The sequence below is a fragment of the Erpetoichthys calabaricus genome, chromosome 11 (assembly GCF_900747795.2).
Source record: "Erpetoichthys calabaricus chromosome 11, fErpCal1.3, whole genome shotgun sequence".
Taxonomy (NCBI): domain Eukaryota; kingdom Metazoa; phylum Chordata; class Cladistia; order Polypteriformes; family Polypteridae; genus Erpetoichthys; species Erpetoichthys calabaricus.
The window spans coordinates 79,605,396-79,893,753 of NC_041404.2; the positions used below are offsets into that span (position 1 = coordinate 79,605,396).

At 38.8% G+C, this 288,358-nt stretch overlaps 1 protein-coding gene across 3 annotated transcripts; it reads right to left on the reverse strand.

Moving 5' to 3' along the window:
• Nucleotides 1–5,608: 5,608 nt before the first annotated feature.
• On the reverse strand, nucleotides 5,609–197,738 carry l1cama (L1 cell adhesion molecule, paralog a). Of its 3 annotated transcripts, XM_028813398.2 has the most exons (29): nucleotides 197,636–197,738; nucleotides 107,419–107,726; nucleotides 84,582–84,596; nucleotides 73,054–73,159; nucleotides 71,051–71,253; nucleotides 68,191–68,313; nucleotides 67,421–67,591; nucleotides 65,040–65,151; nucleotides 64,783–64,967; nucleotides 55,866–55,997; nucleotides 52,940–53,083; nucleotides 52,694–52,805; nucleotides 52,046–52,218; nucleotides 43,647–43,806; nucleotides 43,162–43,286; nucleotides 42,451–42,552; nucleotides 37,979–38,173; nucleotides 37,509–37,579; nucleotides 37,128–37,353; nucleotides 36,903–37,018; nucleotides 36,315–36,513; nucleotides 35,304–35,426; nucleotides 33,489–33,665; nucleotides 15,307–15,426; nucleotides 14,996–15,157; nucleotides 14,769–14,900; nucleotides 8,956–9,028; nucleotides 8,813–8,824; nucleotides 5,609–8,499 (listed from the first exon to the last, which is right to left on the reverse strand). In XM_028813398.2, exons 2-29 carry the CDS (start codon nucleotides 107,534–107,536, stop codon nucleotides 8,244–8,246), a joined length of 3,843 nt encoding a protein of 1,280 aa, XP_028669231.1. In that variant the 5' UTR covers nucleotides 107,537–107,726; nucleotides 197,636–197,738; the 3' UTR covers nucleotides 5,609–8,243. The 3 variants fall into 3 exon arrangements, with proteins under 3 accessions (XP_028669231.1, XP_028669236.1, XP_028669235.1); XM_028813403.2 differs by lacking the exon at nucleotides 84,582–84,596; XM_028813402.2 differs by lacking the exon at nucleotides 8,813–8,824.
• Nucleotides 197,739–288,358: the final 90,620 nt, after the last annotated feature.

The following is a 288,358-nucleotide window of genomic DNA, read 5'->3' on the forward strand; positions in this document are numbered from 1 at the left end:
GTAGGAAACCCCCCAGGCAGACACGTGGTCCAGTCCCACCCTCCAGAAATGCCCCTCTATCTTCCAAAGCCAGATGTTACATGGTCATCCCCTTGGTTTGGTCCAGCCATTTTAGTCCTCAACAATGAGAATTCTGCGAACTGGATCACCTTAAGGGAATCACACCACATGGCCATAGTGTCATAGATGATGCTCCCTCACAATGCAGTTAATGTGCCTCATTCGACACAAAGCCAAACCAGTGGTACCCAAGGATTCACCTAAGAGACACAGTACTAAAGGGGTCCAGTCTTCATCTCAGGTCACTGGATAGTGTCCATGTCTCACAACCATATAGCGAGACAGGAAGCACCAGGACTCTAAAGACTTGGACCTTCATAGTTTTGCATAGATATCGGGAGTGCCATACACCCCTTTCCAGCGACCTCATGACCCACCCCCCCCCAAATCCCCCCCGGCTCTCCCAATCCATCTCCTGACTTGATAGGAAGAGTCACCAGAAACATATATGTTACTGCCGAGGTAAGTAAACCTCTCAACGTGGTCAACACTTTCTCTGCATACAGAAAGACTGCTGATGGATGTGCCTAAAAGGTCATTAAAGGCCTGGATCTTGGTTTTTATTCAGGACACTCACAAGCCAAGATACTCAGACTCCTTGCTCAGTCTCTTGAGAGCCCCTTTCAGAGCCTCCATTGACTCCACAAATATGGGTATCCATATCAGGGGATACAGTACCCACAAGCCGTTGTCTTCCCCTGGTTCTTCCAACATACTGACCTCCCTTCCTGGTTAAGAATTCTTGATCCTATCCAGTCAGACTCTGTTCTTCCAGTTTCATATATCATGGTGTTCCTCCAGTTTCATATATCATGGTGTTCCTTCAGGCAAGGAGTCAGCCCCTGGGAAACCCGTCCATTTAGCTGCAGCACTCTCAACTTGTATTAATAAACATCTTTATTATGAAATGTGTGACTGTTAAGCAAGTTTAATGAACTTTTGCTACAATTCTGCAAATGATGGATGGATGCATATATTTAATATGTAGTGGCAATATAATTTCCACTATATATTCTGGAGTTTTCTAATGCAATCCAGAGATACTGCCAGTATGGCACTAAACTGCTTCAAATAAGGATATGGAGGAGGAGGAGGTTTAAGTTGGTCTGTTGCTTCAGTTACCTCTAGAGGGCAGCAGCTGCTAAGCTGGGTGGGTTGCAACTGAGAACAGTCAGTAAGGTGCTGTAGATTAAGATCAGTGGCAAAGTCAAGGGGAATATCCAGTAACTTCTTAAATATGCATCTCTTTCCAATGATATTATATGTTTACTGTGCTAATGCTTTTGAAACCGTGAGTTAATTCAATTTAAATATCTGGAAAATTAAAACCAAACAATTACTCTGTAAAGTTGCAGTTGCTTCAGAGTTTTGCCTCCAAAACAAGATACTAGTCATTGGGAGACTCTTGGATTATGGTTATGCAGCCTGATGTATTTCTTTTTTAGGTAGTAGAATCCATTTAGTCTGCTCTTAATCTCCCCATGGTATTATATGCTGTGACTTCTTGTTGCAGCTCCTGCCATATGTCTGATTTTGCCGCTAAAATAGGTACAATACTTAATGTATTTGCTATTTTCACATTGGGGTTACTGAAATGTTTTACTAATGCTGTCTGGTGTTTGAAAATACAATATTTTACTTAATGTTTTCTGTTTTTTAGTTTTCTCATTCAGTGGCGATAGAGAGGACAATCAATGAAATGGATACTTGCTCAAACATGGTCAACCATCTGACAGAAGAGAACAGCAGGCTGAGACATCAGCTGCAGAAACAAGAGGCAAAGGCCATCAGATTTGAGGAGTCCCTCCGCAGCATGGACAATCGTATGTCTGTCCTTTCTACTGAAAACAAAGAACTGAAAAACCAGCTGGAGAAGAAAGAGAACACCATCATTGCGTTGGAAGAGACCTGTGGGAATACATTTGATCTTCTCTTTAATCTCTCTGCGAAATACAAGCAACTGAAACATCAGATGACAGAGAAGGGGTTAAAGAAGTGAAGGAGGAAGAACAAGGACCTTGTGGTCCTCAAAATAGGCGAGAGACAGAGGAATGATTGCTACAGGCTTGAGTTGAGCACACTGTGAGGGGCTATCACAGATGAAATTCAAGTGAAGATGCTGGTTTTTAGCTCCAAGTGGACTTTTCTACAACAATACATGAATGAAGCACATAAGTACAGTACTGGGCTTTATGAGATTGTTCTTGGCCATATAGTCATGTATTTCATAATCAAAAGGTATATAATTGTAGGCTTAGGTAAGATGCAGGGAGGTTACACTACTGCCTGCTTCATCAAAGCTTTAAAATTTGAAAAGAAAGTCTAAATTGAAGCTGCTGTGCAGCAAAGCCAGTAGTACAAAATGCTATTATTTCCTTGTATATTTGTCACACTTAACTGTCCTTGGGCCACTGATTTGTCTTAATTTGTAGGTAACCATCTGATTCAGATCATCCATTTGCCTTTTGTCTCTGTAGCATCACAAAAATATCATAATTAGAAAAAAAATTAAGGGTTAAGCTAAGACAATTCAGTTAGACATCTGAAAGGAACCATTTTCACTTGGAGTTTTCAAATTTGGTTTTGGAAGCTGCAGAGTTTTTGCAACCTATTTTTTAATCCAAAGCCAATCATTGTTGCTGATACCATTAGTGCTCAAGCAACATTTTCTGTGCTTCATTTTGGTTTAGCTTGTTTAGATTCTCCAACCTAACCGCTTCTTGTGTGAGTCGTCTTAAAAATTTGCTGGATTTCTTAACCACCTGTTAGTTCACGGTCTGACACAAATGATGAAAGCCTTATTCTCTGACTTGGTCCCATATACACCTAGTAATGTCAGTGATGGTTAATTTTCAACAAAATATTTGGAAAGAAATGTAAGCAAGAAAAAAGTGGACGACCAAGAAATACTACTCTGCTTTGGACTTCAAATCACTTGGAAGAAAGATTGTAGATCAGACGTAGTAGAATGAAGACACTAACAAGCCATCACATTAAAAGAAATGGCAATAATTGGCTTCCAATTAAGCAGTTGAGTTGGAACAGAAACTTACAGCTATGGTGGAAGTCCAGGACTAAAGATGAACACCCTTGGTTTAGAAGTGTTTGAGGTTAGCTTTCTAAATTAAAAATAGTTTCATGTCAAAATACTAATTAGGATTAGTATCTGTTAAAAGTTATTGTGGGCACATTGCCATTCTTTTAATGTCGTCATCCTCTGGTGCCAGTATATACACTTCCTGACTCTATTCATAACTTTATTTCTAATACTTTTTTTCTCACTGTCAGTTAATTGTGCATCAGTTGTATTTCAAAATGTACATTACGTTTCTTGTGTTAGGCTTTAGCAATGACTGGAGGCCCATTATAGTGCCTTATGACCTGTTAATCACATTGTATTGACAATTCATGTCTCAACTCATATCTATTGAATTTTCTTTTTAAATCAATGAATGCTTCAAATAAATTGTCAAGCCAGATTGTGCCTTCTAAAAGATTAGCTAAAAAACGGTTGCAGTCACTGCTCTGCCCTTGTCCGTTTACCTACCATTGAGGACTGATTGGCAAAAATGATTGGCATCTCCACTCACCAATCAGAACCTAGTGTTTCATTAACTCTATTAACACATCTTATATGCAAATTCCCTAAAACGATTGCAACCACAATATACTGTAGATTCCAAAACATATTTGCTAAAGCCGAATTGCGCAATGTGAGGTTTCGGCTGCTTTCAATGGAGTCCTGGGCAGACACCGAAGCAGAACCAGTTTGTGGTCACTATTAATAAATCTGTCAAGCATGTCTGGGAACACTCAATGTAAGCTCTCATTATCACTGATGGAGCATGCAAGCTGTACAAGCAATGACTGAGCTTGGAGTCGAAGCAGTGAAGCAGTCAGGTGCTCTGCACCCTGATCAGAGTTTTTCAATCCCATTTCTGAACTCATTTTAATTCCACTCATCATTTCAACAGCACAGGCTACCAGTATAGTTGCATAATGATGGAATGGTTACAGGTAAAATGTTTTGTGAAGAAAAAAAATCGACTTCTTTGAACCCAGTCTTTCCTTTGTTTGCCTACTATACCTTTACCCCAGAGGGCAGAAACTCATAACGTTTAGCCATATAAAACTACTAGATAGTGCCTCTGAAAATTTGATTTGTATTGTATTTTGAAAAAACGCCAGACTAATTTGCTGAGAACATCATGCCTTATGGAAACATCTTGCCGGTTCAATTCAAGGTCATTTGATGTGAGAGTCTATCCCAGGCTATAATTGACAAAAACCAGCATTCCATTATGTGCTCACCAATCTAGGGCAAATAACACACAACAGAAGTCTGCTTCCTTGTTGCACTGTAAAGCAATTTTGCTGAATAATGGCCTTAATCAAGAAATGTGTTGACTGGCAGCACGACATCAATTCAGTTGTATATTCGCTTTGTTCTCAGGGTAAGACAGGATTTAACTGAATTAGTCTTTAATTACAAAAATCAGTCTGTAACAGTAGCTTTCTGACTGCGGTGTTGTCTTGTATGGGAAAATGTAATAACACACAATGATTTTGGTGAAAGAATAAAAGATGCTGTTCTTCACAAATGTTAGCTTTGAAAATGCACTCACCTCCTAGGCAATGGATTTGTGCCTTTGTAATATATTGTGGTACATCTGTGGACTGAGTAAAAATGGAACGATCAACGGCAGTTTAGAAAGCTTGCAAAAACAAAATGACAAATTTACGAAAACAAAATCACTGACTATATAGCTTTCCTACCTGCCTTCACATCACACAATTTAGCGCAGTTCTTGCTTCCAGTTAAATAAAGGAGAACTTATCTTCCGACTGGTATGAGAGAGAGATACATGGGATCTTGTCAAACAAGAAATGATTAATGTGCATGTACATACCAGGCATATGGTAATGGGGTAACAGTTGTCTCTCTGGGTAGATTCTTAAAGGCGTTTTGAATAATTTTTCCTTTTGCTTAGTTTTTTGTTATGTTAAAATGTTAAAAGATTGCTTCTGTTTCCAGATATTAACAAAACTGAAGTGATGTCCTGTTTGATTGAATTGTTTGGTTATGTATGTAAAAGCTGTATCCCAGCAGCTAAGAGAAAAATGCTTGGCATTAATGTTGTCCGCCTAACCATATGGAAGAATATTTCTGACTGTAAATGCCACGTCTTTTAATAAACCTTCAAAAATGATTTATCCCCTTCATGGCTTGACCCAATTTCAGTACATTGTTTATGAAATATTGGCATTCCCACTTCCCGTCAGCCTCTTACACACACACACACACACAAAGATCCAGCCTGTGTTTAAGTCCTGCTTCCTCTGCATTTCCAAAGTGGCTTTCGAAAGTAGGCACACAATGCCATCTCTTATCAGTATGAATTTCTGTCAATGCTTTTTAACATTCTGGTAGCAACCAAAAAGCATCATACAGTGAAATCAGCATACAGTGCCATTGGCTTGCCTGATGGCCTCCTGCACTGCAGCAAGTGAGTAACAGCACACAATAAAAGTGATGGCGGCTATGATGCGAAATGTCAACAATTCCTTTAATGAAGCTGCAAATGCATAAGCAGGACCACACCGGAGCCCAGTCAGGACATTGGTTCAGAATATTAAGCAAGTAGGCTATTAATCTTATATAACTGGGCTAATTATTAATGCCCACAGTGTTCATAGTATTTGCATTTTGTTCATTTTTTGTATATAATTATATATATATTTATATATATAAAAGAATATCAACGTACTAAACAGGAGAGTACACTGTTACTGCAATGCATTGTTTTATCATCTTCATCATCATCATTGTCGTCATCAGGCTATTTGATAATCTATCACGGTCTAACTAGGAGGTCTCTGTAGTAGACATTGTGACTACTATACAACTAACAGCCACATTACAATTAACAAGGAAACACAAACCAGAAGTTATTTACATTCAGTTTACACTCCTCCGCCTCCTTGACAGTCTTTTTGCTGGCGATTGTCACAAGCCATTGTAACATTCCATTCCTAAATCTTGGGGCCAAACACTGGCAGGGCAGGTCCCGTCTCTGGATCTTCTGTCCTGACCATTAAGTCCCCATTGGTTTTACATTCGAGAAGCTCTTCAGGCCACTGAGAGAGAGAGAGAGAGAAAGAGAGAGAGAGATACTGGTGGGGGACAGGCTATGTAATGGTCAGGAGCAACTGAACTGTGAGGGGTCGTTGAAAAAACATTTGGGCCCAAACCAAAGCAAGCCTGATTAATCTCACAGCTAAGACGAACGGGAGGACTGCAGGTTAGGCTTGACTAGTGCAAAACTGTTTCCCTTTTCACTTCAGGCCCCCATCTCTGGGTTACAGTGACTTGTGACAAGGCCATCTGTACAAAATTCCCCTTCCTGTACCCACCCCATCACCCCAAACACAGTTGTATACACCAATGGTAGATAAATATATATATAAAAAGAGCCATTCCCCTTCTTTTACAGAGAAAAACCAAGAGACAAATAGAAAATCAGATAGGATCAATCAATCATTTACCCCAGATAAGACAGAAAGACGGACGGATGGGTCAGACGGACATACATTCAAGAACACTGACTTTTGAGGAGAAAACTTGACCCTCTTGTTTTTCAGGGCCAGCACCTCTCATTACAGAACTCCACCAGTAAGTTGGGTTGGCCTCGCCTATCCTTATTTGCACTGTGGGAGAGCCGCACACGGCCTGAACCGGTACCACAAGATGACGCTCACTGTGGCAGTAGGTACTGCAAGGCATCTGAAAAGCTGGATTTACAGTGGCACACTAACTCTCTGTGCCTGTGTAATGCAGTTGATCCTGGAGAGTGAAGCTGCCCGCTCTTATTTGTCTGTCTTCAAAATGCATATAAAAGTTTATACAACACCTAAAAAACTGGAAACACACTCTTCTGTCGTATAAAAGAAATTGGGAAAATGGGTCTGGGTTGGTATGCCAGGTGGATAGGAACTGAATTGACATTCAAGTGTGCCCTCTTTGGCTGTTGGTGGTGTAAAGACTTCACTCACAAAGTAGACTTGCAGACATCAGCTACGTACTCGGCAAGGTGTAAAGTGTGAGGGCAAGCTGGGAAAGAGTTCTGTTTCTTACTGCTGTGATAAAAGAGGCTCACGTTTTATCTTTTGCATGTTAGATGAGAAATTTAAACCTGAAGTGTTCGTGCTTTGTACAGAGATGGGGAGAAGTGGCTGGAGACATGTCTGCCAGTGCCACATCTCTCATGAAAGGCAGACAGAGACATACAGACAGACAGACAGACAGACAGAGACAGACGGGCAGTAGATATGTTTTATAGGCAGCGCATGGTTGTCATTACTAGATCTGAGTAAAAGCAATGGAATTGGTCCACAGAATTTCAGGAACAGGGTTAAGTACTGAACAGAGGCTGGGCAAATCAAAGCCAAATACTCGAGACAAGTCCAGGGTCACAAGCAATAAAAGATGACAGCATGCGCACCCTCACTGCCGCCCGTAAGTGACTTCTCTAGAGTGGTCTTTTCACCAACATGCTGATTTCCCTTTTCATTTATTTACCCATCCTCTGGTTTTCAAGGTCACAGAGACCCAGGATATGACACCAGTGACTGATTGGTGGATTCTGGTTGATTGGTCACTATAGCCATTCTGTCAAATTTAAAGATCTGGTGACAAGCGTCTTTCCTATCTAACTCTAGGGCTTCTGAACACCTGAAACAGTAAACATTACTTATGTTGGCCAATAGAAAATTACAAGCAGATTATTACAATAACATGTCACTCACGATATTGGATGGGGTTTGTTACAATGATGTTGTACGGCACGACTAGAATGTATGTGCCATTTGGGGCTATTAGAAGGTGTGTTTACATTTGATCACTGAATGGTAATGTGTTTTGGGCCATATCCCCCACACCAACAAGACACTGGGACTGGAGTCCTCAATAATGGTAATACTGGGAAACAGGGGAATTGTTCAGCATGCTGGGAAATGTTCCTTATGTGGTGCTTTTTTTTCTGCATGAGTCTTGTCACTTTGACACCAGATGGACACGCAATTGATTTCATGTGGCAGTAAGCAACACTTTATAGACGCTTGGCTACAGATCCTTAATTCAAAGTCCAATCCCTGTACCCTGGTCACCCTCAGATCCATAGCATTCATTCCAGGGCCACCATCACAGGAGGCGGTATGATGCCATTGGGATTGACAGGAGAGGTTGCGCCAGAGCTGTCATGTCCTCCGATGATATTGGGCTCCTTCTTCCCACTATACTGACCGATGAAGGAGCCGTCCTCATTAAACTGCACATCCACGCTACCCCCATAATCTGCCAGGCTGTCGTCTGAGCCCAACGCCTTGATGTCTCCATTCAAGGATGGCTGACTGCCTGTATACTGCTTCTCTTCATTATCGCTGTGCAGAGAGAAGAGATCAGAGTCAGGAAATGGCATTCATTTAACTTTGGTACAGTCACAGCCAGGAGCCAAGCGGTCTGGGAATTAAAACACAACTGTCAGTCAGTGCTAAAAACAATTAAGCCTAGAAACGGGGATACTTCTGGGTAAGTGGTCCCAAGGTAAAATCCAGAACAGAAAATCAGACATGGCAGTGAGTAGGAACTGACCATGCTTTGTACACAAATCATACGATTCTAACTGTAGAAAGTGATTACTAAGTACTCCCCACTTTTCACTACAATCTAATAATTCCTGCATGGCTGGCTTACCTCTCCAATGATCTGCATGCAAAGCGAAGCGTGAGCATTGAGAAAAAAGAACAACACATTAGCACATGTGACTTGCTGTAGCGCAGCCTTATCCTACTGATAAACCCCCCCAAGAATACTCTCTCACAGTCTCAGGTACTCACCTGTACTCTCCAAATGTCTCATCCTTCATAGGTCTTGCTTCTGAGTCCACATGGGCATCTTCTTTGTCCTTAACTACAAAACAACAAAATTGAAGATGGTCTGAGGTTATCACATTACAATTAACTCCTTCATCAAGGTTAAAAGATATCTAGAACAACAATGATGTTGGTGGACTAAAACAGGGTATGCCATAAAACTCCAAACCCGATTTCTTTAGAGATCTTGCTGATTTAATAGAGAAAACATTTCACACACAAGATCTCAAGTGCCTGATATCAGTAATGTGCCCATGTGTTTATTTCCAAGCACTACTGTAATACCTATACTGGCAGCCAAGCCATTCACACCTTCTTGTCCAAGTCCACCATTTACTGGCTACAACACAAATGTAATAACATACAGTAGTGGTGAAGCTGAAGTCCTAGCCCTGTCACTACCTGTGCAGTTTAAATGATTCTCCCTGGGTATTATTAAGAGGCATTTCTCCTAACACCCTGATTTCTCCCTCCAGCATCCTAAAGACAACACATGTAAATTATTCCAATGTGTGTTTTTGTGTTAAGAAAAAAAAGGAGAATGAAACAGAATGAAGACAATTAGTATCTTCATAAATTTTATAAAGGAATAAAAAAAACAAAACACTGTTTGTAGTTAGACTGTAGTAAATCCAGCCATCAGAGTAAAGGATGAACCAGTACATTACAAGTAAGCCCCAATATCATTTATAAAATGATTGCCTGGTTTGAAGAAGAATTTAACTGTGTTGCTAATGCTCATACCCTGTGTGACGCCATCCCTATTGTAAAATATGCTGGAGATATCATCATACTATGGGAAATCTCAGAATGGAGAGGACAAAGAATTACGGGCTAAAGTGTGAATGGAATCTGCTTAACTGTGTCAAACACACCCCACATTAAAAAAACAAAGTCAACTTCAAAACCAGTCATATCCTGGTACATATGAAAAATAACTTCCTAAAATAAAACACTGACTACCAGGTATAGAAGCTATACTGATCTCTAATCAATTATTCATATAAACTGCATTTGGAATTAAAGAACATTTGTACTCTTATTTTAAAATTATTTTTTTTTATTTTGGTGTCCTTAATTTCTGCTTTGATAGTGAAAGCCCATGTTCCATCCAGACACTGTCAGAAATATAAGACATGCAGGTTAGGTGGATTGGCGATTCTAAATTGGCCCTAGTGTGTGCTTGGTGTGTGTCCTGCGGTGGGTTGGCACCCTGCCCGGGATTGGTTCCTGCCTTGTGCCCTGTGTTGGCTGGGATTGGCTCCGACAGACCCCCGTGACCCTGTGTTCGGATTCAGTGGGTTGGAAAATGGATGGATGGATGTACAGAAAAGTACTTAGTTTGCTACATAGTACTTCTGATATGTGCGATTAACAAACAGAACAATAACTCCGACCCACTGACTTAGAAACCTTCCTGGGCAAAGCTGGGTAACACTGTATATTAAAATGAACCCACAAATAACCACAACTGTGCAAACCTTTATCGAAAAGTTCATCCCTGAACACTACATCGTTTTAAACTAATTTTTTATATTTTAATTACAAAACGTAAACAATAAAAAATTACAGTCATATTGTTCATTTCTGTGATCATTGTGACATGGCTCCTGTCCCACACTGCAGCGGTCACTAGTTTGACAGTTCAGTGACACTAGACATACATGTACAGTCATGGCTGAAATTATCGGCACCCCTGGAATTTTCCTTGAAAATGCACCACTTCTCCCAGAAAATTGTTGCAATTACAAATGTTTTGGTATACACGTTTATTTCCTTTATGTGCATTGGAACAACACAAAAAAACAGAAAAAAAAGCCAAATCTGACATAATTTCACACAAAACTCAAAAACCGGGCTGGACAAAATTATTGGCACCCTGTACTTAACATTTGGTTGCACGCCCTTTGGAAAAAATAACTGAAATCAAGCACTTCCTATAACCATCAACAAGCTTGTTACACCTCTCAACTGGAATTTCCGACCACTCTTCTTTTGCAAACTGCTCAAGGTTTCTCAGATTTGAAGGGCGCCTTCTCTCCACAGCAATTTTGAGATCTCTCCATAAGTGTTCAATCGGATTTAGATCCGGACTCATTGCAAGCCACTTCAGAACTCTCCAGCGCTTTGTCTTCAACCATTTCTGAGTGCTTTTAGAGGTATGTTTGGGGTCATTGTCCTGCTGGAACACCCATGACCTCTGACGCAGACCCAGCTTTCTGACACTGGACCCTACATTGCGCCCCAATATCTTTTGGTAGTCTTCAGATTTCATGATGCCTTGCACACAGTCAAGGCATCCAGTGCCAGAGGCAGCAAAACATCCCCAAAACATCTTAGAACCTCTACCATGTTTGACTGTAGGTACTGTGTTCTTTTCTTCGTAGGCCTCATTCTGTTTTCTGTAGACAGTAGAATGATGAGCTTTACCAAAAAGCTCTACCTTGGTCTCATCTGTCCACAAGACGTTCGCCCAGAAGGATTTTGGCTTCCTCAAGTACATTTTGGCAAACTCCAGTCTGGCTTTTTTATGTTTCTGTGTCAGCAGTGGGGTCCTCCTGGCTCTCCTGCCATAGCATTACATTACGTTCAGATGTCGACAGATAGTTTGAGCTGACACTGTTGCACCCTGAGTTTGCAGAACAGCTTGAATATGTTTTGAAGTTGATTGGGGTTGTTTAGCCACGATTCGGACTATCCTTCGTTGCAGTCTTTTATCAATTTTTCTCTTCCGTCCACGTCCAAGGAGATTAGCTACAGTGCCATGTGTTGTGAACTTCTTGATTATGTTGCACACAGTGGACAAAAGAACATGAAGATCTCTGGAGATGGACTTGTAGCCTTGAGATTGTCGATATTTTTCCACAATTTTTGTTCTCAAGTCCTCAGACAATTCTCTGCTCTTCTTTCTGTTCTCCATGCTTAGTGTGGCACACTCAGACACACAACAGAAAGGTTGAGTCAACTTTTCTCCATTTTAACTGGCTTCAGGTGTGATTGCTATATTGCCAGCTCCTGTTTCTTGCCACAGGTGAGTTCAAATGAGCATCATATGCTTGAAATAAAACGATTTACCCACAATTTTGAAAAGGTGCCAATAATTTTGTCCGGCCCATTTTTGGAGTTCTGTGTGACATGATGTCAGATTTGGCTTTTTTCCTCTGTTTTTTATGTTGTTCCAATGCACATAAAGGAAATAAACATGTATATACAAAAACATTTGTAATTGTAATAATTTTCTGGGAGAAATGGTGCATTTTCTGGGAAAATTCCAGGGGTGCCGATAATTTTGGCCAAGACTGTATGTCTTCTGTGTTTTTTCTCCACATTTGCTTCTGTAAGAAGCTGTTTCAGGTGATGTGGTTTGTGCGGTTTCATTCTGCCCAGCTGCTTGCCCCCCCCCCTTTGCCTTCATTCTCCTCTTCCTTGACTGTGCTCTGCCCCTTTACAGTGTTCTGCCCTCAACATTCATGGTTTGATACATCAGAAGTATCACTCTGCATTGCCTCACCCTGTTATTCATCGTTTGTCTACCCACTTTCTGCCTCTGAGTCTTTCTCTCTGCCTTGTCACATGTCTTCAACTACAAGACTCTTTAAGGGATTGCTGTGTTGATAAGCATTGCATAATTTCTTTTCTTTTCTGTTACCTCTCTAAACTCAGCAACTAGATAGAAACACTGCTGTAACAAACATATATAGATACAACGAAATCCTGAAGAAAAGCATGCTTTGCTCGAGCTCTGTTTACAACACAGCACTTATAATGTGCATTTAAAAATACTGACCCTACAGTGGTGTGAAAAACTATTTGCCCCCTTCCTGATTTCTTATTCTTTTGCATGTTTGTCACACAAAATGTTTCTGATCATCAAACACATTTAACCATTAGTCAAATATAACACAAGTAAACACAAAATGCAGTTTTTAAATGATGGTGTTTATTATTTAGGGAGAAAAAAATCCAAACCTACATGGTCCTGTGTGAAAAAGTAATTGCCCCCTTGTTAAAAAATAACCTAACTGTGGTGTATCACACCTGAGTTCAATTTCCGTAGCCACCCCCAGGCCTGATTACTGCCACACCTGTTTCAATCAAGAAATCACTTAAATAGGAGCTGCCTGACACAGAGAAGTAGACCAAAAGCACCTCAAAAGCTAGACATCATGCCAAGATCCAAAGAAATTCAGGAACAAATGAGAACAGAAGTAATTGAGATCTATCAGTCTGGTAAAGGTTATAAAGCCATTTCTAAAGCTTTGGGACTCCAGAGAACCACAGTGAGAGCCATTATCCACAAATGGCAAAAACATGGAACAGTGGTGAACCTTCCCAGGAGTGGCCGGCCGACCAAAATTACCCCAAGAGCGCAGAGACGACTCATCCGAGAGGTCAAAAAAGACCCCAGGACAACGTCTAAAGAACTGCAGGCCTCACTTGCCTCAATTAAGGTCAGTGTTCACGACTCCACCATAAGAAAGAGACTGGGCAAAAACGGCCTGCATGGCAGATTTCCAAGACGCAAACCACTGTTAAGCAAAAAGAACATTAGGGCTCGTCTCAATTTTGCTAAGAAACATCTCAATGATTGCCAAGACTTTTGGGAAAATACCTTGTGGACTGATGAGTCAAAAGTTGAACTTTTTGGAAGGCAAATGTCCCGTTACATCTGGCGTAAAAGGAACACAGCATTTCAGAAAAAGAACATCATACCAACAGTAAAATATGGTGGTGGTAGTGTGATGGTCTGGGGTTGTTTTGCTGCTTCAGGACCTGGAAGGCTTGCTGTGATAGATGGAACCATGAATTCTACTGTCTACCAAAAAATCCTGAAGGAGAATGTCCGGCCATCTGTTCGTCAACTCAAGCTGAAGCGATCTTGGGTGCTGCAACAGGACAATGACCCAAAACACACCAGCAAATCCACCTCTGAATGGCTGAAGAAAAACAAAATGAAGACTTTGGAGTGGCCTAGTCAAAGTCCTGACCTGAATCCAATTGAGATGCTATGGCATGACCTTAAAAAGGCGGTTCATGCTAGAAAACCCTCAAATAAAGCTGAATTACAACAATTTTGCAAAGATGAGTGGGCCAAAATTCCTCCAGAGCGCTGTAAAAGACTCATTGCAAGTTATCGCAAATGCTTGATTGCAGTTATTGCTGCTAAGGGTGGCCCAACCAGTTATTAGGTTCAGGGGGCAATTACTTTTTCACACAGGGCCATGTAGGTTTGGATTTTTTTTTCTCCCTAAATAATAAAAACCACCATTTACAAACTGCATTTTGTGTTTACTTGTGTTATATTTGACTAATGGTTAAATGTGTTTGATGATCAGAAACATTTTGTGTGACAAACATGCAAAAGAATAAGAAATCAGGAAGGGGGCAAATAGTTTTTCACACCACTAAAAACATCATAATAAAAGAACTAATTTAGCATATTTTTGGTAGTAAATTGTTGTGCATAAATTTAATGGAGCATACCTGGGGAACTGTGATCACACTGTATCACCTTGTTAGAGCTGTAAACATGATGCCATGGGTCGATTCTAACCCGAGGTATAAATACAAACGTTAAAGAAGTCTCTTCCATATGACGTACAGTAATTCCCAGGGTAAAAGGTTTTTGTAATTCAGTAAAATCAACTTAAAGAACTTGTGCTGGAAATCAGTTTATTCTACAAACTACTGTTATTTTTTAATTAATCATTTTGAAAACTGGCAAACACTTGTATTTAGTTATCAGGATGAATGTCTGGTAACTTTTCAAGAAATACCTGAATATTTTCCTCCTTTATTTCTCTTGATAAAGCATATCAGAAGAAGAATAAGCAATAGCAGGACAATTGCACTAATCAGGCCAATAAACCAGCCTTGTGTGGCAAAGCCTCCATGGATTTCAGACAACGCTAAAAAGAGAATAAAGAATACATAAAAACATATATTAAACAGCGTGTAAATAAGACAAAGACAACAAGACATCACGTTGGAAATATGTATTCACCAGGCCCATTAGTTTGAATTTCTGTCTCCCAGAATGGCACATCAATTGTCCTGTTCTTGACAACAAACAGGATTCGGTACATTGTTCCAGGCTCCAAGTCCTTAATCTGTAGGAAGCTTTGGGTTGAATTGACTTTTTCCAAAATCTTCATTGCCTCCTTTACTGTAAGGTAAGAAGAAGTAAAAATGTGAGCAAAACTAGAGGGCATGCACTGCACATTTAGCCTGGAATAACTAAGATGGCTTTACTGACATTTCTCTATTTTCTATTGTCTTCTAGTCTTGTTATCCTCCCAACTCTAATATTCTTACCATTTTTGTTAAGATAATGAATCTGGAACTCCACATTTCTGTAGCCTTCTCGAGTCTCCCAGGTGACATTGGCGTAAGTCTTACCAGCAAAAGTGCTGATGTTTTCTAGGGTAGGTAGAGCTAAAACAAAATGGAGGTAGACAAAGCATTAGTACATAGTGATCTGAACTGACATCAATCACTGATATTAAAGACATCATTGGAAGAGTCAGTCACTTGAGAACATTTTTGACAAAATTGCAGCCATAACCATATAATAAACTCTGCAGGAAATGAAGTTCAAGTTTCTGAAGTCTTTCCTATATTGCGATCAAAGTACAAACTTACTCTGCATGGAGCGCCAGTGTACACAAACACTCATTCACAACATGCCAACTTAATGTCAACCAATTTAGAAGAGGTGAAGACTCCTCCTGTGAATACAACTTTTTAACTTATAATGTGCAACTTTAGGTTTCTATATTATTCACTGATTTATTCATTCTGTCACCAGTTTTATGAATCTTGTTAGTTCAAAAAAGAATTTGGAGTAAAGCTAAATACAACTCTGGACAGGATTGCAGTTCATCACAATATACACTCCTTTTTTAGTCATGTCTGCAGCTATCAGAAGCAACAGAATATGCATTGCCTGTAATGACATCTGTATTGGGCAACAGCAGAACTACTGATAACACATTGTTAACCAACACATTTTGCTTAATAGGCAAACAAGTAACCATGCATTTTCAAAACATGTGCCAAAATTAAATATAACTACGGACCCTAAAACACATATAAGTACGAGCAAACAGTTCAGCAGCTTGGGCTGATGAAGTAGATGTCAATAGGCAATTTCTGAGCATTCTAGATATCTTGAGGGTAATAAGCCATCTGGAGCACAAAAAGAGGAAACATCTACGATTTAAGATTAAATTAGAATTAAGGATGGGGGTGTTCTTTAGAAATGGATACAGCAAGCATAACTCAGTTATAACCACCTCACAGTCATCGGTATCACCGTCTACTACAGTAGCTAACAGAATACCAGATTCAAGAGTGAGCAGTGCTATATTGTCAAATAGCTTTTGATAAGTTGGTCCAGTTCACACTTGGCCAAACAAAAAGCAGTGAAATGCTGCTAGGAGGTGCATGTAAGCAAAGCTGAAACTAAGTGAGGCAGGCACAAATGTTATCATCAAGAACTACAGATTGAGACGCCCGAACAGTACATGGTGGCTACTCCTGGAAAAACAAAAAGAAGAACCATATGGTTGAGCTAATACCAAAATTTTTGAGAGAAAAGATATGACAGATGAAAAGAGTTTAATATAGTTACGTAACCCAAGGGCTAGAGCTGCAGATAAACACTTCTTTAGAAGAAGAAACAATTCTAAGGCAGGTGATGTTCTCTCAGAATAATCGAAACAGGATGGTTTAGAAATGTCCGGCAATAGTTAAACTTACCAAGAAATTAACACTTTTGCAAATGGGTAATATGTTTTGGAATAGAGACCAATGCAGGTAGATAACCCTTTGCAAGTGTTTGTGATAGGTTGTCCAGAATATTCCCAAATATTTAACTGTCTGCTTGCAAAACTTCATTTAGTGAATGAAACCTTATGTCACTTAGTAGCCAATGTGATAAAAAAGTAAAATTCACAAAGTAGCATTCTTCATAAGGAGATGCTAAATGCAAATCATCAACCTTCTGGGTTAAAATAGAAGCGGAAAACCCTTTTATTTCTGGAAGATCTAGTTTCAATGAATGAATTGTTGGGTCTTTTACAGTGACCTTGTGAAAGGAAAGTGGTAGTAACAGTCTGGATACAGAGGATTTGAAAAGGAAAAACTATAAATTTCATTATATTTGATATACACTTAAAAATAGATGGATCTGACACTACAGGAAAAACAAGAACTGCACACATGTTTACTGCTTATAAATCTTGCTCAAACCACCAGATGTTAGAATTTGGTTTCTTCAAAAGCAAAATATGAAAGTTACAGGGGCTAACAAAATCAATATTCCCTGAGAAAGTACAGCAGACAGAACTGCATGGTTGCCTTCAATTACCTCCAGCAGTAAAGGGTGTTAGAGGCACTTTAGGGAGATGTTTGATGACGCAATATTGATTTTTATTAGATTGAACATGTGTCCAACTTCATTTTTATCATTAGGCCAAAACTTAGTGGGAACTTGGGTAAGGGCAAGGTGGGGCAAAGATGTGAGAGAGGGTTACAGTTAAAGAACTCACATTGAAACGGAAGAAGCCACTGTCACACAAAATCCTGACTGCCTTTATGTATCGATCAGTCAAGAAGACAGTGAGTGAGTGATGGATCTGGAAGTGGCAGAAATACTTAAGTCTTGGGTCCTAAAAGGGTGCAAATGCATTGTGGTTTAAAAAAAAAAAAAGATGAAGTTCTGATAAAGCAGTTACTGCAAAAGGGGTTGAAAAGGACTAAGGGCCCTGCCGGCTAATAACTTCAGTAATAATGTTTAGTGTGGACTCATTGAGAATTGTCCAAAGCAGGGGTGCCAACCTTAAACTTTGCTTTCTCTGACACTCCGAAGGCAATATATGCTGTACACAAAACTTTACACTCGCCCTGATCTGTTAAAATGCCCTGCTGTCATTTGTAGTCATACATAGAAATATTTAAAGTTCCATCATCTCACCAATAGGCCTGATGCTCCTGCTGTCTCTCGCGGCTCTTTTCACAGTCGATATACCACTGAGCATTTCTGTTGAAAAGCTCATTTCTGCTATCATTCTTAATCATATTCTTTTACTAAAAAATATCAGCCTGTTGAGTATTGTGAGGTATTGCCAGAATATTCAAAGCAAACATTGAAAGGGTGTGGAAGCGTGGCTCTCCACTAGCTGAAGTTAAAGGTAACTGTACTGGTTGGTGGTCTTTTCTCCACATCTATAAGGTTGTGACTTGGGATTCAAGAAAATTTACTTCCAATGCATCAATACTAGCTACATTTTGTAATTTGTTAAAAAAAAAAAAAAAAAAGTTGGACATTTCAATTTAAACTATTTGAGTCTTTACTTGTCAGCTTAAAAACCCATGGCAGCTTGAGCACTTCACTGTTATTGCAATATGCTTTCTCATACTGCTAACTGCAAGGAACTGACTTACAGACTCCATAATCCTGTCAACAGCTTTTGCATCCTCAATACCAACTAGTGCCTTGAGATCCACTAAAAGTGTGCTGCTCTCTTATCCTTATCTCATAGAGGTGCTTGCATAAGACCTTTGGGTGTTGGATTTACAATTGCAGAGGGCTTATTAAAATATGAAATGAGTGTTTTAAGAGTACACTGTAATGTTAGTGGAGTTTTATTAGTGAAGTTTGCTGACGTTAACAAACACATGTAAGAATGAGGGCAAAAAATGACCTGACCCTTCATACACTTTGAAAATGTCTGGTCTGTACATCTCATGAAAAAGTATAAAGCTTATCATCACATGAGCGCAAGTAACTGACCAAGACATCACTCAGGCTAAGCCACTCAGTGGAACAAAGTTTTGGGTGCGTCTGCATCAGTGCACCCTTGAAAGTCTTTGTAGAGTTGCTGACATTTGCACCTGTTAGAGACGTGGTTATACTGTAGATGTCCCTACAGAGCTCTTCGGTTGTTTTTCGAAATAGCTTTATGTGCATCGGATGAACAAAATGTAATGACATGACAGTTACAGTGTACAGTATGTGACAAAAACTGAATGATGGATTCTGGAGAGCACAGAAATTTCTAGAACCAATCATTACATTGGCTCCATCAGGTCCAACTGCCCAGATTGGCAAAGCGAAATAAACAAAACCATATCCTCCCTTCATCATTGTCAAAGAAAATAACCACCATTGCAAGTTTCTGAGTAGTGCTAATGTCTGCAGATTTACCTAGTAAAAGATTAAAATGTTGTTCTTCGATATTCTGTGCCAAGTCTCTCTTAAGTGCTTTGCTTAAACATTTTTGCTTCACTTGTTTGGCAATTATGGAGCCAACAAACCAGTTGCCAACAAATCCACTAAGATCATCCATTCAATTCAATAGCCAATTATTCTTTGCGAAGAAGTTAATCATTTTGTGTTCCACTTCTATTACCTGGTGGCTCTAACCTGTCGATTTTCTTCAAAGCTTCCTGACTGTTGGACTAACTTTAGCACTAGCACCATCCATTATGCACAAATTCGGTGCATCCCTAATATCACCATAAGTAACGGACAAATATTTTTCTACACATACTATGCGTGTTTTTGCTGTAGTCTTTATCTGTATGTATCAAATGCATAAACTCTGGATCTTTAGTTGAAGCCATCTGGATAGAGCAATACCAGAACTTCTTTGGTAGATCTTCCTTGTTCTTCTAAATCTTGCCTTGCTGTGTTTACATAAAGTGATTTATAACTTTAGCACATACATTAAAATCTTAGTCTGGCCTGGGGTGTTCTGATATTAGACAGAGTGTACATGGTGTTGTTTCTACAACAGAAATCAATTTCTGGGTTCATAGTAATAACCTATTTTTTTTTTTTTACTGACAGTCAAATGTTTGTATGTATTTACAAAGAAGCTTAAACGTTGCTTAGTTTTTACGGACTAACCAAAAACTTATGGACTTATGGACATCTGACAACTGTGCCAAAATGACATGGATCACCTACAGAGCAGATATTAGCACTGCAGTAAGGGACAGTAAGTGGACTTTGATTGAAAGAATGCAGAGACATATATTGGGCAACTGAACACCAAGAGAGGACTAGAGACATATTAATAGTCAGAACCAGCAGATAAATCAATTTCACATTATGTTTCTTGAAACATGGCTAATAAAAGCTATACCTCTGAAAAAGACTCTTCTGGCATTTAGAGAAACAAGCCACACTATGAGCAACATACCTGACATTACCATTTGCAGAGAAGATCACACCACAACAACAGTGGGGCTACATCTAAAAATAAAGAAAGCAGAACAGCCAAAGACCCAAATACCCCAGGTACCACTCGAATCTTCAACAGTGGGGCTACATCTTAATACATAATTCGCCTGCCTCCTCACTCACTCATTCACGTCCGTCTGAAGCCAAATGCGCAGTCGACTTCTGCGCAGCTGCCCGAAAAACCTTACGAGACCGACATCCAACCCCAACTTTGCGGCAGGTGGCGGATTTACGGCCGCAAAAATTCAAAGAGAAAGGTGACTTCAATTAAAGCTCTAGAGGCCTGAAAGGCGATTTCGACTACAGCTCGAGGTCTAATTACGCATTCTGATTCAATTACGCATTCATTCAATACACCTATATCAGGTTTGTGGTGCGTATACTTATTACTATTCCATATTGTACTGGAACATTCATCATTCAATATTATACTATAGGCCTGGAAAATTCATCAACTAACAGTACAAGCCTGTACAGTAATGAGTAAAGCAGACTACAATCATTACAAAACAACTCTTCGTTACTTATCATTTGTTCTTCATACACTGCTGACACAAACTTGTGCCTGTTTCATCTTACGTTGTCAAAACGGGCTCTTTGTCTAGTCTAAAAATAAAGAAAGCAGAACAGCCAAAGACCCAAATACCCCAGGTACCACTTGAATCTTCTGGGTAATGGAAGGAGTTCCTTCCAATCCCACAAGAGCATGTTACACAAGAAAAGAAGGAAAAGTGGGGAACCTGAAGAGCACAGGTAGTAGTTTGGTGTCTTGAAGTGAAAGGAATTGGTTTACCAATCACACATAGCATTGCAATATACGTTCATCAGGTACAAAAAACGCTAAAAACAAAAATGCCTGAAACAAAATATCTAACCCTATGTGACCTACATTTTTCTGTGCTGAATTAAAAGCTTGAAATAAAGTCTATGGACTTTGTAGGGTGGAGGTAAAGGTACCCTAGAATGGCATTCTTTCTGCAAGTACCCTAGCACACATTGGATTTCTCACTAAGAGACCTTGTCCTCGTCCTCATAAAGCCTTCCCGCCTTTTACACTTCTGTTGATTGGCTCTCACCAAATAGAATAAAATCTGCACTCTCAGTAATTTATAAGAATGTTTGGCTCACTTTCAGAACATTTTAATTCCCAGCAGTGAGCTGCTGACGCCTTTACGGCTTTTTCATCCAATGCAAACCCCTTTGAAAGCTATTCTAGTTTTAGGCTCTAAGGTCAGGTCAGGTCAGGTCAGGCTGGGGAGCATGCACTGGTACAGTGTGTTGCCGCACCCACCACATAATGAAACAGCTTGGGATCCTGGTTTGCAACCCCTCAGGCAGACACGAGGTCCAGTCTCACCCAACAGAAATGACCCTCTATCTGCTGCAGACAGGTGTTACGTGGGTGTCCCCTTGGCCAGATCCAGCTGTTCTGGTATCAGCAATGAGGATCCTGTGAGCTGGATGACCCTCAGGGAATTGCGCCACATGGCCGTAGTGCCGTAACTGATGCTCCCTCACAATGCAGGTAACGTGCCTCATTCAGGACTCTGTGAGCAACCTCTCATTCGACACAAAGTCAAACCAGCGTTACCCAAGGATTCTCCGAAGAGACACAGTGCCGAAGGAGTCCAGTCTTTGTCTCAGGTCACTGGACAGCATCCATGTCTCACAACCATATAGAAAAATGGGGAGCACCAGAACTCTAAAGACTGGGACCTTTGTCTTTTTGCAGAGTTATTGGGAGTGCCTCACACACTTTTCGAGTGACCTCATGATTACACCCCCCACCCATCAAGCCCTCCAAATCCATCTACTGACTTCATACGAAGAGTCACCAGAGACATGAATGTCACTGCCAAGGTAAGTAAATCTCTGGACAAGGTTGACACTCTCTCAGCAGACACACTGCTGATGACTGTGCCCAAGAGGTTATTAAAGGCCTGGATCTTGTGTTTAATCCAGGAGACTCACAAGCCCAGACACTCAGACTCCTCACTCCGTCTCTTGAGAGCCCCAATCAGAGCATCCCCAGACTCTGCGAAGATCACAGCATCATCAGCAAAGTCAAGATCAGTGAATCTCTCTTCACCAACAGATGCCTCAGAGGCTCTCAACCATTCACAAAATTGTACAACTGGGATGCTTTCCCAGAATGTCTTATAAATATCAGTTTTAAACTGTCAAAATATTCATGAGCATGTTCACCCTTATCCTGAGTATACTTACTAATCTGTGCAGTTCATTTTAAGAGGGAATGTCTCTTCTTCTACTTTTGACATCTCATCATTCACTCATAGTCTGTACTTTCAGGCCAGGCCAGGAGTTGACAAAGTTTTGTGAAGGGCATTTAATGAGTTAACCAAGTATGTTCTCCCAGAGATGCTGCTATTAAAACCTCCATATCTATCACATGCTCATTGGCAACACACGAGCTTGAGAGCTGCAGTAAGTTAGCCTGTAATCAATGTGACTAACTCCAGTTGTATGGCGGTCTCGGCCAGCAAGGTTGATCTCCTTTTACATAACGAACATCTGACAGAGTCACTGTATCATTCTTTGGATGGAAAATGTCTTGAACTATATAATAGGCAGTCCTGAAGTGGTCGATGGCACATACAAATGTGTTGTCCATTATTTTCCTGCTGAAAGGTAGTGTTGGCTAAAGGCTACCATATTGTGTCCCAGAAATAAGGACTAAATCTTTTCCTTTTGGTACAGGCCCTTGTGTCTTCATTGCTCAGATGTGTGGCCTGTCAAAATTTAGAACTCCACAGGAGCCTCAGCACTTCTTAACTGATTGTGCTTCAGGGCCAATTGGAGCATTATCCCTAATATATATTTGGGAATAATCATCCATTTCATCCTCTTCTTCGGCTTTACTTTTTTCTCAACACCAACTCTTTTATTATTTTATCCTTTTTCTCTCTTTCATATGCTTATTTAGATTAACTTCAAAAGGATTCCCATTCCCCTGCTGAAACAAATCAGCAGCCTCCAATCCTTTTTCTCAGCACTTCTGCTCATTTTCTTTCTTATTTCCTTATTGTTTCTTAACATTTTCATTCACATTCACCTTCCAACTAAAATATGTACTATTCATTATTAGTCCACTTTATAAAAGGTTTTGGGGTTGATTCTATATGCTCCTGTAAATATGACAATTTACCCAACCCAAATTAACTAACGATGGCCACTGTCATCCCTTACCATTTCCAGGTTCTGTTAGTTTTCCCATGGCTTACTTATGATAGCTGTGTTCTCCTAAATAGTGTTTCTGTCAAATATGGCATGCTTTTCTGAGATGGTTCCACTTTACTGGCATAAAACCCCATTTTCCTGTTGACACTCTGTTTCCTATTGTCTCCATCATTCGTTGTATCTTCTACTGAAAGCTCCAACCTCTATAACCCTGCATAAAACTTTAACTAGCATGCTATACTGTCCTTTCCAGGAAATAGCTCTCTCTGATTCAGACCTGTATGAAAACATTGAGGTTTACCCTGTGAAAGCAAATACAGCCTTTAAAGTTGACAGCGCAAAAATCAAGTTAGAAGAAACAAACGGGGAACTTCATGAGGCTCCCTACATTTATGGTGTGTCAGATTGATAATCCTTGCTGTTATATCTGACCAAATATGGTATTCTTGCATACCACGGATTTACTGTTCCATTACTGACGTGAAATTGGTCAAGAAACAAGGTTCACTGTCAGGTTAGCAGGTGGATCAGAGAGTACTTTGTTCAACAACAACAACATTTATTTATATAGCACATTTTCATACAAAAAGTAGCTCAAAGTGCTTTACATAATGAAGAAAAGAAAAATAAAAGACAAAATGCAAAATTAAAATAAGATAACATTAGTTAACATAGAAAAGGAGTAAGGTCCGATGGCCAGGGTGGACAGAAAAAAACAAAAAAAAAACTCCAGAAGGCTGGAGAAAAAAATAAAATCTGTAGGGGTTCCAGGCCACGAGACCGCCCAGTCCCCTCTGGGCATTCTACCTAACATAAATGAAATAGCCCTCTTTGTAGTTAGGGTTCTCATGGAGTCACTTGATGCTGATGGTCATACAGACTTCCAGCTTTTAATCCATCCATCATTGTTGGAACATCATGGAGCTTTGGGTAGATGGTGGTGGTTGTCAACAAATAGAGCAGAATAACAATATTACTGCCGCTCTGCAAGTGTAGCTCTAGCACGTCTATGTTATAGCAAAGAAGATGTAGAATACAGTATGTAAATTAAATATTCCTAACAAAGCCTAACCAATCATGCTAACTGCTAATAATCTAATCCCTAATAATCACATTTGCCAGCTTTAATTGACAGTTCTTATGTCATAACAGAAACTAGAACAAATGAGTAATGATAAGATGATCAAATGTTAACACTAATTGATGCAGTTCTTCAGACTATAACCTTTAACCTTACTCTTACCTTACTCTTTAACCTTACTCTTAATATCTTAAAAATAATATAATAAATATATAAGATAATATAATATGAGCGTAAAAGAACACAAATAGAATAGTCAATAAACACACTTAACAAAACTAACTGGAGCAAAGATCCTATACTACAAAAACTGAAATTCTTGCAAGTTTATTTTATTTCACTGAAGTATTCCTTTTATTTTTATTGTGTGAAGTCATATCATTTTCAAGCCTTATGTCTAGGACATAACTCATAGAGTTTAATTGTTAATTATTCCTTTCATAAGTGACAAGAGCATACTACACTATGTCTGCTTCACAAACACACTTACATGACTAAAGCATACTGTATGTGACAAAAAATAATCACAAGACCCGCTTCTGAAGATTATGAGAAAATGGACTTAAGACTTTCAAAGTCATAAAACATCTTCAAAGTGCTCATATTTTAGAACTTAACCTTCTGGACAGACACCATGTAACAATTAAGCCTAAAAAAAAATTTCCCACAGTAAGCCACAATGAAGCATGGTTGCATTCTAAAGAACCATAAAAAGTAAAACTGAATGTGATATTTCCCATTCTACAACATTAAATATTGATGAACAATCAACATATGCATCAACAGGCTGCTCCATTGCCCCTGAGGAAGAACATAAAATGTCTTGTGATAGTTGTATTCAGATGTGTTAACAGTATATTCTCTTACTGTATATTGACTTTTAGTTATGGAGACCTGGGACTAATCCTCTTTATAGATAAGTATAGCAGATGTTTCATTACCTCAATAGACTTTTGAGGGTTTAGGCTTAATATGACACATGGCCGCACTGTATATATAGATGCTAGGTCTGTTACATTCTGAAATGCCAATCATAGATAACTGAATAACAAAGGGGCCATCTGGACTACGGGAGATGGAAGTATCATTAGGTATAATGTAAGAGGGACTGAAAGGAATATAGATGAAGAATGACAAAGAAAACAATAAATGGGGAAGCTGTTGATCAGGCAGTTTGGGAAATCATAATATCAGTGGCTAGACAAGCAGAACAATAAGCATGTAAAATAGCAATGAGCAAAAGAAAAAGAAATTAGATGATAGAGAATAAAAAAAGCGTTGAGGGTCCCTACAGATCCAGTAGAGAAGTCAGTCAACAAAAATCAGCTGAATTGTACTTATTGTGGGAAAAGAAAGTGGTTAATACATATTGCATATAGATAATATACAATTATCAGTTAAAATTAAAAACGAAAAAATATAAAATGTTTGCTTTCTTTATAAGAATGTACACATTTCCTAGCCCAGGGGGGTATTTTCCGTACGTTGCTTAAATCATCCGAGATCAGATGCCTCACCTTGGATGAGTTAATGCCAGTGAAACTCATCTGGGATAAGTCGCTTTTTCAAATGCAGCCGTGTAGTAGATTAGTCGAGCTGGATCTAATCATCCAAGATGAATGCGTGCGCCTGCGCTGATTGAAAAGCCCATATATATTGAGTCTAGAAAACATGATCAGCAAGTCTTTGATAGGCTGTAACAAAATGACGAAAGAACGGGCGCATTTTTTTTCATACAAGCGAAACAAGACCTTTTATTCGAAGGACATGAAGAATTTCAAGATTTAATATGCACAAAGGGTAACACTGCAAAAGCAGCCCAAACCAGAAAAGACGACTGGCAAAAAGTGGCCGACAAATTAAACGCTAAGTAGTGTGCATTGTACTTACTGAATGCAGCGTTTCATTTCATATGTGTCAGATTAATTAGATAGATAGATAGATAGATAGATAGATAGATAGATAGATAGATAGATAGATAGATAGATAGATAGATACTTTATTAATCCCAAGGGGAAATTCACATTTAATATATTAAATATGCATGTAAATTCATATTGAATATGTCATAATTCCAGATTAAACGTCAGCACAAGGAGAACATGGGAATAGGTTAAAGTGAAGTACAAGAATATACTTCAAACTGGTAAATATTGGTGTATAACTATTTAAAGAATTCTTGACATAAAGAATCATATATAATATAAAAAAACATTAATTCTAAAGCTAATAAGAAGGCAGCCAAGCAAAAAACAGGTGGAGGTCCACGCGGTCCAGAGCTAACCCCTGCAGAAGAGTTGGCTATCCAGCAAAATGCCCATCGCCCTGTTTCTGAGGGCATTCCAGGGCAAAGCTCCTCCTCAGAACCAGTGGCAGGATGCAGTGTTCACTTCATTTCAGGTAAAGGATAGTCATTGCATATATTTGTCATCGATGTGTGTCATAGGTATGTTCCATATAGCCCTCTTTTTTGTTGGGTCAGTTGCAGGGAATGTCATATCCCTAGAACCTGTGTCTGACCAACGAGATATTGACGAAGGTCAAATATTTGATGAAGACACTGTGTCTGATTATTCGGATCTGCGTACAATCCAGTGCCCCAATCACATTTGGAAATCCTGGGTAATGAGAATGTTAGGCTGATTGTGAGATTCTTTATGAAACTGTGGGTGTTTTTACCTGTGTATTACCTACCTGCAATGGCATGAAACACCTCTTTTATTGTCTGCACACGCAGGTGTCCAGGAAACACCTAAAAACCCGAAGGAAATATTTCAGAGCCAAACAGACTTTACGAATTGCCGGCAAACTGCACTTTTAGATAGATTTTCCGCATCCCCTACAGTATATAAAATGTGCCGCTTGCAAAAAACCTCAAAGCAATGCATACTGTCTGTGTGGTTGTGAGTGCCCAACTTCGCCTAGTTTGACTTCGAATATAAGGTGCTAATTTTTGAGGTACAATATTCCTCCTCGGCTAAAGCAGTATCTTTCAAAAAGAATTTTCTCCGGAAGCAATAAAGGATCTTGCCGATCGCGCAAAACCCACTCTATATGAAATTCTCTTCTTATAATTTGCGTACCAATATCATTTGGTCGCTCATTCATGAATGGCGAAGCCATGACTGAATGAATTCCATGCAAAGACACTGATTAAGTGCGTGAGCTAATCCTTGTTTATATCAAACAAACCTGCTCCGAGCAGGTTTGAGGATTTGGATGTGCTGCTATGACAACACATCCAGCAAGAGTTTCGAAAAAATCGACAGATCCAGGATCAGGCCAAATCATCAACTATTACATCCGGCTAAACGAGTAATCCACGTATGAAAAATACCCCCCAGATGTGAATGAGACTAAAGGAATACACAATCTAAAAATGATATATTTTATATTGTAAGCAGATGGACTGGCATACTGGGTTTGAAGATAATTGCCTACCCGTCCAGGAGGCTGTAATGTAAGGACAACAAGAACGCAGGCTCAACCCGGCAGGGAAGAACACCAATTTCTATCCCAGTCAGGAACAACTAATAATGGATGGACGATGGTCAAATGAATTATATAAGCAGTTCATCTCTCTATGCAAGAGTGTGATGGTCCGGGTCGGTCAACACTCCCTGGTTACTTCCAGGAGCCTCTTGAACCCAGAACTGTTGATAGTCATAAACAGAGATGAGCCGGGCAAATGAAGACACATGCAGTCAGCAAAGAGCTGGTGCAAAGTGCTTCTAGTGCTTATAAATAAAACCAGAATAAAGAAACAGTGTTCAAAGTGCAGTGCATAAAAAATGATGTTCATTAAATAAATAATCTATAAAATCAGTATGTAGTCTGTGAGTTAAAAACCAAATAATCCAAAGACATAACCAGGATAAAACAACAGTTATCAGGTCCTTGATCTTTCTCCCATTTTTGACTGAGCCCAGCATAACTTCCTCTCTCGCTCCCCAGCTCACCCATAGTTTGCTAAGTTGGCAGAGACCTCAGCAGTTGTGGTCCTCCTTGCTGACCCCCATCCTGGCTGCCTCTGCCGGTGTCTGCTAGACCGCTCAGAGTTGGCTGTCCTCCTATGTTCCTTCTCACATTGTTGGTGTCCATTGGATCCCGAAGAAGGACTCCACCACCATCAAACATACTCCTCCAATAAATCAGTGGGGACAATCTACCTCAAAGCACCGATAATTCGCTCTTACGTAGGGATACCAAATGCTCTGCCTCTCTCTCTCTCTCTCTCTATTTTCTTGCTCGCTGGCACTCAGGCATGCAATACTGTGTTCATTCATGGTTTTCTGTTGTTCTGATCTTATCTCTCTTTCTGTTCCCTTCCCATCTCTACTTTGCAAGCTCCTCTTATATTTGCAATTGGATGCAGGTGTCCTCTCAATACTCCAAGGTGTAAATGAGGCACCCAACTAACCCGCTGGCATTTACACTTACACTTGGCAATCAGCAGTGGCAGACCGTCAGGGCCTGCAAGGCCTTCTCTGCTGGCCTAAAAAAATATCTGAATCACAAACTGATGTTAATTATATTTTGTCCATGAATACTTATTAAATAATTCCAAATAGTCTGTCCGCTTCCTTTCATAGCTTTTCCGATGGTTGTGCTGCTTCCAGACATGTATTTTCGTATTAAAGCATTTAACCAATCACATTTCAGCCATCATTTGTTGCCAGGCAGGGTCAAAGTCAAAGAAGTCTGCCCGGAGGCCTTCACAATCCATTCTGCAGGCCCTCTAACACAAAATAAATGTCGATTAAACTGTTGCTTGAACCAATCAGATTTTGAGTTGGTTTCACTAGGGCCCTCTAGCAGGCGTACGGCACCGTCACCGTTTTCAGACCCACTGATTGGATAGAGAAGAGAGATGCTCTAAAGGAACTGTTTCATCACATTCTGGAGCATCATGATGAGTATGATGAGGACACAGTGTGCTGTGCTGATGGATTTAAAGCACGTCTGGATGATTTTGAGTTTTGTTTTTTGCTTCACACATTCAATGGCATTTTTGAGTATTCAGACGTGTTCTTTTCAATACTACAGGACAAAAAACTGGATGTGCAGTTTTGTCTGGCTAGGGTAAAGGAGTTCTGTGACACCGTTGAGCGAGATAGAAGCTGATATGAGGAACTCTACGAGGCCACTGAACAATCCGCAGGCGCTCCGAGCGCACGAAGCACTTTTTGATCCGTCTCGGCTAAAAACAGAACTAACTGTAATGTATGCCATGGATGATTTTGCAGGAAAATCTCCCACTGATCTCCTTGACTTCCTTCATCAGAAAAATCTGAATGAGAGCATGGGGCAGCTGTACACATTGGTATGTTTGGTGGTGACCATTCCCGTGTCCACTGCTTCTGTCGAGTGGACATTTTCAGCCCTAAAGCGAACTAAAACTTATGCCAGAAATACGACAGGGCAGGTTCGACTTTCAGCATTAGCTTCGATGGCGATAGAAAGGGACTTCGTGATGGAACTGAAGCGCACGGATAATCTGTACGACAGAGTAATTGAACTGTTTTTGAGGAAAGAGAGGAGGATGGATTTTGTTTACAAATAATCTGAATTTTTGATGAGTAAAATGTTGTGATTTTCCTAAATAATACTGCAAGTTTATGAGTTATTATTGATGTTTTTTATGTGTGTCGCGACTGTAGCAGTAGAAAGGAACTTGTTCACCCTTGGTTTGTCTGTTCAATAAAGGCATTTATTGTGGCTACAGGAGTTATCTATCTGTGATGCAATGGCTCTTTATACTGTATTTCTGCATATTAAGATGGTTTTTATAACCATAAATTAATTTTTGAGGGGCGGGTTGATTCAGATGGAGCACTACTGAAAGCCTAGGTATGAAATGCACGGTCCACCACTGGCAATCAGCCAAGCACCCCAATCAACCCCTGAGAGGTGAGTGTACGCACACACGTGCACCTGCACTCATTATTTAAAAATTGCGTTTCACCACAGACTGCTTATATTAAAGAGGCAACCATGCTCTTCCGATAGGGTCCCAGTTTGGACACCAGTAGGGTTGCCTGGAATTTGTAGTGCATAAGGGTAACCCTGTTGGGGTCTCTGGGGGCCGTAGGGAGTCACTATGAAGACTTGATATCCCGATAATGTGAATCTTCCATATGACACCGAAGTGCTACTTTTAGGTGAAGTCATAGTATCAGAAGTACTCCCAGGTCCAGCATAAAACAGGGTGCCTCAGCTACCTCAGAATCGGGAGGAGGTGAATGAGGCTCACAGAGGTTGCAGTGGAAAGAGAGAGCATTTCTTCTTCTTTCAATTATATTGTGTAGGACTGCCTTTTACTGTGGTTAAGGTACGATTATAAAATAAATGTTGTGTCTGGTGGTTTGGGCTCTGGGGTGTCCCTTATAGTCCACAGTATTTGTTACTCACCTCACATTTGTTGAAGTAATGATTGAGAAACATTTACTGTATATAATTTCATGTTTTCAGGTATGACAGAAATAACAAAATTTTGTATACAATTGGACCCAAATTAAACAGCAGCAAATAAAATCAAAATGTCCATGAACAAATCTCAAATTAGTCAGGTCATATAATGCAAATATCAGATATCTGGTCACATGCTCACAATATCTGAAACATGAATATTTGCTAGAATATTTTAAACTTTTTATGGAAATTCTTCTCATGTAAGTCAATCATGCCCATTGTATCATTAATTTTGTTATCTACCTTGTCCATGAAACATGAGATTCAATTTTTTTTTATTGGTCATCACTTCATACACTGTGGGGTAAGTAACAGATTCACAAATGATCATTTATGACAGGGGCATTCCTTTAACTTGAACCAGCTGGAAAATTAAAGTAGTTATTTGAGTTTTTTTATGATCAAGAGCAAACTAAGTGAATGCTATGGATGCTTTGAAACTAACCACCAATTTGGCAGATGCATCATACAGAGCATATCTTAGAGTCAGGATAAGAGAGGTCCTTACATTTAACAAGGGCAAAATAGGAGCAAAAAATAAAAGCAAATAAATTGTAAATCAGCATACAATGTCTAAAGAGGGCACCTGAAGATACATGGAAGCCTCAATTTCCAAAAGGTACCAAAACCATAAGCCACAGTAAAGACATAATGAGATTTGGTATTTAACTCAGTAGCTTGAACAGGACATGTGGAAGGGAGATGAGGAGCACTCAATCATGTAAATTCTTTTGCTGGTACCAGAGGCAGACAACATGGAGCAGACAGAGGAACAGGTAAAATGATCTATTAACAAACAACCTTAGCATTCAGGAAAAGAATAAATGGGAACGGAAATATTAAAACAAGTCACTTGCTATGATGTGGATTGCTCATATTTCAGGTTTGGTGTTAAATAGCTAAGCAAGCGAAGAGGGCAGAGACAGGTATGTGGAACATAAAGGGTGGTAGGATAATTAAATTGTGTACTATTAAGGGTCCTGTAAAGTACAGTGTACAACTGCCGCAACTTTAGAAAAGGCTGGCCACAGGATCATTTTATATTTTTGTTATATTGTTATAATATTTTGCAAAATTATAATCATTGTTACAATTCATATTATTTTAATGGTAAAAATGATTTCTAAGTAGAAAAACCCAAGCCGGTTGTAAAATCATAAATTAAAGGGTTCTTCACCATCCCTTCTATGTTTCTATAAATATATAAATGTTTCTGTAAAAAATAAAAATAAATTTTTTTTTTTCTATCATTTTTAACAGTGAATTTCTGTTTTGTCATTTTATAAATTGTTTAACATACCTAAATTCTCGAATGTGCTGCTGCTTTGCAGTAAGGAGACTGTGGAAGATTGTGGGTTCGCTTCCCGGTTCCTCCCTGTGTGGATAGCGCTTTGAGTACTGAGAAAAGCGCTATATAAATGTAATGAATTATTATTATTATTATTATAGTTACTAAAATTATTCATGTTTCGTTTTGTTGACACATGTTCAGCAAAATTTATAATAAACTGACACTACACTACAGTGCACAGTAAATTCAAGGAAGATAATCATCTAGATTAGCTGTGCTTTATCATTGTAATCACTTGATTTTTCCAGCTCGAGGTATACTGCAGCTATGACACCTTGCCTCCTTTCTGACTGATTTGATTCTAAACGATACTGGGTTAATCTTGGAATTCACTGTTTATCATGTACAACAGAGATCTTATTGGGAAAAATGGCTCTTAATTTAACGAAACAATAATTTAAAGGCTAAAAGGTGTTGTACAAGAGATCTGTTGCTTTGGTGTGTTTTGTGACTAGGAATGTATTTTGACATTTTTAAAGTGCCACCAGCCAGTACCCATCAGTTGGGACTTTGATTGTGTATAGAAAGCATCACAACACAAAGATCCATGGAGGGCACTGGCTCTTTGGCATTCTTTTAAAAAGACAAACATACACTTCTTCACAAACCTCTCATGGAACTCGGAGTAACTTCACAAATCAACATCTGCATTCACGTTTTAAAAAAAATGAGAAACAAAAGTGTTCTTCTAGCTTATGTTGTATTTAATATACATTTTTTTAATTTATTTCTGTTAGTTTTTTTCAGTTTTCATTTAATCCAATAAAATACTTTTGTAATATAGAAAATGGTGAGTATAGTTTTCATTTAATCCAATAAAATACTTTTGTAATATAGAAAATGGTGACTATAATTTGATTAGTAAGTTTTTTTTAGTGCATAACACATCACGCGGGTTTTAAATGCTGTCACTCTATATTCAGGATTTTTCTAAACTCCACACTGACAAGTTTTCTAATAGAGTTTCATAGGTCCCATATTTCCATAAGTACATAATACAGCAAATGTCAAAGTACATGGCCTCCTGGGTTCCCCACCATTTCTATACCGTAAGGCTTCAACTGCTCAAACCTATTAACAGTTCCACTCTAGACTTGATAAAAGCTGTTACATTATTGAGAGCAGAGTAGTGAATTAAAAATCACCTCCTTCAATGACGGTGGCACCTTCTCTGACAATTGGTGGGCCCTCTCCAACGCTTGTTAGTGCTCTCAGATAGAAACGATAAATACTCTTAGGATCCATTTCTGGAAGAGTATAGTTCATGAGGTTGCCATCTTCAATCAAGTGGTCCTCCAAAAGTCCATTTGTAGATTCATTAACTGTAACAGAAAAAGTTAACAGAAAACAGGAAAAGGAAACAGTTTGAAGTGAGTAAATCTTTTTATAAAGCTTATGTTTAGAGTTCCTTAGTTCAGCTCTCATAGAAGATTGTAAAATATGCCTAATCTAGATTACGTTCTTTTAGTTTAAAATACAATAATATACACATATATTAAAAAAACCTGTAAATTAGCACAAACTTGTAAATTTACTACATTCAAGTGAAATTTCAGAATGGCAAACGGTTTTGTCCTTTACCATTGCTATAAGTGTCCCAGTTGATGTTTTCCTCAAGGAGATCCAAAACAAAAATGGGAAAAAAATATTTTTCTTTTACTGTAGAAGGCAGTGTGGCTTAGTAGCTAAGCCACTGGACTGTAGACCAACCCCAATACTGACCTAATGTTTCATCCCATGCATTTCACCTGCTCTGCCAGTGCTCCATTGGTTGGAAGATGTCAACTGTTATACTATACATTAGTGATCTGAAAGTTACTCAGAATGAAAGGGTCATATACAACTTTGTTACACTGTAAATAATGATCAAAAAACAGTGTTATTTAAGCTCCATAAATAATCTTTCCAAACTAGCATGTCTTTTGCAAGGAACAGCCATACTATAAATATGTACGGACCTAACTAATTTAGTTGCCTGTCCACACCTAATGTAATATATGACTGTTCTATAAATTGTTTTGGAATTGGATGCACAAATAACTTAAGGTACACTAATATTTCGGATGGTATAGACATAACTAAAATGACACTCTCCTTACTAATGCTTTTAACACCAGCTACTGATGGTATTGTCGTCATTTTTTTCCTTAACTAAATAGAATGACTATAAGAAACCATGAACTATAGTTAGTGTTCTCTGAATTTACTCAAGATGTGGTTTCTAATAAATGAGTGCATCCAGACTAAATGCTGATTTACCTGTGAATGTAATCTATGCATTCATATACCATATGGAGAGTTTATTAGTTTATTTATATTAGTAGCAATAAATAAAGCATTAAAAATAAACTTGACATAAATCAACAAGTATATGAAACAAATATAGAAACTCAATGTATCAGAATTTCACCCTCCATTTTTTGAACATGCATTTTTGATTACAAGGTAATGGAGAACACAATGCCATCCTAGGAGCACTGGAAGCCAAACTGGAACCAAACTTGAATGAAAACCTTAATCCAACCTCAATGATCAATCACACTGGACCAGTTCAGAATCACCAATTATCTGAACTGCCACATTTTGGGGTGTGTTAGAACATCCAAAAGATGGTGGGAGAACATGCATGCTCCACAGACTGTGGGTGAACAGGGCTGGAAACCTTGGTGCTGTAAGGAAGTAGTAATAACTCTTGTGCCATATATCAGACAATATATTGATAGATTTTTATCCCATGCCTCTGGATAGAATAATGCAGGTTTGAGAATGAATTAATGAAATAAGTAATATAATTTATTTATTATTCACAATAGTTTTTTCATGGCATAAATGGCTTTGTAATATCAGTATGACACATTATCTGTTTAACACTTTATAACTGTACTAATAGATTATTGTCACTTACAAATACATTAAAATAAATTGCCACGAAATAGGGTATTGGGGCTGCATGTACTCACACTGCTGGTATTGTAGACGATACCCCAATAAGATGCCATTGGGCTTGGCAGGTGGTTGCCAGTGCAAGTTGATCACACTTTCTGATGGGCTTTCAATGTGCAGAAAAGCTGGAGGTCCGGGCACTGATAGGTCACAAAATGTACAACAGAGAAAATATTTCATGAAAAATGTGTAGGGATATGCCAAACAGAGACTGGCACAGAAAAAAAAAACAGCACAAAAGTCTTGGATAGACATTTTCTTCAAATGTACACTGACATGAACTTAAAAGTTTTCCACTACTTCATTAACCTTCCAATGACTTTTAAAAATTGTACTCCAATATGGAGTTGTGGGCAGCTGAAGCTTATGCCAACACTATCAGACACAAATCAGGAACCATTTCTCTAAATGTGGAGTACCCTGGGAGAATTCACTTGGACATGTAGAGACAGAACGAGTGAACTGGGATTTGAACCTAACATTCTGCATCTGCAAGGAAATAACTCTAACTATCCTGCCACCACACTGTTCATTGCTTTTTAAGCATGTCATACATTGTGACTAAGAACTAAGAATATTTCTTAAGAGATGCTCCAAGGTTATGCATAGAGAACCTGCTTGAAGGATTAACTAAAAACAGACTGGATGGTTTCGTGCCAACAGGTATATCAGCACATGAAGCTTATACTGCACAACCTCCAATTGGCGTTCAAGAAACACAACAGCTACTAAACTTCAGAGGGTAATTTACTGGAGAACTTTTAACTTAAGACATTTTAAAATTAGAAATTAGCAGTAAATAATGAAAATGACAGAGACAAAAATGTCCTAAATTTACAGGCCTATAGCCTTCTACGCTGAGGCACTATTAGTCAACAAGCCCTGGTTTTGATATTGATTTTCATCACTATCCATTAAAAAGAGATTTGCAAGTAACAGGACACTTAAGAAAGCAATAAAGGAAACACAAAGGCTGACAACGAAACAAGACCTTGTGGTGTCTGAGTGATGTGATAGCCCTTACTTACCTCCCTCTGCGGACTTAAAGTCTTTTGCTTCACTAACTGGACCTCCTCCTTTTTTATTGAACACACGCAGATCCAACTCATAATCTGTGAATGGATCCAGTCCTGAAACTATGGCATGGTTTTTGTTTCCTTGGACATCCACAACAATTTGCTTTCGGTGAGGCTCTCCTGGCAAGTGATGTTTTCGTTGACAACGTATCTGCCGGGTGGAACATACAGGAGATTACAAACTGGACTAAAAGTCTTGACATAAGACGGGGACTGATCCAGTCATACAATGAAATTGACATGGAGTTTTTCCTTTGAAATGCATTTATTTCTGCTGTATTTTTTTTTTTTTTTTACAGTTTTTCTTTTTCTCTTTTACATAGGTCATGGTGACTACACAACATTTTCCTTCAAACAGATTCTAATTTTTAATTTAGCAATAATAAAGAATCTCTCTTTTAGTGTTTGAGAAATATGAAAGGAGGCATTTAATCCATTACAGCCTTTCCCCAAAAGCTGATGTAGGGTTATATATGTTTTTATGAAGGAGTAGAAATTGTTGTGTCCCACAGTTTGAGAAGTAACAGACAGGATTTATACCTTGTAGCCCAGCAGGTGGCCTCTGATACTTTCAGGTGGGACAGGCATCCATGTGACCTTCACTTCAGAGCCATTTAATAAAATTATACCAATATTTTCTGGGGCCTTTTCAGGATCTGGAAGAAATGACAATCTTCCATTAATACCACTGTAATATTTAGCTACAGGAAAAAAAAATTAAAAATACACAAGACAGCAAGAAAATGATCGTTAGATGTCACTCACAATCCTCTCCAGAATAGCCAATATACGTTCTGGGTTCTGGCCCCTCTCCCATCTCGTTTACAGATTGAACTCGTATTTCATAGGCTGTGAACACGCTTGTATTTGTGACTGTGTAGTGTGACTCTCCTGTGTAAATGTGGTGCCAGTCATGGTCCATATCTTTACGCTGACGCCAGCTGACCTTGTAGCGGAAATCAGGGGCGTTCCACTCAAGGTTTTTAATAGGCTAATGATAAGAAAACAGAGGAATAAGGAGAAAAAACATGGAAACAAGTCATCCAGAAAACAGACATCAGCTTCTTCTGTTTAAGCTTCAGTTGTCAATAGCCATAAATTCTTCCATCAGCCATTTGATCTTTGAAATGCTGCTTTGTAGCTCACCTTCCATTGAATGACCATGTTGTAAGGTTCTGTCCCTTCACCTTTAACTCCATTAGGGTTCCTGTCTGGAGCTGTAATTATACATAAGTTTTAGCAAAATGGATGACTTGTGCTGCCACCTCCGTTTTAATAGAGGAGTCTACATAATACTTTTTTATTACACAGCAGAGACATCTTCAGCTACACTGTAACTTCAGGTGACACAGATGAGATAATAATAATAATAATTCATTACATTTATATAGCGCTTTTCTCAGTACTCAAAGCGCTATCCACACAGGGAGGAACCGGGAAGCGAACCCACAATCTTCCACAGTCTCCTTACAGCAAACCAGCAGCACTACCACTGCGCCACCTGTGTACACATCCATTTATTCTTCCACTGATATCACAATCCTTATAAGAGTAACTGATATTATCTTATTAAGTGTCACTGTACGTTTTTGTCAAAAAGGAAAATAAAAAGGTACCTGCTTTGTCGGTTTTGTAGGGATCTGTTAAAGAGCTGGGGATGCTGGAGCCTACTTCGTTCACGGCTACCACACGGAAATAGTACTCCACAAATCCTGCAAGGTCTAATTTGGCAACTGTCGTCTTACCATCCACCTTCTTCAGCTCATGGTGTACTGAAGGAGCAAACGGATCCTGGAATTCAATTAGGTATTCTGAAAGAGAATTTAAAAGCATTACAAGATATATAAGTAGAACCTAACGTGGCATGGCTTTATGCATTGACATTTTGACATCCACCAACCAGATTGGTTTATTTAATTAATGAATGCACCGCATAAGAATGATATAGGAAGAAAGCATAATTTAGACTATAAACTATTAAGAAAAGGAATCTGCTCAAAAGTACAGAATGCCTGTTAATTAATTTTAATTTTACACATTATACTACAGGACAAACATCATCTCAAGCATTTAACATGATCAGTGCCACACAACATATGCATTCTCATAATCTAATGCTTGCTCTGGGTCACACAGGCTGAATCTGAAATAATTTTAGAATTTCCAACAGTTCTAATGTCAAACTCGGTTCTTCTACTATTATACCACATTGTTAACATCTAAGTAACACTGTCTTAGTAATACAGTAAATAAAAAGCGAATGGATCACAAAGTATATACTGTAGACCAGAAGTTATCAAATAGATTTGACATGAAGCTAAATTCACACAGAGGAAATACTTTTTTGAGCCGGGCACGGCTGTAACTCATCCATCAAACACACTTTAACAGACACACTTCTGATCACCCACTCATTTACATCATGCACAGGTTAAGTTAACACAAAGCTGTCAAATTTACAAGAAATCATCAAGCCTACAGTGTGTTGCACTGAGCTCATTCTGGTATTATTATCACTCACAATCACTTACTGTAGATTCATATTTATTTGTTGCAAAGATCTGCAGTGCTTGTACCCAGGCACATAGTGCTTACTGACTAGCCAGTGTTGTGGACTTGCAAAACTGTCCAAGGATTATTGTGATCACTACAAAACCAGGAGATGTTTAAGAAGTAAAATGGTGTGGTCAGTGTTATGCTTCAGCCAGGGTTTATTCCCTAGCTCAGGTGCATTTTGTGATCTATTATTATTTTTGAATTATTGTTTTCCATGCCTTCATGTAATTTCTCAAAGATTTGCATTTTATTTGTTATCTGTATACTATTTCTTTAAATGTTCTACCATTCCTTGTGTTTTGTGTCAGTGAAGGTCCTGGCCTGCTCTGTGTGACTCCATTACACAACAGTCAGGACAAGCAAGGGTCAGAATACTAAGAAAGTCAAACATACCCGAAAATGCAAGACAAAACTGAAAGTCAAATAGAGAAATAGATCATAACCAGTACACAAATCCTACTGTAATGGTTCAAAAGTAACTACAGCTAAGAAGATCAAATGACATTATCAAAAATGCAAACCGTATCACAGACCTTCGCTTACATATATTGTCAATAGGTTTTCCTTGTGGCATTGTGCTGAGTTGATTGTGTATGTATTTCAGACATTTATTCTACAATCGTGCATGTGACTTCCGCATTTTTTTCTTCAGGCCGAAAAAAGCAAGTCAGGTTCTATTGAACAGCAAATCAATGATGATCGTGTTGTTACAAATTGAACAGTTAATCAACAACATTACAATGAACTGCTGAGCCATCTGTGAAAAAGCATTGGGAAAAAAGTCAATAGAATTTTGCACCATGACAACACAGATGTATACACTGCTGCACCATGACAGCTCACCTGTGCACACCGTGTTGTCAGTCAAAGAGTTTTTGACCACAAACAATATGCCTGTTGCTTTGCACCCCCAAACTCGCCAGGCTTCACTCTCCCTGTGACTTTTTTGTTCCAAAAATTAAAATTGAGACTGAAGGAAAGGTGATTTGCTACTGTAGAAGAAATCCAAAAGAAAAAGATGGCTCTAGACACGGTAACAAAAGATAAAGAAAATGTTTCCAGGAATGGAAAAAGGGCTAGGACAAGTGCATCTCAAGGTGAGTATTTTTGACATTGACTAATATGGAATTGGTGTAAGATGTATAATAATGTTTTTCTTTAACAATTCCGGAAATGTTTGGGTCCCCTCTTATATATCATCACCTCCTGTGGCATCATCAGCATGAATGTTGTGGTAAATGAACCAAATTTAAAGCCATTACATCAATAAAGAAAAATAAGATGATATAATAAAAACAACATTTTAATTTCACTTTAAAACAAAAAAAAAAATTAGGAATAGAATCTTCACTTGTAAAAAACACTAAAATAGAGAAAATTACACACATTAAAATGGCTAAATACTGTATTACAGCCAAGTAACTTTCAAAACTCAAATTAAAGTTAGCTATCAACACAAAATAGCTAGCAAAAATGTCTCATTTACTGAAGTGTGTCTTTATAAAGCACTATTTCTGAAATGCTAACCTGCAATGAAACGGTCACTAATATAAAAGAGTGCAAAGCAAGGTGCCACTATCTTCTGAAGCATGAAAAATGTATTATGAACTCAAGAGTCCCAATAATTGCTCAAAATGCCCACTAGATCTGGAAACTCTGAACCCCACCTAGTCACACAAAAGGCACAACAAAGAATCTTTATACATTGAAGATTCATTTTAATAGAGGTCTGTTGAACAAAAATATGCTCCGAGGAGCACAATGTCACAGAGGGTAATGCCTTCAAAATAGATAATCCCAATAGCAAACATCCAAAGAATTGTCATAAAATGAAGCACAGAGGTCAAAAATCCAGTAATCACAAAAAAGGCATGGAAATAACTGAAGAGAACTCACCACACTATGAATACATTCACAATGAACCGCAAAGGACTTAATGTTACACAGTATATACTAGCCTTCATAGGGATGAGTGCAGTCCCTTGATGGAGATGGGCAGATGGCCCGCCACTAGCGGGACCACCCACAAAAGCACATGGCACATAATAAGAGATGCTTACACATAAAGAAAAGATATAATCATTAAATAAATGAAATAATAAATATTAACAGAAACAAGCTACACAACACACATAAAAACTGCATTTAAAACCCAGCCAGCAGCAGAAATCTTGCTGAAATACAACAGAATTTTACCCTCCACAGTTTGGGGGTTGGTGCTGGGAAATCGAGGCCTTCAAAGTAAGCGATCACAGCAGGAAAATATGCACCCATTAACTAACACAAAAATAAAATCAAGCAACAAGGGCTTCCCTCCAAGCTACAAAGATACTGGATGAGCTCAATAAAGCCTTCACAGGGGAAGTGATATTAAAAGACTTCATTATGTGCATTTATTGTAACTTATTAGTGATAAATAAAGGATAAAGTTATTGATTCTGTGAAACAAGTGCTTGTGTCAGTTGCCAAGTCTGTCCATGTCTTGGCAAAGAAAATTCATAGTCAGGTGACAGATGGTGTCGGTCAGGCTGATTGTATATCCCTGTTCACTGATGAATTGACAGACAACAAAGATGTGGCGCAAGTGTGGTTTGTGCCTGATGATTAGATGGAGTAGAATGCAAGGAAGAACAGCAGATGAATGCAGGCAGGAGATAGATAGATAGATAGATAGATAGATAGATAGATAGATAGATAGATAGATAGATAGATAGATAGATAGATAGATAGATAGATAGATAGATAGATAGATAGATAGATAGATAGATAGATAGATAGATAGATAGATAGATAGATAGATAGATAGATAGATAGATAGATAGATAGATAGATAGATAGATAGATAGATAGATAGATAGATAGATAGATACTTTATTAATCCCCTCCAGGACTGTGACTTTGTTTTGAATTTCTCTAACAATTTTAATCTCCTTCACTGTCAACTGGCCATAGGTCATCAACTAATTAATGGACAGATATTGTTGGTTTCCATTTATGTTTAATGAGTTTCTACCTTGTTCTTTGCGTATTTTAATAGATCTGCATTTATATGTGGACCAGTTCTGTATTTAGTAAATAGTATAATTTGTACTTGTATTTTAACTGAGAATTGTTCACAGCACTCTGCACTTGTACTCAGTGAAGAATGCTGTACCAAAATAAGTGGTATTCTATTGTATTCCTGCAACTAGTGATTCAAGTACTAATGGTTCTGTATTGTTTGTCAAAATAAAGAGATGGAAAAAGTAACTGTGCAAGATGACGGAGGTTGTTTGCCTTTTGGATGCAGCTCGTGTCATACAGTATATGTTTGATATTTGTTCATGTGTAATTGTTTATTTAAAACCATACAATACTGGAATTTCTTTAAATTGATCAGCATATGATGCCACCTAGTCTCAATGGTAATTTCTGATGGATAGTTTCTGTCTAATATGGTGTCCTGTAACAAATCCCACTGACCACTGCAAACCCACTTTAGTGTTCAACACTCCCTGTCCCCTTTCAGATTTTGAAATGCCATGGATCTTACCCTTTATTGGGCTATTGTTGTCTTTACTAGGGCTCCAACTAAGTGTTACACTCCGAGCTTGTTCATCTGACAACTCAAGCTTGGTAGGAGGTTCTGGGCGATCTGCTCAAGTAAAATGAGAAAAAGAAAACATACATCATAACATATTTCATATCAAATATAATTTATTCATTGTCCAATACAAAGTCACAGGAGCATGGAACCAATCTTAGCTGCCTAATATGAAGGGCAGGAAGTCATCCTGAACAGGGTGCCAGGCGATCAAGGGGCACACTCAGTCAGGCTCCGTATATTCAGAGATAATTTAGGGCTACCATCTAACTTAACATCTTTGTGATGTGCAGATAAAAACAGAGACAAGAGGGTAAGTGCACAATCCATAAAGCCAGGGACCAGTCCAAGATTTGAATTCAGGATTCTAGAGCAGTATGGCAAAATGTTAACTGTGCCACCATGCTTCATTTGACTCAACTGATCAAACTTTACTTTATAATTTGTCATATTTTGCTTAGAACAAGACATTTTATAAAGTGCACAAATATATAGTAGAATTCAAAATATCAAGAAAATATTAAGTACAGTACAAGATGATTTATAAACCATATTCAATAATGAAAGACTACGAAGAGTCTACAGATGTCCAAACATAAAAATAATTGTAGGCTTCTTGTCGCAATCATCTGCACAAAATTCTTAATCAGATTAACTAACCCATGACAACGAGACTGCCTTTTGCTTCATCATAATCCAGGCCTGTGACTGCCATGCAAGTGTATATCCCTTGATCTTTTGTTTCAGCATTGTTCACTATAAGTAAATTATCATCAATTTCATACCTAGAAAAAAAAAAAAACAGTAAATCACAGGGTCAGAAAACAATTAGGCAGTGGAAGGTGGTCACCATCTTATCAACAAATACTTCATCATATCTTTTAAAGATTATGCAATAGATTGCACACTTCTGACATGCTAGTTACAGAAGATCTCTGGTTTGACAGTGAAAAGTAAGTTTTACAAAGAATTTTAAACAAACATATTTTAGCAGCTTGGGAACCATGTTTGGTGCCTACATTGTTCTTGCTGGATGAGCACTTTCCAAACCTTCACAGAAGCCACATATGCACAGACACACAACTATTCTCTTATACAGTTATATTACAACTTGACTAAACAATACGGGTTTAAACCACACTCACTTGTCATCAAATGGTGACTCCATAATCTTCTGGCCATTCCATTTCCAGATGATCTGTTGTGAATCAAATTCTGGATCAAACTTTGCTATACAGTTGAACTGGACTCTTCCTCCTACCTTCACTTTCAGATCCTGTGGTCGCTCAATAATAACGGTTTTACCTGATAAGAATAAAAAGAAGACTCTGGATAATCAAGTCATCTTTGCTAAATTCTGTACATAACACCAGTTTCAATGCAAAGAGCTCCACAGTTTTACAATGCCTGCATTCCTATCTTTCCACACACTGCATTTCATTATTCAGTAAATAGAAGGTGATGTATTGGTATAAAAAAATGACAATACAAAATTGATCATAGTTGATGTCTATCTAAGATATTTTGGGGTGCTGGGTGAAGGTGCTGCTAAAAATTAGTAAAGTTCTGGCATAACTTTGTTACCTAAGGTGAGTGCTTAAATGGAACGATTTAAAAATAACTAAACTAGGAACACAAAATTCTTAGAAAACTACAACTCATGTCACTTTCACACCACAACTAGCAGCACATTTGGCATGGAAAAGACAGTTCTCATGTATCTGTCAGGAGATGTAGAACATGACCACACTTCTGGAGACTTTCATCATGTGGTATATTTCCTACATCATGATCACACAGCATTGCCTTGTTGTTTTGCCATGTAATTTGATTGTTGTAACCTAGCTTTTTATCTTGGGTATCACTGAAGTTTGCTTACCTCTATGTACTGGCACCGAGGCTGAAACCCACTTGCACATCAAATGTGTCACTAATCATAAAATCAAAAACTGTGACTAGCACTGGGCAGTTTTTAAGTGCTGCATGCATATGTACAGTAGATATTGTGTCTGGGAACCCCACCCATCCAACTGAACACAACAGCTCAGGATTTCTCCTCTACAGCTTTCAGATTGGATCAAGGTTGTTGCATTCAGCAAACGTATTCTCCATTCTTCTATTGCCTGTGGCATTTATTAAGTCACAAGGAACTGAAGCAGAATGAAGGTTTTGATTGATTAGAGTCTCAAACTTTGATCCAGATAATCAATATGCATACTGAGTAGTAAGTAACATTCCACACTATCCTTACACGTCTTCTGCAATTGTAAAACATCAATAAATCGCAGATGTCCTTACAGTATCAAATCATTTTGAATAATGACAAAGTAATTTGACATTGGCTGATTATATAGGGCATATACAGTTGTGCTTGAAAGTTTGTGAACCCTTTAGAATTTTCTATATTTCTGCATAAATATGACCTAAAACATCATCAGATTTTCACTCAAGTCCTAAAAGTAGATAAAGAGAAACCAGTTAAACAAATGAGACAAAAATATTATACTTGGTCATTTATTTATTGAGGAAAATGATCAAATATTACATATTTGTGAGTGGCAAAAGTATGTGAACCTCTAGGATTAGCAGTTAGTTTGAAGGTGAAATTAAAGTCAGGTGTTTTCAATCAATGGGATGACAATCAGGTGTGAGTGGGCACCCTGTGTTATTTAAAGAACAGGGATCTATCAAAGTTTGCTCTTCACAACACATGTTTGTGGAAGTGTATCATGGCACGAACAAAAGGAGATTTCTGAGGACCTCAGAAAAATAATTGTTGATGCTTATCAGGCTGGAAAAGGTTACAAAACCATCTCTAAAGAGTTTGGACTTCACCAATCCACAGTCAGACAGATTGTGTACAAATGGAGGAAATTCAAGACCATTGTTACTCTCCCCAGGAGTGGTCGACCAACAAAGATCACACCAAGAGCAAGGCATATAATAGTCGGCAAGGTCACAAAGGACCCCTGGGTAACTTCTAAGCAACTGAAGGCCTCTCTCACATTGGCTAATGTTCATGTTCATGAGTCCACTATCAGGAGAACACTGAACAACAATGGTGTGCATGGCAGGGTTGCAAGGAGAAAGCCACTGCTCTCCAAAAGAAACATTGCTGCTCGTCTGCAGTTTGCTAAAGATCACGTGGACAAACCAGAAGGCTATTGGAAGAATGTTTTGTGGACGCATGAGAATAATTAGAACTTTTTGGTTTAAATGAAAAGCGTTATGTTTGGAGAAAGGAAAACACTGCATTCCAGCATAAGAACCTTATCCCATCTGTGAAACATGGTGGTGGTAGTATCATGGTTTAGGCCTGTTTTGCTGCATCTGGGCCAGGACGGTTTGCCTTCATTGATGGAACAATGAATTCTGAATTATATCAGAGAACTCTAAAGGAAAATGCCAGGACATCTGTCCATGAACTGAATCTCAATAGAAGGTGGGTCATGCAACAACCCTAAGCACACAAGTCGTTCTATCAAGGAATGGTTAAAGAAGAATAAAGTTAATGTTTTGGAATGGCCAAGTCAAACTCCTGACCTTAATCCAATCGAAATGTTGTGGAAAGACCTGAAGCGAGCAGTTAATGTGAGGAAACCCACCAACATCCCAGACTTGAAGCTGTTCTGTTCACAAACTTTCAAGCACAACTGTGTATATAATATTTTATATATATATATATATATATATATATATATATATATATATATATATATATATATATATATATATATATATATATATATATATATTCTACACTTTGCCAGCAACCACCCGGTATCTCATAAACAGAGCTGCGTGAAAACCCTATTTAAACGAGTCCACACGCATTGTAATACCAAGGAAACAAAAATTAATGAGAGACGCTATCTCTTCCAACTTTTCACCTCGAACGGATACTCAAAAACATTCATTAATCGGAGTCTACACAGCAGACGCCAAAGGAATCAGCATACAATCGACTTAAATCAGAACCCCCACCCCACCTGGCATTCACTCCCGTATCACCATAATGTGTCAGAAGGCACGGCACGCACCCTGACCAAGTGGGGCATCAGAATAGCACATAAACCCACGAACAATCTGCGCATGGTCCTGTTTAATCCTAAAAACAAGAAATCGACAGCCGAAACATGAAACACAGTTTATAGTATTCCATGCAATTCTTGCTCAGCGGTATACATAGGACAAACGTCAAAAAGAATCTCAACACGTGTACAGGAACATCGCAACGCCATCAGAAGAAAGGACGCACTATCTTTGATATATGCACATACTAAATCGACAGGACACACATTCAACTGGGACAACGTGAAAGTAAAAGTTAAGGCCAGTACTAAAAGCGCCAGAGAGTTGGCCAAGTCTTGGCTATCAGATGAAAACGCCATCAACAGACACTTGGACATAAATCCAGCATATGCCAACCTAAGAAGGACATTTACACAATAATTAAACGATACAACCCCCCCCCACGGAATGTATTGCTATATATTGCCTTTGATTCTTGTAAGTCTAAGCATTATCCTCTGATGAAGACCCCTGATAGGGGTTGAAAGCTCAGGAATAAAACTATTTTATGATACGTGATTAGTTTTTTCTCCCTTCGTGGATCTCCAACTGCAAATATATATATATATATATATATATATATATATAAATATTATATATATATACACAATATATATATACATACATACATACATACATACATATACAGTGGTGTGAAAAACTATTTGCCCCCTTCCTGATTTCTTATTCTTTTGCATGTTTGTCACACAAAATGTTTCTGATCATCAAACACATTTAACCATTAGTCAAATATAACACAAGTAAACACAAAATGCAGTTTTTAAATGATGGTTTTTATTATTTAGGGAGAAAAAAAATCCAAACCTACATGGCCCTGTGTGAAAAAGTAATTGCCCCCTTGTTAAAAAATAACCTAACTGTGGTGTATCACACCTGAGTTCAATTTCCGTAGCCACCCCCAGGCCTGATTACTGCCACACCTGTTTCAATCAAGAAATCACTTAAATAGGAGCTGCCTGACACAGAGAAGTAGACCAAAAGCACCTCAAAAGCTAGACATCATGCCAAGATCCAAAGAAATTCAGGAACAAATGAGAACAGCAGTAATTGAGATCTATCAGTCTGGTAAAGGTTATAAAGCCATTTCTAAAGCTTTGGGACTCCAGCGAACCACAGTGAGAGCCATTATCCACAAATGGCAAAAACATGGAATAGTGGTGAACCTTCCCAGGAGTGGCCGGCCGACCAAAATTACCCCAAGAGCGCAGAGACGACTCATCCGAGAGGTCACAAAAGACCCCAGGACAACGTCTAAAGAACTGCAGGCCTCACTTGCCTCAATTAAGGTCAGTGTTCACGACTCCACCATAAGAAAGAGACTGGGCAAAAACGGCCTGCATGGCAGATTTCCAAGACGCAAACCACTGTTAAGCAAAAAGAACATTAGGGCTCGTCTCAATTTTGCTAAGAAACATCTCAATGATTGCCAAGACTTTTGGGAAAATACCTTGTGGACTGATGAGACAAAAGTTGAACTTTTTGGAAGGCAAATGTCCCGTTACATCTGGCGTAAAAGGAACACAGCATTTCAGAAAAAGAACATCATACCAACAGTAAAATATGGTGGTGGTAGTGTGATGGTCTGGGGTTGTTTTGCTGCTTCAGGACCTGGAAGGCTTGCTGTGATAGATGGAACCATGAATTCTACTGTCTACCAAAAAATCCTGAAGGAGAATGTCCGGCCATCTGTTCGTCAACTCAAGCTGAAGCGATCTTGGGTGCTGCAACAGGACAATGACCCAAAACACACCAGCAAATCCACCTCTGAATGGCTGAAGAAAAACAAAATGAAGACTTTGGAGTGGCCTAGTCAAAGTCCTGACCTGAATCCAATTGAGATGCTATGGCATGACCTTAAAAAGGCGGTTCATGCTAGAAAACCCTCAAATAAAGCTGAATTACAACAATTTTGCAAAGATGAGTGGGCCAAAACTCCTCCAGAGTGCTGTAGAAGACTCATTGCAAGTTATCGCAAACGCTTGATTGCAGTTATTGCTGCTAAGGGTGGCCCAACCAGTTATTAGGTTCAGGGGGCAATTACTTTTTCACACAGGGCCATGTAGGTTTGGATTTTTTTTTCTCCCTAAATAATAAAAACCACCATTTACAAACTGCATTTTGTGTTTACTTGTGTTATATTTGACTAATGGTTAAATGTGTTTGATGATCAGAAACATTTTGTGTGACAAACATGCAAAAGAATAAGAAATCAGGAAGGGGGCAAATAGTTTTTCACACCACTGTACATACATACATAGTCTCACATGCCCAAGTAGGAGGAAGCTGACAAGAGTGCGCTAAACATACATAGACAAATAACATTGACCATATAATAAGCACAGTAAAAGTTTCCATTCAAGTATATTTCTTACATGAGAAATACTAGAAGAGAAAAGTTTAAAGCCAAAATATTGTTAGTAAAGCAATAATTATCACTCAAAACATGGAATAGATTTATGAAGTATATCACTGCCAGTGTAAATGCTAAGCAAAATAAATTCTTTATAAGGTGGGAAGAGGTGAGGATATGATGAATTTTGAATGGACGGCATAAATGCTCACTTAACTTAGTCACTTGACTAATGGCTCTGGATAAGTAATAAAGTAATCTAAAACATAGTTGAGGCTGTTTAAAAATGTTATTTAAATAAAGGTAAATAAATAAAGCTTTTCAAATGAGTTCCACCATTAGCAATAGTTCTTTCTGAACGATTTTGCAAAGTGTTCAATATTCCCATTTTCAATTAAAAATCAGATAAACTGAGTACACAAGTTTGAATCACGTAACTGTATTTTTCCTAATACAGTATATGCACTATTTGCATTTTAAACAAATTATAGGTTCAATCTGGATGAATGATGATAGAATAAATCTTCATTTAGATATAGCAAACAGTCCAGTCTGAGATGTTTAATGCTACCGACTGACGCCATCTTGAACACAGAAATTCCCTTTACCGCCAGTCTCACCCATTTGATCTTTTCTCAATTTTTCTTACAGTTCTCAATGGACCAAATTTACTCATCCTTCACACTATCAATACATTGAAATTTATCAAACTACTTTGACAAAGAAATTTGTCCTCACTGGGGCACATCAAACTAAATACATAATCTTCTTTGCACATTTGTTACAGAGACTAGTGGGACTGCTTTCAGCATAAAGCACTGCCACAGCTATATATATATATATATATATATATATATATATATATATATATATATATTATATATATACAGTGATCCCTCGCTATATCGCGCTTCGCCTTTCGCGGCTTCACTCCATCGCGGATTTTATATGTAAGCATATTTAAATATATATCGCGGATTTTTTGCTGCTTCGCGGGTTTCTGCGGACAATGGGTCTTTTAATTTCTGGTACATGCTTCCTCAGTTGGTTTGCCCAGTTGATTTCATACAAGGGACGCTATTGGCAGATGGCTGAGAAGCTACCCAACTTACTTTCTCTCTCTCTCTCACTCTCTCTCTTGCGCTGACGTAGGGGGGTGTGAGCAGGGGGACTGTGTGCAGCTGCTTCATGAAGGACATGCTGCACAGTGCTTCGCATACTTAAAAGCTCAAAGGGCATGTATTGATTTTTGACTTTGTTTTTCTGTGGCTCTCTCTCCGTCTCTTCCTGCTCCTGACAGAGGGGGTGTGAGCTGCCGCCTTCAACAGCTTTGTACCGGCGGTGCTTCGCATACTTAAAAGCCCTATTGATTTTTTTTTTGACTGCTTGCTTTGCACTCCTTTGAAAAGGAAGATATGTTTGCATTCTTTTAATTGTGAGACAGAACTGTCATCTCTGTCTTGTCATGGAGCACAGTTTAAACTTTTGAAAAAGAGACAAATGTTTGTTTGCAGTGTTTGAATAACATTCCTGTCTCTCTACAACCTCCTGTGTTTCTGCGCAAATCTGTGACCCAAGCATGACATTCTAAAAATAACCATATAAACATATGGTTTCTACTTCGCGGATTTTCCTATTTCGCGGGTGGCTCTGGAACGCAACCCCCGCGATGGAGGAGGGATTACTGTATAGATATATATTTTGTGACGGACGGCCAGGGCCCATGCCTGGCCAGGATGCCCCTTGTCTATATGTTCCAGGGGAGCAAGCATAGGCTATACAGTACCTCCCCCTGACCACTTGGTGGTAGCCTCCCTGGGTGGCTGTGGTGCCTCAGATACCCGCAGGGCTCCATGGGAAATGGAGTTCTCCACAGCCCTGTTGGGATCTAGGGTGGCCACCAGGAGGCACTTCAGGGGATCCTGGGCCTGTCTGGGCCGTAGTTCAGCCATACCCGGAGGTGCAATCGGAGGCAGGTGGTCAAATACCTGAAGCACTTCCGGGTGAGCTATAAAAGGGGCCAGCAGCCACCACCCCAGGAGCCTGAGTCAGGAGGAGGAGGACACCGCTTGCCAGGAGGAGTGGTGGTAAAGAGAGTAGTGTGCCTTTTGTTTTGGTTAAGTGCTTTTGGGACTGTGTTTTGGCTGAGGGGCACGGGGAAGACGTGTCCCCCAGCTGAAGAAAAATAAATCCTTTTGGTTTAATTTTAATGTGCCTCTGTTGTCAGTCTGTATCGGGTTGGGCACATGTATAGCGCCTTCTTACTATATATATATATTATATATATATATATATATATATATATATATATATATATATAATCAAGCGACTCCGTGAGAACCCTAACTACAAAGAGGACTATTTCATTTATGTTAGGTAGAATGCCCAGAGTGGACTGGGCGGTCTCGTAGCCTGGAACCCCTGCAGATTTTATTTTTTTCTCCAGCCATCTGGAGTTTTTTTTTTGTTTTTTCTGTCCACCCTGGCCATCGGACCTTACTCCTTTTCTATGTTAACTAATGTTGTCTTATTTTAATTTCTTATTTTGTCTTTGATTTTTCTTTTCTTCATTATGTAAAGCACTTTGAGCTACTTTTTGTATGAAAATGTGCAATATAAATAAATGTTGTTCTTTTCATTTCAACATTTCAAACTTACAAAACAGCTCCTTCACTTCGCAAACTTGTCTGTCATTTTCTCTTGTTTCCCCTTTTCTTATTTATATCGTTGCTTATATTAAATATATTTATGTACTAGAGACACTAAAGCTCTCTGTGATGCGTCAATGGCATTACATAAAAGCGGTTTCTCAGATCGCACACTACCACAATAAAACGTACAGTAAATAGAGCAGGGTATATCACTTGCCACAGAATTTGTGCTTGGATGAACTTGGCTAATTTTATTACAAAGTCATGTGGTGACTCATCACAAACTTGTCAGTGAGCAAATTTGGGTCATGACTGTTAGTTTAAGAAGCATTGATGTATGCATTATGGTGGTTTCCACAAGGTGTAACATTCAAAGAATTGATGCATGAAAATAAGAGTTAACGGGTAAGCTTATACACATGAAGAAAACAGCTTTTCCATTTGGTCTTACTTCGGACGATCACTGTAGCAGAGATGGAGGATTCATCTTCAGTGTTATTTGCTGAGCACTTGTAAAGGCCGCTGTCCTCTATGGAGGCATTAGAAATTTGCAAGGAGCCATTTGGAAGAATTTTGTAGTGGGCGCTCGCCATAATGTGGCCTTCACCATTGCCTTCTAGTCTCCTGCAAAATAACATGACAAAGTGCATGTTTTAATTTATAAACCTGACTTGCTTATTTACTATTCAAAATGAATCTTAGGCCATGTGTATTAGGAACTGGGATTTATTTTAGACAGGTAGACAGACAGAGAGACAGGTAGACAGACAGAACATTTTGTACTGCTTAAATTTGGAGCAGTCAGACATTCATAACAAAGACTATTCTATGTATTAAGTTCATTCAAGATCAGTCAAGATAAATAAATAGTTTCATACTCTATACAATATTTTGGGGGGTTGGAAGCAGGCTCTGTGCATGCAATATACAGTAACGTGCTTGCAATCTTCAATCATCTTGAACCCTATAGAAAAAGCTCAAGAACCTTATAGAAAAAACTGAAGATATAGGCCAAGCAGATAATCAGAAATAAAACTAGCACCTTAATTTAGTGTCACTGTCATCTACTTATTTTTTAAGGGACTAGATCAACTCTTACCAACTGATAATAGGCCTTGGTGATCCAAACGCTTCACAGTCTAGGTTGACAGTCATCTCCTCAGCCACAACATATGTTTTTGCATCAGGAGTTAGAATCTGAGGAGGAAGCTCTGCAAAGACAGAGTCAAGATGAGATCTTAGTTATGGCTAGCACTCACAGATAAGTTCATATGCTCTCAAGTTATTCATTAGGATTAGACTCATGCCTGAAGCGTTCACATAAACAGGTGGGTAAACTACTTACTGATCACGTAAACGTAAGCATTAGAGAGGATAGTGCCATGCTTGTTTGTGGCTTCACATTGGTATACAGCCGTGTCTCCTGGAGCAACACTGTAGAGAATCAGTGACTTTTCCTTCACGGTACGCTTCTTATCAGGATCTATATCTAAAAGTAAAATTAACATAATACATACACCATGTCAGAAAATACTGTAGAACATTATATCTTTAACTACAATGGTAGACACTTAACCTGACTCTTATATCATGAGGTGGAAACCTCTAAGGGGTCAAAGATAGATAGACATATAGTACTATCATCTGAAAACACACAAGAATAACAAAAAAAGAAAGAAAACGTCTGACTTGGAAGCCAGTCACAGTGAGGCATTATGCAGATGTATTTCTGTTGATATAAAAGGAGCCCCCGTTGCATTTCCTGCAGGCCCGGTCTTAGGTATTATGGGGCCCATGGCGAAAGGGGGATCCAGGGGCCCCCTGAGGGGGGTGGAGCCTCCCTGGAAGCTCTGTGAAATGCGTGAAAATTAGACCAAGGAGTCGATCCGGGGCCCCCCGGACGCCGGGGCCCTAGGCGGTCGCCTACTTTGCCTATGCCTAAGGCCGGGCCTGATTGGGACAAACAATGCTGTAGTATATTTAAGTATATATGACAATTGCTCACTCGGACAATTTGTTTTGGGGGCCTCCAAGAAGGCGGGGGCCCTAAGCTATAGCTTGTGTAGCTTATACGTAAATCCTGCACTGATTTCCTGACACATTTCTGCTGAATAATTCATTGGCTGAAACTCCTGTTAGTTTTTCAGAGAGAGGATATGCAGCATTGTTCATAATGGCACTCAGTTTTGTTTTATTCTCCCCTTCCACTACTACCTCCAGGGGGTCCTGAGTGCATCCCATAACTGAGCCTGCCCTTTTAATTAGCCTGTTGATTGGGTGAAGTAATTTTAGCGGCCTAGCACACCACAATGTAGAAAATCACACTAACCATCACAGAGTTGTGAAAGATGTAAAAGATGTCACTACCTACATTAACCCTAACACCCTAACCCCCAATTACAAGTAGGAGTACACCAACTCTACGTCCACTCCCTGAATAGCAACTACACATAGTGGCTCTATATGCTGGCACTACTTACTTTGTAAATAAATCTCAGTTCATATTCATTTAAAAGAATCTGAACAATCCCTGATTTACTGGGGATTCTACAGCGGTGTTTAGAAGTCTGTTATCATGGTGGGGAGAATCTGAGTGATGGCTCAGTAACTTTTGTCTTTCTTTTAAAGGCTAAGTAGAGGTTTGTTGGTTCACTCCAGAGACCTAACTTTACTATGTAGGTTTTTATAGTGCCATAGTCTTTGAAATATTAATTAATAATTAATCTGATAAACTCTTGAGTAAACATATATAGGAAATCACTACTACTAAACATTGATTGGAAGATAACATGGTTGGAAGATAATTAATAAATATAATAAATATAATAATAAATATAATTAAAATTTTAAAAAATGACCTGTTGTAACAAAAACAATAGCAGCAGGCAAAGAAAGTACCACTACTAGATCCTGATGTCATGAAATTGAAAGACAGATGGTACAAAATTACCGCTGAACACATGCACCACACAGAAAGAAATCTCCTGTCAAGATCCACAATACACACTTAACACTGTACCTAAGACTGAAATTCAACAGGGCAAAGAGTTTAAAGAATCTATCAGCAAAGGAAACTCACGTGAGTAGCACCCACACTGCATGGAGGATTCTGCAAGAACCTCTACTGGGTGCAGGGGATGATCCCTAATGGCACAAGCAGGCTGCAAAGCCATTCCAAAGACAGCATTAAAGTCTGGGAGCTAATTTTCAACTTGCTGAAATTCAAGACTCTAAAATTATGTTAGAAATTCAGTATCTACAGTGTTGGACTTCAGACATCAATCTAAGACACACACATTATTTAAAAGGCTAAAAGTAACAATTTGGAGTACCTCTCAAAAGAAATTAAACTCTCGCACAGCATGTCTTTACTCTCAGATGTGAAGAAAAGTAAGTGTGTAAGCAAACAGAGTCATACCGGCTTCTGAAAAAGAACACCTAACAACTCAAACAGCACAGGAGCAACAGAGAGTGTGAAGTAAGTGAGGTGAGCAGAGAAATGCAGAATGTGTAAAAGATGAAACATTAGACAAAAGATTCAGCACAGGTCATGCAGTTTCCCCCATCTCTTTGTAGGGAAGAACTAGAGCTGCAGCAGGGTTGTTGCCCACCGTATCAAAAACTGCTGAAAATATGAACCTACTCATGCATTTCTGTTAATTAATCAATCAATCGATTACATTAACCTTTACAACCTGGTAATTCGTTTACAATTTCATGGGAGTCTTATCTTGGCAGCATTTGTAGCAAGGCAGAGACCAAACGTTAACTGGGCTAAAATTCTGATTTAAAATTATGTACATTTCTGTATTTTTCCCACTTATTTAATATTTACACTTCTTTGTACTTCTGTTATTAAGGCATTTAAACTGTGATTTGCATTAATTAAACTTCCAAAATATTTATCAGCATTGTCCTGACACATATCACTTTTGTTGTTTTTCTGTGCTGACATTTGCATGCTTTTATTTGTGATTTGCAAACATGTTATGTCTACTGAATAAATTTTCAGCATGAGGTGTCTGAGAGGGTTTATACTAGACTGCTATTACTGTAATGTATACCGTAGTATACAGTATTTACCTGTTTCATATATTAAAACTGAGTCACACTATAGCATATTGATAATTAGTGATATGGTGCACACAAACACATTAAAGGCAGGTATAATGCAAGTTAAGGTCTTTGAGTCCATTTTTGAAATGCATTATTATATCACGTCTCCCCCTAACCCCACCCAGTCCTTCAAGACAGTTTCACATTCACCTCACCTTTAATGGGGTAACCATTGATCTTCCATATTATTTGCGGTTTGGGTGTGCCCTCCGCCACACAATCTAGACCCACATTCTCGCCTGGTCCATATATTCCACTCAAAGGCTTCTTGATCCAGTATGGGGCAGCTGCGAATGTAAGATTATATATTAGTAAGTGTTTAGGCCAGAACTGAGGACATAATCATATATTGTTTTATGCATTCATCCACCAATGTTTAGTGTTTCTGTAAGACCGAAGGAAGTGATTGTAGCAAAGATTAAGAGTCATTATGAAATACTGATTTATTATTGGCATCAACCTTTTTATGTTAAACCATTTTCCTGCTGGCATGGCATTCATTTTCAGGTGTCTTTTATTCATCTAAAACCATGACATTGTACATTACAAAAGATATCTTACCTGTGAACTTCTTCAAATATAAAATGGTTTGACAGCATTTACTTATTAATCACTCCAGCACCTCAAGAGTCTTTGTAATGTCTATCTGTTCAAGAAGCCCCATCAGCTATATCTATATCTATACTAATTAATAAAAGGCAAAGCCCTCACTGACTCACTGACTGACTGACTGACTGACTGACTGACTCACTCATCACTAATTGTCCAACTTCCCGTGTAGGTGGAAGGCTAAAATTTGGCAGGCTGATTCCTTACAGCTTACTTACAAAAGTTAGGCAGGTTTCATTTCGAAATTCAACGCGTAATGGTCATAACTGGAACCTCTTTTTTGACAATATACTGTAATGGACGGCAGCTCGATGGCCGTGGGAGGCGGAGTTGAGTGTCACGTCATCACGCCTCCCACGTAATCACGTGAAAAGACTGTGAACGCTGTAGGGAGAAATGAAGGAAGAGCCGCAAACAGCGAAGAACAAAAAATTCATTAAACAATTGAGAAGGGAGCGAAACAATAAGAAGCGAGCGAGTGAAGCATACAAGCATCTTCATAAGGGAAACAAAGCACGGTGTAAAACGTAAGTTTAAATTAAGTTTATTGAAACGCTCCCGTTGCGGATTGCAATAACATATTCGCGAGATAAAAGAACGCAGTAGGGAGAAATGAAGGAAGAGCCGCACACAGCGAAGAACAAAAAATTCATTAAACAATTGAGAAGGGAGCGAAACAATAAGAAGCGAGCGAGTGAAGCATACAAGCATGTTCATAAGGGAAACAAAGCACGGTGTAAAACATAACTTTAAAATAAGTTTATAGAAACGCTCCCGCTGCAGATTGCAATAACATATTCGCGAGATAAAAGTTTCATCAGAAGACACGAGGTATAAACGAACCACACGCTGTAGCGCAACGTTAGGGGCAACAGTTTCAACCATTCTATGATCTGCTTCTCGTAACTGAAAGACGGCACATGGCGGATGTTAGCCGACTTTCTGACCGCAACGTTAGGGGCTTCAACTCTGGCGCTGACAACAGAGATTCGATTCCCGAGAGGGGATGCAGTGAGTGTGTATGCCTGATGAGCCCAGAATTAGGGAGAAACACATGTCGCATACTCTTTGCATTATTTGAAAGTAAACTATTAAAACCATTCTATGATCAGCTTCTGGGAACAGAAAGAGGGCACGTGGCGGATGTAAGGCGACTTCCTGACCAACCACAAGCGTAACCTGGCAGGTAACCACCCATACAGTCAGATTGTGATTCAGAAAACGAATGCCATGAATGTAATTACCACGATCTACATACTGTCAAATAAACGAAACACACGCCGTAGCGCGACAGCTGTGAAAAGTGAGGTTCACAAAAAAACAGATCCTTAACAAATTGTTATTGGTATATTTTCAATCCGTTTAAAAAGGTTTTCTTTTCTTCTTAAAAAATTAAAAGCAGTACTTCGCCGCAACGAAGCGCGAGAATTTGGCTATATATATCTGCTTCTTGCAATTAAAAGAGGGCACGTGGCGGATTTTAGACGACTTCATGACCAAACATAAGTGTTACCTGCCAGGTAGGGTTACCACTTTTAATACAAAAAAATAAGGGACGCATACTGCAGCGGGGGCCACATCCCAGTGCCAACACTTTGCAGACTCTACTTAAAAGACCCACCCTCCTCACTGGACAGTTAAAAAGACCAATCAAACTAACGATGACATCAAGTATTACCCAATCAAAAGTAGGAAAGGAGGCATCTTCATAAAATGCGTGTGGGATGATTTGCATGAGACGCTGCTTTAAAAAAAATGATGAAAAAAATACGGGACAAATCCCGTCCTGTATTGATTCAAAACGGGACGCGCAATTTCATTCTCAAATACGGGACGATTCCGTATTTTAAAGGACGGGTGGCAACCCTACAGTGCCAGGTAACCACCCATACAATCAGATTGTGATTCAGACTAGGAATGCAATGAATGTAATTACCCCGATCTACATACAAGGCGAAAGTCTTGCAACATTCAAAGATGATGGTTTGGGATAAGTACACCATAGAACATAAAAGAGCTTATGAAGCCTTGAACCGAAAAAAGCAAGATCTCAGAGATCGTAAAAAAAAAAAAAATAGGAGGTAATGTCGTTTTACTGGCTGTAGATTTTAGTCAAACATTACCAGTTATTCCACGAGGGAGACCAGCAGATGAACTCAACGCGTGTTTAAAATCCATGCTTCTCCCACGCTCGGTTATATGTCGCTTGTTCTCGGGTAGGTACACCAAAAAATGTATATATTTAAGCATGTAATGGGCAAACAAAAAATAAGGTATACCCGAAGGCACCGCAGTAGTACTTAATGTAACTTTACTTCTTAAATGTTAATGTTTTACTGTTTAATAATTTATACGCTTCTTATATGTTGTTCAAATTCTTTTATCAAAATACCAGTGACAGCGCAATGCACGATAACATGGAGTGAATACACCATACGCATCCGCCCACGGCCGCCCTGGTGTGCGCAGATAGGAGTTGATTCTACAATAAAATAAAATAAAGATAAAAAGAGTAATACAATCATTACCCATAAAGCGGATAGTAGACGTGACATACTATATGTGTACCAGATTTCAAGTCAATAGGTGAAACGGTTTGCGAGCTACAGGTGATTTAAAATCCTGGACAGACAAACGAATAGCCACGGTAACAAATTACAGAAGAAGATTTTACTGTTTAATAATTTATATTTATATGAAATGTGCTTCTTATATATTACTTCATATTCTCATATGATAATGATGTTAATGTTGTTTATATTGATTTCTATGTTATTGTAAGTGCATGTATGTGTGTATATGTATGTATATACTAGCAAAATACCCACGCTTCGCAGAGGAGAAGTAGTGTGTTAAAGAGGTTATGAAAAAGTAAAGGAAACATTTTAAAAATAACGTAACATGATTGTCAATGTAATTGTGTTGTCATTGTTATGAGTGTTGCTATCATATATATATATATATATATATATATATATATATATATATATATACATACAGTGGGTATGGAAAGTATTCAGACCCCCTTCAATTTTTCACTCTTTGTTATATTGCAGCCATTTGCTAAAATCATTTAAATTAATTTTTTTCCTCATTAATGTACACACAGCACCCCATATTGACAGACAAAAAAAATAATTTTTGAAATTGTTGCAGATTTATTAAAAAAGAAAAACTGAAATATCACATGGTCCTAAGTATTCAGACCCTTTGTTCAGTATTTAGTAGAAGCACCCTTTTGAGCTAATACAGCCATGAGTCTTCTTGGGAAAGATGCAACAAGTTTTTCACACCTGGATTTGGGGATCCTCTGCCATTCCTCCTTGCAGATCCTCTCCAGTTCTGTCAGGTTGGATGGTAAACGTTGGTGGACAGCCATTTTTAGGCCTCTCCAGAGATGCTCAATTGGGTTTAAGTCAGGGCTCTGGCTGGGCCATTCAAGAACAGTCACAGAGTTGTTGTGAAGCCACTCCATTATTTTAGCTGTGTGCTTAGGGTCATTGTCTTGTTGGAAGGTAAACCTTCGGCCTAGCCTGAGGTCCTTAGCACTCTGGAGAAGGTTTTTGTCCAGGATATCCCTGTACTTGGCCGCATTCATCTTTCCCTCGATTGCAACCAGTTGTCCTGTCCCTGCAGCTGAAAAACACCCCCACTGCCACCGCCATGCTTCACTGTGGGGACTGTATTGGACAAGTGATGAGCAGTGCCTGGTTGTCTCCACACATACCGCTTAGAATTAAGGCCAAAAAGTTCTATCTTGGTCTCATCAGACCAGAGAATCTTATTTCTCACCATCTCAGAGTCCTTCAGGTGTCTTTTAGCAAACTCCATGCGGGCTGTCATGTGTCTTGCACTGAGGAGATGTGCGGTATGTGTGGAGACAACCAGGCACTGCTCATCACTTATCCAATACAGTCCCCACAGTGAAGCATGGCGGTGGCAGCATCATGCTGTGGGGGTGTTTTTCAGCTGCAGGGACAGGACGACTGGTTGCAATCGAGGGAAAGATGAATGCGGCCAAGTACAGAGATATCCTGGACAAAAACCTTCTCCAGAGTGCTAAGGACCTCAGGCTGGGCCGAAGGTTTACCTTCCAACAAGACAATGACCCTAAGCACACAGCTAAAATAACGAAGGAGTGGCTTCACAACAACTCTGTGACTGTTCTTGAATGGCCCAGCCAGAGCCCTGACTTAAACCCAATTGAGCATCTCTGGAGAGACCTAAAAATGGCTGTCCACCAACATTTACCATCCAACCTGACAGAACTGGAGAGAATCTGCAAGGAGGAATGGCAGAGGATCCCCAAATCCAGGTGTGAAAAACTTGTTGCATCTTTCCCAAGAAGACTCATGGCTGTATTAGCTCAAAAGGGTGCTTCTACTAAATACTGAACAAAGGGTCTGAATACTTAGGACCATGTGATATTTCAGTTTTTCTTTTTTAATAAATCTGCAACAATTTCAAAAATTATTTTTTTTGTCTGTCAATATGGGGTGCTGTGTGTACATTAATGAGGAAAAAAATTAATTTAAATGATTTTAGCAAATGGCTGCAATATAACAAAGAGTGAAAAATTGAAGGGGGTCTGAATACTTTCCGTACCCACTGTATGTATATATATATATATATATGTGTATATGTGTATGTATATATATATATATATATATATATATATATATAATAGGTGTATGTGTATATATATATATATATATATATATGACAGCAACACTCATAACAATGACAACACAATTACATTGACAATCATCCATCCATCCATTTTCCAACCCGCTGAATCCGAACACAGGGTCACGGGGGTCTGCTGGAGCCAATCCCAGCCAACACAGGGCACAAGGCAGGGAACCAATCCTGGGCAGGGTGCCAACCCACCGCAGGACACACACAAACACACCCACACACCAAGCACAGACTAGGGCCAACTTAGAATCGCCAATCCACCTAACCTGCATGTCTTTGGACTGTGGGAGGAAACCGGAGCGCCCGGAGGAAACCCACGCAGACACGGGGAGAACATGCAAACTCCACGCAGGGAGGACCCGGGAAGCGAACCCGGGTCCCCAGGTAACCCAACTGCGAGGCAGCAGCGCTACCCACTGCGCCACCGTGCCGCCCATTGACAATCATGTTATGTTATTTTTAAAATGTTTCCTTTACTTTTTCATAACCTCTTTAACATACTACTTCTCCGCTGCGAAGCGCGGGTATTTTGCTAGTTCTATATATATAATTCACTAAGCCGACAGGGCAAGCAAGACAAACATGGGATACGCACGACAAAGCCACGCCCGCAAAATCACAGAGACCCGCCCATCAACTCTAAGACCATGGGATACGACGACAACTCACAGAGCCACGCCCGCCAACTCTAAGAGCATGGGACGAGAACACCTGCCCGCCCACCCGCCTGACTGTTACCAGCATTCACTGCAATGCATTCACCGCAATGTACTGGAGTGTAAAACCATTGCAGCTTTTAACTCACAAACTGCAACAACTCACCAAACACTGCCACCCTGTCTCTCGAGGCATTCACACTGCCGGAAGGCAACCATGGGATACGCAAGAAATAGCCACGTCCGTCAACTCACAAAGCCCCGCCCACCAACTCTAACACCGCATCAGACACTTTCTACAGTATATCTTAAGAAGATACAGTAATCCCTCCTCCATCGCGGGGGTTGTGTTCCAGACCCCCCCGCGAAAGGTGAAAATCCGCGAAGTAGAAACCATATGTTTATATGGTTATTTTTATATTGTCATGCTTGGGTCACATATTTGCACAGAAACACAGGAGGTTGTAGAGAGACAGGAACTTTATTCAAACAATGCAAACAAACATTTGTCTCTTTTTCAAAAGTTGAAACTGTGCTCCATGACAAGACAGAGATGACAGTTCCGTCTCACAATTAAAAGAATGCAAACATATCTTCCTCTTCAAAGGAGTGCGCGTCAGAGAGAGAGAGAGAGAGAGAGAAAAAAAGCAAACAGTCAAAAATCAATAGTGCTGTTTGGCTTTTAAGTATGCGAAGCACCGCCGGACAAAGTAGCTGCGAGGAAGGGAGCAAGCATTTTTCAGCATTTTTTAGAGGAGCATCTGTATCCTCTAGGTCAGTATGCGTACAGCCCCTCTGCTCACACCCCCTCCATCAGAGCGACAGCGAGAGAGAGAGAAAGCAAACAATCAAAAATCAATACGTGTTGTTTGATCTTTTAAGTATGCGAAGCACCATGCGGGAAGCATATCGCTTGCAAAGCAGCCACATGTAAGCCCAGCAACGAAGGGAGCACTGTGAAGGTAATCTTTTAGCGTTTTTTGAGGAGCGGCCGTGTCCTCTAGGGGTGCGAACAGCCCCCGTGCTCACAATATATTTGAGGAGTTTTATTTAAAACATAATATGCGCTGTGGTTGAGTAGCTTCTCAGCCATCTGCCAATAGCGTCCCTTGTATGAAATCAACTGGACAAACCAACTGAGGAAGTGTGTGCCAGAAATTAAAAGACCCATTGTTCGCAGAAATCCGCGAACCAGCAAAAAATCTGCGATATATATTTAAATATGTTTACATATAAAATCCGCGATAGAGTGAAGCCGCGAAAGTCGAAGCGCGATATAGCGAGGGATTACTGTATATAGCTACTCATTATTCCCCGGCACACGTCCACCCACGCTCTCAAGGCATTCACAGTGCCTGCTCATGTGCCTGGACGCAACAGCTCACCAACTCATTTTCGTCTCTGCTACAGTACACATGCACCACTAGGGCCACGTTGACTTTTCATTATACTTTTCAGTTTCGGCTGCATTTCTATATATAATCCACCAAGTCATCCGACCATGGGATACGAACGAAAGAGCACCGCCCAACAACTCAAACCGATACAGAGACACGCCCACCAACTCTAAGAGCATGGGACGAGAACGCCTGCCCGCCCGCCCGCCTGACTGTTACCAGCGTTCGCCGCAATGTACTGGAGTGTAAAACCATCACAACTGCTAACTCACAAACTGCAACAATTCACCAAACACCGCATCAGACGCTTTCTATATCTAAGAAGATACCCACACTCTCAAGGCATTCACAGTGCCTGCTCATGTGCCGGGACGCAACAACTCACCACACACAAATTTTGCTTAATTCGACTCAACACGAGAAACATCACCCGGCCCGGACACGGAGAGGATTGACAGATTGATAGCTCTTTCTCGATTCTGTGGGTGGTGGTGCATGGCCGTTCTTAGTTGGTGGAGCGATTTGTCTGGTTAATTCCAAAAACAAACGAGACTCCCTACTGCTAAATAGTTACGCGACCCCCAAGTGGTCGGCGTCCAGCTTCTTAGAGGGACAAGTGGCTTTCAGCCACGTGAGATTGAGCATTAACAGGTCTGTGATGCCCTTGGATGTCCGGTACTGCACGCGCGCTACACTGAATGGATCAGCGTGTGTCTACCCGGCGCCGACAGGCGTGGGTAAGCCGTTGAACCCCTTTCGTGATGGAGACCGGGGCTTGCAATTGTTCCCCATGAACGAGGAATTCCCAGTAAGTGCGGATCATAAGCTTGCACTGATTACGTCCCTGCCCTTTGTACACACCCCCCCTCACTACTACCATGGAAAGGGTGACTTTGTGGATTATATATAGAAAAGCAGCCGGAACCGCAAAGAACAATGAATGGCGGGGGGGGCCGGGATGGAGGTGGCGGAATGGGCATGCTTCCCCTCTTCCTCCATTTCTCCTCCACGCCCGAGCGCCGTCCAGCCCCATCCCTCGCTCAGGGAGGTGGAGGCGCGACGGCGGTCCTCCAGTTTTCAGTCACGGACGATTGTATGTTGGTTCGTAGCGTGCATTGTTGCAATGTTACTTTTCTTGGTGGTTTATTAAACTACGAATTTTTCAAATGTTCATTTTTTTCCCTGTGATTAAAACTCATTAAAAGAGCGGCGTGATTATGCGGCGTAGCATGGCTAGTGTTCTCATATTATAAGCATCTGATAACTTTAATTCAGATTTTTTTTTTCCATTATGAAGTTGAAGACCAAGGCTCTTACCAACCCAGTCCAGGGTTATAACACTCAGTCCTATTGGTCCCATTTACAGAAGCAAAGTTACCTACACTAACATACTGTATACGTCTTAGTCAAGGGACAAGGACCTAGTGAATAAATCCACCTCAACCCTGAATTTTAATATTTCCCAATCTATATCACTCATTTTAATTTTTTTATTTCACATACATGTTAGTATTTACTGTATTGTCTCTATTTACCACAAATTCCTTTGGAAGTTTAAATATCTGTCATTGGTTATAAATGCTTTGTAACCCTTTTCCTATCCTACATGTTAAGAAAGCAGTAAAAAAACAACAACAAAAATATTTGATTAGGGTTTAAACTAACTAAACTCCCATGACAGATAAAAGGAGCAAGAGAAAAGCATTAGCTACCTTCTACTGTGACGGTGTAGGTATGTTTAACGGTGCCTTCAATGTTCGTAGCAATGCACTGGTACTCGCCATCATCAGCTTCAGTGATGTTCTTGATGCTGAGCTGTTTGTTGTACTTTTCTTGAATCATCCGCTCTTTTGACATTTCGCCATCTTTCCAAACCCACTGCATTGTGGGAGTTGGCCTAGTGGATACACACACAGTGAGATTAATGTTGCATGACCTATCATCCTGTTCCCATTGTCTCCATACTTACAGCCCTTCCACAATACATTCCAGCTCCAGAGTATGCCCACGCAATGCCAAGTAAGAACTCTTCTCTCCCTTTGGCACCAGGAAGTGAGGCTTGCGATTCCTCACAGAGTTTGCTGCATATTTAAAAGAAAAAGAAGGTTAGTGACTAATTACCAGGAAATGAAGGACGTCAGCTTTGGAAACATGCAGGAGAAGGAGGGGAAGGTTGACTGGTCCAAAGTAAATAGTAGGGAGATGGGCATGGCTAACAGATTATCAGAGTCTCCCTACAGCTTTCCTCTTGATAAATAACACTGCTGACAATGTCGGACAGGCTTAGTTGAGCCTCATTTAATCCACGTGCAGGTAGAAATGAAGATGTCACAAAATTCTTGAAAAGCTATAGGAAAGATATTTAAATGCAGTATGTGAGTACATATGTTCCTGGGTTGTTTATTCCGCTCAACATTATAGAAACTGTTAAACCTAACCTGCACATAATGAGAAATAACACTATTTTCTGAATTAGCCTTAGTATGCCAATTGTAGATGAATTGGTGGAGGTGTTGGGTGCCAGTGACTACAATGACGACTTGGCAGTACATTAAGGAAAGGCAGCAAGGATTAAACAACAATCAACTGCAGGGAAGACTATGAGCCCATTTAGTCAGCTTGCAAATCACGAACAGGAGAGGAAGCTTGAGGCAAAAATTCACAAGCATATAAGGCCAGTGTATAACCTCTGTACAGTGTGTGGCTGGACTTGTAATCGAACACAAGTTCCTGGAAATTTGATGCAGCAGTGCCAAACACTGCACTACTTTACTGCCCTTTCCAGGTCAAAGTCCCCCCTATTAAGGCACAGTTCAGAACAGAAGCAAAATTCAGTTCTTGAGTTCTGCTACTCAAGAGTTGTGACAGATAGCAGGAGCTACTTAGACCCAGACTCCAGGCACCATGCATGTACACAGCCAAGGGTTCAAAATAAAGTGAATTTTATTATACAAAAAAAATACCTTTTTCGGGTCCTTTCTTCACAAAAGTAATCACAAGCACAGTTCATACATTAAATCTACTGTCCTCTAATCTCCTCCAGTCAAGCCTTGTCCTCCACCTTGTGACTCCAGCTCACCCGAATGAGGTTGAGCGGCTTCTTTTATGCTAGGCCCAGGAGTACTTACGGTGTTACATGATTACGGAACCTCCTTAAAATGCGTGAGTCCTATTCCAACAGCTCCCTCTGACTGCACCCACGTACACCAACAGGGCTGTCCATCAGGACTACAATTCCAAGGAGGCCCTGTGGGTGTACAAATAGTAGTTCTACCCGAGTGATGCTACCATCTGATGTACTGGGGGACCTCATAGCCCCAAGATATAGTCCTTCCATGTCTTTCCGTTTTATGTTCCCTGCCAGGCATGGTATCTGCAACTACCCACCTATATCCTTTCTTTATTGCCTCCTGTCCAGATAAGGAACAAACCTCCTTCCTGGTCGGGATGCCTATCTGTCCACATTAGCACCTACAGAGTTTTTGCATTTGACTGAGAGATACCAGCAGACAGCTCTGGCAATGGTTGAAATGTAGGCCCATTTATGATGCAAAATGGGAGAGGACGTGAAAAAGGTGTTATGAACGGACTCCAAGGATTCTGACAAACTATTCAAAATTGTAGGAACATGAGGTGAAATGTCACCCAGACTATTCTCGGCAAGAGTAGAGGAAAGGTAAATTCAATTTAATATACCATTAGGAGAATGAAGGACCATTTTGAAAAAGTCCTAAACTTTGTGGATATGTTTTATTCAGAGGAGGTGGTACCAGAGCATCGATTGGTCCATGTCTGTCTTAGGTTGCTGCAGTAATTAAAAAGCTAAGTGGCAGCAAGGATGCAGAGATGAATGGAATTTGGTATGAAATGCTTACAGAGGTGGATATTGCCAAGTTTCCCTAGGAGAAAATAAAGTTCTATAATCATCATCTATTGTGGGGGTGTTTTGATTAATATACCTCTATAATGTCAAGGCAAAACCAGATCATGCCGAAGGGACTTTGGAGTATTTGTAAATTTCCTAGAGGAGATGGAGAATGATGTAGAATATATGGTGGCCTGGTCTGTCCAGCATGGAATTTTTCCACCATGAGCCTCACCAGGAAAATGGATTGGAATTAAAATGAAGTTGGTGAAGTATGTGCTTAGAGAGGTTCTACAGTTTTTACACCACATCTAAAGTACTGTGTATATATTAAATAGGCTAAAATCCAACAACTTGATTATGACATATCCTAATGTTCACAGGTTTTTACGTATCTTTACATTTTCAGAAAACTGTGTCTCCCTCTCTCCTGCCCATCACAAACTAGTAAGTTTTAGACTTTATACAAAAGATTACACACTCACTAGGATTAACTTTCAGCTGGATAGCTTCCTTTTGCACAATGGTCCGAGCACCAATAAACTGAGCATGGCAGATGTAGTCATCACGGCTGTCTGACTCCACCACATTAGAAAAATACAGGTTACCATCTCGGCTCTGGGTCACACGCTCATTTTCATTAATGTGGCGCAGATCTGAGGAGAGAATGTACAACAAGACTTTCAAGAAGGAAGATAATAAACATATTATTAAGAAGACTAGCAATGGCTATGAGGAAAACAGGGAGAATATGATCTAATGTCCAAGGCATTAAGTAAATGATGGTGTATGATACAAGAGAGAAACAATTAAGACAGCAGAAGTACAAAAATAAAAAAGTAAGGCCAAAATAAGACATGCTATTGAATACTTGCAGAGAAAGGTTAAATATTCATTATGGAGTCCGTGAATAAGTTAAAATGTTGAACACACCCAAGGAAGCCATCGAATACTCTATGATACAAACTGCAATAATCTGTACTTTTTCTTAATGACTAATAGATATTGAAACAAAACTATAGGGACAGAAAGACAGACAGATATGAAAATGTTATAACAGACAGACATTTATTTATATTGCACATTTTAAAACATGAAAGTTAAAAGTACTTTACAATAATGATAGATAGATAGATAGATAAATAGATAGATAGATAGATAGATAGATAGATAGATAGATAGATAGATAGATAGATAGATAGATAGATAGATAGATAGATAGATAGATAGATAGATAGATAGATAGATAGCATACTTTCTCCCATCCAGTGAATTATGGGTGGTGCTGTGCTATTAGGTGGATTGCAGGGCAAGACAACACTCTCCCCCTCCTCTTCTTCTACTGGAACAATTACTTCCTTCTGCCACTTTGGAGGGCCTAGAGAAGTTAATATAGTACACAAAATTCATTCAATCGATTTTTGTTAGTTTGTGCAGTCTGTTGTATGATGAACACCAAAAGATCAAATATATTCAGTACAACTCTTGTAGGATAGATTGATGCAGTTACAGCCCAGGCAACTTAATGACTTGCTCAGGATCACTTGTACAGTATGTAGAACACTGGACAGATTGATTCAGTGACACTTCACTATAAGAGACACTAGAGGGCAGTAAACATACATGTAAACAATAACCAAAGGCCCCATCAATATATCACATAAGTAAAAACTGCACTGAACCGAGTCGAGTAAAAGCACTAGAACATTGGACTCAAACCAACTCCATTACAAGGGTACTTATAGCTTTGAGGAATATGTTGTCAATGTAGGTTATTTCTATTATTGCCTTTAACAAAACTCTCTAAAATAGAATGAATTTTGATTTAAAGTAGATAGAAGATAATCAAAAACATTTATTTCCTTGTTCTTTAAAAAATGTGTCTCAGAATGTAATGGAATACCTTGATCTTGATATATTCACCATTTGCAGCTCTGAAAATATGAAAACTGTACTCTTTTTTTGTGCAGAATTAGTGAATCAATGCAGGTGCAGTTAATTTCTCTCACAGAGAGTGTAAGCCGGAGTGTAATATCTGGGGGAAATACCACAAGTCCTTAAAGAACATTTTTGCTTATCACATTTTATTACACTGAATTTAAGACATAAAATCTCAATGATGACTCATAATGGAATCACTACTGCATTCAGTCTTAACAGTTTAAGCAGGAACCACCCAAATAAATGGCCATAAGAATGGACAATTATATAAAAAGTGAAGTGGTCATTCTGACACAGGTCTGTAAAGTTGTAAGTCCTTGTCCATGACCATCAACAGACAAAAATAAAACAGTCTGAATTAGTTTAAGCCATCCTAATCCGGGATGTTCATAAGAAATGTAAAGATTTACTTCATCAGGTAAAAGTACATAATAAACAAGAAATGTTGTGTCAGACATTTGAAATATTAAAATGTGTGCTTCAGTTTAAATGTTTATAGTCTAAACCTTAGAATTTTGTTATTTTTCACCCTCTGATAGAGGTCTGAAGAGGACTAAGTCCCTTGTAAAAAATAAAAAAAAAAACAAAATAACACCCTATTCATTGTCTTTGAAATAGACTTAAATGATACTCCAAATGCTTATGCTTGAAAACGTTCTGGGAGTGGCTCTTAGAGGGCTAGGACCACCAATAAATGTGTGATGAGCAACCTTTAAATAGCATAAAATGACATTCCACATGCCTGTACTATCCATCCCCATTTTTTGTTTTGTGGAAAACGTTGCTCCCTTGTATCCCATCAGGGGGTGAACCTCTGGATTGGTTAATGTGGCATACACAAGGTTAAGCCCTTCTGATCATTTTGCTGCAGACACCTATTGGTTTAATCTTTATCATAGCGTTGCAATTTCTTGCACAAACCATAGTATAAAAATATGCATAAAAATGAGTTTTTTTTGGATATAAAGGGCCAAAAATAGGCAAGAACCCAAGAAAGCTCAATGCACTGTATAAATTGACATCAAGACAAGTTGAGTGGTATATCTTGTGTTTTGTGGGTTCTTTTATCAGTGAATCAGGAGGAGGCAGACAAAAAAAAAGACAAGTCATTTCAGAGAGTTTATAAGAAATTGTTATGAACAAAATATGTGGTGTTAGCCTACTAATTAATACCAAGGTAGAAATAAAATTTGAATTCACAATTATTCACTGGAATTGCTGTATTAAAATTTCTCTTACATAAGCTCAGAAATTGCAGAGGGGCTTGGTAAAGCATAAGATATGTCATCTACCTTGAAGATTATAAACACCATGCCACTTGAGATCTTTGTCTTGTACTTTCAATATACTGTATTCCAAATTCTTAGTACAAATTCAGCTTAGATTTCCCACTGTTCATCCACCTTAAATCACAGAATGCTTGTACTGCCTACACCTTTACGGAATGGCAGAAGGACCTCTGCTGAAAAAGTCCACCTACTGGGCAGGAGAAGTGCTGATCTTGATTTTATTTAAGTAACACTATCAAGGACAGCATTTTGTGGTGGGGGACTCAGTGTAGCTTAGAAGTGGTCTACTGACATCAGCAGCAGCTGTGTTTCCCTGGAAACTGTAACTAAGGTGACAGCAGGGCAGGGGTTGGGAAAGCAGGTAAAGAGGAGTTCTTGCTTTGTTCGGTTAGACTCTGCTGAATAAACCGCATCCATCTGGCTTGAAATCGTGCTACTCCCTCTTTGACATATATTGAAATATTTTGTAGTGCCTTCAGGTACAAAAATTTCTATTTATAAAAATAAAAAGTTGAATGGACTGCAAATAATCTGAACTGACTGTGTGGCAGAAAGCATTTTTTATTTTTGTTGTGTGAATGACCATAAGGGTCCAAGCTCCAAATAAATTGCCCCTTACACAGTGCCAGTGGCTTAATTCATTATATTCTCCCCTTGACTTTCAACAAAAAGTATTGTGCTATTGTTATTGGGTAGAATAATCCTCATTAGACAATAAAGATCTGGATGACCCTACACGTGGACCCTGCCCACCACCTTACAGAAATGATGTGGTTATTATAGTTTCCATAGTGTATTATAATCTTGACATATCCAAAAGGAAGTTATAGATGGAAAGTTTACTGTTGAATAATTTTAATGAGAATGGGTAGAAAATGTGCATACTCTCGGCAATCAAGGTGATCTCGGTAGAGATGGCAGTGCCCAGGGTGTTGGCAGCATAACACCGGTATTTGCCTTGATAATGTTTGATGCCTCCGACACCATTGCCACTGGTTATCATGGAAAAGGTTCCTGAATCACTGCTCATTTGCAGTCTGGGTTCTGCACTGATGTCAAAGAAATGCCCGTCTTTTGTCCACCGAAACCTGAGGCAGAAGAAAAGGAAAAAAAAATAATAGTTATCAGAGAAAGGGAACTCTAAAGAAAGTTACACCACATGTTCACGATTATTTTCAATTCGTTTCTTTTTTTCAGTGGGGTTTAGATAAGACTGGGATAAGCTTCTGCTGTCTACAAGGACTCATAAGGACAACCTAAGCATAAATCCTGATCTCAGATTAGTAGGACAGATTTGCCAGGAAGTGCTGGTGTTTGTAATAAAATGACTGGAAAGGCCTTGTTATTTGCAGTTACTGTGACATGCCAGTCATTTTATTCTTACTCTGACAGGACATTGTCTTGGGGATTTTTTTGTCAAACTTATCCTGCACACAATGGGAGATGACACCAAGACCGCCTTGGTTTAGATGAATTGGTGAAGGTGTTGGGTAACAGTGACATACTTGGCAGTGCATTGAGGCAGGAATCAACCAAAGATTAAATAAAAATCAATTGCAGGGAACCCTATGGGTCCATACAGTCAACTTGCAAATCATGAACAGGGGAGGAAGTTCACAAAGACATTGTGCAATCTCCACACAGAGTGTGACTGGACCAGAAAATCAAACTCAGGTTTCTGGAAATGTGAGGCAGTAGTGCCAAACACTGAGCAACTTTGCTGCCTTTCCTAAGTTATAGTTGACCTAATTATGTCCCCAGTAGGCATGGTACAGAAGCAAATAACAAGAGAAGAAAAATTCTTGAGTTCTGTTTCTGAAAAGGGTTTTTGAATTTGTTGGAGAGGTACCAGCATACAGCTGTGGCAATGGCTGAAGTGAAGGCCCATTTATGATGAAAGATGGGAGAGAAGATGAATAATGTGTTATGAACAAGCTCCAAGGTTTTGGGAAATCTTTTGAAGATGCAGGAACAGGTGGGGAAATGGCATCCAGACTATTCTTAGCGCGTGTGAGGAAGAGGTACATTTAACTTGGGATACCTTTAAGAGAAGGAAAGACTGATTTGAAAAAGATTAAACTTTATGGATATGTCATATTTAGAGGAGGTGGTACCAGAAGTATGGTTGGTCCATGTCTGTCCTAGTTGCTGCAGTGATTAAAAATCTATAATTGAGACATGCCAGTCATTTTATTCTTACTCAAAGAGTACATGGCTTATTGGATGGTTTATCTACACAATGTATGGCCTTGGGGATCTTTTTGCAAACTGCAATCTTCTTGCACACCAAACAAACCCACAATCTGATGTCATCCCTGTTATTATTACTCGATTCATTTCTAGTATAATAAATTGACACAATGAACAGTTACCTAGGGAGCACTGGACTCCAAATCTTACAAGTAGTCTCTGACGTGCAATCTTTCAAAGTAAGAGAGCCACAGGTTACTGCTGCTGCAGTATACCAGAATGGTTCAGAATTAAGATCTAGGCAACTATAACCAAGATTGTGGAAACAATGGAGCCCTAAAAATGAAAAAAATTCATTTTTCCACAGGGGATCATCTATGTGGGTTGATTGATTCTTATCATATAAACCTCAGTAATGACATAAATTTTTTCTTTTGGGACAGGGACCAAGTGAAAATAAATAGATTGACATGGTACAAGGGTTAAGAATATTAAATTCATACATTTATAGAGTTTATAATTGACTGAGAATTTAATAAATGCAAATCACTGTTAGATCACAGCAGCACATCTTTCAAGACCATCCACAGCAAACGGTTCATGGTTGAAGCTTTACCAACTGGACATCCGCTTTAGCTTAATATTTCATGTAATCTTTGTTTATCTCAAACATGCAGTTGTGATAGATTGGCACTTACTCAGGTTTTGGGTTCCCCATGGCCTCGCATTTCACATTGACATCATCACTTGAGTAAACAATGAGTGTTTCAGGAGACTGGTCAGTGATAATGGGAGGTTTCTCCACTGCAAGGGAATCAAGAGCAGGAGGTAAATTATAGATACAGTCAATAGAAACTTGACATATTTCTGTATTACAAATCCAAATTCCTGCTGTTATATCGATTATTTCCTGAAAGTGTAAGGTTAATATAACTAGTAGTTTTCACTAGTAATTACAGTGTATTTTCTTTTCTCTACAATCAGAAAGCACTTACTGTGAAAAGTCCTTTTCATTTTTAAATCTGCGTAAACCACTGTGTCAAGGGAGAGACCAACAACAGATGGGGTATTGGTTGGCAGACTCACACATTCAGGGTCAATTTAGAGTCACCCATTGACCTGCCATACATGTCTTTGGGATCTGGGAGCAAAACTAAACAACCTGGAGAAAAAAACTCACATAAACATAGGGAGAATGTGAGAAGTTCACAAAGACAGAGAATGGGCCAGGATTCAGGCCCAGAATTCTAAACCTGTAAGGGAGCTACACTGACCACTGTGCCACTCTGCTTTGAGAGAGACACAGTGTCTAAACGGAGTGAATTTAATTGTGTGTGGATCCAGTATGGTTACCTGTGAATGGCACTTAAGAGCATCCAGTGCTCACAGGAACATTTCTCTTAGGTTTCTTTATATAAAAAATGCCAAGGTTTGGCCATCTGTCATGCGATTACTTGAAAACTACTGGGACTAAAACCCTGATATGTTCTGGTGAATCAACAAATTAGAGGTAGCGTCAACCCTGGCAAAGACAGCCGGCTTCAAGTGTTTCTTAAGGCAAACTGATCAAGAAGGTGACATGGCAGAAAGAAAAAGAACAGCTCTGACATCCGCTGAGCATTAAGCAAATGTCAGATGTCAATTATGTGATAAGAAGAAGAAAAATGACAGCTGCGGCATTTGCTTACCATTAAGCACACACAACGCAGAAACCTGCAGGTACTTGTGAACTACTGGCACTAGAACCTTGATCTTGGTCTTAATCAAAAGCTTATGACCCGATACAATCTGAAATGTCAAACATTTTGAGACATGACAACCTCTGAAAAGTTAAGTGATTGACACAGTGACCTGGCAGAAAAGACTGACTGGTGAGCAGAAAAGTTTGTTATAAAAGCTAGATTCTCGCAATCCCCCTAGAAATACTAAATACATCTTCAGAATTCACAATCAAATGTAAGTACTGTGTTTATTGATTACACGATGAACTCTGTAAAAGGAAGAAGGAAAAAGAAGAGCAACTACATCTGTGAAGCTGTATTTTTCCATTGTGAAGATAAAACACTGGAAAAGTTTGCCTTGCTGTCATGAACCACCTTTATTTGACGACTGGAGATCCACATTTCCTAGAAGTTTATAAAAAGTTGTTGCATGTTCATTGTGGATTTGCACAAGGATGTAAAAAGCAATATTGTATAAAATATTCAACAGCCATACTTGATTAAAAGTTGAAGTACCTTTCTAAACAGTTGCTCATTTAAACGTAAAATTTAAAACAATAGATATTGATTGTAATTAAGTACAAGCAAATTGGATTACCCCTTTTGATTTCTGTCCATCGATTTCAAAAACCTGAACATGCGGAGAACAGCTGCAGGGAAGTTGAAGTCTATCTCAGAAAGCATCAGGCACAAGACAGGAAGAAGCCCTAGGTAAGGCACCAACCCACAGCAGAGTGAACATATACAAACCCAGACACAAACACACATTAGGGGTCAATTTAACACAGCCAATTGACCCAAAGTCTTTCTTGTGATTCTGAACTGATGAGTAATAATTTCCTCAAGCTAAAAAAAAGTGGTAGTAAAGAAAAGTAAAGATTTTAGATATAATCTTGGAGTCCGACCTTTAAATTGCACATTAACCAAAATCATAGGACTGCATTTTAAGGTTAGACTTATTATAACATTGCAGGATTCTAAGAAATTAATTAAAGCATTTGTTTTGAATTGACTAGATTACTGTAATCCACATTACTAACCGATAATGATAAACCGGATGGACGCAGGGACATCCGGCAATGGGCCGTGGACGCAAAAGACGTACTGCACAGGCGTCCCACAAATCCCCCCCCCCCCCCACTGCAAGCAACGGGAACCGGATGGAATGCAACGTAAAATAAGAAATGAGGCACCGCACAGAAAAAAGGAGTCAGACCACAGAAAAAAGGAGTCAGACGCCGGCGCTGTGCACAAAACCCATTGCACACGAAACGGGACACACACAAAGAGGAGGATTCAACAAGCCCCTACCACACAAAAAAAAAGAAGCCGCGAGCACCACACAAAGCCCATTGGACACAAAATGGGACAGACTACGGACATAGCACATGAAACGTATACAAAAACGACGATTCAGACCCACGACCACACTAACATAAATAACAAATGACACACAAAGCCCCATTTCTAAATGAACCGTCCGTATTAAACATACGTCATCTCAACACGTTTACACTATGCAGCATAGGTGGATCTCATTACAATGTGGCACTATTAACCGTTCAACCACAGAAAAGGCTCCATATTAACAGTGAGTGCGATCCTCCTTATTACTTATCCATATTTCTCACGCTGAAGAACAAACAAGTCATGAATTCACGATCACGGGTACAAAACGATACGGCTCGGATAACGGGACCAAACACACAATTCACACTATGCAGCATAGGTGGATCTCATTACAATGAGGCACTATTAACCGTTCAACCACAGAAAAGGCTCCATATTAACAGTGAGTGCGATCCTCCTTATTACTTATCCATATATCTAACGCTGAAGAACAAACAAGTCATGAATTCACGATCAAGGGTACAAAATGAACGTAGACGCATGCAGCGCGCGGCTCACAGTGCTGCATCGATACAGGCACGGGTTCAAAACGAAACACCTCCCGTCTCAGACATACAGAAACGACAGCGAAGGGACAAAATAAATAAACGCAGACGTCTACACCGCACATCTGGAATGCCGGAAAACAAGCAGGCGAGGCTCCAAAAAGAGAAAGCTCAACTGACCTACATACAAAAACGGGCAAGGCTCAATACAAACAATGCACGCCGTAAACTACAACGGGCTTCTCACACAGCACAGGCAAATCGATTACAGCTCCAAAACAACACGTCCCAAATACTGGACATACAACGACGCGCCTCTCAAACGGCACAAGCAAAACATACAGGTCACGGACATCAACGACAGACACCTGCTAAACGCTTGCGCCAGTTAGCTGACAACGCGTTCAATAATGAGTCCACTATTCAGGAAAATTCATTCGGATTAATGAATGTCATTTGCAATCATTGTCATTCACTTAACTTCCCTGAAGAAACAACTGGCAATACAAGTAATACATTTACACGTTGTTGTCAAAAGGGTCAAATTAGACTGCCTCCTTTACATTCATATCATGAATATCTACAGAAGCTTCTAACTAACGATGTACCTGAAAGTAAAAACTTTATGAACTGCATTACATCCTACAAAACGGTATCCATCATGAACATGAACAGTAGCACTGCACGTGACATCCGTCTTGCAAAACTGTTAATTATTGATGAATGTACAATGGCATCCAGTCACTTACTCAACACCATTCATAAACTTCTACAAACGTTGATGAATAATAATATTCCCTTTCGATGAAAGGTACTTTTATTAGGAGGAGATTTTAGACAGTGCTTAGCTATTGTTCCACATGCCATGCGCTCAGCTATTGTTCAGTGCACCTTAAAATACGCAGACAATTGGCATTGCTTTCAAAAGATACAGTTAGTACAAAACATGCAATGTCCAGATCCAGATCATAACAATTGGTTATTACAACTGGGGGATGGTACACTCACCAATACAGATAGACTTCACCCAGATATTATTACAATTCCTCAAGCCTTTATCTGTGACGACTTAGTTACAAAGATATTTGGAACAGCAATCTCATTAGACCAAATGCCCCTTTTAACACAACGCACTATATTATGTCCAAAAAATATTAATGTGTAAAACATAAATACCCAAGTCATTGCATTACTTCCTGGAGAGACACAACTCTTTCTAAGCTCTGACAAAGTTGACTGTGATCACGACAATGACCATCTTCATTGACCTTACAAGTTCTGACCTGGAATTACCTTTTACACTTAAACGGCGTTTACAAAGAAATTTTCCAATAAACCTTTACACTGTGCCACACACTTTATTGTTTGCTTTCTATATGCATCATCTACACCTTCACACTATTCTATATCTCATTCATACATCACGCTCTTTGTCATTTCCCAACACCAGGGGTTGGCGAGCGAAGCGAGCAGGGGGTGGAGCCCCCTAGTATGTTCCTAATAGGACTATTCAAAAGAAGGAAATCAATCGGAATGATTTAAGAACATTTATGTTAAGTAGAATGCCCAGTGAGGACTGAGTGGTCTTCTGGCCTTGGAAACATCCAGGAAGATTTCATTTTTTTACCAGATTATCTTAAGTTTTTTTTTGTTTTCAGTCCTCCCACACCATAACCTATCATCTATAGGGGAGGAGCGAAAGCTTTAGATTCATCAAAAATCTATTTGGTTTTTGATGGATCTCAACATTCTAGAGTCCCCTGATACTGAAAGCATCGATATCTCGATGGTAGGTGTGTGTCTGTCTGAGTGTTTGTGCATCTGTGTGTCACAGTTTCCTGAGGATTGTCTAGAGCTAAAAAGACTCAATGGAAAAATACCAAACTCGAAACTTAACCCTGTTATGAAATGATGATGTGTTGATTAGTTTTTGAGCCAAATCATGCAAGAGAAAGAGGCACTCTAGAGCAACCCTCAAATACTGTAATTCTGCAGTTAATTATGAATTCTTCTCATTTTTTTATATTTTCTGTGTTCTCCTGACCTTATCATTGGACTCATCTTCAGAGACTTAAAAGTCAGTTCTATACCTAAGAACTCTAATTTCTATCCATCCATCCATCCATCCATCCATTATCCACCGCTTATCCGAGGTCGGGTCGCGGGGGCAGCAGCCTAAGCAGGGAAGCCCAGACCTCCATCTCCCCGGCCACCTCCTCCAGCTCCTCTGGGAGGACCCCGAGGTGTTCCCAGGCCAGCCGGGAGATATAATCCCTCCAGCGTGTCCTGGGTCTGCCCCGTGGCCTTCTCTCAGTGGGACATGCCCGGAACACCCCCCCAGGGAGGCGTCCAGGGGGCATCCTGACCAGATGCCCGAACCACCTCAACTGACTCCTCTCAATGTAGTGAGTAGTGAGAGGTAAAGTCTCTCCCGGATAACTGAACTCCTCACCCTAAGGCAGCATTTTTCAACCTTTAAGTATTTGCGACCCGAGTTTTCATAACAGTTTTAATCATGCCCCCCCTGTTTTTTTTGAAAGGAGCCCACTAATACCAATTTGTTCTTTTTTAATTAATGATATATCATAGATGCATATTTTATTATATCTACTTAACATTTATCGACATTTATCTAACTCTATATTTATGTATCTAGTATCAGAATGTAGTTTAAGTTAATTTGTTTTGGTTTCAATAGATGTATTTTTCATATTTTCGATTGTTGTTTTCTTTTTTCACATCTTCGCGCCCCCCTTTTTGTTACGTCGTGCCCCCTTAGGGGGCCCGCCCCACAATTTGAGAACCACTGCTCTAAGAGAAAGTCCAGCCACCCTGCAGAGAAAACTCATTTTGGCCGCTTGTATCCGCAATCTTGCTCTTTTGGTCACTACCCAAAGCTCGTGGCCATAGGTGAGGGTAGGAATGTAGATCGACTGGTAAATCGACAGCCTCGCCTTTTGGCTCAGCTCTCTCTTCACCACGACGGACCGTTGCAGAGCCCGCATTACTGCGGATGCCATACCGATCCATCTGTTGACCTCAAGCTCCATTCTTCCCTCACTCGTGAACAAGACCCTGAGATACTTGAACTCCTCCACTTGAGGCAGTAATGTGTTCCCAACCCGGAGAGAGCATTCCACCCTTTTCCGGCTGAGAACCATGGCCTCGGATTTAGAGGTGCTGACTCTCATCCCCGCCGCTTCACACTCGGCTGCGAACCACTCCAGTGAGAGCTGGAGGTCACTGTCTGATGAAGCCAACAGAACCACGTCATCCGCAAATAGCAGAGACGAGATTCTGAGGTCACCGAACCATACCCTCTCCGCTTTTTGGCTGCGCCTAGAAATTCTGTCCATAAAACTTATGAACAGAATTGGTGACAAAGGGCAGCCCTGGCGGAGTCCAACCTCAACAGGAAACGAGTCCGACTTATTACCGGCAATGCGGACCAAGCTCCTGCTCCTTCTGTACAGGGACTGAATGGCTCGTAACAACGAGCCTTGAACCCTGTACTCTCGGCGCACACCCCACAGGATGCTTTGAGGGACATGGTTGAATGCCTTCTCAAAATCCACAAAACACATGTGGACTGTTTGGGAAAACTCCCATGCCCCCTCCAGGATCCTGGCCAGGGTGTAGAGCTGGTCCAGTGTTCCACGGTCGGGATGGAATCCGCATTGTTCCTCTTGAATCCGAGATTCGACCATCGACCGAACTCTCTTCTCCAGTACCCCTGAATAGACCTTACCGGGGAGGCGGAGGAGTGTGATCCCCCTATAGTTGGAGCACATCCTCTGGTCACCCTTCTTAAAAAGCGGGACCACCACCCTGGTTTGCCAATCCAGAGGCACTGCCCCCAATGTCCATGCAATGTTGCAGAGACATGTCAACCAGGACAGCCCCACAACATCCTGAGCCGCCACCTCGGAGCTTTTTAACTACCTCGGCAACCTCGGCCCCTGATATGGACGGGCCCCCCCCGGAGTCCTCCAGCTCTGCCTCCTCTAAGGAAGACATGCTGGTGGAATTGAGAAGATCCTCGAAGAATTCCTTCCACCGGTCAATAACATCTGCAATTGAGGTCAGTAGGGCCCCATCTCCACTGTACACAGTGTTGGTGGAGCACCGCTTTCCCCTCCTGAGCTGCCTGAAGGTTTGCAAGAACCTTCTCGGTGCTGACCGAAAGTCATTTTCCATGGCTTCCCCAAACTCCTCCCACTCTAATTTTCTATTAATTATATATCTATTTTATGTGTTTACTGATTTAACTCATTATTATTCTTATCTAATTTTATTTTTCTTGTAACGTTTTATTTGACATCTTATAAATCAATTTGAGCTACATCGTGTGCATGAAAATATGCTATAGAAATAAATGTTGTTGTAGTACACCTCAGTGCAGGCTGCCATGAAGACAGTGACTGAACATGGCAGGTATCAGTTGTGGAAATCACTGAGGCTAGAATTGTATGTCACCATTGCCCTGCCCAGCCCCGCCCTCAAACATCTACCCCAGCCCTGTTCTACAGGTTGTAGGGAGATGTACTTGGAATGACTGCGTAGATGACTGGGTGTTAGAGCCAGTTGCTTCTTCATGATCATGAAGTTTCCTAGGACAGCGGAAACCCCTATTTTAGATGACTGACCGAGTAAAATATTGTGCAGATTTGTGTAGCCCATTTTGTTTTTTGGTTTAGTATAGCAGTAATAATTATGACCAGCAAAAAATATATCACAGTAAAAGTGATATAAAAGTAACCATTTGTGCTTAAAAAATATAGAAAAGTAAAAATACAAGTAGACAGGAAACTGAAGTATAAATATTCTCAAAACATACTAGAGTAAAGCAACGAATATTTCTACTTTCTTAGTATACAACACTGGCACAAAGTAAATAACTATGTAATTATAAATACATTGAACAAGTATGCTAGAACACTGACATGTGAGTATTAGTGGAACATACATTTCATGCAAAAGTACATATTAATCATTACAAGTGTGATTGTATGGAATTGATCAGGATAAAGCAGGAGCAATGTGACTTTTTATAGTAAAAGCAAAATTTATTACGACAATGTTGTACTTCAATAACAGCATATCCAGTGTTTGTAGCCACAGCTAATCAGCAGAGCAGTGCCAGCATCATCACCCAGGGGCATGCAATGCACAAAAGAAGAATGCCTTTGTATTCACTATCAAATGCAGAATATTAAATAATACTCTTTAATTACTTCGATTTACTTTATTTCATCTTTCTGTTTAATGTTTGAGTGAAGAGGAAATTAAAATATTCCAACACCCTAAAAAATGTTTTGTGAAACCTACTTGAGATTTCATTAGGACAGGGGTAGGCAACGTCAGTCCTGGTGAGCCGCAGTATGTGCAGGTTTTTGTTCCAACCCAGTTCCTTAACGTGAACTCAATTATTGCTGATGAAGCACATATTGCTTAAGTGACATTTTGATGCTTCATTTTAGTGGTCTCGCTTGTTAAGGTTCTCCAACCTTAATTGCTTATTTCAATCTTAAACTGCTGCATTCAGTGTTTTAATTGCTCCTTATTAGCAATAAGATGTAAAAGACAAAGCAGCCAGCAGTTCTCCAGCTAGCTTTTTTCCAATTACATCTGTGTGTGTTCATCATGCACTGTTTGATTTAATAAAACACTTAATAGAAAAATGTGACAGACTGAAAATGATCTGTTTTAGGCTTCATATCATTTGGATGATATCCTTGGAAAGGAAAAAAATCTACGATATAAGAGCCTTACATTGCACAGACTAACAAGCCATAAAATTAAATAAGGTCTGAGATTGGCAATGATTGGTTTCTAATTAAGCAATTGGGTTGGAATGAAAACCTGTAGCCACTGCGGCTCACCAGGACCGACGTTGCCTACCCCTGCATTAGGAAGATCTTAAAAATTACACACACAAAAGACAGAGCATATTCAGAACAATGTCACCAGGCTGCAATTTACTTCCTTCTGACAAGTGTGATTTACAACAGGGGTAGGCAACGTCGGTCCTGGAGTGCCACAGTATGTGCAGGTTTTTGTTCCAACCTAGTTCCTTAACGAGAATTCAATTATTGCTGATGAAGCACATATTGCTTAAGTGACATTTTGATGCTTCATTTTAGTGGTCTCGCTTGTTAAGGTTCTCCAACCTTAATTGCTTATTTCAATCTTAAACTGCTGCATTCAGTGTTTTAATTGCTCCTTATTAGCAATAAGATGTAAAAGACAAAGCAGCCAGCAGTTCTCCAGCTAGCTTTTTTCCAATTACATCTGTGTGTGTTCATCATGCACGGTTTGATTTAATAAAACACTTAATAGAAAAATGTGACAGACTGAAAATGATCTGTTTTAGGCTTCAAATCATTTGGATGATATCCTTGGAAAGGAAAAAAATCTATGATATAAAAGCCTTACATTGCACAGACTAACAAGCCATAAAATTAAATAAGGTCTGAGATTGGCAATGATTGGTTTCTAATTAAGCAATTGGGTTGAATGAAAACCTGTAGCCACTGCGGCTCACCAGGACCGACATTGCCTACCCCTGTTTTACATCTTATTGCTAATAAGGAGCAATTAAAACACTGAATGCAGCAGTTTAAGATTGAAATAAGCAATTAAGGTTGGAGAACCTTAACAAGCGAGACCACTAAAATGAAGCATTAAAATGTCACTTAAGCAATATGTGCTTCATCAGCAATAATTGAGTTCTCGTTAAGGAACTGGGTTGGAACAAAAACCTGCACATACTGTGGCACTCCAGGACCGACGTTGCCTACCCCTGATTTACAACATACGTTGTAGATGCATCTTATTTACGAAGTCTTCAGTGTGACTAAAAAAGAGTCTCTTTCTTTTTAAACCCTTTATCATTGGCTTAAAACTTTGAGCACTGAAGTGGACAATTTGAAGGAGAATCTTTACCATGTAAGATGCCTTAATTGAACAAAAAGTGTTCTTGTGATCAAGTGAAATTTGTCATTTATTAATATATAATCTGCATCTAAGAACTTCTGATGACATAGGCTAGTATGATTAATCAGACATTCAGTTTGTAAATGGATTTTTCTTTCATTAATATTTCAGATTTCAGTAACCTATTGTATAGCTCTTAAGTGCTTTGTGAAAGTAACAACCTTTTAACATCAGCTAGCAGCATTTTTATTTCTAATATATCTTATTCTATGCGTCTCCCATTGGCATTGCAGACAAAGTAAGCATATTGTTCATGGTGACACTAGGAGATGCAACTCGCCCTGTTCATCGGCATTTACTGTTTCTTTCCTTCTACAAATAATAATGCTCACTGATTTGAATGAAAGCATCACTTTCCTTGGGAATTCAGATATTCCCCTATTTAAGGCTATGGACATATGACTGCAGTAAGTATAATGGCTTAAAAAAGGGCATATATTAAGGTGTCAGTAGTATACGTCCTAAATACACAATGGGATATCTTTTGAATACACAATGGGAGGTCTGAAAATATGAAAGCACACCTTATGAAAAAACCTTGGAGTCATCGTGGGCTCCACACTGTCTTCTTCAAGACAGTGTACTTTATGTGTTATGTTGTTTGGAGTACAAGTCAAAGGAGGTTATGCTAAAGTTATATAACTCGCTGGTAAAGCCTAACCTGGAGTACTGCATGTAGTTTTGGTTTCCATATACCAAAAAAGACACAGAGGAGAGAGACTAAGCCGATTCCAGGACTAAGAGGTATGAGTTATCTCAAGAGATTGAAAGAGCCGACCCTTTAAAGTTTACAAAGGAAGGAAATTAAGAGGTGACATGATCAAGGTGTTTAAAATTATGAAAGGAATTAGCACAGCGGATCCAAGCTACCACTTTAGAATAAATTCTTCAACCGGTATATGGGGACATGGTTAGAAATTGTTAACACACATACGTTAGAAACTTTTTCTTCTGATAAAGAACCACAGACACATTGAATAAATTAACTAGTAGTCTGGGCAAGAGTAGGTTTTTTGGGACCTTCAAAATTTGACATGATGTTATTTTGGATAATCCCAGTGAAAGGGATGGACAGGCTTGTTGGGGTAAATGGCCTGTTCTCATCGCAGTTCTAATGTATTAAAGCCAGGTTTAGAGCTGTCTTCTTTTAAAAAAAATGTCCACATTTATAGATGTGTTTCTTTATACCAGCCATGCATGGAAATTTCTGTATTAATATAGTGAGTTTCAGAATCATAGAAATTACCTGAAAAATATCACAAATACAAATACTATGTAATATGATCAAAAATGAATTTACAAATTGTTAAAAACGTATTTCAGATTTCACACATAGGTATTAATTGATTTTAAGAAGGTCACAGGTTTAAAAAATTATCAGAAATAACTGTTAAAAGCCAATTAAACATGAAACTGTCATTACAAAATAAACTGGGAGTTGTTTTAAAAAAAAAAAAGCAAAAGTGGCTGCTGAACAAGCTCATTGTACTTAGGTGTCTCGTGTAAACCAAATTTCAATGGTGCCACATCAAGTGACTATGTCTGAACGACTTGAGAATACTCCACACAGTGACACGAATATTGTAATTGAACCACAGCAAAAGTTATACTTACAACCATCCATTTTATCTGCAGATCCAGAGAAGCATAGAAAGAAGAGAGAAAATTTGCATTATTAGGATTGTCAGTCATCTGTTTTTTTTTTACCCGATTATTGAATTCATAGTCATGGAAACCCAAAACCCGTTTCTGCAGCAACAGGTATAAGGAAGGAATTGTAGCTAAGTGACAGGCCATGTTATGGAACACACACAATTACAGCATCAAACACACTAATGCCAGGGAAATATTGAAAAACAATCAACCTACCATATCGACATATCATCATGCCTTTGGATTGAGGAACAAAACTTTTGTGAATGTGGGAAGCAAGCAACTGTCACAAGTAAAGCCACCCTGACTGAAATCCAGTAAAGGTTGAAGCACTGTGAGATGGTCCAGTATTTTATTATCATTAAGACAGTATTATCCATTACTAGTTTAACTGACAGAAAGCGCAGATCTCACAAACCAAAAGAAGAAACAGATGAGTAAAAGACATTTGTATTGACTTAGCAAGAAACATGCTTGTGCTCAGAAAGATGCAGTTAGTTGGTGATTTGTAGATGGGATTTGTATAGGGATGTGGAGTCTAAGCTTAGCTCTGTGATGTTTATGTTGTGAAGATTCTTGTATTATTATTATAAACTTTGTGATGTTTCAATGCCACCATTTTGCATGACTTAGATAGTGGGTGCCATCGTTTTATGTGTTTTTGCATGGTTGAACCATATTTTTTATGGTTGCGGTGTCCATTGTTGGTCACAAAGTGGATTATGTCATAACTGCCTGAATTTCTAGATAATCTATAAAACTTCTTGTTTCTTAGTTAATTTCAATATAAATTTCACTATCAGTTTAAGAACTCTTAACTTTTAGCATATTTATTTTGATCATTGGTTTCTTATTTCTGTATTAGGATTTGGTGATCAGTATAATTTATCTTTCTCATTTTTTTCACCACATTCTGTCTCTCTCATCTCTCAATCCTTGCTGAACCTTTTTCCTTACCGTCACATTTTTTATGTTGTCGGAACGAGCCCCACTCATTCTCTTTTTCTTCAGGTTCCACAATTTTCAAGTCATTTCTTTTCCTCTTATTGCAAATTACCCTTTGAGGTGCTCTTTACCTTTGTCTCTCTCTCGGTCTGGTTTGTAACTCAAAGCTCATGCAGCCAGGCTGAGAAAGAGTGAGATACTGCAGAGGTAAGTTGCATCCAAAGCTAAGCAACCAAATCCTTCTTTAGCTGAACTGGTGGCTCAAAATTGCAGCATCCTATGCTTGTGTCTCACCTCTGTCATGTCAAGGAGAACAACTAAAGACAGGGTGGGAACGTCACCCTGAGTGATTCCTTACCCAAACAAGACTCCTGACCCATCACAAAGTGGGTCCTTTTTTAACATGTCATAATTTTTACTGACTCTTACTATGACAAGTTATATGGTGGAGATCAAGCCCTGAAGTTAAAAAGAGAAAAAGCATTCATGATCTGAGAGGAATAAGCAAACTGTTCATTTTAACTGTGACCAGAGGGAAAAATGAACATAAGTGTAGAATCCTAACAATAGCTAGATTTTAGATTTTGACAGGAAAGTTTACACATGTTTAGGTGAATATCTGTGCCACATTTCATCTGAACTGGCTATGGGACAGTCAGTGCAAAGGAGACTAAGATTGTGGTATGAAAGACAGCTGACTGAGCTCAATAAAGAACACATTTCAAGCATGAAATATATTTTCAAATATGCCATACTAGCCAACTCGCGGCGTAGTATACGCTGCATAATTATTTATTGATGGGTGAACACTTCCTGAACGACACAGTTGTCCAAATGGGGTGGGTTTGAGGATACGACTGTGAGTGAATGAAAAGATGGAACTCCAGAGAGAGCAACATACAATTGTCTGGGACTGAAAACTGGGTTTGGCAGATATAGGCATATCGTTTTGAAAGTTTGGCCCAGTGCCTTATTAATTGTTATTGCAAAGGCCAATCTAACAGGAAATTGTCTGCATGTAAAAGTAAAAGGCAAATTTGAATCTGATGGGGTCAGAGATATCTGGGGAATAAGGACAGTTTGTGAGGTAGGAGCTGCGATAGTTTTACACTCCAGTACATTGCGGTGAACGCCGGTAACAGCTGATGAAAGTTACTTTGTCGGTAGGGATAAGTTTCAGTACGTTTTCATTACAGTGTAGCGAGTCTTCGTTAGTGACGCTTAATATAACTTGCGTAACTTATTCCACAGTTGAGAAGTCGATGTTGCCATATAGTTGTTGAACGGGATCAGAAATAAAAGGAAAACAATGTGAAGGTAATGGACTTGGGAGGAGTGTTAGAGTTGGTGGGCGGGGCTCTGTCATGCGTGCCATGGTCGGCTGCTTAGTGAATTGTTGGTGGGCGGGGCTCTGTGAGTTGGCGGGCGGGGCTCTGTCTTGCGTGCGTCTTGCTTGCATCTTGCTTGCCATGGACTTAGTGAATTATATATATAGATGCACACTCACTTTGCTTTTTTTCTCCCCATGGCCCTGAGCTAGATTTTACTGGTTGTATGATAGCTGGTTAGACTTTGGTCATTTCCAATACCAGGCCGTGTTCAGACTATATTCATGAATGAGGAATTCCCTAGAAATGTGGAATATTTTCAAAGCAAACACAAGCTGAGGAGCTATGTTAAATGGGATCAGTGCTAAGCCTATCACAGTACCACTGCTTTTTATGTCATTTTAAAGTCTTTAGTTGTCTGCAATTCTCCCAGCTCTACATGTCTAATAGAGATTTCAGTCAAACATCTTAACCTAGCACAGTGTGGTGCCCCCTCTTAAAAAGCCAGTCACAAAAAGAAGCCACCCTAATGTGACGCCATAGAAGACTGCTGGTGCCAGCCTCTCTGTCAAGGAGGGATCTGGTCTAGCTGCTCCATTGTGCCTCTCCTGTGTGTGTTTTGCTGCTTCTATCTCTTTGAAAATGGGACATGACAAGCTGCAAAAATACAAAGCTAGAGATTCTTCCATTAAAATTAAATTGATCAAGCTTTCATCATGTCTCCAAGTCTGTCTGCCTGACTGTCTGTGGCGAGCCTAGTGTCAGCTGAAGGTCCTGTCCACGTCACTGCACTCTATGCCCCATTAATTAGTTAGGCGCAGTGCTGAATGCAATTGTTGCAATTGGTCTGATGAATAGCAGAGGCACGTGGGATTCTGCAGTGTCAGGAATGAGATTGGAGTGTGATATATAGATAGGTCCACTCGTTAGAGATTACTGTAGCCCATGGGCCTGGGCAAGAGCTTGCATTGCTTTTGTTAAACCCCAGAATGGTTTTCAGATGAAACACCTCCTTTAATGTGTATGTGTTTGAGAGAGTGAGTGTGGAGGTGTCCCCATGGGGCTATAAAGTAGCCAAACACAACACACTGAGCATGCATCCCCACTGTGATCCCTAGGGTCAGATTGCCTTGCACTTGACAGTAATAACCAAGTGACATAAATGAGAAAGGGGGGTGAGTCATAGTATGATTGAGCTGGAGACAGACAGGGAGACCAAAAGCAATTGATTATTGACAAGAATGCTTACACGAATAAATTGTCTCATACTCCGCAAGGGTTTGATGATTGTGTCCAAAGAAAAGTCATGGATTTGTACATTTGCCACAGCAACCTCACATAAATTATGAATTAAATGTGGCCTTTAAAGCTACAGACCTTCAAGCTTAAAAAATTGCGCAAAAATGACTGACAATGGGAAATGATAAACAGTGAAAGAAAGAGACTGAGTAAAAAAATTAAAAGAGAAGCTGGGAAGTATAAGGATATAGAATACAGGAAAATATTACCATTCCTATACAAATCTGTTCTTTACTTATTGTTAGCAGAATGAAAAAAAAAAACTTGAATAATGATGGATAGATAGATAGACAGACAGACAGACATTGGAGCTACTCAAGCAGTTGACAAATTATCTCCGATTACACAGAAAAGTTTTGCAGGGGTGAATTTGAAAATCAGGACGGCATTCTTAACTCGATACCGGAGAGAAGCCACAGGTGAGACAGATGATGTGGACCTTGAGCCATTGCCTCCTTTTTCCCCCCGTGCGTGAAGTCTTTTTAATATAAAACAAAACTGGCAACATTATCAAATCAATCACTTCATATCTTAGATTTTGGGAACTTACCTATGTCTAACATATGACTTCCAGCATAAATGTCCAGTACTAAACATAAATATGTCTGACTAAATGCTTTAGGGGCATCTGATGCTGAATCTGACCACCCAATTCACTGCACAGCCTCTCCAGTTTCACTTGACTACCATAACTTCTGTTGTCTGCTGCTCTAGTTTTGAAGATGTGCATAATATTTACTTAAAAGAAGGTTCTGCTGCTTGCTTGGGGCACATTTCTTTCCAAAATCCATGACGAACGACATTGACACTGAGCATTCTGAATCTCGCAATTAAACAGGTTTTGCCTGACAGTGTGAAAACAAAATGAGACACATACAAGGAAAAGCATGGCCACTAATTTCACACTTTTGAGGATTTCACAATAACAAATATACAGCTCTGCCCAATAGTGTAGTGTTTGTGCACATCAGAGCCATAAGCTTGCTTCAACAGTTGCTGGCCTATAAAAAATTGCACAATATAAAGACCCCAGGTGCTGCATAACCTACATTACAGCACAAATCAATTTTACATATGACAGCAAGTCTAACCTTTAACCTGTACCCTTCAACAGATGGGGCCTGGTTTAAACATTGTCCTTTAACCTGTGCCCCAATTTGTGCTTTTAAATGGAGAATCAGGCTCTTTCATCAGACTGCACATGACATAGAGGCTATTCCTGCTAATATATACAACTGATAAAAACATGAAAAATTCGAAACAGTTTCTATCTTAAGGAAGTAAATAATCAACATGCACCTTAGACTTTGTGCATTATAGTCCAAATACCAGGGATAACAAAGCCTACATGCTCGTGTCCAAGAAACATTCAATGCTATTGTTTTTCAATAATTAAACAGTAATAGTAATTTATTTTTCAACATTCTATGTGTAATGTTTGGCATTTGTGACAAATCAAATGTTTAGTTCTATTGCATTCAGAACCCATATTGACTAATGTTTTGGTACAGATAGAACAGCTATAATATGTACGGTTAATAATATTTACAGCACTATGATCCCCCTCAGGCAATGGGCCCAGTTTCAAACTACCCTTCTCAACCACATCACCATAAGGATATCCTTCATTGCAGTGTTTCTCAATCTTTCTGTGTGACAAGTCACTTTCTCCCCATGAGGGGGTTGTTTCCCCCAAGGAGAATCGAGTACAGTCATCAGGTTTTCTTCCTTGGTGCATTTTGCCCGATTGTCAGAGCCTTGGATTCCCCTTGCTGAATGGCGAAGTATTGTCAGTGCATGGGGGGTGGCTGAGCACAATCATCAGAGCAGCAATCCGCCGTGTCCCGCTCGCAACCAGCCAGGACTTACTAAGAGGCCCACTACAACCCACTACCATTATATACAATAGCAACTCACAACCCTCTGGTGGCAGTGGTTGAGAAACACTACTTTATTGGACCCTCTTAATCCTGGTAGACAGTGCAAAAAAAAAAAAAAAAAAAATTCAACAAAGGATTAATTCATTCACCCCAATAATTAACACTCTAGAAAAATGAACTCACAGAAGCATATTTATATCACACTTATGAAACCATGCTACATATGTACACACCAAATAAGAAAATGACATACAGATTACCAACACACTGCCCCAAACTGACCTGACACCTAGAGCTGAAAATTGAGAGACAGCAGGTATGCAGAACAACAGCACATGAAATATAATAAACCCCACACCACACTTGCTAAACATACTGTGCACCACAGAGAAATTACATAGCAGAAGCGATCACCACAGGGCAAGAGTAGGCCCAAAAGATGCCTGTTTTTCTACTGTAGGCATAATATGTATTTCTCACTGTAGCTCATTAATGTGCAGTTTTGCACACTAACTATCTGGAACAATTAAGAACTAATCTCATCAGGATAATTAAATGTTCCAGTTATTAAGACACTCCTTCTGCTTTGCTCTCATTCAAAATCAGCTCAGGCTGCCTGCGTGCATATAATGACGACAGCAGCATATTTTGCCAAAAGTCAGTAGTCTGAAAATGAAGTAGGAATGCGGTGGGTCTACGTCCCTGGCTGTTTTACAACAGTTCTGTTCCACTGATTTTTGCTTCTTTTGTTTCTACATAAAACATGACAAGGTGCTCTGTGAAGGTTGGAAGCACTTATTTTTACAACCCAACTGTTAGTTATCAAAGTCTACTGAAAATGAGCATCGACTGTAAAGACCTATTAACATTCTGAGACATGCATTGCTCTTGAGATTCATTAGCATCACGAATGGAGAAATTCATATTAGAAAAAAAATGCATGATCGATTGTGTGAAAAAGGTGGAGATAATATAAACATAATTCAATATATAAAGTAAATGTTTAAACTGGTGGAAAAGATAAAGATTCACTCTACCAGCTAAATATTATCCCTTACATTATGGAGACAGTAGTAAATTACAGACAGCATATCTCTCTCTCTATTATTAATTCCACTTAATCCAACAGGAAGTCAAGGCGACTGGAGCCTCTCCCAGCCACACTGCTACAAGACAGGCACTACGCACGCTCACACATTGGGAGTAATTTAGGTCTGACAATTAACTTACCACACACATCCTTGGGATGTTAGAGGAAAACACACAGATAAGGGTAACTGTGCAGACAGCACACAGACAGTGTCTGGACCACCATTTGAGCACAGAATAATGGAGCTGTGAGATAGCAAAGCACCATTGTGCTGACCTACACACAATTTCAAGTATTGCCAGATACTGCAATTATAACACCACAATATCCAATTTGCACATTAACACTTCATACCACATCTACTGCAAAAGCCAGAAATAAGGAATCTAATAACCTGATGTAACACAAGTACAAAGTAGGGTGAAAATATTAGTCTTGGAGAGAGGACAATATCTTGTGCATCTACTAATTATGTTTACATCACTTATGAATTATCAAATCAAATGCTTAAATTATCATATATATTATTTAATTTTCATGAATTAACACATACAGTACTCATGACATAAAGAATCCTAAAAACTTAGGATATTTTAAAGTTAAAATTTAGCTGTTGACACCATTCATGACAAAATTCTACTACTAACACAGTCGTAACAGTTTAGTAAGACTGTCAGGTAATGAATGTTCTTAATTCATTTTTATGTATTTGCATCTGCACTTGGCGTGGTATGCTTTGCAAGAACAAAATGGCTTCTTCTGTTGTATTTCTGAAGTGGCAATGATAGTTTGGCCATCTGACTCTGTGAAGAGGATTATTTGTGTTCTATTTTGTGTATTATATTTACCCCTCTTTTTTTTAACATCCATTGCATACCCAACCTTCCCAGAAGGGGGTCTCGCTCTCTATAATTGCTTTTTTTCAAGATTTCTTCCATTTTTTTCCCCGTACAACATTTATTTTATTTTTTGCAAGCTTTTTCTTGTCTTCTTAAGGAGTCAAGGTGATAGGGGCTGTCAAAAAACAGTGCCTGTTAAATCTCATGGCTGCATTCCTTTTGTGATTGTGGGCTACACAAGAAATAAATTGTTGTTCTCAAATAATTTTCGATATAAGCAGAAACATGATGACAAAACCTCTCATTTCTATTTGCAATTAGACATGATGTCCATCTTGGTATGGTGCTGGGACCGTTTTTTTTTTTTGGGAGGGTAGCCATTTGGAGATATAATTCAGATAAATGATGCTCCTTCAATGGCGATGTTAATTAACTGTTTGGTGTTGTGAAGTGAGGTGAAGCAAAAGAACAAAAGATGAGTATGAATTCTGTAAATAGAAAAATAGTTCTGACAACCATTAGTGTGAATGCCATGAACTTGAATTTGGATGAATGAATTTATAATTTAGGTGTTGTCTTCAAAATGAATTTAAACCTTATCTACCACCTAATATCTGCAAATGAAAAATATTTAAAAATTAATGCAGTTGTTAAATATGCAGGATCTTGAAAAACTAGTTAGTTCACTTGTATCAAGCAGAATTGACTATTGTAATGCTTTATTGTTGATCTTGAAATTGATTGATTACTACTTTACAGTTAATTCAAAACAGTGTCAGGAATGTGAGGTTGATTAATGTGTTGTGTGTGCTTTTGCTTCAATGTGTTATTAATTTTTATTTCTTATTGTTGATTTTTTTTCATTCAAAGAGTGATGGTTACCATGCATGTGGCATGCACCTGCACAGTTCATGGCACAATTGTAGCTTAAAAGAAGGCGAGGTGCTCTGTGAAGTATCTAAAGTTTAACTCAGACAAATTAAACACCTTAGACAGAGACTAAGAGCTCAAAATTAAGATGTGATGTAAGGAAAAGATCTGCTGGCTTGACTTGTGTTTGGTTTTCCGGTTTTTATTCAAGTTTAGCCCTCATAATTTGACAAATGACTATTATTACATGCCAGTTCTGATACGTGTTCTCAACTACACTCCCACTGAATCCTAAAAGAAAGGGCATATAAATCTTTGCCACTTACTACAGTACGTTTGTTCATTTTCTGGAGCCTCCTGTTTTTTCTTCTGAACATGCTGAACAGCAGCAAGGGCCGTAACTTAAAGTAGGAAGAACTCCATTTCTTAAATCACTGCACTGGTTTTCAGTGACATGTAAATCTAATTTTAAAAAATCCATTGAGCACATAAAGTCATAAATTGCTTAATTCCTTTACTTTTCTGACAGAACTTAGTAGTGCCTGTGATTTTTGTGATCTACAGATTTGCATTACATTTTCAAAGGAGAAATTAAACTGTGATAGGAAGCAGAGCCTGTAGTTAGCCGAGTTCCAAGATATGAAATTACCTACCTCTCAATATTAGTATTCATATTGTCACAGGAGGCTGGGGGGACAGACCCAGCCGTGATGCCTGGAAGGACCAGGAGGAGGCATATGCATCCTCCGGGCCACGAGGGGGCAACCGCCCTGGATCTGGAGAGGACCACGGGAGAGGTGCAAGGAGGCTCAAGCCCATTGGGGCCCGTGGCCACCGCAAGGGGGCGCCCCGAGCCTCATGGAGCCCGGGAAATATTCACTTCCGCCACACCCGGGAAAATGGAGGAAGATTCTTCCAGGGACGCCCAGAGTGATTCCAGGTGCAAGAGCAACACTTCCGCCACACCAGGAAGTGCTGCCAGAAGAGCATCATCAAGCACCTGCAGCACGTCCGGATGAACATAAAAGGGGCCGCCTTCCTACGGTGTGGGAGCTAGAGTCGGGGGTGGGAGCAGAACGAAGCTCCCGTGGAGAGAGGAAAAGACGGCCCACGGACACAGAGAAAGGCCCGTATTAGTGGTGGTTGGTGCTGGAAATACTGTATGCTGTGTGGAACTGTGTTAATAAAATGTGTGCTTTTTATAAAGATGTGGTCTCAGTCTTGTGGTGTCCGGGCATATCTCACAATATTAAATAATATTCCTATTATTATTATTAAATAATATTCATATTATTCTCAATTTATATTAGCAAAATATATAGAAAATATTATTAGAAAGGCTGTCAAGGCATTTGTGATTACTTTTTAAATAACTAGGGGGCTCCGCCCCCTGCTCACTTTGCTCGCCAACCCCTGTGTTTGGTTTGCCGGATATACAATACAATTTATTTTTTGTATAGCCCAAAATCACACAAGAAGTGCCACAATGGGCTTTAACAGGCCCTGTCCCTTGACAGCCCCCCAGCCTTGACCCCTCTAAGAAGACCAGAAAAAAACTCCCAAAAAAAAAACCCTTGTAGGGAAAAAATGGAAGAAACCTAGGGAAAAGCAGTTCAAAGAGAGACCCCTTTACAGGTAGGTTGGGCGTGCAGTGGGTGTCAAAAAGAAGGGGGTCAATATAATACAGTACAATACATAGAACAGAATAAATCCTCAATACTGTATAAAAATAAAAATTCTAGAAGTACGAAGTAGAATTTCACATTAGATGATATCACATAATATGATTTGGATTTGTTTTAAGTCCTGGAGACTTCATTCATCAAGCTGCCTCCCCCATTTTGCCATTCCACATCTGAAATAGCGCTAATCCGATGAAAGGACCCCTCATTCCCACGTCCCCATTCATCAGGGATGACTTTACCTTAGGCAGGCAATCTACAATTTAAAGAGATTGTTTTTTTCTTGTGAATTGTTACATATGCATTATTTTCACTTTTGCTTTAAAAACTTTTGTAAAAACAATACTTGTTTCTTTATTTCCTGCCCCGCGCGAGGTTACATCTCTTTCTTCCTAGACGTATAATACTGCTCGTGTTGTGAAGGGTGTTGCGGCTGAACGTACGCTAAGGATATGCCTTTGGATCATTTGCTGTCTTTTTGCTGCTTGCTAGCGGCCTCTTCTGCCTGTTGCATGTTGTTGTTTTAAGAGGTCGGAGGACATGATGCTTGCCTGCCAAAAGCAATCCAACAACTGCTAGCTTAGAGGTCAGTTGACTTGTTTTAAATGATGGCTCACTGCCTGGTCTCACATGACGTTGTAAAAGCAATACCTATCTTTTATTACTGGCCTGGTTGAATTCTTTCTTGCAGGATGTATAACGCTGCTCGCGTTCAGTTGGGGTAGCTGCTGTCAAGCTGCCCTTCGATATTTTTAAAGCCTGTACAGCTGCTGTCCTTTTTGCTACGGCCCTGGGACAATCTCTTGGCACCAAGTCTCATGTTTACGGTCCCCGCGAGACGCACCGTGGCAAGTCTCCTTGGTCTCGTAGGTCTTTAAAATGTCTTTCGAGATTATCACGTATCGTAGCCTTGCATTTGCTTTCCATTCCAGGATTTTCTTTTATATAGAGAGAGATAGTAGCAATTACAGTAGCAATTACCTCAATTGGCTTTTACCATGTACTGCATTTACGTTCTCTTTTTTATCTCGCTTACAGTGACATTAGAGTCATTATCATATCGTTATCCATTCTGATCTTGGAACATTGGCCATTACAACACCTTGGTTTGTTTTTTCTTTTCTTCGCTCTTCAGATATTTGATTTGCTGGTGTGCTTGGGATCAATGTCCTGTTGTATGATCCAATCTCATCCCATCTTAAGCATTTGGACAGAAGGCCTCACATTTGTCTCAAGAATATTTTAGTATGATGCAGAATTTGGGGTTGATGACAGCAAGTTTCCAAAGTCCATTGGCTGTAAAACAAGTGCAAAGCATTACCCCTCCACCATATACCATTAAATACTTGAGTGTCTTCAGTCTAAAGAATGAGCATTTCACTGCATATTGCATTGTTTGTATATCTTGTATGTGACAAATAAAATTTGATTTGTATATTATTCCATATTTTTTTTTTTAGTTTGTTCAGATGCAATTTGTCAAACCTAAGCTGTCCTGCAATATTCTTCTTTGTAGAAAAGGGGCTACAACCCTTCCATGAAAGCCATACATATTCAGTCTTTCTCTACTCATGCTGTCATGAACACGAACAATTAATATGGTCACCAAAGTCTCAAGGTGACACAACGTAGTTCTTCGGTTTTTCTAAGCATTAAATGGTCTGACCTTGGGGTGAATCTTCAGGGATGTCCACTCCTGGGTAGATTGACAACTACAGCATCTGAAAAGCTATCTATTTTGAAACAATTCATCCCACTGCAGGATGGTAAATTTCATATAGTTGGGAAATGGCCTTATAGCCCTTTCAAGTGTAATGAGCAGCAACAATTGCTTTTCTGAGCTCATGGCGGATGTCCTCTCTTCTTAACCTGATGTGAAGAGAACCCTGAGTGCTCCAGAATACCTACAGTAGCTGCTTTTACAGAGGTAGCTGCTCTTCCTGATAATTAACTAATCTTGTTCATTTGACTAATAACACAATACTCTGTTCATTATTGTGGAAGTTTGAAGGGTGTACTTTTTTCCAGATGGTTCCTTAAAATTTGCTTACCTTTTGGAAAAAAATTAACAATATATTAAAATCTATGTTATTTTATTTGAAATGTGAGGTTAGATTTCTCACTTACATGTCATAGAAGTTAGCAATGACAGCACAACTGTGATTTGGATCCTGATTGAATAAAATCACAGAATTGAAGGAGGGTGTACTCTCTTTTCAATATCTGTGTTTTTTTTAAGATGAATATGATTTTTAAATTGCTGGTGTCTCTCAAGCTCCAAACTTTGAAAATGTGTTCAGGTGTCAAGCCTTGAGGGTCAGGGTACTGTGAGGCCTGAGTCGTTTGTTTCCTGGACAAAGTTTTTTGCCTTGCATCTCCAGCTGCAAGGTGGCAAAGGGTTGCTTACTAATAATCCTCTTTCAATTGAGTGGCTTAATATTTAGGCTACCCCTTCTGTTTGAATATCACCCAATCAGTGACTACTGTCTAGAGCAGTGGTCCCGGGGGACCTCCTGTGGTTACAGGTTTTTGCCCCAACAAGCTTCACAATCAGTGAGTCATTTTATTTCTAAATGATCTCATGGCTGGTTTTTGTTTTCTCATCTTATTCTGCATTTAGAAAGCAGTTGTTTATGAGATTTTTGCCATAATTTCTATCATTTTCCTATAAACTCACCTTTTTCTGTCAAGCATGTTCATTTTCAATGTATCTTAAACCTGATAATTAATGATGAGTGGAGTAGACACCTTAGCAAATAGTAATGAATGTTGAAAAGGTGCAAATCCGCCATTGCCAGACCCTTTAGCATGCTCACTAGGAAATAATGGCTTAAATAACCAGAACACGTGGATAAGTGGAATAAAAATCAAAATTATGATGATGAAAATATTAAAAAGCCACACAAAAAATACCAAATTATCCTCATGTAACACATTTAAATGCTTGTTACATTCCAATAAAATGTAGCATTTCTGGTCTCATGCCTTTGATCATTCTGTGTTACTTGCCCTGGTGTCTCCTTCATGCTGTCATTATTAGATAGATAGATAGATAGATAGATAGATAGATAGATAGATAGATAGATAGATAGATAGATAGATAGATAGATAGATAGATAGATAGATAGATAGATAGATAGATAGATAGATACTTTATTAATCCCAATGGGAAATTCACATTCTTCAGCAGCAGCATACTGATACAATAAATAATATTAAATTAAAGAATGATAATAATACAGGTGAAAAAAAAAAAAAAAAAAAAAAACAGACAATAACTATGTATAATGTTAAATATTAACGTTTACCCCCCCTGGTGGAATTAAAGAGTCGCATAGTTTGGGGGAGGAACGATCTCCTCAATCTGTCTGTGGAGCAGGACAGTGACAGCAGTCTGTCGCTGAAGCTGCTCTTCTGTCTGGAGATGACATTATTTAGTGGATGCAGTGGATTCTCCATAATTGATAGGAGCCTGCTGAGCGCCCTTCGCTCTGCCACAGATGTTAAACTGTCCAGCTCCATGCCAACAATAGAGCCTGCCTTCCTCACCAGTTTGTCCAGGCGTGAGGCGTCTTTCCTCTTAATGCTGCCTCCCCAGCACACCACTGCGTAGAAGAGGGCACTCGCCACAACTGTTTGATAGAACATCTGCAGCATCTTATTGCAGATGTTGAAGGAAGCCAGCCTTCTAAGGAAGTATAACCGGCTTTGTCCTTTCTTGCACAGCGCATCAGTATTGGCAGTCCAGTCTAATTTATCATCCAGCTGCACTCCCAGATATTTATAGGTCTGCACCATCTGCACACAGTCACCTTTGATGATCACTGGGTCTATGAGGGGTCTGGGCCTCCTAAAATCCACCACCAGCTCCTTGGTTTTGCTGGTGTTCAGGTGTAGGTGGTTTGAGTCGGACCATTTAACAAAGTCATTGATTAGGTCCCTATACTCCTCCTCCAGCCCATTCCTGATACAGCCCACGATAGCAGTGTCATCAGCGAACTTTTGCACATGGCAGGACTCCGAGTTGTATTGGAAGTCCGATGTATATAGGCTGAACAGGACCGGAGAAAGTACAGTCCCTTGTGGCGCTCCTGTGTTGCTGACCACAATGTCAGACGTGCAGTTCCCAAGACGCACATACTGAGGTCTGTCTTTAAGATAGTCCACGATCCATGCCACTAGGTATGAATCTAATCCCATCTCTGTCAGCTTGTCCCTAAGGAGCAGAGGTTGGATTGTGTTGAAGGCGCTAGAGAAGTCTAGAAACATAATTCTTACAGCACCACTGCCTCTGTCCAAGTGAGAGAGGGATCGGTGTAGCATATAGATGATGGCATCTTCCGCTCCCACCTTCTCCTGATATGCAAACTGCAGAGGGTCAAGGGCGTGTTGAACCTGTGGCCTAAGGTGGTGAAGCAGCAGCCTCTCCATGGTCTTCATCACATGTGATGTCAGAGCAACAGGCCGAAAGTCATTCAGCTCACTAGGACATGATACCTTTGGGACTGGGGTGATACAAGATGTTTTCCAAAGCCTCGGGACTCTCCCCTGTTCCAGGCTCAGGTTGAAGATGCGCTGTAGAGGACCCCCCAGCTCCGATGCACAGACCTTCAGCAGTCGTGGCGATACTCCATCTGGACCCGCTGCTTTGCTGGCACGAAGTCTCCTCAGCTCTCTGCTCACTTGCGCTGTTGTTATTATGGGTGAGGATGTGTGGAGGGTGCAGTACTCCGAGGTGAGAGTGAGAGTGGGTTAGGGTGGTCAAACCTGTTAAAAAAGTTGTTCATTTGGTTTGCTCTCTTCACATCTCTCTCAATGGTGGTACCCCGCTTCGAGCTGCAGCCAGTGATGATCTTCATCCCATCCCACACTTCCTTCATGCTGTTATTCTGCAACTTCTGCTCCAGCTTTCTCCTGTACTGCTCCTTCGCCGCCCTGATTATTATGAAACAAGTAAAAAAGGGAACTTTCCAGAAAAAAGGTGAATTAATAGGATAATGGCAAGAGAGTTAGGAAATTAAAATTATGTTAAAAAAAGGATTTTTTCTGAATTTTTTATTAATGCAAATCTGAGACTACTGCTCTATTATAAATGCACAAAGAAAAAAAAAGAAAAAATAAGACAATCTAATTAAACAATGAGATCAGTCAGAAGTCAGATGATTCACCGATTGTTGAACAGGCTGGAATAAAAACTTGTAGCCAAAGGGGTCCCCGAGGACTGGGATTAGAAACCCTTGCTGTAATGTCTATCATTTAGACATTTGCTTATCATCTTTATTTTGTCACTCTTGACTTCACATTTTATTTTTCACACTTATCTTCCCATTCTGTCTTTACTTTTGTTTGCCTTTGCTTACTTCATCTCCCTAGCAAGGCGATTCATAGTTTGCCAAGCATTTCAACATGTCCCAAAATTTAAGTGTATTGGCAACACCTCATTTGTACCTAATATGTTCTTTCAGTCATTGCCCACATTTTGTGACTGAAGGTGTATATCAACTTACGGTGAAGAGCTTGTTTGAAAACTTAATTCCCAGGCTGCAGCTAATTGAATTCCCCTCACCTAGAAAGGACAGCTTTTCCTTTTTCAGGGAACTACCACAAAGTTTTAAATTTGCTGACTGCCATACTGTTTATACTACACATAAATCTCCTCATCTGGAAGTCTTGCTACCAGACCCAATATTATAGTTAATGTTTAGGTCATTTTAGGTCTTGATTAAGTTAATTCATGCATTCTTTATTGAAACAGGTTGGGCTTGTTTTATTAGGTGCTTTTCCAGGCAAAGAATGTGAAGTTTTGTACAAGATAGAATTAATATGCATCCAGCAAGGCGGGGAGTAAATTCAATTTTATGTTTTGGGAATTTTTCTTCAATAAACTACATGCCAGTGACTGCGTGAGTGTAAGATGCAGAGCATTAAAGTGTCCAAATGAACTCTAAGGTCAGCATGTTTATTTATATTTTATTAAATGGACTATATACAAGCATAGGATGCTGTGCATTCTGTTATGTTTCCATTAATTCTGTAGATAGATAGGACAGTTGTGTAAGTATATTAAAAAACACCAGTCAGTCTCTGGAGCAGTAAAATTGAAAAGTGTATACCAGCTCCAACAATTGCAAAAAAAGGAATTTTGCTAACAGTGAATACAGAATGAAGAAGGCAGGACATATTCATAACGAAAGTAAAAAAAAAAACACTGCATTTTATTAATTAAACTACTATCCTCAGAATAGTTTTCCTCTAAACAAACTAAGACAACTGGAACTAAAAAGACTAACAGTATTGTTTCCCTTTAGACACACCTTTAGTCATTATTAAAAATATACATTGAAACATTTCTCCTAAATGCAAGGCCTTCATCTCAGTTACTTCCTGAACAGAAATCTCTCTATCATATAAAAAAGTCTTTCGATGCGACGAGACTTTTTAGGAGATGAGACAAGACTTTTTGGAAAAGATTTATTCAAGTCCCGTGAGAGACTTTTTAGGAGACGAGACTTTTTGGAAAATATTTTTTTCAAGTCCCAAGAGACGAGAATATTGCCAATGAGATTCTTTCAAGTCACGTCCTCCTATCAACCATTTTCAAACAAGACCACAGTACTCTCACCTCTCATTCATGTGAATGCTTTTGTCAGACAGACTTCCTGAGCTCTCAGCTCTTATAAATTTTAATGTTTTCCTCACCTTAAATTCCCAATTGAAGAAGAAGATGTATTATGTTCAAATCTGATTGAAGAATTTCATCACAAAGGGTTAATCAACAGAAAAAATGAGTACACAGGCAATCCTACAACCTAGAAACGAGGAAGTCAAACGAATTTATGCCAAAAATGACGACCGATAACACAGCAAAATGGTTAAATGCATATCAATAGACTATACTGAAACAGTTGGTGGTGATCACGTGGAAGATGAAAACAACAACTTACAAGAATATCTACAACGATTAACACCGTCTGGCCTTCCACCGCACAAATTACTGTAGAAAGAAGGATGTATTCAAGCAAGGTAATGTAGTACATCTTCCACAGATAACATTAGACAACAGAGGAGATCTTGACGTGCCATTCATATTAAGACGTTAACAGTTTCCCGTTAGAATAGCTTTTGCAAAGACAATTAACAAATCTCAGAGCCAAACATTCGAAAAAGTCATTTATTTAATAGCGAGAAAGAAACAAAATTCAATCACAGGCAGTAATAGGTTTCATTGAAGCAAATGTTACACTTCAAATGAAAATTAAAATCTGTTTAAATTGTACATCCACATTCCCATATGCGAGCGGCAGAACCGCAAAGAATCTAGCGTGTAGCGCTGGCCAGGGGGTTGGCAAGCGAAGCAAGCAGGGGGCAAAGCCCCCTAGTATTTTAAAAAAGTAAACAAACCAATAATTCTCCTAATAAGTTTTTGTACTTTGCATTTACTTTTCCACGTGTTCCCATACTCCACATACTGTATGTCTGCCAATAATGAACAAATTCATAAAGCTGACATGGACTACTTGTACAATTTGTTTCTGTTCACTGGTTTTGACAATTCAATTAAAGTCCATGATGCTCCTAACAAGGTCTTGAAAATGTGCATACATTGCTAAATTTCAATCACAGAGATTCCTTAAGCTATCCAAAACTAAATTATGACATTACCTTTCATTCAACTCTTTGGATTCTTTGATTTGTAACAGAGGACTTCAAAGAATATGAAAACAAAAATCATACCTGGATAAGTTGGGTCAAAAAAAAAAAAAAATCTCTTCAGAAAAATCAAAGACTTGGTGTTATGAAAGCGCAGAGCACACTAAATATCCTACTAATTTCATAAGCTAATGCTAATGTACCAGATTAGTCAACCTCCAAATACACTGAACTGATTGAAAAAATAAATAACTAAACACTATAAATAAAAAAGCAGAAACCATGAAAAGGACAAATAAGGTAAAAAGTTACATGTGATCTGGAATCAGACCATGACAAGACTGGATTGAGTGCTGCTCAGCTTCTATTGAATTTTAGTGGATCAGCATGACAAAAACAGACACATTTTAATTTTTCAGCCAAATTTACACATATATCCTAATTATGATTTAAGCAGAACTTTGATTCTGGCCTGATTCTTAAAGAATTAGCAGATTCAACCAGTGCATGAAGAAGTGGGGAGGTACTCAATGGTATGCAGTAAAAGCATTTCTTCCAACTGAGTAGCATAGTACTCTATGGTACTCAGTGCTGGTACCCTATGCACCTCTATGGAACTCTATGGTAATGTATGCTGGTACTCTATGGTACTCTGTGCTGGTACTCTATGGTAATCTGTGCTGGTACTCTATGGTAATCTGTGCTGGTACTCTATGGTAATCTGTGCTGGTACTCTATGGTAATCTGTGCTGGTACTCTATGCACCTCTTACTTAAGAGTACCACCACTTTTTCCCAGTGTACTGCTGCTGCCCCCAATGTTCAGTTGAATGTCGCCATAAACGGAGTACCTTCAGTAATTTGGCTCTTCAATCACTGCATTCTACTGCAAACTAACAATGGAAAGTCTAGTTAAAATCATTTCATTATTGAAAACTATTCTTTATTACTATGGCTGTGTGAGTTCCGTTAGGGCAGAGTTTGGAGGAATGATGCCCATATGTTCCTCTTTGCTCTCCTTAGCTACAGCATCACATTATTGCTTGCAGTGGCATCATGGCTGTGAACACACATGCACTTCAATAGTTGGGTTTTGGTGCTAGCAAACTTAATAAACAGTGAAACAAATAAAATGTTTGTTTATGCTTTTATCAAGAAGAAATATAAGATGCCACTTAACACATTTTAGGAAATATAGGTAATTTGATCTTAAATGGTTTCAGTATACATCACAATTAATTTCAGACAGGATATCTCAGCTTATGAGCCTTCATATGGGTGTGTAAGTTTCTTATTTATATTTCAACATAGAATAACCTTTCACTTTCTTTTAGTTTTTGTTATGCATTGTGAAGGACAGCTGGCTGTTTATATATATTTAATAAATAACGTCTGGTCCTTGATGACACTTTTTTTTTTTAATGCAAAGCCCAATTTGCATGTTCACATAAGTCCAGTCTGACAGCTGAAAATACTGTCAGCTATTGATTTTTCATATTTTTTTCGCCACTGTGAATTTCAGTCACTTTGCCCTTTAAATGCAATGTAGGTCTTGATTGTTTGTAGCATTTACAACAACTTTCAAATAAATATATGGTATGAAGCAGAAAAGAGCATGTAAGGGCAGGTCAACATCAGCATGCATTTGTAAAATGAAACATAGCAGCATGCAGGGCTTTTAGCACAGAACAAAGCCATGTCTTGTTGCTACTATGAAAAAATGTGTTTTTGCTTAAAATAAAATTTCGATAAATCAGGCAAGACCAAACTCTTGACAGGATGCTAGTCCATTACAGCTACGTTCACAGCAGGCCCATTTAGAGCCACCCGTTTAATCTGACACACACATCATTGGGATGTGCACCCAAAGCCAGGGTCTCTTCCAAAATAGCTGGGCACAAGGAGAATTTATAAGGTCATTTCCGATAGAGACCAAGCTGGGATTCAGACCTCAGTTTCCTGAGGTAGTAAGCAGCACTAATGTCTGCTCTGCTGGGTTGTTCCCTCTGAAAACCGATTGATGAATAGAGGATGGATGGATGGATGGATGGATGGATGGATGGATGGATGGATGGATATTGCATAGAACTGGCCTAAATTGAGCCTTTTTGGAAAACAAATTAATGAAACAACTGACTTTAATGATCCTTTCATTTGGCTAAGCTCACTGAAGGGTACAGTAACTTTTTAAAGCTTCAGTATCGTATGTTCGATAACCATATACAGTAATGTCAAACAATTGTAAAAAGCATCAGATCTTGATTTTTTTTCTCTGAAACAGTCCTTTAGAGAGATGCAGTACTACTACAACTCATCAAGAGACCTAACAAAATGAAACATATGCAATAATAAATTAATTCAGACAAGCAGCAAAAATTTTATGAATGCCCTAGAATGTATTTGTGAGGCCACATCTTTATAGCGTGTACTACTTATGTTTCCATACCACAAGAGGACCTGGGGATAAAGGTGCTGGACAAGTCAAGAGAAGTGCTACACAAGGCCTGTATGAATCTTGAAGAAAAGACTGATGGGGTCAGATCTTTTCAACCTGAAATAAAGAAGAAATGGATGCAGTAGAACTACTATATTTAAAAAAAGTATGACTGGAATCAATAAAATTGGTGTGAACAACTCTTTTAAAGCAATTTCTTTAGTAAAGATGGGACTGTAGAGCAAAACGCTGACCAACAGGACATATTACACAAAACTGAGACTATAATGCTTCTCTATGGAGAAGTGCAAATGTATTGAACCGCCTATTAAGCACCTTGTGGCCTCACATCTCCAGTCAATATTCATCATGGAACAGGAATCAATACGCTGTATTGGGCTGAATAGTCTGCACACATTGTCAATGCTGGCCCTTCTATGCATTCCTCTTCGCTGGAATTGCCATCAACAGGATCTCAATGTCTGCACAGGTTTCATTGCCGCATGTTTCAGGTAAGGTGACTTGCCCATCTTCTGTCATTTCTTTCTTATTGCCAGTAGATGTTTGTCCAACTCATCTTCTGGCCTTAGGCTTGTGTCATTAGGAAAATGTTAGTTGTGCTCCTAGAGCACTCCCTGTTCTGACAGAGCTTTTCACCACTAGCTAGTCTGACTGTCTATATTTCTACGTTTAGATGCCTGGTTATTATTTCTTGTGATGTCATCTTCTGCCAGGCCTTAAACTTTTCAATACCACCCTCATTTTACTTTTGCCCCTGATAACTGCATCATGACAGGGGAAACCTCTATCACATTATTAGGCAAAAGAAGGTTAAGAGGTGACATGAATGAAGCATTTAAAATTATGAAGGGAATTAGTACAGTGGATTGAGACTGTTATTTTAAAATGAGTTCATCAAGAATACAGAGACACAGTTGGAAACCTGTTAAGGTTAAATTTTGCATAGATATTAGGAAGGTTTTCCTCACAAAGGGAACCACAGACATTTGGACTAAGTTACCAAGTAGTGTGGTAGACAATAGGACTTTAGGGAGTTTCAAAACTCGACTTGATGTTTAGAAGAATTAAGTGACTAGGACTGATGAGCCTTGTTGAACTGAATGGCCTATTTTCATCTAGATTGTTCTAATATACTAAAACAAGTATGTTATTATACTAAGATACAAAGATGTTATATCTAAATACAAAGAGGACTGATTGAGGTCATTTATGTTAGGTAGAATGCCCAGAGGGGGCTGGGCGGTCTCATGGTCTGGAACCCCTGCAGATTTTATTTTTTTTCTCCAGCCGTCAGGAGTTTTTTTTGTTTTTTCTGTCCTTCCTGGCCATTGGACCTTACTCTTATTCTATGTTAATTAGTGTTGTCTTATTTTAATTCTTACTTTGTCTTTTTTTCTCTTTTCTTCATCATGTAAAGCACTTTGAGCTACATTATTTGTATGAAAATATGCTATATAAATAAATGTTGTTGTTGTAAAAATGTAAAACACATAATAAATACTAAAAGTAAGACCATTTGTCCATAAATCTGATGTAGACAGATCCAGCTTACTTTTTGAGATCTGTTTCTGAATTTTGCTCCACGTTTGAGACTCTTTTTACTTTTTGCTTTCTATTCTGAAAATCAGGAAGGAGATCCCTTAACCAGCCATTACAAGCCTCCCATGTAATGGTGCATACTGTAGGCTTTCCTAATATCAGAATTCACATCACAATATGCACCCTGTTTTCTCCATAGCCTGCTGTCCTCATTGACTATATTCCATTTCAAATATACTTGCAAACCACATTTCTTAAGTACCAGTGTCTACCTGAACTCTTCATTTATTTTACCTATTCGGTTTCTAGACAAGTTTATAATACATAATCAAACATGACATGACACCTCTTCCCAAAAACTCTAAAATTATGTCTTTGATGTTTATAAACCTTGCTGCATTTACACCATGAATTGTATTCACTCCAAATGCATGGTCCATATTGGTAGCTTACACTGTAGGTAGTGCTACAATGTTTTATGTTTGTCAATTTCTAAGATTACAGTTTATATCTCTTAATTAATAGCCAGTTACTTCTAAAAGAACATATTCAGGTTAAGGGAAGATAGAGACAGTTGCAAGGAGTACATCAGATAAAACAATTTCTATTTTCTATTAAGTAAAATGAAGTTATATATTTTATTAAATTTGTGTGTACTATAGTGTAGGCTAGGACAGACTGGTTGTATGTTGATTAGACATGTAAATAAGAATGTCACTGTACTCTGTACATGTGACAATATGACTGTCACTACTAATACTACTGGTATAGCATCTGCCCATAAAAACTGACTCTGGCCATAGCTCTCTTGCTTGTGCCTTACGTTGGCTGATTGGCTGTAAATCTCCCTATGGCAAAGTTACTTTAGATAATCTGCCAGATGCAGAGGTTTAGATTTGTATGTACGTTATGATATGTACACTGTGAGAAGGATGGTCAAATAAACACTAAGAAAGCCAAGAAGTGTGACCCAAAGTGTGCCTACATTTCTAAATTTTATTTCATTTAACTGTCATATTAAGTATCATATATCCTTAAATTAGAACTAACCATTGCAGATGCAAATATAATAAATGTTTTGCATTTCTACAGCCATCAAACCCTGACAGCATAGCATATGACTTACTGGGTCTCAGAAATCCCTGTGAAAATCCACACACACTGCAAGTCAACAAACCAAAGGCACACAGAATCAAACAGTAATTCAGCAGTCACTACTTACAGTCAGTGGGGAACTGCAGGGTCCCATGTGCTCTTTGCAGATTCACAAAGAAATTCAGGATAAATGCACAGGCCACTCCACTTTGGGCCAGCACTCCACCTTTTCTTGATTTCTTCATATTTCTTTGTAAAGTCTAACATACAATTTTATTTCCTTGCTGTTGCTCAGCCATCAATTACAGCCAAACATTAAAAAAAAAATCCAAATCAGAAGTTCTCCTGGAAGAGCTCTTGATTTTATTCCAGATCTGATTTAGTTATCCTGGTGGGACGTCTTCAGCATCGATCTTGCACAATCCTTTGTGGACCCTAAGAAGAAATTAAAAATAAGTTTAAAGCTGGGAAACATTTGGTACACTTTGACTCAATGGACAAAACATTCTTTTTTGCAGCAGGTAAAGATATACTGCACCCTTCTGACATGTGCCTCTCTACACTTATAAACTCAAAATGGAATACTGAAGGCAGCAAAAGCTTGGTCTCGCTGTTTGGTGTGCTTCTACGTTCTCAGATATAATAACGAGTACGTGACTGCATGCTGGCAAGTGACATGTTGAAAGATTTGGTAATGAACCATGGGAGGTGACATCTTTTGAAGTCTGGGAGGTGAAAGCTTGCATGTTTCAGGCTGAAGGCTGTGGAAAGATGACGTTGATTATTTTACACTGAAGACTGTAAGGTGAAGCCGAATCACACTGAAAATAAAAGACTGACAGATACAAGAGATGCACTGATCCAAGCTCAAAGAAAGGAGGGCAGAGGACTCTGGGATGATTTACTGGCATATTAATCCACATCAGCTGAATGTAAAATTGTTTAAGTTAAAAAAAGCAAAACTATTACAGATATCAGGAAGAGAGCATGTGCTGAATAAAACAGTCTAAAACAAGATGGTCATTTGTGCATTGTGGGTTTAATTTGTTGGCTATGAAATGGGACCAGGGCATAAAACACAGAAACCATAGCGTGAAATCACATAAAACAGGCACCAGGAACAACATACATGTAAATAAAAAGTACACAATTACAATTATTACAAAAAAGTGATATCACTATAATAATAATCATCATTAGAAGCAGATTTGGCAATTATGCACACCAGTCATAATGCACATTTATAGACTTGTTTTGACAGAAGTCTAATTATTACTAAACTGAATGAACACTGACACAACCCAACAGATCAATTGAAAAGGCAACTCCTATCTGCAGTGTAGCTCTGTAGGACCCCTGAGGAAGGATAACTCATTTCTCTAGCTGATGCTCATGTGCAATTTTTAACCCCTTCTTTAAGATAACTTATGCAGTGAAGCCTAGTCATATAAAATATATATTTTTAATTATATACATTTTTAATATACACATATATACACATTCATATATATATCGTGTGAAATATGGGAAGGTCCAGTATTGGGGGTGGAGTTTGGGACTTGCTAATTAACCATGTGGAACCTCTCTAAGCTTAAAAATAAAAAATGTGAGGAACCTTGTCAAAATTGTACAAACATATAAATTGTTCACCATTATGGCGTTTGTGAAAAAAAAGTATTGTAGCAGAGTACAGAAAGCTCTACACAAGCAGGACTGGAAAGCAGCTGTCTTTGAACATTTCGCAGGCAGGAATGGAACAGATGCTTGAATGGTAGCAGCCCATCTGGCAAGGATGGAGAGTGCACCCTTCAAATCTGGAGAATTTAAGAAAGAGAGAGAAGACTTTTAAATCAGTCAAATTGCACCTCCATGCAGGGGTTACTGCTTGCCTTCCTAGAGCACTGCCACAGCGAGGATGAAGAGTGTGATGGCAATTAACGATACTGTGGTATTGACATTGTTGATGTTGGGAGTGCAGAGAGGTTAGCTATACCTTGTTCCCAGTTTGTATTTATTTTGTTCCTAGTGTCCTATAAAAATGCGAAAGTCAAGTCATCAGTCTCTTTAGGCTATTAAGGTACGATGTTCCTGTATGTTGTTGTTCAATAAGTAAGCCCATTTTTGGGTGAACCTGTGGCAGTGCTAGTGAGAAGACTTCAATTCCCAACAGTCACCTAAAGTATGAAGGGGAAGACAGGAGGAATTTAAAGAGAATCGGTGTGCAGAAGCAATGCATCAGACTGGAGCTGCTGTGTGATGGTGGTCAGAGTACAAGATGGCGTAGCTTTTGTGTGTAGAATGATTTTCCATGTATGATGGAATTTGTCTATTTAAGCTGGGCACGGACTAAGTGACTGCACTCTCCATACTTAATTTATTCCACAGTGCCAGAGTATTCAGCTAATAAAGGAACACTAATGAGACCCCCAATTACTATGGGGTATTTAGCACATGAATTAAAGTACTATACCGTACATCTGTATGGCAAACTTTAGATTATTATTTGGAAATCTAACCTAATTGTAAGTCCTTCATTTACAGTATAAACTGAGGCATTCATTAAATTTGAATTAAGTTATTTAAATAAAAATTACTATGCTAAGATGCAAATATGAAAGCATTATAAGCAGGAAACCAATAGGTAAGCGGCCCTTCAATCATACATTACTTTTACTAGGTGCTATGAGTCTAATTCTAATTTATTTTCTATATCTTACAATTTCCTTCTTCCATCCTGGTCCACTGCATCCATACTTCTGAATGCCTCTTTTGTCCAACCCCTACACTTCCCATGTGCAACGCCATATTATCAAATGAGCCTTAAGTGGTAGAAAGCCAGTTGTTTAAGTAGGGCAATGCTTTGGTTATTCGTGTTTAAATATTTAAAGTAACCAGCTGTAGCAAGGGCCTGGCCCAAGGGAGAGCCAAGGATGTTTCTACTGGAGATGAGAGGTCACATTAATAATTAATTCAAATGTAAGGTCTGCTGTGATTAAAGTTTAATTGAAAAATTTACAACCAGCCTAATGTTTGTCCCATTAAGCCATGGAACTGCTTCACATATTTGTAAGCCATTTTGGGTATATTTTGGGAGAGCAGGATGAAACAAGATGTATCACATTCTGCAACAATGTCTGCCACTTCATTGTTGTATTCTGAAGTATTACATTATAGCTAGGAGCACTAGCTTTAGCAATAAGTTGAAATGGGAATTGCAGATTCATGCAGCGTTGATGAAAAGTAGACACTGACCCAAGAGAGGCTGGAAGATCACAATTTTTATCGAAAGAAACAAATAATAATTTGCGATAAAGAGTAGACAGGCACTGTGGACAGTCATTAGGGTGAAACAGCAAAGATGGCAAAGTCTGAAGGAAATAGATCATTTTAGCTCAATTGTTTCATAGCTCAACAGAATTTCATTTTCTTCTGCTCATAGTAATGTGTCAGTCTCTTGAGGTTCATACTTTCCATTTTATCAGATGAGCAATCCTGCTCCTTTTGTGGCTGCTGGGATTATAAAAAGTTGCAGACTACTGCAAATATTGGACACAGCAACTCTAGTAAATCCCATAGGCTATGGAGCAGAAAATGACTGCTGTACTATTTTACATCTGTATATATTTTTCAAAAACTAAAAGATTGAATGTAGCAAATGTTGAGACAGCTCTATGTGTGTTACTGATTAACCACAAAAAAAGAAAATCTATAAGAGTAAGAGTTGAAAAGATCCTCACACAGTCCAGCATGGCTCTTTGAAAGAAAGATAACTAAACCTGCAAGCTTTGAGATAAGCACACATTGCCATCCTACTGACTAAAGTTTAACTCACAGACAGATGTAGGAGAACTTTTGAGATTCCTTAAATTGTGTTATTCCCAAGTTTAACCCTTGGTTCCCCAAAGTTAAGCATCCATTTAACCAGTGTGGTGGACAGTTGGGGGGCCCTTGCCCGACTGGGATGCCTTCATAGTAGAAGGACTGGTGGAGAGGGTATACACAGGGCATTATCTCCCCTGGAGTGCTAGATGACAGCCCCCCCTGGGTCTCCGTGGTGCCTTGGATTCCCACCAGGTTTCATGGGAGTTGGAGTTCAGCAGAGCCTCGTTGGGTTCTGTGGGAGCCCCCAGAGGGTGCTGCAGGAATTGTGGAGCCCTACTTTGTTGGGCTTCTGCATTACCCGAATGTGCTTCCGGACCATTCTAACGGGCCACCAGAAGTACTCCCAGGTGTAGGATAAAAAGCCCACTGTCGTTGCTTCAGGAACCAGAGTCGGAAAGCAGAAGAGAAAAATATTTGGAGGAGAAGCGAAGGCGAAAGGAGAGAAAGAAGATAGAGAAGACAAAGTGCTGTTGCTGTGTACTGCTTTTATCTTGTGCTTGGCTATAATGTACAGGTGGGAAATGATTGAAAAGCGTTTCCCACAGTTGAATAAAAGCCTGTGCTGTGCTTGTGACCTTGTATTTGCATCTGTCTGTTTCGTGTTTGGGGAGCTTGTGCACCGCTTGCAGGCCACACCATCTATTCCTCATTTTTGGGTAGTGGGAGCCAGAGGGCATCTTTATGTCACTGTATAGAGTGCCTGTCCATCACTGACCATGCTCATACAAAACACTCACGCTGACTCATGCAGAGCCAGTTGCTTATATAATAAGGTTCTATAAACATGAAAGTACGAGCACAAGTGAAAAAAGCAGATTTCTTATCAAAAACAGCATTGTGTTTATTAGCAAAATGGATCTGAATCAGTTAACATAAAGTAAAGCAGTTAGATATGATGGCACCATATCATCTAAAGGTCAGATCACAAAGACCTGTTTAAGGTCATCAACTGAGTCATTGCCTCAGATACAGCCAGACTAATGGCTCCTGTTTTATAGCAGACAATGACATCAGAACAAGTTAAGTCCTCTGGACCTAATGGATAAGTAGCAATGAATCAGCCACCCTAACTCTGAATCACCTGCAGATCCTTGACCTGGCTTTCTATTTCTTTATGCACCTCACCCCAAAAAACAATGTCGACAGAAACCAATAAATCTCTCTCAGTTTTCTAAAAAAACAGAATAAAGGAGGATGAAAGGGAGTTAATCAGAGGAGTAGCAGGAAAGCTATCATCCAGTTTCTTTGTTCCTCTTCAACAACATCATCATTTTGCCATGTAATGCCATATTTCAGCAGGTTTTAAGTGCCCCCAAAATTTCAGGCTTTCTGTTGTGAACTGTTCCTGGTATGTGTTTACTGCTTCGGAGCAAGAAAGAGATGCAGCCAATGTTATACTTTATTTTTGCTGTGAACACCATCAAACTCAAAAATGGAAAATCTCTCTCCCAATCACTACCAATGCAAATACAGCTGAAAAAATTGCACCCCACACTTAAAACGTCTTGAAAGGCATTTACCCTAAAGAGAGTAATGACAACATTGCCCTGTATAATCACATAAATGGCAGTTGAATTTAAGAAGTGCAACAAAGTCCTGAAAGCAGGGACAAGTGATTAATTGCTGCTGAACAAAATCATTCAAAATAATCTCACAAACATATGACATCCAAGCTTCATATTAAGGACATCCATCCATCCATTTTCCAACCCGCTGAATCCGAACACAGGGTCACGGGGGTCTGCTGGAGCCAATCCCAGCCAACACAGGGCACAAGGCAGGAACCAATCCCGGGCAGGGTGCCAACCCACCACAGGACACACACAAACACACCCACTAGGGACAATTTAGAATCGGCAATCCACCTAACCTGCATGTCTTTGGACTGTGGGAGAGAACCGGAGCACCTGGAGGAAACCCACACAGACACGGGGAGAACATGCAAACTCCACGCAGGGAGGACCCAGGAAGCGAACCCGGGTCTCCTAACTGCGAGGCAGCAGCACTACCACTGCGCCACCATGCCGCCCTATTAAGGACATGTTTCTAATAATGTAAATAGAATCATTTGACAGTGCAGAAAATTACATCTTCAAGGTCAACAATGAAAAATGCTTTTGTTAGAGTAGTTCCAGTGTCTGGAGCATAAGAATTATAAAATAAAGGACAATCTGATTAGATACAAGATGATGAATGTTACATGAGAATCAGAAAAGTACAGTCTGAATACATTTAGGCTGAGTGGACTTAACAACAAAAAATGGAGATTGTTGTCATGAAGAATAGTTATGAATGAGGTAGATGAGATAAGAGGTTACTAAGCATGTGTGGTGACAGGAAGCCGAAACTCAATTTTTGGCAAAGCAAAAGGTCACAAAAAAAAATAAAAATCAATAGCTAATTGTTTAGGTAAAATAAATGGCAGAAGAGAATGACCGATTGAGGTTGCTGATGACATCAAAGTCATACCATAACAAAATATTCTCAAAGGTGGCTAATCTGATTATGGGTCACTGAGGGCCTGAACCTATTGTGGCAGCATCCAGTGCAGAACAGGAATTGCTCCTGGACAGGGCACCACTTTACTACTGGCCTAATGCTTGCATACACCAACACAGGGGGCAGTTTAGAGTTGCCAGTTAACATAATGAGCCTGTGGGAGGAAAAACAGAACAGACAAAAGAGGAAGGTACAGGTCCCACATGGACAATGACCAGGCACTGAAGTTGAACCAAGGTACACTGAATCTGTGACGCAGCAGCGCTAACCTTTGTACCATTACATTGTCTCTAACATTTCAACAAAAAATACACGAGGAGTTTAATTTGACAAAGGCAGAGAGTGCATATTGTACCAGAATATAACATAGTAATGATGAATGTAATTCTGACGCTGATTGAAATCTTGAGAGGCGGCACAAACATAAATATAAAATTATAGATTGTATGAAAGGGGAAACTCGAGATAGCTTTTAGAGAGTATTAAAAATAAAGCAGAGATCCAAAGCAATGAGATATACAACTGAGATATACAATGCTGAAAAGCATGGTTGAGCTTCTACAGTGTAAAAAAGCACTCAGAACATCAAAAAAAATAAATTGAAAGTAAAGAAATAAACTCCGCAAAAGAAAGGACAAAGTATTGTTCACTGAAGAGAATACATAGAAAAGTGATGCAGCAAATGGCACTTTCAGAGTGTATAATGCACTTATTTCAAGTGAAGAATGCACGCAATCTCAGAAAAACAAGGCCAAATCGATACAAGATAAACTATAAATTAATTGAATTCAAATTATAGAATGGTGCAAGAAAATCATAAGTATGTTAAAAATAAAAACTAAGCATTGATAATTGACACCGAATGTATGATACAGGGATAGAAAGAAAATACTGAGGATCCAACTAAATTCAAAGAATAAAGATTTTGACCAGAGTCACAGTGGCCAAAGAAGTGATATTAAAAAGTATGGAAATGGGGAAGAATAAGTAGACTATGAAGATAGTGTTGAGGTGAGCAATAAATGGTACAGAAACACTGAGGCTGAGAAAAGAAGAATGAATCAGATGAAAAAGACAGTAGAAATGGAAGAACATGGACCAAATTATTTGTCAAGGCCTTAAGAGAGACAAATACTTTCTATCATTCAAATGGTAATAGAAGACGGAAAGTTTTTAGACACAAATCTACACCAAATGAATATTTTAAGGGGAGAAATTCACGTAATCAGAATGCTCAGAAGGAAATCTGAATAAAGGAGATGGTGAACAAGAACACAGCTGAAATGCTGGACTGATAGACTGAAACAAAGAATATGGACACCCTGAATCTGCCAATGGGTAAAAGACAAATTGGCAAGGAGCAGCTTCAAAATGTACCGATTCGACCCTGGAAATCAAAGAGTAATTAGTCACATATGGACTGAGGGGTGCAGCAACAACAGTTATCTCTACCTCAGGCTAGTCAATTAATATTTAATATGACGAATGAGCAGATTCATATTTAAGATGAAAAGATGACAGAGGGCCTTTTTATTGTAGAAATGAATGCTGTTCCTTCATTACAAGTGTGGAATACATATCTTTAAATGCTGCATTTGTTAATACGTTTTGTGTATACAGCAACTACTAGAATAATAGTTTAACTAAAAAAAATAGTTGGATATTGAAAACTGTATGGACACTTTAGGAATAAAATTATTGTTAAAAAAAAATCACCTACTTACAAGTTCAGTTAGTCATTTCTGCAATTATTATTACTTACAATTTGAAAGAAGCCTGTGGCTTGCAGGGTCGCACCAGTTCCCAAACCCGACACAGACAGACATGAGGCACAAGTCCAGCACAACACAGGCCTTTATTCAGCTCTGGGAAACACTTCCCAAACTGTTTCCCACCTTCACAACACAGTACAAACACAAAGCACTTTCTTTTCTTCTTCTCTCTGCATCAGTCTCTCTTCCTGCCTCCACTCCTCCTCCAGCAAGCTTTGTCCCGCTTCCTCCCAACTCTGGCTCCTGGAACAGTGGCAGCTGGCTCCTTTTATATAATACCCGGGAGTACTCCTGGTGTCCTGTAGGCTTGGTCCGGAAGCACTTTTGGGTGAGGTAGGAGCCTGATGAAGCAGGGCTCTGCAGGCCCTGCAGCACCTCCCGAACCCAACACAGCTGTGCCAAAATCCAACTCCCATGAAGCTTTGGGGGAATCCACAGTGTTATGGCAACCTGGGGGACTGCCATCTAGTGCTCCGGGGGAAATAATGCCCTGAGCACACTTTCTCCCCCAGTTCTTCCATTAAACAGGCATCCCAGCCAGATAAGGGAGCTGGCTGCCAGCCACATGCCTTTATACAAGGCAAATAACAACATCTAAGGTACAAATGGTTATATGTCTGTTGCTTTTCCAGTTGGAACACACTCATGTGAAGTGACTTGCTTTTGGCCACACAGTGTCGGGTAGCTGGATTTGAACCCACAACCTCAGGGTTTGAAGTCCAAAGTTCAAATGCACCATTGTCTGTTAAGACTGATTTTTGTAATACAGTACAGCCTTTCTTCCTCAGATACTATTCATAAAGTATTAGTAATAATAAACACCTAAATAGGATTTCTGACTGTTTTTGAAAAGAATAGATTTTCTTTTTGAAAATCTAAATGGGCAAGTATCATTTATAGTATATGACAAATTAAAAATGTTGATGGGTATTCTTCCTAATTGTTATCTGTGTTTTAATTAACTTACGGTTATTTTTGTATTGTTTTGTATTCTATTATATTTAACAATATTATTTTTTTTTAAATATTGCCTCTTATTACTCTGCTATGGATTCAGTTTTGGTCCCTTGAACCTAATCTGGGGAGATAGTCTCCATTATCCTGTGTCCCTTAAATTGTACTGATGCTTTATATTACTGCTTGCTCTGTCACATTTACATAAAAGTCTTCTTTCTTAGTAAAATGAGAGTTACTACTGAGTGGCATTTTGTCACAGGGCCGGTGCCACCATTAAGGCTAATTAGGCATTTGCCTAGGGCACAGATCACGGGGTGGGGATACCCAGCCACATGGCTTTAGCTACAAAACAGTCAGTTGGTGCACTTATAAGCTTGGCCTAGGGCTTAAAATAAAGTAGTACTGGCATTGGTCACCGTTACAGCGTCCCAGATTGGACCCTCACATCCTGATGGTGACCACATGTAGTCTACATGTTTTTCTGTGTTTTTCTTCCAGGCACTCTTGTTTTCTACCCATACACCCAAAGCCTGCATGTTACAGTATACTAACCATTTTAAATTGGCTAAATTAGTATAAAGTAAGTTGTGTTTCAGTAGAACTTGCATTGGACCTCATCCAGCATAACTTCCCTACTTGAACCCAGGATAGACTCTGGCCCTCCTATGATACAAATTTTGGATTAAGCAGGTTTGAGACTTCTGTATATGCTGTAATAAAGGCTACTACTTGTACTCTATTTTAAGAGACATAGTTAAAAAATGAGGGAAACAAGAGAATGAGCTAGCAGACGATAAGGTATTAAATTCAAAGGATGAGCCACAAGTAGCCTCAGGCAAACATTTTTGACATGATTAGAGGATCGTCATGCGAGAGAAGGCAGAAAAAATAAGAGCTAATCAACAAGAAATGAACAGGAATAAAACTACAACATGGGGCATCCCCTTGTTCACTAGAGACGGCCCATGTATTTTGCAGTCTTCATTCACCATACTCTTGCATCTCTGCATCACATTTGCAAGCAGTGTGTCCCCAGTGATTCATACAGTGCCCTTTTCTTACTCTTTGTAGCTGGTCTTCCATTTGCTTAACAATGGAAGGAAAATGCCATTGCTTTAAAATAGAAAAAGATTAAGTGGAGGAAGATAAGATGCAAGATTCACCCTTGCACACACATTGTTTTGCTTTGTTCCATCTCAAATAAATATATTAGCATTAGTGCACCATTGCAACCTAATGGTTTCCTCACTATGTTCGGCTACTGTCTGCATTACCTTGTTTCAAACACTCCCAATGAGCCAGAGGCCATCCTGACAGCACTGACAGCAAAGCAGAAATCGACCCAGGATGTGATCTCTAGTTTATTGCCAACTTAGAAATGAATATTAGCCCTAATACGAATGTTGTTGGGATGCTAGAGAAAAAAATCCACATAGGCACAAAGAGTAGACACACTCCACAATACGAACAGAAATCAAGCCTAAGAGGCAGGAACCATAAGATACATGATGAAAGGCTTATGCTTAACATTACTGCATACATAAAACCTGCTATCTAATAAAATGCTAAGGTCTGTGAGTGTGTGTGTGTGTCGAATGCAGAAGGTGCGTCCAGCAGCGGAGAGTCACCTTCAAAGACGGGAAGTATAAAAGAGGACAGGAGGTGAGCAAGGACCCCCGAAAACAATAACACAGTCTAAGAAGCAGGCTTTGATAGGAAGGCGCTTGACAAAGGGAGCATCGTTCAAGAAAGGTTCAAACACATAATGACACAAAGAAAAGATGCTGAAAGTACATGCAGGGCAAGAGATAGAATAAATTTAAAAAAATATTTACTATTACTTGTCTTAAAAAGGCATGGTGGCTAGTAAGAACTAAATATTTAAAAAATATATTCACTCAAACACATTACAAAGTTTATAGTTTAGTAAGCTATAAGAGAGAAAGGTAGAGTGTAACTCCCAAGCTGAAAGCTTTGTCACATTATACAAGTTTTCCAGTGATTTTCAGTCGTAACCTTCATTTACGCAATCCTAGCGAATCGGAGTCGGTTGTCAGCAATCTGCTATGAAGCCATTTGAGTAATGTGACATGCCAAATGACTTGCTCGGGTAAAATCAAACAGGATTGATTTTGTCTTTAGTTGTAGGGGTGGTCTTTGTGTGCATGAGAGCGGATAACCAATGAACGTTCATCTGGAAGTACAAAGCATTTAATACAACAATGAGGAAAAAGGAATGTAGATGTTTTGGATCTCAAAAACAGAAGAGAAGCTCATCAGTCTGATGTCTCATGTTTTACGTACCACAACAGAATAGAAAAAAGGGAAAAAAATTGACATGGTCTAGTGATGAGATCAGTTCTGTTTTCAACCAATCTGGCATACCCCATGACTAGAACATGCATGATATGACATGGGCTTGAGCAGTCGAACAATGCTGCAAGGTTTTAAATTTTACAACTACTCAATGTGTTAATAATGAGGCGGCATACAATATGACTTTAAAAACAGATACTGCATGCATTAAATTGAATTTCACACAGCTTCAATCATTTGAGCATCAGTCCTGTGGTGATATGTATTTGACATCAACAACTGTCACACCCTGTCCTTTAAAATCACCGCTCAATTCAACAGTGCTTTAATAACATAAGATAAGAAGAACTGGTTAAGCATTACATTATCCAGATACTGCACACAAAAGGATTTCACACAGTAATGGTTACAATATACTAAAATTATATACATATATTTTCTATATGGAGAGAAAGATTGAGACACACACAAGCCTTGAATTATCCCTTCCCACTCACTCTTGTAGAAGACATTGTTTCAGGTCAGTGGCTCTGACGCCCACCTGCTGCCCTCTGCTGGTTCCACAAGCTGTTCGAGTGAGAAATGGGAGCGATCTAGAAAAACAGAGATGGACCTTCCTCTCCAAAGACCTGGAGCAGAGGGACAGCTTATTAATCGGTCCACAGAGATGGTCCACATGTTTCCAGCTGTAAAATTAATTTTTCTTAATACGCTAGAGATTGAGGGGTTAGAAGCATGCACTGATACAGTTCGTTGCCGCACCTACCACACGGTGAACCACATCAGGATCGCAAATTAGGACTCAAGTGCAGCCACACACTAGTTTGAATGGAACACTGAGGAGTTTTTACTTTTTTTTTTTTTTTACAGTGGCTGGAGTACCAATCCTGTCACCAACCTCCAAGTTTTCCCTTCAAATTGGAGGACCTGCATGCAGGGCTTGATGCAGGTTAATGAAGCAGTTGCAGGTAAAGGGCTTTTTTCAAGGTCCCAATGGAGTGGAATCACTCGTGGCTTTTATGGGATTCAAACCAGCAACCTTCCGTGAAATTGATAAATGAAGATGGGCAATGACAAAGTATCACAGGAAGTGCAGTGAGACAGAAATTCACAGAAAATATTTAATTGAGGAAATGTATGTAGATCTATAGAGAAGGAGAAATTGAGTAAAGAGAAAGAGGCAGCTTTGACAGTTTTTCTTATTGAGTTAGTCTACTTTCCCCATAAACAAGAAAGAGAGAAGACAAGCAATAGAGGTGTTGGGTGAGATTCACGGTCTTTGACAGAAGGAAAAAAGAAATGAGGAGATGCCTCCATTAATGAAGAGAAGATATAAAAAGCGGGTGAAAAACTGACAAAAATATGCAAGGTGGGTGACAGGTATACAGAATAAGGCAAAGAAAGGAAAAAAAAAAGTAATTTGAAGATAGGCTTTGAACATGTCTCGCTTATGTTGCTATTGAATATGGGATAGCAGTAGGCTCCCTATCCAGGGCTGGTTCTTCTCTGATGGTCAAACCAGGTCCAAAATATAGATGGGCAGATGACAGTTACCTCGCTTTTTTTCAAGAACTTCACTATTCAGGCTATAATCTGTTTAACTGACCTTGCTTAACAGCCCAGCCATTAGACATGACAAAGATGGAGAGGGTTCTAAAATGTGAGCACCACAAAAGAACATAAGAAATTTGGCAGACCATTTAGTCCATTAAGCTTTTTTTATAGTTAATAGCTAAACTGACCCAATGTTTCATCCAGAGAATTATTAAAGGTTGTCAAAGTTTCTGGTTCATCTACTTGGCTTGATAGTTTGTTCCAGATTCCCACAACTCTTTGAATAAATAAGTGCTTTTTCGCTTCCCTTTAATTTCCACTGGTGTCCTCAAGTACATGATTCACCATTAAATTGAAAGAATTTTGTTGGAACTCTACAACTGCTTCAGGCACTGGAATTGAAGAAAGGCCAGTAATAATACTATACATTGTGGTCTGCCTATACCATCTATTTGGCTGTTATGGTAGAAAGAACTGAGATTATGTATTCTGTGCTTGAATGGATTTATCTCAGTGTACTTCAGTTTACTCTCAAATCTCAAAGATGTGCGGGTTTGGTTAATTACCAGCTTTAAATTTGCTTGAATGCTTGCTATGTTAGACTGGCACCTCATCCTGCCTTCTGCCCAGTGCTGCCACCAAATAAAAAGGAGATCCAAATACAACATAGTTGCTGTCTCCTGTTATCAGTACCACCTTTGCTCCATAACAGTTAGCCAGTTGAGCTAAGGGGATTCTTCCCATGTTCCATTGACCATACCAGCTTTGGACTGGGAGAGGTCATGACAGCCTCATAAAAACTAGCCCTGCTACATCATCATAATGGAGTTAATTTTAATATAGGAAATCAAGAAACCAGCTATCAAACTCAATCTGAGGGTAATTAATTTGTCATCAATTATCAAGTAATCTGGAATACAGAGAATTTAGATTTAAATTCAGACTGGCTTTCAGTTGTAATTAATATACAAGTATAATATCTGAGAAAAAGAAAATATGTCCTGTTTCCTTATAATTAAATAAACTGGGTGCGTTAAACAGGTAGATAGATGGACAATAAAAACCATGTGCTCAATCAATCCACTACTGTACTGTACTAGAAAACAGGACATTCATTTTCTTTTTCTCAGCTATTATACTTATATATTAATTACAACTGAATGCCAGTCTGAATTTAAATCTAAACTCTCTGTATTCCAGATTACTTGATAATCGATGACAAATTAATTCCTTCAGATTGAGTTTGTTAGCTGGTTTCTTGATTTTCTATATTAAAATTAACTCCATTATGATGATGTAGCGGGGCTAGTTTTAATGAGCCTGTCATGGACAATGACATAACCTCTCCCAGTCCAAAGCTGGTATGGTCAATGGACATGGGAAGAATTCCCTTAGCTCAACTGGCTAACGGTTATGGAGCAAAGATGGTACTGACAAAAAGAGACAGCAGCTATGCTGAAAAAGTTGATGATAATTCTGTTTTCGGGCTCTCTTACAATGCATGGTGGAATTCCTAATTCCACACTCTGAATAATTGTGTGCTGGCAGCAATAATATGGCAGGATTTATGCACACGTGTATGTTAGCAAGTCTGTGGGGGGTGAATGAGGCCCTGTAGGCAACTGATTGCTGCTCCCTCAGATATATATCACACTTCATTCATTTAAAACTACCCAATTCTATCTGTAAATAAAGCAACTGTTCATCGTAAAGGTGGCTTATTGTGGTACAGACAGACAAAGGAAAATGAGGAGACAGGTACAAGAGTAAAATCAGGGTACCGTAGGCGTGGCAAGAAGCACACTGCTCAGCATCTCTCACGCCAGCCAGCCAGCCAGCCAGGCGCAGTTGAAGATCCCACTCTGGCATCACGTCTTCCCCTCCCCCGCACTTTGGTAACCATGGAAACGCAGAATCAGCACAGCTATTAGGAAGTCTCTGGGGTTTTTTTGTGTGCGTGTGTGTGCCTTTGCGTATATATGTGTGTGTACCTCGCACTGTATGGGGGGGAAGGGTGCAGAAGGGAATTTCTTTTAGTTACATCTCATTGTGCTCCTCTGTGCTTCAGCGTGTGTGCATGTCGACGTGCAAGTGATGAAACAATCAGGGGAATACAGGTCTAACAGTTCCTGCCTTATATTAATGTTCACGCAGGGCTGGGCTGTTCATCATCGGCTTGTGGCAACCTGTGATCATAACTTTGATTACTCTTGAGTCTATAATAGAGTTTAGTGCAGACACTGCACATTCTGCTTCTAATGTCCAGTGCATGGCTTGAAGTTATTTGTGTAACCTCAAAAAATATGAGGTGTCCCAGGTAGTGTGCTAACCCATGCATTCTCCACTATTTTCTAAATTTATGTCTACCGCTGCAGCATCTCGTACACCTCTAGACGGGGCCCAATTTCATACTAGATTACAAAGCATGTGGGAGATACCCTCTAATGCAGTATTTACAGCTCCAATGATAAGCCTAGATCTTATATATTAACTCTAAACAGAACTGAAGAATTACACACAATCATCACTGTGTCTTCAATCACTTCCTTCTTAGCTCATATTTTTTTTTTGTCTTTGTTTCTCTTTACCTCGTCTCATTCAATATTCACAGGTCCACCTCGTAGAACATTTCTCCTGCTTCACTCATTCATTGCAGCATCTACAGACCCTGGTCCTGTCTTTTTTTGGAAAGCTACACTGCTCCCTGTCACATGAACAGCAGGGTGTCCATGGTAATGCCAGGGCCTAATTCGCGGGAGATTCTGAGTACACTGACGGCTCCCAGCTTCTCTTCCCTGCATGCCACATGCAAATCAATATTGTTTTAGTTTCTGCAGGCTGCCCTTAGGAGTAAGTGGAGGAGGGGTGCAGCAGACTGACAGATCAAGGTTATTAAAAACACCCCCTTCCCCCTTAGGTAGCCCAGATTCATTTATCACATTCACACATAGTGATAAAGGTCAAACTGAATTGAATCTGTGAACACAGACAGAAATAACTCTGCCTGGACTGACTTCAACTCACAGGATGCATCAACACCACAACTCTCAACTATACTTCTATGCTACATGTTTTAGCCAGAGTCCGACATAAAGACAGAGGCAAGTGTCAAATAATCTTGTATTCAACAGAGCTGCGGACAGCTATGAAGAGGTCGAGTGACAGCCATCATAATAAATGACAGCCATGTACCCGTTGCCCAATTAAAACCACCCTAGCTGGTGCAACAAGGACCCCCTGATGTGAAGGTTAAAAAGACCCTTCCATCCAAAGAAATTCAGTTAATTCACCGTGACTAGCATTCTGCGGTAATGAACAAATTACCCTTAAATTAGAACCAATTTAACTATCTTTTAGTGTATTTTATCCCCAGGTTGCCCTGCAGTTACAAAGCAGGGATTAAAAGGATGCATTGAATCAACACACAAAACATAAGCGAAATGAGCCCCACTGGAACGATCCAACACTTACGGCTTCAAAAACTGCCCATGTAATGTAAATCTGCGACACATACAGTATATTAGAACGGTGTGCTGTGCCAGTCCAGTTGTTAAATTTAACATTTGTCGCAGTGCCATTTTACACTTAAAACCATAGCATAACATTCTCCAACCTGCGCAATCCAAGTTCGAGTTGTGTCTATTCCAGCAGTACTAGGGCCCCAGGCATGAAACAACCCACAATATTTGTTAGTGCATACTATTTATTGTATTAAAATCTGTCTTTTATCCATTGTACCTCTGACTATGTCATTTAATTCCTGCATCAGCAGAGTCAGAGAAAACTTCAAAATACACCACAGAATAAGCAGAGCCCACCTGATGGGCTGTGCGTCACATGCAATAAGCAGTTGGTTCAGATCAGCGGCGCGGTAAAAAGTCACCACCTCTCTGAAAGCAACTGGACGCATGTAATGTTATTCATAGACTGACTCCCTGCTGCGCCCAGTCTCATGCAGAAAGGTTAATAATTTAGGGGATTCTCAACCAGCGAGGTCAGAGGGATACTGTCCAGTGCCTTTATGCAGTTACCATGACAACCTTTTTATCCTTGTGATGCCCCGATTGAACACCAAGTTAGTATAACTGCTCTGCATGGGCAGGTGAAGCTTGTCTTCTGCCGACGTCAACAATAAGCAAGCGCACAGTGTACTGCATATACTAAACACCCACAAGGTAAACAAGCCAGTGAACACATCTGAAAAACGGCCATGTGATATACACGGGCATTGACTGGAGACAACCTGAAACAAAACAAATTAAATAAAACAGAGGAATTCCCTTTGAAAAATAAAAGAAAGCAAAACATTGCGGACAACTGGTGCTCCATCCAGAGTAGGCATCTGTCTGCTGCTCAGGATCAGCTCAGACTCCCACAACCACTAATTAGAAAAGCAGTTTAGGAAACGGATGTATGGGTGGACATTATGAGCAATAGGAACTGACATCTAACAAGAAATTATCCAGCTACTATTAACACCTGACAGGCTAATCCTCCTCATGCTGATCAGCCTGCTGATGCTGTCTAAAAGAAGACTAATCAAGTGCCATGTCATGCGCTGACAGCAAAGAGGGGACTGATGTGGTGCATGCATGACAGTAGTACAATAATCCAGTATACACCATTGTGTCTCCTACTGAGGCTCTACATTGAATTGCTGGTCCTTGAATACCTCTGATTGAGATGTGGCACACACTCTTTTATTCTAAATGAACATAAGTCTATTAATTTATGATGAATCATTTGGAGGAACATCCACTTATTTTTGAAACCACATGTTTGTGGAGCCAACGCCTATCTAGTAGCATCAGATGTAAGGCAGGAACAAACAGTGGACATTACAGCAGTACATTGCAGGATGCAATCTTAAGTTGCTGGTCAGCCTTCCATGCGCATCTTTAGGAGGTGAGAAGAAATCGGAGTGCATTGTAAAAACTCACAGGTTGATAAATTGTGAATTCCACTCAGTGACAATGCAATGGTGTGATTGAAATCTGACTGAAACTGGGGGCAAAGCATCAATTGTTCTGCAAGAACAGTGTGTAATAACAAGTACTTTCACAGGTATCCTAAAAGCCACTCCTCCATTATTTAAACCTTTACAGAAAGATGGAGAACAGGAAAGGATGGGGGTGTGGGGGTGTGGGGGGGGGAATATCACATTAAGAACAGGATGCTTATTCAAAGCTAAAAATGCTTTGGCTACAAATTTAATTCTGCCTGCTTCATTTTTATGGTTCATTAAAAGCCAAAGCTTTCATCTGTGTTACACAAGTAACTTCCACTCATCCATCTTCTGTGCCCACTCTGTTCAATCTAGGATCAGCATTAGGACAGGAACCATCCCAGGGTGGGACATATGGTGTCACAAAGTATAAATACACATGCTCACACCTTTATAACAGGAAGATTAACCTGGAGAAAAAGCCGTGTTGATGTGGACAGAATGTGCAAACTCCATATAGACAGTTTGAACCCAGGACTCTAGAATTGTAGGTCATCATAAAATTATTTTTTTTAAACCTTTGTTTTCAGGAATCCCTGCTAGTTTATCTTACCAAACAGATTTGTATAATTTTTCTGTGTTATATTGGTTGGCCAGTATATGGTTGCTGCTGCTACTGCCTTTTATCACTTAGACATTCAGAACTAGAGTGACATCTGAACACCTCAGAGCAAAAGAGAAGGACCTTCAGGTCTCTGAGACACAAATTCTGTCTTCTTGTACAAATCAATAAGACTTGCCTTGTAAGCATCAGATGTTTTCTGGATAGACTGCAGGGTGGGGTGATGGCAGGACAGCGCTAGGTCCTCTGGCTAGGCTGACGGGTATCACAGAGGATGACGTGATTGCTTTAGAAAGCAGGCATGTCTAGCAGGCAGTGTTCTGTCAGGAGGCTGCAAGTCACACGCTAGCCGACAGGCGGGACTCACGGCGGGATTCTGCCACTCTACATGCTTTGTGCAGTTTGTGTTTCTTTTTTCTTTGTTTTTTAATTGCCCCCAAACAAACTGAAACGGTTTAATAACAGTCGAAAAAGCATACTGCTCAACAAACACACAAAGTCAAGAGATACGCTTTTCTTTAATTAAAAAAGTAATTAGCATCTTCCGCAAGAAAGCAGAATTATGTTAACAAGGGGAAGCCTTTGCTGGAAGGCATTTCTGCCGCTCTGACTCCCAGTCTGGTTTGATTGGGCTCGCTGAGGCGGAAAATGGCTGCCATCAGTGAGCAGAAGTAACAAAAAAAAACAATTTTCCTGCTTGTTGATGACTCCGTGGGCTTGTTGAGGGAAAGGTAACAATAACGGCAGTGACACCAAACAAGAGCTGCCTCTGTGACCGGCAGCTGAAGCTTTCTAGGAACAAGTCGCTGCTGTCATCTCCTTCAGTGGTACACTACTGCAGACTGCTTTAGTTATTCTGAACTTTAAGTCACCACCAATAACTGAGAAAGGCATTTTTTCTTTAATAGGCCAAACACTCTGAAGACTGTATGATGGCATCCAGTCTTAGATGGCGTTGTAGTTCACAGAGAATACTATTCTTGGTTTTAGCTGATAGTACTCTTTATCTCACACTAAGCAGGCCACATTAAGTCCATCTAATGTATGAACTCCATTTTTTATTGGTATTTACTACCTAAGTGGCACTGTGATTAACACTGTGGCCTCCAGACCTCTGGCTTCCAGTATGGCAAGTAAGCACCTCTTCTCTTTCTTTGTGAGAGTTTTCCTTCCACCACCCAAAGCCTTGGATATTGCTTTGCTTGAAGGCTTTAAATTCCCCTAGTGATAGTGTGCCATGTAAAGGATTTCTGCAAACGTTGGTATCTACTGTACCTTTCACCTAATACCATAACCGACTACAGTTCTATAACTGAGTGAAGTAAGTTTAGAAATGGATTTATAAATGGATGGGGAGCTCTGATATATTTACAACCAGTTCTCCCATTTTCCATTCAACCATCCAATTTATTATATAATGCCAGTTTAAGGGTTGGGGAGCTACAATTCAGCAACATTACTCATGGTACCACCATGCTTCCTCACTACATCACAGTTATTTAATCAGATTAACACAGACCACCCAAAACTATCACTGATTTAAGTGAATCTGAAAATGGGTCTACTTATTTGCAACAATTTACCTCATGGTTCACTCATCATCCACTTTCTCACTTAAATCAATTTTAGGGTTGGGGAGCTGTGAGGCAGCAGAACTAATCACCACTGTGTTGTTTCATAGAAATTTAGTAACAAATACAAGCCACATGCATCCCATTTGTTTGATTAAACAGGTTCAGATGATGCATGCTTTTCCTGCTGCATTCTCCTTCAACCAGTGCTTCTTGCTTCACCCGTTCCTTACTAGTTGCTCTGTCAGGTTTCTTTGGCCTTTTTAATACAATCGTCATTGCTGCAGGTTTGTGTTTCCTAAGAGTAAATGTATTTTAGGCACTATATAATGCATTTATTCATATTATGTGTTATGAGTTAATTTCCAGTAAAAATATAAAAAAAGCATGTCTGACTACACATAGCTAGCTACAGGTACAGAGTGTGGACTGATGACAGTCATTGCTTTAATTTTGTGGAACACTTTGCACACACAGGGCCACCAACTGGTCCTGATGATTGGTCAGGGCAGACCGTCAGATGAGAGGTCCTGCTTCTGTTGGACTCGCTTTTACCATCATGTTATTGTCACCCTACCCACAGGGCCGAAAAGCAGCAATGGGCTTTTAATGTCATTAAACCATGAAACACTATCAGGGTATCACAAGGGATTACCTCACCATCTGGCAACATTACAGCATTAGTCTTGGAAAACTGTAAAGCTTTTTCATACAGTATCATCAAGCACAAATTCATGGAAGGAATCATACGTTTATTTTCAAAATAAATTTTCTCTTATGAGGCTTGCAAATATAATTTCATGGCTATATACACCATGTACTGTATCATGTATTAATTGAAGAAATTAACTTTAGTGTGGATTTAATTATAGGCAAACCAAATCATTCAAGCTTTTATAACTCAGATTCGCAATGCTGTGTGTGATATCCACTACAGTACAAAATGCATAAAATTTAAAGAAGGGAGTTATTACCCTCTAAAACTGTGGAAATGTAGAATCAATAAAAATAATCCATCCATTTTATGAACCTCTTGATTCTAATTCAGAATAAAGCCTAAGAATTATTGGCACAGCTTTGGGCAAACAAATATTGACATTTGAAAAAGAAACACACCTTTATCCTTATTAAATTCTACTTATTATTCATTAAAGGTGAAACATTTGAATGAATTCAATTTGATCAGAAGTGGGGTCACTGCAATATTTATTTCATTGTTATAGCTATTTTGAATAATAAGTGCATTTCTCAACAGCACAATGGCAGAGCTACCAGCAAAGGAAACAAACCTGTGCCTTGGTGGTTACTGCTCCTTGAACATTTAACACCACCACCCAATATTTTATTATCTTCACTTAAATAACCAAACATAAAAAAGCAAAATGAAAGTGGTTAAAGTATATACAACTGAAAAGGGAGTGTTTTTTTTGGCTTACTAAAACTACATTTGATTTGAGCTATTTTACATTTTCTGGCTGATTCTTACCTTGTGTGCAGTGTTGCCAGTATGGCTGAATTGGACTGATCAGATTCAAAAATGGACAGATAAACATTTTACTTTGGTCTAATAACAATGCAAATAGAAATGCGAACAAATGCCACTAATATTAAAATATAATTTACTCCAAAAAGTAAGACTGAGACTAAATCAGAAAATGGTGGCAAAACCACAATGGTCACTAATTACTGTATGCGCTTGCAGTGCAAGTTGTAAACAAACAATGACATCTTGACAAAAAACAACATGGGGCAGGAGTAACAATTAAAAATAAAAAGTGAACTTCTCAGAACCTTTGATTTCTGGAGAGATTTATTTTTATGATCATGCAGTATGCCATAGTTTTATTTGAGGTAAATGTTAATCTTTGTAGGAATGAGGGAATATTTGAAAAACACTCCATCACTGTCACATTCTTTTAAGCGCTGGTAAGTTTGCTTGCTGTTATTTTAAGGGGTCATGCTTGGTTTTACCTACTAATGCATTACAAACTTAAAATATTTTTTATACCAACAGAAAGCGAAGGGTGCTCAGCAGGCTCCTATCAATTATGGAGAATCCACTGCATCCACTTAATAGTATCATCTCCAGACAGAAGAGCAGCTTCAGCGACAGACTGCTGTCACTGTCCTGCTCCACTGACAGATTGAGGAGATCGTTCCTCCCCCAAACTATGCGACTCTTTAATTCCATCCGGGGTGTGGTTATGGGGGGGTAAACGTTAACATTTAACATTATACATAGTTATTGTCTGTTTTTCACCTGCATTATTATCATTCTTTAATTTAATATTATTTATTGTATCAGTATGCTGCTGCTGAAGAATGTGAATTTCCCATTGGGATTAATAAAGTATCTATCTATCTATCTATCTATCTAAATATGCTCATCCTGTAATGTTATTTTATTGGTGGCCTGCAACCTGCAATCATTTTGCATATTAGGATGAATGAATAGACAAGCTGAGCAGATTAATGGACATCTCTTACTTCTGTGTTTCTCTTCTTTCATTGAAAAATACAAGTACATTTCAAGCTGTGCACAAACTGCTTAAAGTTAATAATGAATGTCTAATCTTGGAGTGGTGCCGCCTCACAGCTCCAGAGTCCTGGGGGTGAAAATGCAATCCAATCTCTACCTGGTGGGAGTCTGCATGTTCTCCCTGTGTTTCCCCAGATTTTATTTTAGGTATTTTTGTATCCTCCCCAACATCTAAACTGGCCTACCTTTCACCCAATGTGCTTCAGTTTAACAAGTTAAATAATAGATGAGCTGTCTAGACTGTTTAAGTTACCATGATCTTTTTATTCATAATTAAAAAAAAAAAACAAGCAAATAATGTTATCAGTTCTTTTTTATTCTTTACAAGTTAATTCACTTTCATAAATGAGTACAGTCTGAAACTATTATCAACTGTACTGTATATTGCATAAACAGTAAAATAAATACTAATTATAAAATGTATTTTCATTTCTGGTTGTATGCATGTTTATATATTTGGTGAATAATAAAAACAAATTAACTGTGTCTGCTTTAGGCGTTCCCTATGTGCAGGTACCTTTGTAGTACACTGCACTGCAAGTAATTTTGTATAATTTTGAAGAAAAGCTAAGATGGATTAAATCCTTCTAATGGTCGCACATACCGTTTAAACTAGAACAGGCCATTCAGCTCAACCAAGCTTGCCAGTCCTATCCATTTAATTCTTCTAAAATAACAGTTTTGAAAGTCCCTAATGTCTTACTGTCTATCACACTACTTGGTAACTAATTCAATGTGTCTGTGGTTCTTTGTGTGAAGAAAAACTTCCTAATGTCTGCGTAAAATTTACCCCTAACACCTTTCTAACTGTGTCCCCATGTTCTTGATGAACTCATTTTAAAATAAGTCTCCTTCCATAATTTTAAACACTTCAGTCATGTCTCCTCTTAATCTTCATTTGCTTAAACTGAAAAGGCTCAGCTCTTTTCATCTTTCTTCATAATTCATCCCCTATAGCCCTGGAATGAGCCTAGTCGCTCTTCTCTGGACCTTTTCTAGCACTGCTGTGTTTTTTGGCAGCTTGGAGACCAAACTGCACACAGTACTCCAGATGAGGCTTCACTAGTGCATTATAAAGATTGAGCATAACCTTCTTGGACTTGTACTTTACACATTGTGCTAAATAACCTAACATTCTGTTAGCCTTCTTAATGGCTTCCGAACACTGTCTGGAAGTTGAGGGCGTAGAGTCCACTACGATTCCTAAATCCTTCTCATAAGGTGTACTTTCAATTTCCAGATCTCCCAAACAATCTCAATTTCAGACACACAGGCCACTTTCAACATACAGATAGGACACTGAGTCTCATCGCACTAAAACCAATGAGTCAAGAATGATATGGTATGAAATGTGACTGTTAGTTGCAGATAATTTATCTATCTGCAACTATTAATAAACAATCCATTTATATTCAAAGCTTGATGAATCAACATAAACCGTCTCTCTGCGCCAAAGTTACATTATTTGGAAGTTAAAATACTCCCACATTTTAATGTCATGCTATTTCTCAGTAATAATACTTTCTCTTTAATGTGTAAACAGCGCCAAGGACAGACATACAAACACAGGAACACACTCATGTGACGGCATTCATACAAATTTGTGACATAACAAAGCTTCTTACAAGCCCTAATAAATAACTGCCCACACATTCACAGCAACCACATCCAGGAAGCCATCAAAGAAAGCTCAAAATGATGATATGTAAGGCTGTGTTTCACCCAGTCTTGGAAAGGGGCACAATGATCATTTCAAATGGAACAAAGAACATTCTGTGCCCCATTGAAATGTGACATATTGGAACAGGACAACACCCACGCATGATCTAGAGTGTTAACAGCTTTATAAACTGCTGCCATACAGCTTGTTTGGATCCACAAGTATACACTACATCAGTGTAGTAGTGGATGAGTTTATTTATCTCAGTTTCAATGCTTTTTTTTTTGCTGAATTCCTTATATTGTACAGCATGTTTCAGCATTCTGCAGTGACATACTTGCTTAGACTAAAGTACTGTTCCCTTGAGCTTTACATTATACTCCTGAACAGTAGGAAACTACTTTACAGTCCCATGTCTTATAATTCATTCAGTTTAGTTTTATCTCAAACCTTCCGCTTCTCTGACATGAATCTGACCCCTCATGCTATGTATAGCATTATTTGTTAGCTATGCCTCACTCAGTGTGCAGTATAGCTTTCTCCGGGCTGAATATTTACTTTGACAGCCCTGATACTGACCAGTATCCTCAATTTTGAATTTTATATGCTTGCTCACTCAAGTATGCCTATATTTCATACACCATTATTTTGAAAAATGTTTCCTTTGTTTTGTCCTAATAATTAAAACTAGCCGACACCTGCCGTAGCATACGGTGGTGTAAGAATAGGAACGGAAAACGGTGAGAAAGGAATTCAGAAATCAAGAAGAAATAAATACTTCTTGAAAGACAGTGTGTATGTAGAATTTCCGGCCAAGCAGGATTATATGTGAAAGTGATAAATCAGGCTTTCCGAATTTATGTACTATGGTCACGACATCCGGATAGTTTTGTTGCATGTATCTTGGACTTCCTGGGAATGTGGATGGTAATATGATCATTTTGCCTACACATACGTTGTTATTTTCAGCGTTTGCTTGCAATGCGTCTGATAGTTCCACGCACAGATCTTGTAGATGTAATCTGAGATAGTTGAGATGCATGCCCTCCGTTTTAACATACGCATCTACTACGTATTGTTGGAATAGTTTGCCGCTGGAGTACAAAATACTAAATGTATTCCTCATTGCTAATCTGTACGCGTAAAATTGGCATTGAGTAAGCCTTATTCGCTTGGCGGTTCTTTTATCGGGAACATGTTGTAAATCTTTGTGCCAGCCAATGTCTCCATAAGGGAATAAAAGTGGGTAAACCATAGGATCGCAATTCATGTTGAGCGTGGAAATCTGTTTACAGGAGTTGCCTATGGGATAGATGCAAATGTCCCTTTCGGCAGGCATTTCGACATCTTCTCCGATAAAAATCGCTGCAATGTCGGGGCCCAGGGTTTTCCTTGAAAACCATTCATACAGATGCTGTTGGATTGGACTGAGCGATTTCATGCATGTGTTTGTATGATTTAGCGAAGGGGTTGATGGTTCTAAGCATGGAATCTAGCTGGAGAAGTACATTTTCGCTGCATGCAGGGTTTGCTTTATTTTGTAAGCGTACTTCAGGAGCTTGCGCTGTGTCAAAAACATACAACTGTCCATATCCTGGTGTGACAATGCGGGTTCAGCTCCATGCTGTTAGGGAGCCCTTGAACCCAACACCATCGGTAATGTCACCGATGAGCTAGACAGTGAGGCAATAACATTTGAGCAAGGGGATGGTTCAAAAGTGCAACAATGTTCAAAGTAAATGCAGTGCTTTTCAAAAATCGTCATTAAATAAATAATACATAAAAGAAACGTGTGGAGGTTAAAATACACACAAACAAAACAATCCTTTAAAATAAGGTTAAAACATTCTTTCAGGAAGCATTCTTTAAAAACAAATGACAAGCCTGGTGCTTCTTCTGTTACCCAGGCGGTTCCCCTGCTACTCCCATCTGGGCTGCTCAACAGGAGAGATGGTCTCATTACAGCCGACCTTCTACCTACTTCTGCTACTACTGTCAGTCGCCTTTCCGATCCTTGGCTACGGTTGGCTCCCCCCGACAGTGACCTGGGAATTCCTCCAACGGCCAAGGCTCTCACATGGAGGACACCACATTCCCAAGTCCTGACTCCCGCGGCCATCCGTGGAGAATCATCCGCCTTCCAGTCACTCCCGTCCTTCATAAAACTCTGCGGGAGCGACAACAACTACTACGCCCGGGGTGTCGGCCTAACACCCAGGTTGCCTACTCAGTTGCTGCGTGCCTATCCACGCTCGCTCACTCACTCGCACCGGCGCACTCGCTCTCTCTCCCTTCCTTGCATGCTTCCTTCCTTCCGTAACCTCCGTCTCTCTTTCTTTCTTTCTTTTATTTTTTCCCTTCTAACTGGCTCGCGCTTCCTTTTATGCCAAGAGGACATAGCAGCTGCAGCACATTAGCCACAGGAACAATCACGGATGTGTGCACTTAGGTGAGAAACGCCCACACCACAGATCGCCCTGCGGCTCGCTACAGCCACCACGCCCCCTCCTAAGCCGTGAACATGGTGATTATTCATTTAAAAGCGAACTGGCCTTTGCTGGAAGAGCTGTGGACCCATAACACCACACCTGGAGAGGTAGAAGTGTTAGCGTATAGTGGAGAGATTTGGTGATAAATTTACCCGTGTATTTTAAAACAGTATGGTCCATGGCCAGGAGGTTGAGTTATCTGTGCACCCATGGAAGCAAACGCTACAGAAGAGTTGTATTCTCGAATGTGTTCACGATAATTTTTAGCTTCCGATGTTTGCTGTATAAGAAGCTGTTGTAAAGACACAGGTGGCTCCCGCAAAGGTGGTAAAGTTACTTTACCGCTGTGGCAGCACCTCGAGTACTTGTTGGATGTATTACGCTCAGCAAGCCAGTATAGTGCATGACATGGAAGAGGATGAATAGGAATCGAAAATTGCCATGTCAGCTGCGTGTGGGCGGGACCGGTTTTGAAGTGGAAGCAGGACGAACCAGAAGAGAAATATATGTATGAGATAAAAACTTGATTCCCTTCCATTCATTTTTTTCCTTTTTTCTTACTATAATTTTTCTAGTTGTGATGGGCGGCCATGGACATTATCTGGCCAGGATGCCAACAGAATGGAAGGACTGGATGAGAGAGCATCGGTGAGGCAATACCTCCCCTGGGACACTAGAGGGCAGTGCTTCTGGACAGCTGTGGCACCATGGATTCCTGCAGGGTAGGAGAGAGGTTGCTCTTGAAGGACAGAGTGGGAGCTGCGAGTAAGCAACCATTTACTGCCAGTATGCAACCATTTGCGGTGATAAAAAAAATATAAAAGCAGTATACACCATACTGGCACATTTTTATTGCAACCTTTCTGGATCGAGTTTCTCCAGCCCACCAAGGATGTTCAGCATGTTTTTTTCTTTCTATGTTCAGGTGCTCTTCTCCTTCACTTTGGTTGTACCTCATGGTTGTGTGTGGTACTGCAGTTTGTTTTTGAGTTTTCACACATAGTGTTCCTCATTTGCTAGAATAAAATTTATGCCTTCTATATAGTATGTGATTAGTCAACTACCTTTTTCAACAAGACAAACACATGTTTTTATGTATGGTCTCTCTTGTGTGTGCACCTTGCTTTCCTTTAGGAACATTTGGACTCGTGGAACCCTCATCCTACTCCATTACAGACAATCTTCCACTCCTACATCATGTCTCTCTTTGTAGTAAAATGGATTTCTCCAACCTTATGGCCAACATGAGTTCTGCAATATGAGGCATAGTTATGGCCTGACCAACAGCACTGATATCATCTAGACTCGGAGTGCATAGATCTAGTTCTTATAGTGTTTTGACATTGGTTTCTTAGATGCACGTAAGCCCAACCTTTCGGTTGACAATCGGCACAAATTTTTGTCCCTCAAGTTTGTCAGTCATTGAGTTATGGTTCTTTGTTCTGCTGACCAAGTGTTTAAATGGTGCATCATGGAGACATCTCTGGATGTCATGTTTGCCTAGGATTGATTATAGTCTTATAAGATGAAGCCTAGAAACTGCATTATAAAGAGACCTTGTGAGGAGAACTGACACTTGAGCTGAAGTTAAGATGGTGTAGAACCTGTCTCTTAAGCAAAAGAGTCATGCCAGTCTGTCCTCCACCAATAAGTTCATCAGAGAATCAATTTGAGAGGATAATTATTTATTCATGGCTAAATGAGAGTTCTTCTACTTTTTTATACCTTTACATAGGTTTTTATGAGAAGAATGGAAATACAACTAAAATGAACATCCAACTATTTTTTTCTTTGAGTGTGTTAGTGTGAAAAAACTGTGCTTTTAACACTTTTTTAAATAAAACGTGTAATATTTCATTTGTGTGGCTATTAGGATTAGTTCAGGATTGCTTACATAAGATGCAGTGAAAAAAGTAAAACAATTGGTGAAACTAACATTATTTTTGATAGTGAGTATTTAAATACCCCGTGACCCTGTGTTCGGATTTAGCGGGTTGGAAAATGGATGGATGGATGGAGTATTTAAATAAGAGTTTGACAGCCAGGTACATTTGGACAGCATGGCAGCTACTTATAGGAATGACAATGTGTTATTCAAAAGACAGAAAATTCTGGGAGGCATGCAAATAAATTGAAGTATACTGGGAGTTATGCAAATGTAAAAATAAACAGTAAAACAGGATTATTACTATTAGAATATTTTATATATACATATATATATATATATATATATATATATATATATATATATATATATATATATATAAAATCTAAATTCCCCCCTTGGGAAAAATAAAGTTCTATCTATTGCACTGAAACTGCCTTGTTGTTTACTGATACGAGCAATTTTAACTCAGGTTACAAGTGTTAAGATGTTCAGCAGTATAACAGCATGTGGTTTTTCAGGTTAAATCTCTTCACAGGCAGTGAACTGGGAGCAGGAGGAGGCTTCTGGTGCTTGCTAGGGTATTCAATGGTTCAGCCATTGTAGTGGGGAAAGCAGAGAACAAGGTGGATCTTAGCCATTGTTAAAGTATATCAGAGGTTTATATTGAATCATTTACAAAGGTAGCCAGCCCTGATTAAGGATTCCAATTGTAAGTATTGTGGGGTGTACATGTAAAACAAGGCTAATGAATCAGGCATTTTCAGGATTAATTTGTCCACTCAATCAAAAAGAATCTTTGGAAACTAAAGTGCCTTTCATAGACACTGTTGTGACAAAACAATGTGTTAATGGATGGCACAGTGGTCCAATTATGATGAAATGGTTAGTGCTAGTTTGTGAAAGTACTTTTATCCAGATTTACAAATATGTATCAAACAGGCTCAAAGTTGAGAGTGCAAAGTGGCAAGGCAAAAAGAAACTCCTTGTATTTAGAATTCATTTTCCTGTCACAGATATTAAGAATGACTTAGTGCAAGTCAAAACAAATGTTACTCCTTTTTCTAGCTTTTAGAATAACTTGATTTTGCAAATGAAGAGCTTTGCTTTTAGCGTTACCATCTAACTTTGACCCTGGCTTGTCTCTGTTAATGCCATTTGCTTCTTCCTCTTATAGAATCTTTGATTAGGAAAGATTTGTCTGCGCAAACTTTGGTGTGCCACCAAATTAGTTTTATGGTTGTTCCCCTCATTCACCATCATTTAAATCACACATATCTAAATTACAGAATGCATTTTAGAAATTCATTGTGACTTTGCATGGCACATAGGTTGTTTAACCTCTGCTACTCAAAATAAAATCAGTGTTCTAGCAACCATAAAGGAACTATTTTCATTTTTTCTGGTCTACCAATTAGTATATTATACACTCTCAAGTTGTACATTAAAAGGTATTTACAGAGTGTTCACAGTTTGCCTTCATTTTTTAACAAACTGCTGCATCCTGACCTCCATGCAACAGCATCTTCCATTTATACCATTGATCTATACAAGTATACCAGTCACTTGGTGAGATTTACATTTCTGCATGGGTCTGCCTGGGCTTCCTCCCATAGTCTAATCAGCAAAAATAAAATGTATGGCAGTGTTGGTGTGTAGTTAGGGTGCCATGTAATAGAATGATTGGTTTCTTAATTATGTCAGTTGCTGCACAAACAGGCTTTGAAATTTATACCATCTTGTACTACAAAATGCAAGCTGGGAAATATGGGTGAAAATGGATATTTTAGAGCAGGGGTAGGCAACGTCGGTCCTGGAGTGCCACAGTATGTGCAGGTTTTTGTTCCAACCCAGTTCCTTAACGAGAACTCAATTATTGCTGATGAAGCACATATTGCTTAAGTGACATTTTAATGCTTCATTTTAGTGGTCTCGCTTGTTAAGGTTCTCCAACCTTAATTGCTTATTTCAATCTTAAACTGCTGCATTCAGTGTTTTAATTGCTCCTTATTAGCAATAAGATGTAAAACAGGGGTAGGCAATGTCGGTCCTGGTGAGCCGCAGTGGCTACAGGTTTTCATTCCAACACAATTGCTTAATTAGAAACCAATCATTGCCAATCTCAGACCTTATTTAATTTTATGGCTTGTTAGTCTGTGCAATGTAAGGCTTTTATATCGTAGATTTTTTTCCTTTCCAAGGATATCATCCAAATGATTTGAAGCCTAAAACAGATCATTTTCAGTCTGTCACATTTTTCTATTAAGTGTTTTATTAAATCAAACCGTGCATGATGAACACACACAGATGTAATTGGAAAAAAGCTAGCTGGAGAACTGCTGGCTGCTTTGTCTTTTACATCTTATTGCTAATAAGGAGCAATTAAAACACTGAATGCAGCAGTTTAAGATTGAAATAAGCAATTAAGGTTGGAGAACCTTAACAAGCGAGACCACTAAAATGAAGCATTAAAATGTCACTTAAGCAATAAGTGCTTCATCAGCAATAATTGAGTTCTCGTTAAGGAACTGGGTTGGAACAAAAACCTGCACATACTGTGGCACTCCAGGACCGACGTTGCCTACCCCTGTTTTAGAGAGTATAGTGTAGATAAACAAAAATGTGTTGAAATAAAGTAAAAGTCTTTGAATGTGAATTTTAATAATATGTAATAGGAAACAACCATGTGTACCTAAGAAAATAATAGTAGGGAAGTACAAACTTCACTTGTTTTTTTTTCTACAGTTTGTTAAACAAGTAATCTTCTGGAAGATCTTACGTGTTTTTGATGTCAAGCAATTCAATGCTTCCTCTTGATGTCCCATATTAAATATCTGTAATCTGTAATATGTTGTTTCTGCACAATAGTTATTTATCTATCTATTGTGATGGACGACACACATGGACGTGTGTCTCGGCCGTGATGGGGCAAGGAACAATACCTAGCTGGGGGACCAGTATGATGCAAGAACAGGGGGAGATAACCAATCAGGGACATGTACTTCCCCCAGTATGCTAGGTGGCAGCATCCCTGAGCGATGCTACTTGTTCAGACACCTGCAAGACATGCCGGGAACTGTAGTCACATGGGGCAGCCTTGTCAGGTTCCAAGAGCGGGCCTGGGGGTTCTGAAAGAATTTCTCAACCCTACTTTGCGGGGCTTCCATTTGACCCGGAAGCATTTGCAATGGGATGCACACTGGAAAGCACTCACTGGTCCAAGGTAAAAGGAGCCACTCAATCTCATCCAGGCGAGTTGGAGCCGGGTGGAAGAAGGAGAAAGCTTGCCTAGAGGAGTGGATAGAGAGAGAGAGAGAGAGAGAGAGAGAGAAAGGAGAAGGGGAAGAATTGTGTTGTATTTGTGAGTTTCAATGCCGTTTTGTAAGGTATTTGTACAAATAAACATTTCTATTATACCTGGACTTGTGTTGTGGTGGTTGTGACTGAAGTTTGGGGTGCTGCAATGCCGCCTACTGGTCACAGTATCTATTAATTAATTAATTGGCTGTATTATTTGTCCTGTATGTTTCTATATTTGTTTTTTATGGTTCTGCTACTGTATGCACCTAAATTTCCCTTTGGGATTAATAAAGTTTATCTAATCTAATCTAATCTAATCTAGACAGTGTCTGTTAAAGAATGATCTTCCGACTGAGGGCAGCAGTTGTCCTTCATGGCCTCCCCAGTGTAGTCTGTCCAGGTTATGTTCCCAACACAATTATTGTGTCAATGAGCACTGTTTGTCTTTGCCTGAAGTCTAAATTGGATACTGGGTATTGATTTCAGTGTTCTTTCATTACTGTCTTATACAAAATTCATATTTGCTGTATTACAAATGTGTATCAGCCATCTGTTCATAAACAACTTACACATTTATGGCTCCTGAAGCTGTATTGGTAATACAGAACAGCTCAGCAAAATATGGCAGCACTCAAAGTGATTAGATTTGGTTTGAAACAGAAAGGTGAGATTCAGTGCCCAGAGTAGAGACGTGTTTCATACAAATGTTCTACAGCACCCAAGAGTAGGGTGAAGCTCAAGTATGTGAAAGCTTAAATATGTAATGCACAGTGAAAGTAAAGCTCGGGGAAAGTCAAGTGTGTAAAGTGCCAAGACGAAAGGAAAATTCTTGTATTTAGAATTCATTTTTTTTGTCAAGGATATTAAGAATGACTTAGTGTAAGGAAAACAAAATGCTATTCTTTTTTCTAGTTTTTAGGGTAACTCGATTGAGCAAATGAAGAGCTTTGCTTTTAGCTTTCCCATCTAACTTTGATCCTGGCTTGTCTCTTTTAATGGAATTTGCTTCTTCCTCTTATAGAAACTTTGATTGAAAAAGATTTACGTGCACAGGCCAAATTTGTGTGCCAACAAATTAGATATTTGGCTATTCCTCTCAATCATTGTCATTTCAATCACACACGTAGCAATTACAGAATGTGTTTCAGGATTTGGTAGTGACTTTGCCTAGCACCTACAGGTTATTTAACCTCTACTACTCAAAACAAAATTAGCATGCTAGCAACCACAAAGAAGCTTTTTTTTTTTTTGGTCCACCGTTTTGTTTAAGTAATTAATGTACTCTACACACACCAAATTTATATTAAAGGTACTTAACAGACTATTGACAGTTTGCCTTTATTTTTAATAACAAATTGTTGTATCCTAACCTCCGTGCAACAGCATCTTACATTTATACTACTCTTCTTTATAAGTATACTGACCACTTGGTGAGGCTCATCATCACAACTGAAATACAAATCATCATAAATGATAAATGACAGTGAAGGATCATCAGCTGAAGAATCACAAACTAAAAACACTACAAGAACTGGGACACCATCAGCTTGAGGAAGAATGAATAAATGCCATAACTTTTTACAGACACCCCTCATATGCATTGGGCAAAACCCCAGTGGCAAAAAATTGTCAAAAATGTACAGTACACTAAAAGTAACTGCAATGAGATTAAAATCAACTGACAGGAACACCTGAGACAATTGATAAAGCTGGGCCATCATCTCTTTTCTGATTGCCTAATTTCACATAATAACTGTCAAGCATGTTATGTGACATTTTGAAGTGATTTGTAAAAATCTCATTAGACATGGGAGGGCAGGTTTCCAGAGAATGCTAAAGTGATTAGACATGTTCTATTTCAGTTATTTTTATATCTGGCAATGTGCTTGGCTGAACAGCCTTTTTCTACCAGTCTAATGTATCTGTTATATACTTTCTTGTTTTATTCATTCTTAAATGTAATGCTACAAAATGTATAAATATTTTACCTTTATTTTTTTATTATACAGTACTCCTTTAACTTTTTTGAATGGAACTGTAAATTGGCAGAGGAGACCTTTACCTCACCGACACCTTAAGAGTGTCATCTGACAAATCTAGAGTGAGCGCCTTTGACTTTCGCTTAAAATGTCACTTGTTACTGCCAGCAGGATCCTTGATTTCATCGAGCATGGAGCAGAAACAGGATCTCAGACGTTCATGTGCTCAGATTCTTCATGTATCATTTAATAAGTGGTGTGTACTTTCAAATTGTTAAACATCATTTTTGCCTCTTCTGTATCAGGTTAAGATTAAGGTTCTGTCAAGTGGAACATTACAGTGCAGTAGTTAGAGTATGGCGAACTGCTGAAAAGTGATACCTATTAAAGCAGGATTTTCTTTATTAATTGCTGCTGTTAGGTTTCTTTTTTTTTTAGTCTACGTTTGGCAAGCCCTAGAAAATCAATATTTATAAAATGTTTTGTCTGTATCCCTCCTGTAATTTTTCTTCTTTTCAAGCCATAGTATTTTGTGTGCCTTACACATCATGGCAGAGTGCTTGCTAAAGGCACATCCTATGACTACAGCTAGGTAAGGCTTATCAATTTTAAAAGTAACGTTACTTTAGAATAAATAATCAGACTACTTCACGCTATTAAGTGTGACTTTGATTAGCACATTGCAATGCTTATGAATGTTTTATTGTTCTACTTAACATGTTTATTAAAATGGCGGAAATGTTGCATTAAAATAAAGAAACGTGTTTAACATTTCTCCTCCCCTGAACAATTTATCATTTGCATTTTGTCTCTTGGTATTATGAAAGGAATTAGGTTTTTTTCCTGTAACAACATTTAATATTAAAATATTTTTCACATAGTTTGACTCATATAAAGTTGGGGTTAATATTAACCATGAACTGTATATACCTGTGTATCCCAGCAGTAAAAAAGTAATGAGGAATATATCGGACAAAATTAAATACTGTAAATATGCAAATAAAAGTACTGTGAATTGTGACAATGAATAATATAAAACGGTATGAATTGTGTTTATTCAATTATTTATTTATTTAACTTTGTCCAAAATATTCCTCCATTCAAGTACCAGTTTAGAAGACTTTTCAGCTATGAAAGCAGTCAAACACTTTTTTTTTGTACTACTACTACTACTACTACTACTATTATTATTATTATTATTGCCCCCTGCTCGCTTCACTCACCAACAAAACCATAACCCCCCACCCCGCCTCCGGCCGCTCTTGTATGTTTATTTTACTTTCCCAAACAACAAATCTTTTAATTCTCGCAGATACGCCTCTACATTGGGTAGAAACACTAATTTTCCCTAATGGCAACATGAATTAGTCGATCTATAAGTCTCCGACTTAAAGTTTTAATCTGAACAAATTATTCGATCTCTTTTCGCTGTAATATTATTTCACCTTGTAATAATTTCTGTTTGTTTGTGCCAATTCGATCTTTACTACCATTTTTTTGAAAATTTTGAATTTTAGTACTTTCATTATCACTAATCTGCTCTGCATGTGTATCGCGCCAACGTTTTTGAATTCTTTATGACGTTCTACTTTGTCATCTACTCTTTGTCTTTTATTTCTGGCCCTGGACGTGGTTAAATCTCTTGGCACAAAGTCTCGTCTCGCGGGACGTGAAAGTATCTCTCTGAAAAAGTCTCGTCCCAGGATTTTTTTATTATAATAGAGAGAAATCTTTCTTTGGTAGCATTCCTAAAAATGGCTACAAAGTCACCCATTCATACTTCTTTTTTTACATTACACGGAATTACATATTCTATATGTATTACATATAGAAAATACAGTATATGTGAAATTCAAAAGGACAGTTTTCTTTATGGATTGTATTCTTATTAGTCCTGTCTGTACTAAGCTCATCTACTCTGATTTACTATGGAGAGTGTGCAGATTTACATGAACCTGTTTTAATTCTCAAAATATAGCATATGCAGTAGCTTCACTGTGCAGACTGGGATGTTATCCTGGATGTTTCAACTAAAGCTCTCTGTAATGCTTATAAATTTATTACTAGCTGATACAGTACAAAAGTGTTACCTGTCATGCATGTGTGTCGAAGGACCTCCTCACAGGCTCAGTCGAGGTATGTAATATCCCGTAAGATGACAGAGTGGACACTGCCGCTAATGTTGTCATCTCCTTCCTTTGCCACAGTGGCGAGAAGCCGCCTGGTGAAGATGTTTGACCCCACCCCTTCCAGTCCAGCCTCCATAAAACCCTGGGTGTTCCTGAAGGAGGTGTCATTACTAGTCAGAGTAACCTGCCGGATTAAACTCCGCTAGAGCGACTGTAACTCCAAATCTTTGAGTTGAACTCCCGTTTACAGGATACACGTTTATGAGCGTTATTTTTTTCGTTTTTGATTTGATTTCATTATCCATGGACTATTAAAGGGACAACCCGGGTTGGTACCCAAAAATTTCCTCTGTGTATCCACACATGCCAATCCCACATATCAAAATTGCAAAAAGTCTCTTTTCAGATAGTGTTTGTTTACAGCCATTAAAGTTTGAAATGTACACATTACAATGTAGGCATGAGTGTACATGGCAGTCATTGTCATTTGTTCAATCGATTGTAGAGTAACGACATTTCCTCCACTATCCATTTCTCAGGCTGTAACACAATGACCTATTTCAAATAACCACCAATGTTGTAAAGTTGTTTTCAGGGACCCCAAATCTTGGTTTAGCACCTTTCATGATGGAAACACCACCAAAGATATTTACATGATACTATACACAATTATTGTATAGACATAAAATAAGGAAACAAGGAAGGTGTCACTGACAGTCACATAGTACACTGATGTTAAATTAACACGATTCCTTGTCCAATTTCTTTTCTCAAGAGTACTCTTTTGAATATTTACCTTTTGATAGATAGATAGATGGGATTAATAAAGTTTATCTATCCTAAGGGGAAATTCACATTTAAATGTAGCATTCTTAATGTTGGACTGCTTCAAACACAATAAAAAAATCTTATAAAAATAAACATTATTACTGTTCAATTAAAGTGCTAATACTTTTAAACTAAACAACATTTGAGATGATTTGCAAAGACAGAAAGAAAGTAAATTGAACCAAGGTTAAAATGTATTCTTTTAATGCCCTGGTAATAAATCTATTTCTATATATATATTCATATAAAATAGAATGTCTGTCAATATGTTTTCTACATAATCCTACATACTTTGACCAATATGGACTGAATTTTGCATAATTGCTTTCTAGGACCATTTGGATACGATAAACGTTAAATGAAACGATAAATGTTGACCCTGGGGGTCCCTGTGGATTTTTTTGTTGTTCTTGTATGGTAAAATTTGCACACCAGTGCCACCTCCTGGCTCACAGCAAATGAATCACCTGAACAGACTGAAGCCAGACTAGAAGTCAAAATTTGCTCTTTATTTTGCCTTATACAATTTCTTGTATTAGGAATTTGTTAGTTTTCGCATACCCCTTGGGATCAGAGCGTAGGGTCAGCCATTGTACAGTGCTCCTGGAGCAATTACAGGTTAAGGGTCTTAAAATGACCAGAGCTTAACATTACTTACCCAGACACTACTGCATTCTGCTTCTATCTACTGTAATATAAAAAGGAGTTATCATGTGCTTTTGCAGGGGGCTATTAGGTAAGGCGTGATTGAGAGTGGAAATGTAGCACAACACAAAGAAGAATCAAAAGGTTGTTGTGGAACTCCTGCTTTATTGTCTTTTCTTCATAATTTAAGCATTATGAATTGTCCACCCTGAACTAGGAGGAACAGTCAGAGAGGACAATGTTCATTGTTACAGCCCAGCAAGGAGTTACCACAATTCTGGAATTCAATCAGAACCAAAAGTAAAAAAAAAATGTACTTACAAGAGCAGAGACAATACTAGAGAAGTAGTGAGGATGATAGATGGAACAGCTAGAAATAATAACAGGGTCATCATTTAAAAAACACATAAGCCTTTGCTTTCTTTCCTTAACCCATTCTACAAATATACCCAAAAAAGCCAGGTACTTCGACTAGTTCATCACAAAGTTTGTTTAAGCTGGATCCCAGAGTAATGATTTCAGCTCAGCAATTGCACCAAACAGGAAGACTTTAAAAGAAAATTGCCTGTCATGTAGTGAAGATGGATGGAAGTGATATGGTGTGTCATTAATAATTAATGTTAAGAAAATGAGCAAATTGAATTATCCACGTTCGTAACATTTAACGATTTTAGAAAATGCCTTTCAAGCGCACTTTGTAACAACATTTAAGAAATAACATCTCTCCTTTTAAACAATGGCACAATTTTGATATTGCGACTGTGGAGCTACTCTCCAGATCTCACCCTGTTGCCTGCACTGTCATGGAACAACTTCTCAGGAACAAAACATCTAGTAGCAATAGTTGCCCTTAAATGTTTTACAGAAATTAGCCAATAGGTATCTAATGATTAATAAGTATATAGTGATTACTTATTTATTAATGACTGACTGAAAAACAATTATGAAACTATAAAATGACAATGCTTGCAATTCTGATTATTGCTTTTACAGTCTAATGGTTTTCCATTATGAAAATTATATTGTTGCTATAACATTAGCCAACTACACTTCAGCACATAGACAGCATGAGAGAACTTCTTTGTTTCTCCTAAATTCTTAACAGTGCGATGGCATGTGTTGCACATTATTATGAAACATTATGTACTGCTATTTACAAAATGATATTCATTCACATGTGTATTCAATGAGAAGAAATTCAATGCGAGCGCATCATGGCAGTCAAAGCTCTTGATATTAATGCAAATGAGCATTGTGACCACTCATTAAATTCACTCATTATAAACCTACTAAAACTGAGTAGTGTCAGTAGGTACCTTCTGTTTCATTTGGATGTGGCTAACAACCACTAATAATATCTATTAAATGGAGCAGAATGAACATTTAATAAGCTTTCAGGACTCCCAGTTTCAATTGAAATATAGCAAGACAGAAGTGCAGCAGGCTCAGCCTAGATATGGAAATGTGCTGTGGCCTAGGCGGCTAAAATGTTGGACTATAAACACCACAAATGACATCAGTCTCCAGCTTTGACTCGTTTTTTGATCCCAAGAAAAACAATAAATGTGGCACTGCTTCAATTATAGGAATATGAAAGTAATGAAAGTAATGTTGACTCAATATAATAATCAGGTAAGCAAATTTAAATAAAAAAAATAGCTGGTACAAAGGATTGTCACTTTTACCGGTAGCTCTCCACACAGTACAGTGAACACCTTTAGCTTCAGATGACATAACTAAATCCTTACTGTATGTGATATGGCAAACGTGAAAATAAAGCAGTGGCTGACCTTTTAGTTCTGAAGGACTGATCATTTATCTTTGTTGCCTTGATTCTCATTAAAAAAAGATCTCAGTATAAAAGTGCACACTAAAGTACTAGCTTGACGCTAGTTAGTGTTAGAGTCTAAGACACAAGAATACCATTAAATAGCAACCTCTCAGAATATGTACAGTTTACATTTAAGTCACATACTTTGTCCAAAGCAATCTTTCCAGCACATATGAATAATCAAATCATTGATTTCATATTGCTTAAAACGGGACTGCTACTTTCAATTGATTTAGAGTGTCTCACTCCAAATCTTTCTTCCACTGGGATGCAATCTTACAGTAGGTTTTACCCTTCTCTATAGAACAAAAGCAGGCCTCTCACCCATGTGAGACAAGAAGCAATTGGCTGTAGATGTTACTGTACACAGCACTCATGACCCAAGCTGCTACACTGGTGAGATGATCTAAAGGATAGAATCCGATTGTTGATTCTGCTGTATACATAAATACATGTACATGTCACCACCAGGGTGCAAAACCAGGTCCTTGGAGTTACTTGATTATCCATTTAAATTAAAGCAGTTCAGAGTTAACACCAGTGGCTATTCTGGCTATTGACTGCAAAGGTTCTCATTTCCCCAAGAGGTTCATATACATTCTCTCCTTTAGGCAAGAAAGAAAAAAGCTATTGTGTCCAGACTCGCTTTTAAAAGCATTAAGGTCAAATATCTCTGCTAGTTCTATTATACAAAAATACTGTATTTGTCACCTACAAAAGCAGGAAAATTGAAGGCAACCATTGATATTTTTCACAATATCAAGCTAAGCAATAAACAAAAATAGGCCACAATTTGTTAGCATAACCTAAAAAAATATTTAACATTTCTGTGATTCTGGCCATGTTTCTTCTACCTCTCATAACCCACAAGACAAAAGGACAAGAAGAACAACCAGTCCTGGTAATAATAAAATAATAATAATAATAATAATAATTCAGGAAGACCTGCAGGTTGCTTTTAGGTAACACCAGGAACATGTACTGGAGTGTGCACTAGAAGTGTCAACTGATGAAAAATTCATGCCACATTTCTGATCTTAGCAAAGAAACTGAATAGGAAGTGGGGAAACAGGCACTAATGAAGAAAATGAGCAACAATCAGGATGAGGCATGGAGCATGCCAGCTTGGACTGAACCTAGTACTCTCTTGACGGATGACATGGACTGATGATAGATAGATAGATAGATAGATAGATAGATAGATAGATAGATAGATAGATAGATAGATAGATAGATAGATAGATAGATAGATAGATAGATAGATAGATAGATAGATAGATAGATAGATAGATATCGCTTGCAAATAGGTGTCAGATACAGCACTTCTATATAATTCAAAGTCCCGACAAGCAGAAGGAAGAAGGAACTGTCAGCATATACCTGAAGAGATGATGATAAACGAACTTGCACAATTTAACCAACATTGAGTTAAATCCGAATGAGGAACCTAAATAAGAGCCGACTGCTCTACCCATAGAAATGATAGTGCCTACATCAAAAAGAATCAACAGATTCGTCATCAGGCTCAACCCTGTAGCAAAAGGACACATATAAAATATGTTGATCTACAGAAGTTACACATCCAGTAGATTTTGAGACAAAAACTATGAACATTACAAGGACTACCTTAGTGAAGATGATGTCAAGGTAAGGTTAAACAGTAAGAAATAAACATATTCTATGAACACCACCTAGCTCAGGTTATTTGACAGGAGTGATCATCTATTAAGCAAATTCATCTGTCAAACATGATAAACAGGATACATATGGAAACATCCTTCTGAATTTTTTGTCTGGATGCATTTGTGTAGCATTGCTGACCCAGGCATTTCATTCCAAAAGTTCAAAGCGTACCGCCTTTTACAGGCCAGTGGAATCCCCCCTTGCTTTCAATCTTTGCTGCTGGCTACAAATCTACTATTCTGACCGTCAACAAAACACAATGCTGTCCTTTTTCCAATAACTTTCATAACTCTTTCATTCACACTTTCTCATCAGTTTCTTCCAAAGGAAAGCCTTTTCTTTTTTCTAAATGTACCTCCCCTCTCTAGTAATTGCTCAGAACGAGTTTAATATTGTGGAATCTCAAACAAATGCAACTAAACCTTACAGAAATAAACGAAACAGATAGTAATAGAATAATTAAAGATCATTGGTGGTCAATATAAAATTAATGAAGAAGACGCAACTCTATAAAATCTACATGAAAAAAATGGCAAAAACACAGACCAAAATGTTTGAAAAAGTTACTAGATACTCGGGGAAATATCTACAGACTGAAAGTTAACTGACATTGCCCCATTCTATAAAGAGGTGATCTGGTGATTAAAAAGGAGATTTCACTGGTAATTATAGGCCACATAGCTTAATGTGTTTCATGCACAAATTAAAGACACAAACAGTGATCCAGTGCAGATATGTTAGTGGGCAATGAACACAAAAGACTTTATCACTAACATAAGACATACTAGCAACCAGAACAAAGCTGACAAATTTATATTTTTCATTGTAAGTAAAAACAGCACACATCAAACACAAATAAATGGATGTTTTTATACCTACCCCAGTGGAAGCTAAAAAACAAATTGTTTAAGCACTTTTTGCCGTTCGTGCTGCTTTTTATACTCATTTTAGCATTTACTTCTCACTTGCTAAATATAGTGCCTATTTCACCTATACATTAAACCACTTTACGATTTAAAGTTTCCAAGTCGTGCTGAACACTGCCATTAGTTAAAGTCAGTAGTAAGCATTACTGATAATTGCTTGCACTTCATCTGCGTTTCAGTGTGCTTGTGACTCCATTATGCAAAATAAAAGTGAACCAAACTACTAAATTGAGTATTACTGTTTAAAAGTGCCACATTTTTTTTCACTACCTTCAAATTAGAAACTTTGTTAAACAAAACATACCCAATTCTCCTCACCTCCCACCTACCTCTATACCGGAAGCAATTTTGGTCAGTCTTGAGGACTTAGACAGCATTTCTGTACTATATAAAACCATTTTAAACTCCCTCCCTTTCAAAGATCCCAGAGTACAGTAGGAAAAGGATCTCTCACTCAATATCTCAGAAAAGCAGTGGAAGGCAGCAATGCACAGAATTCACTCTAGCTCCATATGCACAAAGCATAGAATTATTCAACTTATAATTATATATCGAGCGCATCCCTCTCATTTAAAAATGTCCAAAATGTTTCCAGGGCAAGATCCAACCTGCAAACATTGCAATCAAGTTCCAGCCTCACTGGGCCACATGTTTTGGGCCTGTACCAAATTAACATCATTCTGGACCAAAATCTTTAAATGCCTTTCAGACAGCCTTGGTGTCACAATACCTCCTAATCCATTAACAGCTGTGTTTGGTGTACTTCCAGATGGGTTTAAAGTGAAGAAGGACAAACAAACTGCAGTTGCCTATTGGCACGTAGACTTATCTTGCTCAACTGGAAGAATCCTAACTCTCCTATTTTAAGTCAGTGGGTAATTGATGTTATATACTATTTGAGATTGGAAAAAAAATCAAATTCTCAGAGGATCTGTACAAAAATTTTTCAAAACCTGTCAGGATCTAATCAATAATATTTTAGAATAAGCATTTAAATTGTGGAAGTAGATTCTCTCCCCACTTTTTTCTATTCTATTTATTTTTATTTATTTATTTACATATTTCTACTATTATTAAAGTGCTACTCTGCTGACCTAGCTTTCTTTCTCAAGGGTGGGGGTCGATTTGTTTCAAACCAGTTTTGTATGGAATTTTTTTTGATTTTAATATATAAAAAAGATGCCAAGCAGAGCAACAAGGCTATGATCATAGTTCTGTCATTTCTTTAAAGACAAAGGCTTACCCAGAGCACCAACAAGGCCTTATTAAAGTCTTAGTCCTATTCACACAGGTTCCACACAATTTGCAGAAGAGTTGTGGAATTTCATGGGTGATTAAAATAATATTTGGAAAACACTGAGGAAACAGAACAGGAATAAAGCTTAGCTTGGCTTTGTTTCATTCCTGTGATTAGTGTGCAATGTTCATAATAGGACAGTATTTATAAAGGAAGCAGCAAAAATGTAATACCTGTATCACATATATTATTGACACCGACTTTCAGAAAGCTCTTCATAAGATCCCACAAGAGACTAGTCTTCATATTGCAGGTTACAGAGTGAGGAACTGATGCCAAAAAAAAAATCAAAATCTACAGTGTTAGCACCAGTTACAATACCCACATGGCATGCACTCTGTTGTCCAACACTAGTTTTATTATGACACATCAACATATAAAGACCCACAAGGCATGCATATACAGAATCTGAGCATATGTCAGCAAAGCTTACAACATACAGAATATACCTATGAGAGCATCGACTTTATTTAGATCTTTTAGTTCTGAGTCACCATGTTACAACTGGAACTAAAAAAAGGAAACAATAAAAGTATTTATCGGCATAAAATGGCTCACTATTTCCCCAGGGTTTGGGCAGCAATGAGGCGACAAAGTGGAACAAGCAGTATATATAACCTAAAACCCTAATAGACCCTAATAAAATAATAAAATAGATAAAAAAGCCCAAGAGATAAGCTTACAAGGGCTTGTTTCACCCCCAACTCTTCACACTCAGTGCAGGCATCTGCCTAGAATAAGTAATCCATACAATGTAAAAAAACAGAGGACTAAAACCACAAACTAACAGAAATAGCTGAATTAAAAACAAAACAAAACCAAACAAAGAAGCGAACATAGAAAAATACATGATTTCTGTTACGTTACATTCATCTACTTTTTTTTGTGTTTTCATTTTCCGTGCTACTTTATTGCTGTTCTATTTCCATTGTTCATGTTAGTAACTTTTTGCCTGTTCCTTACCTTCAGTTACATCTGTTGTCTGAAGTAAAGATAACTAATTTGCAATTCCGGCTCTCAGATGCTGCAGTTAATTTGAACGAACTTAACATGAGATTCCGATATAAGACACTTGCTGCCTCGGTCTCAGTTCTGTGGCATTAGTACCTTTCTATTGTGTTCTTCGGCTCCCTTTTGTACTCTCTTTCCTTTAAGACTTTTGTGCTCTTCTGACTATTTTGTTTTTTGGATTTTCTGTATTTTGAACTTGGTGGAGTTTGAGGTTTTGGTTTGTTGTTTAGTTCATTATTTACTGCACCTTGTTCTTTTAACCTCTGTTTTTTTAATTTGAATTCTGATGTTCAAGATTTACAATATTGTGCTTATGTTTTTGAAATTCGTATTTTGTATTTCTCAAATTTTAGTTTAATTCTTTACTTAATACAAGAATATTAAACAATTTAGAGTTTTACTTGGGCAAGTTTTTTTATAGTTTTAGCCATTCCCTTCTGGGGGTTAAACATAACAAAAGAATGTCTTGGAGGAAAAGAAAAAAATAAAGGCTGGCTTCTTGATTAAGATCAAAAGAGCCGGCAAGCTCATTGCTTCCAAGCCTCCATTACATAGAAGCAAAATGTTCACCAAATTCACTTTTACCACACACTGTGACATTGCATATCAATCATGTAGCTACATATAGCATGTCATGAGGTCACATCCCAGTTTTGATGCCAAGAATACAAGAGCTTTAGCCAAAAACTATGCTAAATGAATATGAATCAACACACAAACAGAAGTACAAAATGCAATTGGACAGCTGTATAGCCTGATACACCACCTCTAGGACTTTCAGATCAATGAGTTTGGTTACAGGGCTTTGCTAATGTGTCCTGTCACTCCAGTTAGGGGGACACATGGTGGTGCAGCCAATAGCTTGGCTGCCAGACAGCACCCTGAACTTTACATGACTCCTTGTCGGGATGGCCACAGTATAGTTCACATACTATCTCAATGCTACAGTAGTATGAATATTTTACGGGAACTTTGGCTTCCCCCTGAAGTCCTTAAACAAGCAGTCAGATTGACTCACACTGTTTCTTCTTAAAAGATTATTAATTAAATGCTTAAAGTGTCTGATAATGACATTTTGAGGAACAAAGCAATATCTTGCTGCTCTGTTTGAGAGCACCCAACTATTCTTCTGATATTAAGGCACTGATCTAATAAGTAAGGAAGGAAGCTGTTTAAAATAAAGACCAGAGACAGCTTAATCATTTTTATTTTTAAATAATTTTTATCTCTGATGTTCTTGAAACAGTACCTTGTTTGAATATTTTATCTGTCAGGAATCAAAATCGTTTCTTACAAGGAATATGCCTTCAAATACTTAAAAATAAACTGTAACTTTGTTTTTTCTACATTTTTTCCACTTTTAACATTATGATGGTGATATCAGCACACCTTATTTTTATGGGGAGCTTCCTGCTTGGGCACCACCATTTTGCAGTGCACATGCAAAAGTGCCACCAATTTCTAGTCATGTGATTTCTGATCTGTAAAGTCTCCTTCTTGCCCCCTATAAAAGACTTTGGCATGCATTACTGCATGTTCTAGTTTTCAGATATCTATAGTGAAGAAATACTTATAAATATATAAAACTACCTGTCCGCCGCGGCTCCACCCACACAGTAGTGAAACAGGACAAACTTTAAAAATGAATTAAAAATTTTTTAAAAATGTAATTTGTATTGAGACCAATTTATATTGATAGGTTTCCTATCTGAGGGCCTCATACAATATTTTTGGTTTTGTTATCTGGGACGAGGACATTTAGTTTCCTGGGGAACTAACCTGGGATAAAGTAGCATAAAGCTGACCAGGCGAGAAGCATGCTGAGCTAAGATCAATCCCTGCCAACTTGAGTGTCTGTCCCTGTGTTCTGTTAATTGACATTGCAAAAGAAAGCTTCACCGGGAACTGTAATCTCTTGAATTGAAAGGGCATGTCCGTCGCGATTAGAGGAATGTGAGGGATTAAAACTCTCTCGTCAATGCCAAATCCTATGATGATTATTGCCTCTATGATGTTGTTCTGAAGCTGACAGACCTAGAGACGGGTACCATTGGAAAGTTTGGGTGGGCTCAGGTTTCTCAAAAGGATAATCGTTGCTCCTAATTTCAATGCTAAATTGTGGGGCAACAAGCCAGGAGGATTAATGGAATTTAAAAATTGTGTAGGATAATGAACTGAATCATTGTGTTCTAAAATGGTATTTATTGAAGTGTTTGTCCGAGACAGCACGTCATATAATTTGAGCACCAATTGAATAATTTTATGCCTCCCCCTCCCCTCGGCCCGTAGGCTCTTTCTTCGCTTCGCACTTATAAATCACTACCGCAAGCAAACTATGATATGTAGCCCAATAAAAGAAGTTGCAAAATCAACCAGAAAGTTCAAGCAAACTATTGAAAAAACCCCAGTCTAATTCCATTACGTAGTTCTCTCAGTGGACAGACATACAGACACTGGATTTTATATAATATAATATACTGTAATATATTATATATATATATATATATATATATATATACACACCCACACAGTCACTATCTATATGAAAAAGTTTGGGAACCCCTCTTAATTCTTTGGATTTTTCTTTATTATTGGCTGAGCTTTCAAAGTAGCAACTTCCTTTTAATATATGACGTGCCTTATGGAAATAGTAGTATTTCAGCGGTGACATTAAGTTTATTGGATTAACGGAAAATATGCAATATGCATCATAACAAAATTAGACAGGTGCATAAATTTGGGCACCCCAACAGAGATATTACATCAATACTTAGTTGTGCCTCCTTTTGCAAATATAACAGCCTCTAGACACCTCCTATAGCCTTTGATGAGTGTCTGGATTCTGGATGGAGGTATTTTTGACCATTCTTCCCTACAACATCTCTCCAGTTCAGTTAAATTTGATGGCTGCCAACCATGGACAGCCTGCTTCAAGTCATCCCATAGATTTTCGATGATATTCAAGTCAGGGGACTGTGATGGCCATTCCAGAACATTGTACTTCTCCCTCTGCATGAATACCTTTGTAGATTTCGAACTGTGTTTTGGGTCGTTGTCTTGTTGGAATATCCAACCCCTGGGTAACTTTAACTTTGTGACTGATGCTTGAACATTATCCTGAAGAATTTGTTGATATTGGGTTGAATTCATCCGACCCTCGACTTTAACAAGGGCCCCAGTCCCTGAACTAGCCACACAGCCCCACAGCATGATGGAACCTCCACCAAATTTGACAGTAGGTAGCAGGTGTTTTCTTGGAATGGGGTGTTCTTCTTCCACCACGCAAAGAGCTTTTTGTTATGACCAAATAACTCACTTTTTTCTCATCAGTCCAAAGCACTTTGTTTCAAAATGAATCTGGCTTGCCTAAACAAGCATTTGCATACAATAAGCGACTATGTTTGTGGCATGAGTGCAGAAAGGGCTTCTTTCTCATCACCCTGCCATACAGATATTCTTTGTGCAAATTGCGCTGAATTGTAGAACAAAGTACAGATACACCATCTGCAGCAAGATGATCTTGCATGTCTGTGGAGGTGATCTGTGGTTGTCTATAACCCATTCTCACAATCCTGCGCATATGCCGCTCCTGTATTTTCTTGGCCTGCCAGACCTGGGTTTAACAGTAACTGTGCCTGTGGCCTTCCATTTCCTGATTACATTCCTTACAGTTGAAACTGACAGTTTAAACCTCAGAGATAGCTTTTTGTAGCCTTCCCCTAAACCATGATACTGAACAATCTTTGTTTTCAGATCTTTAGAGAGCTGCTTTGAGGATCCCATGCTGTCACTCTTCAGAGGAGAGTCAAAGGGAAGCACAACTTGCAATTGACCACCTTAAATACCTTTTCTCATGATTGGACACACCTGTCTATGAAGTTCAAGGCTTAACGAGCTAATCCAACCAATTTCGTGTTGCAAGTAATCAGTATTGAGCAGTTACATGCATTTAAATCAGCAAAATTACAAGGGTTCCCACATTTTTGCACAGCCAGTTTTTCACATTTGATTTAATTTCATACAACTAAATACTGCTTCACTAAAAGTCTTTGTTCGGAAAACACCTTAGTACTCAGATGTTCCTAGGAAATGAAAGACATACGACGGTTATCTTTTTTGTTGAAAGTAAATTATTATGCAAGCTGAGAGGGGTTCCCAAACTTTTTCATATGATTGTAAATTAGGAAGGGCTAAAAACATGAATTATTACTAAGATGTTTTGGGTTTTTTTTGCTTTTTTGAAATTTTCATGCTTTTGCATTTTTGGGTTTGACAATGGAATGAAAAGTATCCTCATGTTATTCCAACATTTAGCAGGCCCCAGATCAACTCTTTTTCTTAACCCCTTTTTTGGGTCACTCTCCTGTTCGTTTTCTTTTTATGTGACATGTAATGGCAAATAACTCTTTCAGTACAATCAGGTATAAAAGACAGAAGTTTCAGGTTATACTTATTCAGTTATACTTATTAATCTTATTGCTGGATAGTGATGACATGTTGCCTGCTGATCAGTGCATGCAAAAAAAAATTTCTCTGTACTCTGTATGCTTAACAAGGGCCCTATAAACCTAAAAACCTATTAGATACCTACTGAGGAAATAAAGAGGAGTTAAGTCTTCTCTAATGTTCCTAATGTAGTTGATATTTTTACTACTAATTTTGTGATGTGTTTCCATACGTTTAAGGCAAAGATCCATACCAGATGAAATATGCTTGTCTACTGTCTTATTTCCTACATTTCATAAAATATACTAATTCAATCAAGCAAATAAGCATTATACTATATTGCAACTTTACAGAGTGATTACTGTCCAATAATGTTTTATACTGTAGGTACAGTGGGACTGTTTTCAAGCATTCATAACTGGAGATATGACTATTTAAGTGATTCTTTGAAAATGTATGGCGACACTGATAGAGAATGAATTGCAAGATTTTCTTTGCAATCTTTGCTCCTATGGTAGACTTCCACCCTACAGAAGGAAGTTTGTTAATTTTTAGCTTTAATAAAATGATAATCTCTGCACATGGAGAGCGTCAGGTATTTTCTGTATGCTAACTGCAGATGATGTTCTTCTATAGAGGAGGTCAATATTCTCTGGAATAAACAAAAGTAATCGTTATATTCACATGTCACAGGGGTCACCTAATGCAAAGAGCCTGGACCAGAAATGAGTCAATAGTACTCTTCTAAATATAAAGTTCCTACTTTTTATCATTGTGTTCATTATTAAAGGGTACAAGGGAAAGGGCCAGTGGGCAGTTTAGCTACTGTACCAACACTCTAACTGCAGTACTGAAATACAGAATGACATTCCTGTTGAGTACAAATTGCAAGAGATACAGGGAAGGTTCAAAAGGTGACCCATGACATACTTGACAAGTAAGGCTGGCAAGAACAATGAAAGGATTTCATATCTAGGCCCATGCAGCTGTCACACTGAGCTCTTACCATGTATCAAAGGAAGGGCAAAAATGTATGGCATTTGAGATGATGATTTCCATCTTTATGCATGTGCCAGTGGAACAGAGACTGGCATTTCTAACTGCAGGAAATCAGTTATCTGTTGAACCTTATATTATCGGTTCTATTACACACTTGAGTTCCCTTGCTACCACATGCTCTCACACTGGCTTTTAAGGCCACGAGATAATAGTTATTGATCCAAATACAATGATTTTGAAAACCCAATTTAAAGAGCTTATCAGCTGTAGCCATACTGACTAACCTTGCCATCACTGGCAATTAGGCAGTAATTTGCCACTAATACTTTGCCCCTCTCCATATAAGCCGCACTCACATATTATGGTACAGACATGGATCCTCACCTCCCTTCCTGTAGCTTCTGCCAGCCTTAATTAATCGTACATCTAGGAAATCCCCAAATTAAAGGTCACATTTACTTGAATAGATCAACTTTTCATAGTGCAGATAAAGTACAAAGTTAGACTTTATAAGATATTTCTATAGCAAACACAAATAGCAGGCAGGAGTTAAAAACAAGAATGATGGTAGACATCTCGTGTTTTCAGGCACACTGACACGTCACAATCTTCTTAGTAATAAACTTTAATATTTCCACATTCACTTACGAGAATAAAGACCCACTTTGTATTCTAGCCTCTGACAATCTTAGCGAACAGTAGTATTCAGTGGCATCTGCACTTATCATCTGTGAATTCAAACATTCAGTACAAGCTGCTGTATTCATTGTTAATTGTGACTAGTGCTGGATTCTGCAATGTGCTTGCTAATGAAACTCACTGAAGTGAGTTTTATCCTTTAATGTAATTGGTGTCACATTTTTTCTTTACTTCAAAAAAATCTTACTTGCACTATAATTTCTGTTAAAGGTTAATTAAGCATGATTAGAACAACCTTGATGAGAACAGGCCATTCAGCCCAAACAAGCTTGCCCACCCTATCCACTTAATTCTTCCATATTTACATCAAGTCTATTTTGAAGATCCCTAAAGTCCTACCACACTACTTGGTAACTTATTCCATGTGTCTATGGCGCTCTGTGTAAAGAAAATATTTCTAATGTTTGCGTGAAATTTACCCTTAGCAAGTTTCCAACTGTGTCCCTCTCTTATTGATGAACTCATTTTAAAGCAGCAGTCCACTACAGTAGATGCACTACACTAATTTTCTTCATAATTTTAAACACTTCAATCAGGTCTCTTCTTAGTCTCCTTAAACTGAAAAGGCTCAGCTCTTTTAGGTTTTCCTCATAATTCTTACCCTATAGCCCTGGAATCAGTCTTGTCACTCTTCTGAGGAATTTTTCCAGCGATGCTACGTCCTTTTCATAACCTGGAGACCAAAACTGCACACAGTACTCCAGATGAGGCCTCACCAGTATATTATAAAGCTTGAGCATAACCTCATTGGACTCATACTTGGGTTAACCCTAACCGTAACATTCTGTGTATGCACTCTACCTATTACAGTGTGCTGTATATACTGCGGCGGCACGGTGACGCAGTGGGTAGCGCTGCTGCCTCGCAGTTGGGAGACCTGGGCATCTGGGTTCGCTTCCCGGGTCCTCCCTGCGTGGAGTTTGCATGTTCTTCCCGTGTCTGCGTGGGTTTCCTCCGGGCGCTCCGGTTTCCTCCCACAGTCCAAAGACATGCAGGTTAGGTGGATTGGCGATTCTAAATTGGCCCTAGTGTGTGCTTGGTGTCTGGGTGTGTTTGTGTGTGTCCTGCGGTGGGTTGGCACCCTGCCCGGGATTGGTTCCTGCCTTGTGCCCTGTGTTGGCTGGGATTGGCTCCAGCAGACCCCCATGACCCTGTGTTGGGATATAGCAGGTTGGATAATGGATGGATGGATGTATATACTGCATAGAACCTGGTGTCCAAAACTATCTAGAAAAACATCGGGAGTGGGCTTCCTTAAACTTTATCATATACTCAGATATGGGGATGAATATTTGAGGAGTAAACTGCAAAACAATGATTATATTTTTTTTACTATATACATTAAAGAACCATCAACAACAAAGCAAATCAAATTAATATTGAACAATTATTATAAAATTTGAATAAATCAAACTCTGCAGATGTATGAATAAAAGGTAAAGTACCACTTCCGGTTAATGGAAATAGCCCAAAAATTGATAGAAATCTACAATTTGTACCTAATGCTTGTATGCAAAATTTGGCTGACCTAAGTGAAAGCGTACTCAAGTTATCGTGTTTACATGCACACACACAGACATAATTCCAAAAATGGCATTTTAAAACGCAGAGATTCATTAAAATCTCCAAATGAGTTTTTGGAGGATTCCAATAATTTTCCTATACTTTGTATACAAGAAAGTTAGGGAGGTCTAAAACGTTGAGATTCATCAAAATCCCAACATCGAATCTTTGGATGATTACAATACTTCCCTATACTTTGTATACGAGAAAGTAAAAAGGACCAGGAAAAGAAAAAAGTGAAATGTAATACATCTGTTCTTCTTTTAGTTATGATATGCTATCTATGAACATGAATTAAAATGCAAGTGCTTTTGTATTGCATTTTAAACTGACACGAAAATTGCTTGTTGTAGTGAAAAACAATCGATCATTTGGTTGAAACGAGTTAATAATGACACAATAAAGCCGTGCCAAAATTACATAGCCAGCTTGCATATGTGTTGTATTACAACATAATTAACATCTTGGGTTGCATTTCATTTTGGCACGAATAACTTTTCATACAGGAAATCACTCAACAGAAGATTTTCAATAAAAGATAACCGATTGTATTGTACAATAATATACAATCAACTACATTACCTTCTATAATATTTATTATTTATACAAGTAAATGCAGAGCAAAATGAACAGGAAACTGAATGCAGTGAACAATATAAATTAAATATTCAATATTTAACTAAACACATTGGGTCAAATAAAGTAAACAAGCTGAACAGATAGACAGATTGGTACAGATGTGGCTTAATGGCCCTGTCCACATCAACCTTTACAGATTTATGTAGGTGTGCTTTGTGTCTGTGTGTGTTCATTTCCTTATCTTCTTCATCCAAAATATGCTCTGGTAGGGCAAAGAAGCGATCATCTACCTTCAATTCTACATTTCTTTGAGTGTCTGAGTGTGTGTGTGATGTGACTCTATTTGTGTGTATATGTATATTTAAATTAATTCTAATTTGAATAAAAATTTTGCAAATCAATAGGCCTGATCCAGTGACTAAACAGAGCAAACTGCAAAGATCCAAGTTAAATGAAACAATTTCTACGATAGTTATCTTTAAGTGACACTCACAGTACACACTCTATATTGTGGCATAGTTTTCTAGCACCAGTTTGTAATTGTAATATGTAAGGATTTCAATGTACTCTGTACACATGACAATACTAGTCCTACTATGACCACACACTACTGTGTCATTACACACTACCTTCCCTATTGTGTCATAATACAGCCCCTATGTATACTATGGTGTACAGCATCAGCTACAGTTCACACCTTGTATACTGAACGCTTTAATGCTTTACACGTGTGCTGCTGTCACACAGGCCAGTGGGTTTTTGGATTATATTCAAAGCACCATGGCTATAATCTACAGTGTGTGACACTCATAACTGTCAACTGTATGTGACGCATGATATGCTAAAAAGGGCGCTATGCCTTGTGATCTATGGCTGTAGCCTACAGCTTAATAGACTGATTTGTGACTCGTGACAACAGTCCCCCTTGTTCGTTGCTTTACAGATTCACTTACTTCACCTTATTCCAGCACAAACACTGTATTGTTGTGAGTGGTATTCTAAAGACATAATGATTAACTGCAGTATAAAGTGTTAGTTGAAGAAAAAAAAAATGTGCAGCAGTGTAAAAAGTGATAGCAAGCGAACATTTTTTTCATGCTGATGCTTTTAAAGCCCTTCTCTCCTTTGTTCCTGTTTCATTCAGTCCTCTGGCTTGTTCCTCAGCCCTGACCTGTGCTTTTAGGGTTAATGCATTTAACGAGACATCAGATTTGCCTCTCTGCACAAAAACACTCAATGTTAATTTGCCCACCCCCGCCTTACTAATCCTTCCATGTTGCTCACTGGCATATCCTTCTAACCTCCTCCTCTTCCTTTTTTTCTTTGCTTCCCTCCACTGGGCGGGACCAGCTTCAGTTTCACTCACCATTTCAATGTTAGGTGTCACTCATGATGTAAACCTGATGATTTGCGGCTTCAGGGATGCACAAAGAGGCAGATGGTCGAATCTCTTATGATTCCTAAGCTTTCTTGTCCAAACTTTGCTTTAGTGGAGCTTGCGGCCCAGTTGTCAGCCAAGTGGAGAGAAAAGGGTCATTATATTTCTGCCTTAAGGATTCGGCTTGTCGAGCTGCTGTCAGCTGACCTTGAGAGAAGCACCAATTTACATGCATTAGCTCAACTACTTCGTATTACCAAAGAGATCTATCTCTCTTCACAAACAGACAAATTTCTCGCATAATTTACTTTCATTCTCAATTGCTTTCTGGCTTTTAAAAGGAACGAAAAGGGGGCATTCCTGCTGAGAATCAGTCTGCACATTTCACACCAAATGCTATGATGGAGAAGGCAGCTCCCTTAATTAACATCTGCACTGTGTGGACCTGTCTATTTCTGACCAGAAATGCTACTTCTCACCTGATGAAGAGAGGACTAGGAGGGGATAAATGAAGGAGATGTAGATGCAGATTTCTGAAGTGCAGTATGAAAGGAGCAGACATGTACTCAGGACAGAATGATCAATTACCAACCTGGATATAGCACTTGTTCTAGCAAGCACCACTGAAAGGCTATATTATAATATTAGATAATAAATAATAATAATAATAAATTCTACCAGAAAACAGTTAACAGAGGAGGCAACATGCTGGCAGTGGTTGGGGCGATTACCTAATAGGTCCTGATTTAGAATCTCAGTATGTGAGGAGTCTGCACATCCACCCTTTGTCTGTGCCTGGGATTCTCTGGGTATTCTGCATTTCCATCAAAAATCTAAAGATTATGTAACCATTAGGGATGTCCTTGAGCGGTCCCCCGAGTCCAGGAGGAATAAAGAGGAGACAAAAGACATATATAAGGGTGTTTTATTCAAAATGTATGAACTCATTGAAGGGAGTAAACAAAGGGAGGTGTAAAAGTAACAAACAAACAAAAATAAACAATAAGCTGTCTCACTGAGCCTGACTAATAGAGGCTTTGCACCTTCTCTCTCCTGTGAGGTACTGCCAGCACTTACCTACCAAATCACACCTTTCATAACTTTACTCTGGCCCCTATCTCACTTGCCCGTTAAACATGTGTCCTTTCTATCATCCAACTCCAGTTTGAAATAACCAATAGCCAGAAGGAGCTTTTAAGCCCCAGCAGGGAAGTAATTTTGAGTTTGCTCTAGAAATTAGTTCTGGAATCACAGCTAACATAGTTAACCATTGTAGTTATCCTCCTAGGACTCCCTCTAGGGGCCTGAAGTACCCCTGCAGTCCTGCACCCTCTCCCTCCATCAAAGGGACAAGTACTTCATAGTCTACGCTTTCATTATAATGGCTTGCAGGGGCCTTGCTCCTTGCTGACCTACTGGTGGTCTCCTGCAAAATTATGGGGCACAATGTCTCCTGATGTTGAGCAGCCCAATTCCATTGGTATGATCACGTGTTGCCAATGCCAGGGGGCATCTCTTATCCATGGCACTTTATGTTCCAGCTTCTGTTCTGCATTACATTGAATTTGCAGTTCCAGCGTCCTACAATATGTGCACATTAGGTTAACTGGTAATCCTGAATTGGCATCCTATGAATGAGACTGGGTATGTGCCGACAGTGAATTGTTGCTCTGTCATGTATTAGCTCCTGAATTAACTTTAGCCCCCTCAACTCTGAAATGAATTAAGTGGGCTTTAATAATGTCTAGATGGCTCGATTAATGTAACATCATTAGAGTGTAAACTTAGTGTGGCAAATTTAATTAATCTTATTAGAGGATAGTAGGGAAACTTTTTTTTTTTTTTTTAATATGGTGGAAATCAAATAGTAGAAGAGACAGTCAATGAGGTCAGTAAGGAAGCAGCATTATAAAAAATTCACTATGCACTTTGAAAAATAATTTGTAGCAACATTAGGAAAGTTACAAACTCTACCCACTGTCAACAGACCTGTGCATGTTTAAGGTATTTACTCAATTAAGATAATATTTTTCTGAACCAACTTCTAGTATCGTGTTATGTTTATCTTGAAGGTTATACTTGTTGTAAAAGGCAGAAAACTGGAGCCCACCTTGGCACAAGGGCAGGTAACGTACACAAATCAAAATAAAAATGCTTGTTTAAAAATATCTGCAGGTTTTTGGGAAGCAAGGAGGAACACAAAAGCATCCTTAAGATATCTGACAAAAACAAAATGAGAGTGAATGTGCAAACTGAGCCCAGACAGTGTCAGGCCTAGAGACCTAACTGTTGTCAGTGGAACTGTAAGGCAGCTCTGTTCAAGAGGCACCAGGCATCAAAATGCTTTTTCAGTTGCTTCACATTTTAAGTCTGCTATCCCTGCATTTCTTTTTTTATACAGGCAATGTAGAGTAGTTTCTAAAGCATTGAACTGTAAAACCTCAATTTGGTCATTTCAAACACATTGTGGCCCTGTGTTACTGAGCCACAGTCCACAGCTCCAATTATGTTACATCTCTGTGCCTGAATAGGTCTTTGGATAAATGTTCACTATCCATCCATCCATCCATTTTCCAACCCGCTGAATCCGAACCCAAGGTCACAGGGGTCTGCTGGAGCCAATCCCAGCCAACACAGGGCACAAGGCAGGAACCAATCCCGGGCAGGGTGCCAACCCACCGCAGAATGTTCACTATAGAAAGGTGTGAAATACTGTAAAATCAAGGTTGCTTATCCAGTACCTAACACAGTTTTATCAAAGATACTGCTATTGACTTCGATTTCTATTAATTATTTTAAACTCTTTCCATGTTTGATTTATCATGCATTTGAATTATTGCCACTGTTTGTGTTGCTTTTAGTTGTAATGTTATGTGATTTGTGATGTGCCTTCTGACGATGTTCTCTGTGAATAGAACAATGACTGAGACAAATAAAAAAAAAAAAACCACAACTTTCACATCAGAGGCAAAGATTACAATGAACAAGGCAATGAAGATTTTTACAAAATGCCAGCTGTGAATTTCATCTCGCGAAAATCCTGAGCAAAAGATTTGTCCTGAATGTTAAAACTATTTAACCTTAAAACCTTGGAGTTAATAAAGGCAAGCGTTTATACAATCAGACAGACCACAAGTAAGAGTGATGTGGGAGGAAGCAACTGAAGCCATACTTGCCTTAGGCATTTGGTCCTGTCACCACACATAGACTGTCTGCTCTCTCAAGTGGCACCATAGACAGCTTGTCTAACTCCCTAGACTCACTTGCCACTCCTGTATAGCACACGCCTAGGAAATGGATGACTTTTTGAGCATTACAGTCCAAATGTGATTAAGCATTTAGTCTGCCTGTGTAAGATTTAATGCTTTAAGACCCTGACAATCTGCTTACTGACAGCGAGAGGTATAAACTGCTGCGTTCATCCTGATAATCCAGCTAACTAGGTTCCAGCACATTTCTGCCAGTTCTGTTTTGTAATACATGGCTTGTAGCTCACAGCCCATATTACATATTGGAATGTGCCACTCTGGTCTCAGAGTGGCATTTCACACCTTTCTAACTTCCGAGACTCTTCAAATTGTAGCACTTTTAGTATGAAAATTCTAATGGGGCCATACCAAAATTTTCTGTTATGTGTGCACATTTCTTGTTAATGTTAACAATAATTCACTTCACTAATAATATCTGCTGCTCTTTGCTAATGGCTAGCAAGATGTGGAAGTACGTGCACCATTTACATCACAAGAAAATCAGACTAGTGCATGATCAGTCTCCAATGGCATGGGGTAATCGTGATACCCTTTGACTTTGTCATGATCTGACAAAATACAACAGTATAGATTTAAATGTTAAGGAAACTGAGAACTCTGTAACCGCCTGCTGCCAAAGAAAATACATTTGCTACAAACTATTTAAAATTAAAAAAGCAAGACCTCGAGTTTAGAATGGAAAGGCATTGATATAAAAAAGGCCAAGCCACAATAATATGGGGAGAAGACACAGACTTCACACACTCGGACATAAGACTTTGAGGCAGTCAGGACACAACTGAAAAACTAAATTTCTACATTCCCCTCTGTTTTTTCTGCACCAGGACCCTGCACTTATTTGAATCATATAAGCATCATGCTACTTGTTTAATTTTCTACAAAACTGAAGAAGCACATCTAGGTTTCCTAGGTCAATTTATAAAACTTAGAACCATCAAGCAGTCTACCTTAGTGGGGTGTGAAAATCAAGGTGCTGCTCAGCCCCATTCTGATCAACATGATATCTTGTGCTCGCTGCATTCCTGATATTGATCTGCTATTTTTTTTTTTTTTTTTTAATTACTACACCTATATTTAAGAGAACAAATCATATGCAGTGCTCAGCACAAAGTTAATTTCACATAAACAAAAAGCAATGCTTTTCTAGATAATAAATTACGTTGAGCATACAATGGGAAATTTGGAAAAAAAATTGCTTAAGACGACAATGATAAAGTATGTTGTTAATATCTCAATAACAAGTTAATATGCTGGGCGAAGTGTATTACTTATTTTGCACATTTGGTGCGGTTATGTCCCATTGGCACATTAGGTTAGCTGGCAACACTGAACTGGCACCATATAAATGAGACTGGGTATGTGCCCGGAGATGAACTGTTGCACGGTCAAGCAAAGGCTCCTGAATTAACTTCAGCCCCCACAACTCTGAATTGAATTAAGTGGATTTTAATAATGGATAGATGGCTGGATTAACATCATTAGAGTGTAAGCTTAATATGCCAAAATTAATTAATCTTATTAGAGGATACTAGGGAAGCTTTTGTTTTTTTAATATGGTGGAAATGAAACAGTAGCAGAGACAGTCAATGAAGACATTAAGAAAACTGCATGATAAAAAAAAAAATCACTATCTAATTCGTAAAACAATCTGTGGAGACATGAGGGAAGCTTCAAACTCTTCCCACTGTCAGCAGCCTTGGTTATGTTTAACATATTTACTCATTAAAGATAACATCCATTTTCTAAATCAACTTTTTCTCATATCGTGTTATGGGAAGTTGAAGATTACCCCTGTTGTAAAAGGCAGAAAACTGGAGCCTACCTTGGATAGGGCATGAGGGCAGGAAATGTACACAAACCAAAACAGAATAGCCGATTGGCAAAACCTGCAGGTCTTTGGGATGCGAGAAGGAACAAAAAAATTACCCAGAAAATATCTGACAAAAACCAAATGAGAGAGAATGTGCAAACTGGGCCCAGACAGTACCTGGCCTGGAGGCCTTTATGCAGAAATTGCTCTGAAGTGTACCTTTTACAATCACCAACACTAGACAGCCAGAATCTCAACAAGTAAGGAGACTTTACATTTAGGCACCAATTCAAACCAACACTTCATACCCTACAGGTCCATCATCACAGAGGGTTACAAATAACACCCTGCAGCTCATATATACTGTAGAGTGACATATCTCACCCTGCAGCTTAGCAAGCACAGTGTTGATGGTTTACACTCTGCACTTTAGCATTTACACGGAGTGGCACTGGATACCCTGTATCTCAGTATATACAGAGTGACACATCATACCCTTCGGATCAGAATGTGTAAGAGGTAACATATTACACTATGCAGCACAGCATTTAGAAAGAGTGGCTCTTCACACTTTGCTGCTCAAAGACAATACAAGTAATGGTTTACACTCTATACTCTATAGCTCATCATTTACAGAGTGTCACCTGCAGCTTAGTGTGAAAAGAAGTGACAGTTTATAGTTGACAGATCCACATTTACAGAAACACACACTTTACACCCTGCAACTCATGTGCTGAAGTGTAGCACTTCATAACCCCTAGTATATTCCACTAGTTTCCCTCAGGGTCAGAAAAGATAACTGCAAGTCCTTTTCTTGACCATTCCACAGGTCAAGGTAACTAGCATGCTGTCTGGATAACAATGTGGCAAACACATCCTGCACAGACTGTGAAGTCCAGCACCAGCTACACTGTGTATCCGGAGAATACTCAGTGGCCCACACACTGCTTTTCACTGCTTGAAATTTAAGGCCACATCAGTCATTTAAAATAGTTGTCTACCTCCTACGAACAACACTGTGGACAGTTAAACAACAATTCCGTCACGATTTTAAAGTTTCTAAGACTTGAGAAGTAATATTTAGGTGTTTGTTCTTGTTAGAACATCATTTGGGCTTTACAAAAATAATGTTTGTTTGTTTACGTGCTGCCATTCTGTGCATCATTTGGGATCAACCTAGCTACCATTTTGTAGCAGCCATGGCCGATTTTGTTATAGTAGTACAGCATCATTGCCACCAACCACCAACTACTTAAGAGTGGTAACAAGCATTAGTCTTCATCCAAGTTGTTGGATATTCTGTAATTTATTCAGTCATAGTACTTTTGCTTTTGCTATTGTGCCTTGCCCATTTTTCAGACAATTCTTTTGTTTTGCCCCTTGAAAACTCTGCTTCCTGCTCCTTGACTTATTACTGTTCTTCATGTTTTGCAAAAAAAAAAAAAGTGTTGCACTCTGTATAATGTTCTAAATTTTCTATATTACTAAACCACAGTTAATATATGCACGGCAGACGCACCGAGGAGCATGCGCACTTCCCAAAACGAGGCGGCGCCCGCCCCATAATCAAACGCAGCGGCTTCCCAGAGACAGTAGGTGGCGCCCAAATAACACAACGTGCTGCGCCGTGGCGCCCGCCCCAGCCAGAATCAGTAGGTGGCGCCCAGACAACACAACCTGTGAGCGCCCAAACAACAAAACCTGTACAGTCATGGATACAAACAATGAACAAAGGCGGCCACACAACGAAACCGCTTTAGTTCAAATAGGGTTATTGAATTAAATAGAAACTTTACCATGCCTACAACCTGTGAACTACACCTGAGATAAAGCGTGCACGCCAGGTTGTACAGCCGCCCGGACGCGACTGCCCACACCACCACATATACCCTCCATGATATTTCATCACACAGCGGCTTCCCACCGAGGCGCATATTGAGCCGTGGCGCACGCCCCAGAGTCAAACGCAGCGGCTTCCCAGAGTCAGTAGGTGGCGCCCAAACAACACAACCTGTTCACTACACTTGCTCTAATCCACTGTGCCAGTAATATAGATCACATAACGGTCACAGACTCGAACCCAGTGGCTTCCTCGACTCAGTGGCTGGCACACGAACACCACAACCTGTAAAGTAAACTTGCTGTGCTCCACATTGCCAGCAGTCGGTGTCAGCAAAGGCAACAGAATCACGTCTCCAAAAAACGAAACCGCTTTAGTACAGATATGCTTATTGAATTAAATGACATTTCCCCAGACGCACCCACCCTCCATGATATGTCATCCATCCAAATATCAGACGGAACAGAAACTGATTGCCATTCTTGGATTTCCGATTCGCTAGCAAATCGCGGGCTTACTTGTAGACTCTAAGCAAAAGTAAAGGAAATTTTCATTGTGCTCCAGGTGACACACGGTCACTAACCAACAGAAATCGAGCAATGAAAGTAGAATGCCTTAAACGTGACTTGGGTGACAATCAACCTCCAAATTTATCTGACATAGTTGCCTCCTTCACCGTTCTGCACGCATATTTCCACTACTGCTGCCGTCTGCTAACCTGAATGGAGCCCATGGGAAGAAAGGGATGGCTGCCAAGGAGTACCTGCAATACTTTACTCAACCTTTGTCACTGGACAGGTCAATGGAATGACATCTAACAAAATGCATGCGTGAAACACACACAAGCATATGGAAATAGTACCCCAGCAAATGATATGCAATACAAACCTGTCATTTTGCTTGATTATTAAATACAGAAATCAATGACCTAAATTAAATACATAATGAAAACTACGTTTATAGCCTGTTGAGTTGGTGTAGTCTGTAGTCAGACATGACCTTTGATTGACAGGAGTGAGGGATCGGCAATCACTTGGTGATGAAGCTTAGGTGATTTATCCAATGTAATGGCTGAAAAATGTTTATTGAACTAGGAATGGCATCATAATCAACTAAGAAAAGGTCATAGCCACCTTGTGCTCCCTTTTGGCAAAAGGAAGATGAGAAGTGGGACAAAAATAAATTTATGCCAGGTCATACCATCATCATAAACATTATTATGTTAATTAGTAATGCTAAATAAGAACCAAGTATAGAGTTAGATATTGCACTTCCTATTTTTTATACAGTAGCATAATACACCTGAACATTCTTGTAAAAAATTTAGACAGCTGGCTCCATCAAAAAGGTAAGCTATAAAGATAATGAATTTATTTTATTCATCTTGACTACATTGGATTCATAGAAGAAATCTACTGCATTCACTTCAATGTCTATTAGTATATAACAAATACAATTTATTTATTCATTTGTTGTTTTTGTACTTTACAGTTTAAAATCTTGTGGAATATTTTCCTACATTTGTGTCATATTGTTGTTTATGACTGAATACACAGAATGCTGTTGAGGGAGTGAATCATATTTCAACACCGTGTAACTATTTTTGTTCTGAAAGAATTTGTTGCAATAAAGTGAGTGCTAATAGCACACATTTGCAATTACAGTTTGTGTCCATGAAAGGCAGAGCATGCCTTGTGTGATCTTCCCTTGGGCACCAAATGACCTAGCACCACTACTGGGTACAGGCCACACAGATCTCACAGTGTAGTGAAAATGTGTCTCTATCATTCATCAGAGGAAAGGACCTGCATTGGTATGTAACATATTTAAACTACATCTGTAAATATATATATATATATATATAAAATTCTTTTCGCGTTTGAAACGGAAATTACGTATGAGCATTTGAAATGGAAATTACGTATGACCACAGAGGAACAGGAAAAACATTCTTAATAAACCCGATTCTTGCCGAGAGAGCGAATGGTGACATAGCTTTGGCTGTAGCATCATCGGGAATCGCTTCTACATTATTAGATGGAGGCCGTACAGCACATTCAGCATTGCAATTACCATTAAACCTCGCTCACAACGAAAATCCAATTTGCAACATACGCAAGGGCTCTGGAAAGACAAAAGTCTTGCAACATTCAAAGATAATAGTTTGGGATGAGTGCACCATGGTACATAAAAAGACCTTATGAAGCCTTGAACCGAACAATGCAAGATCTCAGAGATCCTAGCATAATAATGGGAGGTACTTTCGTTTTACTCGCATGAGATTTTCGTCAAACATTACCAGTTATTCAACGCGTGTTTAAAATCCATGCTTCTCCTACGGTCAGTTATATGTCATGTGTTCTCGGGTAGGTACCCCAAAAAATGTATACATTTATGCACGTAATGGCCAAACAAAAAATGTAGTATACCCGAAAGCAATGCAGTAGTACTCAATGTATCTTTACTTCTTAAATGTTAATGTTTTACTGTTTAATAATTTATATGCTTCTTATATGTTGTTCAAATTCTTTTATCAAAATATTTTACTGTTTAATAAATTTATATGCAATGTGCTTCTTATATATTACTTCATATTCTCATATGATAATGATGGTAATAATGTTGTTTATCCATCCATCCATCCATCCATCCATCCATTTTCCAACCCTCTGAATCCGAATACAGGGTCAATTTCTATGTTTTTGTAAATGCTCTTTATTTCTTGAAAAATAAAATTGGCAATTAACAAACTTATTTTATAAATACTACATTTTATTTTTTTCCCTTGCACTCAGTGAGCGAAGCCACTGGGTAATCAGCTAGTGTTTATATAACTTCACTGTCTGATCATTCCAGAGTACCTTGTGTCCAATTACTGTACTGCCGGGATAAGCTATGATGCTAAGAATCCAAAAGGGATAAAGTAGGTTTTGGAAGATGGATAGATGAATGAAGCTGAATGGCAAGCAGACAGCAGGAAATAGTACGGCTTCTTGGACAGCAGTGATGAGACCTGTAAGCCATAATCAACATTTACACCTAAATGCAAGCTTTATTTCTAACTTGCTAATTGATCCTATTTTGTGGTTTTCTTTCATAAGGAGAGCTTTTCAAGCAGCATCATTTTCAGTATATAAATATTATATATTATATATATATATATATACATACATATATACAGTATATATATAAAACACATTCCATCTATTTCGAACCACTCTATAAATATACTAAAAATTTTGTCATAAATTTATGAGTCATTTACTCATAAAGCCTCACCAATTACTAACATCAACCATAACCATTAAAGTATCTTTCATCACTAGCTAATGAACTTCAAACTAGCTGCACTGTCATCATCGTCTATAACCTAAAAACTTCTAAACCCAGTGATGGTTCGGGGATGAACGATAAATTATTGAAAAAGCTAAGCAGTGTGATGCTGATGACCAGTATGTACCCATAAAATGTTTTTTATATTTCAGTGACTCAAATGCACTAAAAAACTGCAAGAATGAAGGCTGAAGGTGAACAGTGGGCAGAAGTTAAAGAAAGTGCATATTAAAATGAAAAGACAGAGCTCACTGACACTTGGTCAGTAGGCTAGAGGTTAATGGCTTGAGGTTTTAAAGTGAAACATGCCTCTGACCTCTTGTGAACAGACATCCATATACTATAGGACTAAAAGTAATGTGATGAAGGTCAGCTTACTAGGAAACTTGTTGGTTATGGCTTAAATTCTGGGAGAATTGTAAGAAGCACAAATGTCCCTAGTATTTTTAAGGTTTCTCCACTTGAGCCTTAATGCAGTGACTGATTTGCAGTTCACATTTTTGGTACTTTACTATTAGCTTGGCCAAGGCTACAAATATTTTTTTCGTACTAAGGAAGCAGTCAAGTCTAACGGAATAACCTGCTGTGTCTTTAGAGTATGGCCATCTGGAGCAGCTCTAAGATATAACTGTTCAAGGCGAAGCTACTCTGAATGGGTACATTTTCACTACAATAACAGTACAGTTGCAAGTCTTTTACTGATACTAATTCATAGAAAGTTACCAATAAAAATCAGACAAAAAGAATACGTTTAAGGAACATTTAGAATAACCAATAGTGACATTTGTATTTGCATTTGCTGAAATACATGTAAAAGCCTCTATAATTGTTTTCATATGAAATATTACACACACACACATGCAGTATACACATATGCACATATACACACACACACACACATCTACCTAGACTTTCTCCAGGTGATATTATTGATCCTTCCAACATGAATGTGGCCATTCAGCTGTGTCTAAAGAATTAAAGTAAATGTACACAGGAGGCGGTTGTAAAGGAGGCCAGGAAATTCACGTTTGTCTGTTTTGTTCACAGTCAAGAAACCACTGACCTAGAAGAAGAACGCTGACCCCAACCTGATGTATCCATCAAAGCTCCACCTTCAGTAACACCCAATAACCCAGAATACAAAAAGCTCCCTGTTCCTCTTAATCTTGGTCTTGCTAATGGACGGGTGCAGGACTTGACCACAAAGTATTTTGTGCAACAGACATCATTTTTAATGATCTCACAAACCCTCTGCCACCTATCAGCAATAAATACAGCTTTCTTTTCCCCATCTTAAGACTCCAAATCTTTTCTGTCTATCTGGCTTTTCTTTTCCACTCGGAGATACAAATTTAGTCAATTCACAGGTTCATAAAGTGTGTTCATGGATAAAATTACAACTGAAACCACTCATCATATATGAAGATTAAATTCACATTAGTTCAGTGCAAGGTTCAATGTTTGGCCTCATTCCAGAGAAATGCTGGATGAGTACAAGAGGGATATGCTTAGATATTATTTATCAGCACCTTCTTCACTGTTAGCCATGTGTTGTCATTAGTTTTAGAGAATTAATGAGTGAACTTTTTATTTCAGTGAGGCAGTGATTTCACCATCTGGCACTAAAGAAGACAGATAGTTAGCTTCTAAGGCTAAAGGTATGTTACTTTAACTTGGCTAATTTTTCCAGTCTGATACAGGGCTGGTCATATACTAAATGTAAATCTACTTTGGATATTTACAACTACTAATGTAAAATTTTAAAATTTTTTTCAAAAGGAATGGCACATTCCTAAGTCATTCTGAAAAATAATGGTAGAGGATTCTTCCAAATGAGCAAAATTTCACAGCAGTCGCCAAAGAAGCAAAAGCAACTATAAACTGTATTGGAATGACTGTTGAGCATGGGTATACCATCTAAGATAACTTTGTAAAAGACAGCAAAGATGGACATAGGTCTATTGATATTTTAAAATTCCCAGAGTAAAAATTGATGTTCAACAGAGTCCAAGCCAAAGACAAAGTTAAAGCATGCTAAGGGCGGTGGTTGGTGGCTTGTTGTATGTCAAACAAGTTTAATCTACTCTTATGTATATTGTATACAGTCCTGTGTAACAGAGTACAAATGGTACAGTTTTAAATTGTTTAAATCCTTCTTTAGTACAAATTATAGATGAATGAATTTAGTGAAAGAAAATTTCCACCAGTTGTCTATGATTGTGAATATAAGGTCTTGTAGAACAGAGGTCTGTAAAGTCACGACTTGCTAATGTTTTCATTTTGCCGTGTCAGGTCATTCTTACATCAGAGATGGGATGTGATTTATAGCCTGACAGAGATGAGTAATTCTCAGTTCTTCACTTTTAATCTTTAGTTTCCTTCCAAATATTTTATTAAACCAGACAGGTTATGACGAATATATCCAGGTGTAAATGGAAATGGGTTAGATGGAGTGTTGTTGGTTCTTTGGCCATTTGCTGTTTAATTTCCTAGGTGTTAACTCTAAGCATGAGTAGGGCTTTGAATTCTACGCAATTACAGTTAAACCCAAGTCAGGCTCGGGATGACATGCATGAACAGTATTCTGCTGCTATCTGGTGGATGAAGTAACATCATTTTTGCTGCTGCAAAAACAAAATATCTGTATGCTTTCTGACACTGTATGGTATCAAAATAACTCATCAATATTCATGAGGAGGCTTAGCCACCAACGAAAAACACAATGACAAATGAAAAGTCATAAAGACAGTTTTAGAATTAATGGAATCATTGCTTGAATCAAGCAATAGTATTGACGATGTGAATTGGTTATCAGACATTGACACAAAAAATGAAACAAATGTAGAATATGGCATTACATGACTGAACTGCTGTGTTATACCTAGTGAATTCAGTAGCCTGAAGCTTTACTGTGGTGCAACAGTATCTGCATGACAAAAAGGCAAAATAACTGATCAACTGCAAGAATCACTGTCCACAATGTGGAAACGGTCAACGTTCGTGTCAGGGGAAATGTGGAAGTCACTAAGACTTGTGCTGTGGTAGCCTGCAATAACACAATGGGCATGTCGATCATGCCGACACTGGCACTGGCACTGACAATCTACCTTCTGTGCAAGCAACAGAACAAAATATAACAAAAATGCACAAATAAGCTTCTACTGTCCCGAATGCAACATCGGGCTGTGCGTGGTGACCGTCTCAAAACATCTTACACAAAGGTCATGCACTAAGTCTGCATCAGTACAGCAGTGGACACTAGACATACCCTTCTTAATGTGATTATGTTGATGTTTGGGTATTAACACATTTCTGTTACATGTAATAACATTTCTTCTTGCTGAAAAAAATGTTATGTTTTTGACTCGTTTTCCTGGGATAAACATAATGCTAAGGAGGCTAAAACTAAAATGAACAATTAAGGGCAGAGAACCTTAATACAAGCAACTGTGGTAGATTGCCGGCTTCCTATTCCGGCCCTCACCCCCAGGCCGCCAGGAGGAGCTCTCCCAACACCATGGACGTGCCCCGAATTCCAGCAGGGCCTCATGGACTATGTAGTTTTTATACACAGCCCTGCTGGATACCTTGGGGACCACTGGGAGTCGCTGTCGGGAGGCCCGTGGACTCATATGTGCCCTATAACCTGGAAGTACGTCCTGGTCACGTGAACAGGAGAGATGACGTACTTCCAGGTTGAAGATAAGGACTGTTTACCCTGACCTGGAAGGAATAAGGAATTGTGGACTGTTGGGCAGGAACACCTCCGGGTCAGGGTGTATAAAAGGACTCTGGGAAAGCCCAGACACTGAGCTGAGCTGGGAGGTAGGGTGGCGAAGTGTCTGGGAGTGGAGGATTTTTATTTGTGATAGTGTATTGAGTTATATGAGTAATGTGGAGTGGAGGGTGCTTTGTGCACGTGATTATTGTACAATAAAGAAGAATTGTACTATTACCTGGTGTTTGGAGTGGTACTTGAGGGTTCAAGAGGTGGACACACGCCTCAACTGCTACACAACACAATGAAAATGAAGCATAAAAATTCTGCTTCTACAGTAAGTACTTTGACAACAATAAATGGTTTCTCATTAAGAAACTGGATAAGAAGGCAACAAAAACCTGTAGCCACTATGGCCCCCCAGAATATAAATACAAAAATAAAAACAATTTTAAATGAAATTAGCACATTCAATCCAACATCGCTAGTCAATCAGTATTTACCTAACTTTCATCAAATATTATCCAGTCAAGTAAGCTGTTTAACAGGTAATATCATTTTAAAACTAATTCTTTATCCATGGGGATGTTTAAAACAATTATTTTCTCAGTAGATAATGAAAGATAAGGGTTAGAAGGCAGAGTTATCATCATTAAAATCTCATATTAAAACATGTTTGTGCTGCAGGTTGTATTTCTCATTAAGCTGATCAAAGATTGCAAATGTAACTTGATCTCACATGTATGCCAGAAGTTGAATGTTAGAAGTTTCAAAGAAAAGGGAAATTAGTTATTTGTTTTAAATCTGTACTTGACAACTGTGACACTAAATCAAAAATTGCACCTATATTAGCATCAGATTTTTAATGAGGTTTTGCATAAACTAGGACAGCTTCTAGAAGTGGTGCACTTAGTATATCATGCAGAGGAGAAGTGATACTGTGCTCCCAATCCACAATGTAAGCCTGTGCTACCCTTTAAGATGGCTAGAAGTATAGCTCAACTAAATTTCCCTTTGTCTTAAATCTCTAAAGTAATGACTTACTTATTCTTTTTCCAAATAAATGAGGATATAACTCTATTTACAGGACCTAAGTTCATGAACACGAATACACTGATAAAAGTACAAGACGTATGGCAACACATTCACTTTAACTGATTAATTCTTACCACAATTTGGAAAACTAAATACATACCTGTCTCACGTTCTCACTCCTGAGGACCAATCATATTGATAATCATTTTTCCAAAAAATGAAAATGCCTAAGTACTCAAGACATCCATGACTACATGCAATGCTTCTGTTGGTGGACAGCAGACTTCCGCGCAATACGCCAAGAGAATGCTATCTGTCAGGACATTCTGAGTTTCTACATCTGGGAAAAATAAATAAAAACTTCCAGCTGGCTTCAAAATAAACCCGAAAGTTCAAAGAGGCTTTGACCAGAAGCCCATAACTTCATTAATCTAAACAATTTACAAATAAAAAAAAATGTGAAACGCTATCATAGTTCATTTTAAATAAATAAATAAATAGTACAATATAAAGGAAAGCTTTAAATTACATTTCTTAGATTTATCAAAACAGGAAAGCTAATGCTGGCAAAATGCGAATTTGTATTTAAACACACAGTTCTTATAATTCTATTACAGTCTCAAAGAACTCCACTTTTGTGTTTTATTCAGTATTATTTCCTGTCTGCATAAAACTTTCATAAAACATTACAGCATAAAAACTTCACTGCAAATTTATTGGAATGTGTGTTTTATTTATAAAATATTTTGTTTTACAAATTTTTTGATTCATTTTTTTCCCCCAAAGTATAATTCATTCTTTTCTAGTAATATATTTTGTAACCTCAATTTAATTTGTAACTAACATTTCTGTAAAAAATTCATACCTTGTTAGAATTGATTTTTTAAAAGCTGTACTGATTCAGCTAAAGATATATTGGCTCGTACTCCTTTGTCAAAGTGTTTGATAAGAACTCTGGGTTGTGTTTTTTTCTGTACTTATTTGCTGGTTAATTTTGTTGAACTGGTATGCTAAATGAAGCAAAATCAATCTGTTTTCAAATTAAAAGGAGGGTCATGAAGAGGTAGAATCTATCCCTATTAAAATCGAACACAAGGCAAGAACCATTTAGAGTCACTAAATAAGGGAACACAAAAGTGTTTATGATGAAAATTGGTACGCTGCAAGAAAGCTCGCATGTGAGAAAGTGCAAACTACATAAACATAAGGCAGGTTTTTAAACTAGAAGCTGTAGGGCAGCTGCACTAACCAGCTTGCAATATTACGTTTACTTTTGAGTATTCAACAGAGACACCACCATACCGTTATATCATGTTCAGAAGGATTTCTGACTTCTCTGCTACTTAAAAGACTTTAGACAAGAGTCAATTTTTGCTTAAAGTATCACAATTTGTTTTAAACTCAAAACAGGGAAGTGGAAAACTGGAAAAAAAAAACATGAATTCTTGGAGTTATAGCATAGCAGTCTTTTAAAGCTTGGCAGTGTCGCTTCAGGGCAGAGAGTGCGCCATTACAGTAAGCAGCCAAGCTCAAAGGATTCAGTACCACCATCCATAAATTCACCTGCAGTTGGTTCCCAGCACAACCTGCTGCATTCTGAACAGAACATTCTGGTAGGATGACTCCTCCTCATCGGTACAACAAGGAAAACCAAAATAAAAACGAGCGTCTCTTAAAGGTTTTATGTGTCATTAGGGTTGGTGGTGACAGATGACTGCATCTGCCAAATCCCTCTTGAACCCCGAACCACTGAAAGTTATAACAAGCCGGGCAATGAGGACACAGAACAAGCAAGATATAAGTGTAAACATGCAAGTAGTGCTTTATCATAACCAGTCAAGGGTTCAAAAACCAAAGTATAAATAGTGCAGTGCCTTTCAGCGCCATTATTGAATTCATCAATCAATAATTGATTCCATAAAAACAGGTGCTTTTCTGTGCACAATCAAAAAGTCCAATAAATAAATAGATTACAAATCCACTAGGCAAAGTAAAATCACTACATTCTTCCTGCCTTTCTGCTCTTTGCTTGTCCTTGTTAGAACCCACAGATGTCCCACCATATTCTCCTTTGATCTGCCACCACGTCTAGCACTTTTAGTCCACACAGCCGCTACTTTCATTAGTACTCTCAGCTCCCCCGGGCAGCACAGCGTGCTGTCCTCTGGATGCCTCCATGTTGTGTTCCCAACCATCTATCTGTTCCCTTGGCCTCTTTCACCCATTCCACCTTTCAGCTTTGCAGCTGCTGTGAGCGCAGTAACCACCTGGAGCTCCTCCAGACCTCTCTTCTGCTTCCAGTAACTAATTTGCAGAACACTGCCGAGCAACTCATCTTACGACATCTATCTTCCCAGGCACAGTGAACGCCCAGACAACTTTATACTCATTTTGGGCATGGGTGCCTTGATTACGGACAAACCAGAGCGCTAATGAGGAGACAGGCAGGACTATGCATGCCTGCATGTGAATATAGGCATGCCAATTCCATCATAAGATGCCCCAGGGCTGTCCCTCACACACCTACGCAGCACCTAGAGCTCAAGTGTAGTGTCGTTATTTAAAACATTTGCTCTGCAACTGACCTATTTCATCACAGTTTGTATTTCTACATATTCCTAGAACTCTATCCCAGTGATTTCTATCATAACATTTAACAGAGTTAAGCTTCCTAGACACATCAGGTCTACATAAGGCTGTGAACTGTGGGACCAACTTAGCAGAAACTGCTGCTGCTATTGCAGACATTGCATTATCGCAAGCTGTGTGGTGAGGGCCATATGTTGCACTGCTCAACCATTCTGGAAAATCAGCCAAAGTATTCCCCCTTATGGTCCCAAAGGGATGATCAAAATGTTGCAAGCCCGACCACCCAAGAGGAACACCAGTAAACCGAGCAAGTTTCTTTTTTCAACATAATTCTAACAAACAGTAATACTCTTGTTCTAATGTTCACAGAACTTTTATATGCCACTCAAATAAAATGGTTGTCTTGTACATGCAACCACTCTTCTGTAGCAGACTTGATGTTTTGATCATCAGCATAATGCTCCCCATGGAGGTAGACCATCAACTGAGGAACAGGTGGGAATCACATGGGACCAGGCCTAGAGGTTAGGGTGGGAGTGGCAACTCTTTGAATCCACAATTTCACATGGTAGTGTAAGAGAAGGTGACATGTGAAACAGAAGGGAGGTGGTCAACAGCTTTCCGCCTTGCTTTCCCCAATTAATATTGATCAATCTAACTGGTTTTTTGAGTTATGTACTCAATAGCAACTACACCCTCAACATCAAGCACAGGTTTAGCTCCTGAATTTCTTTGGTGTTGGAGAATTGTTTGTAAAGAAAAAATTCAATTGACAGAGAACTTAATTCCTAAAGTTTCTGCTATCTCAAGTATCATCATTCTTTGTTTCTTAATTATGATTTCTCCACAGTGGCAATATTTCCTTCCGTTTTTGACATTTATGCCCAGCCAGACCTTGGATGGTCTTCGAGAGACATCTTGCTAAGAATTTTATAGCCCATCTCTCCTGATATACTGTATATTGAGTATGCAATGATGAATCTCTGAAGGTGTATTGTTCTCTAGCCCTAAAAATTCAATGATAGCACAACTCCCAACTTTTTGGTTTGCAACATCCATGTTGAATTTCTTCTGAAAACATGAAATATACACTATAAACCACAAAAGACAGAAACTTGGTTTTTACATATTTTATAAGACCAGGTGCTAATCTTTGGTCACTTACAAAATGCACTTTGAGTTACATCATTTATATGAAGATATGCTATAGAAATTAATGGTGTTGTTATCAATATCTTAGAATAACCATTTAAGGTTCAGGCCAAAAAAAATGGGCATCCTGAACTAGATTTAGTGGGTTTGAGAATGCTACCTTATAATATACAGTACATGTATACATTCAAATTTGGACATATACAGTATATTGCAAAACTATTTTTTCTTAATGATGTTTCGTCTAAATGTTACATTTCTTTGTTCATATATGTATACTTACTGTATAATACACAATCTTTTAAGTGGAAGTATGCTTTATAAAAATAAACAATTACGTTTATCATGCTAAAATACTATCTCTCACCACTATCTGTTTCCATTTGCAGATGAAATGTGACAAATTTTTGCTTAGGCGTTCTAAAATGTGAATACAAAACCAGAAATAAGCGACTTGTAGCCAGCTTCATAACAACAACAGACATAACATAGTATTTGAAAATTATAGCAACCCTTCAACAAAAAAAACAATAAATGCTGTTATTCATTTAATTGGCTCACTGTTTTACCTAAAATTCTAGTTCTTGCTTTTAGTCATTAAAACATTACAAGGCTCCATGGGTGTTAGTTTTATTTTGGAGCACTTTAAGGTGTGCTATAAATGATAATATTTCTAGAAAGTGCATATCCCAAATCATGGGTGTTACACCAGAAGGTTCTCCCTGTATTTAAAACAGAGTATGCTTTTGTATCTGTAAGGTAACCTTAGCATTTTGCCCTAATTCTGATTTTTACATCAAATTACTATTTTCAACTGCTTCAGTGTAAATGATGACAGTTAACTGGATGAAAGACCGCACACTGAGACAGAACACTGCTGTCCACTCCTTACAAAACAAAGACGTACAAAAGCACTGCAGTTTCAGTCATAATGGGTCACTATGTGCACACACCCTATAGATTCAAAGCTTCCTTCCTAGCCATGACAATCCATTTGTTTTTAAATGGCCAATTGACCTCAAAGTAGCATCTGGCTGAAGAAGAATTTCAGATGGCTGAATAAAGGCAACTGCTTGACTTATCCTAGCAGTAGACTTCTCTCTTTGACACAATCACTAAACTCAAACAGTGTATTTATAGACAAAACTTGCTCGACTTCTACTTGATCAGATATGTTGGGCAATAAATGTGTTCCAAGAATAAAATACTGACTTCACTAATATAAGCACAAAACAGTTACATCAAGTTAAATAAGAAGTACACTCAATTTTAACAGATTCAAATGGGCAGTGAAATCTTTTACTGGGTGTAGTGGTTTTTATATATTATCCTCACTAACTGTAGCATAAGTGATCACTTACAGATCTGTCCTGTGGTTTGATCCCTCCTGAAGATTTCTCTGAAAAAACTAGAATACAATACAATAAAACTTATTTTTGGATAGCGCTCTTCACTGAGTGCGGGTGCAGAGCGCTGTGAACAATTCTCGTTAAAATGCAAGTACAGATTATACTAATTACTAAAAACAGAACTGGTACACATACAAATGCAGATTTGTTAAAACACACAAAGAATAAAAGATATATCTAATTAAACATAAATTGTAATAACAATATCTATCCATTGATTAAATGAGTGGCTCACTGTGTCACCTATGCCATGCATTGCTGCTGTGTCCATGTTCTCCCAGCAAAGAGATATGCCCCAGGCAATCAGATATGGACCAGTCCTGAATTCTTCATTATATTGAGAAGAATTTTATCCTCTTCTTGTTTTTGTTACTTAATTATGAGTGCTCTCAAAAATATTGATTTGTCCACTGTGAATGCAGATGTATGCAGGAGACTGCATGGAGAACCCATTCACCACATTCCTGCCTGGGTAAACTCCTAATCCTCGTAACCTTATACTAGAAAAGGAGTACATTGAATACAGTCATGTACAAAAGTAACTACACACAATATGTTGTTTCTTTTTAACATATGTGGACATATCAAGATTTGATCTTCGTTTAAACAGTATGTATAGATACAGAAGACATACAGGTGGAGCATCTCAAAATCCAAAATGACTGGCATGATTTGAAATATTTTGGATTTTGAAATATTTGCATAATCTGCACATTTGTATCTTCCTAAAACACCTACCCTCAATTCCTTCGGTCCATGCTCTTTAAACCACCAAGGTTTTTGGAAGATAGACCGCAAAAGAAGCGAAGAAAAAGACTTGACTCCGTGAGATTATCAAAAGCTGAAATAGCTTTCATCCATTTATGATCTTGGTAGCACAAGGTAACTGAAGCTTAATGATTAATTCGTACAACAGATGAGACAGACAGACTCACACTTAGACCACTGAAGGTACTTGGTCCATCGTGCCTCAGAAGGGCTACTGTCTGCTACAGTATCTTCCGTTGCATCGCTATAGCAAATAGAGTTTAGATAAGCATTGTGGTCTTTGTATATACTGCATCTTAAAACACTGCATCTACAGTATATTCTGGCATGGCATGTTTGTATTAGACAGTAATGTCAAATTTCTTTAGTTATTTATTTAGACATTCAGATTTGTCCATTCTAGTGTTTGAGTACTAAAATCTGCATCTCCCATGACACTTCGTTATCAACCCTCTTAAAGGCAGTCCTTTTTACCTCCTTTTGATGGAGTGTGACACATTGTCTACTTTGAATGCATTTTTTAACATTCATATTTTCGTAAACATAGCTGCCAATTCTTTCAACCTTATATTGATTCCTACATTATCGTCATAACTGAACAGCAGCAGTTCCAGTTTCTGATTTTGAAATTTTAGATTAGCGATGCTCCACTTGTAATATAAGAAACACCATGGCGCATTTACATTTTGTACTCCATTGTACAATTCAAACAAATATTAGAACAAATTTTGCATGTAGGAAAAGTATGCGTTTACATTTATGACTACCTCAAATACCTAAAATTAGACTCAGGTGTACTAGATCAGGTGCAAAAGATTAGGACATCATTAGAGAGGATCTTAGGAAAAATGGTCTTATTTAGACCTCAGACATTGAGTTTGGTTTTCTCTTTGATGTTAAAGTGTTTGTTGTGCACAGATGAAAACAGTCCTTTGAGGCCTTCAGAAAGTAGGTTATAGATGCCTATGAGTCTGGGAAAGGATTTTAAAAGATCTCCAAACAACTGGAAATCAACCATTCCATGGTCTGGAAGATCATCTCCAAGTGGAGAAGATTTCAAACATCTGCCAACTTGTACAGGTCAGACCACCCCAGAAAGTTCAGTAAAAGATGATGAAAGATGTCTCAAAGTAATCCAGAATTTCATTATGGGACCTACAAGTAGCTCTTGCCACCGTTAATGACAAAGTGCAAGAGTCTACTATTAGACGGGGGCTGCACAAATTAGATATACACAGGCTGTGTGCCAGGAGGAAAACATTGCTGTCCAGAAAGACCATCAGGACAAGACTAAAGTTAGCCTAAGAACACGTAGGCAAAGACCAGAACTTCTGGAACAATGTGCTCAGAACAGACAAGGCAAAGATAAAGCAATTTGATGATAATACCAGAAGACATGTTTGGTGAAAATCAAAGACAGCATATAACCAGGAAAAACCGGATACCAAATTAAAGGCACATGGTTGTGGAAATGCTTTGGGCTGCTTGCTGCTTCAAAGGGATGGACAGTTCACCATGATAGAATCTTCTATAAATTCTTCATTGTACCAAAGGGTGATGTAGGATAATATGAGACCATCTGTTAGAACATTGAAACTTAACTGAACATGGACTTGCAACATGGCAACAACCTTAAAACATACCAGTACATCCACCAAGGAATGGCTAAAAAGAAAGAAATGGAGGATTCTGGAATAGTCAAGTCGATGCATGGATCTAAATCTGCACAGAAGTGTGGGGAAAGCTTTCTCCCAGTTGATATCACACACTGATGATGGATAGTTATGGGAAACATCTGCAAGGGGGCAATATTAGATATTAGATCCAAGTGTGGATTCACTGTTTCAACAGATGGAAATGGTATATCTGTTTATTTCAAGTCAAATTTACATTGATTTTTGTCAATTACATTATCATTACCTATAGATACTCTTTACATTATTATCAAATCTTGATATGTCCACATAAGTTAAAAAAAATAATTATATTTATTTCATTTAGTGAACTTACTTTTTCTCATGAATGTAATTTTATCTTATGTTAATCAACAGATTCTTGGAAAGCTGCGTGGTTAATACTTCCTCAGACATTTGTGTATTTTAGCTTCAACAGCCATACTGCATGGGTAGGTATTGGTATGATTTTAATGTATTCCCCTATTGTCCACTGCCAAAGGACAATTAAGTGACTATCGTAACATAAGGACCTCAGTTCAGAACTAAGCAAAGGTTCCTCTGAAGTAAAGCATTTCTCCTAAAAAGACATATTTCTGGAAAACCCTTGACCTAACCCCTTACCCAGTAAAACACTGATATGTCAGGAGAAATTTGTCCTGAAAAAATTAAAATCTGGTAAACATACTTTAAATCGAACCAACTAATTGATGCAATTATTACCCCAAAAGTCAAACTTTAATGATTCCCATACAGCAGTGTTTTTTCAACAGTGATTCTTACACTATATGTCCATTTTTAGTAAATACCCATTACAATTCTTGGCTACAGGAAAACCAACATTTCTCTAGGCAGCAAAAATCGCTAAGTGCGTATTGAAGGGGATGCTAAAACATTTCAGTTAAATATATACTTTATATTTTAATCATTATGCATTATGTCTAAAAGTTAATTACTGTTTAGTGCATGAGAAAAAAACATGCATTTTGATTTTATCTACCACCAGAAAATGTACTATACTGTTATCTGGGTTTCCTGAATACAAATTAGTTAATTTCATATTTTCTTTGTGAGGCAGTATGCAGTTTCTTACAGTCTTTGTTCTCAAACCAGATACAGAGGTCAGAGGTTAGCCTTTTTTGGCGGATATGAAGACCAGCCTACAGAAGTCAAAAGTTGAATATAAAAGCCAGCTGTTATGAAGACACTTAATGTGCTTGACAGATGTAAGCTGTTTTTGCCAGATTTTAACACATGTATGTAGTTTTGCAAGGCTCGTCTTGCTCTTTTGGCAGGTCATATTCATGGAGTAGGACTGGAGAAGAAATGCTAAATTGCATCTGAAACTGTTTGACAAGATCCAGAAGAATACCAGATTCATGTTTAGAGAGCAGTAAACTTGAGGGTACTATATGTTCAAGGCAAGCTGATATGTCTGAATATCTTTTCTATCCATCCATCCATTTTCCAACCCGCTGAATCCAAACACAGGGTCACGGGGGTCTGCTGGAGCCAATCCCAGTCAACACAGGGCACAAGGCAGGAACCAATCCCAGCCAGGCTGCCAACCCACCGCAGGACACACACAAACACACCCACACACCAAGCCAATTCAGAATCGCCAATCCACCTAACCTGCATGTCTTTGGACTGTGGGAGGAAACCGGAGCGCTCGGAGGAAACCCATGCAAACACGGGGAGAACATGCAAACTCCACGCAGGGAGGACCCGGGAAGCGAACTCAGGTCCCCAGGTCCCCCAACTGCGAGGCAGCAGCGCTACCCACTGCACCACCCCATATATCTTTTCTAAATTACTCAAATTTTACTGACTGCTTGTTGATAGATGAGATCAGATTTTCCAAGACGGAAGAGCTGTGCCTGCAGCTTAAGGAAGACGCTAAGAATTAAAAAAAGGGGGAGAATCCATTGGGGATGCTGTTATGATGACTACACATCTAGAGTGGGTATAAAGACTTAGTGAGCAGTCCCTCCACCATAGAATTGTTGCTATAGCAACACCTACCATTTCTCAACTGGTGTAACCTAATAGAGTAGCCCAAGAATTGATCGAGTGAACCTCCAGTTAGATCACAGAGACTCATATACAACTTTTCTTACATAGTGTCTGCTAACCCGTCAATCCAATTATACAGCTGCCTTTTATTTACTTTTCACAGGTTTAATGTCTTAAAAGCAGAGAAGTCTTTCTAATGGGTTAAATTCTGATAAAAAGATACTAACTAGATTGTCAAGACATTTTTGTAATTTTGCAACGTATTCTCAAGAGACTATAGCGACATTTCAAATAGGTCTTTTGAAAAATGGCCTTCACTTTGTAAGCAGACAAGAATATGAAATGAACCTTATATAATCCTGTGAGCTAACGGAAACATTTCAGACACCAAAGCGCTACGGCACTATATTTCCTAAATTCTCCTGTTTTGAGGGGTCTAGTCTGTGTCTATCTATAACACTTAGTCAATCTCAGAATTCCTTAACCAGGACAGTTTGTAATGCACTTGTGTCTTACCCTACCATACACTGTATGTACATTTTGACTGCATTTAAATGTTGTGATCTACAATGCTATTATGCAAATTTTAGGCAGAATTTATTTTGTTAAGTATGAAGAATGTTTTAAGAGTTACTGCAGTATACATTGTTAAAGTGGATCTAAAATTTGACTTATTGGTTTGTGAGGTGCTACTGTCAAATTCCACCACTCTCACTATCTTTAAACAGATAATATACTACCAAACATTAAAGTGTTCAGCAGTCTAACCTGCTTAACTTCAGAAGATTTTTTTTAAATTATCATATGCCCATGGAGCCAATAAACCATTCAGTAAGCTATCAACTAATTTGCCTCGGGACAATCCAATATATGCCACATGTGGTACAGTATTAGCCTTTCCTCTGCAGTGCTCTTCAGACATTTTTTTCTTCATTTCTCTTTCCTGTATAAGGCTCTTCTTCTTACTCCGCTCTCTCTCCCTTTCTATCTCTCTAGAGCACAACTAATTAAATCTCACAAGCTGAAGTGTTTTAAATGTTACAGTTTGGTTTATCTCTTAATTAGTTCCACTTTCCTTACTTATAAATTGTGGTTAGAAAGGGGGTTAAAATGGCACAAAGGCGAATGAAGGAAAGAGGGGTGCAGGGAGGAAAACCCTCATGACCAATTCAACCGTACCGCTACATACCATTGTTAGTGTGAAGGCGTTTAAGTGTAGAATGTGGACTGCTCTGTCACTGCTGATGGTACACACTCCTTATGAGCAGGCCCTGTAAGATTACTGGTAAGCCATGTGCAATAGGTGTGAAGAACAAGTGTTGTTTACCAAAAGTGAGAGCAGATGTCAAGAGGTTTACTAAAGGTGGGACTGGTCATGGCTTAGGAGTGCTGTGAATGAACACTGTAGCTTGGTGGTCATGGGACAGTATGCATATTCTTAGCCCACCTTTTTTCAACTTTTCAGTTCTAATTGCCAGCTATTACAGACGGGAAGAAGCCTATTTTTCACATTCCTTTCATGCAATTACTTTCGGGTCTGTTTGATGGCAAATAGCATTTATATAATATTTTATTACAAAATAGAGAATCTCCTATACTTTCATGTAGATTTGTCTAAAAACTCACAAATATCTGCTAATGATTCAGTAGCTTACCATGAACTCCAAATGTGCAGTTTCTTAGTAGTTTTATATTACTTTTTTGTAATGCACTTCCTGAATAAATGTAATCAATTGAGTGCAGACAAACATTTTCATCATCCAGTGCTGTTATTCTTGTAGTTGACAGTTATCTGAATTTTGAGGGATACCTCTTAGCTGCAGTCAAGGTTTCATTCTACCACTTGTAAAAAAACAAAAATCCATTACTACTTCTCAGAAGCATGAAGTCTTTTGTCAAGGCACCATCATCTGTCATCTGGATAATGCTTTCTCTGTAGGTTTTCCTTTTTAAAACATCAAGACTATAAAAAGTTCATAATGCAGCATCAAGAGTCCTGGCTTGAACCGAATGGAGAAGTCACATTATACCTTGGCTGGATCAGCTACATCATGTCAAATATAGATTCAGCTGTACAATACTACATACATTAACTTACAGAGCTGTCAACACCTATACCCAAAAATGCCCTCCTATGCTGCTGACCACGGATAAACCTTGAGATACCCAAGAGCTTCTAACACCAACCTTTTTGTTTTCTCAGTACCTTGCAACATGTGTCATGACAAACATACATTTAGTTTTGTGGCATCCATGCAGTGGATCCCTGCATTTATTTCTGCTTGTGAAGTTTTATCAATTCCCATATTTAAACCAAGACTACAGGCTCACTTCTTCAGTCCTGCTTTATAAAAAGAATCTTATAGCAAATAGTCTCTGAAGGCAGCTATGCCATCCCATGCTCTACTGTGTGCCAGGATTTTCATTTGTAACCGCTGCTTTCACAGCACAGCTTTCTCCATTTGTGTCCTTTACAAGTTTCATCTGAATACACCAATAATGCAAATTTTGTTTTTAATTCTATGACAAAGAAGCTCACAGTCGTCCTGTTTGACATTATGGTAATACATGCCACTAATGTCATTTGAAACATATAAAATAAAGACTGACTTATAGAGTCAACCTTTGTGCAGAATTCACAGTATATGGTAGATACACAAATAACAAAAATATTCTATTTGAAATCTGGTCAATAAAAGTCAATACCAAGGGTTCAAATCTGTGAATTTCTTCTCTACAAGCCAAACTTAATAATTACAAATACCTCCAGTACCTGCAATACAGAAATCAAAAAGATCAAACTTCCAAGAAGGGCAGTTAACATTGACAGTGCCATATAATGCAAAATGTATTATTTATTAACTGTATTATTTTGAGATAACACCTAATTGAACACATCTCACCAGGTGAAAAATGACTGGCAACGTACAAATGGTTAATACTACTGTATATAATGCATCCTTATGCATGCTAATGTAACTTACCTATACTTGAAGTACTGCAATATTGCAAAAACACATTTATGACTCATGACTGTATACACAATACAACATCAGCTGCTTTACATGAATCATAAATCATGACTGATTACCACCATTCTTATCTGCACACCTACATTTGCCTATGTCTTATGTTTCGCTCATCACGAACACCTACCGCAAATGAGGATTACACTATAGTCTCACAATCACAATAACCACACTCTACAGTTTTCATCCATTCACTAACTCAATTGTCCTGTTCATGTTCCCTGGGAGCTGATTATCCAAGCTCACTTGGTGTAAAGCAGAACAAACAATAAATGGAGTGCCCAAACCCATACTCACTCATACTGAGCCAATTTAAAGTCTGTAATTTACCTAACATGAATATCTCGGAGATGTCAATGATGGGTGTAAGTTTGGCTTATATATCAGAAACAAAGGATGATGATGTGAAGGAATATTTTTGAATTAAGTAAAGTTGCAAATGGATGTCCCACAGACTGCTGTGTCCCACTGCTCTTTTTAATACATGTAAGAAAAAATATAAATAACAAGCTGGTTAAGTTTTCAGATAATACCAAACTCTGAAGGATGGCAGATAATCTAGATCATTACAAAGTATCCTAGACAGCATACAGGCTTGGGCAGGTTTGTAGCAGATGAAATTTACACACGCACAAACACAAGGAGTAAGTTACAAAGCAGTAACTTGGATAGCAGTAATTTGGGGACCTTCAAAACTTGACTTGATATAATACTGGAGAAATTAGATGAATAGGATCGACGGGCTCTGTTTGGACTACATGGTTACTCTTAAAAACTCTTAATGTTCTGAATAAATAGATGAAGAAAAAACAAACACATGGGAAGAACATGTAGCCTACATAGTGGTAGTATCTGGGCTGAATTCAAACTGAAGACTTCTGGATTTTACAGATTTCTTTCATGGAAAAACATTATCTTTGTATCTGGTTTCCTTATGTTCCTTATGTAACATTTAGTCCCATGCATCCATTTTTCTCAAACTATTCTTTTCAGTAAAGCCTGCCCTACAAGGCCAATGCAAACCATTAAAAATATAGGAAACTAGTGTTTCACAGGGCAGGTGGACTTATACCAGACCAACCTAGAGTTCCTAATCAAAATCAGCAAATGATTCGGCAGGACATGTATGCAAACCCTACACACAAGTCACCATTGTCAGGAATCAGGTCATGGTCCAAGTGGTATAAGGTAGCAATGAAACATTCTGTAACTTAGAGCCATCACCATTATTTCTAAAGTTGGAGTGTTGGCATATAATGTAACTTGATAGAGTCATTTGTGGAAATTTAACTGGAAGCCTTTTAGCTTACATTCTAAAACATAAACCACTAAACAAGATTGTCTGCCTCCATGTCCCCAAAGGGAAAAAAAATATCTACAAAGTAATTATAAAAAATACAATAGAAGTATCATATCGCTACATGGTAAAATGTTAATTTTACTGGCAATATTGTGGTAGAGTTAATTCTATTAGTGCTTAACCTGTGTACAGTATGTAACACAGCCCCATCACCTCTTCGGCATTTTCTGAGAGGTAGTAATTTTAACTTCTGAAAGCAACATTATTAGATGCTAAGAAAATGTCTAGTCTGTATGTTTCAAGGGGAATATGAAACTTATAAGCATTTATAACATTCCTGGAGAATACAGCTTTTTTTTACTTTAAAACACCAGCAATTCACATAAGCTACGGGAAACATTGAAATAAGAGATTGATTTTCAGGTATTCCCATCTGAAAATATTGTATTTAGCAGTATGACCAAGTGGCTAAGGCAAGCAGTAGCCCTAGACTGGGCACCAGTCCATGCCATTGTAAATTCAAGCACATAAACACAATGCCACTTTGAAATGTCCATTCAATGTAATGAGCACATCATGTGGCTCAAACCCTGGACAGTGCTTCCTACTGTGCCAGCAACAATGTGCCTTTCTAAACAGAAACCTAAAAAAATAAAATATTCAAAATAAAGCCCTTAACCTGAAAATTGCTCCAATGGCACAGTACAATGGCTGGCCCTGTGCTATGACCCCCAAAGGTAAAGCACAAAGACAATTTCCCCTTGGGGATTAATAAAGTATATTAAAAAATCAAATTTGGACAATTCACATCTTTTAATTTTAAAAGTTACTATGGAACATAGAAGTGCATGATATGAGCTGTTGTCTCAATAGTTGTTTGGAGCATATGTTACACTTGAAGCTACTGTATATTATGGTATACAGTTATACCATAAGTGGGACTATCATCAGGCTCTCAGCTAATGGTTTTAATGAAATAATGTACAATTAGCTCACAAAAAAGAAAACTTAAAAGAAAAATGTCCAGACTTTTTCTTACTGTTTTATCACAATGTTGCTAGGCTGTTTTCTTTTAAAGTTTGTAAAGCGAAAAATACATGTTAATTATAAATTTGCTTTCATATACAGTATATGCATCGATTCTGAACAGCTGGCTAGTATTTCTCCTTCATGTGAAGGCTATCTTTATACATATGCTAACAAAATTACCTTATTATTTTGCATTTGGAATGTGATTACTGAGTAAGCAAAAAAAGGCGATTCAAGTACTGTACTATCCATCTGGACTTAGAAAAAAAATTGTATTGCTTTAACCACGCATGGACCATATAGATACCCATAAGGAGAAGTAGCCTTAATTAACATAATGGCAAATGCTCCAGAAAAGCAGAAAGCTTACTCTGCATAGTGTGATAACAGTAGTAGTCACACAGGCAGCCAGAGATGATTAAATATAACATACAAAATAACAAAAGGGGATTACTTTGTTTCAGCATGGTGCTTTCATTATATTTATTGTTTTTAGCTGCACTTCACAACAACAATTCTGTAGCTCAGACAAAACGGTCTTTACTAATGAATTATCTGGAACATAAAAGTTTCAAATAATCAGAAAGTTGATAATAAAAGTTTTAAAAAGCATTTGGAAAATACAGCAATGCTTTTCCCCCAAATTTAAACTCCACTTGACAACATTACTATGCTGATGAGCACTTAAGGAGATGACCAACTGAATTATTACACAAATGTACTCAAAAGATGGGCTGAAGAAGTGCCACCATTCTACCTGGTGTATTTGGACCTTTTTCATATGAATTAATTTGAAATGTTCAAGCACTTGTCACCTACAATCAACTGAATAGTATCACACTTTTGGTTCAATAGTAGGTGGTCATTTCATATAACCGGTCTATTGTCTTTCACTTTGGTGGACACTTGGATTAATGCTCATGCAGAGGATATGTTCACTTTCACAGATTATCCCCATAAATACTTTATTGAATGGAAATTATCTCAGAAGCACCTTATGATTATTTTAATAAGACAAGTTAAGACGTCTTACACTGCTATTGCTGTGGATTAGTGAGGATTATTTTAAGTACACACCTAGCAGTGCACTTAACCATTTTATCATTAATGAAGAAGCAGAATACTATAGTTATAAACCACACTACAAAATACATTTATCAGCAAAAGAATCAACATTCTTAAATTAGATATAAAACTTACCTTATGGTATATAGTCATTTAACGTAGTGCTTAATAAAGAACCTGGTTCATAATTTTAAAAATGTATTAAGTTGAAAAAAAAAATGTTCTCTGCAGTTGATACTTATACAGACAGAATGGTGGTCTACAGCTTTTTATGCTCTTAGTTTTATTAAATTTGTATCTGACTTATGATTTATTTAATTTAAAGCTATTATCAGAACTGCTTTTTGAAAAAAAAAAATCCTTTAGAATGTTACTTGTAAGAATTACTTCATTTAATCTGCACTTACATGGGCTCCTTCATCAGAATTATGTGTGTGCTTATTTCAATTTTTCTTTCAATGCTTCAAACAAAAATTGTGTATTGTGGCAGAAAATTTTAAAACATTCAATCAAGTGACAAAAGATTGCATGCTATAAAACATAATGCTGTCTTCTTGTTTATTTTTAGCCGAAGTGTTAATGAATGGCTCAAGTTCCTCACTCTTATCAAATGATGACAGAAGTACTCTGCTACAATTACAATGCTCCATATTTAACACTTTCATTAACTCTACACTCTTTGCAAACATATAAAAATAATCATAAATAAGAATCCACTTAGAAAATAAAGTAATGCATTTAGGAAATTAATTTTGATGGTACAAAAAAGGGTAGCACGGCAATGAGGTATTTAGTGCTGCTGCCTTGCATCAACAGGAGACAAGGTTTGATTCTTGGCCTCCATCACTATCTGCACAGAATAGCATGTTCACAAGCCCCTGTCTGGGTACCACCCTAAAGATGTTAATCAGACACTTTGACCATGGCTGGCTCCTGGCTTACACTAAGTGCTGCTGGAACATTCTCCAGACTCTTGCAATTGTATTATTGGATTATGCATGCCCAACAATGGATTAAGTAATGGATGCAGCATCATACTCTGTTTTCTGGAATGCATGATTTTACATTCTCAAGGTTTTGAGTGTTCACATTTAGAGAAATACAAAAGAAAATACATAAAACATACTAAATTACAAAGTTTGTATTTTGAACCAGAAAACCAATAAATGTTAAAAATCCATTTTCTAAGCCACATATCTAGCTTGGGGTTGCTGTAAGCCAGCAGAATGGAGCACAGAACATCAGTTTTAATGGGCTGCCAGTCCATTAAAGAGCACCTCATACCCACATGCTCACTCACACACACTGAAATAGTTTGGAATCACAAATTAAACTTACAACATTTAAAAAACATTTGGTTACATTTCTTTTGTTTTTACAATTGGAGCACAGGCCGTTAAAATGATATGTGGATTGACACAATGCATCAGTAGCTGGATTTGAACCCACAGCCTTAACCACTACACCACACTTAATCTAAAACTTACTAAAATAAAATCAAGGCATTTTTACATTTAACTTTTGTCACATGCAAAATTTCATATAAAATGCATCCAATTGTATGCCAATAAGGTCACGAGTTAAATTCTACTTCTTGTAAATTCATGAGGATTTGTAACTTTGAGTGCTCCTTTTTTTGGTATAACATTTGCTCCAATTTAAATGACATTTCAAGTTTGACAAAACTTAAATGTAAAAAAAAGCTTTGATGTTCTTTTAGTAGACTCTTGGTTTAAGGCTGGTGGTGTGGTGTAGTGTAGTGGCTAAGGCTTTGGTTTGAAGTTGACACGATGTGGCCATCAAAATCAAAAGAAATGTAATCATCCATCCATCCATTTTCCAACCCGCTGAATCCGAACACAGGGTCACGGGGGTCTGCTGGAGCCAATCCCAGCCAACACAGGGCACAAGGCAGGGAACCAATCCCGGGCAGGGTGCCAACCCACCGCAGGACACACACAAACACACCCACACACCAAGCACACACTAGGGCAAATTTAGAATCACCAATCCACCTAACCTGCATGTCTTTGGACTGTGGGAGGAAACCCACGCAGACACGGGGAGAACATGCAAACTCCACGCAGGGTGGACCCGGGAAGCGAACCCGGGTCTCCTAACTGCGAGGCAGCAGCGCTACCACTGCGCCATCGTGCCGCCCGAAATGTGATCATTTGTATTTAAAAATTGGAAGTTTACTCGAATAGAAGTGTCAGCCAAACATTGAAATGCAAGTTAATCTTTCCTTATTTTAAATGACTGCTTCAATCTTTGGTGTATGTTATCTAAACCAAGGGTTCCCAACCCTGTCCATATTTCACGTGTTATAGGTTCACTTGGATAAAAGGTGCCAGCCAAAAAAGTAAATGTAAGTTAATAAATCTTTCATTATTTTAAAAGATCGCTTTAAGTTTGGGTGCATGTCACCTAGTCCAGGGGTTCCTAACCCTGTCCTCACAGTCCCCAAACATTCCAGGGTTTTTTTACACTCCCAGCATTCCTGTACTAGACAATCAGTTAACAATGTATTAACATACATGGGCCCCATTTGATTCTTGGGTGCACAACTGGATGGTTCTCAATAAAATACATTTTGGGAAATATATGGACTTGCTACCTGGGATGTCACTAATTAAAAGTACAGTTTCATATACATTATCGTAGTCTTAGTTCAATGTCTACTGTATTTTTAAATACTGATTTCGGTGACTTGGTAATGCTAAGAGCTTCAGTGTACCGAAGCCATTAAAGCTTTCACGATTGATTAGTAATGGACGCGCTGCTACAAAAAAAATACCAGTGTAAAAACGATTACTGGTACTTCAGGTGAATTAAAGTAATTCAATTGGTAGACGTTATATAAAGATTTCTATTCAAGATATGAAAAAAGAAGAAAAAAAAAACATAAGAAAACTGAAGCAATCCAAAAGAATCTGAAATCACGACTAACCATTAACAGCCATTCACCGCATCACCCACTGCGGTGAGCCCGGAGTCTGGGCGGATGCGCGGAAACGTGCGTTTAGCTTTCGCTATGACCGGAATGGGGACTTCTCCCAAACGGGACAACAAAAACATTCCGATCAGTCAACTACTGAATGAAATATATAGCCGTAAGTAAATCAATAAATACCACCGACGACCAGGGGTATCCCTTGACAACTGCAGCCTAGGGAAATCCTTTCATTACCCTTCCACTCCAAACCCCACCCGCTCGGGTCCGCAGCTCCTTTTCTGTTAAGGGTGCTCACTACGAGCTGCGCTGTTTCATTTACCAGGTTTTTCTTATTTTATTTTTTCACTCGAGGCAATAATGTCGTCCCCTATACACGCGTGCCGCCGCACAAGCGCTCAGCCTTTTCTTCCACCTGTCGTGAGCCAGCACAATCCTTTGCATCCCTCCGTACCCGCGCCACACCTTTCCAAACCAAATGACCTGGCCGCTCTCCGCCCACTTCTCGCATTTTAACACTGCCGGGACCCACATTAGGATCCCTTGGTCCATCCAACACGAGGTTTGGGCATCACTTTGCCCTCCGCTACCCACTCAGGGGTCCCGTTTCAGCCACCCCACCTTTCCATGTATATCCGACTTCCGGTTTGTCCTGGCAGACGCCACACCCTCACCTCACGTGCCCCTCCGGCTTGTGGATGTCACCTCTGTGTCTGTATTGCATTCGGTGCCCCCTAACATCCTTACCGTTCTCTGCTTAAGTGTTTCGCGGCAGCTGCACCTGACTTCACGCCGCTCGGCGGGTGCACACCTGATCGACCTGGCTCGAGGATGCACGCTTCCAATTAGGAGATGCGGTCGTTTGGCAACGTGAGGGGGTAGCTCATCAGCTTCATTGTCGAGCCCACTCGCCACCGGGTTTACGTAGCGCACGTTTCAATGAAATGCAGTCGTGATTTAAACGGAGCACAGCCCAGAAATCAATTCAGCAAAATGCAATTACATCCGCGAAGCAATATGAAAGGCGCGATTTTTTCATTAACGCACTACAGCCTTAGGCGTAACGCGATTTCTGTTCGGCTCAAATATTACCAAGACTGAACGCCTTCTATCACTGCAGTCCTCATCAGAGACCATAATGGCAGCTGCCAGTAACTTATTGTGCTGCGCTGGAAGATGCGAATCCAGCCCCGCGCCTCACCCATGCGGGGAGATGCCGCAAAACGTGGTTTAAGGTGCCCCGTTGGTCATTCTTAGGGTTTGCCGTTTTACCAGAAAAAAATAAAATACTGTGTTACATTAATACATAAATAATACATCACCAAGCTGGAAGCTGCATTACAATTGACCACAAGTGCATATAATAGAGAAAGCAGCTTCCTTTTGTCAGAAACATTAATATTCTTACTTCGTGCAAACGGATCATGCGATCACATTAGAGCGTTTGAAATATTTATTTTACAATCCTTAAGAGAATATTCTCCTGACAAATTAATATTTTACAGTTAATCTTCACAAGTACACTAGTTCCACCCATTGTAGCACATACATTTAAGAGACTGGATAGCAGTTAGAGGAGAATTTAATATATTACACTGTTAATTATTTGAAGAGTATGGCTTGCCTATTCATGGAATATGCCAACTTGTGGCTGCTGCCAGTGCACTAATGGCAAAACCCATTTCGACATCTGTAATCAGCTCTGTATTTACAACTAACCCACAACAGGTTTTTCAGTTAATAGTGCTTGCTATTAAGCAAAGCTCACTGGAGACTTTTTTTTGTTAGTTTCTTTATGATAAACACAACACTAAGTAGAACACACCGATTTTATTCAAGGCTTTTAAATTGCTTTATAAATTAATTTGCATATTTTTGCATTCACCAACAGCTTTCCGGTTTTCTACATATCTGCACATATACAGCTTAAACCAATTGGTATGGCTGTTCAATAGCATGCTTGAGCACAATCTGCTGGAAGTGAAAATTAAATTATCCCAAATCAGTTTCCAGCCCTACCTTGTTCATATAAAGAGCATAATTCATTAAAGATACCCACTGTAGATAATTCATGCAGTTAAAAAAAAAACACACACACACACACACACACACATGAAAAAAACAAAGTAATGCCTTTTTAAGCCAGCAACTTTTGGTTTGAATAATAATAATAATAAACACTTCTAAAAAACAGGCTACTAAGACATGTTCCCCAGAGGTATAGCACACTAAGTCTGTTCTGGCTGAGACCTGAAAGGCATTTTTACTTTAGAAAATAAAGATGTCACTATCAGAGATTCCACATACTAGTCCCTCCTGTGTTATAAGGTGTGTGGGTGCCACTTAACTGATCTAATTATTGATAAGCCTACCTTTGCAGATGAAGCTTCCCGTCTTTCCTGTCTCTTCCTCAGAGTAAATTCTCCTCCAATGCTCCTGTGATGTTGTGAGCTGCAGCAGTGATACACCCCTCCCTTGCTTTCCCTGTTCCTTCTGATTCGCAGATGGCTAAAGATGACATCATCTCTTCCTCTCCCCTCCCTCCATCTCTCTCTCTCTTCGTCTTCAGTCCTTATACTGAATATAACTCACTGGTTTTCAGTCACTCTTTCATTTGCATTTTTATCTCTGCCTTTGGTTCCATCTTCATTCGCTCTCTTTGATCTGATGCTCCTTCTATCTCTCATTTCCTGCTCTTTTCTACTTTTCATTTTCCTTATTGAATTCTCTTCTCCAGCATTTTGGGCTGTGTAGTGTAGGTTTTCCTGAATTTATTTTTTAATTGATCTTTATGACATATCCACTATTTTTAAAATTATTAATCCATGAATTAGGGATTACATTGAGCATTTAAATAAATATTTACAACACTATATAATTTAACTGAACTTATTAAATTCTTCCATTCCCATTTGCTCTAGCCCTGTGTAAATCTTATTGAGGCCCCATGAAGTTGGGTACAACTGGCTTCAGCCTCATTATATGACAGGAAGAGATTAAGAGACCAGTCAGAGATTTAAGATTTAGCACATACAGTACATTGTGTCACATTAGCACACTGGAGAGATGGGGCTTTAAAATAGAACTTTACAGTATATGCCTAGACCAGTGGTTCACAACCTTTTTACATCCAAGGACCACTTTTCCAACCACATACTGTATAAGCCGCGGACCACCAACATATATGTAATTTCACAATGCCATAAACCCTGAGTTGTTTTTATTCGATAGGTCAGGAGTTCTTAAACTTTTTAATGTGAGGACCCAAATAAGAAATCCTGAACCACACTAGGGCCCAAGAAGAGGATTATTACCATGACGACAGCAGAGTCACACACAAACACATAACAATGGCAATATAATAATAACAAAAAAGCTTGTTTTTATTCCATTCAAGCATGTTTCTTACATGTATATTAATGAAAGAGAAAGGGGGAGGGCAGATATATTGTTAATAAAATGATAATTATCATTCAGAACAGAGAAGAGAGTCCTGAGGTGCAGCACTGCTAGTGTAAATGCTTAGTGTTAAGGTTTAGTAAAACTGACAAAAATAAATTCTTTAGTAAGGTGGTCAGGATTTGCATCCTGGGTTCTCTCTGCTGGAGTTTGTATGTTCTCCCCATATTTGCATGGGTTTCCCAGTGTCCAAAGACATGCAGGTTAGGAGGATTGGCGATGCTAAATTTGGTCTAGTGTGTGTATATAAGTTTGCCTTGTGGTGGACTGGCACCCTGGCCCACCCACCAAAATACGATCCCAGTCTGGATTATGCTGGTAAGACAATGACACAAAATAACGGTTGTGGCCCGAGGATGTGTTAATATTTTTAAAGGACAGTATGAATAACCACTTATGTTCTTGACTCAAAAATAAAGTGTTAAAAGAAATGAATCAGTGGTATTTATTTACTTTGTCTTAAGCTTTTTTTTTTTTTTAAATGTTTATCAAAGGAGCTCCACCATCAACAGTATATGCTGCTAAATATGATTGCAAGTAGTACAACGTCCCGGTTTTAATTTAACATTTCAATAAACTCGGTAAAAAGTTGAGTCACACGCCTAAATTATTACTAATAAATTTGTGCTTATTATTTGTATTTTATACAGGTGACAGGATAAATGTTGATAAACAATTTGTCAAATGGTCAGGTTTGAAATATTTATTCCTACCAATTAATGTCATCTTGAACAGTTAAGGGCTCTGCTCTACAGCATGTCTCCCCTTTGTGATATTTTCTAGTGTTCTCACAGTTCTTGGACCTTGTCCTGGGTATGACATTAACCTCAGAGTCTAAGGTCTAGTGCACTCTGGCACAGGTTTTCTTTAAGGATATTTGTACACTTCACTCTGTTCACCTTTCCTTCAGCCTCACAGCACGATGCTACATCCACCATGCTTCACCGGTGGAATGATATTGCACAGTTGATGTGAGGCAACACCTAGAATTAAGGCCAAATAAAAGCAAGGCTGAACTATCACACCAGAGGATCTTATTTCTCATAGACGGAGACTCCTTTGTGCAAACTCCAACTGGGCTTTCATCTGTCATCTGTCCACTTTGCCATAAATCCCTGATTAGTGCAGTGTAACAGTGGTAGTTGTCCTTCTCAAAGTTTTTCTGATCACTGCAAAGGTTCTCTGGAGCTCAGCCAGAATAACCATCTTGGTTACCTCTCTTATCAAGGCCCTTCTCCCCTGATTGCTCAGTTGGGCTGGGCAGTCAGCTCTAGGAAGAGTCATGGTTGTTCTAAACTTATTGCATTTAAGAATTATGGAGGCTGATGTGCCCTCGGAAACCACCCATGCTGCAGGAATTTTTGCAGCTTTCCTCAAAATTACCATACAACAAGGTGTAAAAACATCTCAACGATGATCAATAAAATGGGATGAAACAGAGGCAGATTTCAAGAGTTAAAGCAAAGGGTCTGACTACTTGTGTCATTGTGATATTTCAGTTTTTGGTTTTAAAAAGGAATTACAAAAATTGATAAAATCCTGTTTTCATTTTGTCATATCACGGTACAGAGTATTGCTTGATAGGTGGCGATTTTGGCATAAAGCTATAACAATTCAAAATGTGAAAACGTGAAGGTTCTGAATGCTTTTGGATTGGACTGTAGGTAAGAGGAATAAATGGCAGAAACAGGAACCAAAGATGCAGTAAAAAGGTCAAAACCTGAAGTGAATAATAAGCATAAATGTGCTGGGTTAGGCAGGAATCTTAAGAGAGGTGAAAGCAAGAAGATCAGGATTCAAGTGACTTAGGAATATTATAGAGCACTGAAACAGAACAAGAAATAAGTAAATGCTTGGAAGTTTGTTAAATATAAGAGCAATAAGACTCAACCAGCCTTAGGTGATGACTGTCCACTTGCTGTCACCATGAAAGAGTAAGGCACAAGCATCTCCGGACAGACAAATTAAAGGAGGAAACATTTACAGGCAGATGTTTTGGTGATCTAACACGGTTCAAGCTGCAAATCCATTCAGGACAAACAGTCAAGGAGAAGGCACGGATCCCTGGTTGTTTAAAGGACAAAAGGCACAAGAGATTAAATGTGTTCCTGGTCCATAAACAAGTAGTAGTGCTTGTTGGCTTCTAGACCTCTTGGCAGGGAGTACCAGTGCCACTCTAGTTTAGGAAAATCAGATGCCATGCTAAGAGCATGCAACCTTCGACAGCCTAATGCAAGTGTTAGAATTGTTTTTGGAGATCCAGACAGCCAACCAGAAAAGCCCTTAATAATCAACAACTCAATCTGTCTTTAATATGGTTAGTTTAAAAGAGCACCCCATCAAATGTGCACTTCATAAATACCACACAAATTCAATTCAAAGCAATTCAATACAATCACAAAATATACAATAAAGAAATATTAAGAGGAAAAGTAAAAATAACATACATGAAAGCAGATTAACAGCAAGTCTAGAATCAGGCCCATGAAGGGCATTTACTAATTATAACAATAAGAGATAGTGAGTAAGATGATCAGGAATATAATTTGGAGTCTTTTCTTCATGAAACATGTGCTTACAGATATAACTCCTACATTATTGCTCAGTGTGGCTTTAATGGGTGATACGGAATTCATATGCCCATCTGATCACAGTCTGTGAGCAGCTTGCACATTTTTTCCATGTGGACATTCTTCTGGGTATCCTAGTTTTCCTCTCACATCCCAAGGAGGTGCAGGTTAGGTTAATTAAAGATTCTTTAATAAATGGGTTAGGGTATTAGTGTAAAATGTCCTCATGGGCCATATTTTTGCTGTGTTTTTTTTTCTTTGCTTTATTCACATTATTGTTGGAATAGGCTTCTGTTACCTACATATACAATTAGATTAACAGGGTTCAAAAATTAAAACAGATATGAAAATAACTGAAATTTGAGTGTTAAGATTATCATCAATATAAAATATGAAACTGACACACCTCAGTTTGGTATTGGTCAAAGAATGAGATCTCATTACTACAGATTGGAAACATTGATGTGGCTGGTACTTGTATTCATAACTGCATAAACAAATTTTACAAATAAAATACTGCAACCCAACATGTACAAAAACACTTCCATAGAGCAAAATCTGCCAGAGACATTTGAATTAAAATCACGAGGTATGTGGAATTTTACAGTGCTAACAACTGTGCCGAATTTCATTCTGATTGGGAGATTTGTTTCTTTCTTTATCATATCCACAGACTTACAGTACCTCATAACACACAGACAGACATCACAGTGAAAATGTTCCAACTGTATTCAGTGATACCTGAAACATTTAAATCTATTGAAATATTGTAGACAAATTTTAACCACATCACAATAGACTCTTGTATAGTAGAAGTATTTATATCTGAAGAGCAAAATCTGCTAGTGTTTTTTCCCTCAAAATCATCAGGCTTCTGACATTTTATAGTGCTAATAACTGTTTCCTTTGGACTGGCCATTCATTTTTGTTTCCACTGATTCATCACTTGACATTCAGACACACATTACTGTAGTCAGAGTGATCAGCTCATGATCAGGGATGCCTAAAGCATGCAATTAATTCTACTGAAACAACTTCATTCAGATTTTGGTCATGTCATTTTATTTTCCCCTGTGATATATACACAGAAAGTAAAAAACAAAAACTACAACCAACAAAATCTATAAAAGCAATAATGAGGAGTCGAGCTAAATTCTCACACACATCAGAAACAATCTCTATGCCAGTGCAGACAATAACAAGTGAATTTTAACTTGCCCACCCAGGAACACTTATAATGTAGGAAATGTGGTGGGATTTGACTCAGCTAATTATCAGTTTTGCCTTCAGTGATGCCAGTAATTAATCAAATAATTTGGTAAGGCTCCTACTTTATTTACCTTACCTTTCTCTGTTGTAGGAAGGAGTCTTTAAATGTATTTAAATGTATATCAAGGTAATACACTCATTTTTAACAAATAGAATAATGCAATTTATTGAGATAACTGCATATTTATTTTAAGACAGGACATAGGCAGACAAACATATAACAGAGAGGCTGGCTGTTTACTTACTATTTAGAGTGGTCACTTATCTTGGCACAGATAAACAGTTTTACTATACAGAGTCTTTAAAGGTTGTCTCCAATGTTGTGTGCAGATATTGCAATTGTGGCTGCTCTGGGTTCAAGTGGAGGATTATTCTTTCATTGGAGTGCAACCTTTCTCTTTGCTGCATGATCCTTTGTCTGTGGTGGGCAGTGCTTTTCTCAGTTCGACTCTTCATAGGGAAAAGCATTACTCTTTCTAGCACAAGAGCATAAATGCTGAAGTTCTCTTCTTGAAGTAATAGCTATTTCTCATTTCTTTCAGATTTAGCTTGGCAGACTGGATCTCAACTTTCTAGTCCACAAAGAGAAATACATTGTTGATTTCATCCTCCTAAAGATAAAGAGCAGCTCATCATCTTTTAGTTTCAGAAGGAAAGGCTGTTTCAGAGATTTTCAGTCATTTTAGGAGAGTGTACTCAGGAGTGACCATAAAGAGAGTGCCCTGGGGAATCCCCTGTGAGCTTCCTCAAAGTTCCCTTGAGAGCACCACCTGCGAAAGCCAGAGAGAGTCAGCAATTTTCCCAGATGGGATGAGTATAAGTAGTTTATGAAGAAACATAAAACCTCTCATAATTAGATGAAAGTCACTTCTAGTTACAAAATCAGTGTCCTCTCGTATTCAAATTCTTATTCCCATCACAGCTGTCATTCTTTGAATTATGGGTCTTTGTTCTTGCTCAAGTCCATTTAATGTCTTCTGGCTCAAGAAGTCTGCAGAGGGGCCTCTGCAGAGATGCCAACTCAGATTTACACCTTTGTCATCAGATGAAGTACAGACAGGTCCTGGCATGAAGAGTTCAGTGACTTACTGTGGAATGCAAGCTAGGGGATGGTGCAGCTGGATGTCTGTTAAATCTGTTGCATTAACAGGCATGGTGTGCCACTGAAGCCTAGAAGAATGGGCAATGTCCACATTCTAATACATAAAACTAAGAAAGACTGGTACTATAAGCTACAATCTTACAGACTAACAGCTTTATGATTCAATCAAGTGCTCATTCATAACATGCTAAGATGTATCTAACAGGCAAGATGCCACAGTCGGTAGTACAGCCAACTCACAGCTCCAAGAATGTGCATCTGAATCTTGACCTTATTATGGCCTGTGTGGAGTTCATAAAGTTTCCTTGTGTCCATGTGGGATATTCTTCTAGCCTTCTGGGTGCGGGTGAATTGCTAAGTTTGGACTGCGCCCCTTGTGCCAAATCTCTCCTGCCGTGCACCAGATGCTGTTGAGTATAGTACATTAGATGAATGACAAAATACAGCAGAAATTTAAATCATGTTTTATAGGAAAAAAAACTCCACATAGAGCTCTGATGTTTTTCTGTTTTAGTTAAATAGCTTAATGCAAATTGCACATTTAAAACATTGATTTAAAGGAGAAAAAGGTAAGACAGTAGTTTGTACGCCCTCTCAAAAAAAAAAAAAAAAAAAAAAAGATAAGTCAGAGAACGTTAGAATGCTGATAATTTTGGAAATATATTTTATATATATAGTATATAGTTTAAATATATATAATACCGTTTTAGTGTGTTAGTGTCCAGGTCAGAGACACACTTTAAATGTGCCAGCATTGTTATGAAAATACATTCTATCTGCTTCATTAGCTTCTAGTACAGCAGCAAGTTTTTTTTTTTTCCAGAAATTATTACAAAGTTGGTACTTGTTGGAAAGATAAAAGAATGTTAAAAGCATTTGTACTCCATTTCCGAACTTGCTCACTTAACCTCTCTTCACAGTCATTCATTGTTTCTGCAGTACTTGCATGGTCTTTGGCACCGCAACAATATATTGGGGGAAAAAAAAAAAAACAAACCTTTACCTCATGTGTAGCAGGTTGGCAAACCTCATACCTCTCACCTTTAACTTCTCAGTTCATCCACAAGTGAAACTTAAACTAGAGCATCAAGATCCTGGCTTTATATATTTTAATGATCCTGGAACCTTTTTCTTGGCATATCACCCCCAGGAATTGAAACATTCACTCATTTTTTTCACTTATCCACCCCTATCCAAAAGGTATTACAGATAGCTTTTGTGTGTGTTTTCTTCTTTACATCTAATGTTTTTTCCCATGAATAATTTTCTGAACAAAAAATACATCTGAAAGGGAATAAAAATTAGAAAGCTTAAAAGTTCCATATGCTTAACTGTGTGTAGCAGAAAAGGATAACTCAACAAATGGAGGGATTTTATTGGCTTTGGTGGATTTCATCGAATCTCATCTTCCAATCCACTTTGGGTAGTGAGGGTCACAGTAGCAGCAGGCCAAGCAGTTCAGACAAGATCTCCTTGTCCTCAGCTGTTGATTCCAGCTCTTCTCAGGGAATACCCAGGCATTCCCAAGCCAACCAAGAGATAATCTCTCCAGTGTGTTCTGGGTCACTTGCAGGGTGCATTTCTAGTGTTTATAGGCAATCATATGATCATCATGGACTATCTGATTTAACTTTTCATTCCCATGTACTAAATTTATTCACTTACAGTTTCTCTATGGACTTGAAAACTTAAAACCAAGATTAAGTAATTCAAGCACCATTGTCATGTGAAACAGAAAATACCAAAAATGTATCTCAATATTTTCAATTAGGCAAACTCTTTAAAGCTGCTTTTATAACAGCACACTTTCAAATCAGATTGCCAGGAAACCATTTTGTCAGGTTTGTGACATTTGCTGTTAATGTGTGGAGATGACATTAGCAGGTTAACAACACTTACAGAAGAATATTTAATACATAAATCAAATTAATTCACATTTCCAATGTCTCAAACCCCTGATGCTTTAATTTTCCCAAATCATTCCTTTGGCACATTGTTTGCAACTTTAGGGCTACCTTTGCAAATAAAATGTATTATTGTTAATTAAAATAACTATTCAATTTCCTGTAAAACTGTACTTGTTCTGTGGTTTTCAAGCTGCTTCACTTAACTGTTTGGACATTGGTATTACTTGTGCCTGTGTAATAATCCAGAATTGGACAGCCATAATGAACTCATAACTAGGAGCTGCGACTGTCCCATTCACTCCTGTGCCATCAAAATGTGTAGTTTGTGCTTTCACCCCATTTGGCACAGTTGTTATATATGAAAATTAGTTTGATTTCAAAAACCCAATGAATGACATCAATGTAGTGTTTGCCAATTCGATCTATAAACTGTGCTTCTCAGAGATTTTGTACTTTTGCCAACACATTACATTTTGGAATGAACTGAATAAGTTAGTCAAATTGAATGGCTGCTTAGATGCCTAACTGTAGCCATGTTTATTACAGTCAATACAATGTATTTCTTGTATAGCACTCTTCACAGAGTGCAGGTGCTGAGGAGTGTGAACAATCCTCAGTTAAAATACAAATGTAGATTATACTAAACTACAGAAATACATATATGTTAAAAAAGAGAAAAAGGTAGAAATTGTTTAAAGGAAAATGGAAATCAACAATATCTGTCCATTACCTAATTGGTAAGCCGTCATCAGTTGACAACACAAAAATTTAAAATTGTAAAATAGAAAGTCAAAAACAAAGTCACAGTCCTGCAGATCTCAGCCAACTTGCTGCCTATCCGCACCTGGGTTTTCTATAGTAGTCTGTGCCTGGCATCCAATCTGATGATAAAATCTTCCCATGCGATGATTAATCAAATTCTAGGTTTCTATTAATTCATCAGGAGTAAGTGTGGTGTTGTATTAAAAGACCATTAATCAGTTTAACTCAGTCATTCAAATATGTGGCAATGCAAGTTAAAATGACTGCAATTGGTCACATTATCTTGCTACTAAGTAAGCACAAATTGGGCATTTTTAAGTCATCCAATTCTATAAACAAATAAAAGTGTTAATAATGAAAGTTTTTCTGCATTAAAAATGTAGTATGATTTTTATTTGTTGTGAGGAGTAATTGTAACTGCAGCAGCTTTTCCGTGTTTCTTGTGGAACGAGTGCTCTATGTCCCCCTCCGCTTTAGTTCACACTTGCCGTTTAAGACTTTGTTAAGTTGACTGTGTATAATGTGTAGAAATACATGTACCACAGGTTGTAAACTGCTTAAGTTTATACTAATTTCTGTGAGTGGTGACTCAACAAATTTCAGGTTAGTTGTTATAGCAGAACATAGCCATCAATTTTCTTTACGTGATTTTAGGCAATTAGTTTGCTTTACATATTTAGTATATTGAATCTGAATTTGGGTCTAGTCATTGTCTGTATGGAGTTCACATGTTCTCCTCATGCCTGCATGGGTTTTCCTGAAGTTTCTTCCTGCGCTTACAAAACGAGCACAGTAGGTTAATACAGCAGATGACCCTAAATGGATCCATTCTGAGTGACTGTACTTTGAGATGGATTGGTACTTGCCTTGCATCTGGTGCTCCTGGAGGTGACTGATGCTTCCAAGGCCCTGCACTACAATAATAGAATGGACAATCTCACCTTTTCATTTTTGGGCTTCTGCGAGTGAGAAACATTGACTATATGCCTAGAACGAACCATGCCAGCCATTGTACTACACACCTATACTCCCCCCTACTGGGTCAGGACAAAGATACCACTTAACATTACATATTCGCACCTGGGATATTGAAATAAACAACTGCACCCAAATAACACTCACATAGAGTAGAAAATGAATCGACAATTACAAGGACTTGTCCTGAAATCTAACCCATTTCCCTGTAATAAAACACTGCACCTCTTTAAAAATGTCTGTTAAGAGTGAAAACTTTAGGATAGAAATTAAGAACAATCTTCTAGCTTAAATGTGCTGTTACACCCCCAAAGCTGCACACTTCTTTCCTATATGTTTAAAAAAACCACACCACACACCATGCATAACCTATTCCTCACGGTTAATAAGCTACCCCTAAATGTTTTTTATGTAGACTTACAGAAGGCTACCAGTGAAGATGAATTCATGGGGTATGTGAAAGAGTAGTAGCAGCACTAGGTGTAAGCAGGATAGGGCCCTGGATGTGACGCCAGTCCATCACAGGCCCCACATACACACACTCTACTTGTTCCAAATTAGAGTCACCAATGGACCAAACTAGCGAGTCTTTCAGGATAGCGAAGGAAAGCAAGAGAGACAATAACCAGGTGCAGGACTTGAACCCAGGATGCTGGACCAGTGAATCATAAACTAACAGGTAACATACTAGAAAAGTGACCTCTTTTTTCTGGAACTAAAATATTTATGAAGATAAAATGTGTTGCCAAGGTGGCAGTTGATTTCTGCCTAGAGCTATCAGCTCAATTACATAAAGGAACAAGGCTCTGTGTTCCCAGAGTTATGTCTCAGAAATGCTTTTTACTATAAACTTTGAAATCCTCCACTATGTGATTCAGCAACAGCAAGTGAGAGAAAGCCCGCTTTGTCTCAATAAATAATTCACAGACTTAAAGCTGCAGACAGCGTGGCCATCATCGCTTTTATTCCGGGAATCTTAAAATTTTTACTGCAAGTCTTGGCTAAGGATGCAATCTTGATAAAACTGGCTTCTGTCTTATATATTACTCATAACATCTTCAGTTTTACTGGGCTGTCTGTGTTAATTATGTGCGAGTGCAGTCCAAAACTTGTTAAAAATAAGCTGAGGTCAAATGCAGCCTGACTGAAAACAGCTTTCCCTGATGCTTGGAGTCTGCCAGTTTATGCTTTTTAGAATAGCGCAGTAGCTGTTCAGCAAATGGAGGTCAAAGCCCACAAAACACACACTGAATGTGCCAATGTACTCAGACTTTGAAGTTGAACATGCTGTAGGTAAGGGTTTGAACAAAATGATATTCTTTTAAAAGTTCAACACTTTACGATACAAAAAAAAAATAAAATAAAAAAGGACATTTTTCCAAACTTACATTCTGACACGCTATAGACTTCATGCAGAAAATGATTGTGTGGACGGTGCGGGCGGGCTTCATGCTTCACTTCCATTTTGGGGGCCTCTTGAACCCAACATCGTTGATAGTCCTTCTAGTGCATTGTTTAAACCAGAACAAATAAACCAATAAAATGAAGGTTCTGGTGGACATTAAAAAGTTACAATAAATAAATACATTAAAAACACACAGTCATCGGATCCTTAATGCTCTTTTTTTACTACAGCCCACCCCCCTCTTCACCACCCTAGCTCACCCATGACTTGCACAGCCAGCGGAGACGTTAACAGCCGCAGTCTTCATCACCTAACCACGACTCCCATCTTAGTTACCCACGTGGCTCCTGCCAGACCGTCCGGGGTCAGTCCTCCTCCAGTATTACTTTACGCACTAGCAATTGTACCTCGGATCCATGGGGAGGGCTCCTCCATGCTCGCTTGCACCTTCTCCACACAGTTTATTCAGTTGGGCGAAGCAGCCCCCGGTACACCAAGCCTACGCTCCTTCGCAAGGCCCACAACTGCACTGCCTCCCTAGCTGGCCGGCCCGTCCTACCCAGAACTACCCTCACAAGTCTTCACTTTTTTTGCTCTCAATTCTTTCTCCCTTTAACCTCTGATGTTGCTTTTCTTCTGCCTTGTTCCTTCCTCTATTATCTCACCCTCTCCTGGGTAATGCAGGATCTTTTTAATTCTACTTTGCAGGTGCGAGGAGCCTCTACCTCAGCGGCATCATTCAGGCACCTGACTGACCCAGCCGTCTACCCCTCTGAACGTGTAGGCTGCCACGGCCAGCCAGTGCCTCCACTAAACGCTGAGCGAAATGAACTTATGCACCCTCACATACACTTGGAACTGGCACCTACACAGGACGCGATTACACTGCGCAACAAAGTTTTTGCTTCTTGAACACTGTTAAGTGTTTCTTATAGATTTCTGGGTGCTGATCACGAATATCACATCAAAATTTACCCATCACGTACCGTTTCCGAGAAATCTTCTGTTTTGTCACAATTTTTTCTTATATTTGTATCCAAACATTTTCACTCCCGTAAGTGACTTATCAACAACGGTTTGTGCAGCCTGGGCATGGAATCAGGCCAGGTTGGAAGCTGTTCTGTGAAAGTTGACATCCTGGGCATGCCTGGGCAGGTCTGAACGAGCTTGACGCTGTCCACCACCACCACCAGACGATTGGACCTTAGATCAGGCATGCACAACCTTTCCGCTATTGACGGCCGCACTACAGACTTTTTACTTTAATAACGGCCGCACTACAGACTTTTTACTTTAATAACGGCCGCCAGTAAGTCCAAGTAAACTTAATAATGTTTTATGATTTATGTAAAAATTTACAGATTACACATTAAAACAGAGTATGATATATCTGACAATATTCAATTTACTGGTCTACATATGTAAAAAAATGTCTACGAAACGTCATATAGGACAAAAAACCTTTACAGCAATTGTTTCAGGAAGTTTGGAAAACATCGCCATTAATGGCTTCCTTGCTCTTGCATGTTTGCAGACAGACTTGCAAAGTCAGGGGACTCGCTGGAGACCATTAGGAGATGGCAGTGCTACATCGAATGCTACTTCCATTTGTTTATCCACGCTGCACCATCTCACCCCATTTCTCCCAGGAAATGCGGAGTAAGCTCGAGAGTCCCTAGGCCTCGATGAATATATAAAGGGCAACATTTTGGTCAACATACCGACCCGGCTAAGGAAGGTTCTGCGGTGTTTGAGATTCTACACTTGCAGGAGTCTAGAGACCCCAGAGTCCAAATCGGCTTTCGGCGTCACCATACCGACCCGGCCGACAAAGATTCCGCGGCGTTGAGACCCCTTACTCGCTGGAGTCCAGAGACCCTACACCTGCATGGCCGCCATTACGTACACTTTAATATACACGTCCACGGCCGCCAAAGTCCTTGCCCATGGCCGCATGCGGCCGTACGGCCGCAGGTTGCGCACAGCTGCCTTAGATGAACCAGATGAAGAAACTGCAATGCAGGGTACTGACAGTGACATTGACATGGATTTTGAACCGTGCTCATCAGGTGATCCACATCTGATAATACAGTCCGAATTGAACAATTTGGTCAGAGATTTGGGTCTGTCAAAAGCAAAAGCCGAGCTGCTGGGTTTGAGACTGCAGGAATGGTGTTTGCTGTCACTAAGTACGAATATTTCTGTGTTTCAGGGCCGACATCATGATATAACCAAATTTTTTGCACAAGTCGACAGTCTCTGTTTCTGTTGTGACATAGAAGGATTGTCCTCAGCCTTGGGTTGTGATCACAACCCAGAAGAGTGGTGTCTCTTCATTGATTCGTCAATGTTAAGCGGAAAGCTGTTCTACTACACAATGGCAACGTTTATCCTTCAGTACCTGTTGGCTATGCAGCACACATGAAAGAAACGTATGAGAATATGAAACTATTGCTGAAGCACATCCAGTATAGCAGGTACAACTGGAATATCTGTGGAGATCTTAAAGTCGTTGCTCTGTTACTAGGACTGCAGCTCGGCTATACAAACAACATACCGTATATACTCGAATATAAGCTGAGTTTTTCAGCACCCAAAATGTGCTGAAAAACATCACCCTCGGCTTATATTCGAGTCAGGTCCCGCTGCCCCCCGGTATACTAACAAGCCAGTTTCCCTTTCAGTTTGTGCGCGCCGATGATTTCTGCACGTGTTCAGTCTCTCCCTGTGCATTCCTTGTGCAGCGAGCAAGAGAGAGAGAACACGAGAGAGACACACACACGCATGAGAGAAAGACGTGTGCACGAGAGAGACACACACACGCGTGCGCGCGAGAGAGAGATACCATATTGTTTTTGTTGACCCTCTTCTCCACTTACAGAGCTAGTTTACTGTTTTTCTTTGAAATAAATACTCAAAAACATTTAACCTACTGATGCCTTAATTAATGTACAGTAATTTTATTGGTATTTATTTTGATTATTGAAACTTACCAGTAGCTGCTGCATTTCGCACCCTAGGCTTATACTCGAGTCAATAAGTTTTTCCAGCTTTTGTAGGTAAAATTCGATACCTCGGCTTATATTCAGGTCGGCTTATACTCGAGTATATATGGTACTGTTGTTTCAACTGTGAATGGGACAGCTGTGCCAAAGAGTCACACTATTCTCGACAGAACTGGCCACTCTGTAAAATGTTAGTTCCAGGACAGAAAAATGTGGCACATAAATCGCGTGTCGACCCGGCAAAGATATTTTTGCCCCCTCTTCTCAAAAAACTGGGACTCATGAAGAATTTTGTGAAAGCACAGGTTTTTGTTATTTAAGACAGATGTTCCCAAGGATAACTGACGCCAAGATCAAAGAGGGCATTTTTGTTGGCCCCCAGATCAGAAATGTTATGAGTGACAAGCGGTTTGAAGATCTATTAGTTGGGCCGGAAAAAATTGCCTGGAAAGCCTTCAAAGACATTGTTGACAACTTTCTGGGTGCCAAAATACATTCAGCTGGTAGACAAAGCATACAAGACAATGAAGTGCAACATGTCACTCAAGATTCATTTCCTCCACTCACACTTGGACTTATTCTCGATGCTGTCAGTGACGAACGCGATGAAAGGTTTCGCCAGGACATTGCTACGATAGAGAAACGATACCAGGGTAACTGGAATCCGTCAATGCTTGTTGACTACTGTTGCACACTGCAACGTGATGCACCAGACATTGAATACAAAAGAAAATCAGGAGCAAAACACTTTTAATTCTGTTGAATTTAATAGCTTATGCTAAACATAAACATGACTAAATACATTATTGTCAGTAAACATATGAATGTCTATTTCTCAGAGTTCCTACGTGATGCAGTAAAGCCAAAACTATATTTGTGCATACCCAGTAGGTACCTGTCACAATCAAACACTTTTCAGGAAGCAAGAATTTTCAAAAAAATTGTTGTGCAGTGTTATTTATTTAAAATCGGCGCAGCGCCACCGACCGCACGAAATAGACATGGAAAAGGTCTGGCTCTAAATCTGGTGAACTTTTTAGCTATGAAGTGCCTACATTGTATATTAGGATTACCAATACATTTCAGGACCTGATACATATATAGGCCCATTACACTTGCTAGTCCATTGCAGAGCACACTCATTCTTTCACTGACTTACTCACTCACACTGGGGAAATTTATAGCCGCTTATGTGAACATCACTGGGACTTGGGGACAAAAGTGGAGAATCCAAGGAAAAATCTCAACCGACAAGAAGAGAATGTGGAAATTCAACATATGGAGCTGTAGGTCAAAAGAGCTAACCACCGTAGAGTGTGGCTCTGAAGTGTATTAAATGAAGATTCTTCTTACTGACCATATACATTGTAATCCTCTCGTATAAAGACCTTCAAAAGAAACTATATTGAATTATAAACTTAATGGATTACTGTTTTTTTTCATTGATTTCAGAAGCTATAATTTTATGGTTTCCTGTATATTAATAAATTGATTGCAACCTACATGCAGCTAGCATGACAGAAATTGACCATGAATCAGCCTCAGGTCATTATGAATTACAGTGGAACCTCGAGATACGATCACCTCTGTATACGAGAAATTCAAAATACGAGGAAAGTATGAGCGAAAAATTCAGATCTAAATGCGAGCATTGGCTCGCGAAACGAGCCACGAGCCAGGCTGTGGGTATAGCTCTCAGCTTAGCGAGGGGGCGTGGTAGCAGTTGCGAGCCGCGATCTGCGGTGTCTGCGTTTCTCACTTAAGTGCACAGGTGGGAAACTGCCCACATCCATGATTGTTCCTGTGGCTGATGGGCTGCAGCTGCCATGTCCTCCCCGCATATATAGAGAAGCGCGAGCCGGTTAAGGGGGAGAAGAAGTAAAAGAAAAGAGAGAGAGAGAGAGAGAGAGAGAGAGAGAGAGAGAGAGAGAGAGAGAGAGAGAGAGAGAGAGAGAGAGAGAGAGAGAGTGTGTGTGTGTGTGTGTGTGTGTGTGTGTGTGTGTGTGTGTGTGTGTGTGTGTGTGAGAGAGAGAGAGAGAGAGTCGCGCGCGTGCAGGCAGGAGGAAGTCGGTGCGGGAGAGTGAGCGAGCGAGTGCAGACTCGCGTGTAGCTGAACAGTGAGCTGAACAGGCGAGCCAAACAGCTGAAGCAGGACGGTGTAGAGAAGGTCAGCTGCATTAAGAGTGTCTCGCCTGTTGCAGAGCTCACAGAGAAGAAGCACCGGGGATTGTCATCTGTTTTATAAAGACTGCATCCTTTTGACGTTTTAACCTCGTGTTAAAGGATTGTTATTCTTGTGTATTTTAAACCTCCACTTCACAACTGTTTTAAGGATTATTTATTTAAAGATTTATTGAATGCTCTACTGCACTTTTGGACACCTGTTTTGATTCTTTTAATAATCAGTTATATTATTTACCAGTGTTATTTATTAAAGGTAGACTACAGTATATATAATTTATCAGTGTTATTTGTTAGGAAAATTGATTTTTATGTTAATATATTTGGGGTGCGGAATGGATTAGCTGGATTTCAATTATTTTCAATGGGGAAGTTTGTTCTAGATACGAGAAATTCGCTATACAAGCTCAGTGCTGGAACGAATTAAACTCGTATCTAGAGGTTCCACTGTAGTATGTTTACTTGATGTAATAGCATAATATCACTTGATAAATTCTAAAAGGCAAAAATACATTAATATACCCTTTAAGTCTCAATATAAATGTGACATGATTTATAATTATTATCCAAAGCAATATAAAGGAGGAGAAACAAAGACAGAGGAGGCTCTATTGGCACACGGTTCCAGAAATATAGTAATCAATTGTGTTGATGTGCATGTTCTCCTATGTTCATCACTTTTACCAGGTGTTCTGGTGTCCTCTCTCATCCCCAAGACATGTGTATTAAGTTCATGGGTAATACTAATAGTGTGAGAGTGCCCTGTGATGGACTGACATTCCATCCACAGATGGTTTCTACATGGACACTATGTTTTTCGTGGTGGGCTCTCTATAACCCCATAATTAAAATTAATTTTTTTTTAAAAAATATAAACAAAAATGAGAGTAAAGATTAAATTAGTAGCCAAATTCATCCTATAATGATTAGCTTAAATACCGCAGATTTTGAACATATGAAAAATAATGCTGATGGTTTCTTTTTTTGCTTTTTAATAATTTCCTGTCCCTCCTATCTTTTGCTGGAGGCCGTCACTGAGATTAATTACTATACTGTTTATTTTTCCTGGAACCACAAGGCTCTATGCCGGCTAATATTTAATTTGTAATTTTGATAAATTTTCCATCGCTTTGACCTGCTGGACATAGACACCGACTCAGATGCCTGTGGTGTCTTTCAGTGAACTGATTAAATGTAAGATATTAAATGCTGGTTTTGATGTTTGAAAATAGGTCATTTTCACAGGTTCCCGAGAAGACACTCCACACATAACATCTTGTACAAAGTCAGGCAAGAGCGCATACGATATTAATGTTATATAGCTCCTTTACATAGTGAAAATATCCTTGAACATTTTCCAAGTGCAGAACTAGGGCACAGTTTTTATGTATTATGTTAGAAAGTGAGCCCAAGCTGGGTCTGAAAAGGCAAATTGGTTGTTTAAAATCTACTCATTTTAACGGTGTGAGAGTAAACTGATTTGAAGCTTAGAAATACTCCACATTTTTCAGGGGCAATGGTGGACCATCTTCAGTTTTGGACTGCTGAACTCTCCAGTGATGTTTGTCCCATGCAATGAAGGTCACTTTCGTGAGTTGAAAAAAAGAAAATCGCAATCAAATGAAGGTGTCTCCTCCAGCGTAAGCAAGCTGGCTTTGAGCATTTGAAAATTCCAAACTTCTGCTTGTGCAAACCTACAGATTTCCAAAAGTGAGCAATGTTAGTGTTCAACTCTAGAGGGATTGTACCTCTTGTTTAGGTAGGTAGGTGTAAAAAGATGTATTTTTAATAAAGAAGGGTTAGGGCTAGGGTTATGATATCTCATTGTGAAATTCAGGTATATTTAGTCTGATAAATGTAAGAATAAAGCTAATACCTGATACATGCTTTGGTATTGCAGTAGGATGTCAACTTCACTTCTTCCAGTCTGTTCTTTATTGCAGCAGATACTAGAGATGGCCCAGCAAACTACCACTCAGAAGGCAAAATCAGTTATCTCCAATTTGAATTAATGCAAAGATGGAATTTCTTCCATGAAGTATTTGTAACATTGAGTGACCTATTAAAGCTTAAATCTAATTAGAGGACCATCAGTCAAGACAAGGAAACAAGATACAAAGTCGCCTAGGGACAAGAAGAGAACACAAAAAAACAAACAGAATTAGCTATATGAATAAAAGTGACAGTTTTTACTAATTTAGCACCTGATAGACTCTCTCACCTAATACATTCTAGGGTGTTGAACATCCTGCATGGAAACTGAATTTGCTCTCATTCAATGATTAAAAGATAACCAAATGATAAAATGCCATATTACTCCAAAGAATACTGTGTCCATTAATAAGTAGATGTATTGACTGGAATAAGTCAGAAAACACAACTGGAGCTCTGGGGCCTCATGCATAATGCCATGCGTAGAATTCACACTAAAACATGGCGTATGGACAACAGTGGAAATGTGTGTACTCACAAAAAAAATTCAGATGCACAAAACCGTGTGTAAGCCAACTTCCACGCACTTAGGTAATAATTAAGTTGTCCCAATATCACACCCAGATACTAATTCATCTACAAAGCTTAATAGTTTGTTCCAGATTTCTGTAACGCTTCAGTCCTGAATCCACGTCCGTTTTATATCCATTGGTGTCTTTGAGAATGCAATTCACAACTTAAAGGAGTAGGGATGTTAAGCGCTGCTCTTTCATGTGTTGCACCAGAAGTGTTGAACATTGCACTTCCGTATGGTGGTGTGTAGATTATAATTGAGCAAATGAACCTCCTTGTCTGGAGATGCAGACATATTGGTGTCTTGGGTGTTTCCCTTCATTGCACTGACACGTGCAAACATCATTCCATGTCCAGATCTCAGTTTTGAGACACCATTACTGCTCTGTAATGCCTCTGCAATCTGCCTCATCCTCTGAATGCACAATTTTACCACCGACCCTGCTTCACACAGCTCATCTGGGGTCAGTGACAACTCTATTTGTTACACTTTTCCCTAGTTTCCTGAAGCTCCACTGGCATCTGTGCACCCAGGCCAATGGACCTTAGCAGATGGAGAAGTGTTGGTGAAGCTGCAGAATCAGCTGTCTCTCAACTGTGTTCCCCATTATACTGATGCTGCAAAGGGCACTTCATACTTAGATCTCACCTTCAGGACTCTAAAGCAACTTCACAGAGGAATCTCTGTGCCACTAGGCACTTGCTAAAATTGGACACTACAGTCTGTCTTCTTTATGTCCTGCTTCTAACACTAATGCAGTGCCAGAGTCAAGTGCCAGAATGGATTTTTTGCTCTTCAGATGACTCTGTGACCTGGCTCGCCAACCTTACAAGGATCGCTTGACTTTGCCACACAAGATAGAATTCTATTTGCATCATTGCAGGTTTCTCATCCTTATACAGTTAGGTCCATAAGTATTTGGACAGAGACAACTTTTTTCTAATTTTGGTTCTGTACATTACCACAATGAATTTTAAATGAAACAACTCAGATGCAGTTGAAGTGCAGACTTTCAGCTTTAATTCAGTGGAGTGAACAAAACGATTGCATAAAAATGTGAGGCAACTAAAGCATTTTTTAACACAATCCCTTCATTTCAGGGGCTCAAAAGTAATTGGACAAATTAAATAACTGGAAATAAAATGTTCATTTCTAATACTTGGTTGAAAACCCTTTGCTGGCAATGACAGCCTGAAGTCTTGAACTCATGGACATCACCAGATGCTGGGTTTCCTCCTTTTTAATGCTCTGCCAGGCCTTTACTGCAGTGGCTTTCAGTTGCTGTTTGTTTGTGGGCCTTTCTGTCTGAAGTTTAGTCTTCAACAAGTGAAATGCATGCTCAATTGGGTTAAGATCAGGTGACTGTCTTGGCCATTCAAGAATTTTCCACTTCTTTGCTTTAATAAACTCCTGGGTTGCTTTGGCTGTATGTTTTGGGTCATTGTCCATCTGAATCATGAAACGCCGCCCAATCAATTTAACTGCATTTAGCTGGATTTGAGCAGACAGTATGTCTCTGAACACCTCAGAATTCATTCGGCTGCTTCTGTCCTGTGTTACATCATCAATAAACACTAGTGTCCCAGTGCCACTGGCAGCCATGCACGCCCAAGCCATCACACTGCCTCCACCGTGTTTTACAGATGATGTGGTATGCTTTGGATAATGAGCTATTCCACACCTTCTCCATACTTTTTTCTTGCCATCATTCTGGGAGATGTTGATCTTGGTTTCATCTGTCCAAAGAATGTTTTTCCAGAACTGTGCTGGCTTTTTTAGATGTTCTTTAGCAAAGTCCAATCTAGCCTTTCTATTCTTGAGGCTTATGAATGGCTTGCACCTTGTAGTGCACCCTCTGTATTTACTTTCATGCAATCTTCTATTTATGGTAGACTTGGATATCGATATGCCTACCCCCTAGAGAGTGTTGTTCACTTGGTTGACTGTTGTGAAGGGGTTTCTCTTCACCATGGAAATGATTCTGCGATCATCCACCATTGTTGTCTTCTGTGGACATCCAGGTCTTTTTGCGTTGCTGAGTTCACCAGTGCTTGCTTTCTTTCTCAGGATGTACCAAATTGTAGATTTTGCCACTCGTAATATTGTAGCAATTTCTCAGATGGGTTTTTTTCTGTTTTCACAGCTTAAGGATGGCTTTTTTCACCTGCATGGAGAGCTCCTTTGATCGCATGTTGTCTGTTCACAGCAAAATCTTCTACATGCAAGCACCACACCTCAAATCAACTCCAGGCCTTTTATCTGCTTAATTGATAATGACATAACGACGGACTTGCCCACACCTGCCCTATGAAATAGCCTTTTGAGTCAATTGGCCAATTACTTTTGAGCCCCTGAACTGAAGGGATTGTGTTAAAAAATGCTTCAGTTGCCTCACATTTTTATGCAATCGTTTTGTTCACCCCACTGAATTAAAGCTGAAAGTCTGCACTTCAACTGCATCTGAGTTGTTTCATTTAAAATTCATTGTGGTAATGTACAGAACCAAAGAAAAAACTTGTGTCTGTCCAAATATTTATGGACCTAACTGTAAGTACACCTGCCACTGCCTTTGAAGCTACTCATTTGAATGAAGGAATGTCAGCTCATTCTATGGGTGATTTATCCCCGGCTGATGCAACTTATCAGTGCCATTACAATATTTTAGTCAATGACATCAAGACATATTTACATTATACATTTTAAAGGTAATTTTGACATAATTTAGACTCAAACACAGACATTTTCACTGCTGAGAGTGAGTATCATCATGCTAGGTACAGTTGGTGATGTGATCATCAGGTGACAGTAGCACAATATAATTTATTGGAAGAAGCAGCTGTAATATATTTCAGATTAACTGGAATAATCTAGATGGAAGAATTGCATAAACATAAGATTTGAAGATGTCTAGGTAGTAGCTTTCATCTTTGCACACTGGAAATATTTTGTTCCATTTATGATGTAATCAAAATTTCTAATGTATCAATCAGTGCTTGAAGTTGGGGGGCATGTCCCTCTTTGGTGTACCAGCTTTATTATGTTTCAGTGGCTGAGTATCTGCACTTAATATATACGCACCCTCACCTCATGTTCTTCTGGAGACCTATCAACGTGCACGAAACACCAAAACACCATGACATGTATGTGTAACATTACACTCAAAACCTCAAGAGCCCCACCAACTCAATTGCAAAACTGTGTAACATTTACATTACATTGTGAGGAGGAAAAAAATCCAAGAAAAATCAGTATCAGAGTTTGTTCCAACTTCACACACTGTTATTAGCAATAGGGTTCCACTCTCTTCACACAAACCCTGAAAGCTTCACCTTGATGTAATTTCCATAGTGTGTTAAAGATGGCAGTGCTGCATATGACAGCTAAGATTTTGGATTCAACAGCAATCCTTCACGGTATTAGCTAGCATTAAGTATTTTTAGGGTGTCGCACGTTAGGTTGAGTTCATGTATTTGGTTTGTTTTGGTATTTTTCAACTCCTGGGGGGTATTTTTTGTACGTCGCTTAAATCATCCGAGATCAGGTGCCTCATCTTTGATAAGTTAATGCCAGTGACACTCACCCAGGATAGGTCGGTTTTTCAAACACAGCCGTGTAGTAGATTAGTCGAGCTGGATCTAATCATACGAGATGAATGCATGTGCCCGCGCTGAGTGAAAAGCCCATATATATTGAGTCTAGAAAACATGATCAGGAAGTCTTTGATAGGCTGTAACAAAATGACGAAAAAACGGGCGCATTTTTTTTTTCACACACGTGGCGCAAGACCTTTTATTCGAAGGACATGAAGAATTTCAAGATTTAATATGCACAAGGGGTAACACTGCAAAAGCAGCCCAAACCAAAAAAGACGGCTTCCAAAAAGTGGCTGTCAAATTAAATGCTAAGTAGTGTGCATTGTACTTACTGAATGCAGCGTTTCATTTCCTATGTGTCAGATTAATTATTATTTAATATGTCATAATTCCAGATCAAACGTGAGCACAAGGAGAACATGGGAACAGGTTAAAGTGAAGTACAAGAATATACTTCAAACTGGTAAATATTGGTATATGACTATTTAAAGAATTGTTGACATAAAGAATCATATATAATATAAAAAAACATTAATTTTAAAGCTAATAAGGAGGCAGACATGCAAAAAACAGGTGGAGGTCCATGCGGTCCAGACCTAACCCCTGCAGAAAAGTTGGCTCTCCAGCAAAATGCCCATCGCGCTGTTTCTGAGGGCATTCCAGAGGGAAGCTCCTCCGCAGAACCAGTGGCAGGATGCAGTGGTCACTTCATTTCAGGTAAAGGATGGTCATTGCATATATTTGTCCTCCATGTGTACCATAGGTATGTTCCATATAGCCCTCTTTTTTTGTTGAGTCAGTTACAGGGAATGTCATATCCCTTGAACCTGTGTCTGACCAACGAGATATTGACGAAGGTCAAATAGTTGATGAAGACACTGTATCTGATTATTCATCAGCAGGAGAGGTACATTTTCCAAATAATGTTTGATCAAACTCCACTCTGATCAGTCCCATGTGCCCCAATCACATTTGGAAATCCTGGTAATGAGAATGTTAGGCTGATTGTGGGATTCTTTATGGAACTGTGGGTGTTTTAGCCTGTGTATTGCCTACCTGCAATGGCATGAAACGCCTCTTTTATTGTCTGCACACGCAGGTGTCCAGGAAACACAATGAAAACCCGAAGGAAATGTTTCAGAGCCAAACAGACTTTACGAATTGCCTGGCAAACTGCACTTTTCGATAGATATTCCGCATCGCCTACAGTATATAAAAAAGTGCCGCTTGCAAGAAACCTCAAAGCAATGCCTACTGTCTGTGTGGTTGTGAGAGCCCGACTTTGCCGAGTTTGACTTCGAATTTACGGAGCTAATAAATCTTTGAGGTACAATATTCCCCCTCGGCTAAAGCGTGTATCTTTCGTACAGAATTTCCTCCAGGAGCAATAAAGGATCTTGCCGATCACGCAAAACCCTCTCTATGTGAAATTCTCTTCGTATAATTTGCGCACCAATATCAATTGGTCGCTCATTCATGAACGGCGAAGCCATGACTGGATGACTTTCACGCACCGTCACTGATCATGTATGTAAACTAATCCTTGTTTACGTAGAACAAACCTGCTCCGAGCAGGTTTGTGGATTAGGATGTGTTGCTATGACAACACTTCCAGCAAGAGTTTCGAAAAACCGACAGATCCGGGATCAGGCCAAATCGTCAACAATTACATCCGGCTAAATGACTAATCCATGTACCAAAAATACCCCCCTGGTCTTGACCTCAGTTTATTTATTATACTAGATACTATCTTCATATCTTGGTCTGTTTTATTCTATTTATTTATTTTTTTAATCTCTTATTGAATTTATGTAATGTTTCATACAATCAAGTCAAACTTAACAAAACTAAATTCAATTCAGGCCCCACCCATGAGAAAGAACCAGAGGAAAACTTTTAGAGTAGTAAAGAGGGAAAGAAGTCCTTCTCCCCAATATAAACGCTTATTCAAAAAATGTTATTGATTAGATCCTGCCAGGTTTTAAAAAAGTTTTGCACAGATCCTCTAAGTGAGAATTTGCCTTTTTGTGACTTTAAATAGTACAGAACATCAGTTACCCACTGACTTAAAAGAGGTGTGATGGGATTCTTGCAGTTGAACAAGATAAGTCTATGTGCTAATAGTGGAGTAAAGTCAATTACAGTTTGTTTGTCCTTCTTCACTTTAAACCCATCTGGGAGTACACCAGACACAGTTGTTAGTGGATTAGGAGGGATTGTAATACCAAGGCTGTCTGAAAGGCATTTCAGGATTTTTGTGCAGAATGATGTTAATTTGGTACACACCCAAAACATGTGGCCTAGTGAGGCTGGATCTTGATTGCAACGTTAGTAGGTTGGATCTTGCCCTGGAAACATTTTAGACATTTTAAAAGAGACAGTTGTGCTCGAAAAAAGATTTTAAGTTGAATAATTGAATGCTTTGCGCATATGGAGCTGGAGTGAATTATGTGCATGGATAACTTCCACTCCTTTTCTGAGCTGTTGAGTGAGAGATCCTTTTCCCACTGTACTCTGGGATCTTTAAAAGGAAGGGACTTTGAAATGGTTTTATATATTATAGAAATGCTGTCTGAATCTTCAGGACTGATCAATGTTTCTTCTGGAATAGAAATAGGTGGAAGTTAAAAAAAATTGGGCAGATTTCGTTTAAGAAAGTTTCTAATTTGGAGATAGTGGAAAACATGTGCTAATGGGAAGCTAAATTTGGAGTGTAATTGTTCGTAGGATGTAAAGACATTATTTAAATACAAATCTCTAAATTATTTAATCCCATACGTTTTCCAAACATTAAAAACTATGTATGTTTTTCAATCCTATTTTTTGTAAAAATTGATCGATTTGTATGAATGATTACAATAAAATTATAAAAAAAAAAAAAAAAAAAAACTATGTACGTTTGACAGAGTGGAAAAACGTGGTTATCATGTAGAGGTGCCACAGATTAAATATATTCTATAACTAGAAGTGCTTCCTACATTGGTTCCATATTTTGAGTGAATGAAGGACAATTGGGTTGTTAGTATATTAACAATACAGTACCTTGTATTTACTGGTGTATAAAGCGGGGAATATAAAGAAGTACTGCAGGATTTTATTTCTATTGCATACCAAGCCTGTGTGTGTTCATCTATTTGTGTCAATGTCCTGGTTTTTATAGCTTGCAAATTTGCTGCACAGTAATAAAATTGAAAATTAGGTAGAGCCATGACACCTTCTGATTTAGGTATACTTTGGTCTGTTTAAAATAGTTTTGCCACTTTTTTTCACCCATAGCAGAGTGGAAGTAAAGCTTTCACATACTTTTGTACAGAAAACAGGAAGTGTAAATTATGTGCTTGCAGCAGTTGATGGATGCTGGATCACATTAAGTTCAGTGGAACTTTACTTGAATATATGTAGACCACAAGGTCAATAACTCAAGCAGGCCTACATTTCCGCAATAAGCAATGGAAGTGTGTGCCAGCATTTCATAACTAGCCAAGAATATTTTCCTTAATCAAATGTGACAAGATTCCTGGAAAACCAATGCATTATCTGAAAAGCTGAAAGGCCATTGGCACAGCAGTGGAATAACTCAGTTGTGAAGTAAAGCAACTGTAAATAGAACTTTACGCCAAATGGGAACAGGCAAGGGTCTTCACCCGTGGCCGTAGTCATCTAATGGTCCTAACATTACTGGAAATTCAGCTCAGTTTATCTTGATAAGGGTACAGGAAGGGTCCAGTAATATCTCTGGATCATTTTTATTCCCTCTTTACTACATTGCTTACCAGGACACTGCTATTCAATATTAACTGTAGACAGTGAGAGATTTGGGCGCCCCAGACCCCTAACTGCCAGAAACAACTCAACTAAATCCTATGTCAAGGGTAAAATAAAATAATGCTTATTTTATAATTATACTTTAACACAGTTACTGAGAGTACAGACAATCGTTTGTTTCCATTTCACACACTGGTAATAATTGTTTAAATGTATTATTTGAAAACCTCAAAAGGCCATTGCCACAGACTCACTTTTAAAGAAAGCAACTGTAAATATGACTTTATGCTAAACAGGAGCAGGCATTATGGGCCTTCACCTGGGGAACTTCAACTCAGTTATTATCATACAGGATGGTTCCAGTAACATTTATGGATCATTTTTATTCTTTCTTCACTACACTGGTTACCAGAACCCTGTGTTTAATATATACTGTGGACTAAATGGGGCGTCCCCAGAGCCCTAACCACCAGACACAACTCAGCCAAACACAATTCCAAGGGTTATTTTATTACCTTAACACAGTAAAAGACAGTCCCACACAATATAATTGAAAGAAAAAGCACCTCTATCTCCTTGAACTACAACCTCAGTGAGCCTCATCCACCTCCTCCAGATTCTGACCCTGAGTTAGCTAAGGTGTCCTCTTTTATGCTGGACCAGGGAGTATTTCTGGTGATTTGACATTTCCTAAAAGAGGCACTTCCAGGTTGTACAAAAATTCCCCATAATAGGAACATCCAGTCTTCACAAAGTACCCCTGCATCACCCATAGGCCCCAACAGGGACGCCCTTCCACACTACAAGTCCCATACAACCATGTGGATGTCTAAACTGGGCCCCTATCAGAGGAGCACTGACGCCTCTTACATTGGAAGATGAATTCCTCATAAAATTCCTTTGTCCTTTGTCCATCCATTATTATTTCCTCCCAAATGCAATAGAAACTGTTGATCCTCTTAACCAGGTTGAGTCTCCCTTCTTGTTGTCCTTCCATTACAGTCTGCCAGCCAGGTAACATATTGTCCTCAATCGCAGTTGGGATGCCAGTCCATCCAAACCCCTACTTACTTCTGAACCCCCACTTACAAGACATACAATTTATATTCTCATTGAATATATATACCACTTTTCATGCTTTCACTCACTACTATTTGTAAAGTAACTTGATTTATGTTTTTGTTTATTGGAAGGTACAATATAAATAAATACTGTATTGTTGTTGTCACTGTTCCTAATACATAGTCAAACTTTATTTTATATGTTGCATCACCACAAGATATTTTAATCAACACATAAGGTTATACTATTGTGTGAAAAGTAATAATACTTGGGTACAATTAAAAAATAACAGAAATCAAAAGAAAAGCAAAGACAGAAGAGTGACAGATGTGAGGAAGACCTTGTAAGGGACATGCCATCTTGACCAGAGAACAGTGCGATGTGAAAAGAGGGGAATCAGCAGAAATAAGGAAAACTGTGCCACAGTGGAAAATGGGTAGAGTCAGCAAAACAGTTCTAGTAGGAGTGAAGAGATCAAAGATTTTTGGCTCTTTATATAATTTAATAATCATTGGTGCGTTAGGAACAGAATTAGGTAGTGATTTTCATATTTTAGAAGCCAAAAAGATAAATGAAAATTTACCAAGATTTTGCTTGTTAGACTTCATGAAAAAGAAAGCAAATGTCAGAGGCTCTTCATTGTCTTAAAAGCTTTAGACAGGCTAGAGAGTAGGGGTAGATAGTTGCTATAGACATCTAATACAATATTATGACAATATTTGTTTCTTAACATGGTTATATCTTTGGCTCTTCATGTTTTGCGATATGCAGTAATAAAAATACCAAATGGATTCTGCAATATATTAAATATATTTATCTCAAAACTGAAATAATTTCCATGCTTGCTGGGACAAATATGTCATTTCTATTATATTTAACAAGAAGAGTTAAAAGCTCAGCTAATTAAGCTATGGAGGTGTTGCACCATTCAGTTTAACTTTATTTAATCTGCTTCATTTAGTTTAATATTTATTTCGAGATTCGGACTTACAAAAAACGTATAACAAGTCTGGTAAGGGATATAGCTGTTACAGTCTATGAGCATCTCCCTGTGTAGTCTCCTTTTTTGTTTCCTCTTCTGTTCTTTCCCTTTGTCTCTCTCTCTCTCTCTCTCTCTCTCTAACACACACATATACACATAAGCACCAAGCATGCTTACACATGCCATACTTTAAAAAATAGATCACACAAAACATTACCCAAGCTGGAATATATCACTGATTGCATGGATTTATTCATTGTTTATTCCCAGGAACTGCAGTAGAAAATCTACAGACATTTCATTTAAAAACCAGGTTTTATTTCAAGCATATAGTGAGTCCAAAATACACTGCAAACAGCTTATCTCCTGAAAAATGTGTGCAGGACTATTTTCTCAGGTAACATCACTCTCACTTTGTCAACTCTTGATACCCATACTGCATCTCAGTTTAAGAGCTGCCTGCTGTAGCCCCTTGGAGTACAGTATTGCACATCTGATTCCAAGATCCTTCAATTAAAGAGGTTCACCTGTACACATAACAGGATATTAGATAAGAAGTGGGATTGGATTAAGTTTCAGTGATAGGATATTTCAGGATCCCTATACATTCAGGTAATACCCCACTATAGATGCCCTTTTTCTACAGGCAAACACAAGGGTTTTCTACTCCTCTAAATATCAAGATGGAGAACTATGTGCTGCTTTGCTTTATGGGGTCGCTTATCTCTTTTGGATATATCTAGCTCTTCTGCACCTTGGACAACTTCATTAGTGGCGTCCTCAGCATGTTACTTTAATTAAATAGCAGGACTGTACCTCACTAAAATGCTGTGTGTGTTTTTTTAAAGAGACCAAGCATTTTCAATTCAGGGTGTTTTTACGACCATTTCTTTGACTTTAGGCCAAATTCATGGGAATGGAACATAAATGGAGCATATCCACTGGGCCACATATGCTGTCAGCATATCATCAGCACAGCTAGCATTATTTATCTGCAACCGGAGACAGGCTTTTTGCCAGGGCTATTAGCACTGCAGAACTCTGTAACTGATCAGCTCCTTCAATAAGACCATTAAGGAAATTAAACTAATGAATTTGCCCACGTGATTTATAGTGCCAGGTGAATGTTACTGCTTGCCAGGCTAATGCAGTCCTGGGCAGATTGTCACCAAAATCTTTACTGGTTTCATGCACATTGTAGCAATGCTAAAATGTAGGCTGCTCTTATAGAATTTTAGTCAAATATTTTTAATTAATACATGATCATTTTTACGATTTATTACAAGTATATACTTAAATGAAGTTGTAACAATAGATTATTAAAAGCATAAGGAAAAGTTCTGAAGGTATCTGAAGGGTTTACTAAGCATGACTTAAAGCTTGAACTTGTGAGGGTTGCCTCATCTTAGAGGAACCGCCAAAGTAATGAAGTTTAAATGAAGTAAATGTTGAACGAACACCCCCTTAAAAAACGAGGACAAACTAGTGAGAAAGCCCAAACACCCCTATTATGACACGGTGATAAAATCAAAGGTAAAACCTGTAGGACACCTCTATTAACAAAGCAATGTTTACAATAATGGAAAAATCAACATGTATATGAAGTTACTGGTGGCTGTAGATGATTGGCTAAGATGTTAGAATTCTGCATATTAAGAGTCAGATGACATGATGTTTTAGATAAGGTAATGGTAATAGAAAAGTATAAAAGGGAATGAATTGTATTATTGATTGCTCACTCCATGGACAGACATTTGTGCATATCTATGTGTGAATAAAGAATTGTTCTGCATTTTCATCTGGTCTCCGAGAATTACTTCTTTGAAAGTAGAAGAATGTTTTTTCCACAACACTCTGTAGCAAATTAATTAAATAACGACCTTTTAATAGTGTTTTCTGCCACTTCCAGATGGCAGAATGAGCAGATCAGAGTACAGATCACCAGACAGTTCATCTCTGAGACTGTTTGGTGTTTAAATCAAAACCCAGTATTTTTTGAGTATTCTCAAAAATGTCTGGAACATACTGTTGAGAATGGACTTTTTAACATACTTCAGGTTAAAATAAATGTTCTACTCTGACCCTGATGAGAGCAAGCTACATGCTCATTGTTGTGTGCACACTTAGGTACACAGGAGTATTTTTGAAAACAAGGGGGACAGGGAGTTGATCGACTTAAAACGAATATCAAAATCAGATAGGGAAAGGTCCAAAGCTGGGGAGACAAACATAAACTGAGTCCCAAGTTACAGGGAACGACAAAAAAGAGTTTGTCTTGAAATAAATTCAAAGTCAAAAGCTGAACAAAGCTCTTTTCCTGTTGTTTTAAAGCTAAGCTACAGAGAATCACAAGATAGACGTTTTTATCGCATTGAAAGATAGCTCAGATATTACGCCATTGATGTGATAGACTGGATACATTTCCCTGATTTTAAACTGAGGCAGCCTTTTCCGAAAGTGATAAGTCTGAAGTTTGGTAAAGGTTTCCACTGTCTAAAGGTGCCTCTGAACCATAAGCCACGTGTCCCATAGAGTCCTGTAAATGAATTTGCAGTAGGAATTTTCTTAAAAGGGATAAAATAATCATTCTTAGAAAATGTATCCACAATGACTGGAATCGCTTTGTGCCCTTTAAATGGAGGCCAGTCCATAACAAAGTCTATTGAAATATCTTCCCTTGGACACAGATTAGGAGGGATAGGGTACAAAAGACCAAGTCTACTACCACACCTAGATGTGGACCTATTACATACCCAAAAGGCTATTACGAACTTTTTAATGCTAGTCACCTGTGCCACCAAAAATGCCTCTTCAAAGGTTTTCAAGATACCTGAATACCTGAGAAAGTTAGCAGAATGTTCACAATTTATAAACCCTGTCCTAGTAAATTCAAGTACAAATTGCTCTTTTTGTCCAATGTGATGTTAGGTGGAGGACAGATAGTCCATGCAGACCACAAAGATAATTGTAATTGGACAGGAAGGTCAAATAAAATGACACAAATGAACCATTTTAATGAAATATTATTTTCTGGTTCAGAAGTTACCAAGTCAGGTTTGAACATTTTGGAAAACTAGGGGGATTTGCCTCCTGCTCACTTCACTCGCCAAACCCCCAGGCCCCCCAGGCCCCCCCCGGCCTGCGCTACGTGCCATCCACTTTGCGTCTCTGCCACTAGCATTGTGAAAAGGGGGGCTGAACGTACCCCAAAGAGATGCAGTCGTTCCTCTGAAACCCCTTCTTAAATGGTGATACAATGGGAAACAAATACCGTATTTTTTTTACCTCCTCTTTGCTCGATCAGCTACTGGCTTGGTGCTGCTGCCGTGCCGCGTGATCTGCATTTCATGCGGTACATTCGAACATTTAAAAGCCTGTACAGCAGCTGTCCTTTTTGTCTCAATGCCTTGTCTCTCTTCTACCCTAGACATCCTCTGCTCCTGTTGAGGTCCCGCTCCCGAGGCGTGCTCCTATGAAGAGGAAGATTTTTCTATTCTTTTCATTGAGAGACGGAACTGTCACCTCTGACTACACACGGAGCTCGATTCACTCCTGAAAGAGACTTATGTTTGTTTGAAGTGTTTGAATAACATTTCTGTCTCTAAAATCTCCTGTGTATCTGTGCAACTCTGTGACTCAAGTGTGACAGCATATGTGGATTTCACTTTAACCAAACAACACATTTTTTTTATTCTCGTGAATGCGCCTCTTCATTTGGAAGAAGCACTACTTTTCCCTAATGGTAACATCAATTAGATGATCTACAAGTCTCCAACTTAAAGTTTAAATCCGAACAATATATTCAATCTCTTTTCTCTGTTCCGTTATTTCACTGAGTTATAATTTCCATTTGTTTGCGCTAATGTGATCTTTACTATCATTTTCTTGGAGACTTTCGAATTTTCGTACTTCCATTATATCTAACCTTCTCTGCATGTGTATCGCGCCAACGTTTTTGAATTCTTCACAACGTTCTACTTTGTCATCTACTCTTTGTCTCACAGGAAACGAAAGTGTCTCTCTGAGAAAGTCACGTCTCGTCTCTGTGAAAAAGTCTTGTCTCCTCCCAAGATTTTTTTATATAATAGAGAGATGTATCTGCTTTAATGTTACATTCCCCTGGGGAGCAAATCATAGAAAATTTTAATCCATTAAGACAGTTCCCACCTAGTCTCACGACCATTCAACCATTTTTGCTGATTTTAAATAAATGAGACTTTTATAGGACAGTTAAAATCATGAAAGGATGAACTGTTTGTTCCACCAATGATACTGTTCTTATAATGTCCATTTAATGGCTAGCATTTCTTTGTGATCCAGATCATAATTTTGTTCAGGGGCTGAAAAATTCCAGGAAAAATAATCACATGACTCTTACTTACTAACCTGTTTCAGCAGGAAAACAGATAACTGGTTTCTTGAATTAAAACAGGACATGTGTGTAAAAGGCAAAACAAATCAAATCAAACAAAGGAACCAAAACCCAGACGAAGGCAAAAATCACAGTCAATAGTCAGACATGAAGTCAAAAACCATGCAAGACATGAAAATAATTAGAAAAGTATTCAAAAAGGTTTAGAAGGTTTTATCCACAGATCAGATAAGGCTCAGTGCAAAGGCTGACCTTTTATCCCATCTGCTGATTAATTTGAGGTCACAACCTCAGAGAGTACAACCTTGGACACGTGGGACATGACCCTGATAATGGTACGCCAAATGGATTCCATAATATGAAAAGGCTATAAGACCCCTATTCATGACATTTATTAGTGTCTGGAAAATTTAGTGACAAAACCACACCCATCCTTATGCTGGACACATGAACTTCCATCTGAAATGGTAAATATATATTAGGATGCCTAAGAATTGGAGTTGAAGTAAACTTTTCCTTTAAAATATCAAAAGCTCCTTGAGACTTTTCAGCACAAACAAACATTCTTAGTTATTCCAGTATTTGGGGCAATCAGAGGGCAAAAAGGTCTAGTCTAAATCTCTATTTTTCTTATCACAGTCTGGAGATCTCCATTTATGAATGGAGCTAGTCTTCTTGGGATCCATCTCCAGAACTATCCTACTATTGTGAAAACCCAAGAAAAGAACAGATGACCAGTGAAATTCAGACTTTTCTAATTTAGCAAACAATTTGTTTGTCTGAAGTCTAGACAGAGTGCATGAACAGTGTTTAAGTGAAAGCATTAAAGTATCATCAATGTACACCAAGGCCCCTTTTCCCAAAAAACCATGGAAAATATAATTTACAAATGACTAAATGACTACTGGTGTATTAATCAAACCATAATGTATTGTTAAAAATGTGTAATGTCCGGATGTAGTATTAAAGTATATTAAACGCTATGCCTCATTTTGCTCCAGTTGCCTATGTAAAATTTTATCTGCAGAGCATTTTATAAACTGTGTTATTCGTGTTGTATCAATGCCAATCTGTAGCAGTCCGGTGCCGCAAAGATTTTCACCATCAATAAGATGATGATTTATTTCTTTTTTGGTGGAGATTCCAGGGACTCACTCAGCCTTGGCCCGAACCACACACACTCACAAGCAGAGACACAAAACCAATGAATGAATAAATAATACATTAAATGAAAATCCAATACACAACAATAACAATTAGACAATCCTCCCCTTTCCCCTACGGCAATACAGTTGTAACATAACAATGAACCACAACTATGAACACTCATGACAATGTCCTAATACAGTCCAATACAGCAAAAGCAGGTGAAATGATATGGTGTGAATATGAAAATCCCGAGAACAGCTTCCGTAGAAAATGAGTGAAACAGTTCTACTGGTATTCCTGAGCAGCGAGGGGTGTGATTTGTAGGAGCGCTCCTTTTGAAGATGCATGACGATTAATCCACCACTATACAAACGACAGGCAGTCACAAAACAGTCCATTCATCCTAACAGGAAACAATCCAAGGCAGAATTGACTTTTCAGATGACATGTTGGGCAGGATACACAAAAACACAGATCTCTTGTTGCTTCGTCAGGCCCCCCTTTTCAACTTTCCCGCTGGCCTCTTTCATCCCCAGCAGCTTCTACTTCCATTTCAGTCATCCTCTGTGGGTAATCCCCCTTGGGCTCCCGGGAAATGGAGTTCTTCCCATGGTAGCACTGCTGCACATCTAAGGAACAGGCTGTTCACTATGGAAGCACAAGGCATTTACATGTTTGGTTCAGGTATTTCACAGTAACTTCACAGAGCCTTTTGTACAGTAGTTAGTAGTTTTGTTTTTTTCAGCTTTTTTATAGACTTCTTATTAAAGAAGTTTTAGAAAATGTTTTTAAATTTTGGGGTCTGTTTACTTTAATTGAGTTTCAGAACGACACACCCGTGCCATCCATCGTACCCTTGCTTTTGCTGCTGTCAGTGTTGTACTCTAAGTACTCCCAGAAACGTTTTCCCATTTATGACCAATTCGTTCCTGTGTGTTCACATTCAAAAACATGTTCTATCTAGGCAGCTGACAACTGTCATGCTCGTTAGACTGCATAGCCATATGGTGCAATGGCATTTAGTGAAAAAGCAGGGACAGTCAAAAGGATAGTTTTCTCCATGGACCAGGTTAACACGAGCAAACATTTTCAGTGACATGCCCTGTGAGCATGACTTGCTGGCTACAATAATGTAATCATCTGAAATCTGTATTCATTACAGCACACACTTGATAATATATTAATTAAAGTTGCATATTTTTTAAATTATTCAGGCACAAACAAATTATTCATTCACTCATTCATTCATGAAACTGAATGTTGCACATGACCAGAAGTTAAAAAATAATTGTGCAGGCAACCACATACTTTTTAAATGATGTATTAAATATTACTAAATTAGGTACAATCTTATAAACTTGACTTGAAATTACTTCAAATCAAAAATCCATATTTGCATTAAAGTCTAAAAGTAAATACATTCTGTACTTGTAAAAAACACTACTCACCTGGGGCCTCATGTATAACGGCGTGCGTAGAACTCACACTATAACATGGCGTAAGCACAAAAGCGGGATTGTGCGTACGCACAGAAAAATCCAGATGCAGGAATCTGTGCGCACGCAAACTTTCACGTTCTTCCACTACATAAATCCCGATCAGCGTGAAAAGTAGCGCATGTGCACGTGCCTTCTGTCCCGTCCCAACTCCTCCCAGAATTACGCCTCTTTGAATATGCAAATCAATATAAATAGCCTTCTGTGAAAAGACAATGGGAAAAGCACAGAGGAAAATATAAGAATTTCAGCGAATACCAAGTGGAGGCAAAGGAAAAACGTACTATTTGTTGGTTTAAACAGTGGTATAATCAACAAAAGAAAGTTGATCGAGTGACAGAGTGTCGGAAAAACTCGAAAGATCAAGTTCACAAAGTCGCACAGTGCCCGAAATAAAAAAGAAATCACATATCAAAGTCGCCGTGAAAAGGCAAGTCGTAGCCCACCCTCTGAGTGTCATATGAAAGCTTATTAGGGTACAGACAAAAAAATAAGCACACAGTGGGAAAAAAGCACGAAATGTCAACTTTAATCTCAAAATTTCCACTTTAATCACGTAGTTTATTTTGCCATTAAAGTAGAACATCATAAACTTCATCTTAAAATCGTTTATTTTACTAGTTTCTCAAGTAGCACGTTAAATGCTTTGTTCTGTGTTTGATCTTCTATGTGCTCTATGTGTGTGAATCACTACGTGCTTCCGTTCTTTCTCTTTCTCCGACAGGACACAGAATCCATTACATTCGAGATATTACAGCTCTCTGAATAATTAAAATACTGAGATATATACGTGATATCATTTTCATGATGATAGGAATGAAAGCATGTTATTAAACATGGGAACACGGTGGCGCAGTGATTGTTCATATCTCACGCAAGAGGCTTGCTGCGCCATGTGCGACATTCGATGAAATAATTTATTACAGAAGTTCTGTCTCTTTCAAACGTACTAACCTCCAATTCCTGTCTTTACTTTTCTTTCTCCAAAAACCCAATCGCCACACAATCAGCTCTGTAATAGACGTTAAGCCATTTGTAAGCTTAGAACTCCGATTCTTCAAAACTTTTAAGGAACATTGAAATATCTTCGTAATACATGTTTAATTATTCTATTCGTCTATCCTTCCAGTGTCGCGTCAGCACCAGCAAGAATACAGCACAAGGCAGGAGCTATCCGTGAACTAGCTATAAGCTGCGGCACCGTGTCCTCACATGTTTAATTATTAACAATACAGATTATTTAAATGAAGTTAAAGTTTTATCGGTATACTATAAGCAACATATTTTGCTGCATTTCATCTTTAACATTATATCGTCATCATACGCGCTTTATAAAGTAGCGCAGGTTGTGCAATATTATAACTGTAGTGTAAGTTTACAGTGAGGTGATTGTACTTATAAGTACAAACAGTTCTACAAGGAGCACTTGATGGACTGATTGAGTGCGTTTATAGTTCTTGGGATGAAATTGTTTCTGAAACGCGAGGTCCGTACAGGAAAGGCTTTGACGCTTTTTGCCGTGGTTGAGGTAGTGTGTGCTTGAAACTGTATACCGATAATTCTCTTTCCGATCAGCTGCTGCTGTGATTCACACTCAGATACAGTGATATAAATACTCCGAGTGATGCAGTGAGAGTAATGTGGAAAAAGATGATCCGCAGTGGCAACCCTTAACGGGAGCAGCAAAAAGAACAACAAGATGCAGTGAGTGTAACAACGCTAAAGCAGTTATGGTATTTGGAATACTATGGCTATTCCCTGGACCATTATATTGCTACAGGTTATTTACAATCAGATGCATTACACTAATAAACAATATGCAGTTAATTTCAGTGTATTTATAAAGCCAAGTCAGGAATGTGGAGCTAAGAAAGAAAGGGTGTCCACACAGGAACAGTAGCACTGCTTTGACGCTGGGTGCCGCCAGTCTGCAAAACCGAGCGGAGAAATTGTGTACGCCAAGGTATGAGTTACCGTGGAAATGTGCGTGGCTTTACTCCAAGTTTAGGTTTTATACATCGCGATTTGAGCGTGGAAACAGGAGTACGCAACATTTCTGTGCGTACACACCGTTTATACATGAGGCCCCTGAAATGTATTTCTTTTCTTTGTTAACATTTTCATCCATTCATTCATTCACTCATGATGGAATCAATCTAATCCACAAAAGTTCAACCAGACAACATCAGCTGTAAAGCAGAAGTTAAACCCAAATGTCAAAAATAATACAAGAAATTGAGAGAAAAAACAAAACAATGCTCCACCAATCAAAGCAACTTCAAAAAAAGCTAACGAAATAGAACAAGGATAAGAAAATGATTAGGTTTAGATAGATAGATAGATAGATAGATAGATAGATAGATAGATAGATAGATAGATAGATAGATAGATAGATAGATAGATAGATAGATAGATAGATAGATAGATAGATAGATAGATAGATAGATAGATAGATAGATAGATAGATAGATAGATAGATAGATAGATAGATAGATACTTTGTTAATCCCAAGAGGAAATTCACATACTCCAGCAGCACCTTACTGATACAAAAAAGCAATTTTAAATTAAAGATTGATAATAATACAGGTAAAAACAGACAATAACTTTGTATAATTTTAATGTTTACACCCCCGGGTGGAATTGAAGAGTCGCATAGTTTGGGGGAGGAACGATCTTCTCAGTCTGTTAGGGGAGCAGGACAGTGACAGTAGTCTGTCGCTGAAGCTGCTCCTCTGTCTGGAGATGACACTGTTTAGTGGATGCAGTGGATTTTCCATAATTGATAGGAGTCTGCTGAGTGCCCGTCGCTCTGCCACAGATGTCAAACTGTTCAGCTCCATGCCAACAATAGAGCCTGCCTTCCTCACCAGTTTGTCCAGGCGTGAGGCGTCTTTCTTCTTAATGCTGCCTCCCCAGCACACCACCGCGTAGAAGAGGGCGCTCGCCACAACCGTCTGATAGTACATCTGCAGCATCTTTTTGCAGATGTTGAAGGATGCCAGCCTTCTAAGGAAGTATAACCGGCTCTGTCCTTTCTTACACAGAGCATCAGTATTGGCAGTCCAGTCTAATTTATTATCCAGCTGCACTCCCAGGTATTTATAGGTCTGCACCATCTGCACACAGTCACCTCTGATGATCACGGGGTCCATGAGGGGTCTCGGCCTCCTAAAATCCACCACCAGCTCCTTGGTTTTGCTGGTGTTCAGGTGTAGGTGGTTTGAGTCGCACCATTTAACAAAGTCATTGATTAGGTCCCTATGCTCCTCCTCCTGCCCACTCCTGATGCAGTCCACGATAGCAGTGTCATCAGCGAACTTTTGCACGTGGCAGGACTCCGAGTTGTATTGGAATTGTATTGTTTACCATAAAAGATAAAGACTGGACTTTTTCGGTACTGTGTCTCTTTGGAGAATTTTGGAGAATCTTTGGGTACTGCTGGTTTGACTTTGTGTTGAATGAGGCACAATACCTGCATTGTGTGGGAGCATCAGTTATGGCATTACGGTAATGTGGTGCAATTAACCGAGGGTGATCCGACTCACAGGATCCCAATTGTTGGGGATCTGAATGGCTGGACCAAGCCAAGGGGATGCCCAAGTAACACCTGGCTGCAGCAGATAGATGGTCATTTCCAGAGGGTGGGATTGGACAGCATGTCTGCCTGGGGGGTTACCAACTGGGATCCTGAGCTGTTTCATCGTGTGGTGGGTGCGGCAACACACTGTGCCAGTGCATGCTATCCAACCTGACCTGATTTGATGAAGAGTATTATTCATCCAAAACTGTAAATTCTGACACACTTCTATGATTCAATGGTTCTAATGTGAACTAGAAGTCCCAAGCACCAAAGAGTTCCAAAGCATGTAGCCCCAAACACTTCCAGTAATGCCACCTAAAGGGGGATATCACCATCAAACCCTGGCTACACCACCAGGGCAACACCGAATCTTTATAAAATAAAAGATTTATTCTTCACAAAAAAGTATTCCAATCACAGTGAAGCTCCGTGGAACACAAAGGCAAAATGGAATTGACTGAAACAAGAAGGTAATCCAAATTAAACAAGTCCCACTATGGATTCCAATAGAAAGTTCAAAACACAGAGCAGAAGTTTGAAAACATTCAGAAAACTCAAAAAGCACATAGAATTTACAAAAAGCACAAGTAGTACTAAGGTGTTGTACCATGTTCGCCATTATGAATGTAGTTAGAAGTCAAGCAAAATGACTCCTTTCAAGATCTTGCCTGAAGAAGGGTCCTGAGTTGCCGTGAAAGCTTGCATATTGTAATATTTTTAGTTAGTCAATAAAAAGTGTCATTTTGCTTGACTTCGCACTACAAAAAGCACAAGGAATCACCACTCCTAAGTGCTTTCCAAATGAACCTACAGGAACTGTGGGAGATGCTCCAGATATACAGTAAAGGGTAGAGGCAAGGGTAATACAGCAAAATCAAAAACCAAGGAACAATGCAAATAACTAATTAAGAAAAAAATGAACGTAAAGGACATGAAATAAGGAAATTAAGTGAAATATAACAGGTTTGAACTCGGATGAGATGTTAATGCCTTCTTCTTCCAATTATACAGTAGTTATTTATTGAAATATTTCCTGATCAACATGCTTCACAAAGCAAAGTTATTTCAAAGGGAATTACCACTAAACTGTGTACAAATAAAGTTTGCAGTGTGTGGGCATGAGACAAATTAATTGGGTTACTTTCATTTTAAAAGGATTTGCCAATAGGCTTTCCATGCCAAGTTTTAAAAATGGATTACTGTGCCTCCACACCTTAACAAATCGTCCACAGGAGACATTCCTGGCCCGCTTCTTTGTGCGAGATGCATGCCCCCACATGCACTCCCAACAGAGAGAATGTTGGTCAGCAGGGGGCTAATGCCAATTGTCTTATTTAAATATAGAAACCATAGATTTTTATTTCCATCCATTTTTATTTTAGTTATTAGTTTCTGATTATGTGGTTTTCATTTCAGTTTATTTTTTGTTTTTCTCTTAGCTTTTACTTATTGTTTTTATTTTGTTTAATAAAATGGTTTTTAGTGATTTTAATTACAGGTTTTGTTAATAATAATAACTTTGGCAGAGCATCAAATACTGTAGACTGAAACACAGTGGTCACCACCCAATCAACATCAATGGCGAGAGGGCGGAGGCAGTTCAGACCTTTACATTCCTAGGAGTCCATAACAGCCAAACTCTGTCATGGTCTATGAACACAACAGCGATGGCCAAAAAAGGTCTTCAGAGGCCTCACTTTCTAAGGAGTTTGAAGAAAGCACAACTCCCACTAAACTGCCGGTCAGCTTCTACAGGTACACTACAGAGTCCATCATCACCTACTGAATTACAGCATGATTGTAAATCTGGGAGCAGGAAGGTCCTGCAGCGCATCATCAAAAATGGCCCAGAAGTTCATTGGTTCACAGCTTCCATCACTGGAAAAAATTTACAAAACCCACTGCTGCCGTAAAGCCTTGAACATATGCAAAGACCTGACCCTTCCTGGTCATAGCATTTTCACTCCTAGCAAGTGCTAAAAACCCCTGTATGCTCACATGGCCAGGTTGAAGAGCAGATTCTACCCCAGGGCAGTGACATTTTTAGACAGACAGACAGACAGACAGACAGACAGACAGACAGACAGACAGACAGACAGACAGACAGACAGACAGACAGACAGACAGACAGACAGACAGATAGATAGATAGATAGATAGATAGATAGATAGATAGATAGATAGATAGATAGATAGATAGATACTTTATTAATCCTAAGGGGAAATTCACAAACTCCAGGAGCAGCATACTGATAAAAACTATATTAAATTAAAGAGTGATAACAATGCAAGTATACAGACAGACAACATCTTTGTATAATGTTAAATCTTTGTATAATGTTAATTTTTGAAGACACACACACACACACATGGCTTAATATAACAGAACCACTACTGTAACTGAACTGGAGTTCAATTACATCACACATATTCGTATCTTCTTCTTCTTCTTTCGGCTTCTCCTGTTAGGGGTTGTCACAGCAGATCATCTTTTTCCATATCTTCCTGTCCTCTGCATCTTGCTCTGGTACACCCATCACCTGCATGTCCTCTCTCACCACACACATATTCATATATAGTACTTAAACATACCTGACTGTGTGCAAGCCATTCAATCACTGCAACAGGTTTATTATTTTTTCAACCACACTTTAAACTGCATCTCAACCACTGCGACTGTTTCTTTACGCCCCGCCTCTTAGAAGTATTCTATTGTGCAATATCCCTCTAACAAAATGATGTGATACTGGCTTCTTATGCTTCCTGTACCAGGATTTTGTTCTTTATTTTGATGGTATGTATTTTATACTTTAGTTATTATGCATCTTACTGTATTTTTATTTTATAAATGTTAGTTTTTTTGTTTTTTGTTTTGCCTCCTACAGATTTCCTCCAAATGACATTTCATTGTATGTGTACAGTGACAATGAAGGTATCATATCTTATCTCTAGGATATTCTCTTAAGAAAGTATCTACAGTGCATCCGGAAAGTATTCACAGCGCATCACTTTTTCCACATTTTGTTATGTTACGGCCATATTCCAAAATGGATTAAATTCTTTTTTTTCCTCAGAATTCTACACACAACACCCCATAATGACAACATGAAAAAAGTTTACTTGAGATTTTTGCAAATTTATTAAAAATAAAAAAACTGAGAAATCACATGTACATAGATATTCACAGCCTTTGCTCAATACTTTGTCGATGCATCTTTGGCAGCAATTACAGCCTCAAGTCTTGTTGAATATGATGCCACAAGCTTGGCACACCTATCCTTGGCCAGTTTGCCCATTCCTCTGCCATGTGCCTTTTACTAAGGAGTGGCTTCCGTCTGGCCACTTTACCATACAGGCCTGATTGGTGGATTGCTGCAGAGATGGTTGTCCTTCTGGAAGGTTCTCCTCTCTCCACAGAGGACCTCTGGAGCTCTGACAGAGTGACCATTGGGTTCTTGGTCACCTCCCTGACTAAAGTCCTTCTCCCCCAATGGCTCAGTTTAGATGGCCGGCCAGCTCTAGGAAGAGTCCTGGTGGTTTCGAACTTCTTCCACTTACGGATGATGGAGGCCAATGTGCCCACTGGGACCTTCAAAGCAGCAGTAATTTTTCTGTAACCTTCCCCAGATTTGTGCCTCGAGACAATCCTGTCTCGGGGATCAACAGACAATTCCTTTGACTTCATGCTTGGTTTGTGCTCTGACATGAACTGTCAACTGTGGGACCTTATATAGACAGGTGTGTGCCTTTCCAAATCATGTCCAGTCAACTGAATTTACCACAGGTGGACTCCAATTAAGCTGCAGAAACATCTCAAGGATGATCAGGGGAAACAAGATGCACCTGAGGTCAATTTTGAGCTTCATGGCAAAGGCTGTGAATACTTACTGTATGTACATGTGCTTTCTCATTTTTTTTATTTTTAATAAATTTGCAAAAATCTCAAGTAAACTTTTTCACGTTGTCATTATGGGGTGTTGTGTGTAGAATTCTGAGGAAAAAAATGAATTTAATCCATTTTGGAATATGGCCGTAACATAACAAAATGTGGAAAAAGTGATGCGCTGTGAATACTTTCCAGATGCACTGTATGTTAGGATGACCAAACGAGCAAACGGCTATCTAAAATTAGGGCCCTTATGAGGTATTCTTGACAAGATAACGCTACAGTTGGTTGTGTAAGTGTTGCCATGCAGTGTCATCCAATCTATATATATAAAATCCCTATGTGCGTCCAGGTGTCCGTGTGTGGGAGTCTTCTGGTGAAGTGTGCATGCGCGGGGCACGGTGCGATGCGCGATATTACTGTCAGAGAAAGTTAGAGGCGTTTTACGGAAATACAAACCAGTATTACTGCGAGAGGAAACTAAAGGTACACAATACAGTGATGCATATTACAACCACATACAAGCCAGTATTACTGTCAGAGGAGATTAAAGGCATATTACCGACGCTCACGCCTGTATTACCGCCAGAAAAAATTAAAGGTATATTACGGACGTACAAGCCAGCGGACGTACAAGACGGCATCCTTCAATAAGGGCGCGCGCAAAAAGGTGAGCCTCAAAAGGGCGACCTCAATTGGGCGCAGCGAATAAAGGCGCGCGTAAATAAAGATCTGCACCTTTGTTGCTCTTCACATATTCCAGAGCCATTTGAACTAAATTATCTACGAATGCCTTTATTCGCCGCGCTCAATTGAGGTCGCCCTTTTGAAGCTCGCCTTTTTGTGCGCGCCCTTATTGAATAGAGCCGTACAAGACAGTATTACTGTCACAGAAAATTAAAGCCACACAACACACGGCGGCTCAGCAAGTAAACATCAACAAAAGAAAGGCTGAAAGAAAGAAAAATACGACCAACAAAAAGAATGAGGTCAAAGTCCCTTGCCATTTAATATAGACTGTTCCTACTAATGTTTATGCACTACTGTTCTAGCGCCCGTTATTGTAACGGACTAAATGACTAGTAAATAAATAATAAATACACCAAACTTTTAACATATGAATAAAGACAACCTGTAGCAGTGTTGTTTGGATGTCTGTAGCTGTTTGCTTGCCTTTGTCTTACATGTACACTTTTAAAGAATTTGAGTTTGCTCATGGCTGATTTCATCAGCAATTGATTTGGTTGGTAGCAGATCCCCTGACGATGGAAATGTGACTCTGGGTCTGTACATAAATCAGTGTAAAGAGTGCTGTTTACAAATGTGAAATAAGACAATTAGAAGGAGAACAGCCAATGCGGATTGACCAAAACAGATTATTCCAACAAATTATTTCTGTCTTGGCGATTCTAAATTGTCCCTAGTGTGTGTTTGGTGTGTGGGTGTGTTTGTGTGTGTCCTGCGGTGGGTTGGCACCCTGCCCGGGATTAGTTCGTGCTTTGTGCCCTGTGTTGGCTGGGATTGGCTCCAGCAGACCCCTGTGACCCTGTGTTCGGATTCAGCGGGTTGGATAATGGATGGATGGATGGGTTGGAAAATAGATGGATGGATGGATGGATTATTTCTGTCTTTCAGCCTGTGTTTTTGGTGAGACCAGGAGTAAGGTATATTTGATGGTAGAATCATTCTGACTATGCCTTTGGGAAAAAATTGTGTTCTTCATCACAGAGTCAGAGAAAGGAGGATAGTTATGGTTTTCCAGGTGAGCTTATTCCAATTGGTACAGCACTGTTAATTTATTTAAATTTTTCATTCTTTGATCATTGCCACAAGCAAAGCCTGTTCATTTTCCAAATTGTAAAGATCAGTATTCATACAGAAGTGAGGACTTTGCCACCTACTACATTGCAGGTCAGGTTGCCATCTTTTGTGTTTGAATCTTTCAGAAGATGGTTTTTCAGTTTTTTTCAGTTAATGTGGACAATGTTCCAGAAGTCTTGCCAGCTGAACATAACTGAACTCCAGTGCAATTGTGAACTTAAAATTAAATTAACAATATTTTCTTTACTGGATTTCTACCAACTGTGCATTACTCAGGAATTGCTTCAATGGCTTTGCTAGCATATTGTGCTCAAAGCATCATTATTTGGTTGCACATGCAGTTGAGAGCAGGTCTTTTTACAAATGGAAATGATTAAAGCAAGTATAGAAGAGTACTGTGCTAACAGAAACAAATATTTATAAAAATGTTATTGTTGTAACAACCAGCATTTTACTTGATATGAACTGTTTGTGGAGAAGTAAACAGTTATATGTTGATGACTAGAATGATGACTTTGTGAAATCACTTTATTTTAAAATTGTTCTCATTTTTGTATTTGATCATTTTTGTTAATAAAAAGTATTATACATGTAATTAAACCATTTCTTGCAGTAAGCACTTTTAAAATGTATGTCTATTATTAACCCAAGACAGATTACCTGCGTTCAAAGTCACATCTGGATTTGATATAGCCAACTGTATGAGTCACTTTTGACAAATTGGCCCCTTCACCAAAAATATTTGCCTACCCCTGGTCTATATTACCAGAACAATTATGATTTGAATCATTAACTGCAGTTGCCCATTACAGGGGCTTCTTTCTGGGATTGGTTTGTGGAATAAAACCTAGTCTGCATGAAAAAAAAATATGTAGGCCATTGATCTGGCTGTTGTTTGGAAAATTTGCCAGTTGTCTACCTTATCAAGAAAAGTAATACTTATTCTCGGTTAACAAAATTATGAAACAGCAGCTTCTGTTTACCAAATGGGACTCATGATGTCACTCATTAAGCAAGGGGTCTTTACAGTTAAATCACACATATACCTAGAATTGGTGTAACCAGCTTCCTAGATTAAATACTCAGAGTGATGTCTCAAACTTTAAGCCTGTTTTGAGGGTCTTGAATCAAGATAAACTAACATGGCCTGAGGTCTTTTATGGACAAGAAGATAATGCAACAAAACCATATATTTAACTGTTTTGATCATTTTAAGACCAGATAGGCAAACTAGGGTGCTGAACATCTCATGTGGTAATGAAGTGTTCTGTCTTTTTAAGCATAACAAGGTACTATTATGATGTGTGTTTCATTTGAATTTTTTGTGCCTCTGCATTGTTTTGCCTTTTCTGAATTACACTAGTAAACCCTCAATTCTCTAAAGAATCGCAAATCCAAGAATGGCAATCACTTTCTGTTCCCGCCGATCTTTAGAGAGATGAAAAATCATGGAGGGTGGGAGCGTCCTGGGAAAGTTTACATTTAATTAAATAAATATATTTGTACTAAAACTGTTTCTTTTTGGAGCCGTGACTCGTTTGGTTCTGGTGTTTCAGAAGCAAGTTGTAGGTGCCTTTGTTTATTATTTTTATCCATGCGGTCTCGTTTTTGTTTTTCTATGGCTGTGGGTTTGACACTGGGGCGCTGAGGCATTGTGCGCGTGTGCTTTCGGCATGGCTTGCTTCTGGCGTCTGGCATCCATGCATATATACAACCTTCGTTTAGTAATGTAGATGTGTTTTTTATTTATTTATTTTTGTGGATGCTGAATCCAATTCTTTTATTAGTTTTTGTTTCAAAAGTGCTAAAATATTTTTGTGTGTCAACACTATTTTGAATTCTGTGGGCTTCACCATATTGTGCTTTGTTTGTTAGTGATTGGTACTGCGTTGCCAGGAGATGATCCCCAGATTATGCAAAGTGGAATATCACAGGTCATTTGGTATAAAGGTTAGTATCAGATGCTTTCAAGTTGTCCAAGACTGTAGATGCAATCAGAACAAATCATGAGTGTGTTATTAGTATTGTATGTGTATATGTTTTATTCTTTGACTTTAATATTTTGTTTTAGCTTTTGTTTCTTTGAGTTTCTGATATTAACATTGATTTTGTTATTACAACCTATATCCATCTCCCGGCCCCATTTTATTGTGCCTGTGTGGTGTGCCTTTTCCATCCACTTGGTACGACAGGAACTTCCTCACACAACACCTACATACAATTGTATAGACCACAGGCATTTATTTCTCCTTTATATTCTCCAGCCTAAAAAGTCACGATCCCTATTAATCCAAGAGATCCTGTGTTAATTAATAGGCAGAAGTGGGACTAAAATAAAAAAGGTATGAAATAATGACAGTGACCAGGGTCACCTACTGTAACTGAACCAAAAGTCCTACAGAATTGTGAGTGTGAAAATTTGTAAGTAACCCTTCTGGCCTGAGTGAACTAACAGATTACCTGACTACCAAGCCTCAGTGGGTACTTCAAGATGCCTTAAAGGAAGACATTTGATAATATGTCTTCTTGGGATTTTTTAAGGTCAGTTTCATATTTATGTATTAAGGCGGGTTGCCCAATTTCCCACAAAACTAAGCACTCTTTCCTCTTCTCTTGCATCCTTATTTCTACACTCTGATTTGTAATCCTCCTTGCAAAGGTACTTGTCTAACTCACATCTCAACTCCAAGTGTACCGAAGTACTGACCAAAAGGGGGATCAGGTGGGGATTAATTCCAGGTAAAATATCTTAATCATTTCTGAGCAGAGAATTATCCTCCGCAGTCATTGTTCAATTAGTCCTAAGCATTCATGCATCCTGGAGTCTCATCTCACCTCTTCATAAGCCAGGCAACAATCATATAGCCTGTTCTTTAAAAGTTAGAGCAGTGGACACAGCACAGTACATAGGACCTTCTTACAGCAAGTTATTGGACAGGGGAACTTCTTTTCTTTGAGCCCACCTCCTCATGTTCATTTCTTAACTCAGCATCCCTACAGTAAGAGCACAAGAACAATTCTGATGAGATTCAGCAAATAATTACTTACCAAGTATGCACTGCAAAGATACATCTTACTACTCACAGCAGTATTATTTTTAGTTTGCAAGTGTAGCTTATACACTGCACTTTCTATTAATTTCTATACATTGTAGTACTGTGGTCTTGTAAAGCCCCTTTTATTGTTTTCTAGCACAGTGTTTTCCAAACTGGACATGCCAGGGCATTTAGAGGTACATACAAATACAGAATAATGGTGAAAAAGTAACATAGTCAAGAGTTATGAATTTAAATCAACACTAGGTCAAGGGTCTGTGTGGGTGTTCTTCCTTATTTGACCTTGAAAAAAATCTGTGTTTGTCTCACTTTGTTATTTATTGCAGTGAGTTCTGGGTAAGCCCTCCCTCAAAAGTGTGTGCTGACCAAGCAACTAGAGCTAACTGCTTGGTGGTGTGGCACTCTACACGCTCAGCACTCACTCTCCCCTGCTTTGAGAACATTCAAGTGCCCCATCACAACAGTATTGGGGCCAACCCCCCAACTGCAACACTTCTAGAACTCTGTTGATACTATATATTAGTGGGCACCTCAACCAGCAGCTCAGTTAGTGCAGTGAGCAGTGAACAATGATCAAGTGAATTCTTCCGAATGTTTTTGTCATATGATTAATTGTTCAACTCGCATATTATCCAAAATGGATCATTGATTGAAAACTGGCACAGTAAAAAACCTGCAACATAACGTGGAAAGTGATCAGTCATCAAGTACTTCTCAGGACACGCCTAAGATTTCAGTTCAGAACAGCAAAAAACAGAATTTTCAGTTCTGCTTACTTGTGAAAAGAGAAAATACAATGACGAATACATGAAGTATGGGTTTTCATTTATAGGAGATGAAGACTATCCTAAACCCCAGCGTGAAGTGTATGGGGACGCATTATCCAATAGTAGTATAAATCCCTTTTTACTCTTGTGACATTTACAAACAAAAGACACTAAAATGTAAAAACAAGGAACGCAATTTTTTCACCGTCTATCAAAAAATATCTGAATGTGATATTGTAGTTGTTGTCATTCATCAATTCACAATGATGAAGAAAATGCAGTTATCATATTTTTATACGTGGTAATTATTATACTATAACTAAGAATTACATTTCTCCTTGTGTAAAAGATATTGTTTTGTGTGAGTGCAGAGAGGAACATGTTTGAAAGAAAAACAATATCCCCTTTTCGAACAATACAATTCAGATTATGTCTGACGATGCTGAGGCAACAGTAATAGGTAGAATTAAAAATGGTACATATTTTGCTTTTCAAGGTGACGAAACCACAGATTCTGCTATTTATGCTTGTGTGTGGTTGCTATTGCAAGACATTAGACATCAATGAGGTTAAAGAAAACCTTTTGTTTTGTTCTATTCTGTCAGAGTTCACAAGAGGTGAGGATATTGTCTGTAATATTTGTGGACTATGCTCTGATGAAGGAAGTCTATGTCAGGTTGTTAGTCCTATCTTCATGCTCGTGTCTTGAGGGTAGCCCCCAATATAACAGGGTCCCACTTCCGTGTCCATAGACAAATCTTAAAGCCTAAAAGTAGTTCTCGATGAAGTTGTGAATGTGGTCAATTTAATAAAGTGAAAGTCCACAAACTTTTTGCTTTTCAAAGCATTGTGTGAAGAGATGATGAACCTTCATTCTATCCTGATTATTCATCAGAAGTAAGGTGGCTGTCTTGTAGTAAAGTTCTTACCCAGTTGTTTGAACTTAGGCATGGCTTCAGAATCTTGCATGCTTATCAGATATGTTCCTACAAATAATCAAACTAAATTTGGCACATTAAAATAGCTTGATAGCAATCTTCAATGTTTCCGACAAAATCAAACCTATAATTTAAAAACTACATTTTTGGAGGTCATGTATTGAAAAGGGGCATCCTGAGGTATTTCAAACTCTGCACAATTTCCTATCTGACAATAAACTACTCCTCTCCCAGGAAACGAGCGAGAAAATAACTGAACACTTGAAAAGGCTAACATCATCTTTCAAGATGTACTTCCCAAAACCTGGAGAACACAACAACTGAATTGAAAAAATACATTGAAGATGAATATTTCCAAGCAGCCAGATTATCAATCAACGAAAAAGAGAGAAAATTCTTTATTAACTGTTGGACAGACATCAGCAGAGAATATGAATACATGAAAGACAAGGTGCTTAAGTTGTTGTTGCCTTTTACAAATACAAAGGTAGAGGAGAGGGTTAATATATCAAGGGTTCCCAACCTGGGGTGCAGGCACCGCCAGGGGGTGTACGAGATGACCATTCAGAGGGGCCCACAAAGAGGAAGGCTGAGTCACAATTCATCAAAACTGAGTGAGGTGCATTGTCCAACTTTATTGTGGTGCAATCGGTGTCTTGCAGTGTACTGTAATTTGTAGGTCATTTATTACTTAGTGCTCCTGTTCTATGACATGAAAAGAATCAGGCATTGAGTGCATAACTGTCACTAATGAATAAGCCGTAGAAATGCACGTTCTTGCAGGTTCTTTGCTGCGGCAGAACATTCGTAAAGGCAAATAACTGGACCTTGCAATGACAGAGAAGGATGAGTGTCTAATATTGATTTCTGTGTAAGCCCTGATCATGAAATGTCACTTATTTCAAGATTTGATTGACAGGAGGGGAATAAGAGGGACTGAATTGGATGCAACACCTGCTGCTTACACTCAGCCCATCTCTCCTGCTAGCGGTCCTGGGAGTAGTGCAGAATTTTTAACTGTGCGACTCATTGGTTTTTGAACTGCAATGCAAGTGTTATCAGGGTACAAATCTCATGGACTGTGTTTCATTGCTTAGTTTTGCAGCAGCACCTGTTACTTCACAGGGTCTCCAATTTCCTAAACTCCTGAATAGTTGATCGTGTGTCATTTCCTCATGGCACTTGATGCTTTGCTAAATACGCCAACCCCAGGATTGTCAATCGAGTTTCTAAATTTCATGGTGGATATATTTATAAAAATGCATTGCTCAATTTATGTTTAAATTTTATGCACTGAGTTAAAAGCTTATTTTTTTAGTTCAGTTTGTTCACCTACAGTAATGTATGTGGTTCAATTTATGGTTCAAAAATGACAAGCTTGATTTCTTCACCTTTATATGTTGTAACAGATAGGGGGCGCTATCGCTCCCTTGAACCCTCAGACCAGATGCCAGACACCAGATAAAAGTCCAATTATTATTTATTTTATAATCATAATGTGCACCAAGCACCCTCCACTCCACAATACTCATAAATCAATACACTACAATAATCAATAAACAATCCTCCACTCCCAGACGTGTTGCCACCCTTCTTCCCGACTCAGTTCTCCTGTCTGGGATCTCCCACAATCCTTTATAGTCCTTGACCCGGAAGTGCTTCTGATCCCTCAGTCCATGTGATTATCCAGCACTTCCGGGTCAGGTGAAAACTCTTCTTCTTCATCATTTCTTCTGTCGCTGTGACTAGGACGTACTTCCGGGTTATAGTGCACATAAAACTCCTTATGCCTCCCTGCAGCGTCCTCTGGCGGCCCCCATGGTATCTGGCAGGACTGTGAAGGAAAACTCCAATGTCCATAATGCCCTGCTGGCATTCGGGGCACCTCCATGCTGCAGGGAGGGCTCCATCTGGCGGCCTGGGGGTATTGGCCGGGATGAAACCGCCGGCCATATCCCACAATGTGAATTACATTTTGTAAGAGGTATGGACATAAATCAAATATTTTTTACTGGTGCAGGGCATAGAAAAGGTTGGGAACCACTGTACTATCTAATGAAACTCTAAGGTCTGTGTGTGTGTGTGTCTATCCAGTCCCTGTGAGCAATCTGATTGGTCAGTTTGGCTTTGTTGTGATTGGTCAGCTTGGCTTTGGTGACACAATCGTAAGAGGAAGTGTAACTGGAGAGAAATGGCATGGGTGGCACGCTGAGAGTAATGCCTGGAGTACAATATTGGACAGGGAATGAGAAAGGTGCCTCGAAAATGAGTCTGAGAAACAGGCATAATGGGAACGTGCTCGAGAGGGGGAGTGCCAGTGAAGAGAGGTGCAGACAAACACGTACACAGAGGAATGGCACAGAAGATAAACGTAGGGCAAGATATAGCAAATATATTTAAATTTCTCTATTACCATTCTTAAATAGGCTAGTGCTTTAATAAAAAATAAATAACATAGTAAACTGAATGCAGGTTCAGAGATGAGGCTATATCTTACATCACTTTTACCTGATTTCAGAAAACTATGTCCCTCAAAACAAGCTCAAAGATTGCACTGAAGATTTGTTGTGCTGTTTTATGAAGAATTATTTATTTAAGTTTTTATAATTATAATAATAAATACTTATTAGCAAATCTATTAATAAATTAAATGGGTTATTTTCTATTCTAACTTTTCGTTTTTGAATGTAAAAATATATGCACTGTTTCTTCATGTTTTATTACATAGTTTTTTTATTATTGTTGCATTTACTACACCACTCTCTGCCACTCAGCACTCAGTCAATTTGATAGAATTCTGGTCCTATCAGCAAGACACAGCTGAGGCAAAAATATCCGAAACACTCCAAAAATAATCCAAAATGACTGAAGATCATGACAGCTAGCCTGTCCGAAATCAATCACTGCAAAAGGACTTAAGTGAAGCTTTTTTGAACTTGCCAATGAGATCTACTAAATCAGACTTTGTCACTAATCCCAAAGCCTTTTAGAGCTCCTCTTACTGCTGCTCTTACCACTGCTCATTTTTGTGAAATCCACCCTTTACATCTTTCCACTAGGTATATAGATTAAACCTCTTCACCACCAATACTTAAATTTGGGCTTAAGGACCCAGTCAATTGTGATGATTTCTGGTACAGATGTACTTAGTTTTATGTATAGTATCTAATCCCTGCCTTTCTGATTCGCTGTGATGTGCATTAGACATTTTGCCCCAGCAGCCAAGATGTTGGACCACAACTCACAAAATAGCTGGTCCGACTATCATTGCTGGCTTACTATGTCACTATGAGCAAGTTATGTAATCTAATAGACATAATGTATATTGAGACAAATGTACTATACATTAGCTAGTGTCACAACTCTAGGGGGCATGCCAGCCACCCAACCTGACACAGACAGACACTAGAGGCACACTGATAAAACAAAGATACTTTTATTTTTCTTCTCCACATGGGAAACGCCTTCCCCATTTCCCACAGGCACAACTCAGTCCCACAAGTACAATAGCACAATAGTAATACTTTCTTTTCTTCTCTCTTTACTCCTCCACTCCTCATCAGCATGCTTCATCCACCTTCCACCCGACTCTGGTTCACTGAGTATTGTCTGTTGGTCCCTTATATAAGGCACCCGGAAGTGCTTCAGGTGCTCGTTGCCCTACTTCTGGCAGCACTTCTGGATGTGGCAGAAGAACCGCCCACAAGGGCTCAGGAACAGCTGCAGCACCCCCTGGCAGCGCCCCCAAGTCCCAACAGGGCTGTATCAGACTCCATCTCCCATGAATCCCTGCGGGAGTCTGAGGTATGGCTGCCACCCACTGGGACTGCCATCTAGTGTTTCAGGGGAGGTAGTGTTCTGTCCACACTGGCTCTCCAGGTCCTTCCATAGCAGAGGTGTCCTGGCTGGGCAAGGGCCCTGGCCATCTATGACACCAGATATAATGTTACTTTCCAGAAACGCCTCGCCTTCATAAAAATATAAATCTTCTCTCTTGGTAGTAACTGCTTAATGATAGAGCTCACTGTCAAAAGTGCTACATAGAGTCCTAAAAGCGCTGAATTGAAGATGTCCTGCAAGTCAACGGAAAGCTGTCAAGGAGATGAAACTGAAGTCACATAAAAGCAAACTGTCATGCTGGCAGCCTTGAGCAAGTTATGAAAGTCCCACACTGCCTGATCAAGCCTCCCAGCAAATCTGATGGCAGCTTATCATATACAGTATGGCTAGATGGTGAAACTTCATTTTTAACTTTAAGCAGCAGGTTCTCAGAGGGCAATTGCTAATGCATCAGGAACGTTCTGGATACTGTTGATAACACTCTTTCTTCATGGAAGGTAAGAGGGATTAAGGATTCATTTTATGCTACACTATTTTAGAAACTCTGAATTACACATTATACTGCTCACTATTTGTATTCCTGATTTGGTGGATAGTTACTGCCCCCTTGTGGATAAAATTATTTTCTTACACTCCGTGCTGCCCAATTGGAATGTGTTAGGCAGACAAAAACAGATTAGATAACCAGCATTTATTATATATAGTGCCATTAGCAGCATGTTCCACCATGAGCACTTCACAGCACAAACAACCCTGCAATAGCATATTAAAAATTGATAACTATGATCAGAATAAAATTAAAACCCTAATGCTGTGCAGATATATACAAAGTGTATATCTGCAGAATAGAATTATTAATAGAGGAATTATACAGAATTATACACAGAGGAAACAGCTGAGCTGCTATTCATGAAGTTTACTGGAGCACACTGTATACTGTGAGAATGGCCCAGTGGTCCACCTTAACAAAAGGATAAGTGTCTGTGTGTCCATTCAGATGCTATGTTTCTGTCATTCCAAAAGATGCCACATCATAAACATTTTTTTGTAATAAAATGCACTGTATGTGTCCTTCCAAAATATTTACATGGCTTTTACAAATCCCATACCAAATAGCATATAAAAACATTAACACGGACATCAATGTTGTTTACTTAGATTTTTTAGACTGGCAGCACAGTTAATACTAGTAATAATACTACATTTTATGTATAGAAAGGCTTTCCCATGCTCAAAGTACTTAACAGATATTGAAATGAAACGTCAGGAATACAAGCACAGCAAAATAAGCGTATAACAAATAACACTGGCTAGAAGCTAACATTAGAACAAATGTGTCGAGAAGAGGCCATTCAGCTCAGCAAGCTTGTCCATACCATTCACATAGATTCCCATTCGAAGAGCTGTACTCTTAGACAGTGGTGCTTATTATCTCTCCGTCTTTGTGATTTGAGCTAGGAGATCTAATAACTTCAGGGAGGTCATTTCAACATCATGGAGCATTACAGCTGAAATTTCTTTCATTTATGGAGGTTAGATAGACACTTTAGAAAGTTACCAATATCATTGGAGCAGAAAGAGCAGACTGAAGAGTTGTAATGCAAGAGGTTACTGAAATAGTCTGGACAAAAGTCAGTTGAAGCTTGGTAGGTTAGCAAGAGGATTCAGTATTCTGTCCTAAAAAACTGAACAGAACAGGTGCTGTGCGCTGTGTGGCGAGACTCTTACAGAAATGTTTTGAACCAGCTGCAGCTACGATGTACAAACGTTAGTATGGAACATAAAGAAAGCAAGGATTCGATGTGAAATGTGCTATTTAGTGCTCTCTTCACAATGGCTGTCAAAAGGGTGTGAGAAGAGATGTAAGGAGTTAAAATTTAAAGGTTTCCAAAGCACTGCTTTGCACCACTTGACTGGTCATCTCATTCTATAAATGTGTAATTCTCTATAAGAAAATACAGAGAGTGCAGAATAACATATTATGAAGTCATGTGTTTTTCTAACCTGCTTAATCCAGGCCAGGGTCGCTCATGGGTGCCGGAGCTTATCCTAACTAGCATAGGGCCAAAGCAGGAGCAGTCTAGGACACCAGTCCATCACAGGGTAAAAACACAGACACACCCACACACACACACCAAACAGACACTTGTGGCAATTCAACGACGCCGATTCACTTAACCTGCATGTCTTTGGACAGTGAAAGGAAAATGGAGCATCCGGGGGAAACCTGCCCAGACACAGGGAGAACATGAGAACCCTGGTCTTCTTTCTACAACGCAGCAGCACTACCACTGCATCACCGTGCCACCCATACTTTGAAGTAAGCAGTCTAAAGTATACTCCTTTAACTTGCAGCCTTAAGCACATAAATCAGTTCTCTTAGTCCATGATTATTTAGTTGGAAGGACTGAGCATGTTTCAACCTAATTTTTTTTTAGAATGTATCTCTCACAAAATGTAATATATATTTAAAAACAGATTCAGAAAATGGACTGTAAAATGAAGCAGCAGCAGCATGTGGCCACTAGAGGTCGCTCACTCACTTAAATTGTACCAATAGTTATTTCGCACTGCGATGGGGAGTCAATGATTCTTAAATTTCCATTTTCTAAATAGCTTATTAACATTGAATCTATGTCCATTCTTTTCTGTTCTTCAACTGTTTCCTGTTCCATCATTCAAATCAAATGTTAAGTCTCTTCCCTTCTCTTCTCTTTTCATTTGTTAGTATGCCACTGTCAAGGTGCCCTACATTGATATCCACAGAGAATCCTCCTCCAGGATGACCTTGCTGATTGCTTTTTAGCTAAAATTAAAGCAGCAGTTTCCATAATAACCAATGCATAAAGCTGAAGTCCAAGGAGCGAGGCTGAGATAGTGCTTTTCTTAGAGTTCTTTATTAAAATGTATTTAGTGATAAGATTACTGGTGGATCCTCTCCTTTAATCAGTGATATCCTATGCCTGACCTCTTTCTAACATAATCTGATCTGCCACTGGGCTACAATCACACGACCCCGTGATAATTTTTTACTCTCCACCCATACTGAAAATTGTACAATTCACTCAGTAAAATGAAAATAAAATTATTATTTTTATTATTAAATTCTGGGCCCCAGTAACAGATCACCTTATTAGACACATCCCAATGTTTTGGTTGATCCCATTAACATGGTAGCATATTTACTGACATGCCATTTCACTATTTGATAGTTGGCATTGAGAGTGAATGTAATATAATTTCACAGCCATCAAATGAGGATCCATTTGTAATCTGACTGAGGCTGCTGGTGATCTGTGTTCTGCTTGACTTTGGTGTTCCTCAGTCAGTCTTATAGTGCCGGGTGGCACAGTAAATCAGCAGCTGGACCTGAACCTCCACACAGTTTACAACCAAGTATTCACAGCTATAAAGACCTCTAATGGAGTGTGGTATGCTGTCTTTAACTTGTGTTCATGATCTGTTCTGTCTACAAGTCCCAAAGCTGACTGGAAACAATAAAGCTAGGCTGGAAGCGAGCCCACTACTGACAAAGACTTCATTATGTAGGGCTGGAATTTTAAACTGTCAAAAAAAAAAAAAGAAAAAAAAAAAGAGCGGTGGAATTGCATTTAGGTGGGCACTAAAGGTTGTCAGTTTTCTTTCCAATATGTACTGCAGGCATCCTGTTGGTGCTCGCACAAAAAATGAGGTTTCACTAGATGGTGCTGCAGACTCATGAATTTTTCTTTGTGTTACAAGCACAGCAAGCCAATTGTTCCTAGAGTCTTAAATCCTTCTTTTACCGATTTGTGCTATTTGTGCCAGGGTGTCTTTGGATGAACTGGCATCTCAGCCGGGGTTGGCCCATGCCATACACCTTATGTTTCAGTAGTAGACTCCAGCTCATTGTGAGCCTCGGTTAAGCCAGTTTGAATATGGAAGGATAAATGCAGTGACTGATCAATGTGGTCACCAAACAAAGCAAAAGGGATTTATAATTTATGGTCAGCAGGCATGATTCTGAAGCCAGAATTTACACTGGGTTTTCCCTGTGGAAGCAGAGCTGCCATACACTATTAGATGTGAGAGTGATGGGCTTCTGTTGTTCCTCAAACAGCATTGAAGTTTTTGTTCCAAGACAGTCATTCGCTTTCAGCTTTAAGCTCAGTTCCTGACATCATAAATAAAGAAGTAAGTAAAATTGAACTTGGACAACAGAACCCAACACTATCAGACTGATGGCCTTACACATATGCAATCTTTTTTCAAACATCTTGCATAAGGCATGATTGCCTTCAATCAGAAAACTAGGTAGACAGAAGAAGATACTTGGCCATCAAGGCAAGAGAAATAAATCAGGAAAGTCTGCAGGGAGCTCAGATGGCTCTCAATCTTCATGAATCAATTGCCTCAATTTAAAAAAAGAACAACTGTCACTAAGTGCAAAGAGTTTAGTTATGTAACCTCAAAAGTAAGCGCACTGAAGTCACCAAGCTGGAGGTTAGTGCCATGCAATTCCATTCCGCTCTTCATGGTGTTAATTCATTTACCTCATCCACTGTGAAGTATATTTTAGTTTCAAATTTAATTTAGTTAAATTAGTTAGTTATATATTTAGACTTACTTAAGTCAATGCCATCTGCCTATATTATACTAAAAATGATTAAGATCTAATGTATTTTTTTCAGACACATTTTATTCAAAATTTGTAATTTTTCTCATTTTGTTTTTTAATCTGTTTTTTGATTGGGGACCATAAACAGGCAGTACATAATGATAGGAGAAGATCTGTTCATCCTTTTATGCATTTTCTGAAAAGTGAGCACAAAGTCACAAGTGGTGGTGGTACCTCGATTATGAACTTCAGCAATAAATCTAATAGTGCACAGACTGTCACTGGTAGAAATTAATAACATATTAAAATGAAATTATCCATCCACCTTCCACACTTTCACATAGTCTAGATACACACTCACCTCTATGAGGCCAAACTGGATTCAGAAATGAAACTACCGGACATATGTTAGACAGTGACGTGCAGTGAGGTTCATGGCTGGTAAGGCACTGACTCCTTCAGAGTCAGATTTACATATATATGAACCCAAAAGAGTAGCTTATTCACCATTCAGTTGGCAGCATGCACAATGACTACTGGTTATGATTCATATCTAATCAGCATTCTTAACACTCACACAGGTAAGGTACATATTTGGCTAAAAAAGAAAGTTACATTTGTAGCGGCGGAGAGAGCGCATTTGCTCTGTACCCTCCATGTGTTCTAACTTTGCTGTTGCAATTTCACAATTCATACTCATTCAATACAAATGAAAGTATAGAGTGGTGTACAAAAAAACTAATTTCAATTTTGTTTTTAAAAACTTTTAATTCTGATACTTTAATCAATTTTAATAGAGTCTGTTCAACAAAAGGATAACAAGAAAAACAAAAGAATATTTTAAGATCAAAATTTAGTTTTTAAATATTGGATATTTTTTTTTTAGTCTGATCCCATTTTTTTATAAAATTGAAAACAGTTTATGGTCTTACCTTTATTTGTAAATGAAGTCAATGCACCTAACCTTCTCCATGAAAATCTCCGTCACTTTCTTATAAAAGTCCTCCCTATTTTCCTTTAGTTTTAAAAATCTTAATCTTCAATTTTGGCAGTCATTCGGAACAAAAAATTAAAATAAATGGACCGCTGGAGTGCACTTGACTTTGTGATATCACTAACTTATTGGTGCCCAGAGCCTCTATGTAGAAGAACAGCAGCAACGAGCACATGTTAAACATACATCCACCCCCTTTAAGGCAGCACGGTACAGTCTTCCTCACCTTGTGTCTTTTTGCTGCTGTTTTATGTCCAATCAGCAAGACTAAATATGTCACACACTTTCATTAAAGATATTAGCCAGGCTGTTTAAAGTCAGGGTGTATAATAAATGTGTCTGCAAATTATTTTGGTGACATACAGAGAGACAGCAACAGGCACGCGCCAATTGCATGCATCAGCCCAGTTAGTGTGGGAGAGTGCAGTCCGAGGTAAGGTGAGGTGAAGCTTGTCGCTGCTGCACCTCACCTTTCTCCCCTGTATTTGAACAGGCAATGTGTAAATTCAGCGATTTTGACTATAAAATGATCAAAATTATTGGAATCATACAGAAAACAATTTATAGCACAGACCAGTGGACACATTTATTTTATGTTATCATTATTAGTTTTTTATTTACTTCTCATGATGACAGGTGAGGTGCTTCCCCTTACCGCACGTCCCTGATGTTAGATATGAAAAGTGGAGTACCTGCACAGCACACACATAATGATGTGCAGTAACTCCAAACAGATGTTGATCAAATGAAATATCAAATGCACCAAAAATCAGCAGCTCAAAACTTCTTGTGGTTGGGATTTGACAGAAATTAGCTAAATATAGTATGTATAAAATAAATGCAATGCTTCAAATGACATATTTTACAAGACTGCCCAAAGGGATTAACAAGACACCATGCGGCAATTCTGTTTTTGCTCATTTTATACTGTATAAAAAGAACCTTTTTGCATGGAGAAAAACAAGGAAAGTCTGCCTCAAAGTTTATTTCATTTTCTAAATGTATGAAGTTTGCAAAATAAATTAGTAAGCACAACAAAGCACTTAACAATTGGAGATATTGAGCAATGGCTTACATGTAATATTTTTACAATTTGACCACAGGCAGGTTAAGTAACTTGTTCAGGGTGTAACCAATATAATATTTTTTTTTCAATTATCACTGGTAATTTAATTTCTTTTTTAATGGGAAGAATTTTAAACACGATCAGACTTGGACAAGTAAGGATCAGTTGATTGAGTGAACTATCACTATAATGCAAAAGCAAATATGTATGGAAGCTTTTTCCAGCCATTCCAAAAAAATAATTACATTATTCTGCAACAGTATTGCATTTTTTCGCAAAGATATTGCCTGCTGCCATGTTTCATTTTGCATGTGTTTGTCAGCTAATGAAAGAGAAGCACATGCGCATTGTGCAATCAAGTGACAAGTACTGAACAAAGCTTATAAGCATACTGTAAAAGAAGCACAAAGACCAAAGAATAAGGTTTCGGGATCCACTCCGTATAATTGGAAAAAAGGTTGAAGGATGTTGGTATTTACAAACATGAGCTCAAAACAGATTTGAAAGGTATAAAAATGGCTGACATATCCATAGCTGGCAGACAGGAAATGACATAATGGGGAACTGGACTTCTGGGAACTGGAAGTGACATCAGGTTAAGGTGGGATCCTGAGATTAGAAGGGGAAGTGATGCAGGCTGACTTCTGAGGACTGGAAGAGGAAGTGATGTAAATTGACTTCTGAGGACTGGAAGAGATTTTTTGAGGAGGTTTCTTCTGCTGGTCTGTGGGGGAAGAGGGGAAAGAGTTAGTGAACAGCACCATCATCAGGTCTGGCGGGAACATAGAAGTATTTGAGCCCGTAAACTGTCTCCTAAGCTCACTTGTGTGACAATATATTTCATCTTGCATGTGTCGAAGGGTAAATTTAATCAGTAAATTTAATAGATAGATAGATAGATAGATAGATAGATAGATAGATAGATAGATAGATAGATAGATAGATAGATAGATAGATAGATAGATAGATAGATAGATAGATAGATAGATAGATAGATAGATAGATAGATAGATAGATAGATAGATAGATACTTTATTAATCCCAAGAGGAAATTCACAAATTATGCGGCATCTGTTGCATTGTTGGTTGACTATGCATAACACAACTACAACAATGGAAAACATTCGTAGATGAAAAATGCAACACCAACTAAATGACTGTGATTTAGACAGAGACAACGAAGGCTAATGAAAATACATTTTTTAAATGAAGGCTTACAAATATTTCAAAATCTCAAAATTTATCCAAAGTGGTCTAAGATTTCGTCACTAGTCCCTGTTTCCTTGCCATTACGACTCATATAAGCATTTTCACTTGTTCTTTGAGCATTGGAGTCGGAGTATAATGGCTCAGAATGTGTTTGTTCATTTGAGGACTCAGTCAGTGTAGGTAAGCTTTCAGGTTTTTTAATCCTTTTAAACTGCTTGATGCCATCTGTGTATGTTTATATGGTCATTATCATGTGATGCTTTTGAAAGTGGTTATTTCTTTCTGAAATCAGAATTAATTTTAATAGTCTTCTTTGGGAAGAGTTCTCTTGATCTTAGCATAGGATACAGAAAACAGTTGTGAAGTGCCTTGTAGGACATCCGGTAGCTGATCCTCTGTTAGGATGAGGGTTGTTATTGCACTCGCTTAATTAGAACCATCTCTCAGATGCATATAGAGTTACATTCAGGGGCATGAACAATGAACAATATAGAGGAGTGGTAGTGCTCCAGGAATCCTGCAGGACTGAAAAACAATGGCAGGATGATGGAAGTCTGGCCCTGAGCGTCCCAGTTGTAACAAACTGGGGTGACTGAGAAGAAAGCCAGAGAAGGGAGTGACATCTCATCCTGGCTGAGAAGACCCAAAGATTGAGCAAGGTAGACGAGGGAGAAAGAAATGCTGGGCTTCCAAGAGAAAATAAAAATAAAACCCACTATCTCACTGTATTATTCTTGGATTTCAACTTATTTAAGGAAACTGTTTATTGATGGTTTTTATCTTCATGTATGCACTTGTTTTTGTGGCTTATTTATTGAAGAACTTTAAATTACACTATTTGGACGCTGTGTGAAAAAAAAAACTTTGTTGCACCAGTCATGCTTGTTTGTGTCCTTATTGCACTAGTCCATCGACTATCGATGCCAAGGCTGTGGGCAACCTGGGCATAATAATATGGCGGCAGTGGTGGGATACAGCAAATGCATCAGGGGAACTCCCATAGTCAGAAAGAGAAAGGCACAACCATGATTTTAACTCTTCACTTTGGATTTTAACATTTACATGGATTATTTAACATCCAGAGGCACTTATTTTATTTTTTGAATCAATTTTAATTTAATTATTTGGACTGTTTACACCTTCTAAGTGTACTTTGTGTTCTTTGTATTTTGAATAAACTTATCCTTTTGATAAGTAAATGTCACTTGTTTGCTCCCTTGCCCTGGTCAATCCATGGTTGTGACTATTGATGCCCTGGTTTCAGGAAGGTGACTTTGGCTGTGGGTCTCGGACATCACAATTATCTACAGAACTTACTAAATTTAGGTCAGCTTGTGGTGTCCTGGGGCCAGCCTGCAGCACTATAGTTTCCATCAGTTGATAGGTGGTGTCTATGGCAGAACCAAAGTGAATTTATGAACCCTGCATGTATTTAGCAGTCAATCCTCTGATGATGGCTATGGTGCTACAGACTACCATCTTACCTCGGTTTTCCAGGATACTTTTATGTATCTTGGAAGAGGGACTGTGAGTTATCAGTTTTTGTTGGGGCTGTGATTTCACTTGCCCTGAAGAAACATGTCAACCAAACTGTTACAACTGCTTCCAGTTTTGATGCCTTATTTCTGGATTGCACATCCATAACAATATGTGAGACAGATTCTGAGAAAAAAAAAAGTTAAAGTAGGTTCCCTTGGACATGGATGTATTGTGTATATCACGTAAAATGTTCAGGCTGTTCAAATTATTTACTTGCAACACTAGAGCTAATTTAGAAGCAAGGATTATAACCAGGACTATGAGCTTATGTTTGCTGCACTTAAATCACCCACTGGCTTAATAATAATTCTCATTTATACAGTCATAAATGGTTTAGTTACACTTTACCTTACAGATCTTATTATTGCCTATATGTCAGGCTGTACACTTTGATTTCAAGATGCAGGGTTAGTTAGGAGGGAACTTAGTGTAGGAGGGAAAGTCTTCAGATATATTGCAGTGAAAAACAGGAACAATCTGCCTCTTTGTATTGGAGAAGCTCCATCCGGCTCAGCTTTTCAATCAAGGCTTATTTTTGCATGGCATACTTATATTAAAGTTCCTGCTGAGGCTGTTTCATATTACATTCTTATGCTTCTTTTTAATCAATCATAGAAATGGTTTTTGTTTTACCTTTAACTAAACCTTTCATATTTTCTCTGAGTCTGTGGCAGCACTTGCCTGCCTTGGAGTGAATGCAACATCACAATTTTCTGATATCTTCTATGCAAAAGAAATTGTCATCTCTTGCCTACTAAATGATCCTTTTCAGAATGAGAATGACACAGGGCAGTTGGAATTTGGACTTAAAACCACCTTGTATTTGTATTAGCCAATGTCTCTTTTTATGTTACATAATTATGCTTTATATTTATGTTACATTTCATTTTTCTGATTATTTCTGAAATTATTGTATGGTATGCTGGGCCATAAGTGGATGTGTAACTAGTAAAAATCATTTCAAATGAATGTAATAAAATGAATTGAACAAACTTTTGCATTTGGTTTGGAAAGAGTTGTCAACAACAATGTTACATCAGACAGTTTAGATCAGGAATGAAGAATGTGCTGTGTGTATCATTTAATACTTTTAGTCTGTCTACTGGTAAACCTGCATTTGTTTTATTAGTCCCCTACTACGTCTCATACTAATTTGAGACAGCTTATATTTACATTTTCAGATGATAGTTTTTTTGTCAGATGGTCTCTAATAGTCACAAAGTCTAAGGATTGAAATTCTCCAAATATCAATAAACCTTGAAATCCTGATGCTATTAATATACCTTCTTGTTGCAATTCTTACCTACATATTTAAGAGCAGATCAAATATTATTAAGATCTGAAGGCTCCTCAATGAAAGGACATTGTCAGTGTCTACACGGCACATGTTAATTAGACCTAACATATGATCATGGTTGGACATCCACAGTACACAAAAATTGGCTCCTGGCAAGTAATTTAATAATTTTTTTTTTCAGGACTTAAGAACTGACATCTTTCTAACATGTTATGATAAACACTTGGCATAATAAGAAACAATATCTGCATTTTGATTAGTCTAGTTGGAAATGGATTTAAGGAACTGATTGCTGATTTTAATTTAGAAATCTTTAAATATAAACTACTAAGGTCTGTCCACCTGTCATGCAATTACTCGTGAACTACTATTGGAACTGGAGCTGATCCTGGCCTTGATCAAAAGTTTATGACTTGACATATTCTGCAATTGCAAAAAAATTGATGTGCCAGCAATCATAGAAACTGACCCGAGCTTGTGGCTTTATTATGGCAAAGTGATCAACAAATGAAAGAAAGAATGGAAAGACCAATGGCATCAGCTAAGTGTCAAGCAAATTGTAGAAGCCAATAATGTGAAGGAGAATAATCCTAATCCTAATAATAATGATAAGAAAAAGCATAGAGCCATCTGTTGAGTGTCAGAGTGCAGGAATGACAAACCCAGTGACATGCATGTAATCCTCAAATGCATTAACTACGGGATGTCGACTGCAACAATGATACAGACAGAAAAATACAGGAGATCGTAACATTTGTGTTCAGAATTGTAATGGGGATAAAGATTTGAGTACAATAATAAAATATGCAACACTTTAGTTTAGGTACTGCAAAAATGCATCTATTACTCATTTACTGTTATGTAACAAGATCTTAACAAACACTTTTGGGTCTTCAAAGCAATTACAGATCATCACTAAAGTGTATATTTATTTCTGCAGTGTGGCCTACTAATAAAACTTCATGTTGTATGGGTGACTTAACTGATACATTTCTCTTGATATTACATACTTAGTATAAGACCTGTGAATCCTCCATATTAACAAGTAATTTTACCATTATGTAAATATGCCATACTGCACAATGATGTTTTATAAGTGTTCTGGAGACCAGAAGAAAGCTTTTGTTAAGGTCATATTGCATTAAAGTAAATGAATATTAGATGCATTTTGGCAGAACCTAAACTGAAGTGTTATCATAAAATGAATTGAATATTTAGTAATATTTAACTTGCAAGTTTTCTTTCAGGATGTTTTAACTACAATATTGCGTTTAAGTTAATAAACTGTGCGACCAAGGCTACAACTATATTATAGAACTCATAAGGGAAAAACTAGCACTACTTTAAATTGGTTGTGTGTTTAAACAGGATTTAAGCAAAAACGACCAGACAGCCTGGCAATGACATCATGCTGTCAGTAGGGGACGGGAGCAGCTGCAGAGGCTGACTTCCTACATGAGACAGAAAAGATGGGCTTACGAAAGTTTAGAAGTAAAAGTTTTAGAAGACATTATGAGCCAAGTTTACTTTAGAAAATGGGTCAGTTGGATGTGTTCTTCTTTTGAACCATCAGGTAAATTGATGGAGATAATAATGTGCTAAACAGAGTGTTGAATTCTGGGATGCAAAATAGACAAGCATATGCAAAAGTAAAGGGAACATTAAAAACAATGTAATTCTTTATTAGAATGTATACATTATGTTTAAGCTCAGATAAACTAACCAATGCATATTTACTTGTCAGAAGATGTTAAATAGGATCTTGTGGTGTGGTCTGTGATGAAAATGAGTGATGAGTGAAAGTCACATAGATAAGTACTGAAGAGTTTATGTAAATCAAGGCTAATAATTGAGGCATTTCTAGAATTAACATGTTCGCCAATATAAAAGAAGAGGTTAAAATAGTGAACACTTCTACATGACAAAAAAGAATTCAGATTGAAGTATGAACTCTTGTGTGTAACAACTGGTGGAGAGTTTACTGTTGTTTATTTCTAGGCTTTTGTTGCGTCACAAACTCACTCCCATAACACAAAAAGTCTCCTTACATTCCCTTCTTAGAACTATTTGCTTAGAAAATCAACATTCTATATTGGGTCCTTTAGCAAGGCCCATAACCTGCAATTGCTTTGTCCTGGGTATGACGTTAATCTACATCCAGCCCTGCAAGAAGGTCCTCCAGCTTACTGGGAAAACTTGGGGTTGGTGGCGGGATTGGTACTCCACCCACCATAAAAATCTCACAACAGTTCCAGTGTGGTGCTGAGGTACCGCATGCTGCACCTGGGTCCCAATCCAGGTGGGTGCAGCAACGTGCTATCAGTGCATGTTCCCAAACCCCCTATTTTGGAATGTAATGTATTTATTAATCATCGAACATCACACTATATTACATGTGCATAAAGGACAGCATAGAAAGCTGTGCTTGTGTGTCAAAAGCAAACTGATTCAACAAACCAAGTGCTAACCACCATAATGCCATGAAAAAGAAGAAGAGTGGCAACACTCGCTGAGCATCAAGCAAATCACAGATGCCACTTCAGTGACGAGGAACAACAAACAATAAGAAGACAAGACGCTGAAGCACATCATGAAACATGAGGTAATCCTCAATAAAAAGCAAGCGAGCAGCAGGGAAAAACAGTGGCTCATTAGCGTGCAACACTAAGTCCATCATACGAAATGCAAGAACGATGTGCCAAGACACAAGGATATCATCAAATACAATAACTGAAACTTGAGCTTATATGCAACCGTTGCTTTTACATCCTTAGAGCAATTTTGGGAAGTTTGCAAGTTTGGGAACCCCTCTTAATTCTTTGGATTTTTGTTTATCATTGGCTGAGCTTTCAAAGTTGCAACTTCCTTTTAATATATGACATGCCTTAAGGAAACAGTAGTATTTCAGCAGTGACGTTAAGTTTATTGGATTAACAGAAAATATGCAATATGCATCATAACAAAATTAGACAGGTGCATACATTTGGGCACCCCAACAGAGATATTATATCAATACTTAGTTGAGCCTCCTTTTGCAAATATAACAGCCTCTAGACACCTCCTATAGCCTTTGATGAGTGTCTGGATTCTGACGGAGGTATTTTTGACCATTCTTCTATACAAAATTTCTCCAGTTCAGTTAAATTTGATGGCTGCCGAGCATGGACAGCCTGCTTCAAATCATCCTATAGATTTTCAATGATATTCAAGTCAGGGGACTGTGACAGCCATTCCAGAACATTGTATTTCTCCCTCTGCATGAATGCCTTTGTAGATTTCAAACTGTGTTTTTGGTCATTGTCTTGTTGGAATATCCAACCCCTGCGTAACTTTAACTTTGTGACTGATGCTTGAACATTATCCTGAAGAATTTTTTGATATTGGGTTGAATTCATCCGACCCTCAACTTTAACAAGGACCCCAGTCCCTGAACTAGCCACACAGCCCCAGAGCATGATGGAACCTCCACCAAATTTAACAGTAGGTAGCAGGTGTTTTTCTTGGAATGCGGTGTTCTTCTTCCACCATGCAAAGTGCTTTTTGTTATGACCAAATAACTCAATTTGTGTCTCATCAGTCCAAAGCACTTTGTTCCAAAATGAATCTGGCTCGTCTAAATGAGCATTTGCATACAACAAGCGACTCTGTTTGTGGCATGAGTGTAGAAAGGGCTTCTTTCTCATCACCCTGCCATATGCATGTTCTTTGTGCAAATTGCACTGAATTGTAGAACGATGTACAGATACACCATCTGCAGCAAGATGTTCTTGCAGGTCTTTGGAGGTGATCTGTGGATTGTCTGTAACCATTCTCACAATCCTGCGTATATGCCACTCCTGTGTTTTTCTTGGCCTGCCAGACCTGGGTTTAACAGCAACTGTGCCTGTGGCCTTCCATTTCCTGATTACATTCCTTACAGTTGAAACTGACAGTTTAAACCTCAGAGATAGCTTTTTGTAGCCTTCCCCTAAACCATGATACTGAACAATCTTTGTTTTCAGATCTTTTGAGAGTTGCTTTGAGGATCCCATGCTGTCACTCTTCAGAGGAGAGTCAAAGGGAAGCACAACTTGCAATTGACCACCTTAAATACCTTTTCTCATGATTGGACACACCTGTCTATGAAGTTCAAGGCTAATCCAACCAATTTGGTGTTGCAAGTAATCAGTATTGAGCAGTTACATGCATTCAAATCAGCAAAATTACAAGGGGACCCACATTTTTGCACAGCCAGTTTTTCACATTTGATTTAATTTCCTACAACTAAATACCGCTTCACTAAAAATCTTTGTTCGGAAAACACCCCAGTACTCAGATGTTCTTAGGAAATGAAAGACATACCACGGTTATCTTTTTTGTTGAAAGTGAATTATTATGCAGGCTGAGAGGGGTTCCCAGACTTTTTCATATGACTGTATATTTGCATTAATTATGATTTGATATTACATGACATTTTTATGTTCACTACTGTATCTTACTTATACTGTACTGTATTGGATGCATTTGTTCGCTGATAGCATGTTGCCGCACCCATCGCACGATGAACCGCCTGGATTGGGACTCCAGTGCAGCAGATGACACCTTGGCACCACACTGGAACAGTGAGAGGTTTTTTTACAGTGGCCAGAGTGCCAATCCTGCCACCAACCGCCAAGTTTTCCCTGTAAATTGGAGGACCTGCCTGCAGGGCTAGATGCAGATTAATGTCATACCCAGGACGAAGCAATTCCAGTATCTTAGCAAAGTTATGATTGACGGATGATTTCTTTTTTGCTGTGTTTTCAATGGGACATCTTGAACTCTGCAAAAACCTTGGATGACAACCCAGATTTCCCTGGGCAAATTTGGAATGAACTGAATGGAACTGGACTGAATGTTCTCCTCTCATTTGTCATGTTTCTTATGTTTTATGATTGTTACAATAGCCTTTTAGGCTGGTATGGTGGCACAGTGGTAGTGCTGCTACTTTGCAATAAGGAGACCAGGATTGGAGTTGTGTGGAGTTTCCATGTTCTCCCTATGCCTGAGTGGGTTTCCTCCGACTGTTCAAAGACATACAACTGGTTATGCTAAAAACTGATCCCAGCCTGCATTTGGTTGATGATTAATTCCCTGTGTGTTCGCCCTGAGATGAACTGATGCTCCTTCCAGGGTTTGTTCCTGCCTTGTGCCCTGTGCTAGCTGGCAGAGGCTCCAGCACCACAAGCCTGGTCTATATTAAGCAGGTTATAAAATGACATGACAATAGCTTCTACTGCATTTTTATTTGAATAATTATTTGTATTCATAATTTATTTTCAGGGACCTGGCTAATGAGCTGTGGGATGGATGTAGCCTGAAGTCATAAAAAACCATTTAATTTATAATTTTATAACCTCTACAGACTGGCGCTCCCCAGCACCTCATATCAAAGAAGCGTGAACACTTCAGGGATTTGTCTTTTTTTCTGTTTTTTTTTTATTTATTAATTAAAAAAAACTTTTTTCATTGCTGAGTATTTTGTGCTGGTCGATGTGAAAATTCTAACCAAACAAATTAAGGACGACTTGCTGTTAATTTGAACACCACCCAGAAGAACTGCCAAATAAACACACGACCTCTTAGCTGCTGCACGCCTCACATATGGGGTTATCAGTGAACAGTTTTATGTGGCTTACTGTGTATGCTTTTCTTTTCATTTTGCCCTGATTTTTTTTGTATTTCCTTGTAACACACATGAGCAAATTAATTTCTTATTGTCAGGTAATAAAATTTATCTTGACTTTGACCTTGGCATACTTTATTGTCTGTTATTAATACTGAGATGCACATTTTGTTTTCATAATACAAAATACTATTACCTTTTTTTACTTTAATTAGTCCTTTTTTTTAATATTTGCACTGCCTTCCTTAAATATGTAATTGAGATGACAATCTATACAAGCAAATGAGATAATGTCTGGTGTTCAAGGGTTTAATATTCACTGTTTGCTGGAAAGTGTTATGAGAAACAAGTCTGGGCATTGGGTTTGTGATTCAGTGGTTACCACCTTGGAACTGTGTTAAGGTGGGAGAGGGGAGGATCAGTGAGTTCTTTAACAAGTCACAGCAGACATCTGAATTAGTCACTAGTGAGACTTCATACACCCCACCTGCATCAAAGAATATTAGCTTTTTTTTAATGTAAAAGATTCCCTGTATTGTGTTGCTCGCTGACACATTAACAAAACTTCAGAATGATGACACACTACACAGGACTCTAGTGTCCTCATGCATGAATACCAGAGCAGATATAACCTTCCCTCCAACAAGAACGGGGTTAGCTGGAGCTCATCCTTCAGCCCTTTGTGGCTGGCACATGCTGTTCAGATGTGGACTGGCAGGATTCTGGTTTGCATGATTTAGACACGTAATTGAAGAAAAAGATTATTTTTGCTGAGGCTGAATGTGCCATTAGCCCTCTGCTCTCTACAATCACTAGAGTGATGACAGCTTCATTACTGTATGTTTCCATCCAGAATTTAGTATAGGCCTAATACAGTTTGGGAATGTGTCACACAGCAAAGCTGCTTCTATCAGATATTTTCAAGTTTCAGTTTGATTAATGCATACTGTTAGAATGCTCTGGAGTTTAAAGCAGGATGATCACCTAGCCTGAATGTTTCAGTTGTTTATTATATTATTATATACCTGTGGGTTCATAGGAGTGGATTTGCATAAAGGATAAGTCTGTGTTTCTTTATTCTGTGTTCTGCTTGTTCTCAGTTAGCTTCTTTGATTTTCTTGAATTATATTATTATTATTATTATTATTATTATTATTATTATTATTATTATTATGTGTTGGCAACTTCCTCTGACTGTGAATTGAAAAATGAGGATCCATAAATGGATGGATGAATATTTGGAAATGTGTATATGCTACCTGAGAGATCACGATGAAGAGCACTAGTTAAAAATAAATGATTGCTGCTGTTGAAATGCGTTTCACAGCTTCAGCATTCACAGAAAGACTAGCAAAGTGTTGAGATAATTAAAACCTGTTAATCAGGCTGCTTCTCGGCTGTAGCAGTCTACATTTAAATTGTGTGAGAAGCACATTTTATAGATATTTGGGAACACATTTATTCCTAATCTATTGCACAATGAGAAAATCAATTTCTACTTCCTTGAATCACCCCAGTAGTCACACATTTTTTCCCTAGACTGCTTTACACACCTTAGCTTTTCTCCTTTAAGGCATTAAAATGCTTTCGGAGTTAACTGTATACGCTAGTAGCACAAAAATGCTGTGATTTCCCAGTAGTAGTGCCTTGGTCATAATTTACTGAGGTTTAGGATTAGCTTTACAGAAAATAGTAATTAGCCCAGAGCATCCTTTTACACTAATTGTTAATTGTACATTTTTTTGTTATCATCGTCATCTTCATTTTGATTTTCATGGAGGAAGCTGTGATAGCAACATGTTGAGCAGGTCTGACCAGGGATACATGGATTCGTCCATTCATTATCCAACTTGCTATATCCTAACTAGAGGGCCATGGGGGTCTGGTGGAGCCAATCCCGGCCAACATAGGGCTCAAGGCAGAAAACAAACCCTGGGCAGGGGGCCAGCCCACTGCAGGGCGCACACACACCAAACACACACTAGGGACAATTTAGGATCGCCAACGCACCTAACCTGCATGTCTTTGGACTGTGCGAGGAAACCGAAGCACCCGGAGGAAACCCACGCAGACGCAGGAAGAACATGCAAACTCCACGCAGGGAGGACCCAGGAAGCGAACCCGGGTCTCCTAACTGCGAGGGAGCAGCGCTACCACTGTGCCACTGTGCCGCCCTTTATGTGGATTTAAACATCAAAATATGTGAACATCAAAAAACAAGAAAATTCATATGCTAAAAAAAAATCTTATTTATAAATACTGGCATATGCACATTTCTACACAACGTAAATGAATTGACACAAGAGGTAATACAACTGAAGAGGTTGTATGAAAAAATACACGCAATAAATGTGTTCTGAGACACAAGTCATGTGTTTACTAACCCCAAGATGGCTGTGGAGTCGGTCTTCAGGGTTGAGAGTTAGAAGAGTTGGGTTCTGGAAGTCAAAAGTGATGTCATCTGTGTTTCATCTGTTAATCATCAATTCTACAGAGGAAGGAATAGAAGAGGCATTATGTGACAATGCCAAACCCTGATTCAGAATGAAATTACCATCTGACAAGCCCTGAAGTTGTCTCCCAAGCCCACATGTGTGACAGCATTTTACCTTTAGAAATCGCAATCATCTTGGGAACAGGCCTCGATCTCTGCCTGCTTGCCACTCTGAAACAGCTATATATGGACCATGCTAATCCATCTCATACCTATGCAATCACGATGTTGCAGGACAAAATTCACTGGTGGTGTAGATTACCTCCTGATGCCCTGAGACCACAGCACTTGCATTTAAGAGTGGCTACGCTCCGCAACTGAGTGCGCAATATATTGTGTGCCATTATTTTGCCTGTTGTCCGTGGTCTGGGGGTTGGAAAAAGGAATAAGGCACCAATGTCCATTACCTGATACAAGTAATGACATGATTGCTGTTACAATGAATAGTACAGACTGTATGAAAAAATGAGGGATCAGCCAGTTACCCTTTCTACGAGCCAGCCATGATGTAAACTACCATGTCTGTCAAAGCTACTTAGACTCAAAATAAATGAATCACGGGTTGACCTCAGACCGTGGAGACATGATGGAATCATGGATGACTTGTGCGTAGATGGTTAACAAAAGCAGCTTCATTCTCTCTAGGTGCCCTTATTGCAATATGAGTGCAGTCAAGTGCTACAATTTAAAAGAACTGGACACTGCTGCAAATTGCCTGTTTAAATTGGCAATACTTTATATTTTATGCATGTACGCTCACACTGTACGAAAACTGAGAGTAGTGCCTCGGAAGCTGGATAACAGCTTCCAGCACAGTAGGCATGATGAAGTGAAGCTTGGCTAGGATATTTCTGACCTGTTGGGCAGTTACCTGAGTATTGACAACAAGTAGCTTTTATAAGTTAACAATAAAATGAGAAACTTCAGTGCAAAATATACAGCATTGTTTTATAAACATCTCAAGCATTATACATCTAACTTGACTTACAGGTCAGTGCCTGGCACATATCCTGTTATGTTCAAACTGAAGCGGCTCCGCTTGACTTAGAGAAACAGCAGTTCTGCTCTGAGGTCCTCTCACATTACTGAACTGCTCACCTTGTCAAGCCTGCACATAAATCTCATTTTGGTCACTCATCCCTTCAGCACTACACAGATTGACTTGTAAAGCAATATCTTCATTTGCAGGCTTAGCTCTCACTTCACAACCACAATCTATAGAATGGTATCCCTGATCTTCTTCTAAGCCATCTGAATTTCATTCCCCAATGTTCTTAAAACTGCTGCCTCTGAACTGATTTATTGGTCTGTCTCATGAGAACCTCTATTCTCACTCAGACAACCAGACACAAGATATCTAAACTCCTCCAGTTGAAGTAGCTGCTCACCCCTTTCCCACAGGAAAAAAGCCACTCTTTTCTGGCAAAGGACCATTCCTTCAGATTTGGTGGTGGTAATCTAATACTATCTGCATCACACTATCCACCATTCCTGTGCACAAAAATGATTAATCTGATTAGTTCAACAGAACAACATTAGTTTCAAAAAACAAAGATACAACATATATATTCTTATAATGGATAACCCCCAAACCTTGGCAGAACTTTGATATTCTGTACATGAAAATAATGAAAAGGAAAGGAGATAAGATACACCCTTGGTGGAGACCGACATTCACAGTTGAATGTTCTCAAATTAACATCAAGTATGCAAACACAAGTCTCACTCTGCTAAAATGACAACCAAATGGCATGCATGGCAGGCCTGAAGAACATTTCACAAGATTCCAGCACTATAAGAAGTGCAATACCTCAGTAATTCAAGTGTAACATTTTGTTTAAATAAATGCACTCACCTAATCCACAGGAATCGACTCATCAAACATATCCACTAGATTTAGAAATGTCCTCAAAGTGATCTCAACACCATCCTGATCTGAGGTTAATGTTTCCCTGCTCATGCTGAATAAAGCCTTGGGAATGTCCCACCTACCCTACCTGAGTCATCATATATTTTATCAGAACTTCTTTGAGACAATCTGAAAGTCATTTTCTGTGTGTTCATGTACCACACACCGCCACAGCAGCCAGTGCCTTTTAGTCAAATATGGAGATCCGTAATCTAATATAGCATGGAAGGCCTCTTTCTTCAACTTCACAGTGTCCCTTGCCGTTGGTGCCTATTAGTAAGGCCTAGGACTGCAGTCATGACAGGCATTAATAATCTTTTATTCAAAATGCCTTGCAGCTGCCTGTACTCCTAAGGTCTTAGAGAAGATCCATTTAGAATGTACATCACAGATCTCTACCAAGATGCAGAAGAAACCTTTCCAAAGGTACCTACTAGTTGAACCCAGCAAACCCTCATTACCTTTTTGGGTCTTCCAGATCTGTCCAATATCTGAATCGGTTCACAGACAAGTGGTTCACAGCTCATCAACTCTGTTTGACTGCGTTAAGAACTTAACTAGACAGATGATCATTGGATTTTAACCCAAGGTACTCTGGTAGCAAGTTGCATGTTGTTCAGCTATGCAAGCAAGAATTTCACTGTATTCTGTACACATGATGATACTGCTACTACTACTTATGATCATCCCTGTGTACAAACACAGGTATTAATCATGATTAGCACTGAAATCAAGAAACAGTTTTACTAGTCAAGTTCAGATCAGGCAAACTGTTCCTTTGAAATCAAACCCCCTCCCCCACCCCAATCATGTATCTCAGTCATTCCTCATGTAAGCGCTGAATCCCTTCAGCAGAACTAAAGAGTCACCTGATGGTATCCACATCATGAATATTTATAATACTGACAATGCCTGATATGCAAATCTACTATGCCACATAACCACAAACAGAGAAACAACAAGTGGCAATAGAGCAATTGCAAATCCATTATACCCCACAACACATCAATATCACCGTACAACGGTCATACCAGAGAAGAAGATTACTTCAACAAAGTCCTTCTCATTCATACATATTATTCTTTTTACTGAGCCTTAAGTATTGAAGCACAGTCTAGCAGTACAGATGTGAGTTATATAATTAGGGCAATGATGGCTGCAGGAAAGCACTCATGTCCATCAGGAATTACTTTAGGTGGCTGCAGTTACTACAGCAAGAGTGGATTTGTGGATTAAGTGGCCACCCACCACAATCCCTACATTAATACTACTGTTGCAATGTAGAGCCCTCCATGGACCACTGAGTGCTACTATGGACCATGGGCCAATGACTTGAAGAGGTTGGACTTCATTTACTGAATCTATTACCAAACAATCTGGGGTGGTGTCAGGCTTGTGGTGTCTGGAATGTCATACGCTCATGGAAGGTCAGGCATGAGCTCTCTTACTTCCTTGCATCTGGTGACCCTAAGATTTATATGTGGAGACATGGCAGGCATTGTTCCAGTCTGGATAACACACTCCAAAGGGACAACAACAAAACAGCAATATTCATAGTGTAGGGCACCAGTAACAACAGCAGACAGTTACTTCTGTTACATGTTAGGAGTAATTTTGCCAAATAATATGTTACAATCATGTAGCTCATTGATGTACTCCTGCCTGGCAACCACAGGCATTTGCTGGAATTATCAATGTGATGTCAGCACCCATCTCTGGCCAGAACCATGTAAGATGCCAACTAATGTCCACTCCATTGCCTACCTGGAAGAGCAGTTGCATATTACCTGGTTGAATGTGTCACAGAACATCATTACACCACCACACATGGATGCTTGCATTGCCCAACATTTGGACTTTGTCCAATAAAAATGATCTTCATGTATAGCTTTAAATAATAAAATGCTCTCTTGCTCTCCCTCTGCTCTTAGAATTATTTATTGTAATGTATGCCATTTGTTCTAAGAACAGAATTTCACAAATAGTTAAGTATGAACTCTGTCTGCATCCATTTTTATATACCAGTCTCTTTTATATTTGCTGGGTACACTGTTTTATTTTATTGTGCATTACTCATGTGTTGTCATGTGTTGCTGTTCTGATCGGGAGTTTTGTCTTAGGCAGAGTTAATTTCTTTAAATTACTTTTACTTTTGGTTTTGTTTTGACAAATTTAATATTTTTTCGGTTCTTGTTTTCATTGTGACAACATTTTGTTTTCTGTGTTGCTGCCATTTTATGGACCTTTGTTGATGGCTACTAACCAGATTGCTATGCTGGGGCGACCATGATGTGTGATGTCATTGTCGCAATGGTATAAAGACACACACATTCACGTTGTCCAACATTGTGGAAACACTATTTCCTTTGGGTGCAACTGCACTTCTTTCTAGTGTTTATGGTAGCAAGGAATTTAGACTTTGATTTAGGCCATTGGTTTTGACCTTAACATGTTCTTTGTTTATGTTCCCACTAGGGGGCTCCGCCCCCTGCTCGCTTCGCTCGCCAACCCCTGGTGTTGGGAATGACAAAGAGCGTGATGTATGAATGAGATATAGAATAGTGTGACAGTGTAGATGATGCAAATAGAATGCCAACAATAAAGTGTGTGGCACAGTGTAAAGGTTTATTTGAAAATTTCTTTGTACACGCCGTTTAAGTGTAAAAGGTAATTCCAGCTCAGAACTTGTAAGGTCATTTAAGATGGTTATTGTTGTGATCAGAGTCAAGTTTGTCAGAGCTTAGAAAGAGTTGTGTCTCTCCAGGAAGTAATGGAATGACTTGGGTATTAATGTTTTCCACATTAATATTTTTTGGACATAATATAGTGCGTTGTGTTAAAAGGGGCATTTGGTCTAATGAGATTGCTGTTCCAAATCTGTCTGTAACTAAGTCGTCGCAGATAAAGGCTTGAAGAATTGTAATAATATGTGGCTGAAGTCCATCTGTATTGGTGAGTGTACCATCTCTCAGTTGTAATAAGCAATTGTTATGATCTGGTTCTGGACATTGCATCTTTTTTACTAACTGTATCTTTTGAAAGCAATGCCAATTGTCTGCGTATTTTAAGGTGCACTGAACAATAGCTGAGTGCATGGCATCTGGAAGAATAGCTAATCACTGTCTAAAATCTCCTCCTCATAAAAGTACCTTTCATCCAAATCGAATATTATTATTCATAAACGTTTGTAGAAGTTTATGAATGGTGTTGAGTAAGTGACTTCATGTCATTGTACATTCATCAATATAAAGTATCTATCTATCTATCTATCTATCTATCTATCTATCTATCTATCTATCTATCTATCTATCTATCTATCTATCTATCTAATTAACATTTTTTCAAGACGGATGTCACGTGCAGTGCCACCGTTAATGTTCATAGTGGATACCGGATCTAATGTAGTTGATAAAGATTTCACTTTCAGGTACATCGTCAGTTATAAGCTTCTGTAGATATTCAGTATATGAATGTAAAGAAGGCAGTCTAATTTGACCCTTTTGACAACAACGTGTAAATGTATTACTTGTATTGCTAGTTGTTTCTTCAGGGAAGTGAACTGAATGACAATGATTGCAAATGACATTCATTAATCCGAATGAATTTTCCCGGTGTATGTTTTGCTTGTGCCGTTTGAGAGGCGCGTTGTTGCATGTGTAGTATTTGGGACGTGTTGTTTTGGAGCTGTAATCGATTTGCCTGTGCTGTGTGAGAAGCCTGTTGTAGCCTTCCTTGCCGTTAACGTATGTCTGAGACGGGAGGTGTTTCGTTTTGAATCCGTGCCTGTTGCGATGCAGCACTTTGATTGATAGATTGCGTCATGTGGATCTAGGATGTAGATTTGTGCATATTTGCGTTGTTGATTTCTTTCAGGGTGCACTGTTCCAATGCGATGCAGTATTTGTGCACATATGTGAAAGCAGTATGGGCCATTGCCTTTTGGTGGCCTGATATTTACTCCGTTAGATGCAAAAGCAAATGAACTATTGTAGGATCTAATGCAGTTCATAAAGTTTTTACTTTTAGGTACATCGTTAGTTAGAAGCTTTACTTGAGCTTTGCGTTTTTGGAGTCGAGACATTTTTTCTTTTAGAAATATGGATAAGTAATAAGGAGTATTGCACTCACTGTTAATATGGAGCCTTTTCTGCGGTTGAACGGTTAATAGTGCCTTATTGTAATGAGATCCACCAATGCTGACACCTATGCTGTCTAGTGTGAAGGTGTTGACGTTCACTTTAGAATATGTGGCTTTGGGTGTCACTTCTTATGGATGTGTGTGTGGGGGGGCTGAGGATTGTTGTTGCGCGAGCGTCTTCTTTCTTTTTGTGTTCCTGTGTCTTGTTGAATCCCCCTCTTTGTGTGTGTCCCGTCCGTTGCTTGTAGGGTGTGTGGGGTGGTTTTGTGTTCTTTTTTTGTGTTCCATGGGCTTGTTGAATCCCCCTCTTGGTGTGTGTCCTGTCCGGTGCCTGTGGGGGGGGGGGGTGGAGGGGGGGTGTTGCCTTGCTGTTGTGCGCGAGCCTCTTTTTTTTTTTTGGGTCTAGTTTCGTGTGCAATGTGTTTCGTGCTTTGCCTGCATTTGACTACTTTTTTATGTGCCTTTTCCTTTTTTCGGTGCTCCTTGCGCGTCATTTCTCCTTTTTTGTCTTTTTTCTGTGCTCACTCCTTTTTTCTGTGGTCTTGTCCGTCTCTCGCGGCCCCTCATCCGCCTCTCTCGCCCTCTTTTGTCCCCCTCTCGCGGCTCCTCATCCGCCTCTCGCGGACTCTTTTTGCGCCTGCGCAGTACGTCTTTTTGCAGCTACGGCCCATGGCCGGATGTGCCTGCGTCCATCATCCGGTTTAGCATGTAGATTTGTGCATATTTGCGTTGTTGATTTGTTTCAGGGTGCACTGTTCCAATGCGATGCAGTATTTGTGCACATATGGGAAAGCAGTATGGGCCATTGCCTTTTGGTGGCCTGATATTTACTCCGTTAGATGCAAAAGCAAATGAACTATTGTAGGATCTAATGCAGTTCATAAAGTTTTTACTTTTAGGTACATCGTTAGTTAGAAGCTTTACTTGAGCTTTGCGTTTTTGGAGTCGAGACATTTTTTCTTTTAGAAATATGGATAAGTAATAAGGAGAATTGCACTCACTGTTAATATGGAGCCTTTTCTGCAGTTGAACGGTTAATAGTGCTTTATTGTAAGGAGATCCACCTATGCTGACACCTATGCTGTCTAGTGTGAAGGTGTTGACGTTCACTTTAGAATATGTGGCTTTGGGTGTCACTTCTTATGGATGTGTGTGGGGGGGGGGCTGAGGATTGTTGTTGCGCGAGCGTCTTCTTTCTTTTTGTGTTCCTGTGTCTTGTTGAATCCCCCTCTTTGTGTGTGTCCCGTCCGTTGCTTGTAGGGTCTGTGGGGTGGTTTTGTGTTCTTTTTTTTTGTGTTCCATGGGCTTGTTGAATCCCCCTCTTGGTGTGTGTCCTGTCCGGTGCCTGTGGGGGGGGGGTGTTGCCTTGCTGTTGTGCGCGAGCCTCTTTTTTTTTTTTTTTTTTTTGGGTCTAGTTTCGTGTGCAATGTGTTTCGTGCTTTGCCTGCATTTGACTACTTTTTTATGTGCCTTTTCCTTTTTTCGGTGCTCCTTGCGCGTCATTTCTCCTTTTTTGTCTTTTTTCTGTGCTCACTCCTTTTTTCTGTGGTCTTGTCCGTCTCTCGCGGCCCCTCATCCGCCTCTCTCGCCCTCTTTTGTCCCCCTCTCGCGGCTCCTCATCCGCCTCTCGCGGACTCTTTTTGCGCCTGCGCAGTACGTCTTTTTGCAGCTACGGCCCATGGCCGGATGTGCCTGCGTCCATCATCCGGTTTAGCATTCTCGGTTAGTAATATGGATCTCATGATCTAATACATAATTCTGCTTGGGTTTCCTTGAGTCTATCCTTGTGTCAGAATATATGCTCACAATCACAGTCATTATACACATTCAGTCTACAGTCACCAGTTACACTCATGTTCATACCTTTATAATGTGAACAGAAGCTAGAATTCTCAGAGGAGAAGAGCATTTTCAAACCTTACATAGATGGTGTCAAGACCAGAATTCACAACCAGCTCCGTTGACCTGTAGGGAGCCATGTAGTCCAAAGGCTGGTTTATACATCATACATCTGTGTGAGGCACAAGAGTGAAAATGATGTCAGACACAGAAGTATACCTTTGTGTTCCACTGGTACATAATGGGTTTTCATGGTGCATTGCATACAGAATGTGGCAATGTGGACGCTGTGGTGTTTACTCAAAGTGGTGAATATTGAGGAGAAGCTGGTTACAAGGATGCCAGAATGATAAACCTAGGGCCGAATATGAGACAACGGGTCATCAATGTACAAAATAGACAGTGTCTGAATTGCATCTGTTCATCATGTAGGATTAGAAGATTATCAATGTGCCAGTTGCACAGGCCATCCCAAACATGAATGTGTTTCGCATGTGCTTGTGTTGTAGTCTACGTGCCACCTTCTTGTGGTAAGTTTAAACCAGCCCCAGAATCTACAGTGAGAGCTTCTCTCAGATTGTGGCTATGTTGATCTGTATGTTTCTTCCGTCTATTTTTGTTGCAAGGATATGGCATTTACTTATCCTTCTGTGATGGGTGGCCATAGCCACTACCTGGCCAGGATGCCAACAAAGTGGAAGGACCAGGGGAGAGGGCATTGGTGAGGCAATACCTCCCTTGGGACACTAGAGAGCAGCCCTCCTGGGCGGTTGTGGCACCAGGGATTCCCACAGAGCATGTTGGGAGCTTGAGTTTGGTGAAGCCCTATTGGGTTCCGTGGGGGTTGCCAAGGGGAGCTGCAGAGCCCTATAGAGGACCTCCAGTGCACCTGGGAGCAATTCCAGGTAATACCGATGAGCCACCTGGAACAAACCCAGGACCTGAATAAGAGGAGCCGCCTCACTCCATTGAATGGCCAGAGTCAAGAGGAAGAAGACAGAGCCTGAGGAGGAGTGGAGACGGATGGACTGGTGGAAAGAAGGGAATGTGTATTGGTGTGTTGCGGTGTTGGTGTTTTGTGCACTGTAAGCTGTAAATAAACCCGGGTGTTCAGTTGAACCTGTGTCCTGTCTGTGTGTGTCTGGGTTAGGGTGGCTGTACGCTCCCTGATGGCTTCATACTTCCTTTGACAACTTGTCCAAATCTAATTGGCTGCTGTCAGGAATTAAATTTTGATTATGTTTGGAACATGTTATACAAATTTTATGATTTTTTTTAGTGTGGTGTGTCTGCAGGGCAGGCAAGATTTGATATAACTAGGAGAAGGACATGAACTCAAAACAGGTCAAAACTGGGAGATCAAGTTAAAATATGCATCAACGAAGAAACAAAGTCAAGGAAATAAGCAAAAGGTTCACACACAAACAAAGAAAGTATAAAAAATTTTAACAAGCAATAGAATTGTTTTTTTTATACACTGCTCAGATATAGAAAAATTGCTCTTTAAAACCTTTCATGTCCATTACATCGCAGTACTCGTGTCGTGACTTCCAAGGACATAGCCATAACAACCACTGACTATCCTAAAAGCCTGTACCCAACATAGGCAAAATTGCCTGTTACAGAATAATACTCATTATAGTGTTTATTTTTTAATATGTTGATTATTTACTAATATTGTTATGGTGACACCACGGTGGTGGTATTTTGGATTCTTGTTTAAATTTCTTGCATCCCTGTTTATCAAATACCTGCCACTACCAGGTGAGTGATGTCACTATGATGTTAACATAAATGTGAGATCCTAGTTTTGAGATTTCACATAAAAAGCAAACTCAGTGCTAAGTGATTTAGTCTTACATATTAGTACTGAAATTCTGGCTTTGTTTCTGAACTTGATTTTGACTTTCCTTGAGTTTTGGACATTGTATTTTGACTTCCTCTGTGTATTATGCATTTTTCCTGTCTCTCAACTAGTTTTTTGTTTTTTTCACAATAAATAAAATAATACTTTGCCATGTCCTGGTTGTGGTTTTTGGCCATTTTTGCCTTTGTATTTTGTTCGCTTTTACAAATTCATTGCAGTTGCAGTTGAGTTTTGTTACTCTTGTCTTTTGCTTGTGGTAGGTGTTTTACATATGATCTGGATTATTGGGCCTAAAAAGAAGTCAACGTTTCCTCTGGCTCATAGAAGAAAATAGAGTTATTTAGAAAGATTTGACATTATTTTGTCACCAATTTGTTCAGAAAATAGTAGGCAGTCCATAAGATGCAGTGTTCGTACGGGCTCTGCAAAAGGCACCATGACCTTAGGTCTTTCTCCATCAATGTCTGATCCCTCTAACTGTTGCCAGGAGCTCACTGAAAGTGAATGCATGCCAATGTATATTGAGCTTAGAGTTAAGATGAAGTGGATAATAGTTCTCTAGAAGGGGGAAATGTCACCAGACAGAAGGAAGGGGAGGTGAAACATGTTTAGGGAGTGGACTTCCCCTGCTTATAGTTATGGTATGGAGATTATTTTATTGTTTTGTTGAGGCTGTGTTGCCCTGTTTCTTTTAACTCTCAGTTCTGCTCTGTAATAAAAATATCTTTATTCACATATCCATGGGTACAATGGGAGAAGGCCACAAAAACTTAAAACATTTGTCCTTTTCTGAACTTAAGTATCCATTACTATTCCATTAGTATGATATACAATCTGTGTGTCACTGTCTATAGCAAAGTCTTCTATTTTTTCAGGATTCTTGTCCCTATCAGATAGCTACTGCTTTTCCCAAACAGTCTGGAACTAGGTTTAAACTAGCCAATCCGGGCTTCTGTTTGATTTCCAAAAGTTCTGCAAACCATTCACAACTGAAATTAATCCTGCTCTGCTTGTCAAGCCCAGGTCAAATTAATATTATGATCTCTCATAAATTTCATGTAGGTGACAAGATTGTAGTCAAAGCTATCCTTCTCTTGGCATCACTTTAACAGTTGTATTGATGTCTGAATCAGTTTTGTTTTGTGCAAACATACTGTAAATGCAAGAATATCAACCAAACAGAAGGGAATGTGCTTAGCGTGCAAATAAAATAGTGTAGAGAAAGTTGCAAATGTAGCAATAAAACATATCTTTCATTATCGCTACATACATGAATATACAACATATTGCCCATGTTTTAAGTAAGCCATTATGAGGTAATAGCCAGCAACCTTACACGACATTATCTCCCCTGGACTGCCAGATGGCAGTTCCCCTGTTGTAGCAGCACTACAGGATACCATGGGAATTGGAGTTCTTCAGCTCAGCCCTGTTGGGTTCCATGGGTGCCGCCAGGGGATGCTGCGGCAATTGAGGAGACCTACTTCGTGTGGCCCCAGCCTTACCTAGAAGTTCTCCCGAATCGAGCCTTGGGAATATTGAAAGTACTTCCAGGAACAATATTAAAGAAGCTGTCTGCCACTGCTTCCGGAGCCATAGTCAGGAGGAAGAAGAAGAAGCTTATGTGAAAATTGGAGGGAACAGGAGGAGATGAAGAAAAGACAAAAACAAAGGCAAGGAGAATTGCTGTGTGCTGCTTGTGCTTCATATTGTGCACCTGGGGTTGTGGGAAACGCTTACAGGAAGTGTTTTGCACCAATAAATTCTTTTGTTTTATTGAGACTTGTGTTCATTGTCAGTCTGTGTTGGGTGCTTGGGGAGAAGGGGCACCCCTTGGTGGCCACACCACATTCAACTAAGTTTTCTTGTTAGGGGTCATGCTCAGACAGATGAACCACACACTGTCTTCAGCGATACTTTATCGTTGTATGTATCAGCTGAACGTTCTCCCCTCTCCTAAGCTCTGTAGAAAATGATATTTCATGGGTCACTGGGCTTGCCAGAATTCCCACAAAACATGTGTCTTGGATAAATGCATAATTCACTATTTCTGTTTCAGCTGAGTCTGTTTATAATTAGCAATCTCCTTTGAAGTAAAAATAGATGCTTTTATAGCCAATCTGAACTAACAACCCCTTTTAAAAGTTCATTCTTTCATTTTCAACAATCTAGGTTCTGCAAGAGCCAGATTCAAACAAAAAACGCTAATCAACAAGACCCTTTCCCCAATCCCTGAAGTCCTAGAAGTCAAGGAATCCACTTTCACCAAAGAGGCACACTCTAAGAATTATTTTCAGTGATTTCTTGATTAATAGCTTTGCTTCTTAGAATGTAATAATTAATAAACACATGGATAAAGCACCAACTAGAACAAAGTGTAGCTTAATCCATGAACTTTAAACTCCTCTTGTCAGTGGATAATTTTCAGCCCAATTAGTGTGACATCTGTGCAATTTGGGCATTGTCCTAGAACACCATACAGAAGTACAGTAAAGGAAACCCTGAGATACTATATGATCATCAACTCTTCTCAGATCTGATTTTGTTTTTGTGCCATTTCTAATTATGGTAGTTTGTCCTTTTTTGCACAGTTTTTGTGTTTTATGAGAAACATAAAACATGTTGAGTTTTATGTTATAAAGCACAACACTTTTTAGCACAGTGGTGTTTCTTTGTGCTCATTAGGAACTAGTTGGTTGAGACAGGTGCTTATTTCCTGTCTTGTATTTCCTGTCAAGTTGTTGTGTTCAATCATAAATGTCTCAATTTAAATCATGTCCTAGGCAAGTAGTTAGGGCTTGTGAGGGTTTTTTTTTACCAAACTAGGCTATGTTCTGGTTGTCTTGCCTGCCTGCTGGTGCTAATATCTTTCGTGACCTGGCAGCAAGTTTTAAACAAGTGCAGTTTCATTAAAAATGTATCTCACAGTGAGAGGAAAATAAAAAAACAAGGCTTCTTAATTGCTACATACATTTCTCAGTCCTAAAGTAGAGCAATCAGATCTTAGAATCCAGTAAGTTTTGGATTAATCTGGCTCATTATAGATTAAAGGCTCTGCATACTGGTAGGGACACTTTACAAGCAATTCATGATAATTCTGCTGTTTAGCTGAGTAAACAAAAATTAAAAACAAAAAATAGAGATTGTTGTTGTTGTTTTTGAATGGTAGAGGTTAAGTCATATATGAAAAATTGCTACAAAACAAAGCAAAGCTTGTTAACTGTGAATCTTTGAACAGAAGTAATTATAAATGGGGGAAGCAGACTTCAGAATTAAGAAGCAAGTGTCAAAATCAAAGATTCCGTTGTCCAGTCAGCATTCCTTGGTGGGGTAGGGGCATGGTGTGTGTGTTAAAATATTACTGAGAATAAGCAGCGTGAAAATCACTAATTCAAAATTAAGACTAATGGCCAAACAGATCAACATCAATATCTGTTGCTCACAAGGTTCAGCAGCTCAAAAAAATCATCTGCTTCGTAGACATGACTTGCTCTGTGCATGAGACAGGTAAAGCAGTAGATGATACACAGATAAGCAAAAACACAGTATACGAGGTGAGACACAAAAATAACCGGATTGGTAGAAAAAAATATATTTATTGATGAATTACAGCATTCTAAACATTGTCACTTTCTATATACTCCCCCACCCCCCACCCGATGTCTACACTGCTCCATACGTATCTTCCATTGATTGAAACAGTGTTGGAAGTCTTCTTGCTTGTGGCTCTTCAACAGGCTTGCTGTTTTTGTCTTCACTTAATCCATTGAAGAAAAATGTGTTCCCTTCAGGTCACTTTTTATTTTCAGGAACAAGTAAAAATCACAGGGAGCTAAATTGGGCGAATAGGGAGAATGATCAAGGACAGGAATGTTTTTGTCAGTCAAAAACTGCCTTGCGGAAAAAGAGAAAATTTGTGAGAAATTTGATGTTGATTCACTGTTCAATTTTTTCCCCTGACATTATCACGGCAACTAGTGTAGCGATTGTTGTGCAAATACTGACTGGGATATTCACAGGATATACCTAGCCAGTCCGCGGTTTGAGAGGGCATGTAGGAGGGGATATAGTTCTATGATTCACGTCCGACCGACCTCCAGACGGTTTTCCAGAAAAGCCCCAAGCCTAGTCCAGTTATTTTTGTGTCTCACCTTGTATATTATTTTGACCAGCACTCAACAACTACACAGGTAAACAGAAGAGCGGCTGTATGAGGATTTGGCATGGCAGTTTTAACATAACATCACAAACTTTATGAGTAAGCAAGGAGACAGAGAAGAGAGAGAAAAACTCATTGGATGCTAAATGTAAAACTACTAGGACTGTACAACTGGCACTTAACGAAACATGAATTGCTTTGCAGTGACTGAAAAAACACCACTCAATAAAGCATGGGCAGCTTCCAGTTACAAAACAATAAACCACAGTGAGTTAAAGGTAGACAATTTAATAGGACCTTCTCTTAGTAAAACACAGTCAGGTAGATAGAAACTAAAAAAAAAGTTTAGTTAGTATTTTCCTGAAGCTCCTACTCAGTTCAGATCCCCATGCCCCTAACAAACAAAAAACATTAAAACCTATAATTATTTTGAAAAGAAAGGATCATAACCAACTAGGAAAGTTAGACCTACATGTGAGAACTTTGATAAGGTTATGCAGACTGTAAAGGAAGGTATTGATCAATGGCAGCCTTCACAATCATACTCAGTTGAATCAGAGAGAGGACACAATGTAGATGTCCGGTCAGAGACACAGAGACATAAGAAGTCTTCCAGAGTAACCAGTTTATTTGTTCTACACCTTGTCCACACTATGTGAAACTGGCAAAGGAATCTCTTTCACCTCTACATGCATGTTGCAATAAGAATGTGTGTGGTTTTCTCTGAAAGACAGAAAATTAACGTTTCTAAGTCATCATGCACATAAATGTAATCATACTAAACTACTAGCATTACATATAATGTAAATGACTGCAATGGACCAACAGTGTGATGTACTATTATTACTTGGAAGAAATGGCTCCTTTAAATATATAATTTGAATATTTTAAATATTTGGATTTGGAACTCAACAATAGTTTCCACATTAATCTAGCTAAATGTAGTGAAATTCAAGTCCAAATGAAATAATAACATTAGCAGAGGTCACATATGGCACACATTAAAAACATTAACCTGTTGCTTTTAAACAGTAACCAGCACATTGCTGTCTTAGCATCATCACACATACAGCTTTTGCATGAAACGGCTCTTTATAAAACAAAATTGACCTTAAATATGCAACGCAATACTGATACCATCCCAAAAGATGGCATCCCCTGATAACTTGAAGTGAAAAAAAAGGACTTTATATGTACGCACAGTGCAACAGTATAAACCCTAAGCACAAGCATTGCTAATGGGATGCCAGTCCTTTGAAGGGCACTTTTACACAGCCAATCAGATTAGAATATGCTGTGTGCATAGCAGCATCAGACACATATACTGTAAATAAAGTATCTGTTTAGTATTTAATCTTGTTGTTTGCTATAGATATCATTAAACAGTGTGGTCTAAAGGATTTGTGGCCAGTGTTCATATCTTAAATCTTCAGGGGCTCGGGTTGGAAACATAGAAAAGGGATTGATACTTTTTCTTAATAGCACATGAAGGACTTAACATATTTGTTAAATGAGAAGCATTACTGACACATTTTCAGTATTCAGTGTTAAAACAGATAATTGTATACAGTTAAGCCCCATTACTGTTACTATTCAAACCACAAATACACGGGGAGAACAAGCAAACTCTTTGCTCACCCTGGCGCTGTGAGACAGGAATGGAAGCCACTCTTCCTATGTTAAAATGTTTTTAGTAAAGTACTAAACTTTAACCTGAACTAAATGTAAACCTATAACTTTTGTTCCTTTCTTGACACTTGACTGTAAGCTTAATGCAAGCTTAATCAATAACTGTGACTAGGCGTCTGAAGCACACATGAACATGATGATACCAGCAGCAACAGGAAATGTCTTTGCAAAATAATGCAATTCATATGAGAAATAACAAAATCTTTTCTTTTCATTTTTAAGTGGCAGGAATAAACTTCCTTAGTCCTTTTTGTTTGAATATAAAGCATTTGCTTTTACCACCAATTTCAGGATTTGGCTTCATTTTAACTGTTGATTTATTTTACTTTCTTGTTTTTCTTTGTTACTGCAATGCCATTTCGTTTACAGTCACAGGCAGATTAGGTACATGAAGAAGTAATTATTATTTTTCTAGGGCTATTTAAAAATTAAGTTAAAAATATACAGACTTTAGTTAATGAGGAAACTAAATAAAATGAGAGTTAAAACATAGCTCAAAAAAGTAATTCTTACTGCCAGATTTGGAGAAGACTACAAAAATATTCCTACAGCATTGAAGGTTCCCAAGAGCACAGCTGCCTTCATAGTTCTTAAACAGAAGACGTTTGGAACAACCACAATTCTTCCCAGAGCTGGCCACCTGGCCAAAGTGACCAGCCGTTACAGAAGGGCCATGGTAAGAGAGGTGACCAAGAACCCGATTGTCACTCTTGCTGAGCTCCAGAGAAGCTGTGTCAAGATGGGAGAAACTTCCAAAAGGACAACCATCAATGTGATACTCCACTGATCTGGACTTTATGACAGGCTGACCAGACAGAAGCTCCTCCTCAGTAAAAGACACATGGAAGCCCACTTGGAATTTGCAAAAAGACACCTACAGGATTTTCAGTCTGTGAGAAGCAAGATTCTCTGGTCTGATGAAGCCATCACCTGTGCAAATACCATTCTAGCGGTGAAGCATAGTGGTGGCAACATCATGCTATGAGGGTTGGGAGACTAACCAGGGTTGAGAGAAAACTAAACAGAGCAAAGTATTGAAATATCCTTAATAAAAATCTTCTCCAGAGTGCTCTGGACCTCAGACTGGCCCAATGTTTTGCCTTCCATCAAAACAATTAATCTAAATACAAGCAAAGACAACACAAAAGTGCCTTAGAAGCAACTATGGGGATGTTCTTGAGTTGCCAAGCCAGAGCCTGGAGTTGAATCCGACTAAATATCCATAGAGACACCTGAAAATAGCCATCAACAGACAGTCTGCAACCATCCTGATAGAGCTGCAGAGAAGAATGCCAGAAAATCTACATATCCAGGTATGCAAAGCTTGTTGTGTCAAACTCCAGAAGACTCCAGGCTTTAATTGCTGCCAGAGGTGCTTCAGTTAGGTTGCAAGTATATTAATATATTTTTCAAAAATGTTTAAAATCCTGTTTTCACTTTGTTATTCTTGGATATTGAGTGTTGCTTGCTGTGAGGGAAAAATTAAGTGATTTTAGCACAAGGCTGCAACATATCAAAATGTGGAAGAAGTGAAGGGGGAAAAGTGAATACATTATACATGCCTAATATGAGTTCCAGTGAATAAATGGGATCACACATCTTGATTTTTGAAGTTTATTTTGGAAACACTGAAATTTGGACCATAACGATAACCTGGTAATTCAGAGATAAAGGCTGCCAACTACTTGCTTACTTCTTGTGATTGAGAGAAAGCCCCATCAAAAAGACAGGACACAGCTTTGTGAAGTAACATTTTGTAACAGAAATTACATTTATTAAATATTTTATGTTAAAACATGGGCTATACTCAGAATATTTAGACTGAACTCAAAACAGAAAAAGTAGCAAGTTTGATCAGAAACAAAAAATTAACTGTGATTAATCAGTGGGTTGCAACAGCACCCTTATAGCTGTGCAGTTCACTAAATGTTAACATGACATCGATGTCCACTATTAAGAGCACAAATTGCAAGTAAAAAATATTAATGACTGTGGATCATGCTGTCCCGCAGTGTGGTACTAATCCATCACTGCAGATTCACATCATTACTGGAAACAAATAGAACTAAAGGAATATGTTAAAAAAATCATTCATTTTGCACCATGCAACAAAAGTTAACAACTCTTGACTTTTAAAATTGATAAATCCAGACCATTGACCACCAGGGAGGCAGTATGAACAATCAATATGAATCTGAAAAGCACAAAATGTCAGTTGGGTAATATATTAAAATTTGCTCTGAAGGTATGAAAAAAATTGATGTGAAAAAAAAAGAAAAAAGTTTGATGATAGGCAGGCTCCATTATAGCACGATGGAATAAAAGACACTGATTGTTTGCTTTATAACTACGTTAAATTAGAAATATTCAGACACAAAGGTCGTTTTTTGCTCATTAGTCATTGCGTAAACAATTCTGTTTTCTCCTTCTTGAGGTGCCAGCGTCTGGCGGATGCAGACACAGTTTGATTGCCATAAGTAATCAGAATTCCATCTGGAACTGCCTTTAAATTATGAAAGCTGCCAAAAATCGTGTGGAGATGCTGGCAAGAGGGAGCTGAGGAAGCAAAACAGCAAAAAGCAAACAGTGCGCTGGGGCATTCAGGTGACTTTGGGTGTGTGACGAGGACGAGGGACTCAGGGGAAGCCATGAGATCAAAGGCTTCCTCATTCATCTCAGGCTTTTGATGTTGTTACCTTGACCAGGCTGTATTTTATGTTTTATTGCAACATTTGTATTTTTGTTCAGTGAACGGAGAGATGTGTATGCAAAGCATGCTTAGGTCTCATGATAATAAACATTTCAATGCACACTGCACACTAGACAGGATATAACAAAGGGGAAAAAGAAATTTACACTCACAGTAATTAACTAATCAACTAGAGAAGCCGCAAATTTATTTCCTCACAGCTCAATCTGGCAGCTTTAAAGGAGTCCATCTGTCATAGCAATTACTTCTATAGTTAAACAACTGAACAATAATAAATGTGTGAAAATAGAATAATGACGTATGAAATGGTTAGGCCTGCTCCTGTGTGACATTTATATTTTACTGTCTGGGTGGTTTTAGCTGCAAAGTCTTACTCAAAGTAGGAAAGGAGAAGTAAATGGGGGGGGGGGGGTCACAAACGGGTGCCCCTTTACTTCTTCTTGGATCTGTTTGAACCATTTACTGGACAGGTCACAGCATTTTCATCTTGTGTCT

Coding starts and splice junctions, on each gene's coding strand:
- l1cama (XM_028813398.2), bottom strand. CDS start 107,536: ATGAAGAAATCAAGAAAAGGTGGAGTGCTGGCCCAAAGTGGAGTGGCC. Junction 42,553..43,161: donor AGGCAGTCTCGTTGTCATGG/GTTAGTTAATCT, acceptor TTACTTGAGCAG/ATCGCCCAGAACCTCCTACC. Junction 38,174..42,450: donor CAACAATAGCCCAATAAAGG/GTAAGATCCATG, acceptor ATTCTCTTTCAG/AATACCTAATTGAATTCCAG.